Source organism: Cnephaeus nilssonii (genome assembly GCF_951640355.1).
Source record: "Cnephaeus nilssonii genome assembly, chromosome: 4".
NCBI lineage: Eukaryota > Metazoa > Chordata > Mammalia > Chiroptera > Vespertilionidae > Cnephaeus > Cnephaeus nilssonii.
The window spans coordinates 42,923,480-43,211,837 of NC_137075.1; the positions used below are offsets into that span (position 1 = coordinate 42,923,480).

At 44.0% G+C, this 288,358-nt stretch overlaps 4 protein-coding genes and 3 pseudogenes across 8 annotated transcripts in view; 3 read left to right on the forward strand and 4 right to left on the reverse strand.

Annotated features, from left to right (window-relative positions):
- Positions 1 to 12,107: 12,107 nt before the first annotated feature.
- Positions 12,108 to 109,359, reverse strand: GPR176 (G protein-coupled receptor 176). Its single transcript, XM_079769209.1, has 3 exons — positions 108,325 to 109,359; positions 21,340 to 21,592; positions 12,108 to 15,271 (listed from the first exon to the last, which is right to left on the reverse strand). Exons 1-3 carry the CDS (start codon positions 108,494 to 108,496, stop codon positions 14,149 to 14,151), a joined length of 1,548 nt encoding a protein of 515 aa, XP_079625335.1. The 5' UTR covers positions 108,497 to 109,359; the 3' UTR covers positions 12,108 to 14,148.
- On the forward strand, positions 64,999 to 69,438 carry LOC307098411 (transmembrane and coiled-coil domains protein 1-like; annotated as a pseudogene). The gene has a single exon. The product of its transcript is annotated as a transmembrane and coiled-coil domains protein 1-like (transcript).
- Positions 109,360 to 119,464: 10,105 nt separating the features above from the next.
- On the forward strand, positions 119,465 to 221,055 carry EIF2AK4 (eukaryotic translation initiation factor 2 alpha kinase 4). Of its 2 annotated transcripts, XM_079769207.1 has the most exons (39): positions 119,465 to 119,720; positions 132,362 to 132,474; positions 136,350 to 136,452; positions 141,889 to 142,041; positions 143,285 to 143,365; positions 144,677 to 144,825; positions 149,390 to 149,505; positions 154,720 to 154,877; positions 155,827 to 156,362; positions 161,481 to 161,587; positions 162,212 to 162,369; positions 165,771 to 166,186; positions 166,880 to 166,949; positions 169,121 to 169,204; positions 171,150 to 171,272; positions 173,052 to 173,156; positions 174,968 to 175,025; positions 175,230 to 175,309; positions 178,150 to 178,251; positions 179,504 to 179,557; positions 184,130 to 184,366; positions 186,179 to 186,254; positions 186,880 to 187,001; positions 189,368 to 189,417; positions 190,332 to 190,500; positions 191,730 to 191,846; positions 194,163 to 194,228; positions 197,339 to 197,509; positions 197,896 to 198,030; positions 200,063 to 200,170; positions 200,765 to 200,893; positions 202,644 to 202,730; positions 209,430 to 209,542; positions 214,382 to 214,440; positions 215,399 to 215,496; positions 217,341 to 217,409; positions 218,004 to 218,048; positions 219,417 to 219,541; positions 220,296 to 221,055. In XM_079769207.1, exons 1-39 carry the CDS (start codon positions 119,577 to 119,579, stop codon positions 220,351 to 220,353), a joined length of 4,944 nt encoding a protein of 1,647 aa, XP_079625333.1. In that variant the 5' UTR covers positions 119,465 to 119,576; the 3' UTR covers positions 220,354 to 221,055. The 2 variants fall into 2 exon arrangements, with proteins under 2 accessions (XP_079625333.1, XP_079625334.1); XM_079769208.1 differs by lacking the exons at positions 214,382 to 214,440; positions 215,399 to 215,496; positions 217,341 to 217,409; ... (1 more) ...; positions 219,417 to 219,541; positions 220,296 to 221,055 and adding an exon at positions 206,568 to 206,658 and having other exon boundaries at positions 209,430 to 209,538.
- Positions 184,384 to 185,421, forward strand: LOC307098414 (ATP synthase F(0) complex subunit C2, mitochondrial-like; annotated as a pseudogene). The gene has a single exon. The product of its transcript is annotated as an ATP synthase F(0) complex subunit C2, mitochondrial-like (transcript).
- A 151-nt stretch (positions 221,056 to 221,206) lies between the features above and the next one.
- SRP14 (signal recognition particle 14) lies at positions 221,207 to 225,067 on the reverse strand. The gene is made up of 5 exons (XM_079769213.1): positions 224,973 to 225,067; positions 224,737 to 224,809; positions 224,152 to 224,264; positions 222,078 to 222,110; positions 221,207 to 221,583 (listed from the first exon to the last, which is right to left on the reverse strand). The coding sequence occupies exons 1-5, from the start codon at positions 224,994 to 224,996 to the stop codon at positions 221,494 to 221,496; spliced, it is 333 nt and encodes a 110-aa protein (XP_079625339.1). The 5' UTR covers positions 224,997 to 225,067; the 3' UTR covers positions 221,207 to 221,493.
- Positions 225,068 to 227,980: 2,913 nt separating this feature from the next.
- Positions 227,981 to 232,219, reverse strand: LOC307098256 (glutamine synthetase-like; annotated as a pseudogene). Its single transcript has 2 exons — positions 232,122 to 232,219; positions 227,981 to 228,877 (listed from the first exon to the last, which is right to left on the reverse strand). The product of its transcript is annotated as a glutamine synthetase-like (transcript).
- Positions 232,220 to 270,747: 38,528 nt separating this feature from the next.
- The window catches only part of BMF (Bcl2 modifying factor), a 20,743-nt gene continuing 3,132 nt past the window's right edge, over positions 270,748 to 288,358 (reverse strand). The window contains exons 4-5 of the mRNA XM_079769089.1: positions 286,737 to 286,900; positions 270,748 to 274,775 (exon numbers count right to left, since the gene is read on the reverse strand). Coding sequence (XP_079625215.1) covers positions 274,674 to 274,775; positions 286,737 to 286,900 — 266 coding nt within the window. The 3' untranslated portion in view covers positions 270,748 to 274,673. The remainder of the gene's footprint in view (positions 274,776 to 286,736; positions 286,901 to 288,358) is intronic.

Genomic DNA, 288,358 nt, shown 5'->3' on the forward strand with positions numbered 1-288,358 from the left:
AGTCCTGGCCAGCAATCAGGGCTGATCAGGTTCCCCGCCTTCCTGCCTCCACCTTCCCTCACTGCCCATGTCCGCGACCACCCATCCCTGATTCCCTGTCCCAACCTGGGGCCCGGCCCCAATCGGGCAATTGGGACCTGCTGGCCAGGGGGAGGGACTGGGAGGTTGGCTGGCAGGCCCTGATCACCTGCTGTCCAGGGGGAGGGGCCAACCGCCACCATGGCGGGCAGGTGGCAGGCCAATTGGGGCCTGCTGACCAGGGGGAGGAACCCGGGAGGTTGGCCACTGGCCCCAAGGAGGGAGCTGGCCCTTGGGGCCCCCTGGGAAAGGGGCCGTGTCCACCGCCACCCACCCCTGGTTCCCCGTCCCAGCCCAGGGGCCCGGCCCCAATCAGGCAGTTGGGGCCTGCTGGCTGTGGCCTGTGGGCTGGGGGCAGCTGCTGCATTGAGCGTCTGCCCTCTGGTGGTCGGTGTGCGTCATAACGACTGGTCATTCTGGTCGTTCCGGTTGTTCCATCGTAATGGTCGCTTATGCGTTTATATAGAGAGAGATGTGCTTAGTACTTTTTCAGTACGTTTTTTAGTACTTAGAAAGCGATGAGTAAATCTGCTAAAAATAGGCTCTCAGATTTCGTTCATAAGGACCGTTGCAGGTGTTATTTTAAATGTGTATATTAGTCCCTGGTCCCTGATTTAGTAGGTCTGGGGTCCGGCCCAGGAATTTGCATTTTAACCAGCACCTCGATGATTCTGGTGCAGCAGAGCCAGGATCACGCTTTTAAAAACACTGCCTTCACATTTGTGCTCTAAAGGGCAGACGGAGGTGCCGCTGCTCCGAGAGGCACCGTGTTGTGCAGCACAGGGGCCCTGAGCAGAGGCACCTGTAAAGAGTGAGCTAGAAACCGAAAAATGTTCTCCCTTCCCGTTTTTTTTATTCTGAACCTTTCCTTCCTCTCCCTGTCTATTGTGGAGTGCTACATAGAATCAAGTTCCAGTTGGAGGATGCCCCCCCCCAACCCCCATTTTAAAAATCAGGGGGAAAATCTTGCTACTTCTCAATATTCATTAGTCCAAACACCTGATACCTTTGGAATTTTGTAAGTGAAAGGAGTTAGCCCGTGCATTGCCGTGTGACCTTGTTCAGGTGATATGAATATCAGTATGGAAAAAACAGACCTATGCCAGGCGACTATGAGATACATAAAAATCAGCACCTCCCCCCCCCCTTACACACACACACACACACACACACACACACACACACACACAGTGCAGCTATACGTTTATGTCCCAGGACGTTAATAAAGGCCTGTTCTTTAAAAAGCTCGTTGAAGGAAATAAATGAAAATGAAGATACCTACTGAAATCTGGAGGGTTTTGTTCTTGGTGGTGGGTGTGGGTTTTTTTCTGTTTTGTTTTGTTTTGTTTTGTTTGTCATTTCAGTGCAGCCCTCAAGAGATCAGCTCTGCGAAGCGACTCATTTTTCACCAGAAAGGGAGAAACCTTTCTCCTCTCAGAGAACTGCCTCACAGCAACAGACTGCTTAACTCTCTCGTTAGACTGCTGGCCCCATAGCTGGGTCGCCTGCAGCAATTCTGAACCTGTAAAGAGTTTCCAGAAGCTTCCCCAGGCTAGCCGCAGTCCCGTTGCTGGTACCAGCTGAGATTATGGTGTTCTACTCCTGGCACGTTGCCCCTGCCAAAGGGATGCACCAGACACTGCTGTGGGTAATGGCTGAGGACTGTCATGCTTCATGCTTCAAGCTTGTTGTTTATTCCAAACCATAACTTCTGAATCAAGCCTAGGTTTCTGATTGTATGTTTTTTGTTTTAAATTGGTCGCTGGATCTATGTACTAAAATGCATTTTTAGGATATAAATTATAAAAATCTTGATTATTATATGAACCTTTATATTTATTTTAACACAAAGTAAATGAACTTAAAAGCAATTCACGTTATGTGATACTTTCAACAATAAAGAATTTAAATTTTTTTTAAAAAAAAGGCAATTCACATTGCATATAAGAAATATATTCAGCCCGGCCAGTGTGGCTGTTGGTTGAGAGTCGTCCCATGCACCAGGAGGTTGCCGGTTTGATTCCCAGTCAGGGCACAGGCCCGGGTTGCAGGCTCTATGCCCAGCAGGGGGCGTGCAATAGGCAGCCAATCAATGTTTCTCTCTTATCAATGTTTCTATTTTTCCCTCTCCCTTCCTCTCTCTGAAATCAATAAAAACACATTAAGAAAATCAGTGAATTCAAACCAAATGAAGGTTCTTAAGCCACAATGTAGAGAAATTATTTTTCTCAGAGCTAACATAGCAGAGATAAAGAAATGGGTCAACAACCACAGGGAGTTGTTTGGTCAACAGTCAGGCTGCCATCCTGGTATGCTTAGCATCTCACTTCTTACTTATCTTTTTTCTTATTTCAAATTCAAAGTCATGTTTCTATCTGAACATAAATGTGTTTATTAGACTAGGAACTAATCATCATTTTGATGACTATTGGCTTTGTTGTTTAAATCTTTTTCTTAATTGATCATCCAAACTTATTTAACAGAGGCTGATTTTCCCTTCATTTTATCCTAACAGATAAAAAATTAATAACAAACTAATAACAAACTAAAATTAATATTCTAATTTGGCTCAAAATTCGTTATGTAACTCATACATTGACACACAAAACCATTTTAAATGATTTATTAAATTTAAATGCATTCCTGGTTTCTCATCTGGTCTCTGCTAAGAGCTGGCCTGGCCTGGTGTCTTAACGTTTCTCACTCAGTCTGTTTCTTTGTCTAGTAAAATAAGGGGCTGGCCAAAGGTTTCTATGCCTACTTTCAGCTCTGAGGCTCTGTGCTCATCTGATTTAAGCAGGCAGGGCTTTCTTAGGAAACAACCTGCTCATGTGCCCCAGACTGAACTACAACAATATTCATACCAGCGTAAAAGCACCTGTTCAAAGGGCTGGACTGCAAGAATTGCCTGTTCAGAAACATCTGGATAATGGTAACAGCCATCTGTCTTGTCCTCTGCAATCTACAAACAATAATTAAAGCAAAGACACAATAGGCGTGCCCTATTTTTTATAGCATGGTGCAATAGAATGAACTGAAAATTGGCTTAGGTTTTATGAGATTTGGGTGTGTATCCCCATCTATTGTGGATTCTAGGACAAGCCTCTCCATTTACCAGCCCACTTATTAAATAATGGGAAGGCAACTCCCAAACACTCTTCTCACTTTGTAGAGAAATCAAAATGTTCTTGAGATTTCATATTGAATGTTTCACTGCACTGTTTAATAAAATGAGGACTTTCGTTTCAAATAAAACAGCTTTAAGTGAAAAAGGTGAATTATCGGGCTCAAGTCACATCTGTCATCTATCAAATGCTCGTTTATCGTGTATGTTTTGCTAAGATGACTTTGTATATTTGTGAAAATTGCCAACTATTTTTTGTCATGAATCTAGAGATCATTACCTTGGCCAAAATTTTGGGAATTTACTATTCAGGTGGCAAACATGCATTCATTTGTCTACCTTTTATTGGCCATGTACTTGAGTCAAATCCTCCAATAAGTTGTTTCTGGACAAGTGAGCTTTTCATTCTTTCTCTAACCACGCCTAGTTGCTCAGAGATCCTGACAGGGGCAGAAACTAGATGGCCACTTGAATCCCTCCAGCTTTTTACCTCCACTCATTTTAGATTGAAAGTGTCAGGAGTAAGGGGAATTTCTGAGTGCTAACTATATAGTAGCTACCTATCTATTCACGATAACTAGCGGGAAGAAGATTGAAGGCCTTAGGGAAATATTTTTTTATCTTCCCATCTACTATCTACTGCATTATTTAAATTTAATCATGAAAGAGGACATTTGAGCCGAAACCGGTTTGGCTCAGTGGATAGGGCGTCGGCCTGCGGACTGAAGGGTCCCAGGTTCGATTCCGGTCAAGGGCATGTACATTGGTTGCGGGCACATCCCCGGTAGGGGGTGTGCAGGAGGCAGCTGGTCGATGTTTCTCTCTCATCGATGTTTCTAGCTCTCTATCCCTCTCCCTTCCTCTCTGTAAAAAATCAATAAAAATATATTTAAAAAAAGAAAAGAAAGAAAAGGGACATTTGAAAGCACTTGTTTCTGCTCCTCACATCTTTATGGATTAGGCATTTTTTAAAAACCATACATTCTGTTCCAAGGTCTTGGGAGGGCGGGGGGATGGAATCACTTCAACTCCTCCTGGACCTCGACTTCTTCATATTCAACTGCAGAGGTGGTATATGACTAGGCTAAAATCCTCCAAATTCCAAGTGCTATAACTATATAAAGTAAATTGATATTTTATGGAGGAAGAAATTTCCTGGACTTAAAGGAAAAAAAAAACATGCCATCTATCAAACAAAATCACTGAGGACGACACATACTCTCAAAGAAACCATTTTCACTTTCCTTCAGCACTTCGTGTCAGCCCTCGGACATTCTGCTCTCTGTCTCTTGTGAGGTGTGTTGTTTTTTCTCCCCTCAGTTGTCCATACCAGGTACACTTCATACTCCACTATAATAGTGTGTATCAAATGCAATAATATTTACTGTTATGAATGAATGAATCTTGTTATTGGTTCATATATTTGCAGGGAAGGGTGTCAAGTGACCCTGAGAAAGCATGGGCAATTGATGAAAGTGATTTGATGGCAATGACTCTTAAATTAAACTAAGGGTAAACTCAGTGCAGAATTAAAAAGCAGAACACGAGGCAGAAGACGATGCCTGTGAGTACTCTTAGCCAGCTATCTCAATCTTGGCATTCCATTAAGCATTTTTTTAACATTTATTCTGAACTGTCTCTACAAAAAAAAAAAAAGAGAGAGAGAAATTATGAAGCAGAAGAAAATTTGGAAAATAACATCGAGAAAAACAGCTGCCATGCATTAAGGATTTTAATCCATTCCCCAGTACAGTTTAATAATATGTGCCAAGTGGGCATTCAAAAATAGTCATAATAACGATAGATGATAATGATCATCAGTACTTTAGAGGATGCAGTGGAAGAATTGGGCTTTAAGGCCTTCTGTACTGTTTTTAGCACTGTCTCCAACGTGCTTCATCTCTTAGGGCTAATGATGTGGCCATCTGTGCTTCTAGTTTCCCCATCTGCAAAATAGAGATCATATCATCTCCTACAGAAGTCTGTGGGCTGTGCTTTAATATCCTCCAGTGATACATCATATATAAATACAAAGCAGGCAATGAGAAGCCAAATGCTACCAAGGGAAGAAACTTTAAGACAGAGCGTATTATAAATTAAGATCTTCTAAGTTATAGTCTAATGGTTTGAAGTCGTTAATGCAAAGGTACTTACATTGCATTCACTTTTTTTGCAGTCACTTTAGATATTTTTTAAGTAGATGGAAACATAAATAATAAAAAACCAAGTCCAAGATATTTTAATTCATTAAACTCAATGTTTTATACGTATTTATCTAAAATACTATATTAATCCTAAGAATTTCTGAAGCAAACTAGCATTATTTACATTAAACTTATAAAAAGTAGTAATAATCCTTAAAAGTGCTTTAAAAAAGAAATACTTCTTGTTAGTTATTGAGAGGATATGGAGGAAAAACTAGAATTTAGAACAGCCTAAAGTCCCTAGTTCATACAGCCAAACCAAATGAATTAGCTAAATAAACTGACATCATTTGAGTATATCAGCAAAGAGCCATGGGCTACTCTGACCCTGAAAGCCTAAATTGCCTTGTTTTCTCAATTTCCTTTAGATATGCATGTTTCTTGTTTTTTTTCTTTGGTTTAGTCTGATGGTGCCTTGCAAAATTCAGAAGATTTTTAAAGTTACTTTTTTTTCTATACACGTAGATTGTTTTAAAATAGAACAAAGGGGCTTACATAAAATAAATAAACAAAAACAGTCCCAGAGACAAGGACCTGCACTAATTTTAGCAGTCTCTTTTAGCATTCACACATCTCCACATTCTACTTAATGTGTGTATTCTACTCTTTTGTGTATTATCCATTTGGGATATAATTTGATCGCAACCTGTCATGGTAGATGAGGATACTATTCTCTTGCACAATCATTCCCTCAACTGGATGTGTAGGGGGACAGTGGGGGGGGGGGGGCGGGCAGCAGAGCACATTCTGCTTCTTAATCATACATATATGAGAATTTTAAACACTTCTTGTCCTCAGCTGTGGGATTTCAGCCACAATTCCAGGACATCAGAAAAATCTACTGACCACCATGTTTTACACTTATGACATGTGTTCATATAAACAATTCTGGTCTACATGCTTCCTCCTTCATATCTAGCAGGAGTGGAGCACTCATGGACCATTCATGGAATAGAAATCTTTCCTGTAACCTGATAGGTGGACTCTGATGACATAGGTACTCCCGACCCATGAGTCACCAAGGGAATACTATGCACTGATTAGTTTCCACTAACCAGGATCTACCTCAGGAATTGGGATAGAGCCCTGTGAGGAAGCAGGAAGGAAATGGATGTTTAGGGGGTAACGGCACCTGCTACAGCTTATGACATGTGTTCATATAAAAGTTCAGAATAATCTTCACATATTAGCCTTACTTTCCCAAAATCAACTCCCAAGAAACCAGTTAAAAACTTGATCAAAATTCTAGGTACATTTTCCTTGTCAATGCAGTTTCAATTTTCTCAGTTTATCCAGATCTGTTGCCATTATTTCAATTATATTTAAAACTGGCGAGAGTCTTACTATTCTCTTTCAAGAGCTGGGGTGACAAAGAAAGTTTTCTCTCTCATCATTTTAAATAATCATACACTTTTCCCCTGAGAAAAACAAAATTCTACATGGACCTTGGAATAGTTTAATATAAAACCTGTTTACATCACATTTCTTCCATGAAAAGGCAAAAGCAAAGGGGAACTGAGAATTTGCTAGAGAAAGCCAAAATAAACTCTGAAGGTTTTTGTAAACATGTTTAAGTATGTAGAACTAGAGGCCCGGTGCATGAAATTCATGCATGGGGAGCGGGGTGTCCTTCAGCCCAGCCTGCATCCTCTCCAATCTGGGACTCGTTGAGGGATGTCCGACTGCCCGTTTAGGCCCGATCCCAGTAGGATCGGGCCTAAACGGGCAGTCGGACATCCCTCTCACAATCCAGGACTGCTGGCTCCCAACTGCTCGCCTGCCTGCCTTCCTGATTTCCCCTAACTGCTTCTGCCTGCCAGCCTGATCACCTCCTAACCACTCCCCTGCCAGCCTGATTGATGCCTACCTGCTCCCCTGCCAGCCTGTTTGCCCCTAACTGCCCTCTACTGCAGGCTTGGTCACCTCTAACTGCCCTCCCCTGCAGGCCTGGTCCCCCCTAACTGCCCTCCCCTGCAGACCTGGGTCCCACCCAACTGCCCTTCCCTGCAGGCCCAGTCGCCCCCCAACTTCCTTCTTCTGCCAGCCTGGTCACCCCTAACTGCCCTCCCCTGCAGGCTTGATCGCCCCCAACTGCCCTCCCTTGCAGGCCTGGTCCCTTCCAACTGCCCTCCCCTGCTGGCCATCTTGTGGCAGCCATCTTGTGTCCACATGGGGGCAGCCATCTTTGTGTGTTGGAGTGATGGTCAATTTGCATATTACTCTTTTATTAGATAGGACTAGAGGTCTGGTGCACGAAATTCGTGCACGGACGGGGGGTGTCCCTCAGCCCAGCCTACATCCTCTCCAATCTGGGACCCCTTGAGGGATGTCCGACTGCCCGTTTAGGCCCAATCCCACTGGGGATCGGGCCTAAACGGACAGTCGGACATCCCTCTCACAATCCAGGACTGCTCGCTCCCAACTGCTCACCTGCCTGCCTTCCTGATTGCCCCTAAATCGCTTCTGCCTGCCAGCCTGATCACCCCCTAACCACTCCCATGCCAGCCTGATTGATGTCTAACTGCTCCCCTGCCAGCCTGTTTGCCCCCAACTTCCCTCCTCTGCCGGCCTGGTCACCCCTAACTGCCATCCCCTGCAGGGTTGATTGCCTCCAACTGCCCTCCCTTGCAGGCCTGGTGCCTCCCAAATGCCCTCCCCTGCTGGCCATCTTGTGGCGGCCATCTTGTGTCCACATAGGGGCAGGATCTTTGACCACATGGGGGCAGCCATATTGTGTGTTGGATTGATGGTCAATCTGCATATTACTCTTTTATTAGATAGGAGGATAGAGGCCTGGTGCGTGGGTGGGGGCCAGCTGGTTTGCCCTGAAGGATGTCCTGGATCAGGGTGGGGTTCCCTTGGTGCGTGGAGAGGCCTGAGCAAGGGGCCTGTGGTGGTTTGCAGGCCAGCCAAGCTGCTGGTGACCCAAGCAGAGGCCCTGGTATCTGGAATTTATTTACCTTCTACAATTGAAACTTTGTAGCCTGGAGCGGAGCCAAGCCTCCTGCTAGATCCGTGGCTGCCGCTTGGATTTGTTTACCTTCTATAATTGAAACTTTGTATCCTTGAGTGGAGGCCTGGGCCTGCCAGAGTGTGTGGAAAGCTTAGCTTCTTCTGTTGCCAGGGAAACCCAATGGTAGCCATCTTAGCTGGGGTTAATTTGCATACTTGCCCTGATTGGCTGGTGGGTGTGGCTTTGCTGGTGGGCGTGGCTTATGTAGCAGAGTGATGGTTAATTTGCATATTATCCTTTTATTAGAGAGGATTAGATAGGATAGAGGCCTGGTGCACGGGTGGGGGCCAGCTGGTTAGCCTTGAAGGGTGTCCCAGATTAGGGTGGGGGTTCCCTTGGGGCGTGGGGCAGCCTGGGCGAGGGGCCTGTGGTGGTTTGGTATCTGGGATTTATTTATCTTCTATAATTGAAACTTTGTAGCCTTGAGCAGAGGCCAAGGCAGGCCAGGGCTACAGAAAGCTTGGCTTCCTCCATTGCCGGGGAAACCCAAGCCTCCTGCTCTCTCCATGGCCACAGCCATCTTAGTTGGGTTAATTTGCATACTCACTCCTGATTGGCTGGCGGGCATGGCTTATGGGTGTAGCGGAGTGATGGTTAATTTGCATATTACTCTTTTATTAGATAGGATAATAATAGGCTATAGAAGATAAAAGTTCAGAGTTGAAAGGGGATTTAAAGCCTAATTCCCCATCTAGCTTTGAAAAATTCAGTGTAAAAACATAATTTCCTTTGTGTGTGTTTGTATGTGATAGCTCAATTTTCATTTTGAGATTGTGGGGTAATAGAAATAAGCTCAGACAGTCTAGGTATCCTTCTCTCTCACCTATAACATGGTGTTGTGGGGACATACCTGTGGGAACACCTGTCCTCGATGTCACTGCCTACATGGTCATCTCTTGCCCCATTTAATCCAGCCACCCATCCTTCCTGTCCCCCTGAACCTTTGGGCTTGAAGCTTTCCTTTTCTTTCAAACAGGCATGGAAATACCTTTGAGCCAGACTGCGAGGCCCTGGCTGTCTGGACTCTGCCAGACTCTACACTTGGGCTCCACAAACTGGGAGGCCGGGCACACACAGGTTCCCTTTGCAATTAGCACAAGTCTTTATTTTGCTGCTTCCCTGGGGCTGTGCCTGGGAGGCATGAGGGCACCTTTATCTCTTCTCTCGACTATCCTCAATTCAGGGGAAGTTTTCCTACTGAGGGGATATGGCCCCACCCTCCTCCAACCATCTCAAACTTTTGGCTAACCCAAGGTTTCCTAACCTTAGCACTATTGATATTTTGGACCAGATAATTCGGTGTTGTGGAGGACTGTAGGATGTTTAGGCTGCATCCCTAGCTTTTACCCACTAGATGCCAGTAGCACCCCCCAACTTTTGACAATCATTACCCACCCCACCCCCGCCACTTCCCTGAGGTAATGCATGTGAATGTGAAGAGCAAGGCAAAGGAGGGAAGAAAAACGAGATGCATGAGGGAATATGGTTTACATTTCAAAGGCATTATCCCACCTATGTTGTATTTTCTCACCTTAAAATGTACATCATGTCATTCTAGTACCTCCTCTGTGTGTGTGTGTTACCTTTTGTATATAGACTGCGATGAAAAGGCATGTAGAAAGAAATTTAAGAGGCAGGAGATGTAATCACTAAATTCTGATCAATACAACCAAAAAATACTTGTTGAACCTGAGGCTAAGAGAAGGCGAGATACTTCAGCTTCCAAAACCTTGTGTATGGACAATCTTAGATCATTTCATTTTGTTTTAAAAGCCAGGAGCTCACACAAAAAAGGCTTTTGATGCTGCCCTGGGCATTAATACTAATTTCAATTCCTGTGTTATTCACATATTCTCAGGTCATTAACCATGAATCCTTTTTCTTTTGGCTACAGAATTCTAACATAGCACAAGAGGTTAATATAAACTTACTAAATGTTTACAACTATTTGGGTGAAGTTAGTCCCTTTGCTATGCTATTGATTTACATTGTATGTTGCTATATTGGTAGACTACAATATATGAAAGTATTAACCCTTCCCCTCCCCCAAAGTTCAGCCTAATAAAATAAGCTTCCCCCCCCCCCCCCCCAGCATCTCAGCTCCCGCTCCTCACAGCAGCAGCAGCCGTGTGCACGCTGAGCCACCTCACCCTGGGGAGGGGCTGCCAAGAGCTCTGAACTCCCAGGGCTGAGATGGAGCAGCCGTTCCCCTGTCCAGTCAAATCGAACTTGTGCCTGAGCTCCAGATGTTATTCAGCACACCAAGTGATTAACTTGCAGTTCCTTTTCCATGGATGGGGCCACATTGATTTGCATATCTGCCCGTAGTTACTCCGCTTGCCTCATATTTCACCATACAGAAAATTGTGCTCACTCATATTCACAACCTGCCTTATAGGTTTACAACAAAGTAGAACATTCTTTTTAACATCGCCCCCCCTCCATTTTTTTTTGAAACTGAGAATTATTTGGTTAAGAAATAGTCTAGCTTACATAGGTATTTTTTCTTCAGGGATTCAAATAGTCCTTCGGCATTGTGTACTGCCTCAAGTTATTATTATGAATATTAATATTGGAGTGACTGGCTTAATGTAATTTTCTGGAAACCATTCCAATTAAGCCCCCTAACCACTTAAAAAACAACAACAATGTAGTGGATAAGCACTAATATTGATAGATCTTTACTTTGTGCCAGGCATCATGTTAACACAGATGATCCCATTTAATCCTCACAACTGCCCCATGAGGTATATTCTTGTCTCACTTGGATTCCCCTGAAAACAGAGCTTGAGACAAAGGCTTTATGTGGTAGTGTTTTGGGGAGGTGATCCCCGAGGGCATGAATGGGGAGGAAAGAAATCCAAACAGGAAAGGAAGAGGAAGTCAATAAGAATTCATTACTGAGACACCACTGTGGGCAGCAGGGACTTAATTCTGCCTGACTGCCTGAGATATGGACAGATGCCTCTCACAATTGTCCAGCAGGACAGGACGGGGGCATTTATCCACTGGTTCCCATGGCACACTGATCAGGGGTCATCCAGGAGCAAGGGAGTTCTCACGGGGCAGAAAGCAAAGCAAGGCCACGGCTGCTACCCGGGAAGGGCGTGGGTGAGCCAGCAGTGGCCCACTGAAGATGGGGCTCCCATCAGAGGTGAAGTATGGGAGCTGGGGCAAGAGACTCTGACGCAGTGATCATCTTCCCATTTTACAGAGAGGCAATCAAGACACACAGCGGTTACCTCACCTACTCAGGTCATAGGCCGGTCAGTGGCAGAGCCAGGTCTCAAACACGGGCCAACTGGCCCCGAAGCCCAGGCTCCTAGCCATGTGCTATCAGCCCCACCACGTGAGGGAGGAGGAAGGCTGTACCTCAGTCTCCCCTGGAGAGGGAGCCGTCTTTCCACCAATTCAATATGGAGACATGTTCGTGACATTCACTTCAACGTTGCGTTTTCTCCTTTGGCAATTCATTTTTCAATTTGCAACAATATGCTACTGCAATGCTGCCATCTGTATTTATGGGGGGAAACAAATACTTTTCCTTTGAGATCATGTAGGAAGCCTGAGGTTCAGATGGTAACTGCCACTTGAGGGAAAAGAAGAAACAAAAAATACATAGCCCAGACAATCTTTTTTTTGAGTTCAGAAACTGCTTTCCAATTTTTTATTAAAATGTAATGCTTCAGAGAGTATAGAAATACACATGACAATGACCTGTTAGAAGTCAAACATCTGCTTCAAACATACAGAAGAAATAGCTACCAAATTCTGCCTCATCAGATTTTATTCAGTTGTACACACATAACATCAGAACGACACCAAAGTGGCTACACTTGACAGATTCTTCTAACGTAGACACGATTTTTCTGACAGATTATGTTTCCCCTTGACGAACGTTGTAACAATTGTGAGGGTTTTGAAAGATAAGCTTGAAGGGCCACATATTGACTCTCAGGACAAGGAGCTGCAGAGGGCATGCACAGAGGGTCCGGAGGAAGGGGCCCTGGGGAGGGCGTGGCAGTCCCCGCGCACACAACACTTCGAGGGGACAAAACACAGAGGAAGGGTCTGGGTTCACATTCAGGATTTACAAGACATCACACTCGGGAGAGGAGAGGAAACGGCGACGCCTTACACAGTCCTCCGCTGCCTCCAAGGGACAAGGACCAGTGTGGTTTGAGGAAAGGATGGCCTTTGAGGTCCGGTGAGCTGGCCCACTTCCCTTCAGGCTTTCTCAAGGCACTGGATGGGCTCCCTTGCATGCTATTAACCAAAACAGAACGCCCTGGAGAAGAGCGCTGGCCCCTGATTTGCACTCAGTAAGAGTGAGGTGTCCTCTGCAGTTTGAATTCAGCCTGGTGAAACGCACGAGGGGACTTGAACCACCTGGGAGAGCCCCCGGGGTCTAGTCATGAGGACACTGTCTTCCCTCTTCCATCCACTCTTGCTCCTGCTAAAACCTCCCTGGGGAAGAGGAATTGGAGAGCTCACCTGGGCTACTACATGTTGCCGTGGCGTTTTACGATTAATTCTTTTTCCCTGTTCTGTTCCTCCTTTGTGTCCAAAATGAAGGGAGAAATCACAGTTGCATAAATGGACTGAAAATGAGACTGGCCAGCCGGTGTCTGGAGCCCTCCTCAGAAGGGGACCATGTCTGTCAGCCTTTCCCACCCTTTTGGGCAGAAACAACTTTCCTAATCAAGCAGTTTTAGCTAGATGTTTCCAGGGGACCCAGTTTACACTAACTTTGCATTTTAAAATTACCTCTGAATGACAAAAGTTGGCATGAGATCATTTTTTTCAATATATTTTACTTCTAATGACTGATAGGTAGCACCTTTCAGGTGAGATCAAGTGGGAAGAGAAAAGACTACAGTTTGTGGACAAGACTACAATGTCTTTCTTCTCCCCCCTCGAAGCTTCTCTCCCATTTGTTGAAAACAAATAAATAAAATAAAACAAATAAAACAAGGGGGGAAAGACATAGTAAAGAGCTTGCAGTGTTTTCCAACCAAAACTGCAGACGTGTCTTTCTGAGGCCACAGCGATGCCTGGGGATGTCAGGATAACCAAGGACAGACCGTCTCACTTACCACGAGGTACATCTATTGCCATGTCTGTCAAATGGGGGCAGAAGGGCCATTCCTTATCCACATCCCAGTGAAAGGGATGATAGGCATCGTGAGAAACTGCGAGACATATGATCGGGCCTTCCAAAGTAAAGGTGTCAAATGCCAAGTCCCTGACTTCCCTGAAGGTACAGATCAATCATACTTAAGTCCATCACATAGGCATTTTCTTTGTGCCCACACCACTCCAAGTTATCTTGGCTCCCCTTGGAGTGGCCCTGCTCCTTTGAGCTCATGGATGCTTTTTCTCTCCGTGTATTCTCTGCTGGACTCAGAGAACTGAGGATCCCCAGAAAACACACATGGGGTACCCACCCCAAGACCCGGTCCACAATGCCCAACTTTTGTCTCCACAAAGAGGAACATGGACTTTACTAAGGACATGAATCACTGAGGTAAATATATATATATATACTCCCTCAATAAAAAAGACATCGATTTTATATAGATTTCCCTCTCACTCAAAAGCATCTGGCCCAGACAGGAAAAGTCAACCCATTCTGGTTGCAATGAGATCATACACATCACAGGGCCAGAAGTGAAGGGCAGACTGGAGTGGGGGAGCTCCCTCCTGTTCCCAGGGATTTTCAGTCCTTGCTAGGAATCCACCTTTGGGAAAATGCTCACTTTATTGTTTCTACTCATCTTCCACTCCACCCTGCCTACCTTTGGCATCTTTGTCTGGATCAGCTCTTCTGGGGTGTTACCCAAGGGGGGCAGCAGCCGCTTTTTGCTGTTTCGGGTCTCTGAGAGCCACTGGGGAGGCAACTCAAAGGGACCAAAACCAAATTGCAGGGAATACTTGCCAGGGAATGTCTCAGGTTCCACAGGGGCCGCTGAGGCCACCTGGGATACAGAGTCCACAGGGCCCAGGGGTGGCACAGGGGGTGCAGACTGTGGCCCCTGCTCCCTCTCCAGGCAGGTGCTGAGCATCTCCTTGGCCTGGAGGTCAGCAGAGCCAGCGTACTTGGCTTCGCTCTCTTCCTCATCCTCCGTGGGCTTAAAGATCTGCTGCTGCCCAATGTGGAACATCTCCAGGAGCTGGCTTCCTGAGCGCACACTGGGCTCCAGGCTGACGTCGGCCAGCCCGCTCCCTGTACTCACCACGTTCCGGCGACTGTACCGGTGGTGTAGCTGTACTAAGGTCCCTACCAAGCACTTGCGGACAGATTTGTTCACAGTAAGAAAGAGCACAGGGTTTGCCAGCAGAGAGACTTTAGGCAGCCAGATGGCAGTGAGCAGCAAGAAGACGGAAGTGTCAGGGACGTTGAGCACAGTCTGGTAGACAACCAGGGTAGCGTAGGGCACGCTACATAAGATGAAGACCATCACCATTGAGAGCAGGGTGGCGTGCAGCTCGGCCTCCCGCTGGGAGGCGTAGGGGATAGAGATGGTGTTCTGTGGAGTCCGGAGCGCTGCTATGATGACCTTCTTCTTCTGGCTGGCACTCAGGGCCCGTCGAATCAGTATCAAGAAGAGGAAGACCATAGCCACAGGCACAATGACCGTGGTGATGTTATAGACCAGAACGTATACCAGGTGGCCCAAGGAGTTGCTCCAAACTTCGGTGCAGGTGGACATGGCATAGATGTCGGCCACGTTGGTCACTGCAAATACCGGAATGCTGGCCACTACTGCATGGGCCCAGATGTACATCACCAGTTCCCGGGACTTGGCATTAGATATTTTTCTCTCCAGAGGATAGAGAACTGAGTAGTACCTGCAAAATGCACACATAAGATTCATTTCACAGGAGAAGATATGCTTTAAATAGGGGAATCTCTATTACCCAAAGTGGGAGAGATGGAAAAAAGGGTCAAGTTCTTTTATTCTGCCTAAGAAAGAGGGAACCACTGGGGGAATTAGGCAGCCAGACCTTAAATTTTGAGGACTTTGCTGTACAATTCATAACTAGCTTTATAATTATTGCTACCAAGATTAAATTCCAAAGAGTGCTCTCAATATAAAGGATGCCTCCGTCTGCCGTAAAGACATCTATTTTTCAGTGCAAGGCTAATTTGTAAAAAGTGGATATATTAACCTTACAAGCCGTTCAGGGCAGAACCCAATATGAAGGATGGACTCTAACAAAGTCCTTCCACAAAACCAACTGACAAAAATTATGCCTGCTCCATAGCTATTGTCCCCGTGATAATCACTTAGTAACTCTTAACAGCAAATAATAGGTCTAAAATGCCTGCATGTTAGAATTTTTTTCCCTTCAAGCCTAACTTGATTATTCCATAACCACCTAATCAGAATTCAGAAAGCACCCTGCTTCCATATCGGCAATGATTTGGCAGAACTGAGTAGTTCTTCAGACCCTAGAGCCACATCTGTCAGGAAAGGGCTGCCACTAGCCATCAGAATTGTGGTGATTATCAGAGATTAGCTCTGCCCACGTCACTGCAGTCAGCTAACGCAGGAGTCAACCTTACCACCCTGTTAACATTCATTCATTCGTGAGGCCAACTAAACACGAATGCTTTCCTGTCACAAGGGTTTCTGAGCACCACCTATGTGTTAGGCACTGAGTTACAAAAAGAAGAAAAGATATACAGGGATGTTTCTAAAGTTAATGGGGTGGGGGGAGAAGCATGCAAACAAACAATTATAAATGAGGAGGTGATGGCTCTACTAGAGGTATGCACAAAGGGAGTATGGGAAAGGGAGCACCTGGGAAAATGTCAAGAGAAGGTGGCACTGTGGTGGAGTCTGGCAGGGGACAAGCTGGGGGAGAATGCTCCAGCTCAGGGAGATACGATGCAAACACAACATGACCAGATGACCAGAGATGTATGGAGCACGATGAAATGTGTTCTAGATATCTTTCTGGGAGGGGGAAAAGGAGAGAAAAAATACATAAGTTATGCATGCTCTCCATCTGATTTTTCTGACTTACAGATAAAGGTTTCTACCCACACATGAAAACATGCTCAGGAGTGCCCTGGCTCTGATTCTTATTTGTTAACTGGCAGATAACGGACCCAGGCTTCCAGGCATTTTTGCTTCCATTATGTATTGGGAAATAGGCTGCAACACAGGCTCATTATACGTAATTTTGTTAGTGTATACACCTCTAGAAAATAATGCAGGAAGTGTAGGTGGCCTCCCAATTAACTTGCTGATTCAGCGCCATGAAACAACTATCCGTGAAAGAAGTGAGAGAAAGGATCATTTTCCCTTCACCTTCATGCACACCATACTTAACTTTACGAGTAATTTGTATCTCTGAATAATAAAATAAGATACCACCAGTCTTATTTTTATACTAAAAGGACTTGTTTACCTTTAAAAAAAATAATGGCAAGTACACAGTAGATTGTCTGATGGAAAGAAAGGATTTTTTATTGTTAGCATATTTTCCTCTCTAAGGCCAAGGGCCCAGAAATAACCTACAGTTATTATTGCATTGATTCTAGGTATAACAGAAAAGTATTCAAAACAATGTGTTCTCACTCTTGTTGAATTCTATTCTTTAAAAAATTTCAGGATTCATAGCAGTATTATTCACAATAGTAAGAAAAAATGGAAACAACCCAAATGTCTACCAACTAATGAATGGATAACAGAAGTGGTACAGCCAAACAAAGGACTATTATCTATATATATAAAAGCCTAAGCGACCGTTACGGCAAAACAACCAGAACAACCGGTGGTTATGATGCGCACTGGCCACCAGGGGGCAGACGCTCAACGCAGGAGCTGTCCCCTGGTGGTCAGTGCACTCCCACAGGGGGAGCGCCGCTCAGCACTGCTACATCCCCTGAAGGGTCCCGGACTGAGAGAGGGATGTCCAACTGCCAGCTTAGGCCTGATCCCAGTGCTGTTCTCTGTAGAAGGCAGTCAGTCTGAACAACCCAGTGACTCAGAGAAGCGCAGGAAACTCAGGGTGAGCCTGCCTCCACACTTGACTCACCCACTCAATGGTGTTCACAGGACAGACTGTAGTGGCCCAACCCATGCAACGTGCAGCAGCTGCTAAAGCTCAAGCAGCAAGCCATGCAGCACCAGAAGGCCATCCAGCCACAAGCCAGCAGTCAGACATCCCCTGAGAGGTCCCGGACTGTGAGAGGTGCAGACCAAACTGAGAGACACCCCCACCCCCACCCCAGTGCACAAATTTCATGCACCAGGCCTCTAGTTCACCAATAAAAAATAATGAAGGAAGTTGTTAAGAGGGTAGATCCTAAGAGTTCTCTTTATAAGGAAAAAAATTGTTCTTTTATATCTACACTAGGCAGGGGGGGGGGGGGGGTCTCTCAGGCTAGCCTGTGCCCTCTCGCAGTCCAGGAGATGTAGCAGTGTGCCAAGCAGCAGGCAGTCAGGGAGGAGCCTGAATCGGGCCTGGGTGCTGCGCGGCTCACGCTCGTCCCAGCCCGCTGCGCCTGCTGCCGCAGAGTCCAGAGAGGCTCCCACCGTGGCAGCTGCACTCGCCAGCCACGAGCCCGGCTTCTGGCTGAGCGGCACTCCTCCTGTGGGAGCACATTGACCACCAGAGGGCAGCTCCTGCATTGAGCGTTTGCCCCTGGTGGTCAGTGCGCATCAAAGCAACCGGTTGTTCTGCCATAACGGTTGCTTAAGCTTTTATTATATAGATGATATGATGGATGTTAACTAAACTTACTGTGGCAATCAGTTCACAATATATTCAAGTCCTCTATGCTGTACACCTTAAACTTACACAGTGCTGTATGTCAATTATATCTCAATAAAACTACAAGAAAAAAAGGAATGAAGTACTAATAGATGCTACAACATGGATGAACCTTGAAAACATTATGCTGAGCAAAAGAGCCAGACATAAAAGAACACATACTGTATAATCTTAATTATATGAAATGTCCCAAACTAGCAAACATACAGAGACAGAAAGTATATTAGTGGTTGCCTAGGTCTGGGGTGGGAATGGAGAGTGAGTGTAATAAACATGAGGCTGCTTTTCTTTAGGGCGATGAATCTGTTCTGAAGGTCAGTTGTGTTGATGGTGGCACAACTCTATAAAGATACTAAAATTCATTGACTTGCCCTAACCACTTTGGCTCAGTGGATAAAGTGTCGGCCTGCGGAGTGAAAGATCCCAGGTTCGATTCCGGTCAAGGGCATGTACCTGGGTTGCGGGCACATCCCCAGCAGGAGGTGTGCAGGAGGCAGCTGATCGATGTTTCTCTCTCATCGATGTTTCTAACTCTCTATCGCTCTCCCTTCCTCTCTGTAAAAAATCAATAAAATATATATATTTTTAAATTCATTGACTTGTACACTTAAAATAGGTGAATTTTGTGAAACATAAATTATATCTCAATAAAAAGTTGTTTTAAAAACTCTGAGAAAAGTCCACAATGTGGTCTGAAGACTTAAGACCTCACTAAGCAGGTAGTACAAGGGGCAGTTGGAAGGACACCTCCTATAAACATAGAGTGGCTCAATGCAAAATTCATGAGGGCTGTAACTGCATCACCAGGATGTAACTGACTTTTCACTGTGCTATTCCAGTGCTGTGCAATGGTTCTTTACAGATATTCAAAAGTCCGTTGTTGAGCATGGAAGAGACATGCGAAGTTACTGTAGAGCAGTCATGGCAAACTCGCATTGCATGGTACACATTTAGCTTGCTGAGGGATTTGAGTGTTCCACATAATATATTTAATGCAAATTAATTGCAAACATTAAAAAATGATAGAAATCTAGATTTCTAATTTTTCTCCTAAGAAAATAGAGTCCTGCCCACTAAATCTAGATAGCCACAAAGCAACTATTAGCTGCATCTGCTAACTGACCCAAATGAACATGAATGCACACACAACCCCAGCCTGGTCTGTGGCACCTGCCTTGTCTGATCCTGTGGATGGTGAGTTTCTAGTGAGGAAATTCCAAAGAGCTAGAATGGCTCACAGCAATATCTGATGGTAAAATGATTGCAGACAATAAATCTAAAGAAGAATGTGCCAATTAGAAGCAAAGCCTAGAGAAAGAGAGGCAAACATTGGTGCAACCTATCCAACCACAGGCCACAAATAATTCATTTAATTCTTCTTACTGCTGAGGAAACTGAGGCTCAGAAAGATTAAGCCACTTTGCCTAAAGCCACCCACCAAAAAAAGCAATGTAGGTAGACTTCTGACTCCAGAGTTCCCTCTCTTAAGCCAACAACTTCTCCTCGTATGCAGGGGCTTTGTATGACTCTGTCCCTCCATGCAGATGACACTAGGCAGCTAATGAAACCAAGGTTCCGGGCCTGAGAGGCTGAAAGTGACTCCACAAATGGGTTCTGCAATCCATACTCTCACAGGTCATTAAGATATTAAGCATGTTTTGAATGAACAAAGCGTTTAGAAATTCCAAATTCATCTAAAATGTAAATTTATAATCCTATATAATAAAAGCCTAATATGCTAAGTGTCCGGTTGTCTGGTTGGCCATTCAACCAATCAAAGCGTAATATGCTAGTGATATGCTAAAGCCACTCAACTGCTTGCTATGATGTGCACTGACCAACAGGGGGCAGACCCTCCGATGGGTAGGTTTGCTTGCTGCTGGGGTCTGGCTGACCTGGACTGAGCAAGATGGGCCGGACATACCTTGGAGCCCTACCCAGCCCTGATCATGCACCACTGGGGTCCCTTGGGCCTGGCCTGTACCCTCTCACAATTCAGGACCCCTCGGGGGATGTTGGAGAGCCAATTTTGGCCCAACGGAATGACTGGTCACTATGACGCGCACTGACACCAGGGGGCAGACGCTCAATGCAGGAGCTGCTCCCTGGTGGTCAGTGCACTCCCACAGGGAGAGTGCTGCTCAGCCAGAAGCTGGGCTCACGGCTGGTGAGTCAGAGGTGGCGGCAGAAGCCTCTCCTGCCTCCGCAGCAGCGCTAAGGATGTCCGACTGCTGGCTTAGGCCCGAGGGCTCCTGGACAGCAAGAGGGTGCGGGCCGGGCAGAGGGACCCCCCCCCCCTCACCCGCCGAGTGCACGAATTTCGTGCACTGGGCTTCTTGTAGGGTATAAAGTCAGAAGAGCCAGCCAATCTTATCCCTTCAGCAACTTTTCCTCTCTGCAAATCTTGAAATCAAAAGTACTCATGGGCACAAAATACTTTCCAATTCTTGTTTTCTTATTTAATTCTATTCTCTGTATTATTATGTCAACTGTATTCATGATACACTAGCAACAAAGGGAAAAGACGGGAGGCTGTTGATTACTAAGATCTTTAAACTCCGATAAATTTGATCCAATTATGTATGTAGTAGTTAAAATGTAAGATTCCTTTCCAAATGAACATCCTCCTAAAGAGGATGAGAAGAGAAAACAACAACCATCACAATATAAGGCCTTGGAAATAAATCCTCCAAAGGAATTCTGGCCAGGTCCAATTGGACTATCTAATCTTTTGTTAAATAACATTGAATTGTTCTCCTGTTCTTCCAGAAATGCTTTTGTCCTACATCAAAAGCCCTAATTGTGGAGTTATCAATCAGATGAGCCTAACTACTGCAAATTGCAACACAAATACCACCAATTCCAACCAAGCTGAAGCTACACCAGGCTCCAGTAGCTCTGCCCCAGCATCATGATGTGACTCCCAATGTCACATCTTTTTTCAATGGTCCTATTTTCCATAGCTGCTGTGAAGTCCACCTGTCTTGTGTGAGGTATCTGTTCTGGCAATTCATTTTCTTTCTGTTGACCACAAACTAAAATAGTGGAATAATGACTATTTCCCATTTGTTTTGTGATGCAAATATTTCAATATACTTTCAAAAATTGGGCCTTTGGCTACCTGACCTTACCTGTCCAAGGCAATGGCAGGGAAGCTGAGGATAGTCACAGAGCAGAAGACTTTATGCAAAAATTTGACGACCTTGCAGAAGAGCATGGTGTAGATCCACCAGCAACAGTGAGGACTGGTGCTGAGGATGATGTCGAAGGGCACACAGACCAGGCTGGCACAAATCCCCGAGCAGGCCAGGTTTTTAATGAACCTGTTAGTGACAGATTTGAACACGGTTGTGCGGCAAGTTGACCATAACACCATGAAGTTTCCTGGCCAGATATGCAAAATAAATAAATAAAAATAAAATAAATTTTAAATAAAAAGAAAGAAGAAGAAAAAAAGGAAAGAAAACACAGGTTAAAAAAGACTGAAAAACTACATTTCAGAGTTGATTTCAAAGTATTTAATTTAAATACTTACATATTATATTGTCAAATTATGTGAAATCATTTAAATCATTTATATACATCTCAAAAATTCTGGAAGAATTTTTAGTGGTGAGTTTTGTTACTTAATTTAGGCATATCCTGTTGTGGCCCTTCATAGCTCTTATCATAATTATTCACTTGTTTACTAGCATTACGATGCTGATTCAGTCTCCTCTAAGTATAAACAATTTGCTTGGAATTACTTAGTCTCAGGCAGCCTACTCTCACTAAGTTTGCAAATGACTTCCACATCGCCAAACTCTGCAACAGAAATAGGACGCACACCACAGGTGCAATTTTAAATTTTCTAGTAGCCATATTTTTAAAAAATGAAAAGCAGGTAAAATTTTAACAGTGTATTTTATTTAACCCAATATATCCCAAATATTGTCATTTCAACATGTAATCACTACTTTAAAAAATAGTAATGAAATATTTTTCATTCCTGTTTTTGAACTCAGTCTTTGAATCTGGTGTGTATTTCTTTAATTGAAATAGAATTGACATATACCATTGTATTAGTCTTAGCTGTACATGACGTGCATCTTATAGTACATTTCAATTTTCACTAGTTACATTTTAAGTGGTCAATAGCTACATGCAGCTGGTGGCTCCTACACAGGACTGAGCTGTTCTAGACCTTGAACAGAAATGACACATTTGACTAGCTCTCTTTGAGCATCCTCCTCTCGTGGCTTCCACAGACTTATAGTCTCCTGGTTTTCCTCCTACCTTCCCACCTCTCCCATGTCCTGGCTATTCCTACTTTTCTTTACCAGGCCCTTATCTATCCTCTCTTCAAAACCTCTTCCTAGATTAGATTACCCATTCAGGTGGCCCTCTATTGAAATGCTGATGACTCCCACAGTCATGTCCCAAACTAGGCCTCTCCTCTCAACTCTAAACTCTTATTTCTAACTACTCATCTGATTCCCCACACCTCTCAATCTGTCTCCTCTTGATCCTCAAGAGCCGAGGTGATCTAGGTGCATTACTGGCTCACTGGGCACCAGTTACTTTGGCCTTGCTTTTTCTTTAAAGAGGATCAAGGTTGATCATGTCTCAGGGCCTTTGCACATGTCTTTTTATACTGCCTCGCATGCTCCTCATATGTCTGGTTCCTTTGAATTTAAGTCTTAATGTAATTGCTGTCGCCTCAAAGAGGACCTTCTCTATCTTTTTATTTTAAACTAGAGGCCCGGTGCATGAAATTCGTGCACGGGGGGGGCGGGGGGAGGAGGGTGTCCCTCAGCCCAGCCTGCACCCTCTCCAATCTGGGACCCCTTGAGGGATGTCCGACTGACCGTTTAGGCCCAATCCCAGTGGTCCCTCTCACTGGGATCGGGCCTAAATGGGCAGTCGGACATCCCTCTCACAATCCAGGACTGCTGGCTCCCAACTGCTCACCTGCCTGCCTGCCTGATTGCCCCTAACTGCTTCTGCATGCCAGCCTGATCACCCCCTAACCACTCCCTGCCAGCCTGATCAATGCCTAACTGCTCCCCTGCCAGCTCGATTGCCCCTAACTGCCCTCCCCTGCCGGCCTGGTCACCTCTAATTACCCTCCCCTGCCGACCTGGTCACCCCTAACTGCCCTCCCCTGCCAGCCTGGGTACCCCCCAACTGCCCTCCCCTGCTGGCCTGGTCATCCCTAACTGCCATGCCCTGCAGGCCTGGGTCCCCCCCAACTGCCCTCTCTTACAGGACTGATTGCCCCCAATTGCCCTCCCCTGCAGGCCTGGTCCCCCACAACTGCCCTCCCCTGCAGGCCTGGTCCCTCCCAACTGCTCTCCCCTGCTGGCCTGATCGCCCACAACTGCCCTCCCCTGCTGGCCGTCTTGTGGTGGCCATCTTGTATCCACATAGGGACGGCCATCTTTGACCACATGGGGGTGGCCATCTTGTGTGTTGGAGTGATGGTCAATTTGCATATTACCTCTTTATTATATAGGATACTCACTGTTCCTCCTTCCATTTTATAGTCTATTATAATATCCTATTGTGGCCTTCATAACTCTAATCATAACTTTTAATTTGTTTACTTATTTCCCCTTCATTTCATGAGGATAAAAACCATGTCAAATCTTGGTCGTGTTATAACTCTACTGCCCTGCTCAGTATGACACTCAACAGGCAGTTGATAAATGTTTGTTGAATAAATGAATTTGTAAGATAAGGGGACAAGCAGTAATCAAAAATCCCTGCAGTAAGAGGACCCCTTTTATAATAAGTACTAGAGGCCCGGTGCACAAAATTCATGCACGGGGAGGGGGGTCCCCTCAGCCCAGCCTGCACCCTCTCCAATCTGGGATGCCTCAGGGGATGTCTGACTGCCGGTTTAGGCTGGGAATCGGGCCTAAACCAGCAGTCAGACATCCCTCTCACAATCTGGGACCGCTGGCTCCTAACTGCTCACCTGCCTGCCTGCCTGATTGCCCCTAACTGCCCCCCCTCCCGGCCTGGTCACCCCCAACTGCACCCCTCTGCCAGCCTAGTTGCCCCCAACTGCCCCCCTCTGCTGGCCTGGTTGTCCCTAACTGCCCCCCCCCTGCCGGCCTGGTCACCCCTTACTGCTCCCCCCGCCTGGTTGCCACCAACTGCCCCCCTGCCAGCCTGGTCGCCCCCAACTTCCCCCCTCTGTTGGCCTGGTCGTCCCTAATTCCCCCCCCCCCACAGGCCTGGTCGCCCCTAACTGTCCCCCCTGCCGGCCTGGTCGCCCCATGCAGCCTGCTGTTCAGTCCTTTGGTTGTTCCTCACTAACCCCCCCTGCCGGCCTTGTCGCCCCATGCAGACCGCTGTTCAGTCGATACTGTTACTGTGACGGCATCCCAGACATTTGCATATGCCTTTATTATTAGTATAGATATCATGTGAGGATGTTCTAAGTCATTAGTTCCCAAACCTTACTGTGCCTCAGAATTACTATATCAGACATTCTGAATCACAGTGAATAGGTATAGAACTGGGAACCTGCATTTGTAACAAAAACCCCCGATACAGTTGGCCCCCAGATTAAAGTTTCAGAAAACCTCTTCTACACAGTTTATACCGCCATCACCCACCATCCCCAAGGCTCACCGAGACCAAGTCTTTAGGTATGCAGGGCAGCCTACTCTACTGGTGGAGCTTTTACCTGGTGAAAGAGCAGGTCAATTTGGCCAGTTAGTCATGACCCAAGGATACTGCTACCTCCTGTGCATATACTTGGAGAATGCCCTCCAATGAACTGAGCCAACAACTGGGCCTCACTCAGAAGGAGAGTGGTGGTACCAGGGGAGGGGACAGCAAGGTTCCAGGCTATAGCCAGTCACTGCAAGGAGCTGCCTCTCTGCACCTCAGATGTTGGAGTAACTCACTGTCAAGGGTCTCTCTTCAAACACAATATTCTATAGCTACTTCTTATTTGCCTGACAAAGTAGGAACAATAGCCACTGTGTTTAGGTAAGTAGGCCACAGCTGCTTCTAGGAAATTCGCTACTTAACTTTCCTCACACCAGTAGCTGCCTCACTGAGATGAAACCAGCTGTGTGAATATATATGTACACACACTGACTCAGCAGAAGAGCTGTTTTACTCATATCACCACCTCCGGCCCCCTCAAGCTATCCTGTTACCAAGGTGATGGAGCAATAATAATGTGAAGCTCCACTGATTTGGGGAATTGTTTTTCCTGGCCTTTTTCCACTGAAGCACAGATTCGTATCTGGCTGAAGTATCTTTCCTCACTTCAGTTTTACAAACAGGACTTAAATTCTGGTAACCATCTAAAAATGAAATAGCCTTAAAGAAATCTGCCTTGCCCTAGCCAGATTGGCTCAGTGGATAGAGTGTTGGCCTGTGGACTGAAGGGTCCCAGGTTCGATTCCGGTCAAGGGCATGTACCTTGGTTGCAGGCACATACCCAGTGGGGAGTGTGCAGGAGGCATCTGATCGATGTTTCTCTCTCATCGATGTTTTTAACTCTCTATCCCTCTCCCTTCCTCTCTGTAAAAAATCAATAAAATATATTTTTTTTAAAAAAGAAAGAAATCTGCCTTGAAGAGAGTGCACATGTCCCAGTATCTTCAGTTGTCAAAATCAGGGTGTCTCCAGTCTATTGAGGGACTTCCCAAAAAGGCAAACCTTCTTTGCTATAAATCAAGACTCTTTGGCGCTTCTTTTTTTTTCATCACTGTCAATCTTTGTAATTTGGCAGATTATGCTGAACAAAACATTTTGAGTATCCAAAGAAACAGGAAAATTCATTATAGAGGAGGGGACACGCTGTGGGCCAAGATCACTAATGCACATAGATTCTGTTGAAACTTAAACTGATTTCCATCATTACCCTCATACCCTACTCTCATATCTTTCCTCCCCCCTCTCTATTATGTCAGGCATACTTTTTCATTGGTTTTAAAAAAAATCATACATTTTATTAGTATGTCCACACTTGTGTATAAGGAAACTTGTTTTCAATGGTAATTACTGAATCACCCAAGACTCCTATAATCACATTTTATTTCCACTAATTATAAAACTCTAGGAGGTATCTGGAGCCTAATTCCGTTTGCTATTAATAACCTGAAGCTAAACTAAGGAAGGCTATGTTATTTCCATGGGGCAACGTTCAATTCCACTGAGCCACACTGGCCAGGCAAAACAGCTATTCTTGAAGGTTTGCTTGAATGGATGGTAACTGCATTCTGTAACCCAGCTGCTGTGCATTTTACTGCAGATGCCAGGAATGAACATTCAAAAGTAGAAACCTCAGGATCAAAGAAACAAAGGTTGATCTTGATAAAATATTCAGCCACAAATCATTCATATGACTAGAGACTTTTTGTTTCATGAGGTGTTTACATCCTTTGTTGTTAAAGCTATTTATTGCCTTTGAAAACAGTTCACCTTCCTTTTTGGAATACTATAGAGTGTGATGCGGGTCTTAATGAGTGTTAAGGGAACATCCATGTTTACAATGGAAATCAACACCACTATTACTACAAAAATAAATTCAACCTTTTGGGTTAAAAAATACAAACAGGTCCATGTTTTATTTAACAAAAAGGTAGCCCAGGCTCATAAATAATATGTGCTATAAACTAGATAGATATGTAAACACAAAAGCTAAAGTAAATGATTCAGCTGCAGTTCTTTGTGACACTGACTTGGTTTAAAAAGAATTGCCAGACAGGGGGTAGGGGAGGCTGGGGGAAGGCCAATGGGAATGAAAAAAGGAGATATATGTACTACTATATGTAATACTTTAAACAATAAAATTACATTTTAAAAAAATTGCCAGAGAACAAAAAAGTGTGAGATTGATTAATTAAATCCATTTTAAAGAAGTATAGAGGTACAAAAGTAACTTACTCAGTTTAGCAAAAGCATTCAATAGTTCCCTACTGCCATTAAGAAAAGGCAAATCCAAACTTCTCAACATCAAACAATACCCCTTAAGATATGATCTCTGGCTGCCCCCATACTTAATACCCAGTTTCAGCATCCTGATAGAATGCAATGAACCTGTAAATCTAAGAGTAAAACCCATGTTTTCCTCTGAATCCTTAAATCTGCAGCCCAAGCAAAACCCTCAAAAGGAACTCCCTTCTTAAGAGAGAGAGGGGAGGAAAGACAAGAGGGGAATAAACAACAATGTAGAGAAGGCAAATGGTGGCTAGAGGGTTAAAAAAATCTGTGAACCTGGGAGTAGGGGGCACCAACATTAAAAGTTGAGTTTCAATGTTCACACTTCCAAAGGAAAGTTTAAATAGTTCTTTAAAAGGTTCTATCTTATTCTGATTTTTTAAATCTATTTTTAATATATGCAGGTAAATTTCCCAACTACCCAGAGAATCAAGCACTGGTTAGCTGGTAAGTAGAGCTTTCTTGCCCCTGGTATCAGAATTATGGCCATCAACAGGAATAGGGGGCAGGAAACCAGCTTGTAGCCAGAGAGCTGTGCCTAATGGTTTTCAATACAATTTGCTCTTCCTCTCAGTCTAAACATTTGAGCCTCTTCCTCACTAATGAAATGTCAATTTGCTGTAACTTGTGATTAGACTAATACTGCCCAACTCTGTTTAAGCTGGTCACTATTAGCATGAGAAAATTAAGTTATTTTAGTTACAATTAATTTGATTCCAGAGGTTTTTCTGAAATGATACAGGAGATTCAAATTAAGCAAGAACTGAATTAGCAGGAAGAAGCTATGTAGTAAGCTTATTAAAATTCATGGTGAATTTTACATAGTTACTTTGAATGAAAAGCAACTTATGAAATATATATCCTCAAGCTAACCTCTGATGGTTTCTCCTTAGAATACTTGTTCCCAATGAATAATTTAGATAAAATATTAACAGGATTCACTTTTGTAATACCTAAGAATATATAAAGAGACTTCAACAATAGCCTCTTCCAGTCAGCTCCTGGGAGGCCACACAAAGGGTTTTAGGTGAGTCTACAACAAATGCACGTTATGTTTAGCGACAATGGTATCCCCAAAGACAAAGCGTGTAGCACAATGAAGACAAAAAGATCCCAGTAACCTTAGCCACTGGGGCTCTCTCATGGAAGTCATCAAGTCCCTGAAATTAGCTCAATCTCTCACATCTCTTAACTTACACAGCCAGAAACACACAGATGCATAAAGTAAAAAGGAAGAAACACAGAGTCTGAAGTTGCTGACACTCCTTTCTTTGACTACTCAATTTTTTTTTTTTCATAAAAAACTAGATTTTCATAACTTCACAATATACCTTGCTCTCTGGTCTCTCACATTGAGTCTATTAACCTCCCTGACAGGTATATTATTCTCTATAAAGCTATGGCAAGAGTCTCAGGATATGAGCCCCAATGAACTGACAGTGCTGAAACACTTTAATAACCACAGATTTCATTTCCTCCTCAATAGGTGTATGGAGAAAGCTTCCAGAGAAAAGGAGGAAATAAGTTATCTAATTCTATCATTAAGCACCCTCCCCTTGGATCCTCATCCAAACAAGCCATTCTTGACTGAGTGGAGAAGTAGTTCACTGTCCTAAATATCTACTATGCAGGCCATCTCACCGAGAGGCCCTTCCTATATTAAATTGCTCATGTGGTCTTTGAAGGCAGGGTCCATATTTTCTGCACCATTCATACTGCATTTAGCCCAGGGGGATCATTTCTCCCCTAAAAGACTGTAAGTTATGAAGCCTGAGAAGAACCTTCTCTGAAAAATCCTGTTGACTGTCATGGGCACCAGTTTTATATCTAGAAGTTGCTTCATGAATACCTAAGTACATGAATAAATGAGAGCTTGAAGTTTGATATAACTTCATAAGAAGGACCAGAATTGGTGTGTGTTTTGTTTTGTTTTCTGTATACTCAATTTTGTAGGTACATCTACTGATGGCAACTGCCTTTGATCAACAAGCTGAATGTTTACTATCTCCCCATTATCAATACACAGTGTCAGAGCAGCTTGGGAGAGAGACACTCAGCAATGATCCATCATGTTATACTATAATTAGTCTAGTGAACGTACACGGAATACTCATGCACTTTATTATGCTATTCTCTCTGTTCCAGTAACTATAATTATGCAATATGAAAGGGAAAATGATGTTGGAAAATTTTCCAAAGAACATAAGGGTAAGGTAATTGGAGGTCTCAGAAAGGAAAGTGAGTCAAATCTGCTTTAGTCCATGGGGGACCCAGACCCAGCATAGCTGATGTGAAATAGAGAAATAAGATTTTGGAAATGGGTGTCTCTTACTCCTAATGATCTGGCACAATCTAACAATGACATTAACTAAAAGTTTAAAATTCCATTCCTACTTCTTTAGCTGAATTTGGGCAGAGAGGCAAGAGAAAGGGGAGAGGTTGGATTGTGCAGAGCAAGGAAGATTATTCTAGTTCTTCTAATAGATTTCAGACCACTTTCCCACTTCGTGGAGGTCAAATCTACTCTAGAGTATACTTCCCTGCTTCCTTCACCACTTTCTCCCATCTCTGCAAGTAAGAAAGCCAGCAACAGAAGGTGGCTGTAGAGGAGCTGATGCTAGGAGAGCTGGAGCAGCAGATGGGATAAGAGCTGGAGGCAGCCAGAACCAGGGCAGGGCCAAAGACACATGGCCAAGGCAGGGAAGGCTTTGGAAGGAAGTGATGGATCTGAAAGTCACTGCAAAGTTGAGGACAGAACACAGAGGCATTAAAAAGATGAGTGACTGCACACAGCCCATCATAGCCAACTGACAACATAAGAAAATGGAATAAATGCTCAGACAAAATACTAGCCAAGAACTCCGTAGGAAGGGGGGAGTGGAGTAAAGCAGGCACAATAAGAGACTGGCACATGAGTAACAAGGAAGGAGCTTGATAACTGAGATAGTCCGGCCGTGGGCCGTATAAGGCCTGTGAAATCATTTGGTCTGGCCCTGCCAAGGCATTAGGGGTGAGTTCATTAAATGTTCAACCAAATACAGCAGGCTAATTTTTATGTCAATAATTTTGTATGGCCCACGAATGATGTTATAAACATCCACATGGCTATTGGCAGAAAAAGGTTCCCCTCCCCTGGTCTAGACCCTAAACTTGGAAAATAGTTGCTTATGAGGCAAGAACTAAACCATCAAGCTGTAATTACGGGCCTTGCAGGTATAACATGATTTTGGAAGTAACTATAATGAAGTGCATGTATGTGGGTGGGCAGAAACAATATTTTTCAGAAAGAAAATTCTAACACTTCTCTTTCTCTTTTTTCCTCTTCTGTCTCCCTCAAGTAGTAACAGAGGGTGGAGTGAGAGAGAAGAGGGCAAATATCAAGAGCAAAATAACATGGAGAACAATTTCAATTCCATTTATCTCCCATGCCATGCCTCATTTTGTATGTACATTTCCCAGTGACATTTAAGGAAACCCAGGCCTTCTGGGCCTGCATCTTCATTAGTCACAATGGTAAAAACTGGACAAAAGCTGCCTTTGCTTTGTATCATGTTCTAAGGTTCCAGGATTTGTGATTATGGTGACTACAGTGACACAGATAAACAGAGGAGAAATCTACTAACATTTTAGCATTTCATGAATAACCAGCTTCCAAATCCTGCACTTTTTCTCTAATATTAGTTGATTTGAGTAACACTGAGTTACTTACCATGCAATTTTCCTGCTGGTTCAAAATAAAATCTGCATGAAATGCTATTAGCTTATTTAAAGCACTAAGATCAGTGAGAAGATGTGACCGCTTATCTTCCCATTAGAAAACAAAAGGCAAGGGGGGAATTTTCTATCCTGTGAAATATCCATTTTCCACTTTGTGGGTTTGCAAATTACTGGCTTTCATAGTGCAATCAATGTCACTGATTCAATGTGGATGAAATAAATAAGATAAAATATAAAATCTGTTCACCTCCACTAAGCTCCAGTTTCAATTAGTCTTGCCCCTGACATCCTATCTAATAATAGAGTAATATGCAAATTAGGCATCACTCCATGACAAAATGGCGGCCCCCATACCCACAAGATGGCGGTGCCCAGTCCCCTCAGCCCTGCTGCTGGAGTGTCTGGCCTGTCCCACCAGCAAACAGAGCACTAGAGCAGGGCATGGTTGCTTCCTTAGTGCTGCTGCAGCGGGAAGCCACCAGGCCCTGCACATACGAAGCCGGCAGAGGAGCGGGGCCTGGAGTCTTCCCGTTGGTCGCCGTGGCGATCAGGAAGATGCCAGGCCCTGTGCACACGGAGCCGGCGGAGGGCAGGGCCTGGAGTCTTCCCGTTGGTCGCCGTGGCGATCGGAAAGACGCCAGGCCCTGTGCACACGGAGCCGGCGGAGGAGCAGGTCATGGCGTCTTCCTGATGGTCGCTGAGGCGATCGGGAAGACTCCAGTGCCAGCAGAGCAGGGCATGGCGGCTTCCTGATCTCGGCAGTCGGGAAGCCGCCAGGCCCTGCAAAGCCAGGCATGGCGGCTTCCTTAGTGGGGCAGTGGCAGGGAAGTCCCCAGACATGGCAGACAGAGCCCAGACAGCAGGGCTTGGGGGCTTCCTTAGTGGGCAGTGGCGGTGGGAACACCCTCAGGCCCTGCAGACAGAGCCTGGACAACAGGGCATGGGGACTTCCTTAGTGTGTCCGTGTCTGGGAAGCCCCCAGGCTGGGCAGACAGAGCACACTGCAGGGCATTGGGGCTTCCTTCACATGGCACATGGCGGCAGCAGGCAGAGAGCCACAGGGGCATGGGGGCTTCATCTCCATGGCTGCAGGGAAACCTCCAGGCCCCGCAGAGAGCAGAGAACCATGGGGAGTGGGCCTAAGCCATCAGTAGGATATCCTCTGAGAGCTCCTGGGTTGTAGAGGGTGCAGGTTGGGCTGAGGGACCCCCGTGCATGAATTTCGTGCACCGGGCCTCTAGTTATTCTTATAAAGGTTTAACCATCCAAATACCATGGCTAACAGTAGAACATTGGCTAATAAATATTAGCCAACAAATTTTAGTATTACTCCAGATAAGAAATAAAAGTGAGCATATATGCAATGATCAAGGGAACAGTGACATGCTGCAACATTTAAAATCATCGTTTTTCCAATAAGAAACTCTGAAATTCTTTAATAGAAATAAAATGGTAACATTTACAACACCAAATAGACTTTATACACTCATATGGATAGAAAGAACCAGAAGAATCATCTACACGTTCCTTGTTTCCAGATAGGACTATGTAAGTTTTACACAGAGAAAATAAGTTTTTGCTAATTGTTAAGACTTCTGGGAAAAGCAGTATCCTAAGGCCCTTATTATGGTAAGCAGCCTCCAAGATAGATGGCCAATGACCCCAGCCTCGTGGTATTCACATCCCTGTGTAGACCTCTCCCATAACAAATAGGGCTGACATATAAACAATAGGATATATCAGAAATGGCAGTGAGATTTCCAAGGCTACGTCATAAAAGGCATTACCACTTCCATTTTAATCGCTTTGAGTCATTTGTTCCGGGGAGAGCTAGCGGACTACATCTTAAGGAAACTCAAGAAGGCCTGTGGAGAGACTGGAGTGATGAGGAACTGAGGCCCCCTTCCAACAGCCGGGTGATCTCCTGTCAAGTGAGCCAACTTGAAAGATCCTCTAGTCCCACTCAAGCCTTCAGGTGACTGCAACTTTATGAGACCCTCAGCCAGAAATACCTATCTAAGCTGCTCCCAAATTCCTGGTGCCCAGAAACTGAGATAATACACGTCCGTTGTTTTATGTTATGTATTCAGGTCTGCCATTTAGACACACTGCGTAGACTAAAATTTACCTGACAAGGCTGCTGTATTAAATGAGATAACATATAAAAAGTGTCAAACACTGCCTCGTCCATAGTAAGTGTTAAATAACTGTACTATTATGTATCATTAAGTATTTTTAAACTATTTTTACTGATCATTATGCAACTATAAATTAGTGAGACTTATTTCTAGAAGTCACAAAAGGTTTCACAATACTCACTGAGCAACCACAAAATAATGTTTCTTCAGAGTGTTAGATTTACTTACCCTTCCTTTACAAAATACAAAATAAAAATCCTTTAAACTTTTCTCTTGGATGCAGTCCTATTAACTCCTAAGAGCAAATCTGTTTACTCTTTCTCTGACTTTCTCAGAAGTATAGTGAACACCAAACAACTGATAGTTCTTCTAAAATGTTTATCAGCTTGACTTCTTTGCATCAGCAATAAAATTAATGAAATCAGAAAATGTAGCTGCTCAACTGGCAAAATGTGGGTTGCCCTCATTTGCCCTGATAAGTGGCTATTTGAAGGAACATAAAAGCCAGAGTCAAGGCACATCGGTTCGTAACCCTGGAGATCAGAGATGTGGGATGGCAGTGAGGGCCTGATGGTGGCAGCATCCACGTTCACCTTATGAGACGACCTCAACCAGATCAAGGCCTTGTTTTTTTCCCAGTTGGACATTAGGAACTGCCATAACACTTATGCCCAGAGTACACCCTCCTGGTTCTCCTGCTACTACTTTGGCCACTTCTCAGCATCTTCTGCTGGCTTCTCCTCTTATATCAGGGCTCAGCCTCAGTCCTTCTCATGTTATCTTCCCCCAGCCTCCCCAGACTATGTCAGACTACTGACCTTTCCCAAATTTTAATGGCTTCCATGTTTATTGCATCACCTCACCTCTTATCTGAGCCCTAGATTCAGATATCCATATACCAACCAAAATCCCATATGCCTACCCAACGTTTCCACATAGGACTCTCATAAGTATTGCAAACTTAGTATGTCAAAAACTAAACTGCTGACCTTCTTTCCCAATCTCCCCTGACCTCCAGTATTATCTGTCTCAGAAAATGCTTATTTTTAAAGCGCTTAGGAACATCAGTCCCCTTCTTGAAAACTTCTGTTGCTTTCCCATTGTTCATTAAGACAAAGACAAAGGTCCAGCCTGCCCCAATCACTGGTTCATGTGAGAATTAGAAAAGCTTCCTCTTCACTACCATCTGTTCTTTAATTACAATGAATACATGTCTATGACTTTGAATGTGAACAGTGTCCCCTAGAGTGAGTAGTATAGCAGCCCCTATGTACCTTCTCTTGAATCCCCAAAATTTCAAAGCTCTCTTGCCCTCACGTGACTGTTCCTTCTGGCTTCCACGCCATCCTCTCTAAGTTTACCTCATTCTTCAGGTCTTCTTCAAAAAAACCTTCCCTGACCACCACCACTTTCAATCCAAAGCAGGCCTTCCTGATATTTATCATGCTGATTATTTCCTGTTTGCAGTACTTACAATAATGGGAATTAGTTAATCATCTGTGCCAACCTCCACTAATTCATAAGCCTTATGAGGGCAGGGACTTCATCTAATATTTCTACCACTGCAGCCCGAATGCCTAGAGCAGTACGTGGTAATCATGAATGCTAAATATATATCTGTTGACCATAAATAAATGAAAAAAATGAATGCACACAGGAGCATATTCTGTGAGCTCTATGCATACTAGTTACATAGGATCCTATTTGGACCCCAAGTTTGAGGGAACCCAGAAGTAAGATTCTGGCTACATATCACAAGCTCTTCATTTCCTTGAAAATAGTTTTGGTTTATTTCTGAGTTGTTTTTTAAACACATGCTCACTGTTATAAATTCAAATGGTTCAGAAAATCTGGAAAGAAAGAAAAATCACCTGAAATCAAATCACCTTAAGATAAACATGATTAACATCCCAATCACCATCTTTTAGTACATCTCTTTCTGCATAGAAACATAACATTATGTAAATGATATGTCATTTGCACATGTTCTTTTTGCTGTACACTAATTTCTTAAGTAACTGATATGAACATATCTTTCTCCATTTTCATTATTTAATGATACATAAACATATACACTGCATTTACTGACATAAATGGTGGTTTGTTATTATTGCTTTTGCAAATATAAAATTCTATTTTATACTAGAGGCCCGGTGCATGAAATTTGTGCACAGGGGAGGAGTGGTGTGTCTCTCAGCCCAGCCTGCACCCTCTCCAATCTGGGACCCCTCGAGGGATGTCCAACTGCCCATTTAGGCCTGATCCCACCGTAAACGGGCAGTCAGACATCCCTCTCACAATCCAGGACTGCTGGCTCCCAACTGCTCGCCTGCCTGCCTGCCTGATTGCCCCTAACCGCTTCTGCATGCCAGCCTGATCACCCCCTAACCACTCCCATGCCAGACTGATCACCCCCTAACCACTCCCCTGCCAGCCTGATCGAGACCTAAATGCTCCCCTGCCGGCATGATTGCCCCTAACTTCCTTCCCCTGCAGGCCTGGTCCCCCCTAACTGCCCTCCCCTGCAGGCCTGGTTGCCTCCAACTGCCCTCCCTTTCAGGCCTGGTCCCCCCAACTGCCCTCCCCTGCAGGCCTGGTCACCCCTAACTGCCCTCCCCTGCAGGCCTGATTGCCTCCAACTGCCCTCCCTTTCAGGCCTGGTTCCTCCCAACTTCCCTCCCCTGCAGGCCTGGTCGCCCCCAACTGCCCTCCCCTACAGGCCTGATCCCCCCAACTGCCCTCCCCTGCAGGCCTGGTCGCCCCCAACTGCCCTCCCCTACAGGCCTGGTCCCCCCCAAGTGCCCTCCCCTGCAGGCCTGGTCACCCCTAACTGCCCTCCCCTGCAGGCCTGATTGCCTCCAACTGCCCTCCCTTTCAGGCCTGGTCCCTCCCAACTGCCCTCCCCTGCTGGCCTGATTGCCCACAACTGCCCTCCCCTGCCAGCCATCTTGTGTCCACATGGGGGCGTCCATCTTGCGTGTTGGAGTGATGGTCAATTTGCATATTGCCTCTTTATTATATAGGATTATTATTTAGGATATATACAATACATAGTGGGAAAATCCATGATGTGAATATATCAGTTTATTCAGTCTATGTCCTCCAAATGGGCATTTGCTTTATGAGGTTTTGCCATTATAAACAATATTGTGATAAATATTGTACATATATGGTTATTTTCTGGTGTTTCTATTTCTGTGATATTGATTTCTCATTTTCTTCAGCAGGCATACCTTGTTTTATTGTGCTTCACTTTATTGTGCTTAATAGATATTGCATTTTGTTTTGTTTTACAAACTGAAGGCAAGACCCTCTACCAACAAAAAGATTACAACTTGCTTCATTGCAACACTCACTTTATTGCAACGTTCTGGATCCAAACCCACAGTAACTCTGAGGTATGCCTGCAGCAGGTGCTATCACTTCTCAATGATTTTTGCCAATCAATGGGTGAGAGGTTACATGAAGACCCAGAAGGAGCAGTCTCTGTGCCCAGTGCTTCATACAAAAGGCATCATTTGCAGGGCATCATTTTCAGAATGGATTTCTGTAACATTTCTGAAAAGTAATCCAGCTGATTGGGTTTGAATGCTGCTCTAGTCATAAGCTTTGTAATTACTTGAGTCAGGCAGACTCTCATACATCAGTGCTATTTCCCAGATTACATTCACTGCTTTATGGAGAAAAACACCCCCAAGAGAGTATTAGCATGTATTGCACTGGGGTGCCTGCTTCTTAGCATGCTGAATGAGCAGGAAGAATGGCAGGAGAGAGAAAAAGGAAACCTTATGCCTCAGAGGAAAGCTACAATACACAACAAAGTCCCCAGGATTATAGCACAGCTCTGGCCTAAGAGTCATCCAACCTGAGTGAGACAGAGCAGAGCAGATCAGGGAATCAAGGGTGCCAACTAGAAGGAGAGATAGAAAGTCACATTTATTTATTATTTATGAAAATCCGCATGTTGCCAGGCTGGTGTGGCTCAGTGGTTGAGCGTCAACCTATGAACCAAGAAGTCACAGTTTGATTCCTGGTCAGAGCACATGCCCAGGTTGCAGGCTTGGTCCCCAGTAGGGGGCGTGCAGGAGGCAGCCAATCAATGATTCTCTCTCATCATTGATGTTTCTCTCTCTCTCTCTCTCTCTCTCTCTCTCTCTCTCTCTCTCTCTCTCCAAATCATTAAAAATATATTTTTTAAAAAAACACAAGAAAATCTGCATATCTATTATTTCCATTAGAAAAATATTAGCTATATAAAATTTTGGTCCACTTCTCCTTTACCTCTACCATTCAAACTTAAATCCTTAATTTTACTCAAATAAAAGCAGAATCATATATCTGACATGAGAATTAAATATTTCACATCATTAAATTAATAGGATTTCAATGAATTAGTGTACTTTTTATTATTTTTCAGGAATAGTAACTCATCTTTCCTACATGTTATTTCCCTTTAGTTTTACTTTTTCAGAAAAATACAATGCATCTCTCTTTTCTCATATCTAGTAATACGAGTGGTACATAAGTGAAATTTATAACATCAGTAACTGGATTCATCTACTCTTCAATTCATGTCCCTCCCCCTTATTATATGGTATTTTCCATAATACGTCATATATTTTAGTCAGCTTACACTTTTCAACATCAATTTTAAAAATTAAGATGTTAAATTAAAAACATTATTAAATTGCAAATTAAATAACACCAGGACCCTAGGGTAATGCTGTTGTGAGAGGGCCTTGGACAGCTCCTGTTTCAACCGCAACACCGCCTCCTTCGAGCAAAGCAGCAACCTGGAAAGCAGCTCTCACAGGAAAACTCTTGAAATACTATTTGTAGATTTCACAGCTTCAACAGTACTGAAGTTACGTCAGCCAGCAAAACAGTTGTTTTTACCACATAGTAAAGTCACAGCCTGCAGCTTTTAGGATTTCATCCATTTTGTAAGAGCTTATTTAGCTTCCTCTGCCCCCGCTCCTGGCACAAGCTGTCCACCTGAAGGGTCCATGCCCAGCTTCCCGACTGTAGAGTCGAATGGCCCCTGAGGCCTTCGCGATGCTGATCACCTTTCTGATCAAAAGAGACAAGGCTGACTAATCCTTTTCTCCTGAGGCCCCTCTGAACAAAGAATCCCATACACTATAGCCACTCACATCTCACCTGGAAAGTCACTTTTAGAAAAATTCATTCACTATTCCGCCAAGGACATTGAGAGAGGGTACACTTCTTTAAAAAGGGGCTGAGAGGTTTCCATAGCTGAAGTAAATAGGGTTGAGGGGTGCTTAAGAGCCAGAAAAACCTCAGGAAAGGGAGACCACACGGGAAGATGGACGTAGTTTTAGAAGGAAGGGTGTAAGAAAGGTTTGGAAGCTGTTCACTCTGGGGAGTCTTTACCACTCCACTCCACTCCACTCCACTCCACTCCACTCCACTCCACTCCACTCCACGTGCTCCTCTTTCTAAACCCAAAATGCCAGCCACTGGAAAGCGCTCCATTTCTACAGGGAGCTCCTGTAGGTCCTGCAGAGAGCACAGCAGAGCAAGGCACACGCTTACAGGGTGACCACTGCAGAGTCGGGTGAAGCCAGAACACCCACAGCATCTGTACACATACATTATCTACTCATTCCTCCTCACTCCTGTAACCTTTCCAGTGGCATCTACATGATATCCATCTTTTTTGATAGTTTTAAATTCATACAGTGCACATCAGCTCCTACGACTAAAATCCATTGTACTCACTGAAGCTGCTTCTTCAGCTCTTACCTGGAGAAAACTGACCCATGGAGGCCTGAGAGCAGCTGCAAAGGTGGCATTAGGACCGGCCTCTAAGAAAGAACCCTCACCAGGGACAGGGGCATCCTAAGGGGATGGCATAAATGCAGATTAAAATAATCACAGCTGAGAACAGTCTGTGGCAAAAATAAAATAAAATGTATGAGATCCAGTATTAAGGGGTATGAAGATACAAACATCTTTACGTGTTTTTGGTGGGCAAGTAGATGGCTATATATCTGGAAAGTAACTTGGCAGTATCTATTAAATGCATGTACCTTGAGTAATCCTACTTTTATGAAACTATCCTACAAATAAAAGAATCAATAGATAAGATTGTATGTTCAAATATGTTTGCTGAAGGATTGTTTACAGTGACCCCAAAATTTAAAACAGGCTGAATGTTTATCATTAGGATAAATTGTGGGATGTTCCTATAGAACACAGAGAAATATGTGGGAAGATCCGTCCCAGGCTGTCAATATTGAGTACCTCAAGTAAACCAGAATTGGGAGATGGCATAATAAATGTGCGTAACTTAATTTGTTTTTAAACTAAAGAAGTGAAAAGGAAAATGTTTACACACACACACACACACACACACACACACACACACATCTATTACTAGCCAGTAATAGATGGTATGATGCTGAAAATGTTACCTTCAGGGGTTAATTTTTCTATATCCAAAAGTCTATTGTTAAAATACAAATACTCTTAAAGTTGTTTTTTGGCCCTTAACACCTGGGGGTATAGAAAGGAGATAGTGTTTTGATTGCTTTCTAACAGGCCGGGAGGAACCTCCTTAACTAGGACAGGTAGGTGTCTGTGTGGAGAAGATGTGAGAAAGGCCCTGGGCTCCTGGCCTGACTGACATGCATCTTGCTGACACCTACACCTTGTCTGGGAAGGAGAACCTAATAAAGAGAGGAAACGGCACTGAATGAAGAGGTGGATAGGGCACAGGCATTTCCTGCTTTCTTAACATGCTGCTCACAGGTTTCCTTCCTGGTTCTGGAGCAGCAGGGGGTGAGCACAAGCCCAGATTTGGCCCTCTGCCAGCTGAAAGGGCAGGCCACATGGACCAAGCGGGGGCCACAGACTTGCATTAGCTGAGAGAGTAGCAGGGTTTAAAGGTGCCAGACATGGTTTTTTGCAAGTAACTTGGAGAGCAGGACAAGTAATCAAGAAAGTGTGATTTTTCAATAAAATGAAAATGCCTGCCCTTGTTATAAGGAACCAAGAGAATCACTTAGGAGTTTAAGAAGGCAACGGCATGCCCCATGGGCAAACACACTACAGCTTCCACCATGAGGACCTGAAGGCAGAGGCTCCTGAAGGCAGGGGCTCTTCAGCCTGGATAAGTACTAGTATATAGCAAAACTGCCTCTCCCACCACCACCTCACCCCCCTCCCCACCCCCACCGAACCATATGTGGACCTGTTTGTCTAGGCTGGAGCAACTGGAATGTAAGCTGATATAGTGTGCTAACGTTAGAAAGAATGATACTACTTGCCAGCATTTAATGAACACCTACTAACTGCCTAAGTCTTTATATTATGTGAGATTTGTAAGAGCTCCAAGAGATAGGTACTATTTAACCCCATTTCACAAATGAGGAAACCAAGGCACTGAAAGGTTAGTTTATAGAAATAAATGACGCAACTGGAATTCAGCCCCAGGCAATCAGTCTCCAGAGCCTACGATGTAAACCACTGCACCACGCTGCCTCTGCAGGAAGAGACAACACCTGGCGCTGAGAACAGATTCCTAAGATGTGTCACTGGAAACCATTTTGACTCAGGTGGGATGGATCTATGAAAAACTTGGCATGAGGAAGGAAGCTATGAGATCAGAAAGAATGCCACAGTTCCAGGTGAGATGTGTGTGCAGGAAACAAGGAGTTTACATTGATTCTACCCTAATCAATGCTCTAGGGTAGAATCTAGGAATACTCTGTAAAGTGAGGTTGCCACTGTTTGCAAGTGACTCATCCTAGGATGGAAGCGAAGAATGAGCTTAGGACACATCCAAGAAGGACATGAGACCATAATTTGCGTGACAGACTCTTGTCAAAAATTAAAATGAATGGTGCCAAGTAGGTACTGGAAATATTGGGGGGAACAGTTTGTAAAATATGATTGTCTAACCACTATGCTATAGATGTGAAACTAATACAAAATAATATTGAATGTAAACTATAATTGAAAATAATTTTTTTCAAAATTAAAATGAGAGTAGCTACTAAAATCAGATCTACACAATAGAATTCATTTTTACTACTTATTACTAAATATTCACTTTCTGCTTTGACTTTATTAGCACTGTCCCTACCTCACCCAAAACCTTGGTAACCTGGCTTTACAGCTCCAAAATGAAAATTTTAAATATCCTCCTCAAAGACAAAGTTGACCAATTCCTCAGTCAGTCCCGTCTCTACTCGCTGAGCAGGGAACCACTCTGCTGCCTACCACATCCAGAATTTTATAGGTATACTAGAGGCCCAGTGCATGAAAATTCATGCACTGGAAGGGGTGTCCCTCAGCCCAGCCTGCCCCCTCTCATAGTCCAGGAGCCCTCAGGGGCAGGAGGTGACCCAGCGATCAGGGGAAGGCGATGCTCCATCACATCTCTGCTGCTGCCACTGCTGGCAGTGCAAGCCTTGGCCGGCTCTGGTTACCTGAGTCTCAGGTGACCCTGGGTGGCTGGGAGCCACTATCTGAGGCTTGCCTGCACCTCAGGCCGGCCCTGGGTGGCTGGGGGGCTGAGGGACTGGGGGACTCTGGAGGTGGGCTAAAGGGACTGGACGCCGCCATCTTGTGGCTGTGGGTGCTGCCATCTTTGAGGGAGTGGCAGTCAATTAGCATATTTCCTCCTTATTGGCTGCGGGCATCACCATATGTGGGCAAGCAATTAGCATATTCTCTCTTTATTGGGTGTGGGCACTGCATTCTTTGCAATGGTGTGAGGGTCAATTAGCATATTCCCTCTTTATTAGATAGGATAACCAAGAGAAATGAAAACAGGTCCACACAGAATCTTGTACACAGTGTTCACTGAGGCACTATTCTTAATAATCATAAAGTGGAAACAACCCAAATGTTCATCAATTGATAGACAAATAAAATGTGGTATGCCTATACAATGCAATATTATGTAGCCATAGAAAGAAACGGAGTTCTGATATATGCTACATTATACATAAACCTCAATGAGGAAGCCAGTCACAAAGGACCACATATTATATGATTTCATTTATATGATACGTCCAGAATAGCCAAGTTCTTAGAGGCGGAAAGTAGATTAGTATCTGCCTAGGGCTGGTGGGGGTAGGGAACTAGGGAAAATAGGGATGCTGATTAATACAGGGTTTCTTTTAGGAGTGATGAAAATGTTCCACAATTGATGGTTGTAATGGTTGTACAACTCTGTGACCACTGAATTGTACACTCTAAAGGAGTAAATTGTATAGTGAGTGAATTATCTATATAAAAAGCCAGTGTCGTGACGACCAAATGACCAGTCACCATGAGATGCATTGAGCACCTCTCAGTCCCTCCCCTGTGGCCCACAGGCTCCAATTGCAGCAAGGTGGGCGGCAGGTGGCGGGCGGGTAGGTGGGGCTGTGAGCAGCGGCGGGCTACTGCACACGATTCCTCGCGCTGGGCCTCTAGTATCTCAATAAAGCTGTGTATGTTTTTTAAAGTGAGTCAGTCAGTGTGTGCCTGAAGGCGTGGGACACAGAAATAAGGGAAATTGTAAAATGTATTTACATTTCCCCTTAAAGGTTGCTTTTAGTGACCATTTTGCAGGGAATGTAGTCTCAGGACTAAGAGTATAAAGACAGCTGGCACAGAAATGTGTCTGGCATCTCAGACACATGCCCCAATTTCATGCACCAGAGGAATCTGACATTGCTCCCTCACTGGATGAGCCTGTTACTTCGCAGAAAGTCATAAAACAGAACAGCCATTAAACATGAAGCTTTTTGCTTTGAAGGTATTCTCTCTCTCTCTCTCTCTCTCTCTCTCTCTCTCTCTCTCTCTCACTTACACAACACGCAAAGCCCATTTTCTACCAATTCTCCCCACATATTATAAGTACAATCTTTCTGTTCTTACACTCCTTTCACAGTTCAACAGTTTATTCATTTTTCTAAGAGCAAGCTTGTTAAAACCTACTAACAACAAATCGCAGGCATAAATTGAACTCCAAGCCTAGCACAGCCAATTCTCTTACTAAAAAAAAAAGTTTAGTTATGATATTTTTCATAAAATAATTACTTTAATTAAAGTTCTAAATCTGTTGGTTGACAAAAGCTATAAAATTAAGGCAAAACAAAAATCTTATCCACAAAGATCTATAATAATAAAAGCATAATATGCAAATCAACTTAATGGCCCAACAGTGGAACGACTGTCCGGAAGACCTTTCAGACGAAGCTGGGGCTGTGAGGGCAGCCGAGGCAGCCAGGGCTGCAAAGGCCTACTCTTGCAAGAATTTCATGCATCGGGCCTCCAGTTCTATTATAAGAAAGAAGTCAACCAACTGGTCCCCATTTTTAGAGACTTGAACAAGAATAAACAGAAGTAGATTGTACCAAAGATACTTTTTGAAAAAATAAAAAGGAATATTTTATCCTTAACGATGATTAACCCTTTTAATAAGTTTGAGGAAAAGTATGAAATCACCTTTCCTAAAGAGTAGTATCATTGTATCACTTATGGTTAGATTTTTCTAAAAATGAAATAATAGCTAAAGCAAGACAAAAATATTTTTCTGTCTCATAAAAATCCAGAGACAGGCAGATGCCTAGACAGAGAAGGAACCCATCCAATACCATAAATAACCAATGTAGCAAGGCAGCTCAGAAAGAATATGAAAAATATCCAGAAAACAAACTTAAAGACATGGAAATATGTGATTTAAATGATAGAGAATTCAAGACTGCAGTTCTGAAAAAAACTCAACGAGATGCAGTTTAATGAGCACAGAAAACAAATCAACAAACAAAACGAGTACTTTACTGAACAGATTGGAACTTCAAAAAGAACCAAACAAATTCTGGAGATAAAGAACTCAATAAAAGAAATCAAAATGAACTAGCATAGGAGTGAACCCAAGATGGTGGTGTAGGTAAACACCTAAACTGCGGCCGTGCACAACAATTTCAAAACTACAACTAAAAGAAAAAAGGTCTATCACCCAGAGCCCCGGGAGGGCTGGCTGAGTGGAAGTTCTACAACTAGACAGAAAGAGAGGGGAGCATTCAGTGCACAAACGCTGAAAAGCTTAGGTACGGGGGTGCGCGCGATACGGGCTGGCGGCGGATCCTGGCTGGCGGCGGGCGTTGCTGTCTTCAACCCGAAGGGGAGACGCGCGGGACCCAAACTCCTATGGGGAGAAGCTTGACTGTCTGCCATCAGGTCGGAAAGTGAGGGTGGCTTGCTTGCAGAGCTGCGCAGAGGAATAATTGTTTGCTGCACTGGGGCGTGAGACACGGGGATGCAGTCGGAGGCGCAGGAAGGCTGGCTGCCAGCCATTGCTGTTTGCCACGCCCTAGCCTAGTGACATCCTGAGACCCTGCCCTGCACAACCTACAAACTCACCCAAGCTCCAAGCAGCGGCTTTTGCATATGAATGGCCTTCACTATCGCCACTTAACCCTTTGCACTCACTTGCTTTCTTCTCGATTCCTTTATTCTACTCGGGATTTAATTTTTTAAATACCCCAGATTTTACAAAGCGCGGCAGTAGAATAAAAAACTGGAGTTTCTTTTCATACAAACTTATTTATTTGGATTTTTCTATATTTCAAATTATTGATACATTCAAAGAGTAATTTTAATCTCGACATCCGAGTGCAAAAGGTTAACCTAGCAAACTTGCAAACCGGTTCAGACAGCTCCATAATCTACAAATCCCAAGCAGGGAGGAGAGGATTGTAGTTCTTGCTGTAGCTACTGCAGGGTGACCTCAGACAGTAGCTGACCTGCACCCCATTGGAGATCCAGAAGCCAGTGTACCTAGTGGTCAGTGTGAGACACAGATTTCAACTCCTCACATCCATAAGGGACACATTCAAGAGACAGACTCAGTGAGCACCAAAGCTCCACTGAAACAAATCCTACACCATAAGCGTGTCTCCAGTGCAGCAGTTCTTCCATTATGAACACAGCGAATCCCCACAGCCAATTGGCCTGGAGGACAATTCCTCCCAGTGTACCAACAGCAATCAAGGCTTAACTACACCAAGACTTTGCACTCAGCCCACAAAGCGGTGTACCAAGACCGTCCACCCCAGGTGATTGGGGAGGCTGAGCTACTGGCCCCTATAGGTCACCTACCACACAAAGCCGCTCCATCAACACAGGGAAGCAGCCAAAATGTGGAGGCACAGAAACATGTCACGAATGAAAGAAATGGAGGAAAGCAAACTACGAGATGACATAGAGTTCAAAACCACATTTATAAGGTTACTCAAGAATCTTCTAAAAACCGCTGAGAAACTTGATGAGACCTTCAAGGACCTTAATGAGAATGCCAAAAAAAATGGAAAAGGACCAGTCAGAAATTAAGCATACACTGTCTGAAATAAAGAATATACAGAAACTCAACTGTAGATCAATGTACCCCAAAAATCAAACCAAAGATCTGAAATATGAGGAAACAAAAAACACCCAATCAAAAGGTTCCGAAAATATGAAGATAATGTAAGGAGCCTGAGGGACAACTTTAAGCGTACCAATATCCGAATTTTTGGGGTGCCAGAAGAAGAGAGAGAGGAAAATATTGAAAACCTATTAGAAGAAATAATGACAGAAAAATTTCCCCACCTGGTGAAAGAAATAGACTTACAAGTTCAGGAAGCGCACAGAACCCCAAACAAGAGGAATCCAAAGAGGACCACACCAAACACATCATAATTAAAATGCCAAGGGCAAAAGACAAAGAGAAAATCTTGAAAGCAGCAAGAGAAAAACAGTTAGTTACCTACAAGGGAGTACCCATACGACTGTCAGCTGATTTCTCAACAGAAACTATGCAGGCCAGAAGGGAGTGGCAAGAAATATTCAAAGTGATGAACAGCAAGAACCTACAACCAAGATTACTCTACCCAGCAAAGCTATCATTCAGAATTGAAGGTCAGATAAAGAGCTTCACAGACAAGAAAAAGCTAAAGGAGTTCATCACCACCAAACCAGGATTACATGAAATGCTGAAGGGTATTCTTTAAGAAGATGAAGAAGAAGAAAAAGGTAAAGATAAAAATTATGAACAACAAAAAGACATCAAATACATACCGACCAACAAGTGAATCTAAAAATCAAGTGAATAAAAAGTCTGAAGAACAGAATGGACTGGTGAATATAATGGAATCAGGGACACAGAAAGGGAGTGGACTGACAATACTCAGGGGGAAGGGAGTCTGAGGGGTGTGGGAAGAAATTGGACAAAAGTCTTACACCTATGGATGAAGACAGTGGCGGAGGGTAAGGGCATGGGGTGGGGTGGGGAATCAGGTGAAGGGGAGCTATGAGAAGGAAAAAAAAGAGGAACACCTGTAATAATCTGAACAATAAAGATTTATTTTAAAAAATCAATAAAATATGTTTTAAAAAAAGAAAAAGAAAAAAAAAAGAAGGAACTAGCATAGGAAATAGAGCAGACCAGATGGAGGAAAGGATTAGTGATATCAAAGATAGAAATCTAGAAATGACACAGAAGGAAGAAGAGAGAGACTTGAGCATAAATAATGTATAAAGTAGTTTCTTTATATAATAAATAAAATTTTATAAGTAAATAATAAAGATATATAATTAATAATTTTGTTGATTGCTAGGGATCGGGCCTAAACGGGCAGTCGGACATCCCTCCAGGAGTCCCAGATTGGAGAGGGTACAGGCTGGGCTGAGGGACAACCCCCCGCCGTGCACGAATTTCGTGCACTGGGCTTCTAGTTAATAATAAAGAGATACAACTTGATACCAGAGATAAATATGGATTATCATTTTAGGAAGTACACACTGCTTTAAACAATGACATATTATGATACCTAAGACAGTCACTGTAAAATTACTTTATATGAGATTACCATTTCATTTCTTACCAATTTAACTGAAGCAAATATCTATGAAATCATCCTAGTTGCCATGCTAATTATGACAATGCTTATGTGTTTGCCAATCTGTGCTGAAAGACTGATAATCAGAGCCATTAGCTCCTCACCAGATGACGATACCTCCAGAACAAATTTTTACCTCTTCATACTGTCACTTTCATTGCTGTGTGTAAGTTCACACTCTTATCATCTGACTGAGATATAGTGTTCCTAACTCACCATATAATATGACTCCTCTATATTAGGAGGACCCCAGTCCCATATCCTCTGCCCAAGCCCCTTTGTTCAAGAAAGAGAAATTCAGAGACTTTATGAGAAACTCTACCCAGTGCCTTGAACACAGGGAGACGAAAAGAGACTAATTTCTGGGAAGTTGGGAGAAGAAGGAGGTAATCTAAGCTAAGAGGAAAGTATAAAGATCTAATTTAGATGAAGAGGGCACCAGCAGATGTGGAATCAGAGTCTGATGGTTGAAATGGAAGAGAAAATAAATGTGGTGATCAAAGGTCACAGGGGTATCCAGACTTTTGAGAGCAGGTGTGAAATGCCCCATTTGAAATTTATTTTAGGGGCGGAGGGGGGGGGGGAGAGAAACATCAATCAATTGCCTCCCGCACCCATCCTGACCTGGGGTTGAACCTACAACCTGGGTATTTGCCCTGACCAGGAATCAAACCCACCACCTTTTGGTGTATGGGATGATGCTTCAACCAATTAAACCACACTGGCCAGGATGCCCATTTGAATTTGAAGAGGGCTATGCCCTGCAAGTAGGAGACAAAAGACAGAATGAAATGGCCTCACTAGTATGTATTTATAAGGTAATTTATAATAAATAAAAATATATACTTCTAAATCATTTTTTAATTATCCTTAGTTAGGACCATTGTTAGACTCACATACAGCCTCTATTTAATCCTGAATATTACAAGGCCTATAGTATAGCCACTCCCACCCCATACACCACTGCTACCATGAAAGTTGCTATCAACTGAAACAGAGCCACAGATTAGCCCCAGTTACAGTGAATCAAACAGCCATTCCCAGAATCACAATTTGCAAGTTAGCCCACATCTGGAGTTTGAACATACCAGCTGAATGACATATCAATAGCACTCTCTGATAGTGCAAAAAATTATTACATAAGCATAACTCTGCCTGAGGTAGGAAAAAAAGCCAAATTCCAAGCTAACATGTCATCTGGATTTATAATGAAATAATATCTCTACAGTAGATATTATTTTTAAAATACCAGACATCTGATGGCAACAGGTGCGATTAAGGTGAGGGGAGGGAGGGGTAATGCTGACTTCAACAAAAAATAGCTTAAAGATCTCCTGGGAATTGAGCCCCGTTTCAGAACATAGGGTAGCAAGTGCTATCTTCTTTTCTATGACTTTGACTCATTTCCCTCTTTTAATTTTCCCTTCAATCCTAGGGAAAGCTTGTAAAGTTGAAAGCAAAACTGTTAAACAGCTATGAAGATATTCTGTCACTTTCCACGGAAGTTTTCTCTCTTTCCACTGTAAAAGTAGAAAGAATGGCATCAGTAAGGTGTTGGGAGGATTGCTGCTATTGCTCTTTTAAATTTTACCCAAACCTAATGCTGCACAATTAGCAAAATAATAGTTGACTCTTGAACAACATGGGTTTGAATTGCACTTATTGTGGATTTTTTTCTGTAAACACTGTTAATGTATTTTCTCTTATGGTTTTAATACCATTTTATTTTCTCTAGCCACTTTATTATAAAAATAATATATAATGCATTTAATATACAAAATGTGTGCTCATCGACTGTTTATGTTATGGGTAAGGCTTCCAGTCAACAGTAGGCTATTAGTAGTTAAGTTTTTGGGAAGTCAAAAGTTATACACAGATTTTCAACAGTGCAGGCAGGGGTCAGCACACCTAACCTCCACACTGTTTAAGGATCAACTGTATGTAATAAAGCCCCCCGAGTCCCAAATATTTTTTTCATGGCCTTTGTTACAAAAAGTAAAATCAGATGCTGATTTCTCCCAATATCTTCAGAACATCACCTAAATAGTATAAAGCAACAGAATAATGGTCCTCTAATGTCAGGATTCGTGAATATTACATGAGGTGCTTATAAAAATGTAGTTTCCTGGTCCCCTCCCCAAACCTCCTAACTCACAGTGTGTGGAGCTGGGCCTACAAATCTGTATTTAATAAGCCCCAGGTGATCTTAAACAAAGTAACTGGGAAACACTGGATTAACCACTAGGAAACACTGCTATAAAATATGTATTTAATCTCAAGCCATATTATATAGCTGTCAGTTTGGCTTTTCACTCTGTATCCAAACCATAACTAGATAGCACTCATGGTTCTCACCATAGACACAGGCTAGATAAGAAAGCCAATTCTTTCCAATTGTTCCTGGTAACCCAATGGGAGTCCCTGGCTCCTCCCTGTAACCTACCTTCTCCACTGGAAAAAAAAAATACATAGGATGAGAGTTTGAGCAAGAACCTATAGGACACATAAGATCCTGGCCAGGAAGTGCCCCTCATTTTCCTTGGCTTGTTGTCTTAAGGAGAACATATGCTAAAACATTGCCTCAACAGTACAAGGAGTTGAAGAATCAAAGTTGGACAGTCCAGCAATTATGTCAAACCACTTCAACTTCCTCTCAACCTCTTCCATCCCAATCCAGCTGGGAAAGGTGCTGAGAAGACTCTGACTCTCCTAGGGAGACCAACCATCCTGGTCTTCCCGGGACTTTCATGACTGAAACTAAGAAAAATCCTGAGCAAACTGAGATGTGTTTGTCCCTCTGCTTTCCCCCAATTTTAACCATACCCCAGGCCAGCTCCTCAGCATGTATGTCACCAGTACCAGGGAAGCAGCTCCCTGGGGACCTCAGACAGAGAGGGAGGCAGGCTCGGATAGGACACCACTCACTGAGAGGCCATTTCCAGACCAGGCCCAGGCTCACAAATTCTGGTTCAAAAGTAGAAAACTCATAGCTCTGAAGACTAACCAGAGAGCTCAGAGAGATCAAGTAACATGGGTTCCTTGCTCTCAGGTAAGTCTCAATCTGCAGAGTCTGAAGCAGAAACCCAGTTATTACAAGTAAGAAACTGAGTTTCCCATTCATGGACTCTAAACCTACTTTTCCCACTAGATAAGATCTAGAAGTTAGAGAATAACTAGTAAGTTAACAAATAAAGAGGATACTAGTAATTTCAGATAGCAATGTCCCCCCACCCCCCATGGTACGAGAGAACCAAGAGAACTTGGGACCAGGGAACGACACGATGGTGAATTCTCTGGGTTTTCATTTTGCCTCACATATCCCAAACTTAGAGCTGAAAAAGCCAGCAACCTGGTAACACCAATCGGCATACAGTAGACAAAAATAAAACAACGTGAACAAACAAAAAATCCTGCTTCCTTTTAGCAAAAGAATAGGAAAGGGACAGTCTAACAAGTCAGAAAACTTTTAGACAATTACGAATGGCACAGAAAACACTGCGACCCCACCCATATCCATGCTGAGAAATGTCAAGTGGAGACCCCAGACTGCCAGCCTCACCAGGTTTTAATGGGACACCCCACTTCCCGCACCAGAATGGTATCAGAAAGGATGTGGTAGAGACTCAAGACTTTCCCCACCACCTAGCAATAAGGCCAACACCGCCCATGGGGTCCTCAAAGGTCATAAGGGAGTGGTCATGTGGCACTTGGACCCCTCACACCCAGGGAGGTGTCGGTACGGGCCTAGAGGAGAGCCCAGCTATGACCCTACCAGCTCCCCGCTGTGTGCATCGACAGGAGCTGAGTGGGATATCTGGACCTCTACCCTCACCTTACAGGAACAGAGAGGCACACCCACTTTCCCTGTCACAGAGGTGTCACAAAGCAACAACTAAAACAGAAGAGATAAATAAGATCCAGAGTCTCATAATATAATTCACAAAATATCCAGGTTTCAACTGAAAATCACTCATTGTACTAAGAACTATGAAAATCTCAAAATTAGTGAAAAAAGATAAAAGATGCTAAGACCAAGAATACTGACATTAGAATTATTAGACAAGTATTTTAAAGCAGCCATCATAAAAATGCTCCAATAAGCAATTATGAACATTCTTAAAATAAATAATAAAGTCTCAGCAAAATTAAAAAAATCCAGAAAATATTAAAAAAAGAAACCAAAGAAAATTTTATCACCGAAAAAATATAATAACCAAAATAAAAAACTCAATGAATGGGCTCAACAGCATAATGGAAGGAACAAAGGGAAGAAATAGTAAATTATAAAATATAATAATAAAAGGGTAATGTGCTAATTAGACTGGATGTCCTTCCTGATGAAGCTGGGGCCAGGGGGAAGCCAGCCCAGGTACCGGGTGCCTGCGGGCGGCCTGAGGGAAGCCAGCCCGGGTCCCGGGTGCCTGCCGGCAGCCGGAGGAGGGAAGCCCAGGTCTCAGATGCCTGAGGGAAGCCGGTGCCGGCAGCCGGGGGAAGGAAGGCCTACTCTTGCACAAATTTTCATGCATCGGGCCTCTAGTTAATAAATAACACAAGAATAAACTCTGTGTTTCACATACTCACAACTGTAAACCTACTTTTGTACACCTACTTTTGTACCACCGTGTGTGTGTGTGTGTGTGTGTGTGTGTGTGTGTGTGTGTAAAATCCTGTTAGCTGTGGGGAGAATGAATGTTAAAAAGCAGGAATAGTGAGAGAGAAACCAGTTAGGAGAACATTAAGTCCTCCAGGTAAGAGATGACTGTGCTAAAACTATCAGGGTGGGAGTTGAAACGGAGAAGTGTGCAGATGTGGAATATATTGTGAAGGCATAACCAATAGTATTTGCAGATGGATAATCTGTAGAGGGTGAAAGAAAAAACGAAAAGTGACTCCTACGTTTCTTACTTGCACATCTGTATAGATAATGGTGTCATTTACTGAGATGAGGAAGAATAATCTGTTCTCCAGAAATATATGAGAGTTGAGACCATTGTTTAATTAGTTTATCCTCTTCTTGACAAACAATCACACTTTGGATGTAAATAATTACCCCTACACATGAAGAGCTTCCAAGGTTCAACACAGGCTATGCTGCTCTGAGTGAAGTCAATGAAGAAAACATATGCCTGAAAAGGCCAGAGAGGAAGCACTGCTGAGTGGAAAAGCTTGTTTCCAAAATTTCTTCAAGAATTTGAATACCAGAGCAAGACAGCGTTCTTTACTTTGAAGCTGTAAACAAAATATTTCATACCGTCTACTTAAAATATTTTCCCCCCTCAAACTGATATTCTTGTTAGGTGTTTTCTCCCTGAGGTCAGTCACAGATGCTTCACCTGGTTAAAGGAATTGGAGGACTACTTTCTCTGAGGCTCAAGACAAGAACCTGGCATTTAAAGAACACAACCCGGGTTAACTCTTTCTCTAAGGCAGGACTTGGTTCTTCTTCATAAACAACTCATTTTCCTTAGGAGCACCAGCCAGTGGGCTGCAGCCCCTCGTTGCCATAGCAACTGCAATTTCACACACCAAATTGGTTTTCTCAGAACATAGACTTAGAGTAGCACTTCTTTTTTTAACATATAGTTTATCACATGAAGGATTTGGTGCGATTTCCAGTCATCTCTTCTGTCTCAGATGTGTTTTGTTTTTAAAATGCCAGAGTGACTGAAGACCAAGACCAAAAAAGAATTTCCAGCTTTGCCCTAATTGCTCCCGTGGCTGCTATCTGCCCTTGAACAGTCTCCTTTTGGTATTGTGGCCCATGAGTATCATAAGCCCATGTAATCAGAATCAGCCCACCAGGAACAATGATCTACTGGCATATCCTGAAAGAAAGGACCTACTTATTCCTTTATTTCATGCTGTTCTTACTCTTCTGGTCTAGTGTTTCCTGACAGCCCAGAAAAGAAAAATGCATGATGAAGTTGCTTAACTATAATATTATGAGAAATAGAGAAAAGAATCATGAAGGCAATGGTTTCTTAAGTTTCCAAATGGCCCCAGAGAGCATGTAAAACACATATACCATCTTTCTCACTCATGGTAAACAATGAAAATCTACCACAGCCCTCTTTACCTCTGGTCCCGGTACAAGACCTCAAAATCTTTCTCAACACTGCATTCCAGGCAGCTGCCACCAATCAAATAGAGTTGGTAAGAGCACTGACATCTATTTGCTATCTGGGATTAGAATCTTAGCCAGTGTTTACAAAATCAAGTCCAGCATTCCGTAGTAGTCAAAAAGGGATCCTAAGACTGCAAAACAAGCTGAAAATTGGTTATTTCCTTGGTAACTTGCTTATAAAGCCAACTAGTCAGTTATTAATTAAGGCAGTATAAAATCAAACATGGTTTATTAGGAAATGTGTTTGCCAATACCAACAAGGTCAGAAGGTAATCCCAGATGTGCCTGTTAGCTTTTTTTCTTGATCAGAGATTATATACTTAGTTAACCAGCTGTGCTACAAGTATATACTAGTAGTGTATCAGATTTTTTAAAGTATCAGATTTTTTTAAAGTGCAGGTGTAATCAGCTCAAAACTATCATGGAAAAGCAACGTGGAGTACATATTTAAATAAACCCATTAGGAGCTATCATCACAAAGACAAGCAATAACAAGTGTTCGTGAGGGTGTGGAGAAGAGGGAACCCTCATGCATTGACTGTGGGAATGCAAATTGGTACAGGCCCTATGGAAACAGTATGGAGGTTTCTCAAAAAATCAAAAATAGAACTACCATGGAAGAGAACCAAGATGGTGGTGTAGGTAAACACCTGTACTCACTGCCTCTCACAGCCACATCAAAATTACAACTAAAATACAGAACAACCATCATTCAGAACAACCTGAAATTTGACTGAATGAAAGTCCTACAACTAGACAAGTAAAGAAGAAAGCACATTGAGACTAGTAGGAGAGGCTGAGGCACAGAATGGGCTGGTCTGGAACCCTTGTGCAGCGTGTTTTTTTAAAATCTGGAATGGTATCTTCAAGGCCTCCTGTGAGAAGCAGGGGGTCCTAGCCCCACACCAGCCCCCCAGCCCAGGGTTCCAGATCTGAGCAATCCCCATAACTTCAGGCTGTAAACCCAGTGGGGACTGTGGCTGAGTGGCATGGAGGCTGGAGACCCAGGTGTTCCTCTTTAACGGCCAGCATACAAATTCACACCGTCTCTTTCTCTGAGCTCCAGCACCGGCTTTGGGGGAATTCAGGGACACACGGGGAGGAGCTAGGCTGTCTGGCATTGGGCTAGGAACTGGGGAGCATATTTCTCCCAGAAAGGGGTGCTCACAAAGGTCATTGTTCTTCCCCTCTAAGGCAGAGCTGACCAGCAATCATATCTGAGTTTCCATCAGTGTGGCCCACACTGTTCACTCTGCCCTGGTTATTCCCTGAGACTCCACCCCATCCAATTTGCAGCCCCACCCAGGCTGTTTGCAGTGGCTTTTCCATATAAATAGCCTATCCTGGCTCAGGCTTCAGACTTTGCTAAAATCTCTTAAACAGCAGCAGCTGGAGTCAGCATGCCCCAAACCTATCAATAAAAGGCCCAAGACCTGCACTAGCACCAGCCTCTGGGACAAATTCAACCATACCAACATTCGCATTATGGGGGTGCCAGAAGAAGAGAGAGCAAGATATTAAAAACCTATTTGAAGAAATAATGACAGAAAACTTCCCCTACCTGGTCAAAGAAATAGACTTACAAGTCCAGGAAGCACAGAGAGTCCCAAACAAGAGGAACCCAAAGAGGCCATCACCGAGACACATCATAATTAAAATGCCAAAGGTTAAAGACAAAGAGAGAATCTTAAAAGCAACAAGAGAAAAGCAGTTCGTTACCTACAAGGGAATGCCCATATAACTGTCAGCTGATTTCTCAACAGAAACTTTGCAAGCCAGGAGGAAGTGGCAAGAAATACTCCAAGTGATGAATAGCAAGGACCTACAATCAAGATTACTCTACCCAGTAAAGCTATCATTCAGAATTAAAGGTCCGATAAAGAGCTTCACAGATAAGAAAAAGCTAAAGGAGTTCATCACCACCAAACCAGTATTACATGAAATGTTGAAGGGTATTCTTTAAGAAGAGGAAGAAGAAGAGGAGGAAGAAAAAGATTAAAAATATGAACAATAAAATGGCAATAAATACATACCTATCAATAATTGAATCTAAAAATCAAAATAAATGAATAAGAAATCTAATGAACAAAATAAACTGATTAATAAAATAGAAAAAGAGGCATGGAAACATGGAACAGACTGATGAATCTCAGAGGGAAGCAGGGGGAGAGGGGTGGGAAGAGATTAACCAAAGATTTTATATGCATATATGCATTACCTATGGACACAGACAATAGGGTGGTGAAGGCTTGGGGAGGGGCAGGAACCAAGGAGGGGGAGGGGCAATGTGGGAAAAATAGGGGGACATCTGTAATACTCTTAATAATGATTTAAATAAACAAATACATAAATAGAACTACCATAAGATCCAGCAATCCACTTCTTGGTCTATTGTCAAAGGAATTGAAATCAGGATCAATGGATGAATGCATAAAGAAGATGTGGTATATACACAATGGAATATTATATTCTGCCATGAGAAAGAAGGAAATCCTGGTGTTTGTGAACTTTGAGGGCTTATGCTATGTAAAATAAGTCAGACAGAGAAAGACAAATACTATATGATGTCACTTATATGTAGAACCTAAAAAAGTCACTTTTTAAAAAAAAGTATAGTAGTTGTTACTGGGAACTGAAGTGGTAGAAATGAGGAAATGTTTGTCAAAGTCTAAAAAGTTAGTTATAAGAATAACAAATTCCTTAAATCTAATGTACAGCATGTTCATTACAGGTAATAATTCTGTAGCACATACTTAAATGTTACTAAGAGAGAAGATCCTAAATGTTCTCACCACACACAAAAAGAAATGGAACCTATGTAATGGGATGAAAGAGTTAGCTAATACTATATTGATAATCATTTTGCCATATACAAATGTATCAAGTCAACACACTTTACACCATAAACTTACACAATGTTATATGTCAATTGTATCTCAATAAAGGAGGGAAGAATGAATGAATGAATGAATGAATGAATGCGTGAATAATCAAGCAAGCCCATTAGGTACAGGGCTTTCCTATCTTATTTACCATTGCATCCACAATGTCTAAAACATTACTTGTCACACAAAAAATACCTGTTACTTCACATCCATTGGGATAGTTACTATTAAATTTTTAAAAAATACAAGTGTTGACAAGGGTGTGATGAAATTGGAACACTTGTGCACTGCTGGTGGGAATGTAAAGTGGTACAGCCACTTTAGAAAACAGTATGACCATTTGTAAAAAAAAACACAACACAAACTTTAAAAATACAATTACCATGTGATCCACCAATTCCATTTCTGGGCATAAGTCCAAAAGATTCAAAGCAGAGACTCAGAGATATTTGCACACCCATATTCACAGCATTATTTATGACAGCCAAGAGGTGGAAGCAACCCAGATGTCCATCAATGGATGAATGGATAAATAAAATATGATATACACATACAATGAAATATTATTCAGCCTTTAAAAGGAAGGAAAACCTGTCACAAGCTATAACGTGGATGAACCTTGAGGACATTATACTAAGTGAAATAAGCCAGTCACAAAAGGGCAAATACTGCATGATTCCACTTATATGAGACTAGAGGCCCAGTGCACGAAATTTGTGCAAGGGTAGAGTCCCTCAGCCTGGCCAGCGATCAGGGCCGATTGGGGCCTTCTGGCTGCTGGCCGGGGCCTCCCTTCATTCCATGCCGCTCCCTGGTGGTCAGTGCATGTAAAGCGAGTGATCAAATTCCTGGTCTCCCAAACTCCCGAGGGGACACTTTGCATATTAGCCTTTTATATATAGAGAGATGTCTAAAGTGGCTAAATTCTTAGATTCAGAAAGTAGAATGGTGGTGACCAAGGGTTTGGAGGAGTGGGAAAAGGGGAGTTTTCAATGCATATATAGTTTCAGTTTTGCAAGATGAAAAAGTTCTAGAGATCTGTTGCACAACAAAGTATATATAATTAACACTACTGTACTGTATATTTAAAAGTGATTAAGATGGTAAATTTTATGTTATGTGATTTTTAACCACAATTTTACAAGCCTTAAATTGAGAAAATGCCAATAACATTTTTGCTAGTTAAATAAATTATTGAAACTGGTCAAACAGACCACTCTTAATTCCTTGGCTCTTAGACTTCAAAGATGAGTGATACTATTCTGAAAACAACACTGGAGTTAAAAAAAAAAGAAAGAAAATCCACCCAATAATAAATATAACTGAATGAACACTGGAGTGAACACATGATTTTGATAATGGATGAGAGGATTTTTAAACAAAAGCATCAAGTCCTGGTAAAGTCTGGGATATAGTATGGTGAGTTTCAGGCTCTCCTTAGCCAAAAATCAGCTTCTCCAGTACGGTGAAGACTGGGGAAAGCAGGCACCTTTTCCTCCCCTGCCCTGGGCACTCCAAGTGCTCCTGCCTGGATGCATTCTCCATGTCTCTGTCAAGGAGAACAGAAGCAAGGGTGGCTGCTCTAGTCTCTGTGGGAAAAACTGAGACACAGGAGAGTCAAATGACGTGTTAGCATCACACATAGGGTCAACTGCAAATATTGCCAATCGAGTGTGTTCTCCTCCAAATTCCATCCCCCCTGTGATCTGTCATTTGGGGATGTCTGTTAGAAAATTACTTAATTTATCATCATTTTCTAGTCACTGGCTACACCCCCTGTAGTTGGCTAAAGCTGGGCAATAAAAAAGAAAGAGACCTGAGGGCTCAGAACACAGGCTTGCCTTCACATGGATAAGAGCTGAAGGGGATTTCAGGATGATGCTTCCCTGTGTCCTGAGGGGCCTGGCTGACTCTGCATTTTTGTATTTACATTCTGATTTTACAATATTCCCAATGCCAAAGCTCTATCTGAAAGTGAAGCATAAATTCTTTTCTTAATTATTACAAGTACTGGACACTTTGGAATATCCAGAAACTGGTTCCATTTAGAAAGCAGGAACCAAGTGGATCAGCTGAAGGAATCAGTACCAATTAATTACCTTGAAGAAGAGAAACCCTCCTAAGGGACATTCTGAGATAGTCCTGATTGCAAGCACTCTGTTCATCGTGGCCCCAATAAATCCCTGAAATGTCCCAGGAACTCTATTTTCAGTCAAGTGTGACTGAATAAAGTCAAGAAACTCTATATGGAAATCCTCCACTTACCTTATCTAAGAAAAATATCCACAATCTCGACAACTAGCAACCATGATACAATGTAGCCATGGAAGTAAATATTTTCAGGAATTAGATAGTATAGAGTTACTTTATGTATGATATAATTTAATTATAAGAGTATATGTGTCAACCTGGCAGTAACTGTACCTTTAACAAGGCTTTGCAAAAGAAATATTTTTTTTTAAAAAAGACAGTGAAAAAATCACCATTTAACACTCTGCACCCTTTATAAATGAGCTAAACAGTGTACCCAGCAGGAAATCTGACATCAGTTCACATCGAAGAGACATCGGTTAGCTGTCAGTGGGAGAACTTCTATTATTCACTTCAGAAACTTCTAATAAATACTGCAGACATGTTTCACACACAGAAAAATTATAACTGTACGTTAAATCTTACAGGATAACTGTTGCAGATATTTAGATTCACTGTTGGGCATTCTCCCTTTGTTCTAGGGAATTGTTTACAGTGGTTCTCAACCTTTCTAATGCCGTGACCCTTTAATACAGTTCCTCATGTTGTGGTGACCCCCAACCATAAAATTATTTTCGTTGCTACTTCATAACTGTAATTTTGCTACTGTTAATGAATCGTAACGTAAATATCTGTGTTGAGAACTGCTAGCAGGGTCGCCTAAGACCATCGGAAAACACAGATATAGACTAAATGTCTGTGTCCTTTCCAATCACATATTGAAACCTAATATGATGGTATTTGGAGGTGGAGCCTTTGGGAGGCGATTAGGTCCTGAGGGTGGAGGCCTTATGAATGAGATTAGTGCCCTTATAAGGAACCTGGAGTGCCACCTGGTCCCTTCCACCATGTGAGGACAGAGAGAAGATGCCTGTCTATAAACCACAAAGTAAGCCCTCACCAGACACCAAATTTTCTGGCGCCTTGATCTTGGACTTCCCAGCCTCCAGAACTATAAGAAACTATGTATGTTGTTTATAAGTCACTAGAACACAGTATTCTGTTATAGCAGCCCAAATATACTAAGATAGGCTGTCTAACTGCTGACCCTTTCGGCTTAGTCCCTGTTTCTGGCCCTGCCTCTGCCCTTGCAGAGAGAATTCACTTCTCCTAATTTGACTCCCCTGTGTTTAGCACTTATTGCTCCTAGTTCTTTGGGTAACACACCCACGCCCTTAGAAATAGAGCACCTAACCTCGTCCTTCAAACACACACGCACGCAACACTGCAAGTGTGTATACACACACAATCTGAAACTAAGCTTCTTTCCATATTATTTCCATACTGTTTTGTTTGGTTGGATGAGTTGTTTTTTTTGTTGTTCCATATTGTTTGAACATCAATTTTCATACCACAATATAAAACCGAAGGTAAAAAAACAACTCCGGAATTGGTAAAAAAAAAAAAAAAAAAAAAAATCATGTTTTGCCATTTTGCTAAATGTAAAAAGCTTTTCCTATAGGAATATAAGGTAAGAACTTTTATTTTATTTTTTTAATATATTTTATTGATTTTTTACAGAAAGGAAGAGAGAGGGATAGAGAGTTAGAAACATTGATCAGCTGCCTCCTGCACACCCTCTACTGAGGATGTGCCCGCAACCAAGGTACATGCCTTTGACCGGAATCGAACCTGGGACCCTTGAGTCCGCAGGCCGACGCTCTATCCACTGAGCCAAACCAGTTTCGGCTAAGGTAAGAACTTTTAAACATGATACCCCACCTGGTGATATTAGTGACGATGTTCTCTATGATAAGGAAACAGGTTCACTGGTGAATTTGCTGGTTCATATGAATAAAAAATCACAGAAGTGAGAATCAAATAGGTTCTAAGAATCTTTTCCAAAAGTCAATGAACCACTACATTTAGTTGCAAATCACAAAATTCTATAAATAACCCATCTGGTCTTCAAGCAGATGTAGCAGCTGTTGTGGTAAAATCATTCACATTTGTTTATGATTATTCAGTACTAATCAAGGCTCTGATATCATTTTTGTGATCATCAAATGAGAACTGACAAGTTTTGCCACATTTGAATAAGATGTCTGATATCTATGTCTGCTCTTGAAAGGATATGAATGAAATCTCAATTGCCAAAATTTAATTTTAACCCTTAAATTAATTTTTTAAATTTAAATTTTCAAAGATCCCTGAAAAAAACTGAACCAAAACTTGCTCTTACTTAAGGCTATTCAACATTATAAAGAGATCATAACTTGCATCAGATTTTCAACAAGCCAGTGGCCCATACAAGATGAAGAATATTAAATTAGGGTCTAATGCAGCAGTCAAAAATAATTTTTGAGATGTTTATTTTGTAGTCCTCATCTAGCATGATATCAAAGAGTAGAGACATTCTATAAAGAAAAAATGGATACTAAAAAAAATTCTTTGTTAATATCCTTTCATCTCTTACTACCAAGGTAAGGTGGAGAGTGAAGATGTAGTAATAGGTTTCATTGCAAAGTATCTATAACTATATAATATATATATAAGCCTAATATGCAAAGTGTCCCCTCGGGAGTTTGACTGGGAGACCAGGAGTTCGATTGCTCGCTATGACATGCACTGACCACCAGGGGGTGCCACAGAATGAAGGAAGGCCTCAGCTAGCAGCTGGCAGCCAGGGAAGGGAAGCCCTGGCTGGCAGCCGGCAGCCGCTAGGGACCCTACCCATGCACAAGTTTCATGCACTGGGCCTCTAGTTTCTATAGAAATACAGTAAAGCTTCCCTCCCTCAATGCAGGTCTCACTCCCTTTAACAGACAGTATGCAACAGGCAGTGTCCACCACATGCTAAAGTTACCCTCCTCATCACCTTAACCTCAGGCCCCTTCCCTAACACTCTAATGTGGTTCCTCACTGCTCTCTGGATAAATGCTTTAAACCCTTCTCCAAGCTACCCTCAATGAAGCTTTCCCTTCATTTCAAGAGTATCTGCACAAACTCCTTTCTATCTATTCAAATGTCCAATGCCTGGTAGAGTGGCACCTTTTTATAACATGATATACTAGAAACCAAAAAAGTTGAACTACCTGGGAATCTAACCTATTGTGCTTTGTACAAAACAACTACCTTCATCTAATATCAATACCATGCTATGTACTGATCCCTCCTGAGTTACCCAAAAGCGAAAATGGAAAGGCACTCAGAAATAAACACTGATTAGCACTGCAAATGAGACTGCTGTCAAATGGGCAAGAGCTAATGAAGCTATAATTATTTCATCCAATTCAGCATTTATTTCCTAAGCACTTGCAAATATACAATCCATTGAGTTGGGATCTATGGAAAAAAAACAAAGATTACCAAAGTTAGAATATGATGGTGGCAGAGGCATGAAAACAACTCAGTAAACTGAGTTGATTTAAATATGTTTTAAATATGTTTTTATTGATTTTTAGAGAGAGAGGAATGGAGAGGGGGAGTGAGAGAAATATCGATGAGAGAGAATCATTGATCGGCTGCCTCCTGCATGCCTTCCTCCCCCCTTATTGGAGGATGAGCCCGCAACCTGGGTATGTGCCCCAACCAGGAATCAAACTAGTCCTCTTGGTGCATGGAATGATGCTCAACCACCACGCCACACTGGTCAGGTTCGGTAAGCTCCTTTAAGGCTGGAAGAAATGTGTTGTATAATAGAGATTCAAACCACACTGCAGGAGAAGGTATAAAGTCTGACGTGGTGGGCCTTGAAGACTCTCCTTCCTCCTGCAGAATAGATTAGGACAGACAGAATGTTCCTTCCAAATTGTAGGAGGATGCAGTCAAATACAGAGAGAAAACTAAAAGTGCATGATGTATGCAAGAGGGTGAGGACTATGAGAAGGGGGAGCACAGGCTCACAATTGGCACAACAGGACGTCAAGTTGGCAAGGCAAGATGAGACCCAACTGTTAGAGGTTATAACTGACACACTTCATATAGGTAATAAAATACCAGGAAATGACTTTTATTATGTTATTACTAGTAGCCCCGCGCACAAATACGTGTGCCAGTAGCTCACTGCTGCCCTCCTGTAGCTCCCTCCACCCTCCTCCACCCTGACTCCCCCCCCCCCCATAGCTTGCTGCCCTGCCCCCTCCTGTAGCTCTCCGCCGCCCGCTTGCTGCCCCACCCTCCTGCTGATCCATGATCCGGTCGTTACACAGTCGGTCATTATGCGTCAAGGCGTAATGACCATTTGCATATTAGATCTTTATTATATAGGATTGCTGCTACTATTATGACAGAATGTGTGTATGTTTAATCATAATAGAATATAAATAGTGCTTTATTTTTTTTAAAGTTTCACGACAGTAGGAAAATGGTTTGTAGACTGAAAATATCAGAAAAATGGAAACTAGGAGTCCATGATAAAGATGCACATTCTGACAGCTAACACTTCTTCAACACTAAGCACTGTACTTGTATTATCTCATTTAACCTTCAAGTCAACCTCACAAGGTAGATAAGTGGTACTAACCTCATTTTCCAGCTGAGAAAAATCAGGATCAGAGAAGTAACTTGCCCAAGGTCATAAAGCTAGTAGGTGGGAGTATCAGGTTCCCAATTCATGCCCAACTCCTGAGCCCAAGTTTTTACTCCATTATATCTCAGGTGACAACGACTAGACCAGCGAGTGGAAGGTAATACGGAAAATATTTTTGGGGTAGAATCAAATGGACTTTATACCAGATTAGATTTTGGAATGGGGAAAAGAGAGAAATCGAATATGACTGAAAGATTTCTGGTCCAGGTGTCTGCAGGTAAGAAGGTATAGAGCAGGCGTCTTCAAACTACGGCCCGCGGGCCACATGCGGGTGTTTTTGCCGTTTTGTTTTTTTACTTCAAAATAAGATATGTGCAGTGTGCATAGGAATTTGTTCATAGTTTTTTTTTTAACTATAGTCTGGCCCTCCAACGGTCTGAGGGACGGTGAACTGGCCCCTGTTTAAAAAGTTTGAGGACCCCTGGTATAGAGTCTTCAAGGCCCACTACAAAGAAGATGACAGAGTAGGATTGAAAACTCCAACATTTGGCTGCAGCAAATGCAGAGCTACTGAATCTCTGAGTCTCATGAGTCTTTGGCTTTGTACATTAGCACTTCACTCTGAGAAACTAACCAGCCGTGCACTAACGTTTTTCTCACTAAGGATAGTCCATGGAAGACCTACCTCCAAGTGGACCAACCAAGTGGGATGCACTGACTTCTATCAGCAACTTGTACCTGCACCACCATCACCAGCCAGCCAACCCCCACAATTACCATTAAGTTCATTTAGTTTTCATTTTTTTATTTTCATGGTCCTCCTTTTGGCCAATCTATTCATTAACCTGATCTTTTATTACCAAGCAAAAAATGCAAAGCCAGATGGTGACATTTAAACTGATAAAATATGTCCCTTAAGTTGTTCTGATTTAAAGATTTTCCAGGCCAGATGTTAAAATTACTGGGGAAAATGAAATCTGGGAAATAAACTAGCCATGCCTTTTCTAAAACCTAACAACATGAGGAATTCAAAATTTACTATATAAAAGTTAAGTCCCGCCCTAATCGGTTTGGCTCAGTGGATACAGTGTCAGCCTGTGGACTCAAAGGTCCCAGGTTCGATTCCGGTCAAGGGCATGTACCTTGGTTGCGGGCACATCCCCAGTAGTGGGTGTGTAGGAGGCAGCTGATCGATGTTTCTCTCTCATCGATGTTTCTAACTCTCCCTCTCCCTTCCTCTCTGTAAAAAAATCAATAAAATATATTAAAAAATTAAATAAATAAATAAATAAATAAATAAAAGTTAAGTCCCAAGAGGATATCCCTAAGTCCCAAGTGACTTATTTAAGTTTTCAGTCTCTAAATGTGTTTCAACCAAATAGGTGGGTGATACTTCAAAGCTTTACACAAGTCATCTTCCTCTTCTTTTCATTGATTTTCATTAGAATTGGGCATCTTTTTCTAAAACACATACCTGTAGTGGTAATAATCCCCCTTCCTTAATGACTCTCCAAGAGTTGACAGCCCCTAAAGAGTGACATCAGGCATTCAACAATGACTCCTCACATGGATGATTTGCTACGGAGAACAGTCCAAAAGCCTGTGAAACTATCAATTTTCACCAAACGAAGTCTTCTCCTCACTTCTACACAATTAGTATTAGGCTAATTGGCATTCATTTTTAATACTGATTGAACCCATTTTGAGTAACAAATTCCAAAGTTTTTCTACTTCATCAATCACTTTTCTTTCATTCTTTCAGTGTACTGTTAACTGCATAGGGATAGTAGTTGGTATGTGTTATATGACTTAGTTTGTCCTTCAGAAACACCCTGGTGTCAAATGAGTTATCTCTTGCACACTTGCAGAATTCATCATCGTCTCTTCAGCTTTTATCATCTTTACTTTCTTAAGAGCCAATAAAAACTGGAATAACAGAATGCTTCTTCTTACCCTCAAAACTAAGTGCAAGCCCAGCAAACATGAGTCTACCATGGACTAACAGAAAGGGAAGCCAGTACACAACCAATACTGCCATCTGTTAGTTGACTTACTTTTGTTTCCACCTATCAATGTCACTTTTACATCATTCCTAAATATAGGAGGTGCCACCTCCCTTTTGAACCTGGTAAAAGTAAAATCAACCATTTCTGAAAACATATTAGGTTACTATGACAATAAGAATTTCAATGTCTATTGTATCATAATTTGTTTGGTAAGGTTTGTTTTCAGAGAAATGTCTTTGCAGAATACACACTAGATGGACAAATATTTTCATCTCTCTTAGAGTTGACATTTTAAAGGCATTCCTGGAAAAATGCATATGTTCTCACACATAAGCAAAGTTGACTCATTCATAAATATTTAGCTTTTCAACACTATACAGTTGACCCTTGAACAATATGGGTTTGAACTGCACAGGTCCACTTATATGTCAATTTTTAAAAAAATAAATACCTAGGGGAGGGTTAGGAGGGGGGTTGGCTGGGGGAGATGGACCAAGCGCGGCGGCCGCAGCGGCAGGAGCCGGTGCCTGAACTCAAGCGACCTTGCTGGTGGAGACAACGGCTGCTCCTCCCCTCCTTCCTGCTTTTCCTAAAAGGATTCCTGTATACTTTAGAAGTGCTTGAGGAAGAGTGATAAAGCATTAGATAGGCATGAAGCCTCTATCTCACAGCTGCATGTGTAGTTACTATTGAAGCAAATGCCTACCTAATTTGACAGTCTTGGTGTGTTTAAAATTTTTAAGTTTGCAAATAAGCATATTAAGTCTACTGATGGAGCCTTCGAGCAGTGAATAGTTATATGAGGACCCTGATCCTGGAGGCAAATCCCAAGATGCGGAGGCCAGAAAGCAGACAGAATCAGAACAAAAGTTGTCTAAAATGACTCACAATGCTTTGGAGAACATTAATGTGATTGGCCAAGGCTTGAAGCATCTCTTCCAGCACCCGCGCAGGAGGTCATCTGTGTCTCCACATGATGTGTAACAAATTCAGGCAGATCCAGAACCTGAAATGGATCTGGAAAGCGGAGATTGATGGTGTCCCCACCCACCCCACAGCTCTGAATCGTGTCCTGCAACAGATCGGAGTGCCACCCAAGATGAAGGAGGGACGAGCTTGCATAGTAGGCGGGGCAAGCCAGAGGCCCCAAAGGGAAGTCCCCAAATCAACAGGAAATCTGGCCAGGAGATGGCAACTGTTATGTAGTCTGACTGACCCAGGTCTTCATCCACTACTGATGCTCCTACCAGCTCTGCTGTTATGGAAATAGCTTGTGCTGCTTGTGCTGCTGCTGCTGCTGCTGCTGCATGTCTTCCAGGGGATGAGGCAACTGTAGAGGGGATCGAGCAGTTGAAAGTAAGCAGCCTCGCCCAGACTTCCAGTGCGGTGGCCTCCAGCACTGATGGCAGCATCCACACAGACTCTGTGGATGGAACACTACCCTCAGTATACAAAGGCTGTTATCGCTCACCTGCAGCAGAAGATCCTGAAGCTCACAGAACAAATCAAGATTGCACAAGCAGCCCGTGATGACAACGTTGCTGAGTGCTTGAGGCTTGCCAACAGCACAAATAAGCCGCAGGCTGCCCGCATCAAGCAGGTCTTTGAGAAGAAGAATAAAAATCTGCCCAAACCATCCTCCAGCTACAAAAGAAGCTTGAGCACTACCACAGGAAGCTCCGAGAAGTGGAGCAGAATGGGATCCCCCGGCAGCCAAAGGATGTCTTCAGGGACATGCACCAGGGTTTGAAGGATGTGGGAGCGAAGGTGACTGGCTTCAGTGAAGGTGTGGTAGACAGTGTCAAAGGTGGACTTTCCAGCTTCTCCCAGGCAACTCATTCAGCAGCAGGGGCAGTGATCTCAAAGCCCAGAGAGATCGCTTCATTAATTCGATGATTAATGAATTAATGAAGCAGTGCAGATAACATCCCTAACCTGAACGACTCTTTAGAAGAAGGGCAGGTGGATGATGGGAAAGCTTTGGGAGTGATTTCAAACTTTCAGTAGAGCCCAAAATATGGTAGTGAAGAAAATTGTTCTAGTGCCACTTCAGGCTCAGTAGGAGCCAACAGCACCACTGGAGGCATCGCTATAGGAGCATCTAGCTCCAAAACAAACACTCTGGACATGCAGAGCTCAGGATTTGATGCACTATTACATGAGATCCAGGAGATCCAGGAGATCCAGGAGATCCAGGAGATCCAGGAAACCCAGGCCAGCAATCCTTTGAGACCCTCAAGGAACATTATCAGAGGGACTATTCATTAATAATGCAGCCCTTGCAGGAAGAGCGGTAGAGATGTGAACGATTAGAAGAACAACTAAATGACCTAACAGAGCTCCATCAGAATGAAATCTTGAACTTGAGGCAGGAATTGGCCAGCATGAAAGAGAAAATTGCATATCAGTCCTATGAACAGGCCCAGGACATCCAGGAGGCCCTGGAGGCGTGCCAGACCCGCATTTCCAAAATGGAGCTGCAGCAGCAGCAGCAGGTGGTGCAGCTGGAAGGGCTGGAGAATGCCACCGCCCGGAACCTTCTGGGCAAACTCATCAACATTCTTCTGGGTGTCATGGCAATTCTTTTGGTCTCTGTCTCCACAGTAGCTAACTGCGTGGTTCCTCTTATGAAGACTCGCAACAGGACGTTCAGCACTTTATTTCTTGTGGTTTTCATTGCCTTTCTCTGGAAGCACTGGGATGCCCTCTTCAGCTATGTGGAACGGTTCTTTTCATCCCCCAGATGATGCTGACAAAAGAAGGCAGTGCTCCCCTACCTTCTGGCAAGTGCATGCAGCAAAGAATTAGACAGCAACTTACCTACTCTGAAGTTTTCTACAACAACAAAAGAGTTGAGTAAATCTGTTTACATTTAGAATAATGTTTTTTTCTTCAAGAGACGCAATTGCAATAGTATTTTTTAGATTTTATCCAAGGAGTTTTTTGGGCAAAATTCTTGGGTCATTTTTATGTAGCATGATTTTCCTTGGGATGCAAATCTTATAAACAGTCCTTTAACATGAACCAACAATCTGGAGCACACTGAAGGGCATCTAAAATGTGGCTTGAAAAACTGCACTAAAACCCACTAAAAAGATGCAAAAACCTGATTAGGGAAACCAGTTAAACCTAACACCCTGCTTTGTCTGGACTCACCACCTCTCCCCTCCCAGACTAACTTTACTGTGAAATCCTACCACATTCTATGTCTGAATTTTTGGATTCAGGGTGGATTTTCCTTGACCATGGAAAAACACATAGATCTCCCTGGCTTTCTCACCCAAGTTGGCCACTCATGCTAATGCTGGAAATATGATTGCTTTTAAACCTGGTCCCTTAACCTTTGCTAGGATACAAGTGTGAGAGTATCATGCCCCACAGGATCACTGCATAGTCCTACTACAGTATTTTGAAGTAGCCCTCCAAATACTTAATTTTAAGCAAAATCCCATGGCCGCACTTTTAAGGTTTTTTTAAAAAACATGTGTATAGTCATCAATGAGAAAAAAAAAATCCAAACAGCATACTTGAAGAATGTAATATTCAAACTCTCAGTGCTTCCTTATGGTTTCTAATAGGATTTATTATTATTATTATTATTATTATTATTATTATTATTATGTGGTTTGTGTGTTGTTGTTTTTTTGTTTTGTTTTTTGAAAGTGTTGGGAGGGTCTTTTACTTTTCCTTTGACATAAAGAAGAGGTATTTTAAAATGAAAATAAATAAATAAATACCTGTACTGTTTTCAATCTGTGGCTGGGAGTCTGCTGATGCATAGTGCTATTTGTATGCACCATCTATTCCATTTTATATAGAGGACTTGTGCTTCTGTGGATTTTGGTATCCACAAGGATTCTGGATACTGAGAGAGAATTTAAGTTTTAAAGGAGTCAAAAGTTATATGGGGATTTTTAACTGAATGGGGAGGTGACCCCTAACCCCACACTGTTCAGGACCAACTGTATATTTATAGGTAGTATAAAGGATTAGAGAGACCACTGCATCAAGTGTCAGCAAACAGAGACTCATACAATCCACCACTCTATAAGCTTAGTCAAATCCTGACTCAATTTCTCCACATATAAAATGAGATTATAATGCCAATCCTCTTAACTTAATGGGTCTGTTGAAAAAATAAAATGAGATAACGTGAAAATATCGTGAAAACTGAAGTATGATTTTAAAAATGGTCTCATTATCATATTGCTCAACTCAAAAAAGTTTCTCACACATACACATGCAATCTTCAAGTGTCATCAACTGATTTATCTGGTATGTATTTTCTGCAAATATTTGAATCAATTCTATATTCCTCCCAAAGTTTAACTTTTTAAAAGAGTATTTTTTTTTAAATAAGGAATAGTACTAGACAGTGGAATAAAAATAAATGCTTCAGTTTTCAGACATACCTATGACCCCTTTATGGTCCTACTAACATACTTTTAAAATTGATATTAAACATGTAAAATAAGTAATAGAAGCCACACTCCATTAAGGGAGAATTGCAGGAACCTATTTTCCCTTTGAACTTAGGAAATCTCATTACTAGCACTCTCTTCAGCAAAGAAATTCAAACCCAATAAAACTGGATTTCACACACCTCTCTCTCATCTTCTAGAATCCTATTAGATCAGTGTGGACTACAGTTCTCAAAATGGTTTTCTACCATCCGTTTAATGCTTGAGATATAATGTTAATGATATTTATGTTCATGTTAATGGTATTTATACTTTAATTTCTATTGCTATTGCTATTATTATAGAACTAGAGGCCTGGTGCACGAAATTCATGCACGGGGGCAGGGGGGTGTCCCTCAGCCCAGCCTGCACCCTCTCCAATCTGGGACCCCTCAAGAGATGTCTGACTGCCCGTTTAGGCCTGATCCTGGTGGCAGTCGGACATCCCTCTCACAATCCAGGACTGCTGGCTCCCAATCGCTCACCTGCCTGCCTGCTTGATTGCCTCTAACCGCTTCTGCCTGCCAGCCTGATCACCCCCTAACCACTCCCCTGCCAGCCTGATGGGCACCTAACTGCTCCCCTGCCAGCCCAATTGCTCCTAACTGCCCTCCCCTGCCGGCCTGGTCACCCCTAACTGCCCTCCCCTGCCAGCCTGGTCGCCCCTAACTTCCCTCCCCTGCCGGCCTGGTCACCCCTAACTGCCCTCCCCTGCAGGCCCAGTCACCCCCAACTGCCCTCCCCTGCAGGCCCAGTCACCCCTAACTGCCCTCTCCTGCAGGTCTGGTCCCTCCCAACTGCCCTACCGTTGGCCTGATCGCCCACAACTGCCCTCCCCTGCTGGCCATCTTGTGGAAGCCATCTTGTCATCCACATGGGGGCAGCCATCTTTGACCACATGGGGGCAGCCATCTTGTGTGTTGGAGTGACGGTCAATTTGCATATTACCTCTTTATTATATAGGATGGCCTATCAAGTCTCTCATCAAAACTAGCATATTTTACTAACTTATATTCTGGTGGGAAACTTTTGCAGTTGCCAGATAGATCCTCTAACAATAATGGACCACAGTATTTTTTGTCCCCTCGGGTAGTCTTGAGAACGGGGGACTGGAGGAATAATTCTTTCTTTTCCTTTTTTATAAAATAAGGCAGATATATTTTATTTGTTTATCCTCACCAAAGGATATGTTTTACTAATTTTAGAGAGAGAAGGGAAAGAAAGAGAGAGAAACATTGATGTGAGAGTGAAACATAGATCAGTTGCCTTTCATACATGCCCCAACTGGGGATCAAACCCACAACCTTTCATTGTACAGGACTACACTCCAACCAACTGAGCCACCCAGCCAGAGCAACAACTCTTTCTTCAATTCACAAATAGAGTCATATTTTCCAGTTCTAAAGCTTGGCTGTCTTACCTGTTTGATTTGATTTTATCCTATTTTTCTTGTGTATGTGTGTGTGTGTGTGTTGTTGTTATTGTTGTTGTTATTGTTATTGTTGTTTAGTTAATCCTCACCTGAGGATATTTTCCCATTGATTTTTAGAGGGAGTGGAAGGAAGAGGGAGAGACAGAGAGAGAGAAGTATCGATGTGAGAGTGATACATCATTCAGTTGCCTCTCACATGTGCCCTGAACAGGGGCAGGGATTAAGCCTACAACCAAGGAACATGCCCTTAACCAGAATCAAACCCGGTACCCTTCAGTCTGAGGGCCAACACTCTATCCACTGAGGCAAACCGGATAGGGCTATCCTATTTTTCTTAATAAAACAAAAGTCTCACAAGAAAACCCAATGACTGAGAACACCTAACAGAAATCCATATTGGTCCTCAGTGCTATTTAAATTCTCTCTTCTTTTATTTTTTAGTTTGTTGTTTCATTGGGCCTGGAGATATCTCTTTTATCAAAGTTACTGTTGCCAGGAAACATAAAAACAAGGTAAAGAACAAAAGCTAAGACAGAATAGGTTTATCTTCTCCCCTCACCCCATCCACACATATATATTCAAGTAAACATCCCTAAACATACACTCACTTATGATCATGTTAACACAAATCCAAATGCAAAAAAACACAACAGATGCCCCATTAAATGTAAGCAAATACTTTTCTAAATATCATTGCCCTTTACCAAATTATCATCCACCTATGAACTAAGTTACAGGTGTACTGAACCCATCTTCCTGGTTCCCAAATCCATACTCTTTCCACTACACATGCAGTATTTCCTGATAGAGGTGTTCAAAAAAGTTAAACAGGTGTATTTTCCTTCACTACAAATACTTCTTGCTTTTAGTTATGAAACCACTTTGAAGATCATCTTACCTAATAATAGAGAAACATGTAAATTGACCGTACCTCCGCTACATCCACAGCCAATCAGAGTGTGTATGCAAATTAACCCAACAAAGATGGAGGTTAATTTGCATACATACTTGGGTCCTGGGAACCTCCTCGGCACCCAGGTCACTCCCAGCCGGCCATTGGAGGGGCCAAGCCTGCGACTAGAGAGGCGGGGAGGGTTAGGGGGGGCGCTTCCCAAGCCTAAGGCCTGGGGCTTGGGAAGGGGCCAAGCCTGCGACCAAGCGCAGACCATCTGGAAGTCAGCACTGGGTTGCCCAGCTGCAGCCTGGTGACCCAACACTGACTGCTCAGGTGGCTGAGACCCAGAAAGTGAGTCAGGGTCTGATCTGCAGCCTCAGTGGAAGCTGTTGATCAGTGTACTTACCTCTCTCTTTCTCTCCCTCTTTCTTTCTGATCTTCGCCAGCAGCCAGGCTTTTCTTTCTCTCCCAGCCTCCAAGGGGGCTGCCTTTAAGCCCTGCCTCTTTGATCAGGCCCAGAGATAGGCCTGGAGATGCTGACTGGCATAGGAACCAACCAATCAGAACCAAAGGTGGGTGCTGTGGGGAACCAATGGCTGCCTAGGAGGTGGAGCTTTTGACACTGACTGGCATTGAAACTGACCAATGAGAACCAAATCTGGGTGCTGTGGGGAGCCAATGGCTGTCTAGGAGGCAGAGCTTTTTTCTCTGACTGGCATAGGAACCGAACAATGAGAACCAAATCTGGGTGCTGTAGGGAGCCAATGGCTGCCTAGAAGGTGAAGCTTTTGATGCTGGCATAGGAACCGACCAGTCAGAACCAAATTGGCCAGCAGAGGAGGGCAGTTGGGGGCGACATCAGGTCTGCAGGAGAGGGCAGTTAGGGGTGATCAGGCTGGCAGGCAGAAGCAGTTAGAGGCAATCAGGCAGGCAGCCAGGTGAGCAGTTAGGAGCCAGTGGTCCCAGATTGTGAGAGGGATGTCTGACTGCCGGTTTAGGCCTGATCCCTGGGATCAGGCCTAAAATGGCAGTCGGACATCCCGCAAGGGGTCCCCAATTGGAGAGGGTGCAGGCTGAGTTGAGGGAATCTCCCCTCCATGCACAAATTTCGTGCACTGGGCCTCTAGTTGGATAATAAAGCTCACCATTAAACCAAAGAAGAGAAAGACAAAAAGTAAATGACTAAAGTGAGTTAGAGAAGGCTGGCTAGCTTGCTGAAGGGCTATCCTTTGAAGTTCTGTGAGCAGAACACTCAATAAATCCCTGTGTGTTTTGGCTCTGAGGACACAGTCCTTCCTGAATGTCACAAATAGGGAAAAATGAGAACAGGCATTACTGGATATACATGTATGTGGCTATGCCTGAAAGGTGGTCCACCTTGGTTGAGATTAGAGTGAGAGATTATTGAGGACTGTAGAAAACTAGAGGACAGATGGAATCAACCTGTAATCTCAGAGACCATCTGGCATCTCTTCACTTTAAAAATGAAGAAAGGTTAAGTGATTAGTCCAAAACCACAAAGCAGGTTAGAGGCAGAGCTAAAACGAAATCCCAATTTCTTAGCTCTCTGTCCAGTGCTAAAACCTTGAACAATTATGGGAATGTTTCATGGGAAAGACCACCAACCTCTTTCTGTGATGTTGGATTAATATAGTCACAGAAGCAACACATCTCTGACTGGTACAATCAGTGATCATCAGCTGATTTTTAGTTGCACATAAAGCAACTTTTTTTTTTTAATCCTTACTTGAGGATTTTTTTTTTCCATTGATTTTTTAAAATATTTTTTATTGATTTCAGAGAGGAAGGGAGAGGGAGAGAGAGCTAGAAACATCAGTGATGAGAGAGAATCATTGATGGGCTGCCTCCTGCACACCCCACACTGGGAATCGAGCCTGCAACCCCGGCATGTGCCCTTGACCGGAATCGAACCCAGGACCCTTCAGTCCACAGGCCTACGCTCTATCCACTGAACCAAACCAGTTAGGACACACATAAAGCAACTTTATCCCTCAGATCTATTGAAATCTTGAGGCAGTTAATTCCACCACATTTCACATCCTTGTCATGTATCTAAAATTATACTCTCTTTTTACACTCTCATCCCCACATTGTTCAAGACTTTCTCTTCCTGACCTTGTTCTCATTAATCCCTTTCCTTTTCTCACCTCTTACTGTATCCTCTGGAACTTCTATTCCATGGGTAGGACCAACACTTGACAATAGCCTGCCTACTTCAAAGACTATTCCCTGCTGCCTTGGGCCTTAACTAAAACCTGCTTCTCCACTGGATACTGTTCACTCTCCTACGCACTCCACCTCACGTTGGGAATTGGGTCATTAGATTCCTCACTCCCCATTCCTACACCTGGGATACTGCCCTTCCCCATTTATGTAAACCTTGGCTCCTTTAAAGCTCATATCATCTGGCTATACTTCATTTTACTCCGTCTTTGTTTCTGTAATCTGCAAGCCTCCAGGTAACTCCTTATTCACTGAAGGTTTTAGCACCTGACTCACAGTCCTTACCATTATCTAGGATAATTTCAAAGTGCCATCCAGGTGGCCAGACCCACAATTCTTGTGCCCATCAACTCCAATGAACCTGAATTTATCTTTGCTTCACTCAGTCACACAGTGAATACCCTCAACTTTATCATCACTCATAATTTCTTTGGCCCTGGTCATTGTGGTTCCGTTGGTTGGGCATCATTCCATGAACCAAAAGATTGCCAGTTCGAGTCCTACTCAGGGCACATGCCTGGGTTGCAGGCTCAATCTCGAGTAGGTGGTATGCAGGGGGCAGTGGATCTGTTTCTTTTTCTCCCTCTCCCTGCCTCTCTCTCTAAAAATCAATAAAACCTTAAAAAACAAACAAACAAAAACACAAAAACAAAAAACTTTCTCTGACTAGGAAATCTTAAACTCTGACCACAGCTTAAGGAAGAAACTTAACTCTCTCTTTACTTTTCCACCTTCCATACACTTTTCCACGTTTCTAAAAGGTATGACATAAGCTACTATGTCAATAGGGTTCTTAGGCAATCAATCATTCAAATGGTCTAGTAACAATTTGGCAGTTTGGGAGAAAAGAGTTTTTTATTCTTATATGGGATAATCTACCCCTATTACTCTTGAAAATAATCTCTCCCAAGTCATGAGTCCATTTTTATTTGCCAATTCAGTGGACACTGTTATAATCTTTCTCTGCTGGGCTTGATGTCATCGCTCACTCCCACCTGAAAACTCTCTGCTCCCTTTGTTTCTGGGCCACGTCACTGCCACAGTTCTCCCACATCTGGGACTATTCCTTCCCTGTCTACTTCACAGGAACGCCTCTTTAACTTGCTTTTCAAAATGCTCTCTCAACATACTCTCATTAGGTGAATTATCCACACTCTCATGGTTTAGTCATTTACTCTGAGGACTTCTACATTTATACCCACAAGCTTTAGATTCTTATATCTAACTGGGTATTCCACAGGCACCTCAACTTGTACCAAACTTAATACCTTATCTCTTATACACCCTACTTTATCCCACCTGCTTCTCCCCCTGAACTCAATCTCTCTCTTTACTGATGGCACCACCACAGATACCCAATCTAAAGACCTCAGTATCATCTTCAACTCTACCTTAAACCAACCTTCATCTCCATATCTGGTCGGTCATCAAGTCCTAACTATCGTAGCCCTTATATTTCTTGAATTTATCACCAGCTCATCGCCATACCCTCATTATATCTTACCTAGAATTCTACAACAGTCTCATAATTGGTGTTCCTGCTTCTAAGCTTATCCCATTAAATCCATCCTTCAAACAGCCAACAGAATGATCTTACTAAAATATAAACCTTCACCTGTCCCTGCCCTGTTTAAAACCACTCTGTGGCTCCCTGAGGCTCAGAGGACAAATACCAAGCTTCTATCCAGCCACGTTCAGCTTTGTGGGATCCAGCCTCCAGCCTCACCTTTCACCACTCTCTGCCTTGTAATTTATGCACAGACACTCTGAACTACTTGTGATTTCCATGTTCCATGGTGTGCCTCTAACTGGTATATCTCCAGCATTACACTTAGCACAATGAGTAACTATTGGTTTATATTTCTGTCCTTCCCAAAAGACTATGAGCTGATTCCCTAAGGCAGTGGTCGGCAAACTGCGGCTCGCGAGCCACATGCGGCTCTTTGGCCCCTTGAGTTTTTAGCAAAGGCCAGCTTAGGAGTACCCTAATTAAGTTAATAACAATGTACCTACCTATATAGTTTAAGTTTAAAAAATTTGGCTCTCAAAAGAAATTTCAATCGTTGTACTGTTGATATTTGGCTCTGTTGACTAATGAGTTTGCTGACCACTGCCCTAAGGTAAAGGACTATATCTTGTTTATCTATTTACCTTCGGCATCTAACAAAATGGTTGGCATAGTTAGTACTCAGTTAATGTGGAATAGCAAATAGACAAACTTAGAAACTTCCTATTAAAAGGTATGACATAGCCCTAACCGGTTTGGCTCAGTGGATAGAACATCGGCCTATGGACTGAAGGGTCCCAGGTTCAATCCGGTCAAGGGCATGTACCTTGGTTGCAGGCACATCCCAAGTAGAGGGTGTGCAGGAGGCAGCTGATGGATGTTTCTCTCTCATCAATGTTTCTAACTCTCTATCCCTCTCCCTTCCTCTCTGTAAAAAAATCAATAAAATATATTTTAAAAATAAATAAATAAATAAATAAAAATAAAAGGTATGACATAAGCTACTATGTCAATAGGGTTCTTAGGCAATCAATCATTCAAATGGTCTAGTAACAATTTGGCAGTTTAGGAGAAAAGAGTTTTTTATTCTTATATGCCTTACAAATTTGAAATGCAAAAGTGATTAGGATTTTTCATGGCATTCCTGTTATGTTCTTAATAATTAAATAGTGCTATGTTCCACACTCGCCATACTCTTAAAAACAATACTTGGTGCAGCTGGTCCCTGCTAACGTATTTTGGCAACTTTATGTGTTGCTGTTTGTTAATAAAATTTGCACTTATGCCCTGGCCGGTTTGACTCAGTGGATAGAGCATCAGCCCGTGGACTGAAGGGTTGCTGGTTCGATTCTGGTCAGGGGCAGGTAACTCAGTTGCAGGCTCAATCCTGGGCCCAGGTCAGGGTGCATGCAGAAGGCAAGCAGTCGATGTGATGTGTCTCTCTCATATCGATGTTTCTCTTTCTGTGTCTCTCTCCCTCCCTTTCACTTTCTCTAAAAATCAATGGGAAAATATTCTCGGGTGAGGATTAAGAAAAATAACAACAAAAAAGAAATTTGCACTTTTGACTGTTATTAATGTGTTACCTTTTATCCCCAGTTCACACAAATGAATAGATGGTTCAAAAGTGTTCATTAAGGCATAAATATATAATGAAAATAGCAACAAAAATACTAGAACTCAATAATATTTTAAATAGAAACAATGAGCCTCATTCTAGTCCAAGAATGTGAATATATAAGGGAAATGATTTCACACAAGTGAAGGAAGTCCAATCAACTGCCAAGGAACATCTAAGATTTTGATTATATTAGACAATTAGTCCATTTTTAAGTGTGTTTCTGTCATAAGCCCTTATCAAAGAGCATCTTGAAGCAGTCAAAGCTTTCACATCATTTTCAAACTGAATTTCAAAAACTGCATAGTAGCCTCCCTATCAAACTTCCTAAGTTTTTCCAAAACAAATATAAAATAATGTTTTCCCATATGAAATTGGCTTATTTTCTCACTAAGGGCAGAAAATAGACCAAAATTACAGAAGCATTACTCCAAGTTGCATTCCTCATATAAAACAAATAAAGATTACTCTACAAAAAAACTCATAAAGCCAGCGACCAGGTTAATAACAAATAAAATGGTGGGCATTGCACATCAATGGTATGCAATGTAGAAGAATAATTACAATCATATGTGCAGTAGCATGTGGTTTGTTTCACAGTAAGTGAAATCAATGATGCGCAGAGGAGTAGGCATATCAGTTAGCCTAGGAATGGAACATATCAGAGGGAAAAATACTTAAAAACTCTGTTCTATCACCAAAAACCCAATCTAAAGACAAGGTTTTTCTTTAATAACTTTCTTTTTGGAAGCTATTATGAAAATTGGAAAAGGTACATTAGGATCTGTACTGATATGTTCACAGTGAGTAAAAGAAAATTTAACTTTATACCAAAACACACACTGCTTTATTCACTACAATGGATGACTCAATATGCCTCCTAATTTTAACCCAGTGTTGCAAAAAAAAAAAAAAAAAAAAGTTTACAATATGACAGAATCAAATCACTGCAGCTAAGTATTTGTTTTCTCAACATGCTCTTCAAAAAAATGGGCAGAGAGCCTTAGATGGATTGTTTCCCTGAGAAGTACTCTGACTGCCAAGATGTTCACGCAAAGTCCTGAAATGAGGGATGAGACTTCAAAGCATTCCTGATCCGCACAGATAATGTCAGGAAGGAGCAGCTCCATGGTTTCAAGTGGCAAATGTCAGCAATGTAATTATCCTGATTTTCTTGATCCTCTCATTCAGGACCAAAAGAGTTTCTGTTACATACTGAGAAAAAGCTATAGAGAATCTTTGCGAAGACTAAATGGCAAGTTTGAGGGAGATATGGTTGTAAAATTGTAGACTTCGCATCTGATGCAACACTGACCCTCTCTTCAGGTGAGAAATCACACCATTATTTCTAGACACAGGTTCTATCTAAATTTAAATTCTCCAACTTCCCAAACCGACAGACTTATCACACATTTGCTGCCACTCCTAATGGACTAATTATAAAGAAGCACTTTCTATTTTAGTAAAATAAGGAGACAGGAAAAAAGCAGTCATGCCCTTAGGGCTCATCCCCCTTAAGACAAGGGAGTCACACTAATGCTGGCTCCGGACTGCTTTGACTTTTTTTTTTTTAATCCTCACCCGAGGATATTTTTTTCCATTGATTTTTAGACAGAGTGAAAGGGAGAGGGAGAGACAAGAGAGAAACACCGAGGTACATGCCCTTGGCCGAAATCAAACCCAGGACCCTTCAGTCCACAGGCCAACGCTCTATCCACTGAGACAAACCAGCTAGGGCCTAACTGCTCTTACTTTTGAAGTAATCCTTATTCCACACTGGGCTGCAGTGTGCATAATCCCTGACGGCTGCTAGGCACTGCTCTAGGCAGAACATTTGGCAAGTTTCTATATCTTCCAACAAAGCAAATCTAACAGAGATGGAAATCTCTCTGTATCTAAAATGTCCAACTCTTTAAGTTGAACTGTCTATTGGCTTAGACTTTAATTACAAATACCATGTATAAGGACCACCTAACCAGCAGTTTCCCAAAGTTGTATTTGACTTTATATAACAGAGATCCAACTACAAGAGCTTAAACTAAGAAAGGGGTTATTTATTTGTTTGTTTCATGTAACCTGAGGTCCAAAAGAAGACTGGAACAGTTGTTCAAAGTCATCAAGGCAAGGACCCAGACATCTAGCTTCCTACTCTGCCAATCTGAGCACGTGGCTTGTGTCCTCATAATTGTAAGATGGTCATTCCATCCCTGGGCATGGCATTAATTTACTAGGCGGAAAGGGCCAGGGCCAAGGGCAAAGGCAAGCCACAGCTTTGTCTGTCCCTTTTCACTGGAAAAAATGGCGTTCCCAGAGCTCCACCCAGTAAACTTCCACTTACAACTCGCTGGTGAGACCTAGGTTAACATGGGTACCCCTAGTTGCAAGGGAGTCTCTAAGGTATTTTTATCTGGCATACTGTTGCCCTAGACAAAATAAGGGTCCTTTAAATGAGGAATAATAAGAGGGAACAAGCAGTAGCTGCTACATGATCAAGGACATTTGAGGTTTTTGCTCAGACTTCACAAGTCAGAAGTCATTGACTCAAACTTCAAACTGCCTACTAACGATAGGGTTTTTCTTTCCTCTAACAAATAGTTCTAAGCTCCTGATTCTTTCCTATCAAATCTACTCTTCCTGACTGACCTGTTACCGCTTCCCCAAAGGATTGACCAGTCTAGGAAACATCACTTCAGTAACAACTACTAAGAGCATTTGAAAAGAAGACACAGTCACTGCATCCTCTGAGGGAATCAACAAACCCTCCAGCACTTGCTCTGTTTGTTGAATGCTTTCCTGCTAATTCCACAGTAAAAATGTGAGTGTGTTCTTTTGTAAACCAGGATGGTCTCCAAAGCAAATCAGGTAAAGAGGGGGTAAGGAGGAACAGAGAATTCAAAATAAAACTAAACCCATCCCCCACTGCCTTGCTCCTTGGCAGATGCTCCAGCCCATTAACTAAAATAAATCACTTGTAAGTCTCCAAAGTAATTTAGAGACAAATCATCCAATTCATTAACTGTTGCACAATTATCACAGGACTTGATAATTACACCACACCTGCCCTCACAGGCACTGAGGGCCGTCCCCTGGCCTAGGTTATTTCAGCCCAGGACTGCCCCCTCGTCTAAAAGGTAAGCGCTCAGTGAGGTAGAACAAGACACAATTTCTCCAAATCTCAGGCTGAATAGACAATTCAAAGCAATATCCCTGCTCTCACAGGGAAACACTACACAATGTATCCTTAGAAATGGGAATATTATATTTTATCTGCCAAGAACGGTAAGACTCAGCAGAGAATTTTGCAGGGCCACTTCCTTCCTACTGGGAGGCAGCCCAAGAAGAAAAGGATACTCATAGAAAAAAATGGCAAGACCTGGGGTCTTGTTAGAGCCTGTCCATGCCCAAATAAGTCACTTCACCCCTGACCCCCAATCTTGATTTTCACATCTATAACATGACAGCTTTGGGCTAAATTATAAATGTCTGTGTTTTTCCCCTAACAATGGGCCAAATGGCTAGAAACTTAGATCTAAGTGTGGAGGCTGAATGATTTCTTAAGATATGGAGTTGAGAAAAGCCACACTTGGCACACAGATACTAGAGTGACAAGGCATGAGCCAAAGGCACAAAAAGTGTTTACTCAGACTAATCTTTTTGTCAACTATAACGCAAATGTCCAGGTTTCATAACACAATGTTAGCAGAACTAAACTTTAGAAACTGAAGACGAAATAACTGCAACCACCTTCAGCTGTAATAGCTAATTGACCTGGACCTGTTAACAGCAGCCTGTCACATAATGTAACACCCTTGGGAAGGGGCTTTGTCCTTACTGGCCTACCAGATTGTGTGGTACCTTAATTTAAAGGGGAAAATGAGGCTCCAAACCTTTCCCAGGCTGACCTCCAAGGCCAGACAGGCTGCATTTGTTCCAATGGGACCTAGGTTAGACCCCAAGGGAACTCTGAGGTTATTTCCTTAAAATCTATGAGTCTAAACCACTGATTCCCAAACTTTATTATGCTTATGACTCACCTGAGAAACCTATTAAATATGCAAACTCCTAAGTCCCATTCCAGAGACTGTGGTTCAGTAGGTTTGGGGTACATCATAAGAATGGGTATTTAATTTATTTTCTTAGGGAAGACTGCAAATGCAGTTCCCCAGTACTGTAAATTATGCAGTTGAGTTTCCCTCATTTGGGGAAATCACAGGGGTCAGCACATCCAGAGTGCAATGAATAAGGCTCACTCTGTGAAAACCACCTTGTAATCATGGTATCTCCCCTGCCAGGTAAGTTTAGAAATGGGTATTTTAAAGATGACTGTGATATTGGTAATCCAAAATCCATACTTGGAGACACACTGTCATTCCAAAGCAGCTGTGTGGGCTCCTCATACTAGAAAAGGGCCTGGGTTTTCTTCATTTGGCTCAAAATAATAGTCAAGAACTAAAATTCAAACCAGTATGATGAATATGTAGGTCCTTGCTTCTCAGGAAGATGAAGACCTGGGCAAGAACGGAGCAATGCATACTCCAGACAAACACAGAGAGGTGAATGGTCCTCAATCCACCTTTGCTGCAATAATGATGCTGAGTAAGGAAGCAGCATCATTACATACTGTGTGAGAATGAATATTTTATTCAGCAGGTAAAAAAATAACAGGGCAGAGAATCTGGAGAGCCCTGTAACCCCATGCAGAACTTATGCAGCATCATATAGTTAATTTCAAAAAGAAGTCTGTCTCCTTTCCTTCTGTTTTTGCTTATCTAAAGCTTTTGAGTTTCCTGAGAACTTACCTTTCTAGAGAAAAATCTTACCCCCACAAATCACACCAACTATTTATGAGTAAGCCTGCCTCAGTGATTTTCAATAGAAAACATAGAGATTCTTTATCAAGAATCCTAAATTCTCTTCCAAAGGAACATGTATATCATCTTTCTCTCTGAGCTCTACCATCAGGAGCTTCGACCCTTCTTAAGGATATAGGCCACAATTCTTTGACATGATTTCAGTTGCCAGAATCTTGTCTACTCTGTAAGCTTCTAACTCATTAACTATTTTTAATATTTTTTTATTTTAAATTACAGTTGACATAGTATACGTTTCAGGTGGACAACATAATGATTAGACATTTATATAACTTACAAAGTGATCTTTGTTTTTGTTTTTTGTTTTTAAATATATTTTATTGATTTTTTACAGAGAGGAAGAGAGAGGGATAGAGAGTTAGAAACATCTATGAGAGAGAAACATCGATCAGCTGCCTCTTGCACACCCCCTACTGGGGATGTGCCCGCAACCAAGGTACATGCCCTTGACCGGAATCGAACCTGGGACCCTTGAGTCCGAAGGCCGACGCTCTATCCACTGAGCCAAACCGGTTTCGGCCAAAGTGATCTTTGTAATTCCAGTACCCACCTGACACCATACATAGTTATTACAATATCACTGAGTATAGTCCCTTGCTATACTTTACATACCCATGACTGTTTTTACAACTGCAATTTGTACACCTTAATTCTTCCCCCTTTTTCACCCTTTCTTCCACGCCCCCTCCCATCTGGCAACCATAAAATGTTTTCTGTACCTATGAGTTTGTTTCTGTTTGGTTTGTTAATATATTTTATTTTTTAGATTCCACATATACTATAAGTGAAATCATATGGTATTTGTCTTTCTCTAACTGACTCATTAACTTTTAATGAGGCAAGTAATGGCTTGTAATCAATAGTCACTTCCTCTGTATTAGTTAGGAAACTGGAACTCCAAATAAGAGCCTTACCTTCTCTGATTTTTAACCCCCACCTGTGGTAGCACAGTGCCAATGCTCCTGACGCCGCAAGGTTCAGGGTCCCTGCAACTCCAAGATGGAGGGCTCTATAAAGAGACTGCAGGGAAAATTGAAGGGGCTCCTCTGGGAAGGCATTAAAATTTACATAAAGTTACAGTTAATGAGAGTTAATTGAGCAAAGACAGGAATTATACAACAGGAGTGAATGGGACACTAAGGAGATGAGCTTCAGTCTCAACCCACTGAGAGAATGTGGAGATGCTAAGCAAAGAGCTCTTTGGAACTGCAAAGTATGGAATCATATACTCTGATTCTGACTATAAATTATACTATTTATTTTATTTTCAAACACATTTAGAGCATTTGCTGTGTGCCAGCCACCAGTTAATTTGCTTAGCAAATATGTATTCATTCTAGCTACAAACACCACACATACACATGTTCACTACCACTCAGACAAAGGAAACTACTGGCTCTTGCCCTTTAGTTCATGAAAAACCAGAAACATAAATCCGCTCCCACCTACTTAATGGCTTTGGGCTTGTTAATGGTAAGAAACCTGAACTGGACCTGAGGTCCACCAGAACATGGATGAATTGGGCTTTATCAGACCTCCGTAAGGGCCACAGAATAAATTTGGTGCCCTAGAGTGTGTCCTTCAGATTTACAATTGTGGAATTTAGTGGCATACGATAGAACCCAAGGGGGAGAAAGCAGTCAGTTTGCTATAGGCCTTCTCCCTTTTGAAGAGGTAGAAGACTAGATTAGGTCATCTTTTAAATCTTTTCCAGCTATGTAACAATGATGATAATAAAGAAAGTAAAACAAACTACTAAGCTGGTCTCATTTATGTGTTCAGATATTATACCACCAGTTAAGAAATTACCTTCCAGACCCTGAACTCAGTGTCAACAATAAATAACAAAAACTTCTTAAGAGTAACTGATATGCCTGGAGCATCTCATTATGCTATTTTTGAACCAAAAATAGGTTACAGCACCAGAATATGGCTAAAATATAATGCTGATACTCCAGGTAGAAGTTTTAAATCAAAGAGAAAACAATAGTCTACCTGAATAATCTAAGCCATCAAGATGGACAGATTCTCAAGCAACTTGAATTCTGGAATTCAAGCACATTAAATCATTATTTAATTTGCTTTCCAATTTCCTTTACTTTATCAGAAAGTTAATAAAAATATTTATTGAGCACAATAAATGTGCTAACACTGGACTAGGTGCTACAGAAAATAAAGAATGTATAAAGCACAATCTCTGCCTTTAGGAATGAGAAGATTTACTTAGAGGGGAAAAAAGGCCTTCCATGCAAGGGTAACAGCACAAAGAGAGAAGAAGAAGATTCGAGGTTAAGGAGAATGATTTCTTACAATAAGAAATCATCTTGGGTAGATAAGGTAGAGCCAAGCAGAAAACTTAAACAAAAATACAGTAGGCAAAGGGAAATCACTAAGTTACGTAACACAACTTGATAAAGTTGTGGTTTGGAAAGCTAGCAGGGTATGGGGAGAAAGGAGAAATTATGAGTTTCTTTTTGAACTTAATGCATTTGCCATTGTAGTGGGTTGAACTCTGTTCTCTAGAGAGGTATGTTCAGTCCTAACCCCCAGCTGTGAATGTGACCTTATTTAGAAATAGGATCTTTGCAGATGTGATCAAGATAAAATGAGGTCACACTGAATTAGAGTGGGCCCTAAGTCCAATAACTAGTGTCCTTATGAGAAGAAGGGAGGACACACAGAGAAGAGGCACAGGGAAGAAGGCCATTAAAGACAGAGGCAGAAATTGGAGTGGTGCAGCTACAAACCAAGGAATGTGGGCAGCCACCAGAAAGTAGAAAGTCACGGAACAGATTCCCACTCAGGGCCTCCAGAAGGAACCAACCCTTCCAACATCCTGATTTTAGACTTCTGGCCTCCTGAGCTGTGAGAGAATAAATTTCTGTTGTTTTAAACCACTTGGTTGTGGCAGTCTATTACAGAAGCCCCAAGAAACTAATGTTGTCATGCTCTATGCAGTAAATGTGTGAAAATGGAAAAAATCAGATTTAAGATTTCATTGTTTCCTAATTCATTTGTTTAAATTATCATTTTATGCCTTTTAAAAAAAGAATAGTTTATTGATTTTTATAGAGAGAAGAAGTGAGAGGAGAGAAACAAGGATGTAAGAGCACAATATTGATCAGCTGCCTCCTGTACACCCCCTACTGGGAGCGAGCCCACAACCGGGGCTTGTGCCCTGACTGGGAATCAAACCAACAACCTTTGGAGCACAGGACAGCACCCAACAAACAGAGCGACATCCACCAGGACTATGCCTTCTCTTGAAGTGGTTTACAGTTCTCAAATTATATTTACATTGAAAATCTGGTGTATCGAGACTATTGATCTGCCTCTTTGGCTTCTCCTATCAGTCAACACACATATAACTAAAATACACATTAAATTCACCCAGTTGTGAATTACAAGCTTTAACACTACATTAAAAATCAATATAGAGACAATGGGCAGTTGGGCCAAGCTTTCAATGGACTGCAATAATTTCCTATTTGTTTGTTTTTTAATTCAAAAGAAATAAACGTAATAAATACAGCACTGCCTTTCCCCTCTACCTTCCACCTTATACAGGCAGTTTTTAAGGTAGTTTTCAGGAAAAGAGCATTAGGCTAAATAGTCACACACACAACTTCTATATCACAACAAACACATACAACTCAGTCAAAGTTTATTTTCTGTTTTCAGGAAATAATGAGGGTAGTTGAGCACTTAATGATACGGTACGGACAATGGATACATTAAAGCAAAGACTAAAAACGTTAACAATATTTGCTAGTCATTGTGCCACCTGCTTTGTATATATTAGCCCAAATCCTCTCAGCATTATGATAGTTAAATTACCCTTTTCTCTGCTTTAATTATCAAATATAAATACTTCAAAAACAAATATAAAAAATGTACAAACAAAACTCTGCAACACCCTTCCTAGGAAACTATCCCATTGAAAAAGAAACTTGGACAAAGATTATTTTTTAATTAAAAGATATTCATCACAGCACTGTTCATCATGGCTTAATCAAGACACACCCTCCACATTGAAAACTATAAGAATTATTAAATAATCAAATACCATATAAACTGATGAAATGGTACTTTAAAGCATGTTTCATATGAGAAAATACTCATATGTTATATGAATATTACTCTTTTCTTCACAACTATATTTTCTAAATTCTTGACTATTTTACAATGAGAAAAGAGTTTTTTCAAAAAAAAAACCAAAAGCTGGCCCAAAGACACAACGCTAGCAAGTGGCAGAACCAGGACTTACACCCAGAACGATCTGCTTCTATAGCTCGGTGGCCCACTACCCAACACTGATCTTATAAAAGTCCTAATTTTATCCCAGGTACATTATCCTCAAAAGAGGAACAAGTATGTCATGATCTAGTACTATTTCACAAAACAGACCATTATGACGATGAGCTTTCATAATTTAAAATATTGCCTCTAGCTCTGGTTGTGGTTTCTTGATTTTCTGGTGCAACCTATCAAGAGTCAGAGTTCAGTTTGAGTCAAATGTACTATGCTGAAAGGCAACATAAACCAAGGGAGTCACTACCCAGAGTCAGACTGGCCAGGAAAGCAGTAAAAGGAATGGAGACCAGAGCTCCCACTCCAGACATTTCAGCTAAAAAGTAATTCATCAACAGTTCCATAGTCCTGGGGGAAAGGAAATTATATCAACACATGCTAGATCCTTAATAAAGGTGACAATTTTATTCTCTTTTGCATGCTGTTCTCTATAGTCACAGGAATCTAGGACACAATGTAATCCAGCAGGCACAAAACCGCACTACAAAGACCAATTCCTTAGTAAAAGTACAGGTATGTGCTACATTGAATTTTAAATATTTCACATTTTTATAATCATTACACACATTTACAGGATACCTATTGTGTAAAAAGGATTAACACTGATCTCTGAAACACACACATTAAGAACATTTTGCAAATAAAGTTTTAGGTCTCTTCACCCTTCAACCTCCACCTTTTGCCCTCCCTTCTCATATCTGCAAGTGCCATAGCAACGACACATCTGATAACAAATTACTTTTGTTGTCTGAGAGATCATGACTACAGCTATGGGAAATACTTTTAAATTTTATTAAAATTTTTAATTTGGCCACAGCCTAGTTTCTTTGGCACTTTATTTAAAGTTCTAAGCCTCCATAGCTTAAATAATCAACTAATAATCCATTACAAGGCCTCAGTGTGTGCATCTTTTCAGGCAGCTCTCCATCTCTATTCCCTGTTACTCTCAAGAAACTCCCATTAGTGTAGTGATTTGCATGAGGCCACTCTGTAAACCAACAAGTGATCCTGTCTGTCACTGCTCCCAAGGGTGGCCAATGCAAGGTGTTGTCAGAGTTCTGAGTTATCATCTGAAAACCTTATCATTCATCACTGTCTCTGTGGACCACATTAGTGAAAGGATTCTCATCTGATAAAAAGTATTATTTTTATTTTATTTCTTCATTCCCATGAAGCTACAATGAATATTGTGTAGGTCAGCTAGATGAATTCACACAATGATGAACTAATTAAATGTATTCTTTTTCCTCTTCATTGACAGAGTGGTTAAGTCTCCCCTTTTTAAAAAATATGGTTTTCAGTGACTTTATCAAGTGACTTTTTTATCTTTAAACAAGAGGCCCATTGCACGAAGAGATTCGTTCAATAGGCCTTCCTTCCCTTGGCTTCCAGCACCAGTTTTCCTCCAGCACCTGGGACCCAGGCCTTCACTCTGGCTGGAGTCTGCCATCCTCGTCTTCACTGCGGCTGGAGTGCCGCTCCTGTAGATCCCTTCGCCCCCCCACCCTCCCTCTCATAGCAGGCGTCCTGCCCCACCCGGCCACTCGGTGCCTGGAGCAACTGGACGGCTGCCATCTTTCTCCTTCTAATTTGCATATCCCTCCTGATTGGCTGGTGGGCATACAGAGTGATGGTTAATTTGCATGTTTCTCTTTTATTAGTGTAGATTCCTTCACTAAGAATGACCACCATTATGTCAGAATAACACCTCCTTACAATAATTCTAAATTTTCAGCTGCAGTCTGGAAGGGGAAAGCACTGGCACCCCTTCTTTCAATCATTGTTGGGTTATGCAAATAAATATAAGCAGAGATAGAACTTAGATTTCTAAGGACAGGGTGAAACGAATATCTGACGAATGAGAAGTTAGCCAGGTATTAAGGCAGGTAAGAGCTTTTATAGATAAAGGAATAAAAAAAGCTAAGGCAAGGAGACTAGAAAGAGAATAATGTGCTCTAAGAACCACGGGTAGTTTGGAATTTCTTGGTGTGACCTACAAGAGATGAGCTGGATAGGAAAACAGGAGCCAGGTTGTGGAATGTCACCATAAGGAACTATGGGTATGGGGAAGCACAGGACTTGGTTAGAAAGTCTATAAGAAGGATTCTCTGAAAGGTCAGGGGCTTCTAGGGGGACCTTGCTGAAGGCAGCAGCCCCTGCCTTGACTTCTCCAAACAAGTCTGAGCCCCTGGGTGTTTTACTAGAATCTCTGTTTAGTCTTTAGACATGACCTCATAGGAGCATGTGTCTTCTCAAGGATACTTACCCTGCTGATTGTATCTAGAGGTTAATTTTAGTTCAAGCTATCTTATATAATAAAAGCATAGTATGCAAATTGTCCCCTCAACTGGGAGGTCATCCAAGAGTTTGACCAGGGGGCGGGGCAGGCCAGGGGAAGGGAGGGAAGCCCCGGCTGGCAGCCAGCAGCCAGCAGCCAGCAGCCAGCAGCCAGCAGCCAGCAGCCACTATTTTCGTGCACTGGGCCTCTAGTTGTTACAATAAAAGCCTAAGGAGGCAGGCAAACAGGGCTGCTTAGTTGCTATAGCCAAGCAGTCCCTTAGCCCTCTCTTTCACAGAAACGTGTGTCAGAGTAATCCATTCATCCATCGCTCAGGGTCTGCTGGTCAGTCCCGGAAAATGGGGAACCAGAAAAGGGTTCCAAAGAGGAGAGGGACATGATCAGAGTTGTTGAATGAGGAATAATCGAGAGAGAGTAAAATGGAAGTATGGAATTTAAGGCTGCTCTCCCAAGAAGCCTGACTATAAACAGAAAGAAGAAAGGTGCTGGGAGGAGGGAGAGAACCACAAAAATGATGAGACAAAGGAGCCAGTGGAAGCAAGAGACATGGAAGATAAAGGAATCGGGGAAATACTGTTGGAGGAAAAGGCTACTGATAAGTTTGTAAGTGTAGGAATAAGAAGTTGAGAACAATATCCACCAGTGACCACCTTCCTGCTCTAGAGAAGCACTCAAATCTAGATCTCCTATCTAGAACACTAGTTATTCTAGTTCCTAGCTACTCAAAGTATAGTCTGAGGATAAACAGCACCTATAAGTTTGTTAGACATGCACAGTCTTAGACCCCACCGCAGACCTCCTGAATCTGAATCTGCATTGCAATAAGATCCCTAGCAGATTCTCTTACACAGTGAAACTTCAAAAGCACTATTCCACATAACCCTGGAGAACTGTACGTAATTATGGAGAATAGGAAAGGAACCAGAAGATGGGAGACAGGGAAAAGGGAAAGAAGAAAAATAACAGCAAACTTCATATTGGCAACCTGATGCTAGAATAAATTATTGACAGGAAGGCCAAACATAATCACAATCTGTAAGAGCCAGCAAGGATGCATTAAGAATAAATCATGTCAGCTCTGGCCGGTGTGGGTTAGTTGGTTGAGTGTCATCCTGGGCACCGAAAGGTCACTAGTTTGATTCTAGATTAGGGCATATACTCAGGTTGCAGGTTCAATCTCCTATCAGGGTGCACATGGGAGGCAGCCAATCAATGTTTCTCTTACGTCAATGTCAATCTCTCTCTCTCCCCCACACACACTCCCTTTCCTTTCCTCTCTCTCTCTCTCTAAAAAAAAATAATAAAATCATGTCAGATTCTCATTTTCTTGTAGCAGTAAGCCTAGGAAATACAGTAGACATAGTGTATCTAGGTTTCAGTAAAGTATCTGATAATATGTCTCAAAATATTTTGTAAACAAGAAATGTGGGATCTGTGATAGTTCTATTAAATGCATTCATAATTTGTTTAACAATTATTACAAAAATGTTTTGACTAGTGGATTAAAATTAACCTAGATTTGCAGATCTCTAGTGACTCTCTCCAGACTATTCAAGACTTTTTTATTGGTAATTTTGTTGTTGCTAATCCTCACCAAAGAATAATTTTCCATTGATTTTTTAGGGAGAGTGGAAGAGTGAGGGAAAGACAGACAGAAACATCGGTGTGAAAGAAACACATCAATTGGTTGCCTCCTGCACGAGCCCCACCTAGGGCCCGGGCCAGGGAGGAGCCTACAACTGAGATACATACCCTAGACCGGAATCGAACCCGGGACCCTTTGGTCCGCAGACTGATGCTCTATCCACTGAGTCAAAGCAGCTAGGGCTTATTGATAATTCAGATGGTGATACAAAAGAGATGTAGCTAGTATCACTGAGAGCAATTATCTATATATATAAAAGCCTAAGTGACTATTATGGAATCGACCGAATGAACTGGTCGACCAGTCACTATGACGGACACTGACCACCAGGGGGAAGATGCTCAATGCAAGAGCTGTCCCCTGGTGGTCAGTTTGCTCCCACAGCCAACCTCCCGTAGCCAGCCAACCTCCCTCGGTCCCTCATCCCGGCCGGCCAACCTCCTGTGGTCCTTCCTCCCAGCCAGTCGGCCCTGATTCACCCCGATTGGGACTGGGGGAGACAGCCCCAATCGGCCCCGATTGCCGGCCAGGTTGAGGAACCCCACCTGTACACCAATTCATGCACCAGGCCTCTAGTATTACATAATGGCATAATCAACCCCCTCCCCAAAGAAATTAATAGATGGATACAAAGAACTAAGTTATTTTAGTTAAGTTTAGAAAAAGTAAAATGATTATAAAATTAAAGTGCTAATCTGGGCCTCCTAAATTGAATAAAAACAAGGATAATGAAAAAGAAGCATAACAGCAGTACATGAAATAAACCCTTAGGAGTTTTAGTAGATGTTTAATTCAGTATGACTCAACATATTGACGTTAACATGAAATCAATAGGATAATATGTAAGTTCAGTTCAACCTGTATGCCAAACTCCCCAACAGCACAAGACTGTTAAGATTAAAAGGGGGCAGCAGAGATTTAAACCAGCTTTTGCCTTCTATAACTTGAGATAGTACACAAAGATCCCATAGTCAAAATTAAGGATGCCTGATATTAACAATCAGAAGGCCTAATAACAGGCCAAATTGAAGTGGCGTGTACTTTTAAAGCTGCCCACATTCTCCCTTGTTTGTATTCTAATGAGATTTTCATGCTAATCAGGCACATCTGTTCCCAAAACCAAATAGCCCTTAATTGGTCCTTCTGATTGCCTACTTGCCCCCTCTGTTCTGATCCCTGTGTCAAGCTGAAAATGATCCTTGACTACCTTATGTGTGTTTCTATATCTACACTGCTTGTGGCTCTCTTGATGAAGACTTAGTTTCTTAGTTTGGGAGGGTCACTGCATACATACTGGAGATTTGGAGGACACATTTAGGCTTTAAGCATCTCAGGGACACTGGGAAGTCCATACTAGTGGAAAGTGGGTGGGATTTCCAGGCCACAACTATTGAGGTATCAAGAAGTCCCAGAAGAAAGTGGAACACCCAAATGGCTGAGCGGGACCCCAAACAGTAGGAGTGGTATGTGACCAGTCCCTGTCAGATGGTATACACTGCCAAAATTTTTATTTCAATTTCAATGGAAGTGTTGTGGTTTTTAACAAATTCTGCATAGATCAAATAGAAAGATGACTTAGTGTTTTCCAATTTATGTAGCTTCAGGCAGTTCCATCATGTTTCTGACAGTCAAGTATTCCAGATGAAGCTCCATAATGAGATATTAGATTGAAAGGTAGAGAAGGAGGACCTAAAGATAAGGGGGAGTAGTCACATAATTCACCACTCCTTTTATAAAAGGATATAACTCAAAAGGCAACCATCAGAAACCCCCTCCTGCCTTTTTGAATAAATAATTTAGTTATTACTTATAGGATAAGGATTGAGATAGAGATAGTTGACAGGGGGAGAATTAGGAAATTAGGTTATTTCATTCACAGAATTGTGCAGCAAGTTTCTAAGTTAGTTTTGAGAAGAGGGAGGTCCTGACTAATCATTCTTAGTCTCATATAACCTTCAGCCTTAAGCAACACTAACTATTAAAAGATGGAAAGAACTGATACCAATAACCCCAAAATTAAATTCCTACTTTTTCCCCATCCCAACCACTCTCACTACAAGAATAGGTTGCCTAAAGGCAATGCTTGAGCAGTGACTTGAGCACTTACCTTAAATAACCAGTCTTCTCCCTTCCATCCTCCTAACATCTACCCTCATTACTTGACTCCCTGGAAGATGACCACTTGTCATCTCCACAGACACTAAGAATCATCCGGGCCCTAGCCAGTTTGTCTCAGTGATTAGAGCACTGGCCCTCGGACTGAAGGGTCTTGGGGTTGATTCCGGTCAAGGGCACGAACCTCGGTGGCAGGTTCCATCTACAAGGCAACCTATCGATGTTATTTTCTCTGTGTCTCTCCCCCTTCCTTCCACTCTCTCTTAAAAAAAAACAATCAATGGAAAAATATATTTTAAAAAGAAAAGAATGCTAGCATCCCTTAGGTCAGTGGTTGGCAATCTGCAGCTCGCCGCGGTTTGCCACTCTGTTGACTAATGAGTTTGCCGACCACTGACCTAGACTCTCGATTCCAATAATTACAGGCTGTTGTTGTTCCTTGTGATTAAGCCCCTATAGGTCATTGTTAAAGTGTGAATCACCTGCATCAAAATCACATGCATGTTCATTAAAAATATAGACTCCAAAACCCACGTCAAACCCACAGAAACAAAATTTCTATTGTGGAATTCAGGCAAGTGCATTTTTAACAGATGATTTTTATGAACACTAAGTTTAAGAATCTCTGCCTCGCAATTACAGTCACAAAGTGAGGAAAAGTGATTTACCAATAGTCAACCATCCCACTACTCAACAGCAGGGCCAGGCTAGAATCTACCCTTCCTAAGAGCCTGCTGTGATCTTTACCAGCTAGAGCCCACTGATTTGTTACAAGAAAAATGATTTGGCACTCTCCAACAAAAAGTCCTGTCCAATCTTAACAACAGCATCCGCTGAGAAACAGGCAGTTAACCTGCTAGTCCCTATTGCCGTCTTTTATGTGGCAGAGGCAGAAAGCTTCATTTTAGGGTTTCTGATAATTTGTAGAATCATCGTTGCTAAAGATTTGTAGCCTTGGGAGAAGGCCACAGAAACAACAGGACAAATACAAAAGGTGCTATTCTCATCAATCAATGAAAGGGTCTGGAAAGCGAAATTTGATTACTTTGCCTCTGTTTGAGTCTCGCTTGAACTCTGTGTTCCTGGAAATTAAATTCACACTCACAGTGACTTCAGAGAGTCATTCTTTCCTTTCCATTTAGCAGCCTTTGGAAGTGTTTCTTGTCCTACGAAACTGCACGGGTGGCCCCAGCAAAAAGTAGCTGTAATTAAAGGTGCAAATGAGCACACACAGGGATGCCCAGGGAACCAGAAAGTAAATATCATATACCCCTAACACGAGGTAGAGGTGTCCTCAAACATTCTTGCTCAGAAAATACAAAGTCACTCTTAATACAAGGCATTCTCTCAATTACTTTATTTGAAACAAGTAATGACTTATTTGGAATTTTGTTTGGAGAAGGCACAATTATCTAAAATTATCTCAATCAACATTATTTTGGGCTTCTTATAAATGTCATCTGAGAGAATAAAAAAGGAGGCAACTGTATCATTCATCATTCCTGAGAGTATAAACTCACAACTGCAAATTTTATATCTTATTTAAAAGCCATAAATGGCCCAGCTGGCGTGACTCAGTTGGTTAGGCATCATCCAATAGACCAAAAGGTTGCTGGTTCAATTCCCAGTCAGGGCACATGCCCTGGGTTGCAGGTTCCATCCTGGGTGAGGGGCATGTAGGAGATGGCTGATTGATGTTCCTTTCACATCGATGTTTCTTTTTCTCTCTCCCTCTCCCTTCCTCTCTAAAAATCAATAAAAAAATGTTTTTTAAAAAACATTCCATGAATGATTACATCATGGTGTTTGTGAATGGCAATGAGACAAATAGGGAAAACCTCCTCTAAAGAAATCCGAATGGTGCCCTGGTTATCGGTTCAATCCCCAATCAGGGCATATACAAGAATCAACCAATGAAGGCACCAATAAGCAGAACAACAAATCAATGTTTCTCTCTGTCTCTCAAATCAAGAAATATTTTTTAATAAGATCAGAATGGTTACTTGTGGCTCAGGTTGAAATTTCAGTGGTCACATCACACATGAATTTTTAAAAAGATGTGGCTCGTTCACAGAGCTTGGAAGTGATGATGGGCCCTGAAAAAGTCTATGAGGTGGCTCCAAAATGCTTCTAGCAAAAGCAGTTGCTGAAGTCAAGATGTGGAGAATCTGAACAAAATTATGTCATAAGTTCAAAGTAGAAAAAAACGTGGTTCTAATCTAACACACTATTTTGTCACTGGTTGCATCAAGATACAACAGATGGAGTACACCAAAGTAAGGTGTCAGATCAAAGATGCAAATTTTTCAAAGTTTTGATCAAGTGGTTATAATACTTGAACCTTCACCCACCTGGAGGATATAAAAGAATATACAGAGAGCTGTGGGTAGACACTATGTCCTACCCACCCAGGCAAGAATGGACAGGTGTTGTCTTTTCATTCAAGCCTAGTAAGGGGGCACCAACAAGCCCATGCAGACAGCTTGATGTGGAGCCCCAGCAATTGGGTTCACAGTAAATTTTGACTGGCTCTGAGAAACTGAAAGGGCAAGAGATGGGCTGATGAGCTGCTCAAAGAAGAGGCCAGAGCAGGCAGCCAGTACTCCCAGAATTTACCAGTCAAGGATGTGTGTGTGTTCCCTTGCATTGGGTGTGGGCCAATGGCAGGAGGTCACATCAGGGCTTGTCCAAGAGGTCACCTGCAGGGGCAAACATCCCTCCGCAAGGAGAAGCTGGAGGTCCAGCAGCATTCATGGGCTGAGGACAAAGTAAGCTACTAACCAAGAATATAGGAGGGCACCACCATCAAGGGACAGACTGGTGACCGTCCAGACAGCTTGAAGCCACTTACAATCGGATCAGTTTGTACAGCATTTCCGAGCCCTCGATCTCCTTCCTCCACCTTAGCTCCACGCTGGAAAGCCAAGAAACCTTGGCCAGAAGCTGAAGATGGGAAAGGAAGCCAACCAGACTTGCCCAACTTCAAGCTTCTCCTAGGCAACAGGCCTGGACTGGGGACTGTGCGGGGGGAGAAGTTTTCATTTCCAATCAAGTTTGGTGCTTTGACTCCATCAGACTGCACATATTATGTATAGTAATCCCCTTTTAATTGTGGGTGATATGTTCCAAGACCCCCAGTGGATGCCTGAAACTGTGAATAGTTCCAGACCCTATATATACTACATCTTTTCCTATACATGCATACCTATGATAGTTTAATTTATAAATTAGACACAGCAAGAGATTAACAATAATAACCAATAATAAAATAGAACAATTATAACAACATGCATAGTAAAAGTTATATAAATATAGCATTATTGAGTAAAAATAAGGATTACTTGAACACAAGCACTGCAACACCAAGATAATCTATCTCATAACCAAGAGGGCTACTGAGTGAGTAAAAAGTGGGGATTGTATACAGCAGTGGTCGGCAAACAGCGGCTCGCGAGCCACATGAGGCTCTTTGGCCCCTTGAGTGTGGCTCTTCCACAAAATACCACGGCCTGGGCGAGTCTATTTTGAAGAAGTAGCATTAGAAGTTTAAGTTTAAAAAATTTGGCTCTCAAAAGAAATTTCAATCGTTGTACTGTTGATATTTGGCTCTGTTGACTAATGAGTTTGCCGACCACTGGTATACAGCTTAGAGATACCGGACAAAGGATAAAGGGATGATTCACATCCCAGGTGGGACAAAGCGAACATCAAGAGATTTCATCACACTACTCAGAACAGCGCATAGTTTAAAAATTATGAACTGTTTACTCTGGAATTTTCCATTTTGTATTTTTGGATGGTAACTGACCAAGGGTAAGTGAAACCTGGAAATTGAAACTGCAGATAAGGGGTGACTACTACATTAAACTGAGAGTGTTTCATGACTGAAGAATAACCAGGGAAGCCGTGGAATTATCCATACTTTCATTCAAGGTCATTTAATGAAACTGAAATAAAAAGGAACGAACATGGATATACACAACAATCTGGATGAATCTCCAGGAAATTATATGGACAAAAAAAATCCCAAAAGGTTACACACTATGCTATTCCATTTATATAATGGTCTGTGAAATGACAAAATTATAGAAATAGATATGAGATTAGGGGTTGCCAAGAATTGAGAAAGGGGTGGGTGCGAGAGGAAAGTAGATGTGGTTATATAAGGGCAACAAGAGGAGTCCTTGTGGTGATGGAAATGTCAATATCCTGGTTATGACACTGAACCCATCATACCTACCAGGTGCCATGTGTACTCTTAGGGGAAACTGGGGAAAGGGTACACAGCATATCTCTTTATTCTTTCTTACAACAGAATGTGAATCCACAATTATCACAATTTAAAGTGTAATTTTTTTAAAAGGTGCCAAAAGCTGTGTGTTCCCCAGTGGTTTGAACAAGTGATGATCAGCCTTTATTACACTGATTTACATTCTATCAGCTGAAGATGCTTTGAATCTTTTGTAAAACCTACTGCATTTAGTTGTGCAAAACTCAGGGTTTTCAACCTAATATAGGGTTGTCCCCCAAAAATGTATATACACATTTTGAATAATTATAAAGGCAGTGTTCATTAAAATACATTTCATTTTCAATATTGAGCTATCAGCTGCTAAAGTGTGTACACACTTTTGGGAACACACTATATTTGTTGGCTGTGTTAGTGTATTAGTTTACTAGAACTGCCATAACAAAGTACCACAAACTGGGTGCTTAAAACAACAGAAATTTATGTCTCATCGTTATGAAAACTAGAAGTCCGAAATCAAGGTGTTGAAGGGCCATGCTTCCTCTGAAACCTGTAGAGGAGTCCTTCCTTGACTCTTCCAAGCTTTTGGTGGTTTGCCAGCAATTTCTGGCATTCCTTGGCTTACAGCTGCGTAACTCCAACCTCTGCCCTCATCACATAGTGTTCTCCCTGTGTGTCTCTATCTTTACTGGCCATCTTATAAGGATACCAGTCATTGGGTTAAGGACTCACCCTACACCGGTATGACCTCATCTTAAGTAAATTATCTGCAAGGACTCTAGTTCCAAATAAGGTCAAATTTACATATCTTTTAGGGGGCACAATTAAAATATTCTGTTTGTTGTTTTCAGACCTCATTCAACATCCCTACTTGCACCACTGAGCTTCCAGGATAGAAACTCAAGGGCACCACTCTGATCTCACACATTTAGGATCCATCTGTCTCAGGATAGGCAGCCAAATGCCACCTGGAGCTCCCTGATGACAACACTGCCTTTCAGCTACTCTCCCATAGGCAGGGTCATGCCCCCAGGCTGCTTCTAGCAATAAATGACTTTGCTTAGGATCCAAAAGCCTCTAAAAGCAGCCCCATTCGCATTATGCTACTGGGTTCAAATTGTTGCCTGTCTCATTTCATAGGCTCACTCTAACTTAAATTAGGCTATAGTTTCTGTCCTTGTGGATTTCCTATCAAGAGACCAGCTGTCGCTCCAGATATCTGGCTTTTGTCAACAATGCTCTAGGCTGCTGGCTATGACTGGAGTGTCTGAATCCTGGCTGTAGGCAAAATTCATGCTCATTTTCAGAAAGCTCTTAAGCCTTATGCAAATCAAAATTTAATTAATTGTTCTATTTAATTAATTGTTCTATTTCATTCCCCCCAAGTATTTCATTCCATCAATCAATGCTTACTGAGCACCAACTATATGCCAGGCCCTGTTCTAGATGTTGGGGACACAGCACTGCATGAGACAAAGTCTCTGTCCCCATGGCTCTGCATTTTAATGGAGAAGGACAGAACACCAAATAAGCAAGGTAATAGCTGGAATTATAACTGCTATGGAGGAAATAACCATGAAGATGTAATAGAAGTGGAAAGGAGACTACTTTAGATAAGTTGTATTGGAAAAAGTGACATTTGAGCTGCAATTTAAAGGATGAACACAAGCCAGCCACAAGAAGCATCTAGAGAATAACATTCCAGGGCAGAGAGAACAATAAGAACAATGGCCTTTAGTGGTACTGAACTTGACATGTTAAACAAATGGAATGGTTTGGAAGCTCTGGGGGATATCTCTGCTTTGCTCCTCTCCACCTTTCACCACTTGCTTAGTGCATTCTACCTAAGCACTGGCTATTTAACATGGCAAAACCCACATGAGTCTGGCCCAGGTTCTTTCCAGTACTTGGCCCTTGTACTGACAAAACTCTTGCTCTCCCCTCGATGCCCTGGGTTTGGACCAGCTAAGGATACACATATACACCTCCCCCCAATACACCCAGAAATATTCTGCTTAGACCATCTTGAGAGATGGACACTGGCCATGGTGAAATCTGAAGCAGAAAACAATGAGCAACTCATTCCCCAACCACATACCTGACAACTGTCTGGACTTAATCCGTGCCACACAACTGACTGTGGTGAGGGTTGTTACCTGGTGACCTCCTCATAAGCTCTTTCTCTCTTTTTTTAGATTTTTTTTTCTTTATTGATTAAGGTATTACATATGTGTCCTTATCACCCCACTCCCCCCCCCCCCCCACTCATGCCCTCAACCCCCTGGTGTCATGTCCATTGGTTAGGCTTATATACATGCATACAAGTCCTTTGGTTGATCTCTCCCCCTTACCCCTACCCTCCCCTACCTTCCCTCTGAGGTTTGACTGTCTGATCCATGCTTCCCTGTCTCTGGATCTGTTTTTGCTCATCAGTTTATGTTGCTCATTATATTCCATAAATGAGTGAGATCATGTGATATTTATCTTTCTCTGACTGGCTTATTTCACTTAGCATAATGCTCTACAGTTCCATCCATGATGTTGCGAATGGTAAGAATTCCTTCTTTTTTACCACAGTGTAGTATTCCGTTGTGTAGATGTACCACAGTTTTTTAATCCACTCATCTGCTGATGGGCACTTAGGCTGTTTCCAAATCTTAGCTATGGTGAATTGTGTGGCTATGAATATAGGGGTGCATATATCCTTCCTCATTAGTGTTTCTAGTTTCTTGGGATATATTCCTAGAAGTGGGATCACTGGGTCAAATGGGAGTTCCATTTTTAGTTTTTTGAGGAAACTCCATACTGTTCTCCACAGTGGCTGCACCAGTCTGCATTCCCACCAGCAGTGCACGAGGGTTCCTTTTCTCCGCATCCTCACCAGCACTTGTTGTTTGTTGATTTGTTGATGATAGCCATTCTGACGGGTGTGAGATGGTACCACATTGTTGTTTTGATTTGCATCTCTTGGATAATTAGTGACTTTGAGCATGTTTTCATTTGTCTCTTGGCCTTCCTTCTGTCTTCTTTCGAAAAAAAATCTACTTAGGTCCATTGCCCATTTTTTGATTGGGTTGTTTATCTTCCTTTTGTTAAGTTGTAGGAGTTCCCTGTAAATGTTGGAGATTAAACCCTTATCAGTGATAACATTGGCAAATATGTTCTCCCATGCAGTGGGCTTTCTTGTTGTTTTGTTGATGGTTTCTTTTGCTGTGAAAAAGCTTTTTATTTTGATGTAGTCCCACTTGTTTATTTTCTCTTTAGTTTCCATTGCCCTAGGAGCGGTATTGGTGAAGAAATTGCTTCGGCATATGTCTGAGATTTTGCTGCCTGTAGATTCCTCTAGTATTTTTATGGTTTCCCATCTTATGTTTAAGTCCTTTATCCATTTTGAGTTTATTTTTGTGTATGGTGTAAGTTGGCAGTCTAGTTTCATTTTTTTTGCATGTATCTGTCCAATTTTCCCAACACCATTTATTGAAGAGACTGTCTTGACTCCATTGTATGTTCTTGCCTCCTTTGTCAAATATTAATTGACCATAGTGGTTTGGGTCGATTTCTGGGTTTATTCTATTCCATTGATCTATATGTCTGTTCTTGTGCCAGTACCAGGCAGTTTTGAGAACAGTGGCTTTGTAATACAGCTTGATATCTGGTATTGAGATCCCACCTACTTTGTTTTTCTTTCTCAGGATTGCTGCAGCTATTCAGGGTCTTTTTTTATTCCAGATGAATTTTTGGAGAGTTCGTTCTGTAGGTCTGTGAAATATGCCATTGGTATTTTAATGGGAGTGCATTGAATCTGTACATTGCTTTGGGTAGTATGGACATTTTAATGATGTTGATTCTACCAATCCATGAACATGGTATGTTCTTCCATCTGTTTATGTCTTCCTCTATCTCTTTTTTCAGTGTCCTGTACTTTTCCGAGTACAGGTCTTTTACCTCCTTAGTGAAGTTTATTCCTAGGTATCTTAATTTTTTTGGTGCGATGGTAAATGGGATTGTTTTTTTAGTCTCTCTTTCTGTAAGTTCACTATTGGTGTACAGAAATGCCATAGATTTCTTTTTTTTTAAATTTCTTTATTGATTAAAGTGTCACATATTTGTCCTCATCCCCCCATTCCCATCCCACACCCCTCCCCATGGATGCCCCAACCCCCTGTTGAACTTAACCATTGGTTAGGCTCTTATGCATGCACACAAGACCTTTGGTTGATCTCTCCCTTCTCCCCCCACCCTCCCCTATCCTCCCTCTGAGGCCCGATAGTCCGATCGGTGCCTCCTTGTTTCTGGTTCTGTTCTTGTTCATCAGTCCATGTTGTTCATCATTTCCCCTAGATGAGCGAAATCATGTGTCACTAGAGATATACTTATAAGAATTGAATGTGCGACGAGCAATAATAGTTATGCTGACAGGCAAATGAATCAGTCTGTAGTGAGTTTCTTTCTGGACCAACAGTTCTTTTGAGACCCAATATCAATGTCCACCAGTTCCTTATGAGTACATGTCGGCACTGACCCCTCAGCTCTGGATGGTGGACAAATGGTGGTAATGCAGGTCCGACTCCCTCTGGTTTGGTCTCGGCCGGACCCAGGGGCACCGCTTCACCCGGATCCAGGGGCCCACGGCCTCACCCGGACCCGGGGCCAGGCTCACCCGGATCCAGGGGCCCACGGCCTCACCCGGACCCGGGACCCAGGCTCACCCGGATCCAGGGGCCCGCGGCCTCACCCGGACCCGGGACCCAGGCTCACCCGGATCCAGGGGCCCGCGGCCTCACCTGGACCCGGGACCCAGGCTCACCCGGATCCAGGGGCCCGCGGCCTCACCCGGACCCGGGACCCAGGCTCACCCGGATCCAGGGGCCCGCGGCCTCACCCGGACCCGGGACCCAGGCTCACCCGGATCCAGGGGCCCGCGGCCTCACCCGGACCCGGGACCCAGGCTCACCCGGATCCAGGGGCCCGCGGCCTCACCTGGACCCGGGACCCAGGCTCACCTGGATCCAGGGGCCCGCGGCCTCACCCGGACCCGGGACCCAGGCTCACCCGGATCCAGGGGCCCGCGGCCTCACCCGGACCCGGGGCCAGGCTCACCCGGATCCAGGGGCCCGCGGCCTCACCCGGACCCGGGGCCAGGCTCAATGCCATAGATTTCTTGGCGTTAATTTTGTATTCTGCTACATTGCCGAATTCATTTATTAAGTCTAATAATTTTTTGATGGAGTCTTTAGGGGTTTCTATGTACAGTATCATGTCATTTGTGAATATGGACAATTTTACGTCTTCTTTTCCAATTTGGATGCCTTTTATTTCTTCTTCTTGTCTAATCGCAATGGCTAGCACTTCCAGTACTATGTTAAACAGGAGTGGTGAAAGTGGGCATCCCTGTCTTGTACCTGTTCTTAGGGAAAATGGTTTTAGTTTTTGCCCATTGAGTATGATGTTGGCTGTGGGTTTGTCATATATGTCTTTTATTACGTTGAGGTATGATCCTTCTATTCCCACCTTGCTGAGAGTTTTTATCAAGAAAAGGTGTTGGATTTTGTCAAATGCTTTTTCTGAATCAATTGATATGACTATGTGATTTTTATCTCTCAATCTGTTTATGTGATGTATCACGTTTATTGATTTGTAGATATTGTACCATCCTTGCATCCTGGGGTAAATCCTACTTGGTCATGGTGTATGATCTTTCTGATGTAATGCTGGATCCGATTTGCTAGAATTTTGTTGAGGATTTTGGCTTCTATGTTCATGAGGGATATTGGCCTGTAATTCTCTTTTATTGTGTTGTCTTTATCTGGTTTTCGTATTAGGATAATGCTGGCTTCATAGAATGAGCTTGGAAGTATTCCTTCCTCTTGAATTTTTTGGAATAATCTGAGGAGGATAGGTTTTAGTTCTTCTCATAAGCTCTAATAAACTCTCAGGAAAGTGGAAACCAGCTTATGACCCAAAGACTGTTGAGATTATCATCCCCTGGGAGGCTACATAACAATAGCAATATTTCCCTTTTCTAACACAGCTCAATTTTTGTTGTTACTACTAGTAAGTTTTCATATTAATTAACCTTGAGCAACTATTTATGTGTAAATGACTCTTGATAATTTTGAAAAGGATGCTGTCCTTAGAGAGAAAAGGTATCAGAGGCTATATAGTGATTCAGGAGAGTTGCCATTGTTTTCTAATCCAGTACACCCTCCTCTGGGCCCTGTACTGCACAGGCCTTTGACAACCCTATGGTGGTTAACCTCCCTTACATTCCTCGGCCTGAGTATGACCCTCTACTCCTGACCTTTTGCACAGCCAGACTTACAGTCCTCCTCAGTTTCCGTGAGCACCTCTCCAGTTACCAGCTTGTCTCTAGCTTCTACTCAATTTTGGGGGCTCTGGGTTTCAGCCGCTTTTCATTCCTGAGCATCAGACTTCCATTGCTTCAGGCCCTGTCTAACTTGTTTATATAAAGGGAGGACACGAATGGTGACAAAAATACTACATACATATTACTCCGGATATTTCTGTTGCGTGACAGGAACTCAATTCACACAAAGTAAAAAAAAAAAAAAAAAAAATAGGTTTGGGGGTTTTTGGTTCACCTAATTGGAAAATACAGGCTCAGGACCTCTCAAACAATACCATCAGGATGGTTTCTCTCTCCCTCACTCTCTCCCCGTCCCACACCTCCTGCTTTCTCTCACTCTCACCTCTGCTTCTCTCTCTGCCCTTATTCTCTCCTAAGCAGACAGCTCCTGGCTTCCTTTATCACTGCTTAGCAGCCCTTTTGGAAAAATAGGGCTTCTCTACCAGCATCTCTATGTCAAGGACTTTGACCAAGCCTGGATCCTATGACCATCCCTGGACCAATCACTGAGGACAGGAAACAAAATCCTGGGACCAGCAAGGTCTAGATCATGTGCCTACCCCATCTCTCGGGGTGGGAGTGGGGTTATACAGAGCACTGTGTGGGGCAGTCACATAAGGAACCACATGAGGTAGATTACAGTTTGAATCACTATTCATTCCACAATCTTTCAGCCACCTGCTACCCTCTGCTACACAGGCTGGAAAGCTAAAAATATTACTTATCAGACAGCCTTGCAGTTAGAGTACAGGTTCATGATCTGGGTTCTGCCCAGCAGCTGTTCCCTCAGGGAGCGGACATGATTAAGGGGAGGTGTTGACTGAGTGCAATCATCAAGTTTTCTTGTAAATGCAGGGAGATGACAGATGCCGTTGCTGCTTGTGGGACAGCTGTGTCCTCGGGTTCTGGAGTCTACTCCCTCACTTCACTGTGGGACAGGACAGCAGCTTCATGATTTCTGCTAGAGCCAGTGGCATGATTGCACATATTTCTTGACTCTGTCCCTAGCTCTGTGACATCCAGGCTCTCCCATAAATTCTGAAAGCAACCTAATGCCCTATAATAAATTTCTTTCTTCATAAACCGGCTAGTTTGGTATAGAAGTAAGACTTGGTGTAGAAGTAAAACCTTTCCCTGCTGCATTATGGGAAAAGATGCACATTATGTCCCACAGACGGTAGGAAAAACCAACAAACACTTGGTCTCTGAGCTCCTCTCTTCCACCAAAATAAAGACACATTAAAAAGACCCAGGCCCAGCTGGTGTGGCTCAATGGTTGAGTGTCAACCTATGAACCTGGAGATCATGGTTTGATTCCCAGTCAGGGCACATGCCTGGGTTGCAGGCCCGATCCCCAGTAGGGGGTGGGCATGAGATAGCCATAGATGTCTGTCTGACCAGTGAATGTGCATTTGTTGTTTGGGAAAAGCAGTGTTGTTTGGGGGGAAAAGGGTGTGCTATAAAATAAAAACAGAAGATGTCCCTAAATTATTTCATAACTAGTGGCCCAGTGCCTGAATTCGTGCACGGGTGGATCCCTAGGCCTGGCCGATAATCAGGGCCGATCGGGACTGAGCCGATCAGGGCCGGGCCAACTGAGGCCTGCCAGCTGGGGAGAAGAACAGGAGAAGGGACCGAAGGAGGTTGGCCAGCCAGGGGGAGGGACCGTGGGAGGTTGGCCAGCCAGCTGTGGGAAGAGATCGGAGGAGGTTGGGCAGCTCCTCCCTGGTGGTCAGTGCACATCATAGCGACTGTCGACCAGTCGTTCCAGTTGTTTGGTTGTAACAGTCGCTTAGGCTTTTATATACACTGAGTGGCCAGATTATTATGATCTCTGAACGCATAATAATCTGGCCACTCAGTGTATATATGTATATTAGAGGCCCGGTGCATGAATTCATGCATGGGTGGGGTCCGGCCAGCCTGGTCAGGGGGAGGGGACATGGGCGGTTGGCCGGCCTGCCTGCTGGTTGAACTCCTGGTCGAGGGGACAATTTGCATATTAGCCTTTTATTATATAGGATATACACTAAGTGGCCAGATTATTATGCGTTCAGAGATCATAATAATCTGGCCATTCAGTGTATATAGACTAAAGGCCCTGTGCACGAATTCATGTACAGGTGGGGTCCCTCGGCCTGTCCAGTGATTGAGGCCTATCAGGGGCCGGCCAGCCGTGAGAGGGATCCCGGGGGGTTGGCCAGCCGGTCCCCCCAATTGGGGTCTATGGGGGGGCCAGCAGGGGGCCAATTGGGGGTGGGGCCGGCTGCGGGGAGGGGGCCACAGGCAGTTAGCCACAGGCAGTGGTCCTACCCCTGATCGGAGTGAGGGGGCCAGGGGGGTGGGGGTGGGGCTAGCCAGGGGGAGGGCCCATGGAGGTTGGAGGGGACGCCGATCAGTGCCTGGACTGGGCTGGTTGGCCACCGCAGTGCGCGTCATAGCAACCGGTTGGTCTGGTCGTTCTAGTCGTTCTGCCGTTCCAGTTGTTGGGCTTTTATACATATAGATGTTATTATAATTGAATAATGTGGTATATGTTATAAACTATAAATTCCAGCATAAGTGTAAGGCTAAAGTAGTATTCTTTTTTTAAAAATATATTTTAATGATTTTTTTACAGAGAGGAAGGGAGAGGGATAGAGAGTTAGAAACATCGATGAGAGAGAAACATCGATCAGCTGCCTCCTGCACACCTGCTACTGGGGATGTGCCCACAACCAAGGTACATGCCCTTGACCAGGATCGAACCTGGGACCTTTCAGTCCACAGGCCAATGCTCTATCCACTAAGCCAAACTGGTTAGGGCTGAAGTAGTATTCTTGATTGGTAGTAACCATGTTGTCAGGTAAGTCAAGGTTACCTAACATTGCACAGGAAGCATCCATCCACCATTAGCAAAACTTTCCTTGTCCTTGCTCATTAAAGACCCTCTGTGGTCCTAGTCAATTTGCTCAGTGGATAGAGCATTGGAACATGGACTGAAGGGTCCCAGGTTTGATTCCAGTCAAGGGCATGTACCTCAGTTACAGGCTCAATTCCCAGCCCCAATAGGGCGTGTGTGCCCCTTCCTCCCACTCTCTCTAAAAATCAATGGAAAAATATCCTCGGGTGAGGATTAACAAAAAAATCCTATATAATAAAAGGCTAATATGCAAATTGTCTCCTTGGGAGTTCCACTGGGAGACCAGGAGTTTGATTGTTCGCTATGATGTGTGCTGACCACCAGGGGGCAGCATGGAACATAGCAGGCAACCAGCAGCAGCAGCCAGGTGCTGAGGGTGCAAGGAAGGAGGAGGTGGGGAGGCTGGCCAACCTGATTGGCCTTGATCGCCAGCCAGGCCTAGGGACCCTACCTGTGCATGAATTTTGTGCACCGGGCCTCTAGTAAATAAATAAAGGCCCTCTGTGAATTTCATAAGTGTCCACAGGTAATGTCTTCCTACATGAAGGGACCATCATTGGAAATCAACACTCTTGAGTTCTCTTCAGCTACCTTTCTTTGAAGTCCAAATCACTACTCCCTTTCTCTTTAGTTTAAGATGGCACATCGCCCCAATTGCCTGATCTGTCCTCAGCTCCCTTATTCTTATAGAACCACTGTATGTATATACATAATAAATTTGGGTAGTTAGTCCTGTTCATCTGTCTCATGTCAATTTGATTAGACCAGCCAGAAGTACTATAAGGGAAATGAGGGGAAAAATTCTCCCTTCCCCCACAGTATTATTTTCAATAGAGGGCCTCTGGACATCTCAATGAAAAATTCTAGAGAATAAAGGAAGTATATTTGAATTTATTTAAAGAAAAAAAAAGGACTCATTCATCTACGCTACAGAACAGGGAAAAACAAGTAAATTAAATTAGAGTCATATACTATTCTAGATACTCTTCCATCTTCCATTAATTTTTCAGCCTTATAGATTCTCCCATGATAAATCTTTTTATTCCTAATATGTGCTTTTTTCGTATATTTTGAGCTTCATAAAACTATATTTGCCAAGTTTACTTGCCTTGTAACTGATTGCACATGACTTTGGAACTTAAACTCTGAGCCTCAACTGTCTTTACCAGGAAGATTCAATTACATAGATATGTTTGTATGCATCAAATCATCAGAGAACAATGAATCAAGAATACCACTAAGTAACAAGTACACAGGGCTATGTTTAGCTAAGCTTTTAAGGAAACCAGAAATGTCTTTCACTTTTACACAAGTTCTCTGATCTTTGATTTCTAGACATTTAAACATGCTTATTCTTTTTTTTTCCCCCTGAAAATAGAAAGGAAGAAATGGAATTCTCTTAGGAGGACCCAAGTAATGTGGAGGGGGGGAAATATGTCCTCCTAGGCCAGTGGTTGGCAAACTCATTAGTCAACAGAGCCGCAAACCACGGCTCAAGCCGCAGTTTGCCGACCACTGTCCTAGGCCAAGTTACACACAGCCAAGATCAAGGGGAAAATCAAATCTCCTGTTTAAAAAAAAAAAAAAAAGGCAGTTTTTGCATGTAAAAGTGCCATGTGGAAAGAGATGAAATAAGGGCATTCATAAAAACACATTTTAACACACACACACACACACACACACACACACACCTAGACATACAGTAGTCACATTGAGGTCTACTCTTGCAAATGCCTTCATGACAAAAAGTAGAAGACAAATATTATGATAGAATGGGACAGGATGATGACAATCAGAGAAATGATGAAGGGAAATTCCAAACACTTAAAATTCTTCCATTGCCTTTTTTATGTCAGTTATTTTGGTTTCCATGGAAATTCATAGCAGTCTACAAATAAGTAATCTATGATTGCTCCAGGCCATAAAATCGCACATAATCACAATCTTTTTACATCATTATAAATGCCACATCAGAGAATTTGCATTTGAAGCTTCAACAGAAATGAATACTGAGAGTATCATTTATTACTTGAAGAGTCGCTACCAGAAGCGCTGATAACTCTCACACTAGGAGACAAACGTTTTTTACTCATTTCAGTTCAGTGGCGTTTTCTTCTCCCAACAAGTATAAACTAAATCTGTTGAACGTGGTGTTTTGTGTTTTTGATCCTGTCTTTATTCTATACTTCAAACAAAACACAGGTAGAGAAATAGACTGAGATTTGTTTTGTTTCGGTGTTCAAAAATATCTGAAGGCAACAAAGTTTAACTCCACTGGGTTGTTTACCAGCAGGTCGATGTTCCGAAGCAGCAAGCCATAAGACACGCAAAATAAGGCTCTTTCAAAATAATGGCACATGCAGGGAATAGATGAGAGAGGAAAACACATCCGTCATCAGCAACGAAGCACAAGCCTCGTTCCCCGCTATCTGTAAACAAGAGCTGGGGCCAGCGCTCCGCCCCGGCGCTCCAAAAGTAAGGAAGGATGGGCACGACCCTGCGCCCGTCCCGAAGCCTTCCGCAAGGGCGGCCTGGGGAGGCTGGCCGCCGCCGGGACCGGGCTCGGTCCTCGGCCGGGAGAAAGCCCTACGGGAGAACTCTTCGGCTTCCAGAGTGGGGCTGGAGTGGACCGTCCCTGCGGAAGTTCCCCGCAGTTACCCCGACCTCCTTACACCTCCTCCAACCACCTGCACTTTGCCCTACAGGGACCAGGTGGGCGCCTGTGCCCCCGGGGCGAACCCCTGTAGGCGGACGGCTTACCGAGCAGCGAGCCTATGAAGATGACGACCTGCACGGTGGTGGTGAAGTGGCGGTACAGCTGCGCCTCGCCCAGCTCCCCGAGAGCGCTGCGGTTGGCGCCCGCCGCCTCGGCGCCCGACGCGTTGCGCGGCTCGCTGGCGTTCCGGGAGACCCAGCTGCCGTTGTGCCCCATGGCGAGGCCGGGGCTCCGGCTCTGCTCGCCGCCCGCCCGCCTGGAGCCCCGCGTCAGTCTCTCCCGCCCCGGGCGCAGAGGGACCCGCGGGTGCCGGGAGGAGTCCTGGAGAACCCGGGGCAGCCTCGGGTCCCCTCACGACTCCACATCGCCAGCCCCGGCGCCTAGGAGGCGGGGAGGGAGAAAGGCGAGGCGGCGCCCCATGCCCGCTCCCTCGTGGGTCCCGTCAGCACCCACAGGAAGGCGGCACGGGCAGAACCCGCCGAGCGTGGTCCGACCCTCTCCCCGGGTGGTCAGCGCAGCCCAGCCCACTCAGCGCAGAGGGAAACACTCGAGGAGGCACGGGATGGCCAAAGGAGGGAACTCTCCGCTCTCGCCGCCCACCCCAACCTCCGCTCCTTCCACGCCCCCGAGGGTCGGGGCATCCCTCTCGAGTCGCCTCGGCTGACCGGCTCGGCCCCCCTCCTTAGAGGGAAGAGACAATTTGGCCGCAGCCGTGTTTCAATCCTGCTGGCTTCGAGGCTGGGTGGCGAGGGGAAACCTGTGACAAGCCCGATCCAGGTGGTCGACGCCTCGAGGGGAACCCCGAGTTCCCGACGGCGCCCATGGCCTGGGCAGAATGCCCTGAGTCTTCCCCAAATGCCTCGCCCTCAGCACCAGGCGGTCCCCCAGGACTCCCGCGCGACCACCCCCGACCTCCCCCTCCACCCCCACCCGCCTCGGCGCCGGCGGCAGGGAACCCGTCCCACAGCCCTTTGGCCTCTGCACGCCCCCTTTCCTGACCCCGCTCCGGCCCTCGGCTGCTGGGAGAGAGCCCCTCAGCCGCGCGGGCACAAGCGAGGACGCCCCTAGAGGGGCAGCGCACGGTCTGCGCGGCCGCGGGACGCCCGGAGAGCGCCTGGGGCTGCTGGGGGCGCGCGGCCCCCGGGGGGCGGGGTCATGTGACGCGTCAGGCCCCGCCCCCTCCCCCACGGCGTGGCGGCGGCGGGGACGGCGCCATCTTGGCCTTCCTGAGCGTGATTCCTACTGATTACTACGGCCCGGAGTGCGGGAGGCGCGGTGGGTCCTCGTCGCGCTACGATGGCGAGGCTGGCGGCTTCCTCCAGGCTTCGCTCCCGTTCTTGTGGCTGCAGCTGCTCCTTCTCCGCAGGGGCTGCCTGAGGCTTGTCAGTGCACGTCGCTGCCACTTGGCCTGGGAGCTCAGACTCCCGCTCCACAGTCAGGCCTTGGGTGTAGCAGGTGCATTTGAGAAAGATGAAATTTAGGAATCCAATGCACGGTTTCTTGGTCCTTTTTTTTTTTTTATCGAGTCTCGTTTCTAAAAGGTACACGATATAATTCAGGGCTGGTGGGTCCCAGGAATGTAGAGTTGGGAGGGAGCAACTTCCTGCGGGCTGATGCAAAAGGATGGAAGCTGGGATAACCCATTCAGCAAGAAGGAATGGTAACGTAAGAGAAGCTAAGTGGGGAAAGAAACGTGTACAGTATCCCCAGAAAGGATCGGGGAAAAGAAAAGGAGAAACGAGACAGGAAAAGACGACTAAAGGTTTGCTTATTTTGACTTTAGGGAAGTCCCCGCTATGGGTTTCTTTTTTAATAAGTGAAAGGACATGGTTGAGGGCTTTGACATATTGACTGATTGGCCTTGATCCCAGAATAATAATTCATAAGAATTAAGATTATAGAGTTATTTCTTGGTTGCCTCGAGGCTGATTGTGCTACTTCTTGAAAGGACACAAATCTGTCTTGTACATCTCACAATACCTGCGTATCACGATCCCCCATGTAAACAGTTATTTTAAATATTTTGGAGGTCGAGAAAGAGGGAAAATTACTGATGAATTGTATTTTTTTTTAAGTTAAAATTTGTTCTGGGAGTCCAAACATTTTTAAATCCCTGATGAAACCCCTTACACAATAACCATTACAAAACAAAAAGGATAATGATAATTCACCACCATCCAGCACATTCCTTTAGGAAGGGTTCGGAAAGAATGTGTGAGTGAGTTGTCCAGAACAGTTGTAAAAATACCTTTTACCCACCTTCGCCTGCCACCCGCCTCCCCCCATTCAAAACTCTAAGAAGGATTGGGATAAAGGTGTAGGAAAGAGTATTTAATAAAGCAAGAAACCTCTCATTTTTTTAATTCTGAAAATATACCAGTAAGTTCTCTATAGTCCCTAAATTAGTATTAGGGTATAGGTCTAGTTGAATCAAGAAATAGCCTGATCAGCAGAGGTCACCATGATTCTCAGACTTGCAGAAGGATTGCTTTGTGAAAATATAGGACCAAGAACAGAATTTCTATGGCTGTGTGCTATATTTTTTCTCTGGCTACAAGAAAATTTAAGGTTGATCTAAGACAGTGGTCGGCAAACTCATTAGTCAACAGAGCCAAATATCAACAGTACAACGATTGAAATTTCTCTTTAGAGCCAAATTTTTTAAACTTAAACTTCTTCTAACGCCACTTCTTCAAAATAGACTCGCCCAGGCCGTGGTATTTTGTGGAAGAGCCACACTCAAGGGGCCAAAGAGCCGCATGTGGCTCACGAGCCGCAGTTTGCCAACCACGGATCTAAGAGATTGGACATGATTTCAATGTATGCTAAGTACCTATAGTGGTGGTATTCATACTTGCCAGGTCATCATAAACGTAGGCGCCTACAAAGTAGCAATCCTTTATTTACCTCACAAATATGAATTTTGGACAAGGCTTGATGGGACAGCTTATCTTTGCACCACATGACATCAGCTGAGGCAGCTCAAAGGGAGGCCAGGGTCTGGAATCTGGAAGCTTGTTCACTCACATGTCTGGAAATTGATGCTGGCTTGTTGTTGGGACTCTAGCTGGGACTGTCAGCTGGAATACCTATCTCCATGTGGCCTCTCTAAGTAGCTGCTTATCTTCCTCACTGCCTGGCAGCTACAATCCCAAAGTGAGTATTCCAAGAGAGACTCACAAGAGGACAAGGCAGAAGCTGCATTGACTTTTATGACAACCTCAGAAGTCATATGACATCACTTCCACTATATTGTATCTGTTGAAACAGTAAAAAAATCACATTTCAGGGGCGAGGACATAGATCATACTTCCCAAGGGGAGGATTGTCAGTCATATTGTAAAAAGAGCATGTGGAGCCCTAACCAGTTTGGCTCAGTGGATAGAGCGTCAGCCTGCAGACTGAAAGGTCCCAGGTTCGATACCAGTCAAGGGCATGTACCTTGGTTGCAGGCACATTCCCAGTAGGAGGTATGCAGGAGGCAGCTGATTGATGTTTCTCTCTCATCAATGTTTCTAACTCTCTATCCTTCTCCCTTCCTTTCTGTAAAAAATCAAAATATATATATATATATATATATATTTTTTTTTTTTTTTTTTTTAAAAAAGAGCATGTGGAATGAGATACGTTGCAGTCATTTAAAGAAAATATGTCAAAAGAAATCCTTCAAAAGGTCCCATTTCAGGTATATTTCTTTTGGAATTAAACCTGAAGAGGTCAAAAACCACAAAAATGAATGGCAGTTCATTTCACTTACCGTATCATGTACAGGTGCTCCGTGTAGGTGAGCTGGCCAACAGTAACACCTGACAGCAACCTGATACACAGCCATGGCTGAAGGCAGGTGATTAGGACCACCAGCCAACACGTTTATGTGCTCGCTAATTTTTATACAAACTTTCTGGAGATACACTTAAAGCAGATAATGGGAAATGGAGTAAAAAAATAAGTAACCTCTATCTCAGATAATGTTATCAGTAACGTTCCTTTCCCATAATGAACATTGTAAGAAGGCATTCTGCCAATTTAAAAATACCCTGTGTTCCCAGTTTTTAAGTTAGTTGTTTAGAACTCGGGATCCATTTCCCTGTAGAAAAAAATAAACATGGTAATAGCGTTCCCAGGCAAGACAGGGGCAAAAAGAGGCAATGAGAGGCTCCAAGGATTAAGGACTCCCAGGGAAGTCCTCTCTCCCTGGTGGTCTGCCTCCTTCAGTCTTTTTAAAGAGTTACTTCTCTTTTCCTCAAATCAGTAGTTTACTCATTTAGCAAATGTTAAAACCCTTGTGCTGGGAAGGCAGGAAGACAATAGTGTGGACTAGAATAGATTCTTATAGCTTTCAACAATCACCTGTTCCTTAATAATATACCTACTGGGATTTGCTTAGGAAGTTTCCTTCTCATAACCATGGGAAAATGGGTATAAGGTTAATTTTATGTGGCAACTTGGCTGGTCTATGGATTGCCCAAATATTTGGCCAAACGTTATTTTGGGTTTGTCTATGAGAGTATTTCTGGATGAGATTAACATTTGAGTCTGTAAACTGAGCAAAAAACATTGCCCTTCTTAAAACCATTTAGACTGGTGGACCTCAACATATGGAAGCAACCAAAGTGCCCATCAGTAGAAAAGTAGATAAAAAAAACTGGTACATATATACAGTGGAATATTACTTGATTTCAAAAAAGAACAAAATCTTACCATTTGTGGATGGACCTTGAGGTTATCGTGCTAAGTGAGTAAGTCAAAGACAAAGACAAATACCATGTGATTTCACTTATATGTGGAATCTAAAGAACTAAATAAACAAATAAAATTGAAACACCCCTAGCCAGTTTGGCTCAGTGAATAGAGCGTTGGCCTGTGGACTGAAGAGTCCTGGGTTTGATTCCAGTCTAGGGCACATGCCCGTGTTGTGAGCTCGATTCCCAGTAGGGGGCATGCAGGAGTCAACCAAACAATGATTCTCTCTCATCATTGACATTTCTCTCTCTCCCTCTACCTTCCTCTCTGAAATCAATAAAAATATATTTTTTTAAAAATGGAAACAGACTTACAGATACAGAGAACAGACTGATGGTTGACAGAGGGGAGGGGAGGTGGGCTGGGTGAAAAGGATGAAGGAATTGAGAAGTACAAATTGGTAGTTAGAAAAGAGTCATGGGGATGTAAAGTACAGCATGGGGAATATAGTCAATAATATTGCAATAACTGTCTGGTGCCAGGTGGGTATTTGAAATATTGGGGGAGGAGGGGAATCACTTTTTAAAGTATGTGATTATCTAACCACAATGCTAAAACTAAAAATATTTAATATAAACTGTAATTGAAAATAAAATTAATAAATTAATAAACAATGGGTGGGCCTCATTTAATCAGTTGAAGATCTGACTAGAACAAACGGGCAATAGGGAATTTTTCAGAGCCTACTTCCTTCTCTATTTTTTTTTTCTCTTATACTCCAGTGGTGTAGTGATAGGTAAAATTTGTATATAGGTGCTAATTGCAAGTCTTTACATACCTACAGAATGTAATAGGATCCATTTCTGTTCAAAAGAATTCCCAGATGTCCATTTTCTTGGGCATTTATTGAAGAGCAGGAAGGCAGTTAGGTAGGGGGAAAAAGAGATGAAATAGGGTTTAGGATAATTGCAAAGACCAAGCTGGTGGTGGGAAGTAAGGAGGAGCTTCTGGGTTTTATTTCCCCTTCCTCCTTCTCTTTCTTCATTGAAGGTCTCCTCCTCCTCCCTCCTGTACCCCACACCACACCTTCATATGCCCCTGCATGGCCTCTCACTAAAGGTGGAGAAAAGAAAAATGTTGGAGAAATGGTAATATTTTGAGTTGTTAAGCCCAAGCAGCAGTATGCTGATAAAAGAGGGGTCCTTGTGGCCCCTGACTACCCATCTGGAATAAGTGATTCTATTTCCAAATGGCTGTTTCTATGCCTATATAAAAGGCATAGATGGTGCCGATTATTATGTAGGCATTCCTAGTGTTCAACAATATCTCATTCTCCTTAACAGCACACAGAAGACAATTTTTTTTTTTTTTAGCTGCTCTCGCAAGTGGGCAGGGTCATGCAACTCTTAATGACTAATGATATGTGAGTAAAAGTGACAAATTATTTCTGGGCTATGGCAGTGATTCTCAAGTCTCTGCTGCCCTACCATTGCAATGATGGAAGGGGTCTTGTGTTGAACTACAAGAGCTGAAATACTGAAGCAGCCTATGTTTCTGAGCCACCATATTCAAGGTGAAGAGGGTGACAGCACAGGCAGATGCCCTAGAGAGCCACCCTGACCCACAACAATTCTTTTCTTATTGCATTGGCTTAGAGAGACAGAGGAAAGGAGAGAGAGAGAAAAACAAACAAACAAACATAGTTTTGTTGTTCCAGTTATATATGCATTCATTGGTTGTTTTTTGTATGTGCCTTGACCACAGATTGAACCTGCAACCTTGGCATATCGGGACAATGCTCTAACCAACTGAGCTACCCACAACAAATTTTGTATGAGCAAGAAATAGACCTTTATTGTACTAAACAACCAAGATTTTTGGAGCTGCTCATTATCACAGCATAACACAGCCTATCCTGGCAGATACAGCTCAGAAAGAAAGTGCAGACTTTATTTCTGAGGAATAGAAGCTGAGTCAGGACTTCAAAAAAAAGCTCTCTGTATATTGATAATGGTAATAAGGATATCCTAGATCCTTGTGAGATAAAAATGATAGGTGATAATAGAGCCTCCAGGGAATCTTTGAATTAAGCTATTTGGGTTTTGTCATGTCCAAAAACATACTCGTCACTGGTAAGTTTATGGAGAGTACTTAAGCTTAATATAAGTGATAACCCATTTCTTTTTTCCTGGAAACCCAGATTGTCTCTTTACATAGGCAAACCTATCAACTCCCTCAAGAAAACAATTTAGTATAGCGGGGCAAGGGGGTGTTGGTGTCAGTTGGACCTGGGTTTGAATGCCTGCTCTACTATTTCCATTTGTTCCCCTGGGCAGTTATATGACCTGTCTAAGCTCAATTTCCTCTACCAAATAGGGATTAAAATGCCTATTTTGTAAGGCTGTTTTAAAGACAATAAAATACCTAATTAATGAAAACCTCTAAAAGTTCTGGCACATTGTAGGAAATCAATAAAAGGTGATACAATGATTCCTACTTATTGATGCTTAAAACAAATATCAAAGGGGGTTAAAGTATCACCTTTCAGCATCTTAAATAATTCTCTTTGTAGATTTAAATAAAATACTGCCTAACAAGCCTTGTATTTTAAAAAATGGTAAGAACCATTTTATTTGCAATTAGCAAAGGACAAAATGACTTTTGGGAAATTTTGCTGGAAGAGGTTAGAAGTCCAGAATGTAGTCTTTACATTATTCGGCTAAATATGTTCACTTTAGGGTTTTAAGTTTTTGGTATATTAAATTATCATCAAAGCAATTATCTGTTCAAAAGTTACTAATACAGACCGTCCCATATTCCAAATTATCTCAATGTGTGGACTGTGAAATGGTTTCCTACTGATATGAATCTATGAATATATCTCATAATCCAGTGTCCCAATTTGTAATAGTCCTCACACCTATAGATTGCTATTAAATTCATCAAAATATCAGGGAGGTAGAAGGTTGAATAACCACATAGCCTCAATAGTCACTCACACACAGACACATACACATGCACATATACACATAGTGATCATAAAGCAACCTGACTAGTTTTTTTAGTAGTAAATATGCCAAAACTAGAATATCCGTGAGTATTCACCTTTAAAGGAGTCACCTTAGGAAGCTATTTAGCTGTTGAAGAATATCATAATTTCACAACACATTTTTGGTACTCCTTTTTTACAGTTAATTTCAGAAACTGGCACATCCTTTTCTGTATCCCTGATCATAACAAACATGTCCTTTAAGAATAAATTTGATTATTTTTGAGAGAACCAAAAGTTATCTGGGACCAATTCTTGTGAATTAAGTGATCAAGATAGTATCTTCTTTGATAAAAGATGAGATATGACTATAAAATAATGTGACTCATAGTTTGACTTGGAAGTAATAGCACAGCTTTGGAATAAAAGTATATATTTAACTTATTTCAGAATTTAAAGGGAAAGATTCATTTGGGTATTTAAATGTGTGAATTCATCCAAACATTCATAAAGTGATGCAAAAGTCACTAAGTAGTTTTTATTTCATACTTTCTTGAGCATGAAGAGCTGTATTACCACTCCTACCAGGCCATAGAAAACTGTAAGAACAAGTACCTTTACCTCCTAGAAGGAGAGGAGAAAGAGGGCAGGGCAGAAACTAGTATTCATAAAAGTGATGGCTAAAAAACTCTCATATTTGGTAAAAATCATAAACCTATTCAAGAAGCTGAGTGAATCCTAATTGGATAGACCTAAAGAAATCCACACCAAGACACACCATAGAGTTCTGGACACTAAGACCAAAAAAAAAAAAAAAAAATTTAAAAAATCTTGATATCAGCCAAAGAGAAATGCCACACTACAATGTGAATGACTGCAGATTTCTCACTGAAACCCTGTAGGCCAGAAATGGCACAACATTTTTCAAGCACTGAAAGAAAAGACCTGCTTACCGCCCTAGCTGGTTTGGCTCAGTGGATAGAGCGTGAGCCTGCAGACTGAAAGGTCCCAGGTTCGATTCCAGGTCAGGGCACATGCCTGGGTTGCGGGCTCAATCCCCAGTAGGGTGTGTGCAGGGGGCAGCCAATCAATGATTCTCTCTCATCATTGATGTTTCTCTCTCTCTCTCTCCCTCTCCCTTCCTCTCTAAAATCAATAAAATATATTTAAAAAAAAAAAAAAAAAGACCTGCTTACCTATGCCCTGGCCCGTATGGCTCAGTAGGTCCGGTGCACTGAAAGGTTGCTGGTTCAATTCCCAGGCAGGGCACAGGCCAGGGATTTGGGCGTGCAGGAGGCAGCCAATCAATGCTCCATTCTCACATCGATGTTTCTCTCTCCCTCTCCCTTCCTCTCTAGAAATCAATTAAAAATATTTAATAAAATAAATAAAAGGAAAAAGACCTGCTGACCTAAAATTCTACATCCAATGAAAATATCCTTTACGAATGAAGGAGAAAAGGATTGTGGTTTTGAAATTTAGTATCCAGTAACCAAACAATGTGGGAGCTTTCTCTCAGGAAGTTGAGGGTAAAGAGCGAGACCAAGAGATATATTTTGGGAGAGCAGGGAAGTCATGGAGAGGTAGAGACTCTTACTTGGAGAACTGAGCTAATGGTTTAGAGTAGACTTGGAAAATAAGGAAATCTTGGGGTATCCTGACAAATTGTGAACCCCACTTATGCAATGACACTATAATCAGGCCAGATGCTCCGAGGGGTTAGAGTTTATCTCTCAGGAGCTGGTTAAGGGCCAGTCTTTTGTTTGAAATGAACAGTTTGTATATCCCAAGCCTGCTGACTTAACGTTTTATTTCACATAGGGCAACCAAACTCAATTATGGACCTTGTTTGGATCCTGATTTAAATAAACCATTGTAAAACAACAATCTATTTTCTTTTAATAGGTTATTAAGTTATAATTGACATTAATAAATTGCATATATTCATATTGTATAATTTGGTAAATCATCACCACCATCAAGATAATGAACATATCCATCAAACTGAAGAGTTTCTTCTTGTCCCTCCGGAATCCCTCCCTCCAGCTCATCCCTACCACAGGCAATCACTTATCTTCTGTTACTAAACTCATATTTTTTAGAATTTTATATAAATGAAGTATGTACTCTGCCTGGCTTATTTCACTCAGCAAAATTATTCTGAGATTCAACTATATTATTATTACACTAGAGGCCTGATGCATGAAATTCGTGCACTCGGGGGTTGGGAGGGGGTTGTCCCTCAGCCGGGCCTGCGCCCTCTCACAGTCCGGGAGCCCCCGGGGGATGTCCAACTGACTGTTTTTCGAGCCATTGAAGTCTACTAGGGAAGAGATGATGGTGGCCTGAACTAAGTTAGTGGCAGTGGGGTGGAGCGAAGTGGTGGTTTGAAGGGTGGCTATCTGGAAGTGAGAGTTGAGAAAAAGGGAATCCAGTATTACACTTAGTTGGCTTGAGCTGATGTTCAGCAGGGGGTGCCATTTATCTACACATGATCACTGGAAAAATAATAGGTCCATAGAGAGAAGATGGTTTGAGGAGGCCTGGGGTCAAATTAGTTCATTTGTGTTATCCAGCCAAAACAGAGTGGATAAATAACAGCAAGACACCCAAATAATTATTAATTAGAAAACAGAAAAGGGGTAAGCAAAGTAGACTGAGGAAATGTCACTTAAACCTAACTTGAGGTAATATGATTATTCTAAATCGACATGCAGCCTTATTCAGTGACTAAAGCTGAAGTACAATAGCAATGTCGAGGTAGATAATTTTATAAAGTCGAAAAAATATTATTGGAGGCAGAATATTACAGAAAGATCCCTAAATTCACATTACTGGGCATGGAGCATATTTCTTTTTCATGGGACTGTAGTTCATGAAGATGCCTGAGTGCAAAGGCATTTTCAGTTGAAATTGCAACTAAGAGATTCTTAAAGGTGGAAATATAGGGTCAGAGGACATACATAGGATGTAGTATCTATAGCTCAAGGGGATGGGTTTAAGGGGTACAAAACTGGGGGAGAGGGAGTAGTGGTCATGACTTTTACTCCTGGTAGACTTCTGGGAAAGTTCTGGGTGAGCCGGTGACATGAAAACCCATCCTGCCACGACCCAAACCAGGGTAAATCCCAGCAGGCATTTCTGTTACAGAAACTTATTTCGTGAAAGCCACACCATTTGGCTTTACCATTCCATTCTGATTGATTTGATCTTCCACGTTCCTGCAGACTCCTTTGCTCTGGTTCTCTCGCATTACGTGGGCAAAAGACTTTGCAAGGCCGCGCTCCCTAGCCCAGCTCCTCTAGCCGCTAAACCTGCTCCGGGCGCGGCGCCCCGCCCCCGACACGGCGCCCCGCCCCCGACACGACGCCCCGCCCCCGACACGACGCCCCGCCCCCGACACGGCGCCCCGCCCCCGACACGGCGCCCCGCCCCCGACACGGCGCCCCGCCCAAGGGCCGACCCTGCGTGAGCCCGCCCACGCCCCGCCCATGGGCCGCACAGCCCGCCCACAACGTGGGGGCCCTGCCCACGGGCCGCTCCGCACAGCGGACCCCTCCCCGAAGCCCGCCCGGGCCCACCGCCGCCACTGCGGGGCCGCCCTGCTGTGGCCCCGGCGTTGCAATGGCTGGGGGTCGTGGGGCTCCCGGCCGCGGCCGGGACGAGCCTCCGGACAGCTACCCCCAGCGGCAGGACCACGAGCTGCAGGCCCTGGAGGCCATCTACGGCGCCGACTTCCAGGACCTGCGACCGGACGCGTGCGGACCGGTAGGAACGTGGCTCGCTGATCCGGCTGGCTTGCTGCAGCCCAGCCTCCATCCGTTCGGCCTCCCCGGGCCAGGCCCGGCCCGGCCGGGAACTGGCGGAGCCGAGCCGCCCACCCCCCTTCAGGATTGTGCAGTCCTTTCTTCCCTCCCAGATCCACTCGCGCTCACTTTTTGTCCTTGCAGCGGCCCCGCGGGTCTTCAGAACCCCCACCTGGGCCGAATTCGCCCACAGCCTTCTAGTAGGCTCCTCTCTCACCTAGTACTGCTTCTCATTCCCACTGACACCCCACAACATCCCTGCTTCCTTCCAATCTTGCCCCTTTCCCCCCTGAAAGTCCTTGAGTTTGATACAGTGGCGCATTCAAAGGGGTCCTTTACAACTTTGCTCTGGGAACGCTTTGGGGGCGCTTGCACAGACCTCACTGATGCCCTCAGTCAAAATTCTCTTCACTCTTCCTGTGTTCACAACTGTAAAGAACTGGCCCCTTTACTTCCCAGGCATGCTCACAGTGTTTTCCCGTATGGAGGAATTTTTCGGTACCTTCCTCCAGGGCACTTACTAGTAGCTGTAATGGGAGGGGACGTAGACCTTTTTAAATGACATTTAGTTTAAAAAATTATTTTCCTTTTTGTCTGGAAGTAAGTTAAGGCACATTATAAGCTGCTGATATACTGACCGTTTCCCCCCCATCCTTGAAGAGTTATCTACCGAACTATTAGGTCTCTGCATATTATCATTTAAAAGCTAGTTCTTCCTTCATCTGCCTTTAATATGGTGTGGTGTTTTTTTTATTTGATTTTAGAGAGAGGAAGGGAAAGAGAAACATCTGTGAGAAACATTGTTTGCCTGCCTCCTGCGGGCCCCCTACTGGGGATCCAGCTGCAAACCCAGGCCTGTGCCCTGACAGGGAATCAACTAATGACCTTTCTGTACACTGGATGATGCTCAACCAACTGAGCCACAGGCCAGGGTCCTTCATCTGCCTTTAATTCTGACATTTCACAGTATCTTTTCAACACAACCTTATCTACACATCCAGTATTTCCTCAACGAATAGGACCTTGATTCTAGGCATTGGGAATAGCCCTACACAAAAGACAAAAACCACTGCCCTGAGGAAAGGGAATTTATTTCTGTAGTGCTTAATTACAAGAGTTACATTTAACCTGAAATGTAAATATTCCTCTTATACATGCATATAATAAAATAATAACATAACTTTCTGGTGATTTCTCTGTTCCTAAACATTGAGAAACAGGAAGTAGGCCTAGTAAGCAGCCAAAATAGGTGTCACACCCGGACTCACTCAAAGGCCCTAAGACTTCATTCAAAGCCAGTTTGTTTACTTGGTATATGCTGAATTATCTAGTCCTGTGGTGGCGGAAAGGCGAATGGAGCTGATGTAAGTAGGGATACCAATCCCAGAAATTATAGCTTGTGGCCTTCATAACAAGACAGAAGACTAAACAAAAACCAAACTATAAAAGTCAGGTAGAAGAATTCAAATGACAGCGTGTGACCCATAGTGCACAAGGCAAATAGCCTCAACACTTTTATAGGCCCTACGGGCAAATAATTGATGGTCATAAGGATGAATCAGAGTATGTTATTCAGCAAGTACTTACCACCTGCTATTTGAAGTCTTCAGGGAAAGGTTACGCATCCGCAATCTTTTATCCAAAACTCTTGAGGCCTGGCGGGTTTCACACAGTCTGGAAGTGTTTGCATTTATGTTCATTTATACACATGCCATACCTTACCTAATACCTCCCTTGATGTATGTTTGGAGGTTGGGGATCATCATCCAAAATCAAACAACTAAATGTGCAACCTGGATAAACAAAGACTATTAATAGCCTTGTGTCAGTTAAGGCCAAATTTGCTGTCAATAGATTCAGGTCAGAATTTATTGACCTGAATAAACTTCAGGTTTTTAAACCTTCTGAAGTCTTTAGAACTTCATTTTGGAGGATGTGTTATTATGTAGATTTCAGTTTAGTAGAACATGTATATCATTTATAAATAGCTAAACATTTTGAGAGTGAATGCTAAAAATTATTTTAAATACTAAAAAAGTTTGGACAGCACTAGTTTAAAATATAATTTTCTCTAGAGTTATACACTTACTATTAGTCTAACAAGTTTGGGTAATTTTCCATGTCAGCAAAGGGTCTGCTCATTTTTTATTTGATAGCTATTGCAAACATCCCTCCCCCAAAGTTTGCTTCTGTTTCAAGGCCTATGAGTAGTGTGTGAGAGTAGTTTTCCTACATTTTAACTTCTTAGTTATTAATTATGTAGGCTACCTTTGTTGGTAAGCAATGGATTTTTCTTTTTCTGTGAGCTGTTTGTTCATGTTCATTGGTTCATTTTTTCCACTCTAGTGTATATTTTCTTATTCATGTATCAGAGCTATTTATATGTTAAAATTAGCAGTTTGGGTTATATATTGCAATTTTTTTTTTTTTCAGAGAGGCAGAGAGAGGGAGGAAGAGATAGAAACATCAATGAGGAGAATCATCGATTGGCTGCCTCCTACACACCCTTTACTGGAATCAAGCCCGCAACCCAGGCATGTACCCTGAGCGGGAATCAAACCGGGACCTCTTGGTTCATAGGGTGTCGCTCAACCACCAAGCCACGCCAGCCAGGCAATATATTGCACATACTTTCCCTTAATTGACCGTGTGCATTTTGATATTTATGTAATTAATGCAATTTAAAAAACTTTAATATTGTCAAAATGGCCTGGTTTTGTTTTTGTTTGTTTTATGGTCCCTGTAGATTGTTTTATTTCTAGAAAATATTTTTCTCTCCACTGTTACCAAAAAAATGAATTCTTTCAAGTTTTCTTTTCATGAGTTTAGTTTTAAACTTTTATCAAATAAATACAGAAATAGCTTTTTAAAAAAAGTTCTTAGCTCCATCTAAGTATGAATCTAGGCCACCCCCAACTAGCCAGTTATACTAACACGAGGTTTGTTTGTTTTTTTCCCAAATTTGCTACTACTGTAGTTCCCCCTTATCTGAGGGGAATACATTCCAAAACCCCCAGTGAATGCCTGAAACAGTGGTACTACAAAACCCTGTATATACTATAATTTTCCCTATAATAACTATGATAAAGTTTATTTTATAAACTAGGCACAGTAAGAGATTAACAGCAATAACTAATAATAAAATAGAACAGTTGTAACAGTATGCTGTAATAAAAGTTATGTGAATGTGGTCTTTCTCTCTGGAAATATCTTTTGTACTGTATTCACCCTTCTTGTGATGATGTGAGATGATAAAATGCCTACATGATGAGATGGAGTATGATAAGATGAAGTGAGGTGAATGACATAGACATTGTGAGATAGTTTTAGGCTACATCTTATCAGAAGGAGAATCATCTGCTTGGGGAAATCCTGGGTCATCAAGCTATGAAGATGTTATTAATGATTGAAGATCTTTTTTTTTTCTTTTCAATTATTGATTTGAGAGAGAGGAAGGATGAGAAACATCGATTTGTTATTCCACTTATTTATGCATTCATTAGTTGATTCTTGTATGTGCCCTGATCAGGGATTGAACCCACAACTTTGGCCTATTCGGACTCTGCTCCAACCAACTGAGCTACTTGGCCAGGGCAGTGAGAATCCTTGATAGCAGAATTGGATCACGGTTGACTTCAAGTAACTGAAACTGTGAAAAGTGTAACCACAGATAAAGGGGAATTGCCTGCTAATTTGAAATGCTACCTTCACATTATCTCGGACTGGTAGCTACATAAGGACAGGATCTGTGTGTTTGTTCACACCTACATGCCAAGTGCCTGGTAAAAAGCTCAAAATTCTTTTTTGAATGAAATAATTTCCAAATGTATTTGAGTCTGTTATTGACTCTCTCTTCTATCCCATTAATCTATTTAAGCACTGCTGCCATATTGCTTTAATTATAGATTTATAATAAGCCCCCGCCCCGCCGCGCCCTAGGAGCCGCCGGCCACACCTGGTTCTGACCAGCGGACAGACAGACAGCTCCCCCGCGATCGAAAGCGGGGAGCTGTGTGTCCGCTCCAGCACCAGCGGACCCCCTGCCATCAAAAGCGGGGAGCAGGCTGCTAGCAGTGTCCGCGGAGCGTGCTAGGCTTTGCAGGGCAGTGGATATGGGGATAGCAGGTTAGGGGACCCTACACATGCATGATTTAATCATGCACTGGGCCTCTAGTAGATTTATAATAAGCCTTAGTATTTGATGTGGTCACCATTTACTTTATAAAATTTTCCTAACTAGTTTCACTTTAGTTTTTCCATATAAACTTTGGAATCAACTTGCCTGCTTCAAAAAATTATTTTTACTGGAATGGTATTTAATTTGGGGAGGATTCAGATTCTGAATATTTTTTCTTTTAATTTTTTAAAAATTTTAATTATGTTGGCAAACAATATTATATTAGTTTTAGATGATTAGACATTTACATAACTTATGAAGTGATTACCCTGGTTAGTCTAATAACCCATCTGACACCATACATAATTATTACAATACTAGAGGCCCGTGCATGGGGGGGGGGGGGTCCCTCAGCCCAGCCTGCACCCTCTCCAATCTGGGACCCCTCAAGGGATGTCTGACTGCCCTCTCACAATCCAGGACTGCTGGCACCCAACTGCTCGCCTGCCTGCCTTCCTGATTGCCCCTAACCGCTTCTGCCTGCCAGCCAGATCAACCCCTAACCACTCCCCTGCCAACCTGATGGATGCCTAACTGCTCCCCTGCCAGCCTGATTGCCCCTAACTGCCCTCCCCTGCCGGCCTGGTCACCCCTAACTGCCCTCCTCTGCAGGCCTAGTCCCCCCCAACTGCCCTCCTCTGCAGGCCTGGTCCCCCCCAACTGCCCTTCCCTGCAGGCCCAGTTGCCCCCAACTTCCCTCCTCTGCTGGCCTGGTCACCCCTAACTGCCCTCCCCTGCAGGCTTGATCATCCCCAGCTGCCCTCCCTTGCAGGCCTGGTTTCTCACAACTAACCTCCCCTGCTGGCCTGATCACCCACAACTGCCCTCCCTTGCAGGCCTGGTCCCTCCTAACTGCCCTCCCCTGCTGGCCATCTTGTGGTGGCCATCTTTGACCACATGGGGCAGCCATCTTGTGTGTTGGAGTGATGGTCAATTTGCATATTACTCTTTTATTAGATAGGATAGAGGCCTGATGCACGGGTGGGGCTGGCTGGTTTGCCCTGAAGGGTGTCCCAGATCAGGGTGGGGGTTCCCTTGGGGCGTGGGGCAGCCTGGGCGAGGGGCCTGTGGTGGTTTGCAGGCCGGCCCCACCCCCTGGCGACCCAAGCGGAGGCCCTGGTATCTGGGATTTATTTATCTTCTATAATTGAAACTTTGTAGCTTTGAGCAGAGGCCAGGGCTGGCCAGGGTGGGCGGGAAGCTTGGCTTCTTCCATCTCTGGAGGCAACCCAAGCCTCCTGCTCGCTCCAGCTCCTTGGCCACCACCATTTTTGTTGGGATTTATTTATCTTCTATAATTGAAACTTTGTAGCCTTGAGCGGAGGCCAGGGCTGGCCAGGGCAGGTGGGAAGCTTGGCTTCCTCCATTGCCGGGGCAACCCAAGCCTCCTGCTTGCTCCAGCTCCATGGCCAGCCCCCATCTTGGTTTGGTTAATTTGCATACTCACTCCTGATTAGCTGGTGGGCGTGGTTTGGCATAGCGGAGTGATGGTTAATTTGCATGTTTCTCTTTTATTAGTGTAGATTATTGACCTATATTCGCTATGATGTACTTTACATCCCCATGACTATTTTTATAACTGGCAGTTTGTAAATCTTAACCCTGTACCCTTTTTCCAGATTCTGAGTATTTTAATGTTTGTAAATAAAATAGAGCTGTAGGTTATTAAACTTTTAAAAGGAATCTAACATTGTTTACCAGCTTCACAAATAGGTAGGTGAGTGAACAGAAGGAGAATAAACTTGATGATTTTTATAAGATCAGTTACAGAAAGTATTCATTTTCAGAAAAGGAGGAAAAAATCAGTGAGTAAAGCATTTAACATAAAATCAGAGAAAGACAAATATCATATGATCTCTTTTATATATGAAATCTACAACAAAGCTCATAGATTGAATGATTGGTGGTAGTTGGAGGATAGGTAAACTGTTAAGTTAAATAATTTGAATTTAAAAAAAACAACCAGCCCTAAGTTTGGCTCAGTGGATAGAGCATCAGCCTGCAGACTGAAGGGTCCCAGGTTCGATTCTGGTCAAGGGCATGTACCTTGGTTGCGGGCACATCCCCAGTAGGGGGTGTGCAGGAGGCCGCTGATGGATGTTTCTCTCTCATCGATGTTTCTAACTCTCTATCCCTCTCCCTTCCTCTCTGTAAAAAAGTCAATAAAATATATTTTTAAAAAAAACAACCATAAAATCTAGAAGAATGTTACCAAATTTCTATTTTCTAAGTTTTCACTGTCATCATTTGTGTGTGTGTGTTTGTTTTTAATATATTTTTATTGATTTTAGAGAGAGAGGAAGGGAGAGAAAGAGAGAGTTAGAAACTGCCTCCTTCATGCCCCCTCCTGGGGATTGAGTCCAAAACCCTGCTCAATATAACCCGTGACCTCTTGGTGCATGGTTTGGTGCTCAACCACTGAGCCACCCCTGCTGGACCTTTTTTTTTTTTTTTTAAATATATTTTATTGATTTTTTACAGAGAGGAAGGGAGAGGGATAGAGAGTTAGAAACATCGATCAGCTGCCTCCCGCACACTCCCCACTGGGGATGTGCCCGCAACCAAGGTACATGCCCCTGACCGGAATCGAACCTGGGACCCTTGAGTCCGCAGGCCGACGCTCTATCCACTGAGCAAAACCAGTTAGGGCTGGACCTTTTTTTTTTTTTTTAACTAGGTGATTTCACTTGCCTATTTTGGCTTTATACTCATCATGTATAAACTGAACATCTTTCACAAGCACTTTACAAACTTTTATTTGATACAGTTGATTATTTTCTTATAAAATACTGTGTTTCCTGGAATAATGGAGCACCACACAGTCCCGATTTTTCCTCTTTATGTCTTTGGCTACTCCTTTCATCTCCTTTTTGGTTATCCCCTTTAAAATGGTCGTCTAATATTGGAACTCCTCAAAGCCTGCTCATTGAATAGGCTGCATGAAGAGCAAAGTGGGAATTCCACTTATAATGATAGATTTGGAATAAACTTTGGAGGTCCTTGAATAGCAGGATAAGGATGCTGGGACACCCAAGGAAGTTCTCTCTCTTTTTTTTTAAGTAATCGCTATTATTTATTTTATTTTTTTAACTTATTACTATTATTTTTTTACAGTATACAAAATAAATCTATTACCAGATTGTAGCTACAAAATAATTAGCCATTTACATGCAATCAACATTAATATTTCAACAAAAATGATTTTAAATATAATAATGTTACATGCAATCAACATTAATATTTCCACAAGAATGATTTTAAATATAATAATGTTATATGCAATAAACATTAATATTTCAACAAGAATGATTTTAAATACAATAATATTACCAAAACTGTACTAACATAGTATAATATCACAAAAGTTATAGGAAATATTAAAAATCTGCAAATAACAGGATTACTTCTATTATATTCTAAAATATTTTTTTCTCTGGCTCTATTTTTGTTCATCAGTTTATGTTGTTCATTATATTACACAAATGAGTGAGATTATGTGGTATTTATCTTTCTCCAACTGGTTTATTTCGCTTAGCATAATGGTCTCCAGGCTGGCTGGTCCATTTTTGTTTTTGATATCTTCACAAACTTACCAAAGGTTTGCCCAGATTACCCAACTTGCACATGTTACTTTATTTCTAGATTTGTTATGTTTTCACACAGACTAGTTTCCCCCCACAGAAATGACAGAATATGAGATCTGAAGCAGCTGAGAAACAACAGGCCATGTTGAGCCAAATCTTGCCATAAAATTTAAGGAAGATATGATTAGCAGAATTCTAGGTAACAATTTTAGGCCAAACATCTGAAAGTGGTTTGAATTGTGTAACTTTTAAAAAATATATAATTGTGGTAAAAAAAAAATCACACACATAACATAAAATTTATCATCTTAACCATTTTTTAACACATTACTTAAAACATTTTTAAAATTTATTGATTTTTAGATTGAGAGAGAAAGATTTATTGTTGTTCTACTTATTTATGTATTCATTGGTTGATTTTTTTTCCTCACCTGAAGATATTTGAGAGAGAGGAAGAGAAACATCGATGTGAGAGGTACATTGATTGCTTGTCTCCTATATGCATCCCGACAGGGATGGAACCCGAAACCCAGGTATGTGCCCTGACTGGGAATCGAACTTTCAACCCTTCAGTGCACTGGATGACACTCCAACCAACTGAGCCACATGGGTCAGGGCTCATTGATTGATTCTTGTATATTCTTTTACCAGGGATCAAACCCACAACCTTGGCATATCAGGATGACGCTCTAACCAATCAGCTGCCTCCTGCACGCCCCCTACTGGGGATCAAACCCGCAACCCAGGCATGTGCCCTTGACCAGAATCGAACCCGGGACCATTCAGTCCACAGGCTGACTCTGTCCACTGAGCCAAACCAGCTTGGGCTCTTAACCTTTTTAAGAGTACATTTTAGTAGTGTTAAGTATACTTACATTGTGTGCAATGAAAAATTATGTTGGTATTTTTAATTGATTTCCCAAACCTCATCCTTACTCTGCTGCTTATCTTGTAAACAAGTAAAGTTTAATCAGAGACTGTAATTAACCCTTATGCTTTAGCCTTGAAACCAAAAAAAAATTTTTTTAAAAATATATTTCTTTATTGATTTCAGAGAGGAAGGGAGAGGGAGAGAAAGAGAGAAACATCAATGATGAGAATAGTCGATCCGCTGCCTCCAGCACGCCCCTCACTGGGGATCGAGCTCGCAACCCAGGCATTTGCCCTTGGCCGGAATCGAACCTGGGACCCTTCAGTCCGCAGGCCAGTGCTCTATCCACTGAGCCAAACCAGCCAGGGTGAAACCAAAAAATTTGCTGCTGTGTGGAATGGCTGATAAAATTCTCAATTTTTCCTAGTCTTACCCTTTACTTCAGTACTTTTAACAGAAATAGGCACATTCTTAAACACCCAGTTGATTTTGTTGGGCTTGTGTTAGAAAGTGCCTGGAGAAAGCACATTCATACTGAGCAGCAGGAATTGTAACAGCATTGGCTCCTCCAGGAGGTGTGCTAATGTTTCTAATCCTTTGGGGATAATTTAAGATCCTTGGGGTTTGTTTCTTGAATAGCTGTGGGTATTTTTTATGAATTCCAAATGAGCATTACCTCTCTCGTGTTTGGGGACTGAATTTACATTACTCTCTCACTTTTTATATGCTTGAGGATTTGTTGGGCTTTTTTATAACAGTTCAGGGAGTACCAGCTTCATGGTGCCATTAGGAAGTGAATTTACTCATATCTTATTGTAACATTATATGGCCTTCTCTCCATTACTACTTTTTATGCAGCTTGCATGTCACTTTCATTTTCAGTCTTCAAATCTTTTTTTTTTTTTTTTTGTCATGTAGAATTTTGTATATTTTGGAGCTGATACATCTACATTGTGTTTTCCTCTCCTTCGGTGATCTCAAAAATGTTCGATTACCCCTTATTTTGTGTTTATTTGCTTGCAGATATTTCTGGAATTATTTTCTTGTGCAGGTTAAGTCAAAGATTTTACCAGTACTGAATTCTGATGACTAGTTATCTTCTAAACCCTTGAAGGAGGCCCTACCTCATCCTATTCCCCAATGCATCTTGGTTGTTAAACCATTTTTAATCAAGTTATGTTCAGTTCCAGGAGTCCAGCTAATGCTTGGTATTCTAAACATGTTTCACATAAAAGCTTCTTCACACATTGGGGAGCCTCTCGGTTTGCTTAAGAAAAACCTGACAAATATTCTGTTACATTTAAAATCACTGTTCCCTCACTGTCCCTCCACTTCCACTCCCAGAACCTATATTGGTTAGGATTAAGTTGAGCAACATATGACAGAAAACTACAAAGTTTGCTTTTTTGCATGTAAAAGTCTGGAGTGTAGGGCTTTTTCTAAATTGAAGTTTCACCATCCTTATTGTGCCCTTCATGGTCCAAAATGGCTATCAGAACTCCAACCATCACATATGCATGCCAGCCACCTGGAAGGAAAAAGGAATGAAGAAGTTGCTTATGTTAGTTCTTTCATCTTATTGGCCAGAAATTAGCTCAGTGGCTATGCTTGGCTGCTAAGAGGTCTTGTGACGCCACGGCCTGCGTGGCCTCGGGTTCAAAGACTTGAAGAAAGGGCTGACGTGCAAATTAATACACAAGACAAGAAATATAAATTTGGAAATTATGGGGGAAGCCAGTTGTGAGCTTGGTACAAGGGACCACGTTCCACTGAGTCTCTGTTCCCATCTGCTTTTATTTACTAGAATATACAATTGCCTTTTAGGAATGCAAACAGACATATCAAAGGTGATGCTTGGTAAACAGTAAGATTATCAGATTGGCGGAGTTTGCTTTAGGCCATTGAGTCATCAGCAGTAGGTAATAAAATGCAGATATTGAGCCCTGCGAATATCAAAAAGCCCCATTCAGCCTTCCGACAGGACTTCTCGCATTTATATTAGTTATTATTGATCTTGGGCAAGGTCTGATAAATGTGTCCAGTAAAAAAAATCTGGAGTTCTGTTGCCAATGGATGATCATTGGCGTCCATTCAGTGCTATTAGGAATCCCCACTTTGGGGTGCAGTAAAGACGGAAACTATCAAAACAGCTCAATTGTGATACAGCATGACTGAAAACAGCATGGCTGTGAGCAGCCCTGAGTCTAGGCCCTGCTCCAGCTAGACAGCTCTGCTGTGTCCCTTGATGAAGAGGTCTTCTCTTCTCTGTCTGGTCTGCTCCACTATGCTCTGGCAAGACATCTTCAGTGTTTTAGTTTTCAGTGGAAAAAGAAAGTTTGCACTCCCAGAGCCATAGAGGAGCTGGTTTATATAGCCAGATATCCCCACCCCTGGCCTCTGATTGTCTGTCCTTATGCAGATGAGGACTCCAAATCCTCACAGTTTTATTGGTCTGAAAGGCACTTTGCTGATTGTTCAGAATGGATGCTCTGATTGGTTGGTGAAGATGTTGCTGGGGTTATAGCTGTGCCGCCTAGATTGGATGGGGCAAGCCTAGTCCTATGGGTTGAAATAGAATTCCTGCAACTCCTTTATAAGGGCTGGCTCAGATGGCAGAAACAGTATAGAGTTAGGCAATTCAGTGCAGAGGCTGGAGGGTCAGTGCAAGCTTCTCTGTGAAGTACTGTTTGAATGAGAGGCCCCTGTGTAGAAATGGCTGCTAGCCTCTGTTTTTAAATTTTGAGCCCAGTTAGCCACCAGGAATCCTTCTTAATAGGGATCTTCTTTCTCAGAGTCCACAGAAATAAAGGGAGAATGAATGTTGAGGAACAATTAATAGTCTCTGCTGAGAAATGCATTCCCATTAGTAAAAGAATATCTTCAAAATGTATAGGCCCCCAATAGGCCTCTGTTTGCTAAAGCCTGCTTCTTGTTCAAGAGACTCTGGGCATTAAGTGGAGGCCCCCCTGTACCATTTCCCAAGAAGGTTAGTTATGTTCAGATGTACTGTTCACTTCCTACATTAAGATGAAAGAGGCTGTTAAACCAGACTTGCTGTGTTACATATGCAGAGATTCCCAGTCAGGGCACATGCCTGGGTTGTGGGCTCAATCCCTAGTAGGGGGCATGTAGAAAGTAGCTGATGGATGATTCGCTCTCACGTTGATGTTTCTCTCTCCCACTCCCTTCCACACTCTCTCTTTAAAAAAAAAAAGTCAATAAAAAATCTTTAATAAATGGATACAGCACCTACCTTGCAGAGTTGGTAAAGTGCCTGGACCACAGGAATAGATGTTTCTTCTCTCAGCGTCCCTTTTCTCATGATATAAAGATAATATAAGCCATCTCAAATCTTTTTTTTAAGTGTAATTAATACATAAAAGAACAATAGAGTATTTAGTTATTTGGTGAAAAGCAGTTGGTTGGAAGCAGAAACAATCTTTGAAGCGCTCTCAGATTTCCATGTCAAGGTTTTCACTTATTCTTCTCAGTATTCAACTCTCAAGTGAAATATTTCTGATCCCCATCTGTCTGAATATCTTCTTCTCCCCACTGTGTTCCATTTGTCTGCGGTATTTTCTTTATAGCACTCACCACTATTGGAAAGTATTCACTTGTCTTCTAGTTTGTATGAAGTAGTTGTCTGCCTAAAGTTAATCCTGAACTCCCAGCCTCTAGGGCAGCAACCCAGACATAAGCACACTCAGTAACATTTGAATGAATGGAAGCTACATGGAACATTTTGGTTCACTCCTTCGGTAACTTTGAAAAGGGAAATGCATTCTCTCTGGCATAGGTTTTATTTTTAAACTGTGCTTTAGGAAACTTTGACCAAACACTATATCAGATATAATTACATGTAATATTTAAAAAGTAGAGCTTTTAAACTAAGATGATCATTATCTTAATCATTAATGATTGGCTCTCTAGATTAAAAATATATACATATATTTTTTCTTTTTCTCTTTTAGGTCAAAGAGCCCCCTGAAATCAATTTAGTTCTGTACCCCCAGGGTCTGGCTGGTGAAGAAGTATATGTAAAAGTGGATTTGAGGGTTAAATGCCCACCCACCTACCCGGATGTGTGAGTACATTATAAATAGCTGTGATGTAATTTCAGTTCTCTGTTTTGACCACAGAAAAACTGGTTGAAATAAACAGAATTTTCTCCTTCTTGCCACCGTTCCATCTAAAATTTCATTTTCTATCACTTGCAAGTCATTAAAACTATATCAGCAATAGACATTTTCATAAGACCTATCTCGTGTTAAGTCTGCTTCTAGCTATACAATAGCCACTATAGATACCAGTATTTGCTCCATGACCAATTGTTTGCTTCTTCTGATGTGTTAACTTTTGTTTGTCTAATTCTTCATAAACTGAGAAGAGGAACAATCAAGAAGAAAAGGATAAAGGCATGGTAGCTTGTGTACTTGGTTTTAAAGTATGATCAGCATTGAGCCCTAACCGGTTTGGCTCAGTGGATAGAGCGTTGGCCTGCGGAGTGAAGGGTCCCAGGTTCGATCCCGGTCAAGGGCATGTACCTTGGTTGCGGGCACATCCCCTGTAGGTAGTGTGCAGGAGGCAGCTGAATCGATGTTTCTCTCTCATCGATGTTTCTAACTCTCTATCCCTCTCCCTTCCTCTCTGTAAAAAATCAATAAAATATATAAAAATATATAAAAATAAAGTATGATCAGCATTGGGACTTGGAGTAGCTTTCTGGGCTAAATGGAACTTTACTCACAAAGAAAGATTTAGAGTCGCCCTGCAAGGCATGTAGCCAGTGAGATAACTACAGAACCCCACATATTTCCAAACCACAGATACAGCAAAAGTATTAGCAGTCAGGACTCAAGTGTTCTTTTTCTGAAGTATCTTGTATATTTCATGTAATTTCCCTCAGACGTTCCATATGGAAAGACATATTGGCCTGGATGATGTTTTGTGGCTTGGTCTTATTGTGCAGGGAACCAGTGAAGAAAAGTGACAAATAAAAGCAAGCACTTCTTTACACAGAAGGTGGTAAACTTATGGAATTTGTTATACTAAGAGATGATGGAGGATATGAAAATAAAGATAGGTCAAGATGAACTCTTTGAAGTTAGTGACCCTCTTTTGCTCTCAACACTGTGCCCAGAGTAGAAAAGTAGGTATGTAGAAAGTTAAATAATGAATTGATTAAAGAACAACTAAATTTATGAAAGCAGAATAAGACAGTGCCTCTCTAGGTTTTATTTTTCTGACACCAACTGCATGTCCAACAATTTAACTAAGTTCTGATACAAACTATTCTTAGTTATTGCAGACTCCAGGGGTTAAGGCTTAGTCCCACAGGGCTTCAAAGGCCAGTTGCAAATACCAGTACTTCTAATCAGCTGGCTGTAAATTTGCAGGTTCCCACAACCCCCTCCTTGGGTTCAGTAATTTGCTAGAACAAGCTCACAGAACTCAGGAAGACACTTCACTTACTACTGAGTTTATTATAAAGGATACAGCTTAGGAATAGCCACATGGAAGAGATGCATAGGCAAGGAATGCAGGAGGGGCATGGAGCTTCTCCACCCTCTTGACATTGACAGGTATCCCTGGGTGACTACACGGTTACTCCTGGTTGAGAACTACTACTACATTCAGGTAATCTTGATGTGTACACTTGGTAAAAATATTGTGGGATGACTTTTTAAAAAACAACAACATGGAAGTGCTTGTAAAAAGTAAAAATTCCAATATCAGCTACATACATTTATGTGGTTAGGGCATAAACATTGGAAAGTTCTATTAAAATATAATTAGTACTAGAGGCCCGATGCACAAAATTCGTGCAAGGGGCTCGGCCTCACAGCCCTGACTTCATCCGGAAGGTGGTCTGGAAGGATGTCCGGAAAGACGTCTGGAAGGTCGTTCGGCTGTCCAGTCTAATGAGCATATTATGCTTTATTATTATAGATTGTAGATGAATTTTTCATTATTCTTTTACTACCACTAAATAATGTTTGCTTTATTTTTTAAAAATAATTATGTAAGACTTGACTTGGGGGAACATTCATATCTTTTGAGATGATATGGGACAGGAACTTCCCTTTTCTGCAAAATACCTTGATGCTATCTTTTGAGATTATATGGGGCAGGCACTTCCCTTTTTTGCAAAATACCGTGATGCCACTGTGAGAGAATCCCGAGTTAGACATGCATAGACTCAGGGCTATGTGGTACTTTTATTCTTTTTCTCATATATATAAACTACTTTCAGATTCCCATTTATCCAAATAGATAATGATTGTAGAACCTATTATAACTGAAGCATTGTGAGAACTTCATAGATAATGAATAGTAAAGGGTGTGCTGAGGTAAAACACCATGAATTACTCAGAAAAGCTTGGTAGGAAGTATAGTCATCTTTTGTTCAGTAAAAATCAAATCTTATTTAATTTCAATGAATTGTTAATGGATGTTTATTCGTTGAAAATAAAAGGAAGCCTGAGGGCTGGCTGTGTACTTACCTTGAGTAGACGGTGTTGAATCTGAGTTGTGCTCTATAGGGATGAAGAGGGGTGGGAATTAGGCATCTTTGGAAGAGTGTGCAGGACTAGATTTATACATGAGTGAGTGAGCATTTTTCCACCTTGTTTACAATCAGAGTGAGTGACTGGACACGGCATGTTGTGGGAATACTAGATGGATCATTGTGGCTCCATGTAGCCTAGTTATTCTCAGCCTTCTTTATGTGGAGCACACAGACCAGAGCAAAGCACTTGGTGTCTGGTGGGTGAGCTGTCAGAGCTGGAGGAATTGATGTTGGGGACAAGCCAGGGTCCAGACTGGAATCACACACAGAGTGATTTTTAAAAAATATATTTTTATTGATTTCAGAGAGGAAGGGAGAGGGAGAGAGAGGTGGAAACATCAATGATGAGAGAGAATCATTGATCAGCTGCCTCCTGCAAGCCCCCTACTGGGGATCGCCTGCAACCCAGGCATGTGCCCTGACCAGGAATCAAACCATGACCTTCTGGTTCATAGGTCCATGCTCAACCACTGAGCCATACCAGCCAGGTGAGTGATTTTTTATTGATTTCAAAGAGGAAAGGAGAGGGAGAGAGAGAGGTGGAAACATCAATGATGAGAGAGAATCATTGATTGGCTGCCTCCTGTATGCCCCCTACTGGGGATTGAGCCTGCAACCTGGGCGTTGCCCTTGTCTAGAATCAAAACCAGGACCCTTCAGTCCGAAGGCTGATGCTCTTATCTACTGAGCCAAACCAGCTAGGGCTGAAGTGATTTTTTTTAAAGGTGGTAAAAGAATAGTTGATGTGGAAATTTTTAAAAAAAAATATTTTATTGATTTTTTACAGAGAGGAAGGGAGAGTGACAGAGAGCTAGAAACATCAATGAGAGAGAAACACCGATCAGCCGCCTCCTGCACACCCCCCAATGGGGATGTGCCCGCAACCAAGGTACATGCCCTTGACCGGAATCGAACCCGGGACCCTTCAGTCCGCAGGCCGACGCTCTATCCACTGAGCCAAACCGGTTTCGGCTGATGTGGAAATTTTTAGTCAGATTGTAAAGCTGAAATCAGAGACAGAGGAGTTGGGGAGATACTGGGATCAAGCCCCAGTAAGTCTGATCATCTGACAGCCCACACTGACAACTGGCCAGCCCACTCGCTCCCTATAGCCTGCAGGTGAATCCATGATCAGCACTTTCATTGAAGTTCTCACAATGCTTCATGAACCAGAAGGTCATGGTTTGATTCCTGGTCAGGGCACATGCCTGGGTTGCAGGGCACATGCCGTGCTGCTGGGGTGTGGTCGGAATCCTTTTGAGATGCAAAGAAATGTTGCTGGGAGTATAGAGAGAGGTTCACAAATGAGCCCTGTATGAAGTCCCCAAATATTAATGCAGACAGGCTGCACTTTCGAGTAACTCCTTTTTGTTTTGTTTTTTCTTTCCCAGAGTCCCTGAAATAGAGTTAAAAAATGCCAAAGGTCTGTCCAATGAAAGTGTTAATTTATTAAAATCCTGCCTGGATGAAGTGGCCAAAAAGCATTGTGGAGAGGTAAGATTTATTTAAATGGACTTATAAGAGGACAGTAAAAATCTCATCATGTTCACCAGTGTTTGCCTTTCTGCCTTTTCTGGGACTGAAAGATATTTCCATTGCACCTTAAATCCAATTTTGACTAGAATGTTTTGTTTCTTATTGATATCTACAAAGGAGAACATTGCTATTTGTATTTCTTTAATTTATAGTACTTATGAATTACAAATTGTAAAGTGAATATAGATGATATTATTGATGCTTAAGAATCTTTCCAAAAGATGAACCTGGCCATATTTTTTGCATCCTTTGGACCTGGCACCATGACTTGATCTTGATTTGAATCTTTATATTGGAAAATATTTACAGATAAGTGATTTCTGACTAAACTTTGCCACTTTTCCTTTTTCCATATCAGAATATCTAATTATTCTCCTTGACAACAATTAGCAACATGCTCTAATCCTTCATTGTCTCTTCTCTACCTGAGCATGGGGGTACACTTAGTTCAGTGCTAATTCTTTCTTAATCCTCTGCACATCAGGGTCTACCTGAGCTCATCCTTGGGCGATGCCACTCTCTCTGGAGGGCTAGACTAGGTGACTTCTTTTTTTAAAAAAAAATATATTTTTATTGATTTCAGAGAGGAAGGGAGTGGGAGAGAAAGATAGAAACATCAGTGATGATAGATAATCATTGAGTTGTGTGAATTCATTATATTTTTGGGGGTATTAACCCTTAACAGATATATGATTTGCAAATATTTTCTCCCATCTGTAGGTTGCCTTTTCATTTTATTGATGGTCTCTTTTGCTGTGAAGAAACTTTTTAATTTAATATAGTCCCACATGTTTGTTTTTACTTTTGCTGCCCCCCCCTTTTTTTGCTTTATTTTAAATTACACTTTTCATTTTGAGATCATTGTAGAGTCACATGCAGTTGTAAGAAATAATACTGAGAGATCAGATGAACCCTTTCCTTAGTTTGTCCCTATGGTAACGTTTTGCAAAACTATGCACAGTATCATAGTCAGGATATTGGCATTGGTAGTCAGATAGTTTCATCACCACAAGGATCCCTCATGTTGCCCTTTTATAGCTACCCCCTTATACCCACCTCCACCTTCTCCTAGACACCTGACAACCACTAATCTGTTCTCCAGTTCTATAATTTTCTCATTTCAAAGAAATTATATAAGTACAATCATATAGTGTGTAACCTTTGGGATTGGCTTTGTTTTAACTCAGTACAATTCTCTGTAGATTCATCCAGATGGTTGCATGAATCAATAATTCTTAATTTTTATTCCTGAGTAGTATTCTGTGTGTTTTATGGTACCACTATTTGTTTACCATCTACCAGGTGAAAGACATCTGGATTGTTTTCAGTTTTGAGCTATTAAAAACAAACCTGTTTTAAACATTCATGTACAGGGTTTTTTGTTAATCCTCACCCGAGGATATTTTTTCCATTGATTTTTAGAGAGAGTGGAAGGGAGGGAGGAAGGAGGTAGAGAAAGAGAGAGAGTTGAAGGGAGAGAGGGAGGAGAGAAAGAGAGAGTGGGGGTGGGGGGGAGACATCAATGTGAGAGAGACACATCGATTGATTGCCTCCTGCATGCACCCCAACTAGGGCTAGGGATCGAACCTGCAACCTAGGTACGTGCCCTTGACCGGGAATCAAGTCCAGGACCTTTCGGTGCTCAGGCTGATGCTCAACCAACTGAGCCACACTAGCCAAGACTCATGTACAGCTTTTTATGTGAACAGACGTTTTCATTTATCTGGAACAAATGCCTCGGAATGCATTTGTGGGTATACGGTAGTTGTGTGTTCGTTTTTTAAGAAACCGCCATCCTTTTACAGGTTGGCAGTACCACTTTACAGTTTTCCCAGCAATATGTGACTGGTCCAGTTTCTTCACATCCTTGTCAGCATTTGATGTCACTGTAGCTGTTCTAATAGATGTTGTGATGATTAATGTTATAAGTGAACTTGGCTAGGCCACAGTACCCAGATGTTTGGCCATATATTATTCTATATGTTTCTATGTAGGTAATTTTTAGATGAGATTAACATCTAAAAATTTGTAGACTTTGAGTTAAGCAGATTACCCTCCATAAGGTGGATGGTCTCATCCAATCAGTTGAGGGCTTTAATAGAAAAAGACTGGCCTTCCTAGAAGAGGAAATTTCCGGATGATGGATGGCCTTTGGACTTGGCTGCAACATTAACTCTTTAGCCTACCCTGCAGATTTTGGACTCACTAGGCTCTATAACTCTATAATCGCATGAACCAATACCTTAAAATAAATGTCTCTCTCACTCTCTATCTGTCTCTCTTTCTTTCTCTACACACACACACACATCCTGTTGGTTCTGTTTCTCTGGAGAACTCTGACTAATACGGAAGTGTATTGTGAGAATGAGAGTGGCTGTTGTAAATAAGGTCAGGAGAGGCCTCTGATAAGGTGACATTTGAGCAGTAGCTTGAGGGAAGCCAGACAATGAACCTTGTAAATATGGGGGGAGGGACAATTGCCAGTTTTGAAAGTAGTTCTTGTTTTCATCTAGTATTACATATCGGATTTGTTTGTATAGAAAATGCTACTAAATTAAACAGATTGGCAAAAGAAAAACATTCCACCACCTGGCTCCTGGCTCCTTTCTGGTACAGAAGTAGTTTCTCTTTGATGTAATAGAAACTACCGCCTTTTCCTAGCTTTTTTTTGTGTGTGTGTTTTTAAATATATATTTTTTTATTGATTTCAGAGACAAAGGGAGAGAGAGAGAGAGATAGAAACATCAATGATTAGAGAAAATCTTTGATCGGCTGCCTCCTGCACGCCCCCTACTGGGGATCGAGCCTAGGACCCTTCAGTCTGCAGGCCGATGCTCTATCCACTGAGCCAAACTGGCTAGGGCCCCAGCTTTTCTTTTTTTTTTATTTTCTTTTTTTTTTTTTATTGAGGTATTATATGTGTACATATCTTACCATTACCCCCTCCCCCCCCCCACGACCCAGCTTTTCTTAAAAGAGCTTCTTATTTTTTTACTTACTGATTTTAGAGAAAGAGAGTAAGGGAGAGAGAGAGAGAAACATCGATTTGTTGTTCCACTTATTTATGCATTAACTGGTTGATTCTTATATGTGCCCTGACTAAAGATTGAACCCACAACCTTGGCATACCAGGACATGTTCTACCCAACTGAGCTATCTGGCCAGGGCAAAAAAAAAGAGCTTTTCTGTAAAGAACTTGCCTCCTAGACTCTAGGCTAGTGTTTCTCAATTGTAAATCGAAGTAGATCTAGTGAATGCCACAGCTTCTGGTATAATAAAAAATACATGAATTTCCCCCTACAACAGCTGTGGTTTCTTTGCATTTCCTCCCTAAGTCAATAAACTTTATATCCTTGTGTACCATGACTTCTATTACTATTTACCACTGTGAAGTCCCTTTAGAAAATGTTTTAAACATATCCTACTTAATAATAGACAAATATGCAAATTGACCATACCTCCGACATACCCACAAGCCATGCCCACCATCCAATCAGAGCAAGTATGCAAATTAACCCAACCAAGATGGCTACAGCCACAGAGAGCAAGGTTTCTTAGGTAACAGAGGAAGCCAAGCTTTCTGCCTGCCCTTGCCAGGCCTAAGCCTCCACTCAAGCTACAAAGTTTCAATTATAGAAGGTAAACAAATTCAAACAGAAATGGCAGCAGAATGGAGCTTGGGAGAGCAGGCCAGGGTTGCCCCCGGCAACAGGGGAAGCAAAGCTTTCCGCACACCCTGGCCGGGCCCACCCGCTTAAGGCAACAAAGTTTCATTATAACCCCAACAGAAATGGCTGCCGGCCGCGGAGGGAGCCCCAGGCTTGGCTCCGCTCCAGGCTACAAAGTTTCAATTGTAGAAGATAAATAAACCCCAGATACCAGGGCCTCTGCTTGGGTTGCCAGGGGGCGTGGCTGGCCTGCAAACCACCACAGGCCCCTCCCTCAGGCTGCCCCAAGCCCCAAGGGAACCCCACCCTGATCAGGGACACCCTTCAGGGCAAACCAGATGGCCCCCACCCCTGTACCAGGCCTCTATCCTATCTAATAAAAGAGTAATATGCAGATTGATCATCACTGCAACACACAATATAGCTGCCCCCATGTGGTCAAAAATCCTGCCCCCATGTGGACACAAGATGGCCACCACAAGATGGCCAGCAGGAGAGGGCAGTTGGGAGGCAACAGGCCTGCTAAGGAAGGCAGTTGAGAGGGACCAGGCCTGCAAGGGAGGGCAGTTGGAGGTGATCAACCCTGCAGGAGAGGGCAGTTAGGGGTGACCAGGCCGGCAGAGGAGGGAAGTTGGGGGCAAACAGGCTGGCATGGGAGTGGTTAGGGGGTGATCAGGCTGGCAGGCAGAAGCGGTTAGGGGCAATCAGGAAGGCAGGCAGGCAAGCAGTTGGGAGCCAGGAGTCCTGGATTGTGAGAGGGATGTCTGACTGCACGTTTAGGCCCCATCCCACCGGGATTGGGTTAAATGGGCAGTTGGACATCCCTCCAGGGGTCCCAGATTGGATAGGGTACAGGCTGGGCTGAGGGACAACCCCCCTCCGTGCACGAATTTCGTGCACCGGGCCTCTAGTAATTGAAATAAAAGTTTTTAAGCTGCTTCATTGTATAATTGAAGGAAAAAAGTCTCAGTGTGTTGGTCGTCAGGTGCAAAAGGAGCTTGGCACTCTTGACCTCTTTGGGGTTGGGGTAGTCAGTGTGGGGTCCCAGCCACCTTGTTCTATTGATTCACCAACCCCAGTATGATTTATGACTCCCAGGTACAGGGGAAAGTGGCTTCCTATGGTCACATGACTGTCTGAGAGGGAGGTCGTTTTTCTTCTGGTACTGTCTGAATGCTTCCCTAAGTGTAAATGAAGTGCTGTCCAGGTATTGATCAGCCTCCTACTGGCCCATTACTAGCAGGGAGATAACGAGGGCTTTAAATATCTGCTTCCAGACCCCCAATAGAATTATTTTTCAGTATGCGGTGTGGATAGATAAAAGCTGATGTTAGCAATGATTATTGTCTGCTCAGCTATCATATGTAGACAGGTTTTCTAGAAAGGAAGGTAGTTTTTTTTTTATGCAGTCTTAAACATTTTATCAAATTATTTGTACAGAAAAATATTTTATAGGATTTATTATACAAAAAAATGCCAATAAATGAAACAGGACTACAAAAGACAAGTGAAGCTTTTTATTTATCTAGTGATTTGTCTTGATAGCAACATGATGAGTCCTGCTGTGATTGCATCACGTCCTGAATTCAGAACGTGTCATATCAAAATGAATATCACCATTGTAAGTGGCTATCTGGTTGTCTGCATGTTTTTCTATAGTCTCTCCTTGGCACCCTGTCTTCCCATTATTGGACCACTTGTGGTTGACATTCATCTCCATGTTTAGGTGATGATATTTGAACTGGCTTACCACGTGCAGTCATTTCTCAACGAACATAACAAGCCCCCTCCCAAGTCTTTTCATGAGGAAATGCTGGAAAGGCGGGCTCAGGAGGAGCAGCAGAGGCTGTTGGAGGCCAAGCGGAAAGAGGAGCAGGAGGTGAGACTTTTGTCATCACAGGTGGCCAGCCCCGGTGACTGTGAGCTTCTATAGGTTGTGACTGTCTCCGCCTACACAGCTATATGTTAACACTGTCTCTTAGTGGGTCCCATTAATTTTGTTATTGCTTATCTCCTATTTAATTGTATATCCTGGTTACCATTTGTAACTTAAAGCTCCTTATTGTCATTGTTTTTAGGAAGGCACGTTTTATTGTTTTATTTTTACTTTTGTTAATGCTCATCTGAGGATATTTTTCCATTGATTTTTAGAAAGAGTGGAAGGGAGAGGGAGAGACAGAGAGAAACATTGATGTAAGAGAGACACATCAATTGGTTGCCTCCCGCATGCACCCCAACCTACCAAGGGCCAGAGATGGAGCCTGCAACCAATGTATGTACACTTGGTCAGGAATAGAACCCACAACCCTTAGTCCGAGGGCCAACACTCGAACCACTGAGCAACCTAGCCAGGGCTGGAAGGGATGTTTTTTATTAGAAGATAGTGAATGTTTAGCTAACAATCTTGTTTTGGTGTATTGCTATAGCTGCCTGTTAGCTTGGGGCATGTTTTCTCATTTTGTATTATTGCTATTACACTTTTTGTTGAGTGTCTTAATGGTTTTGATATTACAATCTTGAATTTCAGGGGACTCATAAAAACACATTACTTTTCCCTACCTAAATTTAGACCCAGTGGAGCAATAGGTACATGAGTTGATTGGATGGGGATCAACATACCGCTTTTCATACTGAGAAAGCTGATTGGAGAATGCAGCTGATCGTGTGTGGCTGTGGTGGTGGTGCCCGTGCCACCCTGGTCCCAGGCACTGAGAACAGCTCACCTCCTCCTAATCTGCCCTGGACCCATGGCAGAGAGCAGCACACGTGCATGTTCTCCGCAGACAGGCAGACATCACAGAGGAGGGGCGGAGTCACATGTGGGAGGACAGGAGAGGCCAACAGAGTTGCTGTAGTGAAAGTCTCTCTACATGGAGACATGAAGAGTGGGGACACTGTCCCTCTCCCACAGTCTTCATACCTAATTAAAAGGGAATGCCTATTGCATAAGAACTCTGATAAAACTGATGCAACTACAGTCTGAACTAGGTTTCATGTATTCGGGTCTATTAGGAAGAAAGGGCTTGTGAATTTTATAAATTACAAGAGTTTTTATAATTTCAGAACTTACATTTTTAGAGGTTTCAAAGATTGGCCTTTGATGGCAACATGATCTCTTTCAGCAACGTGAAATCCTTCATGAGATTCAGAGAAGGAAAGAAGAGATCAAAGAAGAGAAAAAAAGGAAAGAAATGGCCAAGCAGGTACACTATCAAGTCTGCCATACTAAAATGGTTTACATTTTGCTAAACATGAAATCTTTTTATTGCCATTGGTGATATTTCCCCCTCCTGTGTTACTTCAGGAGTAAAACTCAAAATGAAGCACTAAAAAAATCGCCAAACAGGAAGCAAAATTTAGAATTGTATATTATCTGTAAATGACTTAGGCTTATGCACTTATTGTAGCTTATCAGATGAGTCGAGAGAGAGATGATATTGAAGTTTTGATAATTAACTCAGACTGGAATTCTTAATACTTGGAAAATAAAACAATTTGTTCTTACTGAGGAGTGAATGGAAACCATAAGGCTCTGCTTGAGATTTCATTCAGTGATGGAAAAGAAGGATTTACAGAGCAGGTTTCAAAGCAGTGTGAAAAAGGATAAAATCCTCTTTTCTATATTTTTCCTGTGTCCAGCTGAATAAAAACGCCAGTTACTCATTCCATTTTCTAAAATTATGGCAGTTAACTAAAAGGAAGCTCTGAGGTGTAGTGGGAGGAGGCACTGATGTATGAGAAGCAGCACCTGGCTTAAAGCTTTGGCTTTTTTACTGCCAAGTTCTGTGACCTTTAGGTGACACTCTCTGTGACTTATTTTCCTTATCCCTTAAAATGGGACCTACGACGTCTCCCTTTCTGTCTCATGTAACTATTCCCACAGATAACTCTATTACCCTCTGAAAGTACAAAGCTGTGTACAAATTGTAAGATGTTATTCTGTTTCCACCAGGTCTCCTGCTTTATGTCTGATCTGCCACCTTGCTCTCTCTTTGAATGCTTTCCATTCCTTTCCTCTTGCTCTTCTTTCTAACTTTTTATGCATATTCCAAGATTCTAACATTTCCATTTAAAACTGTAATCTGACTTTCAGTTCCTGAACCAGTACATATTTGGGTATTAAATTGTTATTTTTATTTATTTTCCTTTTTATTTAATTTATTGGGGTAACACTGGTTAACAAAATTATATAGGTCTCAGGTGCACAATTCCACAACACATCATCTGTACACTGTATTGTGTGTTCACCACCCCCAAGTCAAGTCTTAGTCCTTCACCATTTATCCCCCTGTACCCTCCTCCACCACCCCACCCCAGCAATCACCACACTGTTGTCCGTATCCATGAGTGTTTCCTTAGACATTAAGCTTTTAAAAGTTGAGTTCAACTTTATTATACTTGAAAGCATTCCGTTTAAATAAAATATGCACTTTCTCCTGGATTCATATTTATACACCATGATTGTCTTCCATTTATGACCTACGTCTAAAATAGGTTACTTTTCTTTTTTCTAGGAACGTTTAGAAATTGCTAGTTTTTCAAACCAAGATCATACCTCTAGGAAGGACCCAGGAGGACACAGAACAGCTGCTGTTCCACATGGAGGCTCTCCCGACTTCGTAGGAAATGGTAAACATCGGACCAACTCCTCTGGAAGATCTAGGTAAGTCCTTGAGATTTCTGATCTGGAAGAATGAAAGATGTAGAAGGAATAAAACAACTTGTTGTGAAAGTTGATGAATTTTCAGATAGTTGTTTTAATAACTTTTCAAAGCCTATATGTCTTAATATACCATTTGTTAGCCATATGAAACAAAATTTTCATTTGCTTTAACAGTTTCTGTGTATCTTTAATTAAACTAGTTTTATTGCTCACTCGCCTTCATAACTGTCTATCACACTTCGCAATCTTGCCTCCAATGCAGTTTGATCTGACTTCTAATGATCTAACTAGTCAATAAGTTACTTAAAATTTGTTCTTCCATCAGAATCATCATCCAGTTAAATTTCCCACTGTATTTGTTTTCAGTCTGTAACTCCTTGGGCCCCACCACGGATGTGGGAAACGCTCCAAATGGGCATGGTATAAAAGATTCTTGCCGAAACCGGTTTGGCTCAGTGATAGAGCGTCGGCCTGCGGACTCAAGGGTCCCAGGTTCGATTCCGGTCAAGGGCATGTACCTTGGTTGCGGGCACATCCCCAATAGGGGGTGTGCAAGAGGCAGCTAATCGATGTTTCTCTCTCATCGATGTTTCTAACTCTCTATCCCTCTCTCTTCTTCTCTGTAAAAAATCAATAAAATATATTTTTTAAAAAAAAAAGATTCTTTACCGGAGAATGGAGCCCCAGTTTGTTGCCAGGGCTCCCCTTCCTGTAGCTGCTGAGGACACTGGGCTTCCCTGTCCTTGCAGGTGGGCTCCTGGGTTGTTCCCTGTCACCAGAGGTCATATGAAAGATACTACCTCTTCCTCCACATCCGCTAAAAAATTGAGACTTCCCCAAATATTTGTTGTGACCCTCTGTGTATCAGAAATAAATTTTAGTACAGAATCCATTATGAGTGGGTAAGTGATCAAGTAGTGTAGGTATTATAATTCAGCTTCCTTATGAGTTTAAACTGTCTCTTTTGAGAATCTAAGCAGCACTGAAAACCAACGTTATTCTTCTATGGAAAGAAACATGTTAGGTACCAAATTAAAGACATATAAACTTCCAGGTTATAGTTTCTTTATAAGAAGGAAACGTTTCAGTTCTTTCCCTAATTACTGACTTAAAAAAAATCAGCTTAGAAATCATTTGGATATTAACACTTAGCCACCTACCCTTAAGGTGAGCTGAATTTTCTCTTGAATACTGTTTCTGGTAACAATTTAATTTTAAGATTATAACTCCTTACACCAATTTAGATTATTTTTGCAACTGGGCTTCCAGTAGGCAACATAGTTTGAAGTTGTCAGAGCATTTCACTAAGAAATACTTAACAAATTTCTATTGTGTTAGAATCAGCAGTAAGCCACGCTCAGCACGGCCAGGGGTGAACCTGAGGGGGGATGGGAGAGGGGGACAGTGAAGGATTAAAGAAGACAGACAAGAGACTAAAGCTGGGGCTAGGTGGGACACTGCTCTTGGATGGAGAGACAGTGCCACAGCCTGCAAGCCAAGTCTTTAGCCACATTCCACAAAGCAAAGTAAGGTTGTGGTCAAGATGTTTACAATGTTCTCGTGGGTTTCGAATCTACTCAATTACATGCACCTGAACTCTATCAGGCTTTGTTTTGGCAGCACTTGCTGCACCTCCACAGCCTATATCACTTAGCCACCTGGGACCACAGGTTCGGACCATAACAGCAAGCTTACAACTATAGCCTTTGGCTATAATTGTGCTGGGAGGCCTTTGCCCTCCAAGCTGGGACTTGCCTGTGGCTTTGCCACCAGAGGACCATGCCCTCTCATTGGTCCGAGGCTTGAAACTGTCCAAACGCGGTAGCCGCTCTCCACACAGCAGAAATAAATCAATGCTATGAATAAGTCTTTTTGGATATATAAAAACAGTTTTTAAAATTTAAACATTTCCATTTTTGTGACTAAGTATAATCAATGGATCTAAGATTAGACTTGCTTTTAAGATCAAAGATCATTTGCAAATTTACTCACGTGGGATGGGGAATTCTCCCTTTGACATAGGTAGGAAAACTTTTTTTGTTATGCTTGTAATAGTGATATTTGTATGTCTTGGATAGGAAAACATCCCATGAGCATCCAAGAAGGAACATGAAATAGTTTTCATCTGCTGTTTTCCAAAATATTGCACATCCCTGCATGAATCTCTGTCACTGTGTTGACTACTGGCTAGGAAGAATGAATCTTCAAGTGTAGTTTATGTGCTTCCTTGGTAAAGAAATAAAAAGTCCTTGATATACCAAAACACTTCATGATTTACACTTGATTTTGTTCCTTCCTTGCTGTTCATTGGTCTTTATGGATTAGAAAGTCAAAGGAAATAAGTATAGTGTTCCATTTTATTCTTTTACTTTTCTTCTAAAAAGCAAATACATACATATTTTTAGGTGAATACCAAAGACATTAGTGACATTGGTTTTCACCTCTTTATTCCTTCTTTTCTAACTCAGTGGGATTTACTTTTTATCCTTCAGAATTATTATAGCTGCCAGCCTGTCTTATGTGGCATGTACCACATTTGCCATTTTCTTGGCACTTTTACTTTTATTTTAATCATAATGATACATCTTTTTTTATTAGCACTCTTAGCAGTCTTATTGTGTTTGTGTTTAACTGTCATGATGGGGTGATTAATATTCTAAAACACTCTAAAACCAAACATTTACACACTGTAAACTAAAGAATGTAAAGATGACCTAGACTAAAATGACTATTAGCACCATCGTTGGAGGGGGCAGAGCTGATGTAGAGGTGCTTGTAAATAATTTATGTTAGTAAGTCTAATATATCATTTTAAATCTTTGCTTTTATTATTTTCTCCATAAACCAGTGTGCCCCTGGTTGCATAAGTAACTTTAGAAGTACAATGTATTAGTCATTCCCTGGTGTTTGAATATGTGGACACATGAGACTCATGTCAAAATGGGTCTTATCAGCAGTAGGATGGGGAAAGGGAAGATGTGTAGGATTGGAGGTGGAGAGACCGGATAATAATGGAGTATTACATGTGCCCAGGGGAAAGTTGGAGATGATCTCAACAGGGCAGGGGAAATGGAGAGTATGATACTTGGGGATCAGTTATATGTAGGAGGTCTAGGAGCCCAGGGAGACTCATGCTTTTGACTCGAGACAGAAGGGATGACTGTGCCACAAACCAAAATAAAAGAACCCAGGGGAGAAGTCAGATTGAGAGTGGGTAGGAGGGAGGTGGCAGCAGCATCAGGAGTAAATAGAGCGGCAGAAGTGGAGACAGCAAGTGTAGAAGTTTGAAAACAAAGAACAAGAGGACGTAGAGATGGGAGAGATGTAGAGCTGAGGGGAAGGAGCTAATCTAGAGGGCAGATGGAACATACAGGAGAGAGGGACAGCCAGTGGACCGAGAGCCCAGAGAGACTGTAGGAAAGGAACCGAGGACAGCATAGCTGGCCTTCCTTGGGGTCTGGGGAAAAGAAAGAATGTACAGATTCCACTAACTTTTTAGGTGGAACAATAGAAAGTGTGGGCTTTATTCCTCTTTGTCTCATGTTCTTTGTGAAAGTAGACGTCAAGATCGTGCTTAGAGTGAGAAGGCTGCTTTCTAGAGATTTGTCCATATGCCTCATCAAAGCATTTCTTAGAAGGGTCCAATCTTGACCATCAAGAGTGCTCTCCCTGGCCTCTTCCCTACTTCCCTCTCCCCAATTTATTTATTACTTTTGCATTATAATCTACTTTCCTAGCTGTTGCTTCCCACTCAGAAAAAAAAAAAGTAGAATAGAGAAAGAGAGGAGGAGGATTTGGCTCTAAGTGTTTTAGAGACTTCATAAAAGGAAATGGCAGAGTATCTATCATTCAGTGGTTGGGAGCCCAGTTGGAGAATAGGAATTTGAAGTGCTCCGAACACCCTGTTTTTTAGCTTTCCCCAGATGTGCATGTGCATCTGGAATGAAGAGATTGTGGGGCCAATGTGGTTGAGCTAAATCTCTGTAGAACTGCTGTGATGATGAAAATGTTTTATACTAATGCTGGCCACTTTTGGCTACTAAGTACCTAAATGTGACTACTACAGTCAAAGAACTGAATTTTTTTTAAAAAGTTTTTATTGATTTTAGAGAGAGAGGAAGGGAGAAGGAGAAAGAAACATCGGTCGGCTGCCTCCTGCAGGCCCCCTACTTGGTATCGAGCCTGCGTCTGGGGCATGTGCCCTGACTAGGAATCAAACCAGCGACCTCTCGGTGCATGGGACAATGCTCAACCAACTGAGCCACACCAGCCAGGGCTAATAACTGAATTTTTAATTTAATTTTAACTACTTTAAACTTAGATATCCACATGTGGCTAACGGCTACCACATTGGACAGTGGAGATCTAGAGTTGGGGGTTTGTAGAGTTCATGTGGGAAAGACCACAATGGGAAATGAGGGAGTTGAACAACTTTCCCATTAGCACCTTAAGCTCAATTTCCAGTAGAAACAGATGTTAGACTATGAATAGTCTAGTAAGCAGGAGAAAATGGAGGGTCAAGAAGTTGAAAAAATAATAATCATTGTCCAAATTTATTTTTAAGGCGAGAGCGGCAGTATTCTGTATGTAATAGTGAAGATTCTCCTGGCTCTTGTGAAATCCTGTATTTCTCTATGGGTAATACTGATCAGCTCATGGTGCACAAAGGAAAATGTATTGGTGAGTAAACTAACTAAATCCATTTCACTTTTCTAACAACAAAAGTTAATCATGAAGAAACGAGGTAAAATAGACACCGAGCAGTCCAAGGAAGACTGGTGAGCTGATAGTCGGCCATTCTAGCTTCCATTCCTAATGACCAGAATGAAAAGTCACTCAGGTTTCCCCTTCTGTAAGATGGAAATTAAAACCTAGGCTCTTGGAAATATTGTTAGCAGGAAGATAACTTAAAGTTCATCATCATTATAATCAGTTGAGCTTTTGAAACCAAAATGGTTGAAATATTATGAATTAGTAGAATTTTGCATCATGTGCATTTATTACCGATGAAATATATGCATTAAAATGAGTTCTAATGCCTGTGATCTTTTCTTTAATTTTTTATTTTCAATTACAGTTGATGTACAATATTATATTAGTTTCACTAATGCCTGTGATCTTTAATGACCAAATCCTATTTTCTTAAGTTGATATCCATCTACTTAGTTAGCATTTTCCCAGTAAGCATGTTTTACCTGACTAAGAAAACCATTTTCTTTTTTTCCATTTTATTTTCTATGTATCTTATTTAGCAGTTTTGTCTACTGATGGCTATTTGGAGTGAGGTGGTTCAGCAATTCATGATTTGAATTGTTTATATTAAATTCAAGTTTTCATTATCTACTCCTTTCCCTAAATGCCATCATCTTTTATCAGCCATCTATATATATAAAACCCTAAGCAACCAGTCAACCGTTTGATCAGTCGACCGTTTGACTGGTTGCTATGACACGCACTGACCACCAGGGGCAGACGCTCAATGCAGGAGCTGCCCCTTGGTGGTCAGTGTGCTCCCACAGCGTGAGCGCCGCTCAGCTGGTGAGCGCCAGATGCCAGGCTCAGGGCTGGCGAGCGCAGCTGCTGCAGCGCTACTGAGCTGTGGCGCTACGAGCTGCGGCGCTACCAAGCTGCAGCAGCAGGCTCAGTGGGCCAGGATGAGCGGGAGTGGTGCGGTTCCCAGCCACCTGCCGCTTCAGCGTGGGGATTGGCCAAAACCGGCAGTCCAACATCCCCTGAGAGGTCCTGGATTGCAAGAGGGCGCAGGCCAGGCTGAGGGACCCCACCAGTGTACAAATCTGTGCACTGGGCCTCTAGTACTGATATAACCACTAAGTGGTGTAGGGATCACTTGTATATAATTAATTTGACCATTTTTTTTTCAAATTATAAGATAAAGTTTATTTAGAAAGTTACAGAGGTAGTAGAAGTTAGCCAACTGGGCTGCATAAGTGCAGGAAACAAGTTACAGAGGCAGAAGAAGGGCCCTAAGAGCTTAGCAGAGAGAAAGGCAAATGTAAGGTGCCTGGAAGGAAGAAGAGGGCGTGGGTGTGCCCTCCCACCCCCACCCCCTCAGCTCCAGGGAGAACATGCTTTTTTTTGGTGTCTTTTTTCCTTCCTCTTTAAGGAGCTACAAATAAGCAGGGGAGCTGCCAGGAAGCAGGCAGCAGGTAGAGGGAGAAGAAACCAAATATCTGAATGGTCGGTGAAATGGACACCTGACCTTGGCTGAACTGGACAGAATTCTGTGCATACACAGAGCCTGCCCTGTGCAGACAAAGCAGCCATTTGGACAGGTTCAGGACCTTGGTAGAGTTGATTAACTTTGGTCTTGAGACTGTCCTTGACTTAGAGCATTTTGGACTCACGAATTGGCAACATAAAACTCACTATTTTTAATAATCTGGGAGATCGGGAAGAGAAATCAATCTAACTACTTATTACCTTAACTTGGTTTCCTATTCTCATTGATAGTTATTAGACATATTCACCTTAGTTTATACCCTCATCAGGAGACATTTGCAATCTGAAAGTTTTTTATAAAACAATTACATAAATTATTTTGTTTTCTCACAATGGGTCTAGTTTTTAAAATATGTTCTAATTTTCTGTGAAATATTTTTATAAAAGATCAACTAATTAATATTTTGCTTTTCAGTTTAAAGCCATTAGAACTTCCTTATGGATAAAGCACTATAGAAACTGTCTGTATAGTATAAGATGATCAGTGTTAGCATATAATAGACTCAGTGCGAGTTCTTTCTGTGACATATTTTCCTTCAGCCTCATTACAGTGTGTTCTTTTGTCCTTTATTATCCCCATCATGAAAAAGTGACAGGGAGAGGCAACAATAAAATTATTAAAAAAAAACAAAAAAAAACCCAGCAATTGTGAAATACCTATCTAGCCCCAGTTGGGAAGATGAATATTTAAGGCATTGTACTGCATAATGCACACATGTAGTTAAGCTTTATGTAAATAACATCATAGTTTATCCCATAAATATATGATATCTGTGTCTCTAGTGTGTGTGTACTACTTAGATCCCACATTGCACAGGTTGCTTCCTTCGGTTGACATCAGGTTTTTTCCGCTTAGCCTAAGAATGTCAGGATTTGTTTATGACTAGCATAACAGATCACTTTAATTAAACCTTTTTAAATTGTCAGCATTTCTATGAAGTGAAAACTGCTTCTCAGATAAGTTTAGGTGAGCTAGTTCAGCCACATTTCTCAAAGTATTTTTGCTAAGGCCTCTATGTCCTACATATGCAGGTTACTTCACTTTTCAGTTTTTAAATGGAAAAAAAATTATTTCTTCAAAAAAAGTTTTTCATTTTGAAAACAGTGCAACATCACAGGAAACTATCCTATCTAATAAAAGAGTAATAAGCAAATTAACCATCACTCCGCTACACCCACAAGCCATGCCCACAAGCCACGCCCACCAGCCAATCAGGAGCAAATATGCAAATAAACCCAATCAAGATGGCTATGGCCACAGAGAGCAGGAGGGAGGCTTGGGTTTCCCTGGCAATGGAGGAAGCCAAGCTTTCTTCCTGCCCTTGCTGGCCTAGGCCTCCACTCAAGGCTACAAAGTTTCAATGATAGAAGATAAATAAATCCCAACAGAAATGGCTGCCGCCACGGAGCAAGCAGAAGGCTTGGCTCCGCTCCAGGCTACAAAGTTTCAATTGTAGAAGATAAATAAACCCCAGATACCAGGGCCTCTGCTTGGGTTGCCAGGGGGCATGGCCGGCCTGCAAACCACCACAGGCCCCTCGCCCAGGCCGCCCCATGCCCCAAGGGAACCCCCACCCTGATCTGGGACATCCTTCAGGGCAAACCAGCCAGCCCCCACCCGTGCACCAGCCCTCTATCCTATCTAATAAAAGAGTAATATGCAGATTGACCATCACTCCAACACACAAGATGGCTGCCCCCATGTGGTCAAAGATGGCTGCCCCCATGTGGACACAAGATGGCCACCACAAGATGGCCAGCAGGGGAGGGCAGTTGAGAGGGACCAGGCCTACGAGGGAGGGCAGTTGGGGACGATCAAGCCTGCAGGGGAGGGCAGTTGGGAGGGACTCAGGCCTGCAGGGGAGGGCAGTTAGAGGTGACCAGACCTGCAGGGGAGGGCAGTTAGGGGCAAACAGGCTGGCAGGGGAGCAGTTAGGCATCAATCAGGCTGGCAGGGGAGTGGTTAGGGGGTGATCAGAAGGCTGGCAGGCAGAAGCGGTTAGGGGCAATCAGGAAGGCAGGCAGGCGAGCAGTTGGGAGCCAGCAGTCCTGGATTGTGAGAGGGATGTCCAACTGCCCAGTGGGATCGGGCCTAAATGGGCAGTTGGACATCCCTCGAGGGGTCCCAGATTGGAGGGGGTGCAGGCTGGGCTGAGGGACACCCCCCCTCCCGTGCACGAATTTTGTGCACCAGGCCTCTAGTTATTTATATAACAAAAGAAAAAGGCAGAATACTATATATCAGTGGTTCTCAATTGGGATTGACATTGCCCCTAGGGAGCATTTGGTGATGTCTGGAGACATTTTTGATGGTTAAGACTAGGGTGGAGGTGCTATTGGCATCTGGTGGGTAGAGGTCAGGGATGCTGCTAACCAGCATCTTCCAGTGCATAAGATAATCCTTCAGCAAGGGATTACCTGGTCCAAAATGTCAAGGGTAAAAAAAACTCTGCTATATATGCTATGATTTCATAAATTAGGGAGCGGGGAATGGTAGAGGGAACTAGAAGAGAAATAAAACAGAATGGTGCCAGGCTAGAGTGCCTCAGTGGTTGAGCATCAACCTATGAACAGGAGGTTGCAGTTCAATTCTTGGTCAGGGCACATGCCTGGGTTACAGGCTCAATACGCAGTAGGGAACATGAAGGAGGCAGCCAATCAATTACCATTGATGTTTTTATCTCTCTCCCTCCCCCTTCCTCTCTGAAGTCAGTATTAAAACAAAACCAAAAAACAAAATATGGTGATATTGTGGGTGATGTTTTTTGTCATTTTTAATTTTTTGGCAATTTTCGATAATAGTCTTTAATGAAAATACAGATTTTTAAATACAGCACAGAGAATAAAGCCACTAATATTATAGTGCCTTTGCACAGTGGCAGATGGTTACTAGACTTGTCATGGTTATCACATCGCAAAGTATACAAATATCAAGATCACCATGCTGTATACCTGAAATGAATAATGCCAACATACTTTAATTACAAAATTTTAATGAAAATACAGGTTTTTATAAGAAAAATTTTGGTGTTACAGAAATTGAGCTCTCCAGATACAAGTGAAAACCACATGCCTATCACTAAATAAATGTATCTCTCTTTCTAGCTTCAAATTTAAGCTGTCATTTCTGGTTCCTTCCCTCAAAACTGTTAGCTAGTTTGTATTTACTGAATGTATTCAGATTTTGTGTTTAGAAAAATCATTTGTGTTTTCAAATTTCCAGATTACTAAAACTTGTTTACACTGTGCACACTGAGGTACATGGATGAAGTAATCTGGTGGAGTGTTTCTATTTCCAAATTCCTTCTGTCACATTAGTTGGTATTTAGCTTTGCGAGGGTTCACTGTCGCACTGAGAGTTGTCATTAGGGGTGAACTGGTTATGAAAGTAACATTGTGAATCCTGGCTACTAGGAGAACTCTCGTCAGATACTAAGATCTCACTGTTGATTTTTATAGTAATTATTTTTGGGGGGCTCAGAGTATATTGATAAATATTAAAACTTAGTTACAAAAGAGCATGCATTATATGAAATCATATTTTTTCTTAAGTAGCACATGGCATCCACTGGCAAATGAATGCCATGTGTATTTTTTTTATCCCCACAGAAAATGTACCAGTGAGTGTTAATGACATTTTCTCTTAATGTGCAGCCTGTGATGAACAGCTCGGAAAACTAGTCTACAATGCTTTGGAAACAGCCACTGGCAGCTTCGTCTTGTTGTATGAGTGGGTCCTTCAGTGGCAGAAAAATATTGGTCCTTTCCTTACCAATCAAGAAAAGGAAAAGATTGATAAGTGCAAAAAGCAGGTAGGCCATCCAAGAGGGCTTGCTGAGCAAAGGACCTGATTTTGAGCTTTAGGAGATGACAGAATAGCTCTGTATTTGATTGGCTAGTAAAGATGATCAGAATGATGTGAGATCAGTTTAACCAGAGGGATGGTGCGGGACCAGCACCTTCTTTACCAGTTTTCTCAGCTTCTTGCTTCCTCTTTCCAAACTTTCACAGCGTGACCCAAACTTTTGCAGCTGCTTTCTTAGCCTCCTTTCTCAGCCTCTATTATGGCATTAATAGCCATCTCTCAATAGTGCTGCATAAGCATGCTTTTTGCAATCTTTTGAAATATTGCTTAAAAACTGAATTCTAGGGGACTTGAGAATTCTAGAGTAATTTATAACACGGAGTTTAAGGAGAACATTTAATATGACATATTGCAGTGTTACATAATAAAAAGGTAACAAAACTGTAGGTTAAAGTCTTGTGTTTAGAAGGTAGGTGTATTTCTGATAGAAGAAAATCTGGAAGTAAATACCAAAATCATAACAGTTGTCTTTCAGTGGTAATCACATAGATAATTTGTTGTTGTTTTGTTTTATGGGGTTTTTCTTTTGTATTAGTACTTGTTAAAATTTTGACAGTTAATCTTTATAATCAGAAAGCGGTTTTTTTAATTAATTATTTTGAAATTAATGTTTCCTTGTTCTGATAGCCTATTGCAAAAGAAATTTTAAAAGCTGCTCACTAATTTTATAGTATTTATACACTAAGTTTTGAGATCAAAGAAGTTGAGAATTAACTAAATTTTTTCCACTTTATGAACTATTAGGTTGACCATACGGTTGAGGGGAGGTGTCAGTTCAGGTCATTTTCCTTCTCTTATCCTTTGAAAGTATGTTTTCTATTAAATATTTCACTTTTGAAGTGAAACACCAGATAATGCTGATCAACCCAATATTACCTTTTTTTTTTCCTTATCAGATTCAAGGGGCAGAAACAGAATTCAACTCACTGGTAAAATTGAGCCATCCCAATATAGTACGTTACTTTGCAATGAATCTCAGAGAGCAAGACAACTCCATCGTGGTGCACATTTTGGTGGAGCACTTCAATGGGGTCTCCCTTGCTGCACACCTGAGCCACACAGGCCCCATCCCTGTGCAACTGCTTCGCAAGTACGCAGCTCAGCTCTTGTTGGGCCTCGATTATTTGCACAGCAATTCCGTGGTGCACAAGGTTCTGGGTACATCAAGTGTCTTGGTGGACGCAGAGGGCACCATCAAGATTACAGACTACAGCATTTCTAAGCGCCTCGCAGACATTTGCAAGGAGGATGTGTTTGAGCAAACTCGGGTTCGTTTTAGTGACAGTGCTCTGCCTTATAAAACAGGGAAGAAAGGGGATGTTTGGCATCTTGGCCTTTTGCTGCTCTCTCTCAGCCAAGGACAAGAATGTGGAGAGTACCCTGTGACCATCCCTAGTGACTTACCTGCTGACTTTCAAGATTTTCTAAAGAAGTGAGTAACACTGAGATTCTCTCTAATTGCACTTTACTGCTGTGCTTTTATTGTGTTTGAATGCTCAACATCTAAGTGATGTGTATAAGCTGAAAAGTGGGCAACAGAATTAGAGTTCATTCTGTGTTTTCTCAATTCTTTTCCAGCCACATATGTTCTGTTTTCTTATGTTTATGATTCCCTTAACTCCCACATTTTCCTAAATTCACTTGGGCTTAATAATTTGTTTTTAAACTGCTTTTTGGGGACTGCCTGCTCTAGGAAGTCAGTCAGGATGGCTACGGAGGATATGCCCCAGGTAATCCAAACGGAAGAGCCTCTCTGTCTACCTTTGCTTCTGGTTCCTAAGGGGTCAAAGGCAAGGCCTCCTGTTTAGAAAACATCTTTAGGAGAGTACTAATTCTGCCCCTTGTTCGTTCGTTTGTTCTTTCTTTCTAAGAATTTTTTTATTGATTTTTAGAGAAAGAAGAAGGAATAAGGGGAGAAAGAGAATTATCAATGTCAGAGGGAAATCAGCTGCCTCCTGCACTCCTCCTACTGGGGATCGAGCCCACAATCTGGGCATGTGCCCTGACTGGAATCGAACTGGCAGCCTTTCTGTGCACAGGACAATGCCCAACCAACTGAGCCACATTGGCCAGAGCCTCTTATTCTTCTTAACCATTCTTCTTCATCAGCAATGTCTCATTCAGCCAAGCCCTAGAATGCCAACGACTTTCTTGCTCTAGCCAGAAGATTTTCGACATCTATGAATTACAGGTGCACATTTAATTGCAGGGCCAAGTTTTATCCACTTTAAGAGAATCCTTACTGAGAGGTTTTCCTCTGGCCTAGTCTTTGTGCAGGTCCTTTCACTCAGTGCTTTCTAGGTTAGCCTTGCCTCTGCTCTCAGTCCAAGCCAGACCTACATTCTCTGTTTCTCTATTAAGTGAGAAATAAGGTCTCTGAACTTTGGGTTTTTCTAGATACTCCCATATTCCCACTTTCCAGCAAGTTGACCTGGACTGGATTTCTTCTCTTTCTAACAATCTGTCTTATTTCTCACCTTATTTCTTTTTCCCAGCCATTCATTTTAATTCATTTCATTCAGTCCCTACATTTCATTTCTTTTACCCTTAATATTTCTTTTTCTATTTCCATCTATCCCAACTGCCATCTGTCTGACCTAATCCATATTGTTATTTCCTGTCACCAATGGAATACCTATTACAAACTAAAGTAGCTGCACTTATCTTTATTTTTTAAAATATATTTTTATTGATTTCAGAGAGGAAAGGAGAGGGAGAGAGAGAAAGAAGCATCAATGAAAAGAGAGAATCATTGATCGGCTGCCTCCAGCACACCCCCTATTGGGGATCAAGCCCACAACCCAGGCATGTGCCATGACCAGGAATCAAACTGTAATCTCCTGGTTCATAGGTTGATGCTCAACCACTGAGCCACACTGGCCAGGCAACTGCACTCATCTTTAAATAAGATAGTTCCTATGTACCATAAAATAGAAGTAGACGTGATATACATACAGTTGTGAAAATGGGCCAACTTTGATTCTTATGCTGTATTCTCTCCTTAAAGTATATTTTATGTGGTCAAAATATAAGAGCAAATTAAAGAATAATATGTGCAGGATGATACCATTTAAAAAAATCAATATTTACAAAACAAAAATGTTTTGTTTGGATGGTTGTCAAAGACTTTTATGTTTTGTTTGGACGGTTGTCAAAGACTTTTCTTATTATCAGTAATGTTTTCATAGTATCTGCAAGGAGAAGGTATTCATGTTTTGCTGACAGAATTAAAAATCCTAAATTTAGAGGGAAATATAGTATCTTATCCAAATGCTTTTATTACCATCTTTTTTCGTTGTTGTTGCCCTTTCAATGTGTTAAATTGAGTGCTTTACTTTTTAGTGCTGTGATATAAAAAATAAAATATTGTCATTTATGATCGTTGCTGTCACCACTTTATATAGGTACTAGAGGCCCGATGCACAAAATTGTGCAAGGGGCTCGGCCCTCACAGCCCCAGCTGCCACCTCAGCCCTCACAGCAGCTCCAGGTGCCTTGCAGCCCCGCCCCCCACCACTGGTCATTCCAGAAGGTCATCCCGGAAGATAGTTCTGGAAGGTCGTTCTGCCACCCGGTCTAATTAGCATATTAGCTCTTTATTATATAGGATAGATTTTAAGTCCAGAATTCAGAATGATGGTTGATTCTTTTAATTACATCCCATCTAATAGAGGGAATATGCTAATTGACCCTCACACCATCGCAAAGATGGCGGCACCCACAGCCAATAAGGAGGGAATATGCTAATTGACTGTCATGCCCTCAAAGATGGCGGCACCCAGTCCCCTCAGCCCCACCCAGGGAGCAGGCCGCTCCATGAGCCTGCCTCCAGAGTCCCCCAGTCCCCTCAGCCCCCCAGCCGCACAGGGCCGGCCCGAGGTGCAGGCAAGCCTCGGATGGCAGCTGCCCAGCTGCCCAGGGCCGCCCGAGGCTCAAGTAACCAGGGCCGGCTGAGGCTTGCACTGCCGGCAGTGGCAGCAGCAGAGGTGTGTGTGATGGGGCATCACCTTCCCCTGATCGCCGGGTCGCCTCTCACCCCTAAGGGCTCCTGGACTATGAGAGGGGGCAGGACAGGCTGAGGGACACCCCCTCTCCAGTGCACTAGTTGTTTATAATTAGGATCAACTGCTACCAAGTGGTGCTACTTAGGTCATTTGTGATGACAGCCAAACAGTTTAGTTTAGTTAGAACTGTGGTTCTCAGACTTTATCTTGCATTGAAACCACCTAGAGAGCTTGTTAAGGCACAGATTACTGCCCAAAGTCCCAGAGTTGCTGATTTACTAGGACTGGGATGGAGTAGAATTTGTATTTCTAACAAATGATACTTATACTGACACTGCTGTTCAGGGACCCCAGTTTGAGAACCACAGGGTTAAAGGTATGGCTTGTTTTCATACATTAAAAACAAAAATCAACAGTAAGCTAATAAGATTAAGGAATGAAAATTAAAAGAAAGTATATGATAAAGTGTGGGACTTTTAAAAAGTAGTTCTTAATTGTTAATAGTCTCATACTATGATGAACAGCTTTATCTAAAGTGAATCATAGTGGGTACCAACCCTACCTCAGATATCTGATTTGCCTTTCCTTGGAAAGCTTTATGACCGGTCCCTGGAAAGGCATGGTTTAGCATGGCAAGTCATTGAACTATACATGGGAGTGAAAATTCATAGCATACTTGTGCTATTTTAGATGGTTTCAACGTTGTTCTATGAGGGTAAGACTTTCTGTCTCTGGAGACTAGAGTAGTACCCCTTTCTCCAAGGGGAATACGTTCCAAGACCCCCAGTGGATGTTTGAAACCACAAATATTACCAACCCTATAAACACTATGTTTTTTCCCTATATATGTGTACTTATGATAGTTTAATGTATAAATTAGGAATAGTAAGAGATTAACAATAACTATTCATAAAATACCACAATTATAACAATATACTGTAATAAATGTTATGTGAATGTGGTCTCTCTCTCTCAAAATATCTTATTGTACTGTAGGTACTCACCCTTCTTGTGGTGATGTGAGATGATATAATGCGTACATGATGAGATGGAGTAAGGTGGATGATGTAGGCTTCGTGACATAGCATTAGGCTACTCTTGTGCTTGGGGGCTATTATAAAGTAAAATAAGTGTTACTTGAACATAAGCAGTCAATCTGATAACCAAGATGGATACTAAGTGACTAACAGGCAGGTAATGTATATGCTGGATGAAGGGATGATTCACAGCAGAACGGTGAAAGATTTTATTGTGCTGCTCAGAATGGTGTGCAATTTAAAATTGAAGAATTGTTCATTTCTGGAATTTTCCATTTAATATTTTTCAGACCACAGTTGACTGTAGGTAACTGAAACTATGGTAAATGAAACCATGGCTAAGGGGGGACTAGTGTACACTTTTTAAAAATTAAATTATTGGGGTGACATTAGTCAACATGAACATGTAGATTTCAGGTGTGGGTTTCTATGTTACAAGGTCTGTATATTGTACCATGTGTCCACCACCCCAAGTCAAATCTTCTCCTGTCACCTTATCTTAGGACCCCCTTCCCACCCCCCACTCCCCACTCCCTTCCCTCTGGCAACCACCACCACACAGCTGTTTGTGTTCATGAGTTTCAGTTTTATATCCCACATATGAAGGAAATCACATGGTTCTTAGCTTTTTCTGACTGACTTATTTCACTTAGCATAATGTTCTCAAGGTTCATCCATGTTGTTGCAAATGGTGCTATTTCATCCTTTCTTATGGCCGAGTAGTATTCCATGTGTATGTACCACATCTTCTTTATCCAGTCCTCTATCGCAGGACACTTTGGTTGTTTCCATGTCTTATGCACCATGAATAATGCTGCAGTAAACATAGGGGTGCATATATCTTTGTGAATACATGATTTCCAGGTTTTCAGGTGTACACCCAGGAGTGAGACTGCTGGGTTGTATGGTAGCTCTATTCTTAATTTTTTGAGGAATCACCAGACTGCTTTCCAAAGTGGTTGTACCAGTCTACATTCCTATCAGCAGTGAATGAGGGTTCCCTTTTTCCCACAACCTCTCCAATACTTATTATTGCTTGTCTTGTTGATAATGGCCATCTCATTGTAGTTTTGATTTGCATTTCCCTAATTTCCTGTGTGGTTGAACATCTTTTCATATATCTATTGGCTGTTCCTGTGTCTTCTTGGGAGAGGTGTATTTTCAGGTCCTCTGCCCACCTTTTGATTGGGTTGTTTGTTTGGTGTTGAGTTTTATGAGTTCTTTATATCTTTTGGAAATTAAACCTTTGTCAGAGCTACTGTTTGCAAATATCATTTCCCATCTGGTTGGCTGCTGTATACGTTTTTTGATTCCCCATTTGTACCCAGCTTGGCGCTTAGCATGTAAATCCTGCAAGAATGTTTATTAATTTAAATTCCTCTGAGTTCATAAGTAACATGAATTCTCTAATGTGTATCTTTACAAGATAAACGCATAGATAAATGCCTTAGATTAACTAGTTTAGCATTTATTTTGTGTTGCTGAGATTCTTTCTTCCCTCTCACTGAGATGTGTTTGCCTGGATGACAAGGAAAGATGGAGTCCTCAGCAGCTGTTGAAACACAGCTTTATAAATCCTCAGCCAAAAACATCTTTACTGGAACAAAGTCCCGAAGGTGAGTCTTTTACCATTCTTTTTTTTATACCCTGCTTGATATAAATTACTTTGAAAGTATATATAAACCTAAAACTGGAAGGGACTACATGAGTGATTTATTTTATCTGTTTTTTGCTGAGCTATATACATACTAATAAATCCATTCATTCAATGTGTCCTGTGTGCCTGGAACTGTTTTTGCCATCCTGGCTTTTCCAGTCTCTACTGATGGAATGACCATTGGTGTAGCCTCTTTTAGTGTTTATTAACTCTTCTTGTCATGTCGCCCTTATTACCATGTAACTGGATTTCCCTGCTGCTACTTAAGTAGCATATTAAGGGATCTCAGTAGAGACTGGGATGGATTAGGAGACCTGGGTTTGGGTTCTGGCTCTGTCGTCCAGTCATTTCTTTACTCTTTGTCTCAGTTACCTACACCTGTAAACTTGGCCTAATTACATATTTCTACCTACTTTAAAGAGGACAAGGTGAGGAAAGTATTAAACAGTCTGCCAAGTAAGAGGTACTTTTTCAAACTACTGGCTGGGGCCCCTTCTGCCAGTGCTTGAATCGTTGTTGTATATTGCGGCTCTTCCTGTATTTCCAATGCCTCATTTGCCTCTTGCTTTTTGTTTTATCTCAGATTTTGGAGGACAAGATTACATTGAGACTGTTATTCCTAGCAACCAGCTACCCAGTGCTGCATTCTTCAGTGAGACACAGAGACAGTTTTCCCGCTATTTCAATGAGTTTGAAGAATTACAGCTTCTCGGCAAAGGAGCTTTTGGAGCTGTCATCAAGGTGTGCTCCATGGTGGCCCCCAGCCCTTTAGAGCTCCTGCTCTGTCCCATTTCTGCCCTTCGGACTTGACTTCTATTTTGGGAGCGAGGAGGGAAGCGAGTTCTACCACTTGAAACTATGATTATCTTCACCTTCATGGAGTTTAAGGCTTTACTTAAAGTTACACTGGACACATTGAGAACACATCATTCTTCTCCCCTGGGTTGATGCAGTGTTATTAATGTGCAAACCACATGATTGTAACAGCCCAAGTGGAGTCAAGACCTTTACATGAAGAACATTTTTGTGTGCTTTGGTTTAGAAAGAAAATTGTTCTCTTTTTCTCCCATTTGCTTTCAGGGTTGCTGTAGATAAAAGGGCTGCGAGGTTAGAACTAAGATGGAATTCCAACTGGGAAATGGCCCCAGGATGGTCTTGGTGGCTTTTATTTTCCATCTCTTACTGAGATGGGAAATTAGTGATACGTTATTAAGGTATGCTGTAGTTAGGTCTTCCCTTCTTCGGTCCAGTCTATTTGGGTGACTTTTATTATTATCTGTCCCTTGGGAGAGATTTCAGCTGTTTTTATATAATGTAAGTATTTTGTTTGAATTTAGGAGACCCAGACTAATATAGTATTATTAAGTCCATATAAGATATATGTCATCTTACACGTAAGAAAGTAGGGCATATGTCTATTTAGGATTCTGCACTGTTATTAGGAAACATTACTAGTATTATGGTGGAAGGCCTTTTACATAAAAAAAAAAAAATAATTGAATTTGTTTTTTGAGGTTATCAGGGATAGAAAGACCATCTTAAGCCAATTTTCCAAAAGGATGTTATAGTATGGGAAATTTTCAACTTTCTTCTTGAAATTAGAGACATTACGTTTAGGTGATTAAATAGATATACTGCGGACAGGTATGCTGACCAGGTCATCATACTTATCTTTAAGAGGAGTGAATGATTAAAGTATATATTATCCCTCCAGCTCAACCTGTAGTTTTGATGAAGTCCTTTAACTTCTTTATATTTTAGATTTTTGAGTGCTAAACACCAGCCCGGCCATGGTGGCTCAGTGGTTGAGCATCGACCTATGAACCAGGAGGTCACGGTTTGATTCCCGGTCGGGGCACATGCCCGGGTTGCGGGCTTGATCCCCAGTGTGCAGTGTGCAAGAGGCAACCATTCATTGATTCTCTCTCATCATTGATGTTTCTCTCTCTCCCTCTCTCTCTCTCTCCCTTCCTCTCTGAAATCAATAAAATATATTTTAAAAAACAAACATCCCTAACTAGTTTGGCTCAGTGGATAGTGTCAACCTGCAGACTGAAGGGTCATTCTGGTCAAAGGCATGTACCTTGGTTGCAGGCTCAATCCCTAGTAGGGGGCATGCAGGAGGCAGCTGATCGATGTTTCTCTCTCATCGATGTTTCTAACTCTATCACTCTCCCTGCCTCTCCGTAAAAATCAATAAAAATATTTTTTCAAAAAACAACCAACAAAAATACAAAACTTTATTTCCTTATAAGTACTTAAAATTATTAGTAAGCTTATATAACTAAAACATTGTAGTAATTTAAACACCGAAGTTTTTCCTGTAGTTTCTCCCTGTGAGAACCCCATAGCCTTCACACCCCCTCTCTGTCTCCCGGTTAGGGCGGGGCAGTCTGCTCAGTGGTCTGGCATTTCATTGGCAGTTGGGCCCATTACTGTTCATGTACATTTCCATTTGAATAAGTGAATTCCTAGGATTTTCCAGTATAGCAAGCTCCACACCCCAGTGACTCACAATATATATGATATGTACTGAGATAGGAGATTGAAAGACAATGCTAAGACTTCCCACTGTCCTCAGACCCATATCTGTTTTACTTGAAAGCATCTGTTTACACACACACACACACACATACACACACACACACACACACACACAGTAATCTGAAACCTATGAACCAAACACTTGATGTGCTGTGTTGTTTTTTTGTAATCAACTAGTTTCTCCCTCTGTCCATTGCCAAGTTGTTGTTTGTTGTTTTTCATTACCTCAGTTGACCTGCAGGGTTAAGTCTAGAATATTCTGGTGAATGGAATTTTATAAAAAGTACTTTAGTCAACCCAACTGCACAGCAAAATTGCCCAGCATAAGGATGCCTGAGACTTGTCTTTGAAACTTTTACTTATATTTCGTTGTGTTGCTAATGATATTGTTCTAGTTTCAGTACATACCAGTGGTAAATCTGCAGTCTTTCTAACAACATCAGTGGGCATTACTTGTCTTAATACCAACTGCTGCTACCTACTGAGCACCTTTCTCTGTGCAACCTTGATACAGGTGCTTTATCCACTTCATTTCGTTGAATCTTTTTTTTTTTTTCAATCATCACCCAAGGATATGTTTCCATTGATTTCAGAGAGAGAAGGGAGAGAAAGAGAAAAACATTGATGTGAGAGAGAAATGTCAATAAGGTGCCTCCTGAATGCTCCCCAACTGGGGATTGAATCAGAAACCTAGGTATGTGCCCTGACCAGGAATTGAACCTGCAACCTTTTGGTGTATGGGACAGTGCTCCACCTGGCCAGGGCTTATTTCATCTTTTTTTTTTTTTAATTTTTTTTTTTAATTTGTTATTGATTTCTTAGAGGAAGGGAGAGGGATAAAGAGATAGAAACATCGATGAGAGAAGAACATCATCAATTGGCTGCCTCCCCCACACGCCTTACTGGGGGATGGGCATGTGCCCTGACTGGGAGTGGAACCAGTGACCTCTTGGTTGCTGGGTGGATGCTCAACTGCTGAGCCACACAGGCCAGGCTCATTTAATCTGTATAGTCACTCTTTGAGGTAAAGAAAGTGGTATAGATGCCATTTTATAGATGAGAAAATTACCAGTAAGTCTCAAGGACATTAATTAGTCTAAATGCACACAGCTTTATAAGTTGAGAATTAGAATTTTCATTTAGGTCTGTTGAAATTTTTGGAGTTTAGTTTGTGTTTAGTAGAATTTAAAAGTAAAAAAAAAAAAAAAATCAGAGAAACTAAAGTCATCTTCTGAAGCCTTACACTAACTTTAGAAAATAATTATTTTTAAAACAAGGTTAAGAAAAAAACAAAGTTTTACTTAGAAATTTAGATAGCAGATGTGCTATTAGAAAAGTTGTCTATGCAGTTAATGGTTAAAATGGACATTGTTTTCCCCAGGGGCTCTTAGAAATTTAAATACATCTGGTTTAGGGTGAGATGTTTTCTAAGTTTTTGGCTGTCAGTACTTTTTCCAGCTTAAGAGTCCCAGACTGGAGCTGTTTTCACTCAGACCTCCAGGTTCTCCTTGGGAGGGCTTGGGTGACGCTACAGATGCCAGTCTGCTTAAGGTTCTGAGCGACTGATGGTACCGGGTCCCTCTCGGTCCGCGCTGCAGGTGCAGAACAAGCTGGACGGCTGCTGCTACGCGGTGAAGCGCATCCCCATCAACCCGGCCAGCAGGCACTTCCGCAGGATCAAGGGCGAGGTGACGCTGCTGTCGCGCCTGCACCATGAGAACATCGTGCGCTACTACAACGCCTGGATTGAGAAACACGAGCGGCCGGCGGGCCCGGGCACTTCGCCCGAGGACACAGGGCCCGAGGCCCGCGATGGCCAGGCGGGGTCCCGGCCGGGGGCGGGCGGCAGTGAGGCGGACGGCCCGGACAGTGTGGAGGCGGCCGCGCCGCCGCCCATCCTCACCAGCTCAGTGGAGTGGAGCACTTCGGCGGAGCGCTCAGCCGCAGGCCAGGGCTCCAGCAGCGACGAGGACGAGGAGGATGAGCTGGACGGGGTCTTCTCACAGTCCTTCCTGTAAGAGCGCCCAGTTTTATACCCCGAGCCCGTCGCAGGGGGTGGGGATTCGATTAGAAATCCAGTCCAGTTTACCATGTTAAAAAACAAAACAAAATATGAAACCCGCTTTTACAGAGTAACCAAATGCATTCCAAAGGGTTTTTTTCCCCCCCATTATCTTCAAAAGATCTCCAAAACCCAAGCCTGGGAGATATGAAAAATAGAAATTTCTTCCAATACCTCATCTTAATATATTTAATACACTTCTTTAAAAGGTCATTCTTTTAGATAAGGGCCTGTGGAACATTGAACTCATTTGGAGTCTTGATACAATGCCAACCGCAGCTCCAGAAAAGGTTACCAAACCAATAATTAAGATCCTAAACTCCAGTTACTCATCTCAGACGCCAGTCATTTAATTTCATGACTTGACTTCATTGTGTCAAGTTGGATACAGTTTATCATAACTCTTAGCTATTAAATTTCTTTCAGGAAAATTATTCAGGCCAATTTTTATTTAAATTGAGTTCTGTGTCTCATCATATATTAGGGGAGTACAAATCAGCATGTTATTGTGGACAGATTTATGCCTGCAGGGTCATGGTATGGTGTCTCTAGCTGCTTTGCTTCCTAGTCATTAACAAGTTTTGATTTTCAAAATTATAATAGGGATTTTGGTTTCTTTAGTAGTTTTCTATTTTTCTTTTTAAGACGTGCTTCAGATTCTGAAAGTGATATCATCTTTGACAATGAAGATGAGAACAGTAAAAGCCAGAATCAGGTAGATGTATAAATAGAAATTACACCATTTTATTCATCATGGGGTGAGTATGTAAGAAAACTAATGTTTGATGTTACAAATCTCAGGTGAAATGGCCTTAATCGGATATGCAAATATAGAAACCTTCAAGTTAAAATACTATTTAAAATATATGCTACTCACATGTTTATTTACAGGACTTAATTTATCCACCTAATAAAACATGCCTACTTTTAGAAAAGAGAAGTAAATTGATACCCTGTATTTTTAAAAAATAAAACCTTTTCCTTTAGGATTTTGGGAAACTTTATATAGTTGGGGATGAGGATTGAATGTAAATTAATTGAATAACTAAACGGCCTAATTGTGGAGTTAAAGTAGGTCTCTCTCCCACATCAATTAATCTTGATTCTTTATTTTCATAATCCATCCCCTAGAACAGTGTTTTAACACTGAGCCATAACCTGTAACAGGTTATGAAATCAGTTTCGAGAATCACAACCAGCTTTATTTTATTCTTAATGCTCTAGAAAGGAGTGTAGAATGCCAAAATGTGTCATGATAATAAAGGTAAACTCTGTGAAATTTGTCTCTCATGCGTATGTGCACTTGGTGTGATATAAAATATATTTCTTTATATGGATCATGGTCATAAAAATTTGAAAAACACTATGCTAGGCCTTGAACCCCACTTAATTATGTTTTTTTCCTCTGCCCAGGCCAGCACAGCCCCTTGATGCTGGTACATGGAGTCCAGGATGAAGCTTTTTAACTATTAGGGCCATCTGTTGTTGATATAGAGAAGCATTCTGCATCTGGGGGTTCAATACAATGACTTTATTACCAGAAATGAAAATATAATCATTAGTAATTACAAGAGGCATTTATAGTAGATAAAGCAAAATCTACATATAGATTCTGTTAGATAAGCAGGTAAATTGATTTGAAGGAGATTTAATTGCATTAACCAGTATTTTTATAAGTACTTTCCTTTTGATTAAAATCACCCTTAAAATCATACTCTTGATTTAAATTTACAAATTGTAAATTAATCAGTAATAATATTATAAATACTATAAACTGCTAAAGCAAACGTTCTTTGGTTTTAGCATTAGTTAATGCATTTCATTATTATGATGTCACCAGATTTACACACCTGGCTTTGCTCCGTTAAGGGCACTATCCCACAGGTGTTCTAATTAATGGGGAGAAGCCTCCAGGAGATTAACAATCTTCTACAGATAATCCCCGGAGTATATAAATGATTCAGGAGGAAGATGTGATTGTTTCCAGATCAGAATTATTTTTTCTTTGATAAAGGAAAAATGTTGAAAAGTGCTTCCACAAAGAAAGTGTAAGTCAGAAATTGTCAAGGCCTCAGTCCCAAATGGTAGATTTTTTTTTTCCCTAAATTAACTGAGGCCATTTTGAACTGGCATATTTGGTTAATAAATGCAAGCAATTTGGAGCAGAGTAAAGACACTCATGACAAAAGAAAAAGGTCAAATGCTGCCGAACGCTCTTTTCTATACCTGGGTGGGGAGTATTAAATTAATCTATTAGAAGAGAAAATAATTTTTTAAAAACAGGAACATGAGTTAGAAAATTAGCTGAAGGAGACAGACAGACTAGCCCTGTGGAAAGTAGCAGAGAGGCTCAGTGGCTGTAAGTGGCACTGGAGGACCTGCTCGGCAGCAGTGTAGCCCAAAGGGCAGTGTGTTTGGGGTCCTGTGATCCATTTAAATTGTTTTAGCTGAAGATGAATGTCTGATCTTCTGTTTCCAAAGGAAGGCATTCAGTAAAACTGAAGCCTTGAAGTATTAGTCTGTACATATTCTGCTTTCCTTATCCAGAGAAAGATATAATGGTAAGAAAGAACTGACTTGACATGGAGTTTTTATGTAGGTTGCACACCTTTAATACCAACCTGTTTTTTTATTTTCCCTATCAATTATTCTGTTCAGTGACAGACCTGGAAACTATACAGCGGATTCAGATAATAGCAACATTGTCTTTAGAATGTTGTAAGCAACTAAAGGACAGTGATTGTGTTCTGCCCGATGATCTTCCCTCTAACTAAGGCAACGGGATGGCCAAGTATTTGGTGGGGGCAGGTACAAATGAGTTGATGATGATGGCCTTGTTTAATTTTAGCCCCCACTTTGAGTTCTTATGTGCTCCTCTTGGTTTAGGATGAAGACTGCAATGGGAAGAACAGTTGCCATGAAAGTGAGTTATCGGTGACCACTGAAGCTGTGCACTACCTCTACATCCAGGTGAGGCTCTGGCGTGCAGCGTGTTGACCAGTAATTGCTGGTGGGTATGTTTCAGGAGACTAGAGCGAGACAATGGGCAGAGCAGGACCCGCTGGCACTAACAAAGTTTAATTGGCCAGAGAGGATTGCAGCATGGAGGCCCTTTCCCTCAGCCTCGCACTCATGCTTTCCTGTGCCATAGCCGGAGGCGGCATAGGGTGCTGCTTATGGGCTCCGGACTCAGGCTGTGTAAGTCACATCTTGGATCTACCAGCCACCGCTGTGTGAGCTCAGGCAAGGTTCTTCTTGTCTGTGCCTCAGGTTCCTTATCTGTAAATTAAATAACAGCAATCTCCATGACTCATGAAGCATAAATGAAATAATGTATGTGAAGTAATTAGAACCATATTCAAGTTTCATAAATGCTAGACTGTATGTAAGAAACTCTGCTTTGTCTAACAAATTGAATCTGGCCAGTTAAGGTCTGATGCACAAACATCCTTGCATGTGCAGAAGAAACACCAGCTTGGCTTTAGGCAAACTGGCTTGTCCTGGAACTTCTGGGGGATAAGAGCCACAGGCTAACCCGTTGCAATGAGGCATGACTAAAGGGAAGCCTGTTGGCTTTGGCCTTCCCCCATGCCTGAGGGGCGGCGTTCTGGACAGTGGTGAGTTCTGCCAGCAGAGAGACAGAGACAGCCACAAACCAAAGAGGCAAACTTGCCTCTACCCCAAGTGAACAGGACCATGGGTCATTACTAGTATATTCAGTCATATCTGCAAGTAGGCAGGTCTTCAAATATGAAGATAAGTTTGACAGTTTTCAGACAAGTGTAGTGTTTCAAAAGAGGCTAATTAGGTAGTTGCTTCCCTGGGATTGGAACTAGTTTTTGGTATTCCCTAACTGAAACATCTTTTTATCTTATTTATTTATTTTTAAAGTTTTTTTAAAGTGTTATTTATTGATTTGAGAGAGAGAGAAGAAGGGGGGAGAGAGAGAGAGAAACATTGATTTGTTGTTCCACTTATTTATATATTCACTGGTTGCTTCTTCTATGTACCCTGACCAGGAATCGATCCTGAAACTCTTAACCAACTGAGCTACCCAGCCAGGGCTAACATAAACATGTCTGAGATACTTCTCTCACACACTAATAAGCATTCGTCTCCCAAACAGCTACCTATTGAGTATCTACTACATGCCATTGCTCTCTGACAGAAGTACGTAGAAGAGATGCATCTGGTATGTGGTAGGACTGTGGGTGGGAGTCAGAGGCCCTTGTGAGGCCTGGAGAGTGAGTCAGAATTTGTAGATGGTTATTTGGATCATGAGAGGATGTTCCTCTCTTTTAAAATGAGACATTCCTTTCTTTAAAAACAGTAAAATCCTCCTCCATGAGAAATCTCAACTCTGGCATTGGTTTGAAACATATAGTCTAGTTTCATAAATCAAATGCTACATGTTGATATATCATTGTTTTCTGATACATCAGTACATTTAAGGGATGAAATAGAGCCCTTTCTGGATTGTTTTTATATTCATAATGTTTTATTGTAGACTTGAAGGTCACTGTCATTAATGTAATGTACAAATGAGAAAGGCTAATGACATCATTAGGTTAATTAGCCCTTCTTGAAAATTTGGGTTAGAAGTAATCTTGTAAAACAATAAAAGTATACTTCTCAATTTTTATATTATTTGTGACAGGGATTTTAAACAAGTAAGATAATTTTTAAATGAACAGTAATATGAAAAATTGGTTATGTTAGGATGCTAAGATTATGCATATTTTATCCCTAATTTTTTAATACTCTTGGTTTTTTTTAATTAAAAAAAATCAAGCCTTTCCCATAGCTATTTGAAACTTGTGGTACATGTTTTAAAATGACGGATTACATTAATTGCAATTGTCCTCAATTGAAACTCTGTACAGTCAAATCCCTCCTGGTTTGTTCTTGTCCGTAGATGGAGTACTGTGAAAAGAGCACTTTACGTGACACCATCGACCAGGGACTGTATCAAGACACCAACAGACTCTGGAGGCTTTTTCGAGAGATTCTGGATGGACTGGCTTATATCCATGAGAAAGTAAACTACAGCATTTCATATCTGAAAACATCTTTATATAAAATTTAGGACCGAATAAGAAAATTAAATAATGTAAGATTGGAGAAAAACAGAAATAGAGAGAAAATTATGGGTATATTGAAAATAATCTATTTTTATAGGTACTAGAACAATGTGTCAAAAGAGAAGAAAATAGTACAAAGTATCAAAGTTAAAAGAAAATATTGAAGGTTAGAACAAGGATTAGCAAACTGTGGCTCACACGTCAAATCCAACCCACATTATGTATGACCTGGCCTATAGGCTTTTACATTTTTAAGTGATTATTTAAAAACAATCAAAAGAATATTTCATGACACATGAAAATTCTATGAAATTCAAATTTCAATGTCCATAAAGTGTTATTAAAACAGAGCCATGCTCATATAATGCCAATGGCTGCTTTTATGTTACAACTATAGAATTGAATAGTTATGACAGGTTCTGTGGCCCATAAAGTCTAAAATACTTACTTTCTGGCCCTTTACAGAAAAACTTTGCCAACTCTGGGTTAGGAAATACGTGAACATGCCTAGAATATGAGGATGACTCCTAGAGTGGTTTACAATACAGCGAGAATGTGATTGATGCAGGCCAAGTTATCTGATTCTGACTTGGTGCCACCCTTCCTAGGAACATGGAGGAACCAGAAAGTCATCTAGCAAGGACAGAGATGGGTCTTGTTGAGTAACATGGTTTGCCACATGTACAAAATCCTATATAATAAAACCCTAATATGCAAATCATGCACTGACCACCAGGGGGCAGACACTCAACACAGGAGCTGGGCTCATGGCTGGTGAGCGCAGTGGTGGTGGCAGCAGTGCTAAGGACGCCTCGGGGGATGTCCACCTGCCGGCTTAGGCCCCGCTCCCCAAGAGGGCCCAGGCCTGCCTGGCTGAGGGACTCCCCTGCCCAGTGCATGACATCCATGCACTGTGTCATTATAAAGCTAGAAATTGCCATTACTATGTAAATGCTAATGGGCCTAGCTTCAGGATAAAGCACTCTTACTTTTTAAAAAATGGAATTGTCTAATGCATTAGCTAGTGTAAATATATTTTCTCCTTTGCCTCAGTTTCTTTAACCTTGAAATATTTATACTGTACCATTTTTCTACTAAAAAGCCAGAACTGTAATTTACACATGTCTAGTTTATAAATGACTTGGTGGAAACAGAATTTGAAGGCTGGAAATAAAAATGAGTTCTAGTGAAGGTCACTAGAACTCTATTACTGTGATATCATCCTGGCGTCCTACAACCGTGCCCCTGTGCTCTCTTCTCTCGATCTAATTTGCTCCGTATCTGCTAATCATTTGTTGGATAGCTAACATGGTGCCACACCTAGAAATACAGGCAGACAAACCCCATGCTTGAGAAGGACTTCTTTTTTTGGGGGGAGCCCAAATGTACCTTCATGTAAGGTAAAAGGGATCACACAATGTGTTTTTATTTATTACATTTAATTATCTCCTATATTATAGTACCTGGAACAATACGCATTATGAGAATGCCATCAGGAAGGGGAGAAAGCATGGTCATGTAACAAGTGTTCATTGAGCACCTTCCGTGTGTGCTGGGGATTCAAAGTTGAAGTGTTAGCATTACCGTGGAAGACCTCATGAAAACGTTCTTACTGACCCCCTTCCATTTCCTTGTAAATGTTGGTACAATTCAAAGAAGTGGAGAAAAGCAAGCGTTTCCCAGGCAGGGGAGCTAGGAAACAGGTTAAACTTGGTTTCTTTGCTCTCTCCCATCAGGGAATGATCCACCGGGATTTGAAGCCTGTCAACATTTTTTTGGATTCCGACGACCACGTAAAAATAGGTGATTTTGGTTTGGCGACAGACCATCTACCCTTTGCTGTGAGTATTTTTAAAATTAGACTGTGCCAGAAAAGGGCCCTGCTTGCTTTGATAGTAATGAAAGTGTCAGAAGACAGGATAGTAATGAGATCAGTGAACTCTGCTGTATAAGCCCTAGGAAGCGACACAAGTCTGAAGGGGTGAGCTGCAAGTGACCTTTTACGCTTTGAAATCGTGAGTGCATTTTAGTGAGTGCATTCCACTTGAGGGACATAATTATGTCAATATTTAGGCATATATACTTTATGAAATAATTTGTGTTTTGATCTACCACACCAGACACTGGGCTAGGTGCTTTGTACTTGAGGGGCTTTTAGTTATTTTAAGGAAATAAGGCTCAAAAAGCATAAAACATCACTCCTAGACAACATAATTCACAGGTGTTTGTTCTTCACAGCATTATAGAGTAGTTGTTTAATATACAAAGGTAGAATAATGTGAAGTGAGCGTAATAGAGATATAAAAGGAGAAAATTTACATATGGTTATGAGGACCAAGAAAAGCTATATAAAGAAAACAGCGTTGCAAATGTGCCTTAAAGAATGGGTGTAGTCCAGCAGGCCAAGCTTGAGGGCAGGGCGTAGTGACACCAGGATAGGGGATTCCAGCAAAAATAGCATCAGCAAAGGCCCTCAGGTGAGCAGACCTGATTGTGTGAAGGCCAGCATGTTGTCGGGTGAGAGAGGATGCTGTGAGGTTGAAAGTCCTGTAGGTGGCAGACCTTGAGTGCCAGAGGGAGAGTTTTACTTGACATTGGAAGCCCAAGTTATTAAGTTCCAAAGTAGTACGCCGTTAGTAAATGCCATTAATTCTAAGGGCGGTCAGAAAAAATAAAATAGGATTTGGATTAATGGTAAATAATCCATTTGGATAAATGGTAAATAGAGGCTGAATTAGAAGGAGAGGTTAGAAGGAGCAGAGAGGGAGGAAATGGAAGGGGGTCAGTAAGAACGTGGTCCTGACCAGTACAAGGTATTTAGAAGAATGCTAAGACCAAGGAAGGGCTAAATGATGGGGATCTTGGTCCCCAAACTAAACAATTTAACTTGCTTTCTGGAAAGCTTATATAGTGAGCACAGCTGGACTAATCCTATCTCTGCCAATTCTTTGTGTTGTGACGTTGGGCAATTGATTAACCTCTCAATAAACACATTTGCAAAAGGTATCTAATACTAGTACCTACTTCAGAGTGTTGTCAGCAGGATAAAATAAGACTACAGGAAAGCTGTGGACAGTGCCCGGCACTGAAAATGTTACAGCTACCAGTATTGATGATGGTGCTTGTAATAGCGACCTATGGAGTAATGTCAGCGAAGTAGTGATTTAGGGTAATATGTGAATCAGCACTGTCACAGATACAGTGGAAGAAGGTGAGGCTACTTAAGAGGTGTTTGCAGTGATAGTGGAAATTTGTGGCCAGCCTATAGGAAAAAAGAATAAAAATTGACCCAAATGAATGGGAAAGTTAGAAAGTGAGGTGGTGATGGTGGTTGCTAATATATTCTTCCTCTTCCTAGTAAATAGATTCTGTTTTGGCATTTGCTTCTATAAGCTTCAGGGGTTTCTGTCACAAAGAAAGAGTTCTGTAGTGAATTGCCCTTCTTTTTGGTCTTACTGGGTTTCTGGCAAGCTCTGCATTAGTGGGCCAAGTAAACAAAAAATTTTACAGCTCAAAAAAAAAAAAGCCTTATTACGATTATTCTGGTTTCTGTGTGATATTTTTCATTCAGTCTTTACTTAGAAATGGATAAGCCATTTGTATGGAATAATATCACATTTTAATCTGATACTTGGCTTATTTATACTTTTAGGCTGATGGCAAACAAGATGATGCAGCAGGAGATCACTTAATTAAATCAGACCCTTCAGGTAAATTCAGTATATTTTATTCATGTATTAAAAAACACACCACAGTCTGGCCAGTGTGGCTCAGTGGTTGAGTGTCGACCTATGAAACAGGAGGTCATGACTTGCTTCCCAGTCAGGGCACAAGAAACTTTTTTTTTTTAATGAAAATTTGCCTTTTTTTAAGTCCTGTTATTGGAAACCCTCCTCTCGTCTTCTTCCATGCAGGTCATTTGACTGGGATGGTTGGCACTGCTCTGTATGTAAGCCCAGAAGTCCAAGGAAGCACCAAATCTGCATACAACCAGGTAAAGGGAAAGCTTTTGGGAGAGAAGGAAAGGTCTCAAGAGTGAGACAATAGTAAAAACATCAAGGTCATGGCATTTGGGGTTTAGTTTCCAGCTGAAATAGTCAGGAACATTTTATATATACCCACATGTATACGGAGTGACTACACTACACAGGACATGTGTTGCCAAGGACAGTGACTGACGCTGACACAGTTGCTGCTGAGATAATTTACAGTCCCTCCATCCCAGTTCCAGTCCAGGCCCCAGGAACACAAGGGATAAGGCAGTTGAGCAATAGGACAAATACCTTATTCCAGCCCTCAAGGAGCTTATCCAACAAAAGCTAAGAAGAAAAGGAGTCCAGTGACCAGAGAACACTAGGGACATCGTCTTTAGATTAAACCAGAGAAAGCTTTTCCAAGAAGTTGGCTGTTAGGATAAAGGAAAAGAAGGGAAAAGCCATGCAGAGTTGGAGGTTGGAGCATGCCTGGGAGGAAAAGGGGGTGAAGCGGCAATAGCATGCATAAAGAGAAGACAGGGTGAGGGCTAGTTTGGCACATTTAAGGCACCAAAGAGAAGGTCTGTGTAGCTGCAGTGCGGTGAGCAATGGGGAGAGAGGCATGAAGGGAAGCTGGAAAGGAAGGCAGGGGTCTGATCGTGCAGGGCCAGCTTAGCCATAGTAAGGACTAGGCACAGGGAGCCGCTGAAGAATCTCGAGTGGGAGGTCACTCCAGCTACTGCTAGAGGCTTTGCAGAAGTCCAGGGTGGAGCAGATGGTAGCTGGAACGAGAGTGGTACCAAGTGAGGCGGGGAGAAGCATTCTGATATAAGATAATTTGGGGGAAATTGACAGGTTTTCCTCATGGAGTAGATTTGGGTGAAGAAAAGGAAGGAAATGGGACACTGCTCAGGTTTCTGCCTGGAGCAGGGAGGGGGGTGGCGGGCAGGAGATGAATGATATGAGGAGACCTGAGGAAAGACATGGAGGAGAAGATGGCAGGAAAATTCCATTTGAGACATGTTAAGTTGGAAATGCCTCATGAGAAATCCAATTGGAGATGTCCAGTAGGTTGCGAGAGGCTCAAGGCTCAAGACTCTGAGAAAGGTCAGAGTCAGAGTTATAAATGTGAGAGTCATCGGCACCCAGATGGGATTTAAAACTATGAGATTGGGTGAGATCACTTAAAGCAAGAGTGCAGAGCTAAATTTTAAAAATATATTAGGCAGGCAGTTCACATCAAAACACAAGCCTGGGTTTGGGCTCCGACAGGGAGCACTTGGCAGTGACAGAAAGTTGAGACAGGCCTCCGAATACCCATCAAGAGTGAGGGTGGGGGGAGATGGACTTGGGTGTGGGCGGGACTTCCGGTGCCACCTTTCCAAATGCAATGTAGAATAGTGTGATTAAATCCTTAAAAGCACTCTACTCTTTGGCCCAGAAGTTCGACCTTTTGAAATGTACCAAAAAGAAACAACCATGGACATTCCAAAAAGATTAGTGTAAAGGGAATTCTCCATAGTATCTACACTAATAAAAGAGAAAGATGCAAATTGACCGTACCTTCGTGACACCCACCAGCCAATCAGGAGTTGGTATGCAAATTAATTTGCATACACAGTCACCGAGTGGCCCGGGGTCAGGTTGCTTGAGTCATCGCCATGGCTCTGGGCCTCTGGGCAGCGTGGGAAGGCGGGAAGGCGGCTTCGGGCTGGAGCAAAGGTGGTGCCGGCAGCCAGGGGAAGGAAGGCCCATTCTTGCACGAATCTTCGCGCATTGGGCCTCTAGTTATTTATAACAGTGAAAAATGACAAGCGTGTTTAAAACTAGGAGACTGGTTAAATAAATTATGGGACTTCCACATAATTGAATACTGTATGTCATTAAGGTCATATTTTAGAAGCTTGTTTTAGAAAAATGATATAGTATTTAAAAATATTCTCACTAAATTAAGGGAATAAAAGTTACAAGAATAGCATGGCTCTAGTTTCATAGTGTGTACATGTGTACATTCTAAAAAGCACAAAGTGGGCATGTCTTAGACATCAATAGTAACTGTGGTGACATTGTGAGCTTAAGATTTTGATCTTAGTGCTTTTCTACATAGTCCACATTTTCTACAGCCAACAAGTGTAGGAAATGCCACAATGAATGTTTTTAAAACTTCAGAGGTCACTGGTGATAATTGGAGAGGCTCTCCTACTGATCCTTGACTCCAAATTCATTCAGGAGTTTTTCTGGAAAGTGGCTTCCGTGCCTGTGCGATGACCGTGAGCAGGCTCCCTTAGCTGGCCAGGCAGTGCTGGCTGCCTGTGGTACACGCCCTCTGGCTCCCCGGCAGATCCCTCTCAGGCACGCTGCACTGACTTCACCTTTTTCCTCTTTGCTTGCACTTCTATATTTTGTTAGGATTTGACTCATGATCTTTCTGTTGTGCAATTTCTCTGCCTTGTTGGTATGGCTTTGCAATCAATAGCTGATCTTTGTTATTAACTACAGATTTTGGCCTGTGTTTCACTTTTGAGATTAGTAAAGATGCAAGGCAAATTCTTGAGACAAATCTCAGTTGTCTTTGCTTTTTAGTAATTATTCTCAATGGTTGGCCAGTGATTATCGATGTCTCTGTATATAGCTAAACCAGTCACAATTAAATTTCAAGGGAAATGTTGAAAAGTCATGCCAAGTATTTAATCTCATCTATACCTTATACTATTCTTTAGAAGAAATTAATTTTTTTTCTATTTAATTGGCTTGTTTTTCACTTATGCAAACTTTAATTCCAATTAACAGTGCTCATAATTCCCTGGTAAGTAACATTTCCTATCACGACTCTCTAAATATAATTATTTTTCCTCCTCAGAAAGTGGATCTCTTCAGCCTGGGAATCATCTTCTTCGAGATGTCCTATTACCCCATGGTCACGGCCTCAGAAAGGATCTTTGTTCTCAACCAACTCAGAGATGTATGTATCAGATGTTTCAGTGCATCAGTTTCCAGTAACCTGGATCTTAGCATGGACAGCAGAATTCAGTGCAGAGGGTTTTTCTGGTACTTATAATATAGAAAAAGTGATCCTGCTATAATTTTCTGAATTCCTAATAAGTGGAAATCTATCTCTTGCATACCTCCCATGATGAGAAACTCCCCAGTTTTGTTTATTTTTAGAAATCTTACTTGGAGAAATTGCTATGTTATAGTTACTTTTTAAAAATGATCCTGAGAGGTTTACTCTTAATTTTAAAACAAAGGAAAAATCCAAGAAGTTTTGCATAATATCAATACAGTTACAGCAGTGAGAATGGGTTATAAGGTTAATGGAAATTAACTTTTAAAAATTAAAGGTTCCAGCTGGTGCCTAAAGAAAACTACCATGACCAAAATATGAGCCATTTGAATTTGTTTCTTCAATGAAATTTTCATTTGTGTTCTTGGGATTAATCCTTGCCTCTGTTATTATCCAAAATAAAAAGGGGCTAATGTTAACAGTGTGTGAGGTCAAGGACTCGAATTAGAAAAGGCATTAAGATGAAAGTGGAGAGTAAGGTTTGGGTGAGGGTGATTTAGATTTACATATTCATGAGCAAGAGATATTGAGATTCTTCCTCTTCCTTCCTGAGCTGAGCCAGTGCTTTGGAAAACACTTGAATTATTTTACTGCCAGTACAGCGTGGGCAGCTGTGTTCATAAAGTAAAGGAGTAAATAAAGCGATTACTGTGCCCTTCCTGTGACTTGAGAATTGTCTTTGATGAAGTGCCTTTCTTTAGTCAAAATTTACCTCATTTCAAGAATATCTAAACTTTCAAGTTAATGTGATAATTAGGGTCTTATTTACCAGAAAGGTGAAAACTTTGGGGGAAGTAGAGGTTTCAGTTAATGATTTTCTCTTACTCTGTGTTGATGGTTTGGTGTTTTTGCCTTTTTTCATCTGTGTGTTTAATAAAGCTACTTTCTTGTTTTCTGAAACCATTAGATTTTAAATAGCTTGTCCTCCCCTAAGGTGCTTCCTATCATCTAGGCTGTCATTTGGGTAACGTTTGTATCAATATGTATGTACTTGGAAGAATAGCCCTGGGTTTCAAGAAGGTGCCACCTCCATCTTCCCTTATTGGCAGATTTTCATTTCTGTATTTGCTTTTCTTACCTCTAGTGAATAAATGCTTTCACTGTGGCAGTCTGCCAAGCCCTTGCTGATTTGAATATGATATTCTTTTAGCCCACTTCGCCTAAGTTTCCAGAAGACTTCGATGATGGAGAGCATACAAAGCAGGTAATTTTCTGATGCTTTAAACACCATCTTCACTCTTGGGTTTTAATTACTATTTTTCTTTTTCAATTAGTAATCTTCTTCCACTCATTCTCGTGTCCTGGGAACAATGTAGAGGGAAAATCAAAAGATAAAGCACTTAAAATGTCACTAATCTTGAAATACACCATAAAAATGCCAAGGATTGGCACAGAAAATTAACAAACTACAGAGTTCTTTTGTGTGGTTCATTGTGCTTTTGAAGTGCTATTTGGAACCTTGCCTTCCAAAAAAAAGAGAATGCTTTTATAGCTCATTGTTTTAGAGAAAGCTTAGGACTTTAAGAAAAGAAAAATAATTTAAAACTACCATTTTGTTCTGTTTTGTGGTTCAAGTAGTTCAGATTATGAAGGGGAAGACCAGACAGTCTGAAGTTACAGTATTTTAGAGCAAAATAATTTTTCCTCCATGCTATAAATATCGGAATGTGTGTGTATGTGGCTTGTCATAGGTTAATATTGGCGCCCAGCTAGTCTAAAAGAATAATGATTAGGGAACTTATGTATTGTACTTCTGGTATGCACTTCTTAGTTGGTTGTTTGTCTTGGTGAAACGTTTGTGATTAGTACTCTTGTCATTTGGACATTTATTTCTTAAACTGACCTTTCTTAACAATTATAATTATGATAAAATTCCTTATTTAAATAACAGTCCTGCATCACATAACAGTCATGCTTCACATACAACAGCAGTCCCATCCTATCAAATAAAAGGGTAATATGCAAATTAACCATCACTCCATCACAAAGATGGTGGCGCCCATAGCTACAAGATGGTAGCGCCCAGTCCTCTCAGCCCCGCCGGAGTCCCCCAGTCCTGGGGGGGCGGCCGCTGAGAATGGGCAGCATGAGTGGCCTGGCGGAATACTTGCTTTGCCGCTGTAGCGATGAGGCAAGCGTTCTATGCCTGGCCTGGGATGGGCCTCTCAGCCGCGGAGAGCCTCTGGGCAGCGGGTGTGGAGCGGCCAGGCCCTGCAGAGAGCTACTGGTGCACGGATTCGTGCGCAGGGCTACTAGTTAAGATTATAATGGAGTTGAAAAATTCCTGTCGCCTAATATTATCATATCCATCTTAATGTTGTAGCACAAGACTTTCATTACTCACACGTTAGTGATGGTGCGGGTGTAAACAAATAAACTATGCTGCCAGTTTTATCCTATCTAATAAAAGAGTAATATGCAAATTAACCATCACTCTGCTACACCCACAAGCCACACCCACAAGCCAATCAGGAGCAAATATGCAAATAAATCCAACCAAGATGGCTACAGCCACAGAGAACAGGAGGGAGGCTTGGGTTTCCCCGGCAATGGAGGAAGCCAAGCTTTCTGCCTGCCCTTGTTGGCCTAGGCCTCCACTCAAGGCTACAAAGTTTCAATTATAGAAGGTAAACAAATCCAAACAGAAATGGCGGCAGCAACGGAGCTGGAAAGAGTGGGAGGCTAGGGTTGCCCCTGGCAATGGAGGAAGCCAAGCTTTCCACACACCCTGGCCTGCCCAGGCCTCCGCTTAAGGCTACAAAGTTTCAATTATAGAAGATACATAAAACCCAGATACCAGGGCCTCCGCTTGGGTCTCCAGGGGGTGTAGCCGGCCTGCAAATCACCACAGGCCCCTTGCCCAGGCCGCCCCATGCCCCAAGGGAACCCCCACCCTGATCTGGGACATCCTTCAGGGCAAACCAGCCGGCCCCCACCCATGCACCAGGCCTCTATCCTATCTAATAAAAGAGTAATATGCAGATTGACCATCACTCCAACATACAAGATTGCTGCCCCCATGTGATCAAAGATCCTGCTCCCACGTGGATACAAGATGGCCACCACAAGATGGCCAGCAGGTGAGGACAATTGGGAGGGACCAGGCTGGCAGAGGAGGGAAGTTGGGGGTGACTGGTCATGCAGGGAAGGGCAGGTGCGGGGGGACCCAGGCCTGTAGAGGAGAGCAGTTGTGGGGGACCAGGCCTGCAGGGGAGGGCAGTTAGGGGTCACCAGGCCGGCAGAGGAGGGAAGTTGGGGTGACCAGGCCTGCAGGGAAGGGCAGTTGGGGGGAACCCAGGCCTGCAGAGGAGAGCAGTTCGGGGGGACCAGGCCTACAGGGGAGGGCAGTTAGGGGTGACCAGGCCTGCAGGGGAGAGCAGTTAGGGGCAAACAGGCTGGCAGGGGAGTGGTTAGGGGGTGATCAGGCTGGCAGGCAGAAGCGGTTAGGGGCAATCAGGAAGGCAGGCAGGCAGGCGAGCAGTTGGGAGCCAGCAGTCCTGGATTGTGAGAGGGATGTCCGACTGCTCATTTAGGCCCAAGGGATCGGGCCTAAACGGGCAGTCGGATATCCCTTGAGGGGTCCCAGATTGGAGAGGGTGCAGGCTGGGCTGAGGGACACCCCCCCCCCCGCCCCGTGCACGAATTTCGTGCACCGGGCCTCTAGTAAAAGTATAGCACACAATTATAGTAGCGAGCTATCCCACCGAGGTTTGTGTACTGTGATGTTCTTACAGTGATGGAATTGCCTAAGGACTCATTTTTCAGAACATATCCCTGTCTTTGAGTAGTATGACTGTATTAATGTTGAGAGAAACCTAGCTAGAACATGGCATTAATTTGCTATTATTTTACATATGTTTTTGTTGATTTTTAGAAGAAGGGAGAAGGATAGCGAGATAGAAACATCGATGAGAGAGAGGAACATCATTGATTGCTGCCTCCTGCTTACGCCCTACTGGAGACTGAGCCCACAACCCAGGCACGTACCCTGACTGGGAATTGAACTGATGACCTCTTGGTTCCTGGGTTGACTCTCAACCACTGAGCTACACCGGCCAGGCTAATTTCTTGCATATTAATTATGTAGCTGGGTGGACAATTCACTTTTCTAGACTTTCAATTTCCTCACCTGCAAAATAAAGGGATTAAATACCCTTAAATATCCTGTAACGCTGTAGTGCTTAGCTAGTGGCTAGAGGGACCTGTTCTGCCTCATCTATTGAATTAGTAAAGGCCATTAGGAAGAACATTGAGTTGTGTTTCTTCTTCTTTTGTTAGTTATTATTTCTTTTAGCTGAGTCATTTCTCTGTTTCCAGATGTCATAAGAAAATGTTCATTTCATTGAACATTAGTGAAATGTTCCCTATAACAAGGTCAGTCTTATTCAGTATTTCTACATGAATGTTGGCAGCTGTGGTGGCTCAGGAACTTTATTAAACTATAAACATGAGAGCAACTATATAGACCATTTCTCACAACGGAATTGTTCTCCATCACGAGTCCTTACTAGGCACCCCTGAGCATTTGCGTTTGGACTATGTAAAAACTGATAAAACCACTGCCACCGCCGCTTCCCACAAGACAGCCATTGCTTCTTACCTGAAAGGAGGCAGCATAGGAAATGCTCATAGATGCGTGTAACACAGTGCTCACCACACAGGATGTAAGCAGTATGTCAGGGTCTGCTGTGCTGAATAGGCTATTGTTTTTACCACTTTAATTTGGCAACATTTTCATAAAAGTGGTATCATGTCAGTTTCTTTACATGAAAAGCAATTACCTGTCTCTTTATTCCAGCCTAACACTAGGATAGGAGTTTGGGGATTGGGGTGATGAGGGGAGCATATATTAAAGATATATAATTAGAAAATGCTGCTGAGTGGGGGGGGGGGGAAGGGCAGGAGGAGGGGAGCATAGAGGGGGTAAGAGATCAACCAAAGAACTTGTATGCATATAAGCATAACAAAAGGACACAGACTATGTGGGGGGGAGTGAAGGCTGGTGCTGGGGGGCGGGGGCAGGCTGGGAGAGGGAGAGGACAATGGGGGGAAAGGGGACATATGTAATACTTTAAACAATAAAGAATTAAAGAAAAGAAAATGCTTAATAGTCATCTAAAAATTGAGATGTTTCTGATGTCAGCTAGTCTTCTAACTCCTTATAAATCCTTATTATAAACAAGAGAATTAAGGAATCATTAAGGAACGTTTCAAAGGTTTGTATTACCCTCAAAAGAAAGGTTTATATTACCTGCTTAATGGGTAGTAGCTGATATAGTAGAAGATATAGAGTAACATAAATCAAGAGAATTCAAGGGAATGGTATCAATATAGATAACATAAATGGAGAAGAGAAAATGAAAACAAGATGTTTTACACTGCTTTAAGGATTCCAGAAGCTACTGCACATAATTTCTACTGAAATTAGACATCGAAAGGATTTGTTTTATATTTTCACCTTTTTTTGGATTCAGTATTTTGTGTGTTTAGAAGGCCTGAGTTCTGCTTCTAGGTAGTTGTTGAGGATTTTTTGGGTCATTTATGTCAATAAAATATAAAAAGGGCCTCTGTTACACTGTTGCACAGCACTGTGGGCCTATTGAAGTGCAGGGAGGAAGATGACAAATTCAGAAACCTTCAGAAATGAAAATGCACCCACTCAGTGCAAGAAGTATGGTGTCTTGTCTTTGACTGGAAGTAACCACCGGCTTGTCAGGAGAATTCCTGAGCATCATCTGTTGCTTCTTCTCACTGGAATGCCTGGGTTTTGTTATAGAAATCTGTCATCTCCTGGCTGTTGAACCACGATCCAGCAAAGCGGCCCACAGCCACAGAACTGCTCAAGAGTGAGCTGCTGCCCCCACCGCAGATGGAGGAGTCGGAGCTGCACGAGGTGCTGCACCACACCCTGGCCAACGTGGACGGGAAGGCCTATCGCACCATGATGGCCCAGATCTTCTCCCAGCGCATCCCCCCTGCCATTGACTACACCTATGACAGCGACATACTGAAGGTGGGCTTCAGCAGGGCTTCGATAGAGAGCTGTACCTGGTTCACAGAAGGATCAAGTCAGTTTCTAATTTTTCATGGATTCCTTTAAGGCCTCCAACATAAATTCTTAATCTGAGGTCTGTGTATGCAAAACGTGTGCATTTGTATTCTGGGAAGAACCACGCTTTTAATCACTTACTTGAAGGAATGTCTGACCCACCCCCCCAGGAGAGTAGAAGGAGTGCTTTTAGAGACTGACCTGGCCCAGCTGTCCACAGCCAGAGACATCGGCCAGCTCAGCCACAGATCAGGTAATCAGTAACTCCCAGTGCTGGCTGCACGTCAGAATCTCCGGGGAGACCCTTTGACAATACAGATGCCCATTCTAGTGACAGGATCTCCAGGTGTGAGGTACTTGAAGAATCTGTTTGAAAGCTCCCAGCTGGTTTCTGAAGGATAGCCAGGGTTGAGAGCTGTCAGTGTTTTCTTTAAAAAAAAAAGAGGGTAAAAAAAATGTATCTGCCCCCCGCCCCTCTCTGTCTTCTCTGCCTTGGAAGCAGCTCCCCTCACCCCCTGAAAATGTATGCCTGCACCCCGTTTGTCTGCACCACTCCTTGGTCAGGAGCGCCTCTCAGCTGAGCCGGTCACTGTCTGCAGTGGTGCTGAAACGACCAGAGACACTGCAGATGAGAGCCTCAGCAGCTTGGCGGCCCACGTCCCCTGACCTCGCTTATTTCTAGTTGCAGCTTCCAAACCAGTGTCATTTCAAGGGACATCGACACAGCAGCCAAGTTCATTGGGGCTGGGGCTGCCACAGTAGGGGTGGCCGGCTCTGGGGCCGGAGTTGGGACTGTGTTTGGGAGCCTCATCGTTGGTTATGCCAGGAACCCTTCTCTGAAGCAACAGCTCTTCTCCTACGCCATCTGGGCTTTGCCCTCTCAGAGGCCATGGGGCTCTTCTGCCTGATGGTGGCCTTTCTCATCCTCTTCGCCATGGGAAGGAGCTGTCTCCACCTCCCATAGTTCTTTCTCTCGTGTCCTTTTCCTATACCTCCCCAGGTAGCCTGGGGAAAGTGGTTGGCTCAGGTTTTGACAGAAGGAAGACAAATACTAAATACTGAAATAATAAGGAAAAAATTATCTGAAGTAATATAGAAAAATATTGAAATTTGATAAAGTTGAATCGGTGAATAACAGATTTTTGTTATATTGTCTGTATGTTTAAAATATGATATAATTTTAAAAGAGTAATAGAGGAAGTGAGAAGGTTTGTGGTAGATCAGTATAAATGTTAGGGGTCAAGCAGATTTTGCTGGCTGGCAATATTAGAAAGATACAGAATTATGGGTGACTCTTGTCTTTTTGCCTACCCGTTGTTTTTAAATTTTCTCTAGTGACATAGTACTGCTTCCCTAATAAGAAACAAGTGAAAAGGAAAGCTCTTTACAAAATAGCTAATGCCATTTGGCTTTCATGGGCCCACTGTGACTCCCTTAGCTTGTGGGAGAGGGGCTGATGCTGCTAGGGGTTTGCTCGCTCCACGGTGGCGCCGAGAGTCCTTAGGGGGAATGTGTGTATTTGACTAGCTCTCTCTCGGAAGGGCAAATACCAGCCTGGTTAAGAGTTTGGACTCTGAACGTAGCTGGCCCTCCGCAAGCAGGACGTTCTGTGAGACTTGTGCTTTCTCTAACCTGAATATGTGCAGAAAGGGACTAACATGTTGAAATCTCTTCAGTGACCCTCAGAACAAGCAATGTAATGAAAGCCACAGATTAATATTTTAGGTGATCCTTTTGATTAACCTTTGATAACATTTTAATTGATCCTATTTTTAGGGCAACTTTTCAATCCGTATAGCCAAGATGCAGCAGCATGTGTGTGAGACCATCATCCGCATCTTTAAAAGACACGGTATATACTTTTGAAAAAATCATATGCCTTCTTAAAAGATGTTGTTGTTTTCATCATTAAAAAGTACTATTGCCCTAGCTGGTTTTGCTAGGGCAATAGTACTAATCGAGGATGGATCCCTCGATTCCTGTCCAGGGCACATGCCTGGGTTGTGGGATCCATCCCCAGTGGGGGGCGTGCAGGAGGCAGCCAATCAATGATTCTCTCTCATCATTGATGTTTCTATTTCTCTCTCCCTCTCCCTTCCTCTCTGAAATCAACAAAAATATATTTAAAAGGAAAAAAGTATTGTTAATGGGTTTGGGTGCAATTATATTTTACTTTTAAATTAAATTACAAGCAACTGACATCATGTGAAATTTAAGCTTATTAGTACAATCCAGCTTGTTAAAGAGAAACATTTTAATATTACAACCTTGCTACTAAAGTACAGATGGTTTACGGAGTCAGAAATATGACTAGATTGTCAAAGTTAACCTTAGGGGAGCTCTCCATTGAGAACTGACCATAGACTGATGATGATTTTCACAGTCCCCATAGCAGGGGACCCGACTGTCAGGTTTGTGTTCATTTTAACTTGCCTCCTCGGAAAAATGATTAGTTATTTTTTTCTAATTTGGTTTAGGAGCTGTCCAGTTGTGTACCCCACTACTGCTTCCCCGAAATAGGCAAATATACGAGCACAACGAGGCCGCCTTATTCATAGACCACAGCGGGATGCTGGTGATGCTTCCTTTCGACCTGAGGGTGAGGCTGGGTACACTCTGCCGGCAGTTCAGATGCCATGTCTGGTCGTCGGGGTGGCATGTCTGTTAAAGGATTACTCCCACCAATCTTTTGGTTTTGGGGTGTTTTTGTTTTTGTTTTGTTTTGTTTTGTTTTGTTGCTGAACTTACAATCTAAATGTCGCCCTTAGGAGACATATGTTTAAGGAAGTTGTTGGGGTGAGGGCATTACTGGATTCAGTAATCCTTTGACCCTGTGTACATCCACTTTGTTAATCGCACAAGGAAGTGCTTTTGGCCCTAGAAACTGAACCCTGCACTGCAGGCGCCGTGTCTGCTCCTCGCGGTTGAGCTCTGCCGAATGACCGTAGCACATGAACCAGGCCCGCTGAGACAAATACGTGGAGTTTTTATCTACTTCCTGGGCAGATCTTTGCTAACTTTCTAACATGTTAATGTCTAGAACAACTAAATTCTTATAACAGCAGTGTCTGCTAATGGGGTGTGCTGGAATCTGCTCATGCTTGCTTTCCTTCCGGTCCCCAGGGCTCCCTCTGACAACACTCTTACCAGTTGTTCACTCACAGGGTTGGCTGCTGACAAGCCCATCTGTAGCACTGTCCGTGCATAAGACAGACACGAGTTTAATACTCCTAATGTACAGAAAGCACTTCTAAGTAGAGGAATGAGCAAAAGGTATAACCAGGAAATTCTCACAAGAAATGCACAGGGCTGATAAACTTCTGAGTGTACAGCCTCACTAATAATGAGGAGATATCAAGCAAAGCTATCTCCACTTCACCCATCAGACTGGCAAAAATATTTCAGTTAATACCCAGAGATGACAAGAGTGATGGGAATGTAAATCGCTAAACCTTTAGAAAAGTAATCTGAAAGTATTTACTAAAATAAAAAAAAATGTTTTTGATACACAAACTATACCCTGTGAACCAGGAACTCCACTTTGAGGAATTGATTTAAAGAAAAATATAAATACATTGGTGTATGAATATTAAAAGGATGTTTATTGCTATATTATTATGGTGGTCAAAATCTGAAAACTGCATGTGTATCTATAGGAAAATGGTTGAATAATTTACTATGGAATATTAAAGAGGTATAAGATAAAAATACATGTATATGTATTTAGTTATACCCATATCTATATTTGATCTGTAGAAATGTCCATAGGGTAGTGTTAGGTAGGGGGAAAAGTATGTTTCAAAGGAACTCTAATATGACCCTATTTTTATTATAAAGAAAGAGAGACACTTAAAAAACAACAACCGAGTGTGTGTATAAGGTGCACTATATGTTTGCATCATCTGGTATGTGTGTGGTATAAACATGCCCTCACGTGCATGTGAACGACCACAAACACCAGCTTGTTTGTATCACCACAGAGTGAAGTGTCAAGGAATACACTGAACCTTTGACTGTATATTACTGGGGAGGGCATAGAATCAAGGCATTTCCTTTTTCATACCTTTGTTGTGCAGCTTATTGCAATAACATGTTTTGCTTTTCTGGTTTAAGAAAAAATTCTTCCATATTCTTGGCTTGTTTTTCTTATACAGTAAGTAAAGTGATTTGGGATTATTTTGAGTGAGAAGTGAATCAATCGCATATCAGACATCTGGGCTCTGTTAAAGGAAGGGTAGGAGTACAAACATTTACACAGTGATACTTAAAACTGGTTGCTTCTTCTCTAGATGTTAGGAGACTAAAATATAAATTTTTAAACATATCTCCTTTTCTGTGAGCTGATAGCCAATTACAAAAGATAAAAAGTAATTACCCTTTAGAATTTAACCCATTGGTTAACGATGCTCTCAGATCTCTTGGGACAATCTGAAAATGGTTTTATAAGTTTTGATGATTATTAGTGGGTAGTTATTAAACATTTCTCCTAAAAGATCGGTAGGAAAATCAAGAAATTCATCACAAGAGATAATGCCCATGTTGATTGCATTATCATAAATGGCACTTAAAAATAAATAAATAAATAACACTTAAAATTTTTCACAAATAATTTGCACTGATTTTAACTTGGCATAATAAAATTTGGCAGAGTATATTTAACTAAAAGTGAATTTTTCTCAAACTTAAAAACCTAAAAAATACCACAATGAATAAGGCTCACCAACCTTATTATGTCCAGCAGTGGGGTCTGCTGCTGACTGACACAGTCAGGAACATTTCAAGGAACAGGAATGACAAGCAGTGCACAACTTTGTGAATGTACTAACGACCACAGAATTGTACACTTTAAAAGGGTTGAACTCTATGGTATATGAGTTACATCTCAATAAAGCTGTTACTTAAAAACTAAAAGGAGTGTGCTAGTTGACACATCTTGACATTGACCTTTGACACTTTATTTCTCAGGTTCCTTTTGCAAGATACGTGGCAAGAAATAATATATTGAATTTAAAACGGTAAGAAACAATGAGGATTTCATTGGTGGATGTGGGGAAAAACCCAGGAAGAATGTTTTATCTCCTGTGATCCTTATACAGCAAAGAATTTGGGGTTTAAAGTATTGAGTTTGGAATATGGTCAAAAACCCAGGCACGTAGCCCTTTCTATAAAGTGATGAGGACAGTCAGCCTCCTCTTTAGGAGGAAGGTGGCAGTTGGGTGGGTACTGAAACTCCTGCAGTCTGTTCTGTGACTGCTGAATATCCCCAAGCAACATCACTAATTATTTTCATGAGTAGTTGCTTGGAAAAATAACATCTGGCTGTTCTTGATGGCCCCTTTTAAAACTTAATCGGAGGGACAAATGGCCAGTGGTCCCTGCGTGAAAACTGCCTACATAGGTAACGGAACAAAAGCTGTGTGTAGGGAAGTGGAGTGAACCAGCAGGAGTGCTGAACACCAGCAGCTCCGGGCACTTAGCACCGGCAAAGTTTTTGTACATTCAGATACCACAGGGGTCTGACACCCAGGTCTTCATAAATTGGAACAGTATTGTCAACGAGGCACCCTGCTTTAAGGCTCCTTTCATCAAAAGAAATCGCAGCTCTTTACATGGCTTCTATTCTCAGCTGCAAGTGAACAATTAATAGTCATAGTCCTAAGGTGTGGGTATCACTGTGTAGGAAGCAAGCACTTAAGGTAAAGTTATTTTTGTGTGTAATGTCATCTCTCTTTCAGAAATTTAATGAAAACTGGGAATTGGAACCTAGGCCATAAGGCAAGACTGTTCTGGGGAAACCTGTCTTTAGGCTTTCTTTGTCATACCACTGATTAATTTTTTCATAGCTGTTACTTTTATCTTGTTCAAAAACGTCTTATGCGTATTTGATTCCAGTAAGCAATGGCCTTAGAAATCAGGTTTCTCTCTCCAGGTACTGCATAGAACGTGTGTTCAGACCTCGCAAATTAGACCGATTTCATCCCAAAGAACTTCTGGAATGTGCGTTTGATATCGTCACCTCCACCACCAACAGCTCTCTGCCCACTGCTGAAGTCATCTACACTATCTACGAAATCATCCAAGAGTTTCCAGCCCTTCAGGTTCCTTTCTGCATTCTAACGTTCTGAGGTTCCCCACCGAGTCCTTCATCAGAGCTGCACCCCAGCTGTGCTGACAGTGAATCACTGTCACTAAAGTGGCACAAGCCTTTGATGATGTTGCTTTTGAGTTTTACCCCGGGCGCTTACCTCGGCCTTGAAAGGAACAGCCTTTGTTTTTATCTGTTTGTTTTGTTTTGAGGGAAGGGTGTTGCTTTTCTGCCTATTCTTCCAAAATGGAAGAAATTAGGCTGATTCCTAGGATGCTTTTTTTAGCAGGTTCATAGCCTCTTCAGAGCCCTTGGTGGGTCCCTCCTATACTTGAGCTCTCAACTCCCCAACTTCACTTTTCCTCGTGTTTGCCTGCTCCCTAGCCACTACTCTTAGCACGAGGTTTGGCTCTCAGGCCTTCCCTCCCGATTCCATGGGCCTGCGCTGTTCACTCCCATCGCAGTTCCTTCTCTTGAAAGACTTCTCTACCCAGCCATGGGGCTGGCCCATTTTCCCCAGGAAGCCTGACTGCTCCCCCATTGATGGACTAGCCCCCTTTCCTTTTCCACTCTCACTTGACACAAGACATCACCTGCTGCCTTGAGTTGTGTTGGTTGTTAGTTGTTCAGTCAGAGTGTGTGCTCTTTTTTTTTCCCTTCAAATTATAAGAGAAAGTTTATTTAGAAAGTTACAGAGGTAGTAGAAGTGAGCCAGTTTAGCAGAAAGACAAAGTAGCATGCCTAGGGGGGAATTTGAGGGGTAGGTAAAGCACCCTCACCCTCCTGCTCTCAAAGGCAGAACTCGCCCGGGGTGTGTCCACTTTTCTGCATGCCCCACAGCACCGAGCTCAGGACACAGCTCGCAGCTCGGAACGCTCATTAATTGACAAAAGTAAGGATAGCTGTTTCCCTAACCTGTGCTTACAAAGTCAGTTACCATTGAACCAGGCCTTTTCCCTCTTGAAATCTGTGAATTTGCTCAGGCTTTTTAACATAGCTGAACGCCAAAGTACTTTGATGTATGTAATAAAGTGTTGAATGGTATTATACTATTTGACTACAACAAATGAAAAAGATGTATATGAAAAAATAAGCTAGAAAGTAATATGCTAAAATTCAGTCTTTCACGCTCAGTCATTTCATGTGTTAGGATCGTAAATTGGTAGTGAGATCTTAGGTTTGGTCATGTACCTACATTGCTTTTATAATTAAAATAGTCTCTTTTTGGGGGGGGTATTCTAGGAAAGAAATTACAGTATTTACTTGAACCATACCATGTTATTGAAAGCAATACTCTTACACTGTGGGATCCCAGAAGATAAACTCAGTCAAGTCTACATTATTCTGTATGATGCCGTGGTAAGCATTTAATTACTTTCACTTGATGATAGTTCATGAGCATTTTCTTAGTGATGTAGCCATAACATTGAATTTGGAGTTGTATCTCCTTCCCTCATTGCTGTAAGGTAAAAGAACCAATTCTCTGATTATATCAACAGTTAACAAGTTGAGCTTTTATTCTGGACTAGTGACTTCCAGGGTGTGTGTGGGTTTCTTTTAAGGGTAACTTCTGATTTTATAAAGACCAAATTGTCTTATTTCATTTGCAAGATAATAAAGTTCTTCACTAACCTACTTCTGGAGGCAAAAAATCAGTCCTGATACTTGCTAATAATGACCTTTATTGAGCACCTACCCATGCGGCAAGCATTAGTCTAATCTTCTTACGTGAGTTAACTCACTCCATCCTCACAAGTGCTGTTATTATACTTAATTTATAGAGGCCAAGAGAAGGGAGTATTAATATTGAGATAAAAGACTTATTCCCTGCCCTTAATTCTTCCAGCCTACCTGTGCTCACCAGCAAAGTCCTTTATAGATTTGGATTGGTTGAACTGGGAAGAGTGGTTTAAATCTCTGTTGGGGCTTCATTTACCACCTCTTTCCTGTGGGACCAGGGCGGTGGCACCTCCAGTTCCTCTTCATAATTAGCCACATCATAGTAGAGTCCAGAGGGAAAACACTGAAAATTTTATTTTCTTTAAATATATTTTTATTGATTTTAGAGAGAGAGGAAGGGAGAGGGATAGAGAGATAGAAACATCAATCGACTGCCTCCTGCACACCCCTACCAGGGATCGAGACCGCAACCCAGGTGCAGGGGCCTGATGCGGCAGGGGCCAAACATGGCGGGGATCTCCCTTTTCCATGGCCAGCACGGAAAGAGAAATGAAATTGGTTCTTGGTAGAGGCGGCCAGGGATTGAGAAATAATAGACAAAGAGAAAAAGCTGGGTCTAGGTCAGTGGTGGTGAACCTATGACACGCGTGTCAGCACTGACACGCGTAGCCATTTCTGATGACACGCGGCCGCATGCCGAGGATGAAACATTTGCTGCTCCTGAGGATGAAACATTTATGACTAGAGTCTTGGAGTTAGTTTTTTCCTCAAAGTGACACTACCCGAGTTATGCTCAGTTTTTTGGCGAAGTTTGACACACCAAGCTCAAAAGGTTGCCCATCACTGGTCTAGGTGGATCTTCTGTGTCTTGCTGAGGCCTCAGAACAGATCCAGACTGCAAAGCTGGTGCTTTATTTATAATCAGGGACAAACAAGGTAATCTACAATGTTGTTGTAAGTTTCACTTGTTTTGGCAGCACTTGCTGCCCCTCCCACAGCTCACTAGCTACCCAGGAAAGATCTAGGGAGCAGTTACAAGATCAAGCTTAATTATGCTTAGAGGACTGTGCCCTCCAAGCTGGGACTTGTTTGCGACTTTGCCAGCAGGTCAGTCCGAGGCTTAACCCTATAACCGCTTCCTACACCCAGGCATGTGCCCTGACCGGGAATCAAACCAGTGACCTCTTGGTTCATGGGTCAGTGCTCAACCACTGAGCCACACCAGCCGGGCTGAAAATTTTAAATCGTGTGATATTATGAGGCTGGGATGGAGGTGAATGCTTGCTTATCTTTTATAATTTTTTTCTTGTTAAATATTTTTTATAACAAATAAGCATCTAGGAGATTCAGTAACTAACAGTACCAGTCTCTGGTTAAGGCAGAACAAATAGTGAAACCAATTGTTTTTTATACACCAAGAGGCTTACCTAACTTTTCTTTCATCTGTCAGGTATACCTCGAGGCCTCTAACATTACTGTCGGTTTCTAGTGGTTCTTTCCTCCCCCAAAATGCTGCTGCTGTGTAGCAGTGACAGATACAATACGTCAGTCAGACACCGGCCCCAGGGGTCTGGCAGAGGCCTCAGCTCAGCCTTGTTCATATCCCACAGCCACAGCCCAGCTGCCAGCGTGGGGTCAATGCGGAGCCTGTCGGTCCGTGGTTTTTACCAGGGGGACAGATCCGTTGACTCCCTCCCCCACAAACAGAAACGCGCTGGTCAGGCCTGTCCACCTCAGAGTTGCCTCATCATTCAGCAAGTGCAACTTTCCCCTTTTTAATTCTTTCCTGTAAGGGTTTTTCACAATTTAAAATAATGATAAGTTTTATATGAATTGGGGGGAAAAAACTTTTGTAAATTACAGAATTAATACATCTTTCATGACTAGGAGTAGTTTATCCAAAATGAAGACTGTACTTAACAGAATTAGCCTGGAAATTGTACCTTGTTCAGGGTCATTTGGTCCCTCTCATTTTACCTTTTTCTTCTACATTAGACAGAAAAGCTGACGAGGAGAGAAGTGGAAGCTAAATTTTGTAATCTGTCTTTGTCTCCTAATAGTGTAAGTACCTTCTCACGGTGTTATTACAGCTCTCTGTGAATTTGTGAGACCAGAAAATGTCACCAAATTCTTGCTGCAGTAAGCCGGCAGCACTGCCTGCTGCCTCACAGACGGTTTTCCCCGAGTGTTAATAGGTACCATGGCAACATGGGACTAAGGGAAGAGAGAAACCAGTGCTGTGATCAAAAAAAGCCTCTCCGTGCTGCGGCTTAATGTGCTGTAATCATCCTGTTCTTTCTCCATCATCAGAAGCCTCTTCACACCCTTGTGAAGGCGTGCCTGGTGGGCCCTCCTGCTGAGCAGGCCTCGTACCAGCTCTCCTCTTCTGAAACAGATTCTGTGGGACTAGAATGAGGCACAGAGCTCTGCAGATTAATGGGCACCCACCCATCCTGCAACCCCTCCCCACCAGGGTCTTCTAACACCTGAGAACTAAATTAAGGTTCTTGCTTTCCCGATACATTTCCTGCTCCTAAATTCTTGTGTTTGATCCCATTGGCTGTGAGGAACATCTCCCGGGGTAACCAGGTTTATTGTATTCTCCCTACCGGCATCAGATTGGGCCCAGATCTTTGGCATAGTCACCCACACTTAACTGAGCTGCTGCAACGCAGAAGACAACAGGGATTTCTTACATTTTTCTGAATATTTACATAGGAAGAGAGATTGTAAAAAACCTTTCTAGAACCCTGTAGCCCTTGGACAGACATGATCCTGTGATCAGCAGAACTCATACATGGGAGAGGTTAAAATGTGACCATACTCAGGTCAGGCAGAGCTAGGGAGAGAATGAGTGGGTTGAGGAGTCTACAGACTGCTTTCAGTTCTTAATTAGGCTTGGCCTTTAAAAAGACATGAGGGGGCGGGGGAGGGAAAGACATGAGGGGACACCTGTAGCATGTTTTCACCCTCAGCTCTTTAAAACAGTTTCACAGGGCACACAGAGACCACAGTTGAGAGAAATCACCCCTACAGTTTGCAGGGAGGGAAAGTAGACCAGATAAATAGCACTGGGAGTTCTAGAAATTCAGCTAGGTTAGATTTTAAATGTTAAATATTGGAGGAGATATTGATGATATGCAAAGTGATCCAATGGCATAGCATTCTAATACAAAAAACGGTATTTACATAAAACCCTAGACATGCACACAGCACATACTATGTTCACAAATAGTGGAGTGTATAAATACCACAAAGAATCTGCTCAACAAACTGCCCGATTCAGTAATTCCCTACCCGAAGGTTTAAGCCCAAAAGGTTCTTTGAACTAATGTCCCATTTCAAAGCCATTTCACACTTGCACATGAAGCTGCATTGGTTGCTAAAGTGTCAGCTTCTTTTCGCTAAATTTCTATTCACTGGTCATTTGATGATGATAAGGATTGATTCAAAGTTATGTGTTCAGTTAGTTTAAAATGGAACAATTAGTATCTAATAAAGGCAGTTGGTACTCTCATTATTTAAAAATGGAACTCTAAGCACATTAAAAACAAGAGTAGAATGCTGCAAAACAGTTTCAAATATCTGGCCCTGTCTTATTTACCAACTAGAGGCCCGGTGCATGAAATACGTGCACAGGGATGGGGGTCCCTCAGCCCAGCCTGCACCCTCTCCAATCTGGGACCCCTCGGGGGATGTCCTACTGCCCTGTGGGATGGGGCCTAAATCAGCAGTCGGACATCCCTCTCACAGTCTGGAACCACTGGCTCCTAACTGCTTGCCTGATCGCCCCTAACTGCCTCTGCTTGCCAGCCTGATCACCCCTTAACTGGTCCCCTGATGGCCTGGTCGCCCACTAACTGCCCCCCTGCTGGCCTGGTCATGCCCTAACTGCCCTCCTGCCGGCCTGGCCGCCCCCTAACTGTCCAGAAGTCCAGTCGACCTGATCTAATTAGCATATTACCCTTTTATTAGTATAGATGAGGCACTGAGGCCCAAAGAGATACTATGAGTTGTACAAAGTGGCATGTGTTAGATGATGATAGGGGGTGGATCCAACCCTGAGGGTGTTGACTCTAGTGCTTCTGGTGTTTTATTAATGGGGAAATTTAATGTTAGAATTATTGAGAAGAAATTACTTTATTAAGAGAAAATAATTAAATGAGACCATTTTAAAATTAAAGTATTTTATCTTTAGTAAAGAGATTTTAACATTCTTATTTTTAAAAAATAATTTATGATTATGTGAAACTATATTAAGCTGACTGTTCATTTAACTCTTAGTTTCCAGGTGCCAATTTAGAGTTGAACCAGGTTCTGCTTGCCTACAGCCTTAAAATAGCTACAATTTTGCTTCTTAATAATTTCCACTTTAGCTCCTGGAAGTTTTCTCTCTGGTCTTATGATCCCAGTTATTGCCTCCTCACTTGCTCTGTGCCAGCGACTGTGCCGGCCACAGAGAGGTCATCGCTAGCCCCCACCCTCTCCTGGGAAGGACCATGTATACAGGTGGCAAGAGCCAGGAGCTGGGATCAGGGTCTGAAAGACCAGGAGGCTGCCTGCAGGCGATGACATCTAGCTGCACCCGCCAGATACAAATAGGAATCTGTCAGGCAGAGGGAGGAGAGGGGATTTCTGACTGCTTTGGTGTGGTATTAGACAGAACAAGTCAGACTTTGCCTTCCTGTCCCCAGCCCTCCATTTGTATGGCTGTGGTAATCGGAATTCATGAGAATGAGGATGGAAAGGGGAACACTATTGGCTTGAAAATATAATGGAGGGGAGGTGGGGGCAGCCGGGAGAGGTCAGTGGGGGAAAAAGAAGACTTACGTAATACTTTAAACAATAAAGAATTTAAATTTGAAAAAAGAAAGAAAGAAAATATAATGGAAGCTCTGCTAGAGCGAAACTCTGCTCTGCTGGGGTCAGCATTAACTATGAGTAAGTGTGTGGCTTAAAAATGAACTTGTGAGGAGGCAGGTGCCTGAAGCACTTCTATGAGGTGCCTTAGAGTTGTTGGAAAAGGATAATCCTCATTTGGGATTGTGGTAAGGGCTAAAATGACCTTCAACTACCAAACCCTCTTCTTGGAGGTATGTGTACGAAACCCAGTGCAAAGTAAGTCTTCCCTGCTGTGGACTGCAAGCTAACTGTGCCTCTTTGCTTTCTAGCTGTGTCGACTCTACAAATTTATTGAGCAGAAGGGAGATTTGCAAGATCTAACACCAACAATAAATTCATTAATAAAACAGAAAACGGGCGTTGCCCAGCTGGTGAAGTATGGCTTAAAAGATCTAGAGGAGGTTGTTGGGCTGTTGAAGAAACTTGGCATAAAGTTACAGGTTTGGCAATTGTTTGATTCTGTCGGTTCAGATTTGTAGTGTTAATAACAGCACAAGAGGGAAATGGGTTTATTGTATTAATGGTAATAAGTGTTTTATTGTTCCAGAAAAGCTCTGCTTTTTACATTTTGCAACATTTGATATCTAGTAATAATTTTGTCTTCAAACAGAATTTCTGTGCAAGCATCTCGATTCCTGTTGTGCAGCAATTCTTATTGTCATTTAGCCTCAGAGAAGACAGCAGTTTCTCTTACTTGGCGGGCTATAGTGAAACAGACTTTGTACCAGATCTTACTGAATATTTGGTTTATGCTAAATAGATTGTTCTGATGCTATTGATGGAAAACAGTGCCTTTGATACGGTTGTGTGGCATTTCGCTTGGCAGGTCTTGATCAATTTGGGCTTGGTTTACAAGGTGCAGCAGCACAGCGGGATCATCTTCCAGTTTGTGGCGTTCATCAGACGGAGGCAAAGGGCTATCTCTGAAATCCTTGCAGCTGGTGGCAGATATGACCTGCTGGTGAGGCCTGGCCCCAGATTTGTTGATCTGTTCTGGCTTAATTTCATTTATTCCTCAACTTGTTATTTTGAACATTTTCAAACCTACAGAAAAATAGAACCAGTAGTATAGTTGATCACCTGTATTTCTTTGTTGATTTACCTCTGAGTACAGGTTTTTGTTGTGTGTTGTTTTTTTTGTTTGTTGTTTTTTTTTGTGTGTGTGTGTGTGTGTGTTTTATTTTAGAGAGGGAGGAAGGGAGAGAGAGAAACATCGATGTGAGAGAGATACATCAATCAGTTGCCTGCCGTACACACCCGGACCAGGGATCAAACCCGAAACCTTCCAGTGCACTGAACGACGCTCAAACCAACAGAGCCACGCCAAGCTAAACATAACTGTTATCTAGAATAGAAATGTCTTGTGAACCACACTTGTAATGTTTTTAAACTTTTATTTTGAAATAATTATAGTTTTACAGGAACTTGCAAAGATAGTACAGAGAAGTCTATGTAGCTTTTACCCAATTTCTTCCAATGGTTAAACCTGGCATAATCTAGTAAAATGTCAACACCAGGAAATGGACATTGATTTATTGTATGTGTATAATTCTGTGCCATTTTATCCACGTGTAGATTCCCATAACCACCAAGTACAGAAACCTTATCTGCCTTTATATCCCTTTATTTCATCTCCCATTTATTATGTAATTGTCTTAAATACTTCCTCTACATACATTGAGATCCATATCAGAAAGTGTTATGCTTATTACTTTGATTGTCACACTCTGAGAAACTCAAGAAGAAAGTCTATTGTATTTCTCCAACATTTCTGGTTTCTTATGAGAAATCTGCTGTTATTTGAATTATTTTTTTCACTATAGGAAAGGTGATTCTCACTCGATGGTTTTAAACAGGTGTGATTTGTTTGTTTGTTTTGTCTTTAATTTGAGGTTTATTTATATGTGTCTTGGCTGTAATAGGGCAGGTATTATCTAAAAGTTTTCTGTTCTACTGGGTTGCCTCTTGTGTGGTCTTTTAGCCAGAAAAAGCAGGTTTTCATCAGGGCTTTTTTATTGTTTTTCCTTGGCATGTCTGGGTTGCCAGTTTCTCTGGCACCCAATTTAGGACATATGAGGCAAAGACCAAACCCAGGGAACTAGCCACGTGTCAGGTGGTTTCTGGCCAGTTTGCTGCCTTCTCTTCACTTCAGAATCTTCTTATATTTGTTTTATGTAGTGTCCAGGATTTTTAGCTGTACTTAGCAATAAGAATAGGGAGAAGTGGACTTACCCATCTTGGGTACAGAACCTATATGTTGCCCTAGCTGGTTTGGCTCAGTGGATAGAGCGTCGGCCTGCAGACTACCGGGTCCCAGGTTCGATTCCGGCCAAGGGCACATGCCTGGGTTGCGGGCTCAATCCCCCCCAGTAGGGGACATGCAGGAGGCAGCCAATCAATGATTCTCTCTCATCATTGATGTTTCTCTCTCTCTCTAGCTCCCTCCCTTCCTCCCTGAAATCAATAAAAATATATTTAAACAAAGAACCTATATGTTAACATTTTAAATTATATAGTAATATAAAATAAAAAGAAACAGGTAGAATTAGTTTCAATAATGTATTTCATTTAATACAATATATCCAAAGTATTATTTCACCATGTAATCAAAATTATTAATGAGATATTTTACTTTTTTTTTAAATTCTGAATCTTTGCAACCAGTGTGTATTTTACATATAGCACATGTCAGTTCAGATTAGCCATATTTCAAGTGCTCAAGCACATATGGCTAGTGGCTGCCCTATTGAACAGTACAGTTCTAGATGTCACATTTACCTAAGTTTGCATATGGGCTTGCTTCTGTCTCTTACACACACACACACACACACACACACACACACACACGCACACGCGCACACACGCGCGCACGACTGTTTGTTGAACCCTTTGATGATAAGTTGCTGAGAGTGCATGCACTCTAATCATTGCTTTGCCCGTAATTGCAATTTCTTCTCTATTTCGTAACCAGAACTGTGTGTCTTCCTCTGCAGATTCCCCAGTTTAGAGGGCCACAGGCTCTGGGGCCAGTTCCCACTGCCATTGGGGTCAGCATAGCGATAGACAAGATATCTGCTGCTGTCCTCAACACGGAAGAACCTGTACGTACCGGCTTTGCTTTCCAGGGTGCCTTGAGTCGTCTTCCATTCCATCGTCATTTACATGGAGCCCAGATGTGGCAGGGATAGGTTTGGGTTTGGTAGATTTTCTTTGCCATGATAGACAAGCCAAAAACTTGGTGTGAGTCCTTGCCTTTCAGTCCTTAGCCTCTAGCTGGGGAACCTCGACAATCCATCCTTCCTTTCCTAGCCTCACTCTTCATCTGTAATGAGCTCTGTAGGTGTGAGGTGTTATAGTTAACAGGCTCATATCAAAACCCCTTGTTCAGAAATCCTGCTGTACTCTGCAGAGCTAAAAATGGTTCTTTTTCCTTTGTGTTTCAAGCAAGATTAGTTTTCCTGGAGGGTAGTTTTGAAATAATAGCTATCTTAAAAGACAAATATTAAAGGTGTTTTACTGTGCTATTTATCTATTTTACTATATAATTTTGAAGTAAAGGCTTCCGCCCATACGTTGCTGTACAAGATTTCAGAATGCCTGCCTTCGTATGAGTGCTGCTTCCATCCTGGGGCTGGTCCCGCCTACATGCCCGTAGTCTGGCTCTTCTAAATGTCATCACTCTGTTTCTGATCCAGGTTTCAATAAGCTCTTGTGACCTCCTGGTCGTAAGTGTTGGCCAGATGTCCATGTCCAGGGCCATCAACATAACCCAGAAACTCTGGACGGCGGGAATCACAGCAGAAATCATGTATGACTGGTCGCAGGTAATGAGGCACAGTGAATGGAATGCACATAGTCATGGCTTCCATGGGGAATCATCCTCTACCACTTTGGGTTCTCAAACTCTATCTCTGAGGTTACAGTTGCTTCCTGTATTCGTTTCTGATTGCAGCAGTAATAAATCACCACAAACCTAGTGGCTAAAAACAACACAAGTTTATTAGCTTACATTTCTGGAATTCGGAAGTCTGAAATCAGTATTAACTGGACTCAAGGCAAGGTGTCAATAGGGTTATTCCTTCTGAAGGCTTTTGGGGGAGAGTCCTTTTCCAGCTCCTAGAGGCTCCTGCATTCTTTGGCTCATAGCCCCATCCTCCACCTTCAAACATAGCAGAGTAGCATCTCCTTTCCTCTCTGACCTATGCTTCTGTCCTTATATTCTCTAACTCTGACCCTCCTGTCTCCTTCTTATAAGGACCCTTGTGATTACTCTGGGCCCACCCAGATAATCCAGGATAGTCTCCCTATCTCAAGATCCTTAACGCTAGCACATCTACAAAGTCCCTTGTACCATACAAGGTAATATATTCACAGGACCTGGGATTAAGACGTGGATGGACACCTTAATCCATTATCCACCCTACCACACTTCCCAAGGGCATTCTGTGTTTAGTGTGTTTGTAGCTTTATATCCTCAGACCTCCCATAGCTGACTGAATACTTGCCTACCCTTTAAAACGTGGGGCCTTTAGATAACTAACTTCTTGCTGCCATGAGCAGATCACAGAACGGGTTGTACCCCTGGGTGATCATCCAAGTTGTACACGTTTACCCACACTCAAGGTGCCCCAGAGCCTGAAGAGACGCCTGGGGAAACAGAGCCCCCTCCCTCCCTCCTGCTCCTTTCACATCACCTGCCAAGTCACTTATGAAGCTGCTGTTGTCCATTTTTGTGTTATATAAAAATTCATGTCAGAAGTAGGCTGAGCAATAATTTTGTTTTTATTGATTTCAGAGAAGAAGGGAGAGGGAGAGAGGTAGAAACATCAATGATGAGAGAGAATCATTGATCGGCTGCCTCCTGCACGCCCCACACTGGGGATCAAGCCCGCAGCCCAGGCATGTGCCCTGCCAGGAATTGAACCATGACCTCCTGGTTCATAGGTCAACACTCAACCACTGAGCCACGCCGGCCAGGTGCGATGATTTTGTTGTTGTTCAGGTGCGATAATTTTTAATCATTTTCCAGAGCAGTATCTCTTCCATTTGTTAACTTGTTTCATAAGTTGTTAGAGAAGTGCTCTGTCTTACCGTAAAATATAAGCCCAGTAATGTGACTTCAGTCCTGCAATGTGACACCCCCCTGCAGGCTTCTCTCCTCTCATGTTCTTCGTTTTATGAGTCAGTTCTGCTTTTCACTCTCCACTATTTCTTTTGTTGCCTTTGCTTTCCTCAAAGGCCTTTTCTGTGTGTGTGTGTGTGTGTGTGTGTGTGTGTGTGTGTGTGTGTGTGTGTGTGTTATAATTTCTGGCACCTTCCCTCAAGATTTGAAGCTTCTGAAAACCTCTTACTGTGTCCTGACCACACTGCCCATGGACCCTTAAAACAATAGTGAAAGTAATGAAAGCAAAAGAGGTCTTATTCCTCCCTTGAATTCGGCTTAATATTTATAACCCCTGAAGTCAGCATGTTCACTTTGAGAATACAATTGAACACAGTGTTTTCATTCTTTTTAATTCCTTGAAGCAGCTCCAGGTGCTCTGTGTTATTTCATACACTGTTTATTTGTTTCAGTCCCAAGAGGAACTACAGGAGTACTGCCGACATCATGAAATCACCTATGTGGCCCTTGTGTCAGATAAAGAAGGAAGCCATGTCAAGGTAAAGACCGGAGAAAATCTTTCACAATTCAGTAGATTTCCAAAGCTCTGTTAACTGTGGAGCACCCCACTTCCCACCTGCCTATGTGTGGAAATCCATTACTTTGCTCTCCCTCTGAATTGCTGGACTCATTATTGGAGAGAATATAAAATAAGAAAGAGAGACTCTGAACACTTCCTTAGAGCTTAAAAAAAAATAACGGTGGCTGTAGTTTTTTCCTAATTTTCTTCCCTTGTTTTCTTTTTCATCCAAGAAAATAATAATAATTAGAGCTGATACTGCTGACTGGCATATTCTCTGGCTACTTACTAAACAGTTTTACTGTGTTGCATGTAATTAAAAATGCTCAAACTGAAACTACTTCATAACCTTTATTTCTGTTTTTAAAGGGGAAAAAAAAAAACATTTTTCTCCTTGTTTTTCTCTTATAATGTCTTTGTCTAGTTTTAATATGAAGGTAATATTGGCTTCATAAAATGAAGTGGACAGTGTTCTCTCCTTTTGCGTTTTCTGGAAGATTTGTTTAGAATTAGTATTATTTAATCCTTATTTATTTGGTGAAGTTCACCAATAAAGCCACATGGGCTTAGATATAGAGCTATTCAGGTTGCCTCTTCATGAGTGAGTTCTGGTAGTTTGTATCTTTCCTAGAATGTTTCCATTTCATCTAAGTTTCCAAATATTCCCTGTTCTTTCACTATCCATAAGATCTGTAGTGATATCCTCTTTCATTCCTGACATTGGTAATTTATGTCTCCCATCTTTTTTTTCTTGATCAGCCTGACCAGAGGTTTATCAATTTTGTCTTTTCAGAGAACCAGCTTTTGATGTCTGAGTTTTCTTTATTTTTTATCGTTTTTCTATTTTATTGATTTCTATTCTTTATTATTTTTTTAACCTGATAATTTTGGATTTAGTTTATTTTTCTAGTTTCTCTGACAGAACTTTACATCAGGGTTTGACAGACTACAACCTACATACAGGTGAAATCCAGCCCACAGCCTATTTTTGCATGGCCTGTGGGCCACAAACCCTTTTTATGTTCTTAGTTTAAAAAGAAAAAGAGTGTGACAGAGACAGTGTGTGGCCTGCAAAGTTTAAATGTTTACTATCTAGCCCTTTACAGAAAAAAAAAAAATGCTGGCCACCTGGCTTAGATCACAGATTATATAATTTCTTCTTTTCTAAGTATAAGCATTTAATGCTATAAATTTCACTCTACATATAGCATTAGTTGCATACCATTTATTTAGTACTTTTTATTTTCACTTAGTTCAGAATATTTCTAATTTCCTTGATGATTTCTTCTTTTATCCATAAGTTATTTACTAGTAGAAGTGTGTGTTTCAGTTTCCAAATATTTGGGTATTTTCCAGATATATTTCTTTAACCATTTCTAGTTTAATTCCTTTGTGACCAGAAATCATACTCTGTGTGATTTCATTCCTTTAAATAATGGTCTGTTATTGTAAATGTTTCATGTACACTTGAAAAGAATGTGTATTCTACATTGTTAGGAGTGTTTCATAAACATCAATTTGCGCATATTAGTTGATATCATTGCTTAAATCTTCTATATTTTTCCTAACTTACTTGTCTGTTTGTTCTATCATTTACTGAGGAGCATTGATCTCCAGCTATAATTGTAGGTTTATCTATTTCTCCTTTTAGTTCTATCACTTTTGCTTCATGTATTTGAAACTGTTATTTGGTGAATACACATTTAGGATTTTATATCTTCTTGATGAATTGAGCTCTTTATAATTATGAAATGCTCTTTATCCCTGGTAATATTTCTTATTCTGAAGTCTTTTGGTTAGTATTTGCTGGCTTATCATTCTCCTTCTATTTGTGTCTTTATATTTAAGTAGGTTCTTTGGAGACAGTCACTAGTTGAGTTTTGCTTTGTTACCCAGCCTTTTAGAAATGGGTGTGGTTAAACCACTTATATGTAATGCAATTATTAAAATGGTTGAGTTTAAAACTACCATTTTACTGTCCTTTTTCCATTTTTTTTCTGTCTTCATGTCCTCTTTTAAATTATTTTTTATTCCATTTTATCTCTACTATTGGTTTACTGACTATAATTCTTTGTTTTTGGTGGGATTTTTTTAGTGACTTCTCTTGGGTTTATAGTACACATCTCTAACTTATCACATTGTACTTTGAAAAAAATATCATGCACCTTCACATATATTACAACAGAATAATATTACAACAGAATATTTCCATTTCCTCTCGCTCCCAATTTAATGTGCTATTATTACCTAATGCTTTTTTCTACTTATGTTATAAATCCCATTGTTAATATTTTGGTTTTAATTAGTCAGTTATCTTTTAAAGTGGTTTTTAAATAAGGGGGAAATGTCCTTTATATTTACTCACATATTTACCATTTCTGGAACTGTTTATTCCTTTGGGTTAAGCCAGATATCATTCTGATTTAATTTTCCTTCGGCCTGAAGAACTTCCTTTAATATTTCTGGTTAGTGTAGGTCTGCTGGTGATGAATTCTCTCAGTTGTTATTGGCCTGAAAAAGTCCTCATTTCACTTTCATTTCTTTTTCTTTTTTTAAGTCATCACCCGAGGACATGTTTTTATTTATTTATTTATTTTTTTGAGAGCGAGAGAGAGAGAGAAACATTGATCGGTTGTCTCCTGTTTGCGCTGCCACCGAGTTTGTGCTGCCACCGAGTTTGTGCCCTGAGTAGGAATCAAACCCACAACCTTTTGTTATATGGGGCTGTGCTCCAGCCAGCTGAGTCATGTGGCCAGGGCTCACTTTTATTTCTGAAAGTTATTTCTGCTGGTATAGAATTCAAGATTTATAATTTTTCTTTTCCACTTTGAAGATGTGTTTTGTTGTCTCCTAACCTATTTTAATGTTTGCTTTGATCCTCTGAATATAATGTATCCCTTTTTTCCTGTCAGCTTTTAGGGTTTTTGGGTTTTTTTTGTCATTGGCTTTCTGCGATTTGAATATGATATGCCACAGTGTGGTATTCTTTGTTTCACGGGGCTTCTTTGACCTGTAGATGTATAGTACTTATCAAATTTGGAAATTTTTTAGACATTATTTCTTCAAATTTTTTGTCCCTTTCCCTCTGGGACTCTGATTATAGTCTATTAATTATTTTATATTGCCCCACAGCTCAGACTCTTTTTTGTTTTATTGTGTTTCCCTCCCCGCTGTTTTATTTTGAATGAGACCCTGATCTTTTCTGCAATCTCGAATCTGCTGTTAATCCCATACAGTGCATTTCTTATTTCAGATATTATATATTTTTTCATCTGTACAAGTTACATTGTGGGTTTTTTTTTATGTCTTCCATTTCTCTCATTGTGGTTCTTATTTGCTTTACATTCTTTATAAGATTTAAAATGGGCGTTTTAAGGTACTTGTCTACTAATTCCATCATCTCTGTCATTTCTGGGGCTATTTCTATGTATTAATGTTTCACCTGGTTATGAGTCATATTTTCTAGCACTTTGCATTCCTAATAATTTTATTGGTTGTTGGACATTATGAATGTTACGTTTTTGGGTGCTGGGTTTCCTTATGCTCCCGTAAGCTGTTGACCTTTGTTCTGGAAGGTAGTTAGGATCTTTGGGTTCTGTTTGATCCTTTCCCGGCTTGATTTTAAGCTTTGTTAGGGCAGGTTCAGGGCAACTTTTAGTCCTGGCCTAATTTAGTCCCTAGCAGTGCCCTTTGGAGGCTTCTGCCTCGTGCCCTATTTATTATGAGATCCCTCTACTCTGTAAGGACAAGAACTATTCCCAGTCCTGTGATTCCAGAAATTATTATGCCTACTTATTTCTGGTGGTTGTTTCTTCAGCTGTGGATGGTTTCCTGTCACCCATGCCAGGTCAGCACCTCTGCCAAAGATGTGAGTGGACTCCTCTGCAGAGCTTCAGAAATATTTCTCTGTGAGTGTGTGGCTCCCTCCTCTTGGGTCGTTTGCCCTACAATTTGTAGCCAACTTGGCCTGCCTAAACTTCAATTTAGCAAGACGCCTAGTCTCTGTTTAGGTACCCCTCCCCGGCACTGCAGTGTGCAAACTTCTTCAACACAATAACCTGGGCCACTTGTAGGATAATAGTCCTCCACTGCTCATTGTCCAATGTCTGAAAACCATTGTTTATGTTTTATCTGGTTTTCTAGTTTAAGGCAGGAGGGCAATTCTTGTAGTAGTTAATCCTTCATGGACGGATTTGGAAGTCCCCACTGGCAGTCTGCTTGTTAGTCACAAAATCATTAGTTACCCTACGTTCCACGGATCAGGCCTCGTCTAGAGCAGTGATTGCTCCTGCAGTATTACCAGGAGATGACTGTCTAGCCTCTGCTGCTAATTACAGTGTCATAACACACTGCTGTTATGGTTAGCACATTTTAGAAACTTGACTCACAGTCTGCTTCCCAATAGGTACAATCACGGGTCCTAGTTCTACCCTCTGGGGTAGTCAAGGTAACAAATCTAATTTTTCCTACTTCTCTCAGCTACCTTCAAATAAATTTTAGGAGTCAGCTGCCATGCCACTTTAACTGTCCTCTGTTCCGGTGTAAACATTGCACTTATTGAAGCCATTCCTCATAACATGGTTTCCAGATCCTTGACCCTCTTAATCTCCTCTAGACACACTTCACTGTGTCAGTGTCTGTCTTTAAATGTGATACTAAAATTTTACAGAGTGCTCTAAGCATGTTCTGATTAAAAGGAAAGGGTCTCTGACCTCCCTCCATCCAGATACCATATTTCTCCTAATACAGCCTATAAGTGAATTCTTAGCAACCATGTGGTTCCTTTGGCTCATACTGAATTTATCATCAACTAAACCCATTAGGCTTTTCACAGTTATTACCAGGTCTGGCTGGCCTTCCACAATGAGGCTTTAATTTCAGGATTTCATATTTATCTCCATTAAATATGATTTTGTTCATTTCAGCATTGTTCCAGCATCTCCAGCTCTTTTCAGTCTTGATTCTGCCTCTATTAATGATGGATTGATAGCATCACCTTCACATTTGAAGGGCAAGCCATCACTTCATCCATTCAGCAAATGCATTTTAAGCATTCATTGTGGGAGGGGTTAAATTGAGGCCCAAGAAGAGTACAGGGACATTAAGCCACAGGCCCTACTGTCAAGGATCCTGTAATCTAATAGGAGACATAAGACATTTGTGCTTGATTAAGACCTAGAAAATGTCCAATGCCATGAAGGTCTTACAGAGAAAGTTCTCTGAGGGTTCATCAGCCTAGTAGATTATTTCAGAAGTAGCAAGGACATCTACAGGGTGGAGGTGGCATTTATACTGGAACTTCATGGATGGACAGGATATAGGTATGTGCTGAAAGGGACTTTTCAGCAGAAGGAATAGCAAAGGTAATGGTAGTTCTTTCCATAGATTGTCCGAAAGATAGAGGCATACCAGCAGAGAACTATTCTGGTATTACCCTCAATGTCTGTTTTAGATAAAGCAGAAAGATTATAAAGCAGGGGGCTTGAGCCCTAGCTGGTTTGGCTCAGTGGATAGAGCGTCGGCCTGTGGACTAGAGGGTCCCAGGTACGATTACAGTCAAGGGCACATACTCGGGTTGCGGGCTCGATCCCCAGTAGGAGGCATGCAGAAGGCAGCTGATAAATGATTCTCTCTCATCATTGATGTTTCTATCCCTATCTCCCTCTCCCTTCCTCTCTGAAATCAATAAAGATATATTTTTTAAAAAAGAAGAAGAAGGACCCTAACCGGTTTGGCTCAGTGGATAGAGCGTCGGCCTGCGGACTCAAGGGTCCCAGGTTCGATTCTGGTCAAGGGCATGTACCTTGGTTGAGGGCACATCCCCAGTAGGGGGTGTGCAGGAGGCAGCTGATTGATGTTTCTCTCTCATCGATGTTTCTAACTCTCTCTCCCTCTCCCTTCCTCTCTATAAAAAATCAATAAAATATATTTTTAAAAAAGAAGAAGAAGGGGACTTCAGCGGGAGAGAATGGTTCTAGCTAGATCATGGAGAGCCAAAAAATTTTTGACTTTATTTAGCTACTAATAGGGAGCCAGTGTATGTTTTTAACAGAAGGGGACATCAGAATTGTATATGAAAAAAATTAACCTGCAGGGATGTGTAGTATGGAAAGGAGCAAGGGAAAATTGAAGACAGGGATAGCAATGGGAATAATATCGGGCTATCCCCAAGCCAAGGCTGAATGCTGGCTGTGCAAGTGGAGATGAAAGGGCAGGCACCGTAAAAGTAGGATGACAGGACTTGGGTTTGAAAAGGAGAGGGAGGAGTTGTAGAAACCTTGGTGACTGGCCAGAGGATGTTTAAGGAGAAGAATATGTGAAAGAATGAAATTAAGTAGGAGCGGGTTTGTCTTAGCCTTTTTTTTTTTTTTTTAATTCTATCATCTATGATAAGCTATTCTAGTCTAGACTTGGGTTTCTCAACAGCCACACTTTGACATCTCGGGCCGGATAATTCTTTGTGGGGCTGCTGTCTTGTGCATTGTAGGATGTTTAGCAGCATGCCTAGCTTCTACTCACTCGATGCCCCCACAGTTGTCACAACCAGAAGTGTTTCTGAACATGACCAAGTGTCCTGTGGGGAGCAAAATCGCCCCTAAACTATTGCCTTGTATTACTCTAGGATTCTGATTTAGCCTTTTGGCTTCTGAAATGATGGATCTGTTTAATTCTTTTTAAGGTTAAGTCTTTTGAGAAGGAAAGGCAAACAGAGAAACGTGTGCTGGAGTCTGATCTTGTGGACCACGTTGTGCAGAAACTGAGGACTAAAGTCAGTGATGAAAGGACTATCAGGTAACTGTAATAAAACAAAAGCCCAGAAAATCAGCTGGGACTACCTATATAGAACATAGGCAAATTTACTTTAAAAATCAATTTGATCCTTTTTGGAAATAAGATAGGTCTGGATAACTTTCAGTGAATCTTTCTATTGTTTCTGAATAACTCAGCAGTTTAATTATATGACCCCCTGTGTAAGATTAGTCATATCTTACTTTCAACATTTGTTCTCCGGAACATGTCAAGGAATATTTTATCATTTTGAAAGGGCTAAGCTGCCAAACTCTGTCTGCCATTATCTTATTTGGTCTGTTAATCAGTGAATTTTGATAGTGTTTTGTCTAATACATTCTGTGAAGAGATCTCATATACTCATGATGGGAATGTAAATTGGTTCAACTGTCTGGATAGGAATTTAATAAAGTAAGTTTTAAAAGCCTTAAAACTGGCTAGTGACGTCAGAGGAATGTCAGTGTAAGGGTGCTTCTTTTCCTCTCCCCCTGACATTTCAACAAGTTAACCATCTGTAATTCAACAAATAAGTCCCTGCTCAACACAGATGCACACCTGAGAGACCTGCACACTGAAACACCTAAGGTGGGCATCTGGGAATAAACAGGGCAACGAGAAGGCAGGAAAGCCAGACAGCCCGCATATGCAGCCCTGCAGCTCAGCTGGGAGCTCGCAGCCTGGCCCCGGAAAGGGGAAAAAGCCAGTGGTAGCAGGCACTTCCTTGGGCCTGGAGGAACAGAGGGAACTGGCAGGGGGGAGCGGGATAGAAGGGGGAGCAGCGAGCAGTCATGAGCACGAGCAATGAGAGAGAACAGTGACTGAGTCAGCAGACGCCCAAAGAGAGCATAGGGTTCTGCCATGGGGCTCCCCACTGCTGGGCCGGGGGCGGTGGTGTTTCAAACAAAGAAAGGAAACCACGGAGCCTTGCTGCTGCTTAGACTCCCAAAACCCGCCTCCTGCTGCCCTTGAAATTGACTCCAGAAGCATATTATCTGTAAACCAAGAGCTGTTGCAATAGGTTCGCTGTTTCCCTCTGTGACTGAACCCCAGGAAAGGTGCTTGGGGTGGGACCCCGCAGAGGTCAGGGGTCACCATTAGTGTGAGGGCATAACAAACCCCACCCCAAGCAGCATGGAGGTACTGTCCCATGGAAGCCAATGAGGCTCAAATCCGGTAAAAATCTTTCAATTCAGCGCCATCTACTGGAACATAGTAGAAAGACCTCTTCAGAGATAAATGCGAAAACAAAGGAGGGCAGCAAATACCATGAAGAACCACAGTAATGACGATGACCAGAAAGAAAACAAAATAATTCCCAAAAAGCAGGGTGGAACACATGGAATTATGTGATATAAATGACAGAGACTTCAAGACTACAGTTCTGAAAATACTCAACGAGATGCGAGAAAGTACTGACAAGTAATTCAGTGCACTCAGAAAACAAATCAATGAACAAAATTAGTATTTCTCCAAGGAAATTGAAACTTTAAAAAAGAATATATCAGAAATACTGGAAATGAAGCAGGCAATTTAAGGAGATTAAGAGTAAACTGTTGAGAATAGAAAACAGAACCAACCACTTAAAGGAAAGAACTAGTGATATCGAAAATAGGAATCAAGAGGGAAGAAGAGAGAGACCTGAGAATAAAGAAAAATGAAAGAGCGCTACGAGACTCCCTGACTCAATCAGAAAAAGTAATATCAGAATCATAGGCATAGCGGAGGAGGAAGAGAGGGAGCATGGAATGGAGAGTCTGTTAAAACAAATAGTGAATGAGAACTTCCCAAATCTATGGAAAGAACTAGATTCTCAAGTCCAAGAAGCAAACAGAACACCTAGTTACTCCAAGAGGCCCTCTCCAAGGCACTTGGTGATAAAGCTGTTAAAAATTAATGACAAAGAAAAAATTCTCAAAGCATCCAGGGAAAAGAAGGAAGTAACCTACAGAGGAAAACCCATTAGAATGTCATTTGACTTTTCAGCAGAAACTAGAGAGTGGAGCTAAATATTCAAACATCTGAAAGAGAAATTACCAGTCACAAATAATATATCCAGCAAAATTATCCTTTAAATATGAAGGGGAAATAAAGACATTTCCATACATACAGAAGCTGAAATGTAAAAAAAACCTCCTTGCAAGAAATACTCAAGGGAGTTATTCTACCTGAAACAAAGAACATGTCACAGCACTACGAGTAAGATCCCCCAAAACTTACAGCATAAACAGGGATAATTTGTGACAACAAAAACATACAAGAGGAAGGGGGAAAGGTCTGAACTGGCAAAGGAAGATGAAGATCAGATATACTCAAAATAACCCGTATTCATGGATTGGAAGAATCAACATAGTTAAAATGACCATATTACCCAAAGCAATATACAAATTTAATGCAATCCCCATCAAAATCCCAATGCCATTTTTTAAAGAAATAGAACAAGAAATCATCAGATTTGTATAGAACCACAAAAGACCCCGAATAGCCAAAGCAAGTAAAGATAGTCTCTTCAATAAATGGTGCTGGGAAAAATGGAAAGCCACAAGCAAATGAATAAAACTGGATTACAGTTTGTCCCCATGTACAAAAACTAATTCAAAATGGATCAAAGACCTAAACAATGTTACATAGAAAAAAATATAAGTACCAAACTTATGGACCTGGGTCATAGAGAACATTTTATGAACTTGACCCCAAAGGTAAGGGAAGTAAAGGCAAAAATAAATGAATGGGACTATATCAAACTAAAAAGCTTCTACACTGCAAAAGAAACTGGCAACAAAACAGGCAGCCAACTAGATGGGAGATGATATTTGCAAACCATAGCTCCAACAGAGGTTTAATTTTAAAAACATATAAAGAACTCAGCACCAAAAAAAAAAACAATCCAATCAAAAGTGGGCAGAGAACCTGAAAATACACCTATCTCAAGAAGACATACGAACAGCCAATATGAAAAGATGTTCAACCTCACTGGCAATTAGGGAAATGCAAATCAAAACTACAATGAGATACCACCCTGTTAGAGTGGCCATGATCAACAAGACAAGCAATAACAAGTGTTGGAGAGGTTTGGGGAAAAAGGGAACCCTCATTCACTGCTGATAGACTGGTACAACCATTATGGAAAGCAGTCTGGCAATTCCTCAAAAAATTAAGAATAGAGCTGCCATATGACCCACCAATTTCACTCCTGGGTATATACCCGAAAAACTCAAAATCATGTATTCACAAAGATATATGCACCCTTATGTTCATTGCGGCATTATTCATGGTGCACAAGACATGGAAACAGCCAAAGTGTCCTGCGATAGAGGACTGGCTAAAGAAGATGTGGTACATATATACATGGGATATTACTCAGCCATGAGAAGGGATGAAATAGCGCCATTTGCAACAACATGGATGGACCTTGAGAACATTATGCTAAGTGAAATAAGTCAGACAGAAAAAGCTAAGAACCATGTGATTTCATTCGTATGTGGGATATAAAACTGAAACTCATGAACACAAACAGCCGTGTGGTGGTTGCCAGAGGGAAGGGAGTTGGGGGAGAAGGGGTCCTAATATAAGGTGCCTTTGGGTGGTGGGTACATGGTGCAATATACAGATCTTGTAACACAGAAACCCACACCTGAGTGGTGGGTGATAGTTCATGTTGTGGGTGACAGTGATGGGTGACAGTTCATGTTGACCAATTTCACCCCAATAAGTTTCATTTAGAAATTAAATGCTACTGGTATCTAGTAGAGACCAGGAACACCACTAAACATTCTACAGTGCACAGGACTGACCACCCACCACAAACAAAGAATTATGTGGCTCAAAATGTTAAGACTGAGAAATCCTGGCTAATATAAAATAAATGTTTTTGCCCTGGCCAGTTTGGCTCAGTGGATAGAGTGTCGGCCTGTGGACTGAAGGGTCCCAGGTTCAATTCTGGTCAAGGGAACATGCCTGTGTTGCAGGAGGCAGTCGATCAATCTGATCATTGATGTCTCTCTCTCCCCCTCTCCCTTCCTCTCTGAAATCAATAAAAATATATAAAAAATAAATGTTTTGCTCTTCTCCCTCCCTGGCTCTGCCCCCTCCCATCTGCACCTAGCTTGCATAAATTCATCATCAGGCTTTTTCTGAGGGAATATGTTTTTGAAGTTAACAGGTATTAAGGGCTGCAGATCCAAATCAAAGACAGATTTAGAAGAGAAAACAAAGAAGTCCACTAATTAATAGTGAGTACATGAACACTATTAAGACACTTAATTGGCCAGATGGGATTTAGTTTTAGCAGGAAAGGTTTAAAATCTTTCCTTCCAAATGATTATTTCCCCGTTTTCCCAGGACAGAATGCTATTGTGTCTCGCAAAGGCTATAAAGTCTTTGAAAGAACATCCATTCACAGCTTTTGAAAGAATCTCCTTATTTACTAAATGTTCTGTGGGTGACAGCCAAGGCTGCTGCCATAATGAAGGAGGGGCCGGCCAGCCTGTGCTAATGTTTCCTTGTATTGTGAGGGGAGCGGAAAGAACACCCATTACATCTCATTGAAATTAGCTTCTGATATTGAGCCAGGATTTCAAACAGCTGAATAGATCAGAATGTTTTCTTTAGACATTTGTTAATTTGAAATGACATCCTTTATCATTTTTACCTGCTCTTGACTAAAAGCATAATTAAGTGCAAATTAGTTGTTTTTGTTTTTCCTTCACTAATAACCAATACTTATGAAATATTTTTATATTGAATTTAAAAATGATTCACTCTAAGTATAGCTCACTGTAAGTAATCTGTGTTGCTTTTGGCTTATTGACTGTTTTCTAATTTTTTTCGTTTGGTTGTTTTTAGAGAAGCTTCCGATAATATCGCAGTACAAAATCTGAAGGGGTCATTTTCTAATGCTTCAGGTATAATTACTAATTACAGTCTAAACATAATAATGCTTTTATGTGTGTGTTTTCTGTAAGCACTATGTGGCTAACTCCTTGTTGCATCAAATATATATATTTTTAAGTAACATATACATAATTAATTGTACCAAATGGAATTTATCACTGTGCTTTGAAACTCACATCTTAGAAAATAATAAGATGATTACTGGTGATTACTGGGCATTTGGTGACTTCTGATCCTGGTATTCTTTGTCTTAGTACCTTATTTTTACAAGTGGTTTAATCTTTCTTCAACTTAGTTTATGGTATAGATTTATTAAATGTGGATACTTTTCCTGGAAATTTTCCCCATATACAGGATTGAAGAAAAGTATTTTGAAATCCCTCGGGGAAAGATGATTATATATATATATATATATATATATATATATTTCTTTTTCATGAAAGCCAAGCAGGAACAGTGGTGATAGTTATGCCTGTAGTTTCATCACATCTATCTTACTGAAAAAGAAGTTTCCTAATTAAGTCCACAAAAGACATATTTGGCTTTTAACAGAATTGGATCTTTTTGGTTCATTTCTATTAGTATTGACTCTCTGTCACCATCAGATTTCAAATACTTTGAGAAATTTAAGGAAGTATTAGTTTCAGAGATAATGTTTTATTTTTTTCATAGGTACATGAGGTTTGGGTGACTCATATTGCCTCCCTTTGTTTTTGTCACTTCCCACGCCCACCTGAGGAGAGAAGGCTGTTGGTTTTGACGGAAGCATCCAAACGGCTGGGTGTTGAGGTTCTGGGTTCTCCCTGGGCAATTGCAGGCAGTTGCAGAGACAGAAAACAAGGCCCAGGCATAATCTAGCCCCATTGAGTCACCCCAGAGGGGATTCTATTAATATCTCCGTCCCCTTGGCGGTGTTAGAGAACGTAGGACCAGAGACGGCCGTGAAGTCTGACGCTCTCTCTGTTTCAGGTCTGTTTGAAATCCACGGAGCAGCCGTTGTCCCCACTGTGACTGTGATAGCCCCGGAGAAGCTGTCAGCCAGCACTAAGCGGCGGTATGAAACTCAGGTACATGTTCGTGTCCAGGGCTTTCTAAGGTGAGCTACAAAGGAAGGAAACTGGAAAGGAAAATAAACGAGTGTTCTGGAAATATTTTCCTTCCCACTTCCCTAACTTGGTGGCTTCTGAAAGTTTCATCAACACAGTCATGTCTCTGGCACCAAGATTTTGCCACATCTGTCCTCCAAAGAGGCGTCAGTGTGGACTGTGGGCCCCTAGAAGCAGCTGTCAGAATTACTGGATCTAAACAAAAGCTTTCTCATCTGGCTCTAATGGCAGATGGAGTTTGTGGAGGTTTTTTTTGTTGTTTTTTTAAAATATATTTTTATTTCAGAGAGGAAAGGAGATAGATAGAAACATCAATGATGAGAGATAATCATTGATTGGCTGCCTAAATGGAGTTTGTTTTTGCTTTAAATAACAAAGCAGAAGAGATCTATCCCAAGACTTGAGGCAAAAATATCCTTACATATATTTTGGTATCTACTATCTGCCTGATTCTGTGCTAAGTGCCATGTAAAATATAAAAGACATAGGACATGGCCCCACTCCTCAAAGAGTTTGTAACCTTAGAAGCATATGCATTTTATGCTTGGAGAACAATAGATGTGAATAAGTAACAGAATGCTGAATTAAATATCTACATATATAAAAGCCTAAGTGACCGTTACAAACAACCAGAATACCAGTCGACCAGTTGCATTGACACTCACTGACCACCAGGGTACAGATGCTCAATGCAGGAGCTGCCCCCTGGTGGTCAGTGTGCTCCCACCACCAACCTCCCACAGCCCCTGCCCCAGCCGGCCAACCTCCCACGGCCCCTCCCCCATGCTGGCCAGCCCCACTGATAGGCCCCGATCTGGGGGCCGGCCGGCCAACCTCCTGGGGTTCCTCCCCCTGGCCAGCTGGCCCCCGATGGGCCTTGATCACCGGCCAGGCCAAGGGACCCCACCAATGCACGAATTCGTGCACCCGGCCTCTAGTCTATAATAAAAGCGTAATATGCTAATTAGACCAGACGTCCTTCCGGACAAAGCCGGGGCTGCAGCCGTAGGATCCAGGCAGCTGCTGCAGCTGTGAGGGAGGGATCCAGGCAGCCTTCATGGCTGCGAAGGCCTACTCTTGCACGAATTTTGAGCATCAGGCCTCTAGTATTTAATATGAGTGTTAGCGTGTATTACAGACACATGGGAGACACAGAGGTCAGTATTTGCTTCACAGAGGTGGTCCCTGAGGGATTGAAATAGGCCGGTAGAAAAGGTTAGGGTTTTCCAATTGGGAGGGACGGAAGGAAAGGCGGCATGGACAGTGCTAGGCCTCACTTGGGAAGAGGGTGAGTGTGGGAGCGCAGTCATTTTTAGAAATGTAATTAGACTGAAATACAGAAGATCAGGTTACCTTACTTTTGTAAGCTCTCCTGGCTATTTCTCAGGATGTTGGTGGAAACTAAAATTTTTCACTTCTACCGTATTTCAGTTCCATGTTCTCGTTGCTACCACCTTCCCCTTTTTCCAAATTTAGCTTAATACTGAAATCTCCCTGCTTCCACATGAGTTTCACCACACTGAGTTTTTTACTAGGTGTCATTCCAGAATTATAAAGAAATAAGCAACTTAGGTGGGTTATTAAACAAATTATAGATAGGCTACAAAATCTCATTTCCCAATATCATAATGGGATACACATACATCTTTCTGAGGTGGATTAAACACAAATTCTAGGATAATATTTGGGGTCCTTTCTAGGCCTTGGTTTGTCACGTGATTGTTTCCTGGAATAGGACATAGAATGGCAAGGAAGATGGCTTGGTTTGACAGGTTCTGAATTCTGACATGTTTTCTTTTTGTTAGGTACAAACCCGACTTCAGACCTCCCTTGCCAACTTACATCAGAAAAGCAGTGAAATTGAAATTTTGGCTGTAAGTTACTTTCTTTAACATTTTGAGGATGGCCTCTGTCCACACTGTCAAAGTAGTTTCCTCAGAGGTCAGGGCTTTTTTGCTCAGTGTCAGCAGTATTGGGGTACAAGCCTGTTATCACTGATGTGGATCTCATGTAATCTAAAGACCTGGGGAGAACAATTGAAGGTTTTGTGTTTGTTTTTCCTACTTCCTTCCTCTGAAGTGAAAATGAAAATCCTTTTTCTAAACGTTTCAGGCCTTTGCCTCACTAAGCCTACACTGAGTGCGGGTAGCAGTGTCAAACCTCTGGAGTGCAGAGTGTGGGAACCAGGACTGTAGTTCACCAGGGCTGAGATCTTGTCCATGAGTGGTTCATTAACCCTTTGCACTCGCTTGCTTTTTTTCTCGATTCCTGCTACCGATGCTAACCGTATCGAGTCACACTCGACATCCGAGTGCAAAAGCTTAAGTCTGCTCTATGGGACAATAGCATCCCGGACTCTGCCAGCCACTTTCATGTTGCTCCACCCAGAGTGGCACCATCATCACAAGTCAGTATGTGCTGCTGGGGGTTCTCTGACAGATGATGTACATTTTTGTGTGTATTGACAGGTGGATCTACCCAAAGAAACGATCTTACAGTGTTTATCATTAGAGGTAAGCAAAACGAACTCTTCTGCATTGTGGTTTTTAAAATCCCAAAGCTTTGCCAAAAAAACAACAACACTGAAAATGGTATTATTTTCTTAGTGATATTAGGTATTTTTTGTCAGTTTCAGGAATTTGGTAACATTGTTCCTTTATGTGACATATGTATTACTAAATCAGATTTTTAAAGAATCATACTTTTCTGGTGACTTTCTTTTAAATTTCAGAGATTATTTAACAAATAACTAGAGCTTTTATTGAGTGTCAGGCTCTGGCAGGCCTTGTCCTAAGTATTTTACAAATTTTAAACTCATTTAATCATAACAAACCCAAGAGAGAGGTACTGTTGTTATCACCATTTTACAGAGAACAGAAGTAGAGAGGTTAAATATCTTACTCGAAGTCACCCAACTAGTAAGTAGTAGAGCCAGTATTTGAACCTAGGTAAAGTAGTGGAATCAATGTTCTTAACCACTGTACATGTCATACCTTCATTCCAACTAGGGAAGCTCATTTGTAGAAGCAGAAGTGATGGAAGATCTTTTTTTAAAAATTTAATTTAGGTACTTTTTTATGTACCCTCCCCCCCCCCCCCAAGTACATACCCTAATCCTATATAATCCTATGTAATAAAGATGTAATATGCAAATGGTCATTACGCCGTGAAGTGTAACGACCGACCACGTAACAACCGGATCTTGGATCAGCAGGAGGGTGGGGCAGCAAGCTACAAGCGGGCAGCAGGCGGAGAACTACTGGAGGGCAGCAGCGAGCTACTGGCGAGCTACTGGCGCACGGATTCGTGCGCAGAGCTAGTAGTTATCAAATAACCAAATAACTTTAAATTTTGAATAAACCTTTGCTATTAAGAATGCTTAACTATAATCATAGCTATAGGTGACTTTTGCAACATCATATCAAAGAATATTTTGTCTATCCAGATTAAATCAGATGAAAAATGAACTTTGCCCCAAAACTAACGCTTCCTACTGTATTTTTTTGTTGTCTTATAAATAAGCATATACCACTACATTGGCAGTGTATTGTCTTATGATCCATTCAGATGGATGCACATCAGAGGTGGTATGTCCATTATACAAAAAATAGACAACAGGCAGAAATAATTGGTCTAAAGTCAGATCAGCACACACTGTGCTGCTGTATTGTTAACCAGATCTAATAAGGTGATCTGCTGTAAAGAAAACTGATGCTTCAAAGAGGAACCCCAGCAGTCTGCCCAGTAGTTCTAGTATCGCCCTAATGATTTCGTCAGTATAACTAAATGGGAGAATGGCATTGGACTTTCATTAGTGACCCAGAAAAAAGCCACTTAATAAACCCTAGTACCTGTTGTTAAGTCTCATTTATTTTTTCTAGTGGGATGCTGATGAACAGGCATTTGACACAACTGTGAAGCAGCTGCTGTCACGCCTGCCAAAGCAAAGACAAAGATACCTGAAAGTAGTCTGTGATGAAATTTATAACATCAAAGTAGGAAAAAAGTAAGTTATCACTTAGGCACCGCAGATTTCAAAACGGGTTAAAACTCGAGGAGGGTTTTTAAAGTGACATAGTTTATTATCTAGAGCAGTGGTCGGCAAACTCATTAGTCAACAGAGCCAAATATCAACAGTACAATGATTGAAATTTCTTTTGGAGCCAAATTTTTTAAACTTAAACTTCTTCTAACGCCACTTCTTCAAAATAGACTCGCCCAGGCCGTGGTATTTTGTGGAAGAGCCACACTCAAGGGGCCAAAGAGCCGCATGTGGCTCGCAAACCGCAGTTTGCCGACCACTGGTCTAGCGGTTTGATGGCTGATAAGCTGTTATGTTAGAACTGCAACTCAGGACTGAACCACAGTCATGATCTTGTCAATAACAAAACCAAGGTCTCAGAAGTAACTATCCCAGTTATAAATTTTAATCACCCAGGTAACTCCTAAAATTGTTTAAATAATAGAAAACAGCTGTGACTACTTTGCTTTATGTCCTCATAGCAGAAGCCAGCTGTTCATATTCTCTTCTGCTTAAAAGGCAATGACAAAGCCTGTGAATGGTGGTCTCCTTGTGTAGGACCTTATACTGCAGACCCTTACCAGTCACAGCTTTTGTAAACTTGTGCAATGTTAGTGCCTAGCCTTCCATCTTGTTTTTGATTAAACAAAACTCCTACAGTTAGGTGCTCTAAAAATAAATCTTTACTAACCCTGTTCTCTATCCATTATACTGATCCTACTTTTCCCTTCTTTTGCAGGGTGTCCGTGCTATTCCTATATAGCTACAGAGATGACTACTACCGAATCTTATTTTAATTCTAGAGAACAGCCATTACATTGTTCAGACAGGAGCTGTAAAATGTTGTATATCATTGTAATTTTAAATTAACTTTACATTCTAAGAAGCTATCACGCAAAGTGGAGCTTTGTAAGTTTTTCATTTGTAATATATATATAAATTTATCTTTTGCAATATAATAAATGCTTTCATATATTTATTTTTTAACTGCAAATCTATTGACACGAAAGGTTTTGTGGAGCTAGAAGACAGGAAAACAGCCATGTTCTTCCCTTAGCTCTAATGACTAACTCATGAAAATGTCCAAACTGAAGGGCATAAAGAAATCAAGTATCATCATTAACTTGTAATCTTTATTCTTAATTTTTTAACATGCTTATCCTAAGGTGGTTAAGCGAACTCTAATTTGACTATGAGAATTCAAATTTGCTAAAGGAACTATGATAAAATTATATAGCCTGGCCCTGGCTGGTGTGCATAATGGCTAGCGTTCGCCTACGCACCAAAGGATCTGGGTTTGATATCCAGTCAAGGGCATGTGCCCAGGTTTTGAGCTCCATCCCTGGTAGGGGGCGTGCAGGAGGCAGCCAATCCATGTTGCACTCTCTCTTCGATGGTTCTCTCCCTTTCCCTTCCTCTCTCTCTAAAAAATCGATAAGCTAGTCTTAAAAAAAAAAAAGAAATTATATAGCCAGTTGGGAAGAATACCCATGAGCTAACACAACTTTTAATAAAATTTTCAGGTTTCAATTCCAATGACCTAGAAGATAGGGCTAAAGCCTATTCATAATCATATCATACCAGCATCAGTACTTATTGCCAGGAATTATTAATATGGGGAGAGAAAAAGAATAAATAAGAGATAGTCAGTGCTGATAAATAGACAGGTTTAATGATGCATTGTTCTTCACACAGATGCCTGCAGAGTCTTTAACTAAAATCCAGGAATATGCAAGTAGGCAACATAGACCAATTAGCCAGATCTAAAATAAACTGGCTTCTTGTAACTACCCTGTAAACATCACAGCTCTTCTTCGTCCAAAATGAACATAATCTCACATGAAAACAATGTAGGGGAAACAGAAACCTAGTTTTGTGGCCAAAAGGAAAAATAGCAATGTGGTGGTTAGTTGGTGAAAGCAGGGAATCTGGAGCCTTCACTGTGCTGCTTTGCTCTTCTTACTCTTGCTCTTTTTGTCTCTCTTCTTCAGCCCATCCATGTTTGCTCTCAGTAGGTTTGAATAAGCCTAAAAGACACAGAGCACGACCTTAGTGGGAAGAGCTACAATTGGTGGGGCAGCTGCTCCGTTTCCATAATGGCTTTAGTGTGGCCAAATCAGAAAGTCTACCTGATAAAGCAAGTAACACCATGGACACTTTTCCTGAAGGAAAATGGTGTAAGAGGAGAACACTCACATTTTAGCAGCTTCTGCAACGCTCACCCACTGTGAGTTGCACTTTTTTTTAAGCAAAAACAGATAAACATAGGCAACTTCTTGTTCAACTTTACTATAGGCAGAGCATATCTGAAGCCTAAAATGGCAAAATCTAGCTTATAAAAACTTAAAAGGAAGACAGTATCAGTGTTGAAAGTAAAGTTCATAGCCTGGCAGCTCTTATTCATAAACTACTGGTAAAACATCATAGGAGAGCAGTGAACCTAAATATCAATGTTCACCCAGTGCTCAACGTTATGCTGACTTGCCCTGAGAAAGGGACAGAGGGAATAGCAGAAACTCACCATCTGAAACTTATTCACTTCTTTGGAGCTCACCTGGAAAAGAGGAGGGGAAAATGGTCACCCCTAGTACCCATACAGTAATCCCCTGCCGCAGCCTAGATAAGAACTCCAAGCCTCACGAAGACAGCATCCTAGTCGCTAAAATATTCCTTCTCAGTCTCAGAGGTCATGATACAGTACAGGCTCTCTTCCTACTTCACTCTCCTCTGCCTGGGAACAAGCAAAATTTGGGCTTTTTTCCTTCCACATGAGACTTGTGCCATGATGGGAAAGAGGCAGAATTATGTTCCTGAAGAAGCCGTGCTTCTCACCACTATTGAAATCTCTTGCATACATGGCATCAACTTTTTCTCCCTGGGTTCTGAGATATCAAAGGACTAAGTACTAATCTTTTCTGCAGGATACATTTAAACTATTCCCCATCTTATTTTAAACCTATTTTCCTTTAATTCACGCCAATTTAAGCAAAATGCAAGCTACCACAAGAAATCCTACCTCTAAAAATTCTTTGGGTTTTCTTATTTCGTGATACCCAACTTTATTTTTTAGAACCCCATAAGCTTTACTGTAAATGTCCTCGAGATAACTGGTAAAGGGAGGCACCAACTAATTATGGTCATCAAGCTCACGAATATCATATACTGATGTGCCTGGAAACGGGGGGGGGGGGGGGGGAGGGCGGGGGGGGCGGGCAGTCTGGTTCTGTCCCAGCAGAATAAGGAAGTACAGGCATATCTCAAACATTGTGAGTTTGGTTCCAGACCACCACAGTAAAGCGATTATCACAACAAAGCAAGTCACAGCCTTTTTGCCCGTGGAGGGCCTTGCCTTAATTGGTAATAAACATCTGGCAGCATAATAAAGCAATGCGTAATAAAAAGAGGAATGTCTGTATTCATTCAGAACCCAGGGAGTCTCTTGGTACTTGAGAGTATAAATTTAGTCCAGAGCTCTAGTGTTCCCTTTCAAGCCATATTCAACCTCCACCTTGAAAGGCAACACTAGAGCTCTGGACTAAATTTATACTCTCTCAAGTACCAAGTCTACATATAGCTACATGCTTACTATGCGAACCACAAAGAAAAGGAATAATTAGCTTAAAAGCATCATCTGGTGACAAGAAGTTGGTCATGGAAGGGCCAGCACAGTAAGCTAAGGGCATAAGTAATCACACATTCACTGCTCCTTACAATGCTACTGTAAGGACCAACATGCTAATTTTATTTCTACAAAACTCTCAGCAGAACAAGTGTTTGACTTCCACCTTCATTTTAATTTTGCTCTTGGGTTTTCTATTACAAAGGTAATAAAAGAAAGCCCTGATCCAACCCTGGCCAGGTGGCTCAGTTGGTTGGAGTGCCATCCTATACACCAAGAGGTTATGGGTTCGATTCCCAGTCAGGGCTCATACCTAGGTTGCAGGTTCAATCCCCAGTCGGGGCATGAATGGGAGATAACTGATCAATGTTTCTCTCTCCCTCTCTCAAATCAATAAAAACATATCCTCGGGTGAGGATTTTTAAAAAGAGGAAAAAAAAAATGCACTGATCCCCAAACAGCTGGGGAGCTACACAGTAACGACCCCTCATTTAAAACAAAAACAAGCCCTGGACGGTGTAGCTCCGTTGGGCAATGTCTAGTGCACTGAAAGATGCTGGTTCCACCTGGGTTGCAGGCTTATCCCTAGTAGGGGTTGTGCTGGAGGCAGCCTATCGATGTTGCATTCTCCCTTCAATGTTTCTCTCTTCTCCCTTCCTCTGTAAAAATCAACTATTCTTTAAAAAATAAAGTAGCCCTAGCCGGTTTGGCTCAGTGGATAGAGCGTTGGCCTGCGGCCTGAAAGGTCCCGCGTTCCAGTCAAGGGCACATGCCGGGGTTGTGGGCCCCATCCCCAGGAGGCAGACGATCAATAATTCTCTCATTATTGATGTTCCTCTCCCTCTCCGTTCCTCTCTGAAATCAACGAAAAATAAATGTTTCCTTTAAAAATAAAACAAAATCTGGTTCAGATATGCCACCTGCTCAGTTAAGTCTTTTTAAACTCCAAAACTGTAGTGTTACGAACCCAACTCACCACTGTGCTAATCTTCTTTTTCCCATCAGTAGCTCTTAACAGACACTTGTTGTCCGAGGGCTCAAAGCCCTCCACTGAACCTTTCCTTGGAATGGGTTTAGTTCGGCCATCGTCTGCAAGAAAAATGCACCCTGGTGACCACAGCCACAGACGTTGTTAAGAGGTAGGTAAAAAGCTAATAAGTAGGGAAGGAATAGAAGAGGACCCCTAATCCACCTGCACTGCTCTAGTTCTGTTAACCACCTTATCCGCCATTGTCTCAAGTTTGGCCAAAACCTGGAAAACGACTTGCTACTTCCACTATCAGCGGTGGGGTCTGGGATCCTGGACAAGGAGAAGAGAGAGCCGTGACGTCCAGGCCCCCCTGGAACCCGGACCGGCTTAAGTTGCTAAGCGCTGCGGGCCGCACCCCGATAGTCTTCGGTCCCTCTGCCCTGAATGTGCCCCGCACCCGGTGGAGGAACGTAAGGGAAGGCGGGGATGAGTCGGGGGCTGACTCGGGGTTCCCAGACATCGGGCACCCAGGCTGGGGCACCGCTCGGCCTCCCCGCTCCTCCCGGCCCGGCCGCGTGGACAGCTGCTTACACTTCTTCAGGGTGATGAACACACTGCCCGACAGCCGGCACTTCTGGAAGAGCCGGGTCAGCTCCGTCAGGAACTGGAACACAACAAACCAGGCCCCGTCAAGCAGCCCCAGTCCCCGCCGCGTCCAGCCCCACTCCCACCCGCCGGAGGAGACAGCGGCCCCCAGCTAAGCCCCGACTGCACCCCGCCCCCCCCCCCCCCCCCCCCCCCCCCCCGGCGGGCCAGCCCCGGCTCACCTGCTCACTCTCCAGCAGAACCATCCCGGCTCCGCGGGCCCCACTCAAGCCGCATAAGACCCAAGCAATCGGAGCCGGAAGTTCCTGCCAGGCTGGGCGGGGACTTCCGCTTCTCGATTGCAACTCTATTCCACCAATCCCTGCCTCCGCCCTCTCGCCGCCCCTCCTGCCCCGCGCCTGCGCTCTGGGACGCCCCTGTCCGGTCCCGGACGAAATCCTCTCTCCCCAGTTAGAGCAGAGGGAGTGAGAGCGCGGAAGAAAGACTTGATAGAAACCTATAGTTTCTACCTAACAGTACAGTGCCTCAGTTTCCCCATCCTTATCACAAGGATAGTAATAGTGTCCGCTTCACTGGTTGTGAAGAATAAATGAATTTATATTAAATGCCTAGACCAGTGCCTGGCACAGAGGAAGTTCTGGATAAACGTTAGCTGTCACTGTTATTTTCATTATCATTATTATTATTCTAAATTGCCATGGCGGGTCTCTGAACGGAGGCTCCCTCTTCTCTGACCAGGCTGGGTGGCCCTAAAGGACCTCTAGCAAGAAGGACTGGAACCCCGTCCTGGTTTTACCTCTGGATTCAATCAAGAGACCTGCGTTGGAGGCCCTGCGGTGCCAGTAGCCAACTTGAACTCTAGGCCCTTGACTTGAAGTCAAGCACTCAACGTGCGATGGGTTTTCACTGAGAGCCTCTGAAGCCTGTGCTAGGCACTGCTGTAGGAGCTGGGGATACAACAGAATATGACAAGCTAAACTCCTGGTTTCCTGGAACTCGGATTCAAAGAGTAGTGAAGAAACACACAATAAAACAAGTAAGAAGTATAGCTTCAGGTAATGATAAGTGCTGTGAAGACAAGTAAGCAGGGTGATACAGATGAGGATTACGAGGGAACTACTTTAGGTTGGGTCAGGGAAAGCTCTAGGAACTGAGTGGAATGGGACAGATGGTTCCAGACAACAGGCAGTGGCTAGGACAAAGGTCCCCAAAGGGAAACAGGTTGCCCTGTTTCCACAAGGCTGGGGGTGGGGTGGGAATGGAGAGGGCATTCGGCAGGAGGAGTGAAGGGGTATGGAGAGCTTGGAGAAGTAGTCATATAGGGCCTATGGCCATGGTAAGTTTGGATTTTGTTCCAGGTACAAAGAGAAGTTTCTCGTTAAGCTTTAAACAGGATAGTGACCATCTAACTTACATTTTTAAAAGATCTCCCTTTCTGTGGTGTGGAGAATGTCAGTAGAGAGACAAGGCCGGAAACAGGGAGTCCCACTAGAGCAGTGGTTCCCAACCTTTCTAATGCCGCGACCCTTTAATACAGTTCCTCATGTTGTGGTGACCCCCAACCATAAAATTATTTTCGTTGCTACTTCATAACTGTAATTTTGCTACTGTTATGAATCATAATGTAAATATCTGTGTTTTCCGATGGTCTTAGGCGACCCTGCTAGCGGTTCTCTGCTGCTAGCTGCTGCTGCAGAGCCTAAGACCATCGGAAAACACAGATATTTACATTACGATTCATAACAGTAGCAAAATTACAGTTATGAAGTAGCAACGAAAATAATTTTATGGTTGGGGGTCACCACAACATTAGGAACTGTATTAAAGGGTCGAGGCATTAGAAAGGTTGAGAACCACTGCACTAGAGGATCGTATTAGCTTCCTTTACCACAAACTTAGTGGCTTAAAACAACGTGAATTTATTCTTTTTTTGTTGTTAATCCTCACCAGAGGCTATTTTCTCCATTGCTCCTGGAGAGAATGGAAGGGAGGGAGGGAGAGAGGAAGATCTATGTGCGAGAGACACATCAACTGGTTGCCTTTTGCAACCCAGGTACGTGCCCTCAACTGAGAATCGAACCCTCGACCCTTTGGTGGTTGGGCCAATGCTCCAACCACTGAGCAACACTGGCCAGGGTGAATTTATTCTTTTCCAGATCTGGAGGTCAGGCCTCTCATATCAATGTGTCTGTAGGGCTGCACTCCATCTGGAAGCTTCAGGGGAAATCTGTTTTCTTGCCCATCTAGAAGTCACTGTCTAGAACCGTGGTCAGCAAACTGCGGCTCGCGAGCCACATGCGGCTCTTTGGCCCCTTGAGTGTGGCTCTTCCACAAAACACCATGGCCTGGGCGAGTCTATTTTGAAGAAGTGGCGTTATAAGAAGTTTAAGTTTAAAAAATTTGGCTCTCAAAAGAAATTTCAATCGTTGTACTGTTGATATTTGGCTCTGTTGACTAATGAGTTTGCCGACCACTGGGCTAGAAGGATGACTACTGACTCTGATCCTCCTCTTATAAGGACCTTATGGTTCCATTGGGCACACCTGGACGATCCAGAATAACCGCCCTATCTCAAGATCCTTAATGTAATCACTTCTGCAAAATCCTTTAAACATGTTAAGGTAACATATTCACAAGTTCTGGGTATTAGAACAATAGACATTGGTGGTGAGGGGGGGGGGGGCGCATGCAGGACGCTACCACAGAAGTTATTGCAAAAGTCCAGGTGCTAGTACACTTGGAATCAGATTAGGGTATACAGCAGGTCCTCAATTAACTTTATTTTGTTCAACATCGTTTCATTATACTGTTGATGACATGCCCTGGGAACTTAACTCTTGTTTATGTAAATTAGCCTAGGGTAAATTGTTTTCATTGCAGGTCATTTTGCTTAAAGTCGCAGAACCTACAGACAACCTTAAGTGAAGACACTGTAGAGTCAGCAGGACTGATGTCCAGTTGGTTATGAACGTTAAGAGGGAAAGAGAAATCAGGGCTGTCTCATAGGTTCTTTATTTGAGCAACTGGATGGATGGTGATGCCATTTGCTGAGATAAGAAAGACTTAGGAAGTAAAAAGTTTTTGCTTTTGTTTTCACGAGGAATTAAAAAAAGGCTTTGATATTCCACCCTTTGAGTTACAACTATTACGACAATTGAGAGGGAGGCAAGAGTGGTAGCGGGATGAAGAATTAATTAGAAGGGGTTCGATGGCTGCAGGTCTAGTCCACTTAGTCTTTGCACTGGAAGGGCTCATCACCAGTTTCGTTGAGAAGACCCATGCAGGTGAGGGCTTCTGTCACCCTGAAAAGTAACCCTTCAGAGTAACCCTTCTCCTCCTGGCCTATAGCCCGGGGAATGCGGATGCTAGTGCTACAGTGGGCCACACCAGCAAAAAATTAGTTGATGTTGGAGGTTTCCTTGAATCCACTTAGGTTCCAGGCATTGTCCCGGCCCCCCTTGGGATCATAGGCTCCGATGAAGTACTGGTGTTGCTCAGCCTCTGGAAGGACTCCTCAATGTACTTCAGACCGTTTTCCTCTTGCATGACCTTGGTGCTGAAGTTGGTATGGTTGTCCTCACCATTCCAGTTCCCAGGAATGGGCTTAGGATCAAAGGTTGCTATCACTCCAAATCTTCACACGCTTAGTGCAAGATGAAACGGGCCATTGAAATGATATCCCATGTAGATTCACGAGTCCTATCTGGAATTCCCACTGGGTGGGCATGACCTCAGAATTTGGCCCCTTGGTCTTGATGCCAGCGTTTGAGCAGGCTGGGTAGTGAACCTCCACAATATGCCTGCCATAGGCTCTGTCTGCTCCCACGCCACAGTGGTATGGTCCTTGGGGCCCAAGGAAGCCATTGGAAAGTCAACCAAAGGACCATCTGTGCCCCTAAGAGTATATTCCTGCTTCACTCCAAACGAGGAGTGCTGATTACTCACTATGTCAATGACCCCTTTACAGTTATGCCTTAAATTGGTCTTTGCAGGCTTTCATTTGTACTTGAAGACTTCACAGAACACCAGCTTGTTGGGATCCTTGTGGAAAGGGTCCTGAAACATGGCAGCAGGGTCAAGATACATATCACTGATAAAGTCCAAGCTATGTATATCTGTGCATATCCTATATAATAAAAGGCTAATATGCAAATTGTCCCCTCGACCAGGAGTTTGACCAGCAGGCAGGCCGGCCAACCGCCCATGTCACCTCCCCCTGGCCAGGCTGGCCGGACCCCACCCATGCACGAATTCATGCACCGGGCCTCTAATATATATATATATATATATACATACACACTGAGTGGCCAGATTTATTATGCGTTCAGAGATCATAATAATCTGGCCACTCAGTGTATATCTTGGCTAATACAGAAATAGAGTATTTCTGTCATCAAAGATTCTACTGGACAGTGCTACTGTGGATACCATAGCATTGGGGCTGGCCCATAATGAATTCCCAAAAAGCAGTGTTATCATTTATGGACCAGCCACCTTCCGTCATTTGGATACCACCTTCTTTTTTCCTTTTTAAAATGTACTTTTATTTTAATGAGAGAAAAGGAGAGAGATAGAGAGATAGAAACATCAATTGACTGCCTCCTGCATACCCCTCACTGGGAATTGAGCCTGTAATCCCCGCACATGCCCAGAGGGGGAACCAGAACTGTGACCTCCTAGTTCATAGGTCGTTGCTCAACCACTGAGCCACACTGGCCGGGCAAAGATATTATCTTCTTGATTTTTGCTAATCTAATACCACCTGTATTATTACTTAATATTTTTCTTCAAGTTGACTCATTTTACACTTAAACAAGTTTATTTAATATCATTATCATAAATGAAAAAACAGCAGCATTTGCCATAAAAAGGAATCATAAAAATCAGTACTATGAAACAAAATAATGTAGCTAAATTTTAAGTTTTTAGGTTTAAAAACTTAAAAACAATGAATAAAGCAATAATGAAGCAAGTCAATTTTTAAAAATAGAGATCCAAAAATAAATTCCCCAATGAGGAAAACAATGAATTGTTAATGATCAGTCAGGAATAAAGACAGCTCAGTGAACAATGAAACTGAGAGTCTATGTTAAAAAGACATGGTTAAATTTTGTCAAAAACACAAAATTCTGCCTTGCAATTAGGTTGGTGGCTTTTGGCCCTTGGAGCAGAGGAGTATGTGAGGCAGGAAGCTGGGTGGCAGTCTCCAAGTTACATGGACCAGACACCTTCTGGCACCTTCTCCTGCACTCACCCTAAGAGAACTGGGAAATGAAAATACCTCCCAAATCCCCTCCCACTTCCTGGGGCCTTCGGCAAAGGCAAAGGCCTAGGCAGCACTGAGTGCGACAGGAACCCCTCAACAGAGGACACCTGCGTGTACTTGCCCCGCCTTAGCTGCCTCCCCAAGTGCGGGCCTGCTGCGGGCTGACCGGGGAGGAGAGAACGCCCCGTACTCCTCAGTGGCCTGGGGCCTAAGGGCCTGGAGAAGTGTCCGCTTGTGTCACCTAAGATCATCTCTCCGGAATGCTGTGGTCACACATGTCCCTTCCTTAGGCAGAGTATGATTGAATTTATTAGGTTTTAATTAGGGCTAGGGTTTGAATTAGGTTCAAAGGTCTTATTTAGATGTGGGTTGATTAACTTACAGCTGTGGTTACCCGAATGCAATTAAGCTCTGCAGTGTCTGGACTCCAGTGATGGTTATAAACACAGATGCCGCCTGGCCGCCTGGGTTTGAATAACAGCTCTACCGCTTCTTGCCCAAGTGACTGGAGGCAAATTACATGGCCTCTAATGAGAGGTCACTTTTTTAAAAAAGGTGAAATAACTCTCACACACATATTTAAGATCTATTTACTTTATTATTAATCAGGGAACCAGAGAGATGTTACAACTCATTCAAGGTGAATCCAAAGCACAGACCATTTATAGATCAGGAGTATTGAAATGAGTTTATAAATGGAAGCAAAATTGAATTTCTCACAAGAGAGGAAGGTTGAACAGAACCATTTGCATATGCATAGACTGAACTGCCATTCGGTCTCTCCAACCTACGGGTTGCAAACTAGTTTAAAGGTCATGAAAAGCTATAATCAGATGGCACCGAAGGGTGTGCTCAGTACATGGTTTTTCACTGGAAACACCTGCTAATTTTTTTTATTCCAAATTTACTTAAATCCTTGCGTCTTTTAGTTCCCTCATCTATAAAATGGGGACGTAATTCAAGTGCCTACCTCACTGTGAACTGGGGAGAGGTAAGTGCGTCCCTTATATTGGAGGTGGCTGTTCCCTTTTCTATTTGTCAAGGTGGATTCGTTCTACAGAAGCCGGTCACGATGTTAACAAGCATGGATTAGTGCCCACCTTGCCAGGCGCTGTGCTGGTCTCCAGTGTCACTCTGAGGGGCCCCGCAGGTTCTGAACTGCCTCACTGTAGGCCCAGTGTGCTGACGTCAGGGCCAGCTCAGGAGGAAGGAAGGGAGGGAGGGTGTCATTGAAACCTAGAAGGGCATGACATTGGCAGACCCCCTGAGTCTGTGGGAAGTGGTTAGCTCTGGTGGCAGCATCCTAGAGAAGGCCACAGGTGAGGCCAGAGGGAATTGAGGGTGTGTCCTAGACATCTGGGTGCTCAGTGTGAGAGAATAACCTCCCTGTAGCCATGGCAACACATTCCTTAAACTGAATCCACCCAGACACTCCGAACTAACAATTCCTTTATTCTTTGTATCAGTCAGTCAATCCACAAGTGTTCACTGTGTATCTTCTTGGGAGATGCAGGGCCCCAGGGACTTCTGCTTCCCACGCCCCCAGGATGAACTCCCAGGTTTGGATCCCAGCCCTCGTGCCCTGGAGCAGCATGGTGAGAGCACTGGACTGGGAGTCAGGGGGGGTCTGGGTTTGCCTCTTGACCCTTACTTTGAGCTAGGTGCTTACCTGCAGTTTCCTCTGCATAGTACCTACCCCGAAGGGTTGTTTTCAGGTTTCAGTGAGATGATCTATGTAAAGGGCCCCACAGTAAGCACCAAATAGATGTATTTCTTTTATGTGCCACCATTATATTAAGGACTTAGACCAGATTGCTAAAATTACTTCCACTGGCAAACTTCTGAGAGCTACTGCTTCTCAGCCCCTGGCCCCTTCTGGGGGCCCTAGGGAAGTTTCTGGAGCTCACGAGTGTCAGTGGTTAGCCCTGGCCTTCCCTTTGCTCACAGAAAAATAAGGAAGTAGGCCAGGCGGGCATCTCAGAGGCGGGCGCGCCCGGCCGAGCCCTGCCTGCAGCGCTCCCTGGGGCCGGCAGGGGGCGCCCTGACCACGTCGGACCAGCGCAGCTGCGGGCCGCCCGTCTTCCCAGATCTTTTGTCCCATTACCTTGGACCATACCAATATCCAAGATTCTGGTCATTATTTCTCAAAGTCACTTCTGCCGTGTGCCTAGAAGTTTCCGCGTAACGGGTATCATCATTCATTCCATCAGTGAACGAGGACTAAACAAGCACCCGCTGGTGCCAGGCGCGGTGCTCTAGGTGTGGGGTCACAGGAAGCTGACCAAGATCTGCATTAGAGGAGGAACTGGTTTTTGTTTTTTTTTCTCAGATAATAATAGATCGCTTATATTTTTAAGAATTTACTAAGTGCCAGGCTGACTTCTAGTGCTTTAAATAGCTTCTTTCTTGAACCCTCAGAATAGTCGTGTGCGGGGGATGTTGTTGATGTCCATTTTCTGGCCAGAGACACTGAGGCACCAGAGGTGAAACAAACAACGCGCCTGCGGTCACACCATCAGTCAGGGGTGGAGTGGAGACCCGAACCCGGGGTCACGGACCTTAGAGCCAGCAGCCCCCATGCTGCACTGCCTCTGCGCCCGGAGGAGAGCAGCGAATGAGCGCCGCCCGAGAGCTGAGGGCCGGGCCGTCTGGAGAGGTGGTGGGCCCGTGGGAGAAGGTGGGAAGTGGGGAAAGGGGCTTCCGCAGAGCAGAACAGCTGGGGACTCCACTCTCCACCTCCATCTTTCTCTGCCTCCCTCTGGGAATGGAGCCACATCCAAGCCCTGCCCACCCCCGCCCCGGCCTCGCCCACCACCACACAGGCTTTCCCGGCCTCCTCGGTCCTTAGTTCTTGGAGTCTAGGCCCCCCACCTTCTGGCCGTGTCTCTGAAGGAGAGTCACTCCTTCAATCCCTATGAGCCTCCATTTCCTCAACTGGGAGATAGGAGTGTCTGCCTCGCACAGCTGTGGGTTGTTATAAGCGAGAAAGCATGGTGCCCGGCCGGGTTTCATTGTTACTCTCCCCTCCTACTCAAGCAGTGCCCTGAGTACAAATATTCCATCCTCCAAAACCCCCTCTTCTCCACCCCCACCAAACCCCAGCTCACGAACCTCAGCTCACTGAGCAGAGCAACCCATCTGCGAGCCAAACCATGCTAACATGCTCATGACAAATGGTTACATATGTCACACACACACACACACACACACACACACTCCATTTTTGGAGGCAACTTAGGCAATATGAAACAAAGAAAGGACTCTGGAGGTGGGCTTTGGGGAGATTAAAAGGAGTTCTCAGTACCCCACAGGCTGCACCCCATCGTATATACAGAAGTCGGGGTGCACAGAACCAGGCTGTGGCACTCGTGAAACACCTGTGGTCTTTGACAGGTCTTCCCCTGCGGTGATTTTCTTCCTTGCTGAACCTCAGGAGGAGGAGGGTCACCACACCCCATATTGTGTGAGGGAAACTGAGACCAAGAAAAGCAAGCGTGGCTGTCGCTCAAACTGTCCCACGGAGGCTGGAGGCCCGGGGCATGAAGGACTCTGCCCCCAACAACAACAAAAAAGGAGTCTGTCCTCTTCCTGACGTCCTTCCCCCACTTCCATGGGCAGTGAGTGGGAGGAGGGGACTCTTTATTCGTGATGACTAGGGGTCCCAACATTTTAAATTTCCTGCCTGGAAGTCAAGGACAGGACATTATAAAGCCAGAGTTTCTGTACGAATTACCCAGGTGTCCTAACTCCCAAAAGTAACAGATGCTGTTCATCTCGTGGCCTCTGTCACCATTCATTCTTCATTGTCCAGGGAAGCCGCTCCACGGCTCTGAGAGACCAGCAGATGCCGAGTTACGCGGGGAACCTAGACAGACACAACGGACAGATTCCCGTCCGATCGGAGCCAAGTCCTGGCAATAACACCCGTGAATCACTGACTGCAGTGAGTCACAGCATCAAGCTGCAAGAAGCCTCCGAGATCATTCCAGTCCAAGCCCTTCCCGTCTGGTTACTGACAAGTAAGAAAACCGAGCGAGACCCGAGAGGGAAAGTGACTTGCCGGGGGGTCACGAGCTTGGTGGTGGCAGAGTAAAGGCTGGAAGCCTGAGCCTCAGGCCCATGTCCTGCCCACTGCCCTTCACAGCCCTCGGGAAGCCCCGGGGGCCGGGACAGAGGGTGGCAGGAAAAGCACAGGCCCCTCAGGGTTAGCCGAGGGCAGCGCGGGCTCTCCTAGCAGGTTGGCTCCGTGTTCGCCTCTGCCCTCCCTTGGGAAGGAAAGGGGCTGGGGTCCATCCTCACACCCCAGGCGCCCGGACTCACATTAGAAGACATAGGAGGCAGCTTCCTGCTTGGCCCTCATCCAAGGCCATTTCACAATAGGGGGAAGAGCGCTGGGCTGAGAGTCCCGGGTGACGGCTCACTCCACCCCCACCCCAGCCCCTCTCAGATCCCCCGGGTAGGATTAGCTCGGCCCTCCCTGAGATTGGGGGTAGAGGAGAGAGCAAGGCCGGAGAGCCCCCACTGAGAGTGCTCTGTGAGTGGTGCCCTGGAGTGGACCTGGGGGAAGCCTGGCAAGTGCCCACCACCCTTCCCTGTCCCTTGCCATCCACCTGCAAGCACTCACACTGAGGAGTCCCTCGTAGGACACGGGCTGGTCCATTCAGGTCAGCCCCACAACACTCACTGCTAGTCAGAGGGGGCCTGGGAGCAAGCCTGGAGAGGGGCAGGCCTCGGTCAGCTTCCTGAAATGAGGCACCGTGACTGCCAGGCAGAATATTCTGGGGAGGGAACCCCCTGTTGTCCTCCTCCTCCCGGCCTGGCCTGACCTGACTGACACTCAGGCAGGAACTCAGACAGAGGCATTGGGACATTCGGTGAGGTTTTATTCCCCCCCACAATAGGGTCAAGCTCTAAGCTCAGTTCTGCAAGGGATCTTCTTTGAAGTAGGAGGTAGTGGTTAGGGACCCAATTTTTCCTGTTGTAAAGTCTTCAAGAGGAGACAAAGCAAACCCAGGCGAAATGTCAAACCACAACACAAGGCGGTGTGAGACCGGGGGCCACGTTCTCAGGCTGGACAATCCTCGGGGCAGGGGCAAGTCGCTGCAGACAAGGCTGAGGGGGCCCCAAGCATGGGGAGCATTCAGCTCCGCAGAGCTGGTAGGAAAGGTCTTCCAGGCAGGGAAGGGAAGAGGGGCAGCAATGAACACGCACGTGCAGGGGACGGGACCCTGTGTGCACAGCCATGAGGCTGGGAATGCGCCTGGTCCGTCCTCAGCTCTCCTGAACTCGGTCTTCCTCCGTCCATGGGAAGCCACTGGCCTGCTGAGGCAGGTGACTGTGTGGAGAGCTGGGCATGGGGCACAGGGTTGCCAGGGGCTCAGCGCCTGGGTGGGGGAGCCCTCTGACAACAGGAAGCAGCTGCAGCAGGCTCCAGGGCGGTGATGTGTCTGTCACTCTCCTCCCTGTCTGCAGCCCCTGCAGAACAAACTGTTCCTCAAGAAGCTCTGGGGACGAAGGGCCCACACCTGCTCCCCAGGTCGGTTTGGACAAGCCCCCGGCAGCACAGGCAGGGAGCCCAGCAGAGCCACGACAAGGCACAGCAGCTTCCCTCACCCCCCGCCTCCTCCTACCCCTGAGCCTGCTGCAGTTTACTGAGTCATCAACACAAAAAAGAGCTTTCTTGCGGGGTGGGGGGTACAACAGGGACTGATCCTTCATAAAGACCTCATCCCTGGTCCCAACCTCTGAACTGAGTGGCGATGCTAAGTGGTGTGGCTTTGCCGAAACAGCACTGGATTAGAAGTCAAAGCCCTGAGTTCTCATCTTAATTCTGCCCCTAAAAAGTGGTGTGACCGTGAACAAGTCATTTCCCATTGGTGGTCTTCAGTGTCCTCCCCTGGGGAGTTAGAATTGATAAGCTCGAAGGTGCCTTCCAGTTAAAAATGTGAATCTAGTGCTGTGGGGTAGCTTTGAGGTTGCTAAAGTGACTCTCAGGGGTTGGGGTAGCTGGGAGAGAAATTAGGATGAGAATCTGATCATGGTCTAGATAAAATGGAATTAGATTCAATTTAGGACCTGAGATGGATTCTGTTTCCCCAGACCCCCGTGATAAAGAGATACGGGTCTGTTGAACTGAGAACACCTCAAGGAAGAGATAATTTTATGGAAGAAGATTCCCCAAGAATTGTTGAACAGCTAGAATCCTTCCAGATACTTTAAGGTCATTCCTCAGTCACAACCCGCCTCCCCAATTTGGAATGAATTAGGAGAAGGGACTTGCTTGAGAGCAGAGAGCCGGGTGTCATAATGCCAGGAAGGAAAGATCCCATCCTTCGCAACGTTCTTCCTCACTTAAGCTGCTCCTTAAAACTCCTTCAGCTGGGGACCAAGCCTTGCATGCCACAGTTACAGCTAAAACCGGACACATCCATTTAAATTCTATCTTTCTAGGACCCAGGATACGCTGGGAGAGGCTTTAAGAGGGGTGGGGCTAGAAGAGGCAGGGAAGGTGGAGTTCCAAACATGACAGGAGCCAGGCTTTTTCTGAGGTCAGATCTAGGCCAGGCAGCTCAGACCCGTCCCCTGTAGGCGGTGACATGGATCGTGAATGCCTGCTGGTTCACGTTCTGAAACCCCCTACCTTTGTCTCCCAGGCCACAGTCCTCGAGCAGAGGAGCCCAGTTTAACTCCCATGAGTCTACTACCTACTCACCTTCCAGCGGGGTGGGGGAGAGGCCTGGCCTCCCACCAGTTTGCCCACGTGGTGTAGGTGAAATAGACTCTGTCTGAACTGTTTAAAAAGGAGCCACAACCCTAGGCTCTTGGAGGCAGCGGTAGTGCCGGGTGGAGTGTGTGGCGTGGAAGGGAGGGTGAGAATGAGGAGGAGAGGGGAACAGGCCAGCCTCCATTGGCTTTCAGTCTACGGGGCTGCACGCTGCCAAGACCATTGTTGGCAACAAACTAAGGGAGAGGAGGAACTGGCCAGACCAAGCCTATGTGTGCCGCTTCTCAATTGCAGCCTAGAGCATACAGACGTGGGCTTGGCATGCTCCCGTGTGTGTGTGTGTGTGTGTGTGTGTGTGTGTGTGTGTGTATGTGTGTGTGTGGGCAAACATGCGCAGCAAGAGGGAGTGTGTGTTCGTTGGCCTGAGTGAGCACTGGCAATCACCATAGAGAAGATGCCAAAACTCTGTATTTACCATCAAGGTCAATGGTGCCGGAAGATGCAGAGCCAGAGCCCACCTCCCACCCTTGCCCATGCCAGGACACTGCTTCTCCCAGCACCCAGGAGGAAGGGAGGTGGAGAGGTCTGCAGGAGAGGCTTCATCTTCAAGGAGTGCTCGGCGGGCCAGCGGCCCTCCTCGCTCCCAGGCAGCCTTCTCCTTCTACTGGTCAAGGCGCCTGAATCAGCAGCTCCTTTGCACCGGGCACTCTCAAGCACCTCGCTCCTTTCCTCAAATCAGATGCCGTCTGGCAGGAAGGGAAGATCCACGCAGACAGGGAAGAGCTTCAAAGCAGCTCTCCTAGCCGTGGCTGGTTGCTCAGTGGTTAGAGCGCTAGCTCTGGGACTGAAGGGTCTCAGGTTCGATTCCTGGTCAAGGATACATACCTGAGTTTCCGGTTCAATCCTCAGCCTCGGTCGGGGCAACCAATCAATGTTTCCTTCTTTCTCCTCCTCCTCCCTCCCTTCCACTCTGTCTAAAAATCAATGGGAAAAATAGCCTCAGGTGAGGATTAACAACCACAACAAAAAAAGCAGCACCTCTAGTATCAACTTGTGAAAGAGCTGGGTTTGAAGGAAAGGAAGGATTTGGGAAAACTGAGACTAGTGGACCAGTGGTCATGGAAGGGGAGGAGACATTGCAGGCAGAAAAGGGTTAAGCGTGTCATTTATAGAAAAGATTATAAGGAACACTTTTTGGTTTTACTGACACAGCCCTGACACCAACTGAGTCAGACCAATCGAATTGTCCTGCAGTTAGCACCCTGAGTTAGCATCAGATCCCACAAATTAAAGGACAAAGTCCTCAAGAAGACTGCCCTTACTTCCAATGCCAGATGCAAATGGGGTCCCCAGGCCACCCACACTTCCATCTGACTTGGCTCCCACTACCCCCCTTCAGGTTCGATAATTTGCTAGAATGACTCTCAGGACCCACTAAAAGTGCTGTGTTTACAACTAGAGTGTCACATACAACTCTGCAATAGCCAAGGGGAAGAGGCATCGAAGGAAGGGCTGGGGGAGGGGCTGCCAAGCTTCCATGCCCTCTCCTCAAGAAATCAGGTGTGTCACCCTCCCAGCACATCACGTGTTCACCAACCAGGAAGCTCTCTGAGTTTCAGTGCTGGCAATTGTGATACGGGCTTTCCTTCCATAGGCATGATTGATGACGTCGTTGACCATGTGATTGAACTCAGTTTCCAGGCTCCCTCCTCCCCTCAGAGGTTGGGAGTAGGGTGGGGATGAAATTTCCAACCCTTTAATCACACCTTCCCACAGTCCTTCTGGGTGGCCAGCCCCTCACTTGAAACTATTTTAAGGGCCCACCTGAGTCATCTCATTAGCATAAACTCAGGTATGGTTTAACAGGGCTCTATGGACATCATAGCTGGTTTGGCTCAGTGGATAGAGCATCAGCCTGCGGACTGAAGGGTCCCGAGTATGATTCTGGTCAAGGGCACATACTTGGGTTACAGGCTCAACCTCCAGTAGGGGGCGTGCAGGAGGCAGCCAATCAATGATTCTCTCTCATCATTGATGTTTCTCTCTCTCTCTCTCTCTCTCTCTCTCTCTCTCTCTCTCTCTCCCTTCCTCTCTGAAATCAATAAAAATATATTTTAAAAATAATAATAATAAATGAAGGGCTCTATGGATAACAAAAGACACTGCTAATACTTAGGGCAGCTCTGTGCCAGGAAAGGGGGACAAAGATACTGCAGCAAAGAAGGGGAAGCGAGGATGGAAAGGTAGGATGGGACAAATTTATAAGGTCAGAAATTGATGGGCAAAAGGAGAAGGAATCACTGGCTCCCTCCTAAGGACAGTGGAAAAGCAGTAGAGGCAACTCCCTCACTTTAGTATTTTGGTAGAATCTCTCACCCTTTTTAGTGTTTAATTTCCTCCCAGGTGTTTCATCCAGAAGGAGGAGTCATCCCCCAGTCTCTGCTTTGGCACCAAGGCCCCCAGGACTTAGGTCCACCTTCCCCCAACTCAGCCTGTTGACATCCCCACAGTTCAAATGCCATCTCCTTCCAGAAGCCTTCCCTGATTACCCCAGTGAGGAGTGATCCTGCTCTAAACTCCAAAAGCCCTTTGGGTCAGTCAGTCCCTTACTGCCCTATACTGTGACTCCTATGCTTATATTCCCAATTTGATCCCAAGCACCTTGCCTTTCCCCATCCTGCTTCACTCAGAACAACCAGCACTGTGTGTTTTGTATAACATCTGTGAGCTCTCTGCAGACATCCATTGCTATCATTGTCCTCTTCTCTGTCCCTGAGAACTTGGCGCCTTCCCTCAGCAGGGCACTCCCCTCCCTGTCTCTCTGAATAGAGTGTGAATGTCTCTCTCTTTGAAGAGTGTGACTGTCTATCTTTGTGAATAGAGTGTGAATGTCTACTCCACCAGACTGATCCTCCAGGGCAAGGACATGTCTCTACATTCCAAGCCTGCGCACAGCCTGACAGGTAGTGGGTGCTCAGACATGTGTGCAGAATGAACTCAGTTCCTCCTAGAGAATGTTACCTTTCTCACATTTAGGAAAGATGAAGAGAGGAGAGGATGAGTTATACTGGGAGGGAGGGGGCAGCTAAAACAAGGGCAACGCTGGCCTTTCCCACAGGATCCTGGGCCTCCTGGCCCTCTTGCCAGAAGGCTGGTCTTGGTGGGTACTCCACCAGCAGGCCGGTGGACGGCAGGGTGAGAAGCCAGACTGACCCAGGCAGACTGGCCAGCAGATGGGCAGCATTAGCACCACAATGAGCCCTGGGGACAGGCATCGCTGAAAGGAGCCTTCTGGGAGCTGTGTGAAAGCTTTCCCCTTGAATGGCTTCCAGCCCCTTTGACAACCCCAGAGCGGTGTCCAAACCATAGTTTACTTGCCACTAATGGTTACCACTTGGAGGCCCTGGGCTGAGTGGGAGCAGGTCTGCTCAGCCACCCGCTCCTCCCGAGGCCGAGGCCGGGCCTAATGCTGCCTGAGGCGGTCCCCCAGGGGTGCAGGTGAGTGCCACAGCTGAGGATGAGGCTCCCCTCCACCTCCCTCCAGGCAGGGTCCCCTGACATGGACTCGCTCAGGGGAACCGGAAGCCAGACAGGAAAAGGGACCTGATGCCCAAGGCTTCTCAGCGGCCTCCGAAGCTGGCCCAGAGTCGGTGATGGTGCCTTGGTCTCTTTCTGCAGGCTTCAGGGCTTCTCGGGCAGGGGGTTGTCGCTCCCTGGAGCACAAGTTCTTTGACTTTTCTGTGGCCAGGTACCCACCCCATACTCCCCAGAGTGGTGCCCGGCATCATGGGGAAGCCACGGTTTGGGAATGGAAGAAATGGAGACTTGCTCCTAAGAAATAGTTAATCCTCCCCCCTTCCCCCAGGCCTCTTGCACCTGCAGGCTGCGGTGTGTGGTTTCCCACAGCTGCAGCTGGCTCTGCAGCAGCCCCCTCCCTTGGAGGGAACCTGAGAGGCCCCGTGGCCTGAGGCCCCTGGGAGGGGCTCCTCACCCTGGGTCCAGCTGCTGGGGGTGGCATGAGCGGGTCTTGCTGCCCTCTGACCTGGACCTGCCACGAGGAGTGCTCCAGTCCTGGGAGGGGTCTGCTGGGCTTCTTGCTAAAGCTGAAGGCAGAGATTCCAGTTTGGAAGGTGGCCAGAGACCCCCTCCACAGGGCCTCTCAGCCCCTCCCTTGCTCCAACTTCGACTGGCTTCTGGAAGGAGGATGGCCTCTTGAGTGTGGGCTTGCCATGGCCCCGGGGGAGGGGAGGAGTGGAGCTCCTGAAGGAGAGGGTGAGTTGAGTGTGAGAAGTGAGTGGGAAGGACAGGAAGGAACAGGAGGAAGTGAGATTTGGCAGGCCAGGCCTCTGTTGGTCAAGACAACCTTGAACCCACGATGCTGGGACTCTGGTAGGCTCTGTTCTCTGTCTGGCCTAGAAAAGGGTAGGTTGTCACAGAGTCTGGGCAGATTCCCAGTTGCCCGCTGGGCTAGACATATGTGCTCGAGAGACACCTCTGAACACTCCTCATTATGAGGCAATGAAGGAAAAGTGTGGGAGCGTCCCTGTGGGACATGTCCCAGGGAGGATTTAGCAGGGCCCCCAGACTCAGCCCCTTGATAACAGCCTGCCCATTGCCCCACCTTTGGCCACTGAGCATGCGCTGAAATCCCAGGGGAACACGTGGTTGATGCTACATGGGGGGCTCCACCCAGGTCACAGCCAAGAGATGATCACTTGGGTCCAGAGCCAAGGCTTGAGAGATGGAGGGATGGGAAGGCAGGAATCTGACAGGCACCCGGTGGTGACAGGGCCCGGGGCTCTGGCTAATCTCACATCCAGCTCCAGGCAAATTGCTTCAATTCAACACTTTCCCTGTGCGGCCCTACAGCCGGCCTCCTGCTCAGGACTTCGGCCTCCAGTCAGCAGAAAAAGCCCAGCTCCCCTTGGAGATAACTCCCCCACCGGGATAGGAAGAGGGAGGGCAATTTGGCAAAGAGGCTTGAAAGGAAACAGAGCTGCCCATCTGCAGAAACCCCTGAGTCAGACGTGGGGAGGAGGAAGAGAGGGCTCAAGCAGAAGCTGCAATTCGGCCCTCCTTCCCCGGCCTCAGGAAGAGACCAGCTGCAAGGTGGCAGCCAGGCCTGGAGGAGGTGAGGGTGCGTGCTAGGCGGGCACTGAGCAAGCTTCGGTTTTGGCTCTCGTGTAACCCGACACTCTGAAAGGGGTATAACTGATGCCAACAACCCTTGCCAGTGCCAGGAGTCCGCTGTGTACTCCAGACTTGTGCTTGGCCCGTTCTCAGCAGCGCCACGTGGCCGTGAGCACAGAGTGTGGCTGGGAGTTGGTGTGCCCTCGGGTACATGGAGCCCAAGCCCTTCGAAAGACCACTAAGCTCCTGGGAGAGGGGGCTGATGAGACGGCCCAGGGGGATCCTGCCTTCACTGGGGTTCTGTTTTTGTTTTTGCTCTATTGCTGTTACACTATATTCAGCGTTTACTCATTGTGATTGTCCAGACCCCAGGTGTCAAGAAAATTCCCGGAAATCTGTTGGGATGCCACAGATCTGGAGTACCGCCTTCTGGTTTGTGACTTAAACAGCACTGGCACTTTCCTCCTCGCTCACATTCATCCATTTTGACCATTTTAAATCAGTTTGGGCTTTTTGCCAAGACTGAGCTGCTCCAAGACTGAGTTAGGACTCTTTCTATTCATGCATTTATTTCATTTTTCATTCAACGAATATTTAGTGAGTTCCCACTGTGTGCCATCCACCGTGCTGATGTTGGGAATAATACAAGGCCCATCCTTGGTCAGATGACAGGCCACGCCCCAGAAGTCACAGCCAACAACGTAGAAGTTACTATCTGCACCCAACCGTGACTACTGAGCACTTTCCATTTCTTGAAAGAAAGATCTTAGAGTCCTTAGAAGAGGAGCACCCCCACAAATGGGACTGTGATTTTAAAAAATATATTTTTTATTTATTGATTTTATTTTTAAATATGTAATACAGTCACACACAAAAAACGACATGAAATCTCAATCAAGTTTCCTACTAACTTTTCCCTAAGATCCCATCTTCCTAGTATTTTTAAATGTAAAGATTTTCTTAACTTTCCTCTTTATTTCTTAAAAGGTAGTGTACTGTAATCATGGAGAGGAAACAGAGCTCCCACCTGCAGGAACCCCTGAGTCAGATGTGTTTTTGTCTTTTGTTAATCCTCACCCAAGGATATTTTTTTCCCTTTTTTTTTTTTTTTTTTTTACAGAGAGTGAAAGGGAGAGGGAGGGACAGAGAAACATCGATTGGTTGCCTCCTGCATGCACCCCGCTTAGGGCCGGGGAACCTGCAACCAAGGTACGTGCCCTTGACAGGAATCGAACCCAGGACCCTTCAGTCTGTGGGCCGCCACGTTATCCAGGCAGCCAAACCGGCTAGGGCACCATGGTTTTTCTTGACAATAATAGGTCCTGGGGATTGCTCTACATCCGCACAGAGAGGGTTTCCTATTTCTCCTCACAGCTGCAAAGTGTTCCTTGTTCTAAACCAGTCCTCTACTGATGGCACTAGGATCAGTGATGGGCAACCTTTTGAGCTTGGTGTGTCAAACTTCGCCAAAAAAACTGAGCATAACTCGGGTAGTGTGTCACTTGGAGGAAAAAACATTATTTCGCAAATGTTTCATCCTCGGCATGCAGCCGCCTCAGCGGCCGCGTGTCATCAGAAATGGCTACGCGTGTCAGTGCTGACACACATGTCATAGGTTCGCCATCGCTGACCTAGGTGGTCAGTGCCCAGCCTTTGTCAGAAGGGCCAGATGTGTGCTTTCAGGTGTGGACAGGTACCCAGGGCCCAGTGGTTTGTGCGTTTGTAATTTAGAGAGATCTTCCCCATGGTCCTCCAGCGGCTGTGCCATTCCCATTCCCATCAGCAATGTATGAGAAGGCCTGTTTTGCCACCAGGCTGAGAGTTATTTTTAAATATACTTTTATTGATTTCAGAGAGGAAGGGAGAGGGGGAGAGGGAGGGAGAAACATCAATGATGAGAGAGAATCATGGATCGGCTGCCTCCTGCACGCCCCTTACTGGGGATCGAGTGTGCAACCCGGGCATGTGCCCTTGACTGGAATCGAACCTGGGACCCTTCAGTCTGTAGGCTGATGCTCTATCCACTGAGCCAGACTGACGAGGGCCAGGCTGAGATTTTAAAAGAGAAAGGAAGAAGGCAATATCAGGGCTCCCAAGAAGCAAGGTAAGGAGAAGACCAAGTCCAGAGCAGAAGCCCAGAGCTTGGCTGAGGATGGTGTACAGAGAGCTGAGGACTGGTGTCTTCAGGCCATGGTGTTTGATTTGTGTTGGAGCAGCAACCCTCACAGGTGGTACGTGGGGTACTCTCCCCTGGGGGAGCAAAGGGACTCCAGGAAGAGAATCTCTGAGGAAAGGCTGCGGGAAGAGTTAAGCTGGTGTGTGGAGGTTGTGGGGGGATAGGTATGCATGAGGACCACAATACCAAGCAGAAAAAGAAAATGGATGTGACGTGGCGGGCTTCGTAAGACCTAGGGAAGAACTTGTAACTGTGAAGGTGTCTCACACTGTTTAGGGGGTGGAAGGCCTTGTGGAAGCTCCTCAGTGGGATTCCTAGGACCATTGCCCAAACATTCGGGCAGCAAATGCCAAACATTCACCATGTGCCCAGCTCTGATCTAAGTGCTGAGAATACAAGTGTGAACAGGACCGAGTCCTCACTCTGTAGAGGTCTAAAGGAAGAGCGCCGGGGGTCTAAGCCAGTCAGCAAATAAGTTAAGAAACACAGATATTTTTTGTAGCAAGGAGAAGGGGTAGGGATTGGCAGTGGGGAGAGGTTATGGAAAAGAGGAAAATTCTCCCTGAGGAGGTGACATTTGGGCAGACAAGACACCTGAGTCGTGAAAAGGAGTGGCCCATACACTGATCTGAAGGAGAGAGAAGGACAAGCAAGGGTGGCCTGAGGCTAAGGAGTGAGTGGGCCCTGCTCCCAGCACTGACATTGAGGCTGCAGGAGATGGAGTGGGAGGGCCTGGGGAGCCTCACACGGGCTCCAAACCACACAAGAAATTTGGTTCTTATTTTAAGAATATCAGGAAAGCCCTGGCCGGTGTGCCCAGTGGTTAGAGCATCGGCCTGTGCACCGAAGGATCATGGGGTTCAATTCCCAGTCAAGGGCACATACCTGGGTTGCAGCTTCATTTCCAAGTCCCAGTAGGTTGGGGCATGTGAGGGAGGCAACCGATCTCTCACATCGATGTTTTTCTCTCTCTCAGCTCTTCCTTACCTCCCCCCACTCCCCCTCCTCACTTCCAGTCTCTCTGAAAAAAAATAAAATCAGTGAGAAAAAATATTCTCAGGTGAGGATTAACAGCAAAACAACGAAAAAAGAATAACAGAAAAAAAGAAACTGGTCACAAAGACACATATTACATGATTCTATTTATGTGAAATGTCCAAAGTAGGCAAATCCATAGACACAGAAAGTAGTTTCATTTCTCAAGGAGATTAACCCAGGGCTGGTAGGGTTGGGAGGAAATGGGCAGTGAATATTAATAGGGGTGATGAAAAGGTTCCCAAACTGATCATGGTAATAGTCAGGTAATCCCGTGAATATACCAAACAACTGTTGAATTGCACACTTTGAATGAGTGAGTTACCTGGTTATGTGAATTACATTTCAATAAAGCTGTTATAAAAAAAAAAATAACAGGAAGCTGTTGTGCGGCTGTTTTAATCAGGGGAGTGACATTACCACTCAGGCTGCTGTCGAAGAATAAACTGTAGGGAGGCAAGAGCAGAGGCCAGAGACTGCTGGGAGGCTGCAGTGGGCCAGGCAGGGGGGACGGTGACTTGGCCTGGGCTGGTTGCTTTGTGACGGAAATTAACGAGGAGGCCAGACTGGGTATATTCTGAGTTTGATGATGGCTTGGATGTGAGGGGTGGAGGGTAGTGATGATCTGGGCCACATAATGGCGATGAAGAAGACTGGAGGAAGAGTCCGATTGGGGGAGGAACAGGCAATCAGAACTCTGTACTGAACATGACAGGTTTCTGAGATGCCCACCAGGCAGGGAAGCTATCAGGGTCAGGGTCACCACCATGTAAATGGTCACATATGCCGAGGGCCAGCAATGCGATGAGGAGAGCTCGGCAGGATGGAGCGACAGTCGCCCATCGAGGAGGCCAATTCGTCAACACAACCCTCTGTCCCTGTTTCACTCTTCCTCTCTCTCACTCCTGCCCCCTGGGTCACGCTCCCAGGTAGACCACTGACTTGTAAGCCTTTGTCTCAGACTCTGCCTTTGGGAGATCCCAGGTAAGATGCCACAGAAGATTATTTAGCAACAATGTCCCAGCTCAGCGGGGGCGAAGCAAAGATTCTGATCCAGCAGGGGTTCTGGAGATGCTGTCCCGTCTCTACCCATTGCCTCAAGGATTCCAACCCCTGGACGGCATTTAAAGACACGGGCCTGGATGGGATCTGACCAGGGAAAGGCTGTACATAGGAAACAAGTCCCCACACCACGCTAACATTTAGAGATGAAGAACGGGAGGAGCCAGTGAAGGAGTCCTGGACTCCAAATGAAGACAGTATTTCAAGGAGGAGCAGTTTGTCTGTTGTGCAAATGCTACTGAGAAGCTGAATGGGAGAGCGGAAACTGACTTTTGGATGTGCCAACAGGAGGTCATTGATGACTTGGACAAGTGCAGCTTCAATGGAGTGACAGAGACAAAAGCTTGGCTGGAGTGGCTGAGGGGATGGGGGTGACACGTGGGAGGAAGGAAACAGGACAGCAGCTGAAGAGGCTATAGCGTCAAGGGAGAGTTTGTTTTAAAGATGAGAGAGATTACAGCATGTTTATATGCTGAAGGAGATGATCTGATAGAGAGGGGCTGTTGGATAGTGTGGGAAAGAGAAGGATGATTTTGGTCAGTCCTCGAGTAAGTGAAGGGATTGGGATCTGGTGTACAAGTGGAGGTGGGGCTGGCTGGCCCGGATCCCGAGAGGAGGCCCTGGGTTGTAGGAAAGGAGGACAGAGAGTAGGACACAGATGCCGGCACCTGGGGAGACCTGATGGTGAGAAGACAGGTGCTTTTCATATGATTGCATCTCTTTTCTCACAGAAATAAGAAGCAAGGTCCTTTGCTAACAGCGGGGAACAAAGAGGAGGTGCTGAGAGTTGGAGAAGAGAGGAGAAGATGTGAAACAGTCATCTGGAAAGTGGGGCAGTGAATTTAGTAGAGAAACACAGTAGGATCACTGGGCAAGTTGAGTGCCCACTTGAGGTTTGTGGTCAGAAATGTAAAGTGCGGCTAGTCAGCATGGTTGTGAGTTTTCCCCAGTGATGTTCAGCTACTCAGTGCAGGTGCAGAGAAGGTAGGGGCATAGGGACTAAGCAGGGTCGAGGTGTCAGAAGAGTCCAACCAAAGGGAAAGGGCCCAGAGAGTGGAGGGCTTGTGCAAAAGGGTGGTGATTGTCACAGGCCACAGAATCAAGAGGGAGAGGGAGGCTAATGAGGAGATGAAGGGACTGATGGACAGTGAAAGGGGTGAGTTCAGTGGCATGGAAGTCCCAAAAGAGACAGAGAATAGAGTGAGGTTAACAGAGTAAATGATCTAAACACAGGAAGTGGTGGTCAGAGAGTGGGGGGTTTAGAAGAGCTAAGTTATAGGTTATGGCCATGGGAGTGGGCGTGAGGTGGGAAGAAGAAGACTGGTGGAGAGAGGAGGTCAAAGACCATGAGTGGGAGGTGTTGGGAGGGTCATCTCCATAGCTGGCCGTCCCTGCCCACTGCCTCTAAAAGAGCTCTTTGATCCCCTGCCACACTACTCCTTCACCTGCCTGTTTTCCCTTTCGCAGCATCTCTACCTGACATGACGTTATGCAGTGCTTATTTATCTGTTAATCATTCTTATCCCCATAAGAATGTAAGCACCTTGAGGGCTGCGACATTTTCTCTTTGATTTACTCCTGTACCCTCAATTCTAAGAATAGTTCCTGGACCTCAGTAAGTGCTCAAAAATACTTGTTGAATGAAAGACTGAATGTTAAGGTCTTAAAAAGTAATGAAGCAGTGGTGGAAAAGAGGAAGATCATGAGCCGGGAACTATTCTGGAATGAGTGGGACTGGCCTAAAGTATGGTAAATGTCTAGAAGGGATTGTGGCTGCTTTGGTCTGATGGCATGGCCTTCAAATGATATGGAGTTTTAGTGTGCGGAAGGAGAAAATCCTAGAAATAGCCATTAGGAACAAGGAGGATAACTCCCCACCTCCAGACACATTGGTATGAAGGATGTAGGAGAAAGAAATCGCCACCATAGGAGGTGGCTGCAAGAAAGTTATGTTTTGAGGATCAGAGAGGTTTTCTTTAGAGCAGAAAGGTGAAGGGATGCTCAAAGAGAAGTTTGAGTGTGTGTGTGTGTGTGTGTGTGTGTGTGTGTGTGTGTGTGTATTGACTTCAGAGAGGAAGGGAGAGGGAGAGAGATAGAAACATCAATGGTGAGAGGAAATCATTAATTGGCCACCCACTGCACTTCCCTCACTAGGGGTGGAGCCCGAAACCCAGGCATGTGTCCTGACCGGGAATCGGACCGTGACCTCTTGGTTCATAGGTTGATGCTCAATCCCTGAGCCACACCAGCTGGGCATATGAGGAGATTTTACTGATGATAAACCATGAGTTCCAGAAAGCAAAGTGAGAGGATTTGGGGATTGGGACAGATGAGGGCACTTCAGAGCTATATAGGAGTGAAAGTCTTGGGGATGAGGATGGCTAAAATTCTCAGGCATCTGGTGGTGACTGGGGACTGAGGACTGCAGGGTGTGATGGGATTATCCTGGTGGTCTATCAAGGCAAGGTGGGTGACAGGTTTCATCCCAGCCCCCTCCTCCGGCCTGGGCCTTTGGGTGGTATGTGGCAGTGAGGCAGCAACATTGCCAGACAACAATTGTGCAGAGTGCGAGGCGAGGGCAGCATGTGGTACCAGAAGGAAAACTGGGCATAAAGAGGCTAGATGATTGTCCCAACCTTTCCTACAAGCAGTTATGTCACTTTGAGCAAAATGGGCATCATTTTCCTTGTCTATAAAATGGAGAGAAGAGGGGGTTCCTTCCAGCTCTGTAAATCTTGATCTCTCCCGTTTTGTCCACGACCTCCTTTCTCCTCAGCCTCCCCACCACTTAGCCAAGGCTTTAGTCCTCCGGGGCCCTTATATATCAACCACGCTCCCGCTGCCCGGGTGGCTGGGAGGCAGAACCTCAGGCGTGAGTAAGAAGAGGAAACTTCTCACAGGCCGTGGGGAAGACCAGCAGGGACAAATGACAAAGAAACAGACGGACATGCAGAGGCTCCCAGGCCCTCTGGACAGGAACAAAGGCAGCAGGCAGGGCTCAGGGATGGGCTGCTCACTACCCAACAGCTCCATGAGCCTGGGGCCTGCCAGGGAACCAGCCAGAACAAGGCTTTGGCCAGGGGCTTGAAGTTCTGGTCTAGGATGCGGGCTTCACTAACAGCAAGTAAGTGATCCTTCCCGGCCTGCTGGGCAGGGATAGTAATAAGGACCTTGTTTTCTCCCTTGTTGAAAGGTTAGTTCACTGAGTGCTCACCATGTGTCTGGCATTAAGTCATCCTCACAGAGACCCTCTAAACTAGTTTCTACTATGATCCTCCTGGTTCATAGGTCAACCCTTAACCACTGAGCCACACCGGTTGGGGAGATATGCCAGCTTCCTTAGAGAATCGCTCGAGACCTTTAAGTCATTGTCAGCTGGTGTTAGCCTCACCATTTCTCAGATTGGATAATTGAGTCACGAAGGGTAGACTCCTTCAGTGAATCCTTTCCTGTTGTCTTTTCTGTGCAACATGAGGCAGAAGGTGGGGCAAAGGTATTTCAGGCACAGTTACTGCTCAGGCCAGGTTAGGAGCAGGGAAGGGCCAATTCCTAGAGCTTCCCATTGCCTGATGAACGTGCCCTGTTGGTGGCGAAGCTACCGCACTGGCCATTGGTTGGGGACTTAAAACCACTCACATTGTTTCATCTTGTGCTTGCACCATCACACTCTGCTGCGAGTACCCACCCACAACATAAATATAATCTGTGCTCAATAAATGTTAATTAGCCTCATAAAGGGCTCACAAAAGGCTTTGGGGAGAAAGAAGGTGATGTTTCACCGGGACCTTGAAAGGAATTGAGTTGGTGCAGAGAAGGGGGAGATGAGCCAGGCCACATGCCACATTGGTGGGGGACTATAGTGTGAGATGAGATTAGGCAGAATTCAGAGTTCCCAAGTCTTTTACTTCCAGGGACCTGGTTATGACACGGTGACTTACACATCCTGTTCGATAAATTTTGACTTCTCATGGTCCTGGAACCACATTCTGTTCCCCAAGCCTTATCCCTGGCCTGGAGCTGCACCCACCCAGAGGGAAAACCTTTTACAAATTGCCACCAATGCACTGGATAGGCTGACAAGGGACCGACTTGGTGACCTGGCACATTCCATTCATCACGGTGACCACACTCGGTGCTTGAGAGCTGTTCGCAATGATGGAAAAGCTCTCTATCTCTGCTGTCCAATATGGTAGCATTAGCTACCTGTGGCTACCGAGAATTCAAAAGGGGGCTAGTGAGACTGGAGGATGAATTTTACATTTTATTTCATTTTAGTGAAACAGCCACGTGTGGCAGGCGGGCAGGGCAGGTGCACATTCCTGCCTGGTCATGGGCCGTCAACTCTAGGAGAGACTGACTATGCCTGGTTTTGCTTACAGGCTTCTCTCCAGGACCTACACAGGGTCTGGGCATGATTGGCATCCCATTAATTAAAAGTTGCCAGATAAACAAATGAGCGAATTCTGTGTTTCCTTCACGAAACTCTATAATCACTTTAAGAGCAGAGACTGTGTCTTTTTGTGTGTGTGGGAGGGGGAGCGGGGGGATCACATAACATAAAATTTTCCATCTTAACCATGATTAAGTACACAGTTCAGTAGTGTTAACTTATATTCACACTGTTATGCAACAAGAATTTATTATTTTGTATTCTTAGATCCCAGCACAGTGCCTGGTACATAATCTTAGTAAATACTGACTGACGGACTGGGGAGTTCCAGGCTTTTAAAGGTTACAGTGCCACTTTCTACCCCTCCTCCACACATGCCCTTGTGCTTTGAGAACAACTTTGAGTAAAACTCTAGAGCACAGGGTTGTAAAGAAGGTTCACAATACAATCCACTGGGGGTAGGGAATAAAATACACTTTATGTTTTAAAATCTAAAATAAAGTGGAGAGGAAAACCAAGATGGTGGCATAGGCAAACAACTAAACTGCTGCCTCGCACAACAATTTCAAAACTACAACTAAAAGACAAAACGGACATCATCCAGAACCACAGGAAGGCTGGCTGAATGGAAATTCTACAACTAGAAGGAAAGAGAAAAGCACACTGAGACTCAGAGGAGCTGCGGAAGTAAAGGCAGAGGTACAGAGGCACGTGTGTGGAGAGGAATGGCAAATGAGTACACAGCTGGCTTTCTCAATCGGGAGGGAGACAAAAGCTCCTGACTGCTCTGAACTCCAGTTCTGGGTGAGACTCTGGGGACCCAGACTCATACGGGGAGAAACTGGACTGTCAGGAAAGAGAAAAGCACACTGAGACTCAGAGGAGCTGCGGAAGGCAGAGGTACAAAGGTGCGTGCATGGCGAGGGCTGGCAACTGAGGACTCGGCTGGCTTTCTCAATCGGGAGGGAGACAAAAGCTCCCGACTACTCTGAATTCCAGTTCCGGGCGAGACTCTGGGGACCCAGACTCATTCGGGGAGAAACTGGACTGTCTGGCGGCGGGCGAAACTCGAGGGCAGCTTTCTCTCAGAGGTGCTTGCAGCGATTACTGCAGGACACTGAGACCCAGGGGCCTCTTAGGGCAGGGATGACGGGAAGCCATCACTGTTTGTTCCGCCCTGAGACTCCACCCCATTCAAGCTGAGCGCAGAGGCTTTTGCAAGTCTTATCTCATAAGGGTGTCTCCAGCACAGAAGTTCTCCCAGCAAAGACACAGCTGATCCTCATAGCCAATTGGCCTGGAGGTCAATTCCTCCCAGTGATACCAACAACAATCAAGGCTTAACTACAACAAAACTGTGCACACAGCCCACAAAGGGGTGTACCAAGAGTGTCCACCTCAGGTAACTGGGGAGGCCGAGCCACTGGGCCCTATAGGACACCTAGTACACAAAGCCACTCTATCAACTCAGGGAAGCAGCCAAAATGCGGAGACAAAGAAACAGGTCACAAATGAAAGAAATGGAGGAAAGCAAACAACTGGATATAGAGTTCAAAACCAAGGTTATAAGGTTTTTCAAGAATTTTCTAGAAAAGGCTGATAAATTTAGCAAGACTCTCGAGGATATGAAAAAGGACCAACTAAAAATTAAGCATACACTGACTGAAATTAAAAATAATATACAGAGATCCAACAGCAGACTAGAGGATTGCAAGAATCAAGTCAAAGGTTTGAAATACAAAGAAGCAAAAAACACCCAACTGGAAAAGCAAAAAGAAAAAAGAATCCAAAAATATGAAGATAGTGTAAGGAGCCTCTGGGACAACTTCAAGCATACCAACATCTGAATTATGGGGGTGCCAGAAGAAGAGAGAGAGCAAGATACTGAAAACCTATTTGAAGAAATAATGACCGAAAACTTCCCCACCTGGTGAAAGAAATAGACTTAACAAGTCCAGGAAGCGCAGAGAACCCCAAACAAAAGGAATCCAAACAGGACCACACCAAGACACATCATAATTAAAATGCCAAGAGCAAAAGACAAAGAGAGAATATTAAAAGCAGCAAGAAAAAAACAGTTAGTTACCTACAAGGGAGCACCCATACAATTGACAGCTGATTTCTCAACAGAAACTATGCAGGCCAGATGGGAGTGGCAAGAAATATTCAAGGTGATGAATAGCAAGAACCTACAACCAAGATTACTCTACCCAGCAAAGCTATCATTCAGAATTGAAGGTCAGATAAAGAGCTTTACAGATAAGAAAAAGCTAAAGGAGTTCATCACCACCAAACCAGTATTATATGAAATACTGAAAGGTATTCTTTAAGAAGAGGAAGAAGAAGAAAAAGATAAAGATAAAAATTATGAACAACAAATACATATCTATCAACAAGTGAATCTAAAAATCAAGTGAATAAAAAATCTGATGAACAGAATAAACTGGTGAATATAATAGAATCAAGGGCATAGAAAGGGAGTAGACTGACAATTCTTGGGGGGGAAGGGGTATGGGGGGTGCAGAAAGAGACTAGACAAAAATCGTACACCTATGGATGAGGACAGTGGGGGTGGGGGGGTAAGGGCAGAGGGTGGGGTGGGAACCGGGTGGAGGGGAGCTATTGGGGGGGGGGAAGAGGAACAATTGTAATAATCTGAACAATAAAGATTTATTAAATAAAATAAAATAAAGTTGAATCCACATAATATATGGGCTGACAGTAGTAGTACATGCATGTAAGTTATGAATGTACACATATCTGGGGGTGCTGCCTCTCAATTTTTTGCTGATTGGTTGGATGCCACAGGCAACTGTGTATTTAAGTCATATCTATTTTTGAGCTCACTCCTAGCAGAGGAGTCAATTTTTAAGTTCTGGCTCTCAAGTAAATTTTCAGTCTTAGTCATAAAATTGGGGTGTTGTACCCCAGGAGTGCTCAAAGAGTATTGTAAATCAAGAGAGCTTGAAGAAAATCCATTTTCTGATCCTCAATTTTTTATGCTCTTTCCTTAAAGTGACCTTTCTAAAAAGGCGCCTCTGACAAGGCATCCCCTTCCACACCTGATGGGATGGAGGGGTTTACAAGAGAAAGTGGCACCTCTGTTCTGACCCCCACTGTGGACAAGAACTCTGAGTGACTCCAAACAAGTCTTTTTACAACTTAGGTGGTTTCCAATTCTTTGTTTTCAACAAAATTGAAGGAGAGGCAACCAGCCAGCGTGGCTCAGTGATTGAGCCTTGGCCCATGAACCAGGAAGTTGAGGTTCAATTCCTGGTCAGGGCACATGCCCAGGTTGTGGGCTTGATCCCCAGTAGGGGCTATGCAGGAGGCAGCTGATCAATGATTCTCTTTCGCCATTAATGTTTCTATCCCTCTTTCCATCTCCCTTCCTCTCTCTGAAATCAATAAAAACATATAAAAAAGATGGAAGGAAACACGAATCAAATTGTCAGTGGATCATTAAGAACAATTTGGTAATATTGATACCATTGTAAATTAGTTATTAATAATAGGAAAGAGCCGAAACCGGTTTGGCTCAGTGGATAAAGCGTCGGCCTGCGGACTCAAGGGTCCCAGGTTCGATTCCGGTCAAGGGCATGTATCTTGGTTGCGGGCACATCCCCAGTGGGGGGTGTGCAGGAGGCAGCTGATCGATGTTTCTCTCTCATCGATGTTTCTAACTCTCTATCCCTCTCTCTTCCTCTCTGTAAAAAATCAATAAAATATATTTTAAAAATAATAATAATAGGAAAGAAGCCAGGGGAAGGCCACAGACATTATAGGCATGTCATTTGGGCAGCTTCACCAGGAAGCTGCAACGTTGTACTCCCCAGGTAACGGAACCATCAGCCTATTCCCTGCAAAACACTGGGGGGAAGAATCCAACAAAGGAAAGGTAGACACATGCCCAGCAAAGTTGGTGGGGCACAGGGAAGGTTCTTGCCTGTTGATCAAACCTGGGGACAGAGATGAATGCCCAGAATTGGCGTGGCCACTGCAAGCCGTTGAAAGTTTGGGAATACATAATCTCCTAAACAAAGGAGTTCTCTCTCTTGTTACTCTTGGCAGACTTGGCTTGTGACTCTTGGTTCTCTTACATTTGTCTTTATTGCCATGTGGACCCCACATGCAATGGACTGATGGATGCAGGGGGAAAACACAAGCTAAGCTAGCCTGATGCTGGACTGGACCCGGGTCCAACCTGGAAAGGAAACTCTGGACACTGACTCTGATTTTAACTCTACTGAAGCCCCAGCTACCCTCCCTCTATGACGACTGAACTAAGGGAAATGGGACTTTGGAAACCCAGGAGTGTAATTCCACAGAAATAAAGCTTTCTACTATGTGTCATCCTCCCTTGTGAGTCTCAGAAAATTCTTTTTCTCGGGATATGGCAAGAATTCCCACCCCCGCCCCCCGCCGTCCCCCGACTAGCAACGGGGGGGGGGGGGGGGGGGGGCGGGGGGGGGGAGACAAGGCCCTCTCTTCTCTGTTAACAATATTAGGTATATAATTTGGAAGAAGTTCAAAGAATTGAATGACATTCCTGTTACAAAGCTCATTGGTTTCCATTTAATTTTCTATCTATCTATTATCATCTATCTAAACAATGTTTCTGAGTGTTTCAATCTATAAAAATAAAACATGGCAATAAAATAGATGCTAAACCTTTAGTCTAGCAATAAGTAATAGTCATCCATATATGCATGGACTAATTAGGAAGAAAACCTGCGCCTACCACCTCATTAAAAGATGTATTTCCAATAAAATTTTACTTTTTTTTGTTAATAGTTGTTTATCAAATTTTACAATTATTTATATTGTTCTGATCAATCAAGTGTTAATCACTAACAACTATAATAATAAAAAATTATTAACAGAGTTTTATGAACAAAGAGTTTTAACTAAAAATTGTCTTGATGTGTTACTCAATAAAAGATTTTTTCAGTCATAAACTATATTACAGTAGGATAAACTCTATAATGAGGTGTGATGAAAAGACAAGCTCATGGGAGGAAAGGACCAATGTAAACTTCCAGCTGGTAAAGAATCAGTGTGTTTCTCAGTTTTTTAAAATGGATAATGAAGGGTGTCCAATTGCTATGATGTTTACATTCCCTTGGACATTAACATTTTTTATTTTAAAATATCAATATTCCAACCAAAGGACTTGTGTGCAAGCATATGAGCCTAACCAGCGGTTAAGGACAACAGGGGGGGTGGGGGCATGTGTGGGGAGGGGTGTGGGGTGGGAATAGAGGGATGAGGACAAATATGTGATACCTTAATCAATAAAGAAATTAATTTAAAAAAATATCAATATTCCTTTTTCTTGGAGTTTTCATAATGAAAACTGTAATACATAATCAAATACAGGCAGATAGAAGTGAAAAAATCCATTTTCATAAAGTGCTAGAAAGGATTTTTTGGGAACTATTTAAGCTTCTGATGAAAAGTTTTAAATGCCAACTTAAAAGAATACAAGAGGGTATGTGATGTAAAAAGATGTTTAGAGGATTTGAAGGCCACGGTCTGGAGCTAGTGACCCACCTCCCCCACCCCCCGCGTCTACAGCGCCTGCCCCCACCCCCAGGTGCCGGCTCCTCTGGAAGCGCCTCTGTCCCCGCTCTGCCCGAGGCGGGCAATCTGTGAGGTGGCAAAAACAAAAACAAAAAAGGTAAATACCCCGGACCCCTCCCCAGCGTGCCCAGCCCTGGGCTCTGCCCGCCGCCATCCAGCCTCCCCGGCCTGCGCTCAGCCGGCCCCCGGCCTCACCCCACCAGCGGCCGGTGCCCCCACCCGCCCCGCCGCCTCCCGGCCCCGCCGCCGCGTCCCCAGCCCCGCCCGCCCCGCCGCCTCCCGGCCCCGCCGCCCCGCCCGGGAGAACATAAACCGCCGGGCAGGGACCCAGACAATGGCCTTGGCGAGGAGTTAATGGGCTGGGCCTCCCGCGTTAGCCGAGTGTGACCGGGGCTGGCAGGGGGCCTGGCCCGGCGCCAGCATCGATTACGACCAGACGGAGCCAGGGCAGACTTGGCACGGCGGGCCCGCAGCTGGCAGCCCCGGTCACCCTGGCCGCGAGGGCACGGGCCTGTCCCGGGCGCGCTGGCCGAGCCCCCGCCGGCCGGGCTGCCTGCCGTCCCTGCCAGTGGGGCAGGGCCCCCGGTGAGCCCCGGCCTCGCGGCCCGGCCTCTGGTGCTCCCCAGGGGGCTGCCCCCTCCGGCCTCTGCCTGTCCTCGGCCCCGCAGACGGGGGTGGGGCGGGCGGGGGAGGGGCAGCGCCGAGGAGTGAGACCCCGCGGGGGTTGCGAGGCTTGGCGGGTGTCTGTGAGCGGGAAGAGCAGGTCCGGCGGCCCGAAGGCGTCTCCAGATCGGGGCCCCGGGAGGGCTTTCTTTTCCGGTCCCTCAAAAGCCCGGCGGGGCCACGTGGCCGAGCCCCGCCTCCGCACCCCCACCCTGGAGAGCAAGTGGGGCCGGCCGCAGGGGAGCCAACCTGAAGGGCGCTTCTAAGCTTCTGTGGGGGCTACAGAAAATGAGTACTTTCCCCCCCGCCTTCTGAATCCTGCTGGCTGGGCTCATAGTCATCAAATTAACAGAGACCGATTAACAGGAGAAAACCAAATTTTAATACATGTGCATGAGGATGCAAATAAGCATGAAAATTCCAAAGACGATGAGGCAATATTGGGTTTATGTGACATTTTTGGACAAAGGAGGGAAGGGTAGAGCACAGGCTATTAGATTTCAAAAGTGAGGATGGGCGGTTTCCGGGTAGTTGAGGAAGGACGTGGCAGGGAAATGCTTGCTAGGCAACTCCACAATGGCACACAGTGGGTGTCCAGCTAACGGGCCTGGAGGAAGGCCAGGGTGAAGATTTGTAAGGTGATTAAGCCGAGACACCCTTCTGAAAGCAGGTTTCTCTGTCTGAATCTCTTGGGCAGGAAAGGGGGGAGGGTCAGAGGTTCTTCCTGAGTCTTGTTTCTTAGTAAACAGCTTAAAACCGGTATCCCAAAAGGCAGCTTCAAGGTGGCAAAATGTTGGTTCCCTTCACTTCTCTGCTTAAAAGGTGTTCATGTTGCAGTTTACAAGCCAGGCTTGCCTGGGTGCAAAGGAAATGCTTTGCTTTTTAAAGTTCGCTTCCAGTTCTAAGACTCTCCTCGGACACTCCCCTGGGCAGTGGAGTGCAGTATAATACGACTCCTCATCACCGCACGGGCCTCTATCTCAGGTCGGCTCCTCAACCTGTGCTGAGGAGATCCATGGTCTCAGTCTTGCTGAGCAAAGGTTTTGCAAGTTTGGCCTGACATCAGGGACACAAATCATTCCACTGGGAAGTCTCCAAATTTGAGGGGATGGTCCCTGAGAGGCTCCAGGAACCCCACTGAGGAGAGAAAACCCCTGGTCACATCCCAGAGTGAGAGTCCCTGCTCCCTGAGGCCACAGGTGGAGAGCAGGGAGGTCAGGTCCTGCTAGAGCCTGATCATACCACATCTTCGGAGCTGCAGGTGGAGATGTATCCCATCCCAGGAGGCCATTATGGACCCCTCCGCCCCAATACCCAGAGAGGGAAGTTGAGCCAAGGAGTGAGAGAGGCATTTGAAATGGACCACGCCAGGGCCCAGGTAAAGCAGTTAGATCTCATGCCACTTCCTGTTCTTCCTCGAACTCTTAGTTTCCCTTCTCAAGCTCTAAGACCAGATCTTATTCTTCCCCGTGAACTCTGTTCTCAGAGGGCGTTTGATGTGTGTAATGACTGAGGGTGAGTGGGACTTAGGGGAGGGGGAGATTGGAATGGACACAGTGACAAGAAACAAAGCTAGTCTGGACTAGGGATGAGAAATGCCCATTTTGTACTAAAAGGAGGAATGGTGGGGGGATGACTTTTCTAAAAGAAGTATGGCCCTGGCTGGTGTGGTTCAGTGGGTCGGAGTGTTGTCCCATGTACTGAAAAGTCACAGGTTCGATTCCCGGTCAGGGCACATATCTAGGCTGAGGGTTCCATCCCTGGTCAGGGCACGTACAGGAGGCAACTGAGGTTTCTCTCTCACATGGATGTTTCTCTCTCTCTCTCTTTCCCTTCCTTTCTCTCTAAAATAAATAAAAACATATTTTTAAAAAATTGAAAAGAAATACAGACAATTATTTTTCCCCCCTCCACACTTACTTTTTAGAGTCCTTTAAGGACCTACAAAACCACTTAGGTCGTTTAGGAACATAAAATGTGCTATGCATAACTTGGCTCATAAAATTGTCACCTTTGTTATATGGTTTTGGAGATGTGACGGCCTGTTATGAAGTTATAAACGTGTTGTTAATGGAGAGTCTTTATTTTTCCACAATATTTTTTAAAACCAAAAGAATTTGGATTTTTTCACCCCTGGCCTTCACATCTACAGCCCAGACTCATCCTTTTGGCATCATTTGCACAGGAGCTCCAAGACCTCTCACACTGGACCCTCGCACCCAGGGCCGGCTCTGACCTGAGCAGCCGTAGCCACAGAGGGCCCTGGGCTCGGAAGGGCCTGCACTTGGTTTACTACTCTGCTGTTGCCATCTTAAAATTCTTCATAATTTTTTAACAAGGGGCCCACATTTTCACTTTGCAATGAGTCCCACGAATTACATAATGGATTCTACTTGCACCCTACCAGTCCCTCCGCCTGCGGCCAGCACTGGCCTTCCTGGTCCCGGTCCCTCTGGGCCATCGCTGGTCCTCACCAGCACGGAGTCCCTGGGATCCCAGATGGCCTTGTCCTTCCTCAACTCTCCTTCCCTGCAGGCCCTGCATTCCTCCTGTCCCCCTCCTGCCCCCGCCAGCGCGTCAGCATCTATTTCTTACACCCCCCTTTGTCTGGCTCTGGTGACCACCTGGAACGCAACAGCACTACAGAGCCTGTGTCCAGTGTGAAGTGGTTTGGGCAGCCCGGCTCGCTCCTCAGGGCAGCTGGTGTGCCCTCCAGAAGCCGTACTTCACACGGAGCGGGGAACCTTCAAAGGAGCCAGGCCTTCCTGGCTGTTCCCTTCGCATCCTGATCCAGTCGGAAGGTGTTTTTGCCATTTTCCTATCAGCTCGGTGGGACAAGTTCAAAGAGACTCTGTCTTCCTCTCAGGCTTCCTTTCCAGGTGCAGCCCTTTCTCTTGGCTACTCCCCGCCCCACCTCTCTCCAGGAAAACCGGTCCAGTTATGAGGGTTATCCTGAAAGCAGGCGTGTGTATGTTTGGGGGACAAGGGGTCATTTGAAGCACAAGGCAGGTCAGAAGTCAGCAACTCCCTGACGTTGGGGTCTCTTTGCCAACGCCCCGCTGTGGAGTTAGACTAGCAGAGGACTGGAGAGGGAGAAGCGGGAGAGAGAGCCCCCCGGGGCTAGAAGAGCATGGGCAGCTCTCGTTAGAGCACTTGCATCACCAAATTCTGAAAGAAGGTGATGGACTCTTTATAATTTGCTCCTCCTGGTCATACTGCCCAGTGGCCTAGGACAAAGGGGAATTTGCCCCACCTGCTGCCTTCCTGAGGCGGAAGCTTAGTTGGCTGAGGCTACTCCCCGGGAAGAACCTTGAATCCCAGTGGTCTAAGAACGGGCCTCTGATTCCAGAATGTGAAGCAGTCATTCCCGCCCCAAACTGGGAGTTTTCCGGTTCTCCCAAGGCATTAGTGTTGCTCAGCACTCTGCTCGGTCAATTCCAACTGCCCCAGAAAACCTAGTATAGTGCTCAGGGTGTAAACACAGCTGACATCACTCCTCCAGCCCGCTCTCCCTCTTTCCTCCTCTTAACGATTCAAACGAGTCAACAGGACCTGGGTGTAGAGGTGCCTTGCCTGTTGATCCCATCCAGGCATAACCACTCACTGCAGAGGAGCCTGCCAGGCCAAGGACAAGCCCTGGGCCCCAAGCCTTCCCTTTCAGATCAGCACTGGGCACCCTGGGCCCCAAGCCTTCCCTTTCAGATCAGCACTGGGCACCCCCGGCCTGGGGACCAGACTAAATAGGTAGGACTGTGAGAAGGCCAGGAGACAAGGTGAACAGTAGACCGAAAGGCAGCAAGAACATGCTCTGCAAATTCAAATCCCAAAAGAACAGAGGGGGCTGGTTTCCAGAAAGACCCCTTGTGGAGCAGACTCAACTGGCAGAGGAATATCTGTTCAGGCTCCGGGGGAAGGGGGACGTGAGGGCAGTCAGCACAAATTCTAAACCCCCGAAAGGAAAGAGGAGTAAGGGTGGAAATTACCCCCTTCAGCAAGACTGCCAAGATACGGGGTAAAAGTGGAAGAGAGAGAGGCACACAGAGCATGAAGATCACCCCATTGGAATCAAAGTGACCCACTGAGTCTAGCAATAAGAGAGGACAATGAGTTTAGCGGTCTTAGTCAATCTTGTGACCAACAGTGCCTGGGACTTTCCTAGCAGCATCAATGCACAGGGGCTTGGAATTCCCTCTGTGGCCAGAAATGGTATCTGTGCACCATTATGCACCCTTCCATAGGGGCAGGTAATGCTGGGAAGTGTCCACCCAGCCAGGGACTATATTCCCCAGTTCCTCTTGCAGCAGTACGTGCGGTACTGTGTGACTGGTGCTCACTAACAGAAAATGAATGGAGATGGTGTGTGTCATTTCCAAACTGATGTGGCTAAGAAGCAGATGTGCCTTTTCCACCCCCTCTTTCCCCATCTGTAGTGGCTTTTGAAGGTACTTGTGAAGTTGACCAAGTGACAAGCTAGAAGGAGCCTGGATCCTTGAATCACCACATCAAAGGCCACCCACCAAACACCCTCAGTAGACAACAGTGTGAGTGAGAAATAAACTTGTTTTGTGTTAAGCCTTTAAGATTTTTGGGGTGTGTGTGTAATAGAGCAGCTAGTGTTCCTTACATCCCTGACCCAGAAATTGCACTTATAGGAATGTTTCCTAAAGAAATAACTAGAGAAACAAAGATTTATAGAGCCTAAGAACAAGGAGCAAAACCTTAAATGGTTATAATCACAGTGAACACTGCACTGAGCTCTGAAATATGGGAATGGGAAGTGGCCAGCAGAGGAGAGAAAATAGATTGGGCAATTGCACAGTAGTACAAATACTAATAGTTGTGGGAAATAAGGAAGAACAGCAGTTGAGAAGAAAGTAAGAAAACTGATCAACAATCCCTGTGTTTAACAAGTGTGTAAACTGAACCATCTGTACAAACATTTTGGAAGAGATTGGTGAATAGATCCTTGCAGGGAAATACTTTGTTAATTGCAATCAGGAGTCATCAGCATTTCCCTCCTTCCCCTAAGAAATCCGTTGACATCTGATTAAATTGTCAAGGTCTCTTTTTAAAATTTTTATTCTTTAAAAAATTTTTTTATTTATTATTATTGATTATAGAAGAAGAGAGAGAGAGAGAGAGGAAGGAAAGGGGAGAAAGAGAAACATTGATTGGCTGCCTCCTGCACAACCCCTACTAGGGATCCAGCCTACAACCCGGGCAGGTGCTCTGACTGGGAATAGAACCTACAACCTCTTGGTGCATGGGATGATGCTCAACCAACTGAGCCACACCTGCCAGGGCTCTTTTACCTTTTCTATCTGGATTTCTCTAGCTCAAAAACCTTTACATTAGTGTTTTCATAAATCCGAAGCTCTTTGTTCTCTTTTGTCAGTGGGCCCCAGGCAGTGATGGTAGTATTGGTAAAGTAAAGTGATGGTAGTATTGGTAAAGTGGGTGGCCTTTGATTGGTAAAGTAAGCACTAGTACTAATGTTTAAAATATTCTATGTTTATATATTGCTTATACTTCCAAATACATTTTCACTATTTTTCAGGATTGTCATTATTACTTCAAATGTCATTTTTCAGACTGGCAATTTCCATATGCACCAGAAATAACTTTCAAGGTTCTATTATTTCATATTTCTGAAATAGTGATCTCAAATATGGGCATAAGATGAAAAAAGAAAAAGAAGAAAAAAAAAAGTTCCCCTTTCGTTACTTAGTCAGGATAGACCAGGGTATGCTGCAGTAATAAAGTAACTCTGAAATTCCAGTGGACACAAGAGAGGTTTTTTTTCTTTCTTAGGCTATGTGTTCATCCCAGGTTGGCTCCACATAGTCCTCAGGGACCCCAGGGTGACAGAAGTTACACCATATTGTAGCTGTGCTATCTGGAACAAGGGATGAGAGAGTAAAGAATGGTACACGGGTATTTTCTGGCCCAGCCTGGAAGTGACACGCACCATTTCTACTTACGTTTTATTGCTCACAACTTGTCACATGGCCCACCTAACATGAAGGACTAAATACAATGTTTAGCGAGCACCACTGTCTCTGCTATAATTACTACGTCTTCTCTCATCCTGTCTACCGTTTCCTCTCTGGAACGGCCTGTTTTCTACTCATGTTAGCATATGTACAGTAATCTAACTTTCTGACATTGTGCTAGGACAGGGGTGGCAAACATGTGCTCTCATTTCCTCCTCCCATGCCCAGCAGACATCGCTCTTTGATCACAGGACTCTTTTCTGTTAAGCCAAGAGGCAGCATCGGAACTCCCCAACACAGGTGGCCGCCAGTTCTCCGTGTCATCCCTAGAGATGAAACTTACTTTCCATTCCTTGCCTGAGGATTTCACTGATGCCTCGGACATGGAACTGGCTTGCTTGGCTCCACTTCTTTCTTTGGGGGAGAACATGAAACCAGCAGGCAGTTGATCATTTCTGTTATCTGTACTGTTTACAAACACCTAATCTGGGGCCTCCAATGTTACCAGCACTTTGGGACTCTGGTATTTTCCCTTCAACGTCTACCACTTTGATCAGGGTAAGAACAATCAAAGGAAACTTGACTTCCTTCACCACTGGCACGGGCTAACACAAGAAAAGGAATCTTTAGGGGAAAAACAGAAACACAAATCCTTCCGACCCAGACTTGTGGAATGGAACAGTCCAGACCTCCTCTCCAGAAGCCCCTATAGTTTCACAGGTCAGTCCCCTAAACCCAAGAAGGGGATCTTTTGTTCCTACCCTGAGTGATGTGTAGCAAAGAGAATGTCCTTCATAAAAAGGAATAAGACATTAAAAAGGAAAGAACATATCCCTTTTCTTAAGAGTTAAACAAAGTAGGATCTTGAATAAGAAAATCCAGAATGTTCTTCCTCTCAGCCATTAACACTCTGCTCACCATTTCTGTTTCTTGAGAGCTTTAACCTGAGTCCCTGGGGTCTCTGGTAAGAGACACTTCAGAAAATAGAGAAGTTGGGGTAGGCTGCTGGCTTCCTGGTATTTTTTTTTCTCTGAGTCGTTTCCCAAAATGTCTTAAAGTCCTCCGGTTATACAAAGTGAAGATTTGTTCTCTTACTACCACAGTCAAGGAGTCTCTCCCTGCAGAGGGTTTCACTACTGTTGGCTGTTTGGAATTGGCTCAGCAGACGTAAACAGGGTCATCTGGGGCCAAAGAGGGTGGGTGTTTAGTTTTAAAGCTCTGGGGTGAAGAGTGAAAACATGTGACTCCAGCCTGGCCAGAAACAGAGGAGCCTTTGTGTGCAGGGAGCAAGCGATTGGCAGTCCCAAGGCTAAACACAGGGGGAGAGAGAAAGAGCGCTGACACAGGTTTCAAGGGTCTGATAGGACACCACTGGAGGGAGGTTAACTCTTTGTGTCAGGCTCTGAGGCTCCCCTGGGGAGAGCGGCTGTTTGTGGCTCATCATAGAGCAAAGGCCTTAGAAAAAAAATAAGTAGAGCTTCCTTGGCTGCAGAGAAATGCATGTTCCCCTGTAGCCAGTGTTGAGGTGAAGGTAGGCTGAAGCAACTGGAAGCAAAAGCAATGCCTGGGAGGGGGTGGGGTTGCTAGATAACCCACTAGAACTTCCTTGGAGTCCTAACATCTAAACGCTGCAGGCTGTGCCCGTGCCAGTGCTCCCCCCAGCTCCCCCTCCTCCTCGCCCTGGATGGCTGGGATGAGCCAGAGAAGAGAGCCGGGCAGCCTGGACCACATCTCCTCCTCACTGGCCCTCCTCAGCAGTGGGGAGGCTGGTGGTTGGGTGAGCACTGCAAGAGGGAAGCTGGCAGGCTGCTGACTCAGCCCGCCCTGGCTGTCCCCGCAGGCAGCAGCAGCCCCCTGGAAGCATCCTTCACCCAGGTGCTGGGGACCCACAGGCACCTGGTGAGCTTGGGCTCTGCTCACGGTCAATCCTGAGTGAGGCAGGCTGGCCCACTCTCCTACACTGCTCAGAGCCCACCTGCCCCGGTGCCAACGTGCCCTTTCCCCAACCCCACCTCTGCCCAGATATTACTGCATCGAATGTATTGAAATGAGCAAGTCAAGTTTCCTGAAAGTCTACAGAACCTGACTTTCCGACTCTGGCCCGGTGAGGAAAAGGAAACAAAGATCCCTCAAAGCCTGGATCCAGGAGACTCCTCAGGAGGAGTTCAGAAATAAACATGGCAATGGTGGCATACCTTGCTGAACATCGCATCAATACTCACCCCATTCCTCCAACTGTAACTCATCACTCCTTCCTTCCACAAAGATTTCTTAGCGTTGTGCCAGTGTCAAGGGCTTTGCTGGATGGGGGGGGGGGGGGGGGGGGGGATACAGTAGTGAATGAGACAGACCAGTTCCTGCTACCAGGAGCCTTTAGTCTATCAGACGTTCACAGAGCCATTCACACACTAGTGCTCACTGGTCAAGAAAGTGGTGATAATTGTGCTGGATAAATGGGGACTGCCCGTGTGAGAGGGAGTCCTGATGGACTGAAATCTAGTCTTGCCGCGGGTTCAGTTTCCCCAGTTGCTGACATGTCTGCAGCTCTTCTCCGCATTTCAGGGAGGGATCGCTGCTGGAAGGACACTCAGCAGCAGCATGCGGATGCAGTGCCCCGTCCTGGTGCTTAGGCTGGGCCTCAGACCCAGGCTTCATCTACCAGACTTGGAGCTGACGGATTTTTCCGAGGTTGCTATTTAAAACAGTGCAATATACAGATCTTATATCATAGAAATCTACACCTGAAACTTATATGATCCTATTAACCGATGTCACCCCAATAAATTTAATAAAAAATAAAGAAGCAAGGGCAGTTAATTAATTAATTAATCAATTAATTAAAAAAAAACTATACCCAGTTCACCCTGACCAGTGTGGCTCAGTTGGTTGGAGCATCGCCACGTATACCAAAAGGTGGCTGGTTTAATTCCTAGTCAGGGCACATACCCAGGTTTTGGGTTCAGTCCCCCGTTGGGGCGCAGGCAGGAGGCAACCAATCGGTGACTCTCTTTTGCATCGATGTTCCTCTCTCTCTCTCTCTCTTCTCTCTCTCTCTCTCTCTCTCTCTCTCTCTCTCTCTCTCTCTCTCTCTCTCTGTCTCTTTCCTTTCCTCTCTCTTAATGAAAAAAGAAAAAAGAATAATATTAAAAATTGTGTCACATAATTAAAAAACAGCAACAGTACACCGTTCACTTGTGTGTGCGTGTGTGTGTGCACGCACAGCACTTATGAAACTGCTGCCCAGTGCTCAAGGGCACTTGGCAAATGTAATGATGTGTTAGAAATGAGGTTGCCACCAGGCACTGAACCCTCTCCACTTCAAAGATAAATTCACCCGGCAGAACCCTGGACTCACTCAGGTGAAAAACAAGAACCTTTTATCAGGATTGCCCAAAGCGCCCTGGTTTTTACCCTTGGCAGCTCCTGGGTCTCCCAGGGCCACAGGCCACATTCTCCTACACCTTCAGTGACTGACTGCACCCCACCAGCTCATTCAGCATGAATCCTGAGACACCTTCAGCAAGAGCCCCTTTCCTCCCTGAGTTTATGGAATGGCATGTGGGCTTATTGCCCACTTTAAGCTGGATAAGATAGCAGGGCTGCAAAGACAACTGTGGCCACAAATACCCTGTGTGTGTGTGGATATGGGGGTCTCCAAAAGAACCAGACCATTGTCACAGCTCCAGTCTCCAAGTGTGCTGAAGGAGTGTGCATCTCTGAAATCCAGAATAATAAATGAAGAGCACCCAGAGATTGCACTGTCCTCCTTTATGGTGTATACAGAGGTCGAAATGTCTAGGAGGCAGAGGTAACTTCTTTTTAAAAATATATATATATATTTTATTGGTTTTTTTATAGAGAGGAAGGGAGAGAGATAGAGAGTTAGAAACATCGATGAGAAAGAAACATCGATCAGCTGCCTCCTGCACACTCCCTACTGGGTATGTGCCTGCAACCAAGGTACATGCCCTTGACCGGAATCGAACCTGGGACCCTTGAGTCCACAGGCTAACGCTCTATCCACTGAGCCAAACTGGTTAGGGCCAGAGGTAACTTCTTGTGGTATAAGCAAAGTCAGGCACAGAAAGAGGAAAGAATTGGCTTTGGTTTCTAAGTTTTATGTACACAATTTGTTTTGTTTTAGAGAAAGAAAAAGGGAGGGAGGGATGAAGGAAAGGAGGGAGAGAGAGAAACATTGATTTGTTGTTCCACTCATTTATGCATTCATTGGTTGATTCTTGTATGTGCCCTGACTGGGGATCCAACCTACAACCTTGGCATATCAGGATGACATTCTAACCAACTAAGCTACCCGGCCAGGGTGGGTTTCTAAGTTTTTGTACTACTTGTTCTTCACAGACATGCAGTCTGGTACTATCCCATTTTATAGGTGAGGACACCAAGGACCCGAGAAGTGAAGTCACTTCTTTGCCCAGAGTCCTTCAGCCAGTTAGTGACAGAGTCTGTCTAAAAACCCAGTCTCCTTAATCCTGGTCAGATGGGGTTTCCACAGCTTTATCCCAACTGGATTTCTTTTAGGACATAATTTTGAGGGCAGGCATCCTGTGGCCTGCTTCTTTATTTTATTTTATAAGAGTTTTTATTGATTTCTAGAGAGGGAGAAACATCAATGTGAGAGTAAGACATTTATTGGCTGTCTCTTGCAATAGAGCAACCTGGGCATGTGCTCTGATTGGGAATCAAACCGACAACCTTTTGGTGTACAGGATGATGCTCCAACGAGCCACACCGGCCAGGGCTGGCTTGTTTCTTTAAAATCTGTGCATGGTGGTGTCTTGCTCATGGAAAGGGCTCAGCCAGTGCTGTTGACTCACTCAGTGGACCTCGTCTCCCCTCACCCGCAGGGCATGGCATAATTCAAATGCTAGTGACAGATTCACCTGCAAGGTAGCATGGAGCCAGGGGATCTTTGAATGGCAGCAAAGGTACCAGCCAGAGAGGATATCACTTACTCTTACCCTCCCTTCAGGGCAATTCCAATTCCATTCTGAGCCTTTCCATTTAGGAGGACAAACACTTCTTCTGAGAAGCAGGGGATTAAGGGAGAATGACTGGGGTTAGTGGTCCAATGGAGTCTCATTTTCCACAAGAACTGGTTCCAAGACCTCTTGCAAGGCAAAAATCACATGATGTGAAAATTGCCCTTAAAAGTCCTTTCAGACACCCATGGAGTACAACAAGCAAACATATCACTTCTCAGGAAATCCCAGCCAGCTCGCGTTTCCTTCAGCTTGGAAGAGGGCTCTGTGGCCTCAGTGGAGCAGCAGAGGAAGCCACTGGCAGCCAGGGCCCCCTGGACCAGAAACACTTATCTCTGAGGGTGATACGCTGCTGGTGTGATATGAGGCCAGGAAAGGGCTGTCATGCATGTTCCCGTGTCACACTCACTACAGGCACCACATGTTCACTGAGTGGAGGGCAGGATTCCTATCTGCTACACTGTGTCACCGTATACATTTCTCTCTCTCTCCCCTCTACACACCCCCAAACTGAGTGTGTACAGTTGACTTCGTGTAAATTAAATGGGTGCTCCAGGAAGTCTCCATCTTAACACCAGTCTCTCAGCATGCTGCCACCTGGGGCTCACACTTCTGAATTTCCTGACCCACAGAAACTGTGAGATAATAAATGTTTGTGGTTGGAAGCTGCTAGGTTTTGGGAATATTTCATTATACAGAATACAAATGCAGAATTCCAATACAGGGGCTAGCTGGAGAGGTAGGCTAAGGAATGTGAGCTTGATTCAGGAGGGCGAGTTTTCCAGTGGAGAGCAGTGGGATCGGGCCTGTCCTTTAGAAATGTCTCTGGCGCAGACAGGTCACTGTGGAAGGAGTAAGGCTGGCAAAGAGACCAGTCAGGAGGCTCTACATTTGTTTGGGGGGGGGGGGAAGGAAAACAAAAAGAATCATATTAGAACAACACAGCGGAGATAGAAGATATGAGCAAGAGACAATTCCTAGTAAGAATGGTCAGACTTTGCTCTCTAGCCAGTTTGGCTCAGTAGATAGAGCGTCGGCCTGCAGAATGAAGGGTCATGGTTTCGATTCCGGTCAAGGGCACATGCCCAGGTTGTGGGCTCAATCCCCAGTTGGGGTGTGCAGGAGGCAGCCGATCAGTGATTCTCACTCATCATTGATGTTTCTATCTCTCTCTCTTCCTCTCCTTTCCTCTCTGAAATCAATACTGGTCAGAACTTATTGATTGGGTGCCTACAAATAATAATAATAAAAGTAATACTATCATCAGCTAACATTTATTTAAGAGGAGGCAGAGTGAGAGTGGAGGCAGGGGCCTTTTATTATTATTGATTTTTAGAGAGAAGAAGGGAGAGTGCAAAAGAGAAACATTGGTTTGTTGTTCCACTTATGCATTGTATTCATGCATTTATTACTTGGTTCTTACAAGTGCCCTAATGGATCCAACCTGCAACCTTGGCATATCCGGACAAGGCTCTAACCAACTGAACTACCTGGTCAGGGCCCAGCTAACATTTATTGACAACTTAATATGTGCCAAGCATTATTCTAAGCACCTGACACATATTCACATATTTAATGCTCACAACAACCTTAGATAGATACTATTGTCATCCCATTTTACAGATAAGGAAACTGAGGCACAGAAAGGCTATGTGACCTGCCCGATGCCATTCAGCGGGTGAGCAGCAGAGCCTGGGTTCAAACCTGGGCAGCTGCGCCTTTAACTTCTCACTGGACTTCCTGGGAAGGGTTCAGAGAGAGAGAAAGGGAGGGCAGGGTGGGACAGGGTGAGCTCTCAGGTTTCTAGCCTAGGCAATTGAATGCAGCCGTACCCAAAGTAGGAGCAGATGACTTGAAAGAAAGACAGTACATCACCAATCACCTACTAATTCCCTGTGTAGCTCGTAGGAGCTGCTAATGGGCTCAACTACAACCCAGCACGTGAAATGTAGAATAACATCCGGACGTGGCACCAGGCCGCACTTCTACCACACTCCAGTAAAAATAAACCTCTCCGTCCAAATATAGAGTGGTTAGAAGTGCCATGTTTTACAGGAGAAGAGGCAGCTATTTGGCATTAAAAATAGACAAGTTTTGGCTTCCCTGCAGATCTGGGCAAGAGCACTGCAATTTCCAAGTGGAAACCCAGATGGATGGGGTAGGCCCCCCTCAGACTGACTCAGCTATTTAAAGAGCCCAACAGAAAATTGCAGCCCCTTTCTGGGCCTCAGTTTACTCAACCATAAAAGGAAGAGGTTCGACAAGACGGTTCAATGTCACTTCCAACTCCCACTGTCTATGGGGGGAGGAGCTGGAGTCCACGGCTGGTCCTCAGAGAGCCGACAGCTTCCTAAATCATGGGGCCCGGCGCTGGCAAGGTGCATCGGCCCTTTGGCTCTCGGCTCACTGCTGACAGGACCAGGGGTGGTTTTCCCCGAGGATTTTCAGAACTCTGTCAAGAGCTTTAAATTACCCTCTTGAATCAGACACATTGTTAATCCACAAAGAAATGCAGGCCAGGAAGTCCCCCTACAAGGAACCTACCTCCTGAGATGCTACCCTGATAAAAGAAAACCGAAGCCCAGCTTGACAGGGGTGGGGGAATGGAGGTGTGGGCAGGTCCTTTGCACACATTCCCTTTAATCCTGCAAGGCAGGCACAGCTGTATTTTACACAGGAAGAACCAACAGCTCAGAGAGATTACTTAACTGGCCCAAGATCATTCAGCCGATGGAGGCTGGAACGGGATTCAAATCTGGATCTGGATCCAAAGCCCATGTCTTCCACCCCATGGGGCCTCTGCTCTGCTGCTTACTGTGTGGTCAGAAGGCTCTTCTGCAATCCAACAGGGGAAGGGAAGTCCTGACAAGCCGGGAGCCTCAGGGATAACTCAGGAGTGCAGCTGGGACACAAGTTAGGAATCTCAAATTCTCCAGTGGGTCCCGTTGCATTTTTACCACACCTTGAAACAGACCAGTTTTGCTTTAAATGGTTTTATTAAAAACTGTACCAATTGATGGAGGGAAGACACACACACACACTCTCACTCACTCTCTCTCTCTCTCTCTCTCAGAACAGAAAGTCAAATACTCTGTACAGGTTAAAAAACAATGGGTCCCCAGTCCCCTCCCTCTTTCCCTGTCTCTCTCCCAGAGGCAGAGTGCCTAGAACCCAGGGCAACTAATCTGGGATGAACAAAATGCTACATTCTCACCGGGTCTCCCCTGACAGCCCTGTGGACCCAGGGTGGCAGCTGGGCGATGCTCACCCAGCAGGGAGAGGCTCTGGCCAACTGTGCAGGGAAGAGCAGTGTGGACCTGGGACCCGCACAGGCTCTGAGCCCCGTCAGCGTCGAGGCTGGTGCATCTCTGGAAGGGCTGGGCTTTCTCTGCCATTCATTCCCTCGAGGCTCTAGGTCCTCACCGGCCCTGGCATGCCTGCCCACTGCCCAGTGTCCCCAGGAGGCATCACAGGCTGATGGGTTAACCCCTTCCTCGGGCAAGTCTGGCCAGGGTGGCCTGCCCCCAAGGGTCCCTGCCTACCCACAGAGGGGCCCTAAGCTACCTCCAGCCTGGGCTGCCGCACTGATTCCCCCAAGCCCTGAGGGCAGTGGCAATTTAAGTCTGCCTGCTTCTGCTGCTCTCCACTCTCCCTACTCCCTCTTCATCAAGTCCCCGCCACAGGCAAGCTTTCATGGGCAGAGTACTCCTTGCTGACTAGGACAGTCAAGTGGCTCCCAGCCTCCTTCCCAGAAGACTTCAGGCGGATGGAGGACCTAGATGGGCCATCCCAATCAACCCCTCCCTGCCATGACCAGTCAGGAGCCACCCTTGGACAGGGCCTGGCTACAGGAGACAGTGAGACAAGTCAGCCGCGGGGGGGGGGGGGGGGGGGGCAGGCCCTCTGAGCACTTCGAATGTGCCTACCACTCAAGCTCTGAAAACAGACCTACTCCCCTAGGGGGTTGGGGAGGTCACTGGGAGGTGATCTTTTCTTCCTGCCTCAGATTGAGCAGGAGAAGGCCACGGGATAGCTCTTCAGCAGCCCAGACTTTGCAACCCGCTGGGGAAGTCAGATGTCTGGCCCGGGGGGATTGTCTCCCCACTTCTGTCCATAGGCTTCCAGAAACCCCTACTCTGGGGTTCTGAATTGGAAGGGCTGTTTAGACCCTGAATAGCAGGCTTCCCCTCCTCCAGGGCATTTCTACAACGGGGAGGGCGGTTTCCAGTCCCTCTCCCACCCCCATCCATCAGCAAACCACAAAAGCTCCACAAGTCTTCAGCTGGTTACAGGTCAGGACCCAGGTCAGACTCTCCCTCCCTCTCAATCGGATTCTCCACCCCCTCACAGGAGACAGCCAAGCCTCTGGGGGTGGGGGTGGGGGTGGGAGAGGGGCCCAGAGGGAGGGACAGGTCTCCTGAGGCTGGACTTGAGGAATGTTCAGACCAACTCACCAGGCAGAGGGGGAAGGGGCAGGACCTAGATCACTAGGCCAATTGAAAACAGCCAGCCAGGAGGAACCTCTCTCCTAGGGCTATTCTGGGAGTTACCTCCTTGGTTTTCTGGGGGGTGGGAAAGGAAGGAGGTTTTAAATGTTGCCCTGGCTTGCTTAAGATAATGAGTTAGTTCTTGGCTTCACAGATGGAGATAGTGCGGTTGGACCATCTTCCCCCTGGCCCCAGGCTCAATGTTCAGATGGGCTTGCCAAACTCTGGGCTCAGTTCTTAGCACAGGCCCTCCTGGGCCTGGCAGGGTCCCTGAAGTGGATGGCTTTGCCTCAGCACCAAAGTCTAGACCATTTCTTTGCTCTCTCACTCAGCTCAGGTGAAAAGTCTGCCAAGAGGGGTTAAAAAATGGTTGGTAGAAATAATCGTGGTTTTCTTGTGTGTTCCACTCCAGCATATATACCAGCCGCTGCCTGTCAGAGCCTTGGTCCAGGAGAGGGGAAACACCAGGCCCTCAGCACATCCTGACTGGTATGGAGACACGCAGGGGAGGCTGAACTTCACGGCGGTCAGCGTGTTCCAGAGCCAGTCCTCATGCCTGTTCTCTGGGTTCCTTCCTGTAAGTGAGAACCCATCTTCTTAGCAGACAAACCATGGTACACACCCTGAGAATATAATTCTGGCCAAGAAAAGGTAATACCTCCAGAACATCTAAGTAGAACAAAACAAAGGCATTTGCACAGTCTGAGGTCCTTCTCCTCAGGGTCACTATGAGCCCATCCGGCACCTTCATGCAAAGGCACCAGCTCTTCTGGGAAGTCACGGCCCTGCTCTGGGGCATGCAACTTGGTGAGCAGAGCAGGAGCTCGACTTCAGTCTCCATTACCTTCCTCTGCAGGTGAACAGCCTGCCCAGCTGTACACACAGGTGATCAAGCCTTCCTTCAACAGGACGGAGACCTCCTCCTTGCAGAGGAGCCTTGGCTTGTCCAGATGTGAGAGCCTCCTCTGGGCTTCTCCAATTTCCTGGCGTAGCCCCGGGGCCTTCTCTGCCCAGGAAAGCAGTCTTTTCTTTGGGCCTCGCTTCCCTGGTTAGCACCAATGTTATCTTTTCCTACGTATGCAAAAATGACCATTTCACTTCTAGGTATCTGTTAACAGGTTCCGTTAACCAAATTCTCTGTCTTGTCAGAGCTGGCCGACTGGCTGCTTTAAATTCTCTCCATTAGCGCCACAGCAGGGAGAGAAGGGAAGTTCGGAGGCAGCTGCGGTCCCGCTGAGTTCCAGAGCATGCCCTGCTGGCCTCACTGGGAGCTGAAGGAAGACAGGAAACGTGTACCCAGCTTTGACGGTTCTGCACTCTTAATCGTTGTCCATTGCTCGAAAAGACACATGTCAGCTGACAAAGTCACTGTGCTGGCTTCTTCCTTCTACCTTTCATACTAGGTGTGAAAAAGGAATGGGAATAAGGAGGAGGAGGTATGTTGTTTCCAAGGAAACCAAGTGGTCTGGGTTCCTCTCGGGCTGACTCTTCCAGGTGGGATGGCCACATTTCCCAGTGTCACTGCAATGCTGCCCCTTCCTGCCCTACAGTGCTGATCTGGGCGCCGAACGCAGTCTGTTGCTGGGTCTCTGGAAAGAAGGAGCCCACAAAGGCACAAGCTGCTGGTGACAGCACGGTGATTGGCTATTTGGCTCATCCATGGCTGACATGCAGCCAGTTCTAGGAAGCCAGAGGTGGCAGTGGTTCTGTACCTCAGGATCAATCCTGGGGCCTCCAAGTGGGACCGAGTCAGATTTGAGGCCTACACAGAAGTTTGGTTCATTCTGAGGCATGTTTGAGGGGTCCTTGGAGAAACCCAACCCTCCCTGAGGTCTGCTGGAGATGACAGGGGCTGGGCAAGAATCCCTGAGCCCTTGGAGTGGGCACTGGCTGGGCCAAATGAGAACCCAGACATCGGCTGAGTGGCCTCGTGAAGTGGCCAGGCTCAGCGGGAAAGCCCCTGACCAAGGCCCTGGTGCGTTGAAGCAGTGTGACTGTCCGGATCTCGGCTCCATCCATGGTGGAAGGCTGACAGGATTGGAGGGAGCAGGAGTGTAATCCAGCCTCCTCTGGTTTAACTGAGTTCCTGTGGCTAAACTACAGTCCTCTGGCCAGAGAACATCACTACCTGGCCATCTTCAACAACTGCGGGCTGAAGACTCTGCTTGTCAGAGCCCTTGGGAGGACCCACCATCAGAGACTCATCAGCCTTCACTTCAACAGTGTTTGACAAAGGCCCCCATTCCTGGTCAAGGTCCTGAACAGGGAAAAAGGTCCCACTCGGGTATGTCTTATTTACACATAGAGATACAATTTTAAGATAAGAACAACAAAAAACAACTTCACAAGACACAGTGTCAGTCCTCGCCGAAGTCCTTCCTGTGGTGCCCCATTCGAAGAGGGCAGCCCAGCCTCACCTGGGACCTGCCCCGTTCCTGTTCTCATCTCCATTCACGGCGAGGTTATGTAGGAAGAGGAGGAACTGCCACCACATGCGATTTCGGTTCTGCTGGTGCTGAAAGGGAGGGAAAAAAAATCAACGTGACTCCTAAACGCAGCCTTAGATGACTTCTTATCATTTCCAATAAAAGTTTAGATCAACATGTCTGGGGCGGCACTTTAATCCTATCAGTGCAGCAAAGTGGGGGTGGGGGGGGTGGGGGCGGACAGGAGAAGCGGCGATGAGGGGGAGATAGCGGAGTCCTCCAAAAACAATTGCAGTTTTTAACATTAAAAGGAAAAGACCAGGCTCATTCTGCACTGTGCACAAGAGGATTAAACTTTCTCCCCTGCTTGCAGGATTTTCCAGAGTTTAGCCAAGTGCTGCTTTTAATCAGATTGGCTCCTGAGCCCCTCAAACCTCAGCTGCATGAACAACAAACTTTCTTCAGAAAGAAAGAGAAGTGCCCCCCCTCTCTCCCCCCACTCCAAAGTAACACAGAGAACAAGGGGGAAAAGGGGGGAGCCTCCATCTGCAAGTGATTTGACACTGTGAAGGTCAAAGGGTTAATCTTCAATTTAAACCACACTGCTGAGGCAGCAAAAATCTGATTTCATCCAGTGCAAACACGCACACAGACAGACACACACACACACACACACACACACACACTTGAGCGCCTGCCCTCTCTCCCTTCCCAGCATCTCCAGCTCAGCACTGCCCTTTTTATAGCTGCTCTTGACAGTAAGCCATAAATAACCCCTCTTGGAGCGCTTTCCTACTGACTGGAGCCAATTAAACGTTAAGCAAGAACATACTTGAAAACAAAACAAAAACAAAGAATGCACACTACTCTCTGGAGGTTATCCCAGGTCCTACTGTCAGGCAGGGAAGCTGGGGGCAAAGGTCAGGGGTCAGTGGCTCACAGGATTGTGGCTGGTGCCCCACCCACACAGGTACATTTCCCTGGGGCCAGAAGGGGACTGAGGGGTGCTGGAAGAGGCGGTCTTTGTTCTCTCTTTGTCTGCCAGGGCAGGGCTGGGCTGGGGCCCTCTCCGCAGGGTTCTCAGTGGACAGGGGAATAAAAACCTAGTGTGCAGAAAGAAACCAGCACAGGCTGGACTTGTATTGCTGCAGGGGCCCAGGCAGCAAGGGCCAGGGGAGCTGGAGCCCTCTCTTGGTTTTTTTTTTGTTTTTGTTTTTTAATATATTTTTATTGATTTCAGAGAAAAAGGGAGAGGGAAAGAGAGATAGAAACATTAATGAAAGAGAATCATTGATTGGCTGCCTCCTGAATGCCCCCCACTGGGGACTGAGCTAGCAACCCAGGCATATGGCCTTGACCGGATTCGAACCCTGGACCCTTCAGTCCACAGGCCGACGCTCTATCCACTGAGCCAAACCAGCTAGGGCTCTTGGGCTGTGTTTAACCACACAGCCTGGCCACCACCAGGAGACTATTATCAGCTAGGAAGAGGAGAGGGTAAGTCAGTAGCAGAACTGGAAAGTGAGTCCAGGTCTCCTGCACTCCCAGAGCCTCACAGGTCCCTCTGGCCTGGGAAAAGCATGCAGGCGGCTGGGTTCCCTCTCACTGTGCCTTAGGCCACTAAGAGAAGAGAGGTGAGGTGTCAGCTCAGGCTGACCTCAGGGCCCTGCCAACCCAGGAGAACAGAATGCCCCGTGCCTGTGGCAAGAGTATTCCTTCCCCTGCAGGAGGAGGACCGGAAAACAACGTGGAGGCATAACTACTGCAGGGAGGGGCAGGAAAACTGGGCTGTGCCACTGAGGAGGCCTGGCATCGGCTGGGGAGACTGATAGCTTCCTCGGGTTTTGTAAACAAAGATGAGTAAAAAGGGGAAACACACCCGGCTTAACAAAATCTGGTTATAGTAAGACAGCGTGAAAATGGACTCAGCTGCAAACCTGAAGACGCAGGCCTGCAGCAGCTGGGCAGAGCACCCTCCCTTCCCTCCCCAGCTGCTGCCCAGGACAGGTGCAAAGGTCATGTGCTGGAACAGGAGGAGATTCCAGGAAAAGCCCGGTCCCTGGAGAGGCCAGTCTGCTGGAATCCCCAGTCTCCTCAGGTGCCTGTTTGAAAAGGCCAAGTAACAATAGCAGCCATGATAATAACAATAATAGTAACACTGAGAGGGCAAGGCTCTGTTTTGAGTGTTTTCCATCTCTTCCTCTCAGCATGTGGTCCATGTACCAGCAGCTTCAGCATCATCTGGGAGCTTATTAGAAATTTAGATCTACTAAATCAGAGCATGAACCTAAAACAAGATCCCCGGGTGACTTTGAGACAAATTACACATACATTAAACTCCTTTGGTCCTCTCAACAACCCGATGAGATAGGTGTGTATTATCATCCCCATTTCACAGATGAGATCATTGAAAGAGTTACGTAACTTGGCCACATAGCTAGTAAGTGTCAGGGATTGGACTGAGTCCAGACTATTTGACCCGAGGGCTGTGTCCTTACTCATTGTCACTATGTTCCGAGTACCACCATATATACCTTTCTTTATACCAAATTAACCCTTTATTCTCCCTTCTCTAAATCATCTCCAAACAGCAATTCAGCCAGGGATGGGAGATCACAATTCCATGATTTGGGACCTGGTCCAATACCATTTCTGTATGCCTCAGTTTCTCCCCGAATTCCTCCAATAGAGGCCACCTGCTGCCTTGAGTCTCTGGGAATAAGGCAAGGCAAGCAGCCTCACTCCCATCATTGGGGATATTGGAGGACCCAGGAACAGCTGTGGGCCAGAGGGTGCTGTCAGATGGGAAGGCTGGGGTCTTCTGGGAAACACAGGCTGGCCCAGGCACAGGTGGGCACGCAGGTCCACCCTCAGGAGGGATCAAGGTTCTGTGCCTCGGCCTGTGCAGATCTCAGGGCTCATGAACTGGCAAGGAAGGCTTTGGTCCAGGAGTCAGAGGACCTGGCTGTAGGCTGGGGTCAGTCTGTCCGTGAGTCCTCACTTTCTTATAAGTGAAATGCAGGCTCCCAAACCTGACTGCATCACAGAATCCACTGAGGTGCTGCTGTAAATACAGAGTCCCCGGGCCTCCCCCAGACCGATTGGGTCAGAATCTCCAGGGAAGGGCCCCAGGAATTTGTAAACTAAACAAGCTCCCTGAGTGATAGTTTTAAGAATCAGAAGTTACATTTATTGTATATTGTAGTCATAAACGTAATTACATGTTAACTGTAGAAAACTGGAAAGCACAAGAAAAAAAACAGAGGAGCAAATAAAATCATCTATGATTCTATAGCCTAGAAGAAAACACTTCATGACCTGGTGTTTCCTTCATGCTCTTTCAACCTCTTCCCACCAGAGTAATGCCTTGGCCAACTCAGGGGTAAATCCTGCCCAGGTGGTTCTACAGCAGCCAGGCCACAGACAGGCATTTGGAAACCACTGAGGTGCTTTCCAGCCCTCAGGTTTGGTGATTCGGAGTTTGTCATCCACAATTATCTTCAAGATTACAACTCGGAGCTCCAACAACTGAATGCAGTTAGCCTGGTGGAGGGTCTGGGTGGGCCTGGGGAGCAGGCTGCCCCGCACAGAGTTGCATCAGTGGCGGCGGCAGCCGTGAGGCCAGCGAGAGCCGCCTGGGAACCTGCTTAGGCCCCGGCAGCCCTTTCTCTGGGCATCAGCAGATGCCACACATACTCCACTTGGCTTTCTCCTGCCACAGCTGCAGCCTCACAAGGCCGTTTTCTGAAAGGAAACCAAGCTGCCTCGCACCAAGAGAATCAAAGAATGCTCTGATTTTGAGGAGCAACAATAAATATTTTTTAAAAAATTAAACAAAGGGGCCTGACGAGAAAGGAAAGAAAAAGGGCTTGAAGGGAGGCCAGTGAGAGAAACAGGGAGGAGGAAGGAAATGAACATTGGCCCAACAGGATGAAGTACACAAAGACGCCAGAACGCCAGAGAACCTGGGTCCTTCCAGGAGAGGGTGTGGAGGAGAAGGGGAGAAGGAAGAGGGAACCAGGAAAGAGCGTGCTTGGCCTCGGACTCGCGGGTTCTTGGCACAGCAGCCAGCACATCAACTCAGATTAATGAGTGCAAACCCCAGAGCAAGGCCCAGTCTCCCAGACTCAGCCCGAGCACCTCTCAAAATATGGGAACCTGCCCTCGTCCATTTGGCTCAGAGGACAGACTGCCCATGGACTGAAGGGTCCCGGGTTCGATTCCAGTCACGGGCACGCACCTCGGTTACAGGCTCAATCCCCGTGCAGGAGGCAACCAATCAATGTGTCTCTCTCACATCAATGTGTCTCTCTCTGTCTCTCCCCCTCCACTCTCTCCAAAAATCAATAGAAAAATATCCTCAGGTGAAGATTAACAACAACAACAACAACAAAAGAAGTATGGGAACTTGCAAAGAGTGGAGTTCCCAGAATGCTCAGTCAGGTGCCCTGAGGGCTAAGGGGTTGGGCTACAAGGCATGGGAAGCTGGTGGCAATTGAAGCTTACACAGGAAGTATTCAAATTCAGTCCAGAGGGTAGGACCAAGGCATGGAGGGAAAGAATAGAGGTGAATGCCCAAGGGAAGGGGTTCAAACATGGTGGGTAATAATATTGTCTTCAGGTAAGAGAGTACAACCAGGCATTCGAGGCCTAAGGTTTGTCTTTAACTCAGTCCCCCTCTCTTGCTGTGGTCCAGGGATGAAGGTGTGCCAGTCAGTTGGGGACTTGTGTGCCGGGCACTGTGACTAAATGGGCATTTATCCTGTATAACGGGGAACACGTAGGGACCCACAGCAGGTATTCAACAAGTATACACTGGACTGGCTACAGAAAAGTCAGCCTTGCAAGATAACCCACTTGTCTGAGGCCAGGAACAACTGATGTCTGGCCAGGTCTAAAGATGTACTAGATGTGATAGTATCAGCCTCTTGCCTGGGGAGAGGCCCAACCAGTAAAAGGCTTTTTTTTTTTAAGAGCTAGCTGTGGTGTCTGACATGGTTGGATTACACAAATCAAACTCTGTTTCATCCCAAGTGGCCTCTGCCCTAAGCACCAAGCGTGTTCCCCGCCCTCCCCAGATAAAAATCTCCCTCTGCCTCTCCCCTTCGGATCCAATTCACACCCGTGGGAGGGGGGCTGGGGGCTGTCACCAGTGTTCCAGACGCTCCAGCAAGAGCTAACTCACCTCCATAGGACCAGAGGAAAGAGCCAGGCTACGCTGTGGGCCTGCTTTCAAAGAACCCTGCAAATTTACCAACCAGACAGCAATTTATTACATCTCATGCTCAGAACAGAGTACTTGATCTTCCCGTTGGCTCCTCACAAAGATCTGGGATGCAGGAAGGGCAGATGTTATCACAGTCAGGGAAGCAAAGGCTTAGAAAAGTTACCCCAAGCAAATTAGTTGAGACAGTGGGTTATTCAAACCCCTGACTTCTGACTCCAGAGTTATGTCCTTGCACAAAAATATTACAGGGTGTTGATTCACATTATGGAAATAGTATTAACTTTTCAAAGCAAATCACAACTGGACTGCTCCCCTAGTATGTTTAAAGACATTGTTTCCAGATCATTAACTATTTAGTAAGGATGCTGTGGACCAGAAAAAATAAACCTTTCAGAGGCAGAGCTAACTGAAGATCAAACAGAAATAAAGCTAAAACTGGTCTGAAATTGTAACTTCAGATCATGTTCTGAAACCATGCTCAGTTTCTTTAAAATGCAGAACTCTACATACTCTACTTTCTGGGGAGACACACTCTCTATAAAGTGACATTTTCCTACCTTTTCCCTTTCCCCACCTAAACCTACCCCGGCCGGGCCGAAGGAAAGAGGCTTGCTGCTGAGAACCAGGAATGGAGATAAGGGAGACTTCAGGAAAATTCCACTTGCAAGAAGCAGGGAAGATACTTTTGTTCAATCCAGCAAGCTTGAACAATCAAGCACCCAACTGAGCTAAGGGTTATGAAGGATACAAAGATGAGCAATGCAAACCTTGCCAATTATTTTACAACCTGAAGTGGAGAAAAGCAAGAACCCAGACTAAGGTGAGAGGAGGCAGAGCAGGGTGCTCTCACTTTCCAGCATGTGTTGCTGAGGAGCAGGGCTTCCAGCCCAGCCACTTACAGCGTAACCCGGGCACATTATCTCATGTCTCTGCGTCTCACTTTCCTATCGGACGGGCACCATGGGGTCTAGATGTATAAGGTGGCTGTGGTGATCAAAAGAGAAAGGGCTATGTCAAGCAGGGGGCCTGGTGGCTGCACCGAGCAAGCTCACCTCTCCTGGCGAGCACAAGGGGAACCTGGGCCACTTCACTTCGCTGGGTTCTTCCCTCAACACGCTCTGCTCAGCATGCCCGTCTGGGAGCATTGTCTTCTGAACAGACTGATCAAGTCCTGGGGAAAGCCGTGACTTCTCACCCGGAGACAGGCTGTGGCGGCCAGGGACAGCTGGGCTCAGAGTTCCAGGCTGCCACACAGAGCCAGGGATTCCGAACCCCCCGTGGGCCCACTGTCACTAAATGCTTCAAGGAAAGAGCAGTGGAATGGCAAAATGGGAAAGGTAAAAAATCTCCTTGCTGCCATGGCCGGTGTTGCTCAGTAGTTGGGCATAGTCCCGTGCACAGAAAGGTTGCTAGTTTGACTCCCAGTCAGGGCACATGCCTGGGTTGCAGGCTTGATCCCTGGTAGGGGGTGTGAAGGAGGTAACGAATCAGTTTCGCTCTCGCGTGCTTTTTCTCTCTCTTTTTCCCTCTCCCTTCCTCTCTCTCTGAAAATCAATTTAAAAATATTTTTTTAAAAATAATTCTCCCTGCCAAGAGCTTCCTCAGCTCAGCTAGCAGTGCTAACAGGACGTTGAAGCCACAGGCCACCACCATGGCAAAAGGGCAGCCTGGAGCCAGCAGGTTCTCAGTCAAAGACAGGAGGGCTTCCCCTAATGCACCTGGAGGACACTACCTTCAGCCGCTGGGGGCTGGGGATGAGGGGCAGGCTGGGTACCACCCAGGTCCCCAGAAAGAACTGCTGAGGCCCCTACCTAGCTCCCCTCCGGCAGGGCTCTGTGCTTCAGCTTCCCTCAATCAGAGAACAGCGCCATCCAACTATCAGGCAACCTCTCAAGAGCTCAAAAGGAACAGTGGTGTGTGTGCTCTGGCCAAACGCAAGGGAGAGGGGATCGAGGAGGGGGCAGGTTTGTTGTGGTCTACAAGGCTGTGGAGAAGGAACCCCAATGTTCTGACTCCCAACTTGGGGCCTTTGCAACTGGCTGTTCTTGTCCCCACCTGAGCATGGAAGATGGCCAGACCCTCCTCCTCACCATACCAGTGACCGTTCTCATTCTGGTCCTGGAACATGCCCTCTTGGTTGCCAGATGTGGATCAAAAGGCAAACTAGACATTTTTCTTTTGCTTTTTTAATGCCTCCCGCTACCCCCTCCCTCACCACCCCCCTCCTCCAAGAAAAACACACACAACAAAAGCCACGTCCCCTCTCCGTGGCTTGCCTTGGTGGGGAGGGAAGGAACTGTCCGGAACTACAAGGCCCTTCTCCTAGAAAAGAGAGTAGTCAGGTGCAGAGTTGTGTGGGGAACTCGGCCTCTAGTCAGCCACGCTGATGACTCATAAGCTAAATATAGCGAGCGATATAAACAGAGCCAGCCACAGAGCAAACACAGGGCCCCCAAGCCCTTGCACTGGCTCTCACGCACGCACGGCAGCTTTCCACAGCCCCTCCCTCAGCCTCGCTCTTCCCAGGCACTGTCCTAGGTGGACCTCCAGATCCTGGGTCAGAGGCTGGCTCTGTGGGGGCCCTTCTCACTTTAAGGCAAATCTCTGGGGCTCCTGCCCAGGGCTGTCCCATCTAAAGCCCGAACAACCTCACTAGCCACAGTCTGAGTTCCAGAAAACCACTCGCTAACAAGGAGAGCATCCCAAAGGGTCAGGAAGCAGGCAGGGGCTCCCTGGACAAAGGATCCAGGCTGCTGGCAGAGAAGCTGCTAGTTCATACACCGTGCAAACACCACCCTGGGTCCAACTGCCCGAAGAGCTCCCCAAGAACTATAAGGGCAGGTGCGAGCGAAATCCTAAAATCATCTTTTAACACATTTCCAAAAGTGTTAAGCTGTCCATTCCTTACTAGTGATATATCTTACAACCGGGATCTGCCTCTTAAGTCCAGGATCCTTTCTGTGATATTGCAATTAAAGATGATTTCAACTGAGTGGCTGAATTTTTTTCTCAGATTTCATTTTCCAGAAAGTCCAATTACTATTCAGGGAATTTCCAAATCTGACTGTTCTGAATGGAGCTACTCCTTGTCCAAGTGAAAAAGTCATTTCCAACATGAAAAATTCTCAACCCTCCTTTAGCTTCACTCAACAGTCCACAGTGGCTGCGTTTTTGGAGGATTCTTGGCTTCTTAACTTTGCCCCAAAATACCACCACAAATTTAAAGATGGGGCCACCGGGACAGGAGACTTTCTCAAGGGGAGGGCACACTAGCTACTGCTGTCCATTCCCAGGCCCACGCAGGAGGACACCATGACAGAGCAGCCATGAGCTCCGTGCGGAAGCAAAGCCGCACCTCCTCTTCCCTGCAGGAGCTGGGCCGACATGGAAGTACCGGGGCACACTCACAGAGCCTGAGTCAAGGTAGGCCACTGTCAACGGTCTGCAGCCGGTCAGATCACAGAAGAGCAAAGAGGGAGATAGAGTGTGTGACCAGGTTTGGAAAGGCTTTTACCTCCGTTCACTCTGCCTCCCAATCTCTTGTCGCTTTGAAGACCCTCGCTGACACTGATCTGCCTCCAATTCCTTGCTGGTTGGTCCAGAGGAGCCACCTGAACTGATCACTTGAGTAACCAGGCTAGACCTGCATGCTCTTTGGGAAACATGGCCAGCATAAACCGACCCGGAAGAATCTGAAACCTTTTCAATCTGGGGTCACGTTGATGCACTCAGTTTGCCATATCAACACGCTCCCCATCAGCATACCCCCGCCCTTGGCTTCACATCTCCTAGGGAGAAGATCCTACCTGATACAGAAAAAGAATAACTGAGGTTCAAACCAGGGACAAAAATCAGAGCTCACACTGCCTTCAGGACTCAGGGATCAATGGCCACTGTCTGGCTCCAGGATACCATCCCAGATCCAAGGAGAAAGAAGATGGCCAGGCCCCTTCAACTTCTTCTTACCTCTTGGGTTGTCTTTCGTGGCTCTCTAAACTCAGCCTACAATGATGGGGAATGACCATCACTCTCGGAGGAGAATGTTCAAGGCCAAAGCCCAAAGCTGAACAGTTTGGACACCGATTTCTCTGGACAAGACAGGCAGAGGGGAGCGCAGGGAGCCGCGTGATGGGTGGGGTGGGAAATGTTGGGGGCTGATCAGGATTACAGAGAGACAGAAGTAAACAGCCATTAAAGAATACCTACTGATGTGCCTGGAGTTTCCACAGGTATTAACTCACTTAACCTTTGAGGTAAAATTCCGTGGTATTAGCTCAAATTTACAGAAGGGGAAATAGGCTTGGCAAGGTCAAGTGACTTCCCAATGGCTAGTAGGTGGCAAAACTGGTATTCAAACCTGGGCTTTCTGACTTTATACTCAAAGCCTACAGACTTAATCCTAAACCACTTCCTTCCTAGGGCCTCAGTCTCCCTGCCTGTAAAGATGAGGGAAGGAAATAGGGAAAGGAGATAAAGGATAAGAATGTAAGAGTGTCAACAGTACTTTTTAGATATGAAATATTAGACTGTAGTTATGTAATAATGAAGTTCAGAAAATTACTAACTCCTTAAAACTAGCTGCTAGAAGAAGCTACGTGTGCAATTATCCTAGCCCTTCCCCCAGGATGAGCCAGCCACGGCCCACGGCCCTCGCCCCCCTCCTGTGAACAGGGTTAGTGGGGAGGAGGGGGTGAAAAGGACTCCACAGAGTTTCTTTGTAATGGAAAATTTGGGAAAACCAGCTCTGGGATAGAAAGGCCTCACCAGCCAGCCTGTGGACACTGCAGGACAGAAATAGGTAGCTGGCAGGTGGATGAGGGGCACAGAGAGCTCAGGAGCCACTACAGGGTGAGGTGCTGAGCAGGGAACACTTTTTGACAGTTAGTTCTCCTGCTCTATCCTTCCTCCTACCTGGCTGGGTGGCTCTGCTGGGAGGACGGCATCCTGTCTAGGGTTGAACCATGCCCTCAAAGAGGCAGCCCTGGGCTGGGGGAAATGATGCCAAGCAGCAAAGAGCCGGGTCAGACCCTGAGATAAGGGCCGCCCCCCTCCTGTTCAGGACTGAGTCAGGAAGAGAGGGCGCTGGGCTGTGGTCTAGTCCCATCCTCCCAGCCTGCTCCCAGGCCTACAGGAGCTCCCAGATGAGGGAATATTCTGGGAAACACCTGTTGAAAGAGACCAGGTCTGTTGAAAATGAAAAAAAGCTGCCTTCCAAACAATACTTCAGATGAGTCTAGGAGACCCAGAGCCACCGTGTCACCCATCAGCTCCAGCACCAGGACTGGACGCTGTGAGCTGGACTCAACCACAGGCCGTACAACCAGGCTAGAGTGAATGGGCAGGAAGGAGGCCAAGAGAAAGAAAGCAAGAATCGGAGTGCGTCCACACATGGACTGAAGGGGAAACTCTAAGCCAAGTTTCCACAGAAAAATCAAAGGACAGACTAGAAACGAGTTTGGGGCCAGAAGAGGAGGCCAAGCTGCCTTATTATCTAAGCACAGGGCCACCCTCCCTTCCTCATCTCTGAGGGTCTAGGAGAGCCCACCAGGGCCAGTTCTAGACCCAAATTTCCCTCAGAACTCCTTGGCAGAAGGCACTGACCATATTTAACTCTTGATGGCCTGTTCTCAGGAGACCCAAAGTCAATTTCTCTTTCCCCCGGTGCTGGCAATGGTTCGGTCCTTGAGTCAAACCTACTACTATCAATAGCTCTCCTCAGGCCACCTGACGTGACCCATCTAACCTCAGGGCCTTGCCCAATCATGATGCTATTTATTTTCCTGATTTCCAGACAAATAGACAGACAGGCACACACACACACACACACACACACACACACACACACACACACACACACTCTTATCCTACGGGCCAGGGACACTGTCCCAGAAGGAGGGAACGTGTTCACTTCCAGGTGGCGTGCCTCTGCTTCAAGCGACGGGCATACTAGCACAGATCAGCCCCAGCCCGCTCCCTGCCTTGGCAGCCCTCCAGAAAGTCAGCCCAGAGAGGAAGGGTTAAGTGCCTGGGGGCCGCCCAGACAGGGCTGCAGAGCAGGGCAGCCTACAGCCCGTGGCACAAGGGCTCCTTCAGCACGAGCCTGCCAGCCGCCGCCTTTGTTGATGGACTCTGCCACATGCTCCACTGACACGGGATGCCCCGCCCTGGCGGTGCTGGTGCCAGGCTGCCGGCCAAGCACCAGGCCGAGCGCCCGGCCGCCGGTCTGGAGAGACTCCCCGAGGTACGCTCTCCAGAGTCCCAGGCCCCAGTTCCCAGACAGAGACAATGAGGAGCAGCCTCCCCAGCTGGAAAGTGTCAGGTTACAACCGGTTCCACCACTTTCCCCCACTCAGCCCATCCCTCAGCCTTGGTTATTAGGTTCCCATTGCACCTCAGCCAGACACCCGCAACTGTCCAGTTTCCCTGCAGCACCCTGAAAATCTTCCCCTTGGGTCCATACGGGACAATCTCTCAACCCTGGCCTCAAGAAGACACAGTTTGTCAAGCAAGGCTGCAAAAAGCCATCCCATTTTCCAGGAAGGAGGGATAGTGGCATCTCCCAACAAACCATCTTAGGGAGCCTGAGCTGAAAGTGGGCAGATAACCAACTTGGAGCTCAGAGGTGAGGGCGGGCATACCCATCCAGTAGGGCCCATCCAGTCCTCAGGAATCACATTAGTCAAGGCCAAAACTCTGGGACCGTATTCTTCAGATCTAGCACGACAAAGTTGCAGAGGCAGGCCCCAGCCACCCCCCTACCCACCCTCCCAGCAGACTCAAACCTCATCCCCCACCCCACCCCACCCCAAGGACCCGTGCCTACTTGCTGCATTTGAAGCCGATGAAACTGGTCTGCAATACTCTGAAGCTTCCTGGCAATCTGGATCTCTGCTCGATGGTGTTGCCACTGTCCTTCAGGGGGCTGCTCACCAAGGGGCAAGCCTGCAGGGAAACTGGCAGGGAGAGGGAGCCGGTAGCCAGCATTGCCTGCAAGGACAGAGGGCCCACATCTCAGTCTTCTCCACAACCGTCCCTTCCTCCCCGTGCCTAACACTCCTGGCACAGACCCGGGGTTGAGGCCTTATCAGGGCAGTCTGCCAAATTTGGACAACCTGACTCAGGAGCAAGTATATAAAAGTTGGTGCTGGGAGAACAGAAGGGAATGGTCCCAGCCCTCCCTCCGGTTTTACATTCGTCGGCAGTGCCGTGGCAAATGTAATATGTGTGGGTGAACTTGCCAACCTTCTGTCCTTATTTACCAAGCTGCGCTTGACCATAATGTATTACTCATGTAGTAGCAGGTTGGAGCTCTTCTCTGGAAAAGCACTGGAGGCAGCTCTCCAGAGTTCCTGGGTTGAGCAAAGCAAGGGACAGAGAAAGAGAAAACCAAAACGTGTCTTCACTGATTAGCGCAGCGGAGGAAGCCTGGTCTCAGTTCCTAAAGCTCTGGGCAGTGGCATAGAAACGAGGGAGGGAAAACTCAGACCCACAGAATAGCCGAGTTCCTCTCGGGAGGCAAGGCCTCAAGATCAGGGCTCCATACTTACCAAGTGCTGGCCACTGAGCTGCCACTAGGGGCACCCGCCTGCCTCCTCCCTCCTTTCCCTCTTCCCGCCAGAACTGCGGTGCAAGAATTACCCTATGGGCCGGCTCCCTCTGGGAATAACTGCAGCATCTCCCCAATCTGTCCATCAGACTCAGCAAGATAGCCTCTGAACCTTTCCCCTCTCTCCATACGCTATTGTGCTAAAAGTAGAAAACAGACTGTGCGTCTAACCCTGCCTTTTTTTTTCTTCTTTTTTTTTTTTTTTGCCAGAGGAGGGCACACAGCTCATAAAACAACCCATTTAAGTCCACAAATGAAGGGGTCTTGTCCTATTGAACCTTGGAGAAAGCCCCTCTGCTGGCATTGAGCCTAGGCAGTCTCAACCTCTTTTTCCAGTTCCCCGTTCCAAGCACAGAAAGTCCCAAGTGACAAGTGGGGGGCCACCTTCTGCCTTCAGGAACCTTCTGTCCCAGAACCAGCTGGGTTTTTCCCCTTCAGTGTCAACAGCGAGTCACAGATTCCCCCAACCTTCTCCGGAGCGATGTCAGTCACTTTACGGAAGGTACATCACTACCGGCACACAAAAGGCTGCACCCCTTTACTGGCCACAGGATGTAGAAGCTGAGGCGCAGGTACCCTCTCCAACCCAAGGAGACACCGTGGACCCAAAGATCCCTCCAGAAAGGGACAAAAGAGCAGAAATAATGGCAGGGCAATCTGTCCTTCTTGGCGCCCAAGGAGCACAGGTAAAGGAGCAATGACAAGCAGAAAGGCAACAGGTGAGAGGTGAGGAAATCAATAGCCCCTGCTGCTCAGTTTGGGGAAGGAAATAGCAACAGGCAGGTTTGGGGAGGGAAAGTCCCCTCTTTTCCCCAAGTCTCTATGGGAGGAGTCCTGAG

What these genes read in the sequence shown, in the direction of transcription:
- GPR176 (XM_079769209.1), bottom strand. Translation starts at nt 108,496, where the DNA reads ATGGGGCACAACGGCAGCTGGGTCTCCCGGAACGCCAGCGAGCCGCGC. An exon ending in CTTCATAGGCTCGCTGCTCG is followed by an intron (nt 21,593 to 108,324) that starts GTAAGCCGTCCG and finishes ATATCTGGCCAG; the next exon opens with GAAACTTCATGGTGTTATGG. An exon ending in CCTGCCATTGCCTTGGACAG is followed by an intron (nt 15,272 to 21,339) that starts GTAAGGTCAGGT and finishes TGCATTTTGCAG; the next exon opens with GTACTACTCAGTTCTCTATC.
- EIF2AK4 (XM_079769207.1), top strand. Translation starts at nt 119,577, where the DNA reads ATGGCTGGGGGTCGTGGGGCTCCCGGCCGCGGCCGGGACGAGCCTCCG. An exon ending in AATATATTGAATTTAAAACG is followed by an intron (nt 189,418 to 190,331) that starts GTAAGAAACAAT and finishes TTCTCTCTCCAG; the next exon opens with GTACTGCATAGAACGTGTGT. An exon ending in AACATCAAAGTAGGAAAAAA is followed by an intron (nt 219,542 to 220,295) that starts GTAAGTTATCAC and finishes CTTCTTTTGCAG; the next exon opens with GGTGTCCGTGCTATTCCTAT.
- SRP14 (XM_079769213.1), bottom strand. Translation starts at nt 224,996, where the DNA reads ATGGTTCTGCTGGAGAGTGAGCAG. An exon ending in TTCTGCTGGAGAGTGAGCAG is followed by an intron (nt 224,810 to 224,972) that starts GTGAGCCGGGGC and finishes GTTGTGTTCCAG; the next exon opens with TTCCTGACGGAGCTGACCCG. An exon ending in AAAAGAAGATTAGCACAGTG is followed by an intron (nt 222,111 to 224,151) that starts GTGAGTTGGGTT and finishes CCTCTTTTCCAG; the next exon opens with GTGAGCTCCAAAGAAGTGAA.